Raw genomic sequence first — 288,358 nt, forward strand, 5'->3', positions numbered from 1 at the left:
GTCTCTCTCTCTCTCTCTCTCTCTCTCTCTCACTGTCTATAACTCTACCTGTCAAATAAAAAAATTATTAAAAAATTTAGAACTCAAGAAAAATAATTAAAAGGCATAAAAGCTGAGCAACCCAATGAGTTAATTGCACACTAAGTTGAATTCTTTTTCGCATAGCCTGAATGTTGATCATGACAGTGTGGCTTAAAATGTATTGTCTTTCATCCATTATCTTTCTACAATGTAACTACACTATCCCCTGAAACTTTTCTCCCCTTGTTCTATCCCAAGAGCCTCATTTCTTTTCAACTTCAGACTATTCCCTTATTTTTCACCTCAAAAGCTCCAAAGAACCAGATTGGCCATATGGGCTCTTCTTTGGAGGGAGGAGGAGTTGAAACTGGGCAGCAAGGATAGAGTCTGATTTTTGGGGGGCAAATCATTGCATCAACTTGGTTCGTCATACAGGTTTCTGGTCTTCAGACTTCAGTTCTAGTCTGTCCCCTGGAATTAGTTCATACTGGCAAGTCTTTAAAAGTCCTGCAGTGATCACCAAAATTCTCCAGTCCTCTTAGAACAATGATTTTTTTTTTTAATCTAAGAAAAGCAAAAGATATGAGAGTATAGGCACCCACCCATAGGCAAAACATTCCTTTCTGCCCACATCAGAATGCTCCTGAGTAAAAACCACGTGGAGACAAGCTACCAGTCTGAAGAGCAACTGCACAAACACACAAGGAAAATGCACGTTTATCAGCCACATTAGCACGCTTTTCTGTACCCTCACCTGACACACACACATGCCAGGTGGACCCAGGGGTGATGAACAGATACAGCAAGAAAACATTCTCTCTCACATAGAGACTAGAGGGGTCTAGTCTAGTCTAGTCAAGATACTCTTGCCATTAGCATCTTTCCACTGTCCATTTCCGTAGTTTGAGCATTTAGGCAAATCCCCCTCCAGGAAGTGTTGGACTATCTGTTCCTTAGACTACAAAACAGATGGACTGCAGTTTATAGTTCAATCAGGAATGCAAATTAAAGTCGTTGGCTTGTTCTTAATGGGATTAATGGGAGCCGAGGAATACATCCTGCCAGCCAGAGGAGCTTCCTGGTATTGGCAGGAGGCCCACCCTATGTTAAATACACATAGATGTGCCAAGTGGACAAGTCTGCACCTTCTGGGATTTCAGATCCACAGCACTGACTGAGAGAATGAAACACTTGGTGATGCTTTTGTTTACTAAGGTCAAAATGTTTTGTGCTTTTATATTTTCCTTTATTCTATTGAGGTGTAAGTGACCTATAGTAAAATTAATGCTTTTAAAATGCACAGTTTAGCTAGTTTTGACAAATAGTCACAAAATCTTCACCATAATCGAGATATAGAAGGAATTTCCACCACAGTCCTTAGTAATCAACTTCTCCCCTCATCTTCAATCTTTGGCAAACAGCAGTCTGCTTACTGCCTCTATGGTTCTATTTATGAAGAAGGTAATATGAATAGAAGCTCACAGTGTGTAGCCTTTTCAAGCTAGCTCCTTTCACTTAAGAATAAATGCATCTGAAATCCCCCATGTTATAGAGTATCTCAATACTTCATTTGTCTTTTAACGGATACATAAATTTGTTTACCCATTCCCCACCTAATAAACCCTATAGGTTATTTCTGGGTTTTGGTGATTATGAATAAAGTCACTATAGCCATTTGTATATAGAGTTTTCTGTGAATACAGGTTTTCATTTTACTTAAACATCTGAGTGAGTATGTCTAACTTTATAGAAACTGCTTGAAGAGTTTACAAACCATTGGTAACATTTTGCACATAACCAGCAATGTATAAGATTTCCAGTTGCTCCACGCTCTTACCAACATTTCATATTTTTTTCTGGTATTCCAATTTTTATGTTACATATTAGAATATGTTTAGTGGTTTTCATTGTTATTTTGATTTGCATTTCCCTAATAACTAATAGTGAAGGATCTTTCATGTGTTTATTTTCATCCATATATCTTTAGCAAAGTATCTGTACAGAAATGTTCATTTTTAATACAGTAGTTTTTTATCATTGAATTTAGAAGTATTATATGTTTTCTAGAGTCTTATCAAATAAAGGATTTCTATGACATCATTTTATGTTTCCAACAATTTATTTTTAAGAGAAATTCTTAACTTTGATAAAGTAAAATTGGTCAAGTATTCTCCTTTAAGGAAAATCTTTGCCTAACAGGAGAGAAATATTTTTTATAGATATTTTCTTTATACCACTTCATAGTTTTAGATTTTTTTAAAGATTTATTTATTTATTTGAAGGTCAGAGTTACACAGAGAGAGGAGAGGAAGAGAGAGAGAGATCGAGAGAGATCGAGAGAGAGAGAGAGAGAGAGAGAGGTCTTCCATCCACTGATTCACTCTCCAGTTGGCCGCAATGGTTGCAGCTGCACCGATCTGAAGCCAGGAGCCTCCTCTGGGTCTCCCACGCGGGTGCAGGAGCCCAAGGATGTGGGCTATCTTCTATTTCTTTCCCAGGCCATAGCAGGGAGCTGGATCAGAAGAGGAGCAGCTGGGTCTAGAACCGGCACCCATATGGGATGCCGGTGCTTCAAGCCAGGGCGTTAACCCGCTGCGCCACAGCGCCGGCACCGTTTTAGATCTTATATTGGATGTATTATCCCTTTTGAGTTAATTTTGGTAAGAAGTAGGAGATATGAATTGAGGTTCTTTTTTGCATATGGATATTTTCATTACAGCTGAGTTCTTTATCTTGTCTTGATTCACTTACTCCTGTTTTTATTTACTCATTAAAAAACTGGATGTTGCGGAGTATACGGCAATCCCAGAACCAATCCTAGTGAACAGGGGTGGAGTCTCAGTGCTGAACAAACTCCCTCACACACAATGTGCTGAGAAAGGCCGCTCCAGTTGTGCCAGATAGTTGTTCTTTATTTCTTTAAAGGTATTTATTTATTTGAAAGTCAGAGTTACAGAGAAAGAGAGAGGGGGAGAGACAGAGAAAAAGAGAGAGAGACCTTCCATCCCCAAATGGTTCACTCCCCAAATGGCCACAACAGCCAGGGCTGCACCCGGCCAAAGTTAGGAACCAGAAGCTGCATCCAGGTCTCCCACATGGGTGCAGGGGTCCAAGGACTTGGCCCATCTTCCACTGCTTTCCCAGGCACATTAGCCGGGAGCTGGCTTGGAAGTGGAGCAGCCGGGACTCAAATCGGTATCTATATGGGATGTTGGCATAGCAGACAGCAGCTTTACCGGCTACACCACAACATCAATCCCTGTTCTTTATTTTTATTGTTTTCTTCTCATTTTTCCTTCTTCTCCTACTTTTTCTTCTTTCTATTATTATTGTAATTATTACTATGTTTAAATGTTTAAATGTCATTTTGACCTACAAAACCAGAAAATTTAAAACCTGGTAGGTCTCTTTTTATTTATTTTATTTTTAGCAGTATATGTCAAAAATATGTTTTACACATGTTTTGTTTCCTTTTTCCTTCAATTATTTGTTTGTCTTAGAGTTCTAGTTGGAAAAGATAAACATGATTTCTACACATAAATATTAAGACTTGAAGGCATAAATTTTGGAAGAATTTATGAGAATAGGATCCATAATAAATTATTATGCAGATCAACTTACTGTGTCACTTCCATCCAAAACTACTAAAGTGAAAGTCACTGAGCAGCTATAGGTCCAAGTATTATAGAAAACCAATTTGAAATAAGCTTCCAAATGTTCGCTTTGTTAGCAGTTTGTAAAAATTAATGAAACTGCCTGAAAACACAAGATGTACTAATTAGATATGTTCTGCAAGAGTCAAAAAGTCAAAGTGTTCACATATTTTGATATTAAAATCCCATGTGGTTCTTTTTCTACAAGAGAAAAAAATTAATTTTGCCAAAATAGGCTGCATTGACAAATTCTTTGTTCTGTTTATAAATGCAAGTACTTGGGCTTCTAATACAACAGCTGGCCCTCACATCCCTGCATCTGGTTTAAGTATTTAGGACTAGTAGGAAAAAGTGATGTACCCTTATATTTTAATCTAAACCCCACGATAAACATAGACTATATCCCTAATCAATTATACTATATCCCTAAATATTATCTATAGTAATATACTATATAATAGACTATATATTATATAATATTATAATATACTATGTATTTTATAATTATATATTTATATATTTTATATATAATTATATAATGTATAGTATATAATATACAGTATATTATAATATACTATAGTATCTCCCGAAATATTACCAGTTACATAGTGCTTATTATCTTCCAAAGATATTAATTCTGTAGACATTCCTGACACTGAGAACACATTTTTCTTATTATTACTGCCACTCACTAGCCTTCTAGGGTCACCTGGAGGCAGCTTAACCCTATCCCATAGGAAAATGTTTGGAATTGGTAGCACTAAATGTATCCAGGTAGGTCTGTTTTCTAGTTAAACAAGATCTTGACCTTTGACTATTACCAATATGAAATGATTTTAAAGCATTTTCACGCTTAAAATCAAATTGTCAGTACTTTTTGATAACTGAGGTGTTCATATCTAGAAACAATGCGATGGTTGTGGCGTGACTGAGGAAGAGGCAAATCTATTATGTCCCTCTATTCTTTTGCAAAAGTAAGACACTGTGCTTAGAAAATGCAAAAAAATTTATAGATAGATTTTTTTTTTTTTGACAGGCAGAGTAGACAGTGAGAGAGAGAGACAGAGAGAAAGGTCTTCCTTTGCCGTTGGTTCCTAAAACTGTTGCAGTAAAATACGTCAGAACTTCTATCTGCTTGACATTCCTGTCTTGTCTTCCTTATACAAGCTTTTCTTTAAGAAACCTGTTTTGGGGCCGGGTGCTGTGGTGTAGCTGGTAAAGCTGCTGCCTGCAGCACCAGCATCCCACATGGATGCTGGTTTGAGACCTGGCTGCTAATGTGCCTAGGAAAGCGGCAGAGGACGGCCCAAGTGCTTGGGCCCCTGCACCTATGTGGAAGACGCAAAGCTCCTGGCTCCTGGCTTCAGATCTACCCAGCTCCAGCCATTTCAACCATTTGGGGAATAATTAGCCAGCCAATGAAAAATCTCTCTCTCTCTCTCTCTCTCTCTCTCTCTCTGTAACTCTTTAATGGCTGGGCATGCTTGGAGCTCCCACACTTTGTGTGACTAAGCCTATTCCATAGCAATGCTCCAAACCCTACTGACGGGCTTGGTCCTGGGATTGCCATGTACTCAAAGCAACCAAGTCTTCCCTTGGATTCCATTGGCATCATCAAGGAGTAAGTCCTCTTTTTGTTCTCTGGTTTTATAAACTTCAATAATTATGTAAATCTGGAACTGTATTAGGCTGAGATAGTTTCATGTGGCAATTCTCAGATATTTGATATTTGATCCAAAGTGACTCTAAATGTTTCTGTAAAAGTATTTTCAGATGAGATAAACACTTAATTTTTTTTACATCAAGAACAATCTACCTGAAAAACAAGACAGTCTTATTTGCAATGGCTTCGAAAAGATAAAATACCTACAAATAAACTCAACCAAAGAAGTGAAATCTCTATGCACTGAAAACTGTTATACTTTGATGAATGAAATTGAAGAAGGCATCAATAAATCGGAAATAACCTATATTAATAGATTTGAAAAATCAAGTTTGTTAGAATATCCACCCTACTCAAAGCAATTTGAAGATTCACTTCAGTCACCATCAAACTTCCAGTGACAATTTTGACAGCAACAGAAAAAAAATCATTTCTAAAATTTGTATAGTCACAAAAGATACCTAAAGCCAAATTGATGTTCTTAAGGGAAAAGTGGTTAACTAATTTTCAAGAAACCCAAGAAGAAAAAATAGGGAAAGGTATTGATTTATCATTTATTACTTAATATTTGTTTATGCATTTTAATAAGTGGTACTGGGAAAGTTGGATATCTATATTTAAATGAAGGAAACTGAACTTTTATCTAATACCACACACACATATCAACTTGAGATGGATTAAAGATCTAAGCATAGGACCTAAAATAACAAAGCTTCTAGAAGAAAACACAGAAGAAAAGCTCATGGACCTAGATCTTCACAGTAATATTTTTGGATACCACACCAATGTTGCAGGCAACAAAAGCAAAAATAAATAAGTGGGACTACATCAAACTAAAAAGCTTTAGCACAAAATAGAAGCAATCAAAGAAATTAAAAGATTTAGAGAAGATATTTGCAAACCATGTATCTGTTAAGGGGTTTTATTCAATGTATTTATGGAAATCAAATAGACCAATAGCAAAAAAAATACAAAAGTCCAATTACACTATGGGCAAACACCTGAATAGATATTTGTCAAAAGAAGACATACAAATGGCCAGAAGGAATATGAAGAAATTCTCAATATTATTAATTATCAGAGAGGCATAAATTAAAATCACAATGAGATATCACCTTACACTATTAGAATAGCTAACATATGAAAGATGAAAGATACTAAGTGTTGGAGATCAGGGATCCAAAGTAAATGAAATCCATTCCCCATGCAGAGACCTGCCCTCCTGTACTGCTTGCAGTTATTCACTGTAACCAACATATGAAAATGACCCATGTGTCCGTCAACAGATGAGTGAATAAAGAAATTGGGTAATACACACATACACACACACAAACACACAGACACACACCCTGGAATATTATCTAGCCATAAAAAAGGAGATACTGCCATTTGTTAGAACTTGGATGAAACTGGAGAAAGTAATTCTATGGGAAATAAGCCAGACACAGGAAAAAAATTACTGCATGATATCCCCAATCAGGTGAAATATTTTTAAAATATTATGTATCCAGCCGGCACTGTTAAGGCCATGGCTTACAGTGCTCACATATGGTATCACACATGGGTGCCAGTTGCTCAACTTCTGATTCAGATTCCTGCTAATGCACCTGGGAAAGCAGTGGAGATTGGCCCAAGTCACTGGGTCCCGGCACCCATGTGGGAGACCTGGAAGAAGCTCTTTGCTCCTGGCTTCAGTCTGGACCAGCTTGGTCATTGTGGCCATTTGGGAAATGAAACAGCAAATGGAAGATCCTCTCTCTCTCTCTCCTTCTCTCACTCTGTAACTCTTTCAAATAAATAAATAAATATTTTAAAAAATATTAAGTAGAATAAATAGAAGCAGAGAGTAGGATGGTAATTATCAGGAAGCAGCAAGGGTAGGGGTGGGTGGGAGGAGGGTATGGAAAGAAGTATGTCAAAGGGTACAAATTTGCAGTTAAATAGGATGACTATGTCCAGCAATGCAGTCTACAGTCTGGGAATTACATTTAACATTTTATTGTGCACTGAAGATTTGATAAAAGTTTCTAGGTGCTTTTTATACACACACACAAATAACTATGGATACTGGATAAGTTAATTTGTGCTAATCATATATATACACATATATATACACACACAAAAAAACCCATATGATTCTGTCAAAGGCTGTCAGCAGACCACCTTTGGGCCTGGACTGCAACTCTTACTTGGGTCTCCAGCCTATTGGGGTATGTTTATCTATACACAACTCTGTGGTTCTCTTTCTCTGGAGACCCCTGAATAATGCAGAGGTCATCATTTACCCTGCATGGAAAAGGAATAAACAAACACAGAAGCACAGGAATATGGATGTATGTGTACCTGAAAACAAGCAGTTTGTAAACATCAACTGTTATCCGTGTGTGTGTGTGTGTGTGTGTATAAATACTTGATGCTTACATCACCACCACTCTTGTCTAATGACATGTCATAAGCATTTTTGTAAGATTTATTTATTGAAAGGTTGAGAGAGAGAGAGAGATCTTCCATCTGCTAGTTTACTCCCCAGATGGCTGCAATGGCCAGGGCTGGGCCAGAAAAAAGCCAGGAGCCAGGAACTTCTGGATCTCCCACATGGGTCCAGGAGCCCAAAGACTTGGGCCATCCTCCGCTCTTTTCCCAGGTGCATTAGCAGGGAGCTGGATCAGAAGTGGAGCAGCCAGGATTCAAACCAGCGCCCATGTGGGATTCTGGCAGTGCAAGCGGAGGCTTAGCTTTCTATGCCATAGAGCTGGCCCAATAAGCATTTCCTATGCCTTCATATTACTGAATTATTTTTAAATCATCATTTTAAGGGCTACATATTAGTCACATTGAGAATGTGCCATTATTTTTTGAATTATATTATGCTGTTGGATGATTTTTTTGTATCTGATACCTTTGACCAGTTTGGTGAATACACGCGTTCAGGTATTTTTCCTAAGGACTACACCACTGGGTAGATAGATTATCAAATGTAAAACGACTGTGCTTGTAACTATTTGGCTCAAGTTACTCATTGTCAAACTGATTTTCTGAATAAATATAGCAATTTACACTTCTTTCATCAAAACACTGAACTGTTTGCTTCTCTGAATTCTTGCCAATACTAGTACTATAATTTTAACTATTTTTGTTTTTATCTTGGTTTTGTTGAAATGTAGCAGTTGAAATGTTATCTCAATTTACTACACATTTATTCAGTAAAGGAAGAATTACTGAGATGGGGTGGGGAAGATCTTCCGTCAGCTGGTTCCTTCCCCAAATGCCACAGTGGTCAGGGCTGGACCATTCCTAGACCAGAAGCCTGGAACTCCATCCCAATCTCCCACGTGGGTGCAAGGGCCCAAGCACTTGCACCATCTTCCACTGCCTTCCCAGGTGCATTGGCAGGGAGCTGGATTGGAAGCAGAGCAGCCAGGACCCGATGGGATGCTGGCATTACAGGTAGCAGTTTAACCCTACATGCCACAATGCCTGCCCTCGGTTACAATTTTCTTGAAATATATACACAGTTCTTCTGCATTGTTGCTAGACAGTTTATTACACTTTTGTAGTTTGTTCATCATCTTTACTCATTTGTCTTCTTATTATTTTACATAGTACTGCATTATTATTAATTTATATGAGCTATTACGGATGTTGAGTCTGTGATATGTGATCTCTTTTCCTTGCTATATTTCAGGCAAATGCTTTCCCAACTCTCACTCTTGCTTTTCTGGGGGCAGATACCTTTATTCTTTCTGTTCCCACTGCTTGAAATATCTTTACACCAGATGTCTGGGGGATTATCTGCTTGTCTTTTCAGGGTTTCACTCAAAGATAACCTTTAATTGAGACCTCCTCTCGTTGGATCATATATAATATATACTTTTTTTCCCCCAAAAATAATCTTTTTCCACTTTTGCTTGATTTTTCTCATCCCACTACTCGTTTTTACTGTCATTAAAAAGTGCTTATTGTCTGTCCTTTCTCCACACTTGAAAAATGTATCAGAGTACTTTCACTAAATACTAATTAGACCTGATTCTCCTTGTATTTTCTTTCTCCATTACTTCCATTTTAAAAAGGCTGCCAGAATGTTTTGCATTTATAGCCTTGAGGATGTTTGCCTTGCAAAAAGCAGCTATAGCCTAAACTCAAATAGTTTTTCAAATTCTTTTATAAAAAATTAAATCCAGTAAACAGATAATAATAGTGGGAAGGAAGAGAGTGGATGTTCCATTTCTTCTCTCTAGTAAGAGAAAAATGGTATGGCAGGCATCCAATGGAACTGGCCCACAGCACACTCTTCGGGAGGATCCCTTGGAATTGGGCAAATGCCAGAGGAAATGGGTAGGTTGGTATGTGCTCAAGGCAGAATGTTCTGTCCTCTGCATTTGACCTCTGAGAGGGACTTCATCTAAATGTAGCAGGCTTGACTGGGGATCCATAGGAAGCACTTTGATGGAATAATGGTGTAAGCCTCTTATTGATCATTTCCAAACATAAAAATACCTTGCATCTCTATGAAATAACTAATTGGGTTATTATAGCTGCATACTTACTCGTCAGGGCACAAGGAAATCAATGGCAGTAAATAGATGAAGTTCCTGCCCTCACATGGAGCATGTTCCAGTGGGGATGTCTATTTGGTGCTTAAGTTCTGACACAGATGTATAACTAAAACCTGTAGACGAAATAGGCATATTCATTGAATGATACAGACTTTCAAATCTTAAGATGAAATAAATACTTTGTATAGCCTTATAAAAAGTGAATACATTGAATTTTTCAGAAAAGTCTTCCCACAACAAAAACTCGAGGCTCAGACAGCTTGCTTGGTGAATACCAACTGACAAAGTGGGAGGGATACACATTCTACCTGAGTACACCCAGAAAACAAAATAGGAGCAAACAGTTCTTGAGGAATCTGAGGTCAGAATCATTCTGATACCACAATCACACAAAACCTGCCAACACAGAACCGTCCATACCTTTCATTAATATAAGTGCAAAATCTTCAATGAAATTTTTGCTGATCAAGAACAGTAAATTAATATCATGACCAAGTAAGATTTATCTCAAGAATAGAAGTTTAGTTGAAATTTGAAAGTCAAGCAATGAAATATTTGTACTACCTGACTCCAAAATTTTGCATAAACCAACATTAATACATTAATTAGTGTTAGATTAATAGAAGGATAGGTATATAAACCAATGTAACAGAAAAAGAATTCCACAAATAGACATGCATATACATGGTCAATTGATTTTTACCAAAGATGTCATGGTAAACCACCAGGAAAAGGGAAGAATTTAAATTTTATTTATTTACTTATTTTAATTTTATTTAAAAGACACACACACACAGAGAGAGAGAGAGAGACAGGGTGAGATCTTCCACCCTCTGGTTCATTCCCAAATGCCCACAATAGCCAGAGCTGGCCAGGCTGAAGCCAGGAGCTAGGAATTCATCTGAGTCTCTCATGTGGGTGGCAGGGATCCAAGAACTTGAGCCGTCATCGGTTGCCTTCCAGTTGTGCATTAGCAAGAAGCTGGACTGGAAACAGAGGAGCCAGCCCTCAAACCAGGCACTTTCAAGTGGCAATTTAACTAGTGAGCCAAATGCCTGCCCCAGGATAGAATTTTTTTTCAGGATAGAAATTTTAATACAATACCTATTAAGGATAATTTTAAAAGAATAAAGAATGAGGGTAGTATATTCTGACCATTATCAAACAATACACAAAAAACTTGAAATTTTTATTATAAAACCAATAGAAAAAAATCAAAAAGCAAAGTATCACAAAGGATTCAACGGAATAATTTTTCAGTATGTGTTACTAAAAACACACAGATATAAGATCCAACATCAAACTGCAAAAAATGTTTTAAGCCAATGTTAAACAACATGTTATAATCTTAACAAAAAGAACTTCAGAGAAATCCAAAACCAAAATAACCTAACATTCTTCAAAATGGATCAGAGGACATCACATAGGAAGGAACTTTAAAAAGATCATGGAAAATGACATCAAAAGAAGTTTATTTTGGTGCCAAAAGTTTTTTGAAATTCTTACATACATGGTGTCTTCTGAAAGCTCACCAAAAGAATGTATTTTGAAAAAAGCCACATGGATTTCAACTTTTTTGCCCTGAAATATACTTATCTTTTAATTCCATCTTCCATGATCTTTTTGAAGTATCTGTGCATTTAGTTATGCATTAGATTCTTTTAGAATATTATTAAAATGAGCAATGTTGGATTTCACTAGAAATTCAATAGATGAAAAAATATGACATTTTAAAATACTTGGACCATCAAAACTATGATGATGTCCTGCTGTATGTAGTCATGTGCATTTTTGGTGAAAGTATCAGAATAAATAATATTTCTAGGAAGAAACTGAAAATGTGCATTCAAAACCCCAGAGAAAATGCACTTGGTACAGTGGTCTAGATTCTGCTTGAGCTGTCAGAGTACCTGCTAATGTGTTGGAGAGCTGCAGGTGACGGCTCTGGAACTTGGTCCCAGCCGCCTACATGGGAAATCTGGTGGGCACTTGAGGAGTGAATTAGTGTACAATCTCTCTCTGTTTCTTTCCCCCCACCTGCGTCTGCCCTTCAAATAAGAAAAATATTAAAAGATATTTTTGAAGCCATGTATCTGGCATATTATAAACAGTGCTTCACATGCTTTGCTTCCCAATTCTGCTTCTCAGAATTTCATTTCTTGGAATTCATCCAAAGGAAATAATCAGAGCTATACACATTACCTTATGTAGAGATACATTAATTTAAACATTATATATTACACTGTGAGGAAATCATCTATTTTCCATTATAATTATAACTGCTTGTTTCTGTGTCCTTTGTAATTGCAGGTTTTAGTTATATACCTGTGTCAGTAGTTAATTTTCCATCTGAACATCTTTAATAGAACCTAATTCGTATGAAGAAAGAGATTCGGTTCACTTTGCTGCTATTTTATTCCCTAGAACTTGATGAATATCCAGTTTACAATAAGTCAAGTATTAACTTCATAAATACTTGGCAACTTAGTGATTAAATAAATGGTGTTTCATCCACAAAATATAACACTGAACAGCAGTTCATATAAGGGTTCAAAATACTTGTCTACACTAAACACGCATCTGTGCTGAGTAAAACATACAATACATAAGTGTATGAGCAATAGGAACCGATCGATAGTCATTGCTTAGATTTCAATATTTCCATATCCTAGAAAGGAAAGTTGAGGTTGGTATTCAGAAACCAGTTTGAAATTTAAACCTGGAAAGGGGGGAGATATTTGCCTGCTGGAATATTTCTTCACGACTGAGCAGATTAAGGTTTATGCCCCTTTTCCTTCCTTCAGGAGCCTGCTTGCCTTTCTTTGGCTGCAACAAGTCTCCGTGGGCCAATGAAAAGTTACGACTCCATCAGCACACTGTGGGGGAGAATTATCAGTGGATGACTGTATAAATTATTATTCGCAGTGGATGTCTTCGGATAACAAAGCAAGCAACATCAAAAATTACTCTAGAACCACAAACACAAAGTGCTTCAGGGAGACTAGAGCAAGCAAGGTGTGGCCACCGTATTTGTTAGTTATACCCATAAGAAGCATCCTGTTTCTGTTTGGTTATAAAACACAGAGAAAAATGGATGGCTCCGGGAAAGCTGCATCTCCGGGACTTCAATCACCTTTCCAGCAAAACCACAAAAGAAATCATTTCCATCGGCGCCCCGGCTCACTAGGCTAATCCTCTGCCTGCGGTGCCAGCACTCTGGGTTCTAGTCCTGGTTGGGGCGCCAGAATCTATCCCGGTTGCTCCTCTTCCAGTCCAGCTCTCTGCTGTGGCCCGGGAAGGGAGTGGAGGATGGCCCAAGTGCTTGGGCCCCTGCACCTGCATGGGAGACCAGGAGGAAGCACCTGGCTCCTGGCTTCAGATCAGTGCGGTGCACTGGCCATAGTGGCCATTTGGGGGGTGAACCAATGAAAGGAAGACTTTTCTCTCTGTCTCTCTCTCGCACTAACTCTGCCTGTCAAAAAAGAAATAATAATTTCCACAGTCAATGGTATCTTGAAATATTCTTTATTTGGAATTTTATCCGCAATACTGAACAATTCATGGTGAAATCACTGTGACTATTAAAGGATCCCAATCTCCATAATGGAGTAGATCATCGGTTAATTTTTCACTTGGTCTTTGACAGTGGGAGTGATGTGCATCATTACAGGTAGGAGCAGGTGTTCAATATTTAGCAGAATTACCGGTACTATGTTAGTTTCTGTTTTATCTAGTCCAGGTTTAATAATCCATCAACGTTAAAACAAAAATCTATTGTGTTAGTTAGAAATTCACTCCATGGCAAGATTCTGCATAGCCTTGTGGGTCATTGGAAAGGGAATTTGAAGCTTACTTTCATCCAAACACTGGACCCTTGAGCAGTAATGTCTGACAGAGTCCTTTGTGAAACTCGCCGAGATCAGCACTCCCTTCACCCAGAGTCTCTTCTTCACAGAGGATGCCTTGCTAGTGGGGCTCTGTGGATGCTGGAGCGGCTGGGGGACATCCCTGTTCAGGGTTATGATTGCTGACCAGTGACTGCCTGGAGTGCCTGCAATGCTTTTGTCCTGGGAGACCTTTACACTGTACCCCTACAATCTTTCTTGGTTTAACATCACCACCATTAATGAACAGGACTAAAATGACAAGTAGAACAAAAAGTCTCATTCAACTAAAGCCATGAATTAAAACCCAAGTGTTGGTAATGCTTATTGACCTTCATTCATTCATTCGTTTAGCAATTATTTATTGAGCCTCCAAGATACACATTTTTGCAAGTTCTGGGTGTGAAGTGAGCCTCATGAAACTGTTAAGGAATCTCCATGATGGTGTGTGTGGAGACACGGTGCAAACAACACACAGATGCATAGATATCTATTTAGCAGAGGAAAGTGGGACGAAAGGGGAAAAAATGAGATGAAGGGCTAGCCAAAGTCTCAGGGACAAACAGCGTTATTACATATCAGGTCATCAACAGAGGGTTTTCAGAGGAGGTGGTATTTAAATAAAGCAATGGTGGATTTAAGGCAAAAGGCATGTCTGTATCTGAACAGAAAAAGTACCTAGAACAGACCCAGTTGTTAGTAACTCTCTTAGAAGCTCAGGTTTCTTAGAGTCAGTTCTTTAGAAGAGCCAGATTTTCTTTGGATACCTTCCTCTGGGTTCTTTGCCTCGGGGGCACTGTAGCTTGCCTTTTAGAGCTGCAGTTCCCTGACTCACAAATGGCCTCACTGGACTCCATCAGTGTTGCCTGAATTCTCAGGACTCACCCGAATTCACATTCACATTCCTTTCCTGCCCACACCAACACATAGGAGTAACAGATACACTGCCTACTTAATATGTGAAAATAATTAAATGGCTCATAAACAAAGGTAAATAAAACAAAACCTTGTATTATGACTATGAGTGGAAAGCGTTCATCGGGTATGGAAGGCAGCAGAACAAACCAACAAAAAGAGCTCCAAAAATGTGCGGAAAAATGGAATGTAAATGTTTATTTTGGCACAAAAACAATTTTGAAATCCTTGCACACTGTTTTCATAATAAACATTTTCCACTTAATAGGAAAACAGTTTGCATCAAAAAATGTTCTTGGACCACAATAAGCTTCTACTTCAGTTCTTTTTTTATAAGTATTTTTGGAAGTATCCTCATAAGCAGGAAGAAAACTACCATTAAATTATAAATAAATCTGCTGCTAAAACCTTCAAATTTGAGACCTCATCTTCCTTTCAAATGGGGATTTTTCTGTGGTTGGGCATATAACCCCATCAGAATGAGTAATAAAAACACTTCTAAGAGGTCAGTGATTACCTACGTACCATTTTCAGTATACCACGGTCTGTACTGGGCTCTGGGATTTATTGTGAAAAGAGTAAACAGTTGTTCCCATGGGGTTTATGTTCTGGTGAGAAACCAGACTGCGCATCAGTGAAGAAAGCTTTGCAAGGACAAAAAATCAGAAAGAGATTTGCACACTGCAGAAAATGGCAGAAGTGCAATGCTGTGGCCAGGCACTGGGAATCTGCTTTATTCTGAGTGGTCAGAGAAAGACCGAGCTATGGGGAAGTAGATTCCAAACAGTGGCAGAACTGTGGGCACATTATGTGCCCTGAAATTCTTCTACTGAAAATGTATTCTGACTCAGTGCTACTTAAAACCATTTCTTCTAACCATGAGAGATGCAAAAATGCATATCCCAGACCTCTTCAAGATGTTTGATTCTTTACTAGCAAGTAAGAATGCGAGGAAATAAAGTGAGACTGGGAGAAACTCAGAGGTCACTGTCCTCACCAGTCTAAAGCCTAACCTGGGGCAGGCGGATCCAAGCCTTCCTAAGAAAAGCCGACGCAGCCTTTAACTGGGAACTTAGATCTGAGACGGTCTTCTGAATCCTTTCCAGATACGAGAAAATTGGGTTTACAGTAAGAAAAAGCCCCAATGATAGTAAAAACAACAAAGGCATTCAACTGTGCAGTAAGTAGTGCATTTATTTTTATTTTCCTATTCTAAACCAATCTTTTCTGGAATTCTTGGAGGCATGCCAGATACAGATGAAATATTCCCACTGTACAGATAGAGAAAATAGACTCACAAAAATGATGACCTTCCCACGGCTAGCAAGCCATCTGGATGATCTAATGCCACCTCAGTGATCAGCTCAGTGCACGGTGCCCAATTTGATTTCTGTGTGTGTTGGAAGAATATCCAGGCTGGGGATCGATTCATGTCAAATCTAAATTCAAAGTATCACAATAGTACTATCAAAATGTGGGAAAGGAGTGCCGGTACGGGAGGGAGGGAGGGAGGGAAGTACCCAGATTAATTATTACCTAAATATATTTAGTAGGTCTGAATGCTATAATACCTACAATACAAAATGAAAAATGCATTTCCCCTTATCTATACCTCCCTAAATTCCTAACACTCACATTAACTCAGCCCCTACCCCATCCTGAGAATCTGAGCTTAAAAAACAAAGACACTGGCATCCCACAGGAATCCATTTGCAAATCTTAAAAGTATGAACCAATTTGCAAAGTCAGTTTTATCAAACTGACCACTATTTACTAATTCATGAGAAAAGCCATTTGAAAATTATATTTCCAAGCATGACTATTTCTTCTGTATCCTAGTTAATTTGGGACTGGAAAGGGGGAAGGAGAATATTATCATAGCATAAAATAAGCCCCGATTCCCTGAGTGCTAAATGATGTAAAAATTGTGGTTAAATTAAACTCATTAGAGTTGTTATTAAAAGAAGTAATATTCTAATGAAAGCATATGTAGGAGCTTTAAAAAATTTGTGGAAAAATGGAGTTGAAACACAGTGTGCATTTTCCATGAGTGTTTTTAGGCCCCTCATCTCTCATCAAATCTAAATATTGTTAAAGAAAAGAATATTTTTAAAATGGTCAGGGGTGGCATCATGGTTTAAACAAATGAGCAAAAGTATATATACAATATGAAATTCCTTATACAAAGGATGTCAAAGTTTGTGCAGCTCTTGATAAGGTCATCAAATTCAAATATAATTTGAGAAAAAAATCTCTATTCATAGACCATTCATAATTACAGGAATTCATTTGTCATCTGAAAATATCTTTAAAAGCTATTTACCTGTTTCTTTGCCAATATAACACATCTTTTTAAAATTTGCATTAATATAAAGAGAACAGATTTCATAAGTACAATTCTAAGGAAGATAACCATGTTTCTCTCCCTCCCTCAATCTCCCTCCTTCCTTCCTTTTCTTTTTTATAAAATTTTTGCAAAAAAATAATTTCAATTCACTCTATAATCACAGGCTTAATGTATCACTAAGCATAATATTCAACAAGTACAAACTAGAAAGACCACACACTACATCTTATCGTCAAACCTAACCGACTTTGTTGTCCAGATAATCTTTTTGTATTTTATTTATTTTAATTTTTAGAGGTAGGAAAACTGTGGATCAGTTCTCTACCAAAACTGTGGCTCATCAAGCCATTCATATGTGTCAGGAGAGAGCAAATTGGTTACTGAAAGAAGTGGTTAGAAGAAACAGGAGGTATGAGGTAATAAATGTTTCCCTTACTTTGGGGAAGCATTGCCTGGGATTGGGAGAATAAAAGACATTAGCAAAGTAATCACTACCTTCTAGTGGGTGCTTTCCCTGATCTGGGACCTGCGAATGGCTCCGACAGGTGAACTCATTCGGTCACCACCACTAGCAGTGCAGGAATTGTTAGTATCATTGCACATTGCAGACAGCGACACTCAGAGAGGTCAAGATCATATTTGAAGTTGAGCAGCTAGTAGTGTGGGAGCCAGGCTTTACAGAGGAGGGCGTGGGCTGCTATGCCCCATATGGGACAGACTGTTTTTTCCTCTCAAACGGAAGTTTTGAGCCTGTGTAAGCTCAGCCTTGGACCAGTGTTCTCTGAACCTCTGAGAGATGATCAGTGCTGGCTTAAAGTGATGAAGCACAAAGGAATCATATTTAAGTCACCAGGAAACAAACTCCTGGTAAGAAGATGGTAACATCTGATGATGAAGAATGATGAGCTGAGTGAGTTTTCTTACCACCAAGCTGAGGCTCCGACCTCGACTATGTATTGTTTCCCCACAGGCTTCATCTCCTCAAAAGCCTGGAACCCCAACTTGTCTTTGCAGGGTTAGGCTGGGTCTTCAGGGCCTGATGAGAGCTCATGGTCAGGTCACATGGCAGACGGTCACTTAGAGTAATAAACTGAGCAGGCAGAGTGTACATCCCCTGCCAACATCTCAACACCACTGTCTCAGGTCATCACTGATTGCAAGGAAGTCTCGTTACGCTTAACTGCTTTAAGTTTAAGCAATATGTCTGCGGACCACCATAGAAGAAACTGGATTCTTTCCCATTCGGATTTGCTGTCGTTTCCCGTGTTTTCTCTGGACAGATGTTTAACTTTCTCTGCTTTCAGTGTCATGTGGAGACTGGAGCACATACTTTATCTTCTGATAGAAACAGAATGTGAATCACATGTCTAATGCTTCATCCCCATATAGTAGGAGATCAAAAGAGGCTCACTAATTGAAGAGAAAAATTAGTGAATTAATTAATATTCCCTTCCTATCTTTCAAAGCATTTGACATACAAGGGTAAGGTTTATGCTTATTAATTAGCATTACTAATAAAACTAAAACCATCATTACTCTTCAACACCAAAGGGACCTCACTGTAGAAATACTCTTTTAAAGTAGGGTGAGAGCAGTGAGCACTCAATTCGAAGACACACCATCACGCCTGAGCGTTCCAATCTCATTTGATGACTGCCACTCTCCAGGCCCCGCTCCTGGTTTCTGTAGTCAGCTCAGTGGAAATCTGTATTTCTGATTATCTACTTGACAGTTCTCATCTGGCTGTCACACAAACACTTCCCACGTACAATTCCAACTCAAATTCAATTCTACTTTTCTCCCGAATTCACTTCTCTGGATCCACAATCCCAGGCACCAAGGTCACAGCTGATCTGGCTTGTCAGATAAAAAGCCCAACTGTAATCTGTCAATAAATCTTGATAATTAGGCCTTGTCAGTATAGTTTTACTCACTCAACAAACACTGTGCATCTGCTGTGTTCTAGGCACAAGGTTAAGAACTGGGCACACAATGATGCACAAGAAAACAAGATCCCTGCCCTCTTGGAGCTCACATTCTGGTGCAGCAGTCAAACACACAAACACACAAAGAAAGTTGGTAAGAAAAGTAACTTTAGAAGGTGCTAATCGGCCGGCACCGCGGCTCACTAGGCTAATCCTCCGCCTTGCAGCGCCGGCACACCGGGTTCTAGTCCCGGTCGGGGTGCCATATTCTGTCCCGGTTGCCCCTCTTCCAGGTCAGCTCTCTGCTGTGGCCAGGGAGTGCAGTGGAGGATGGCCCAAGTCCTTGGGCCCTGCACCCCATGGGAGACCAGGAGAAGTACCTGGCTCCTGCCATCGGATCAGCGCGGTGCGCTGGCCGCGGCGGCCATTGGGGGGTGAACCAACGGCAAAAGGAAGACCTTTCTCTCTGTCTCTCTCTCACTGTCCACTCTGCCTGTCAAAAAAGAAAAAAAAAAAGAAGGTGCTAATCAACCAACAAGGGGTGGCCTATGTTACTTGGAAAAGGGGACACGATTTGTTTGCGTGAGAAATTTAAAGGTGTCCAGTGCTGCTGCAGCATAGCCTACCAAAGCGACAATGAAGATGAAGCTGGAGACGTCGGCAGGACATTCGTTATGGCAAATAATAGAGGAACTAGAATTAAAGACTTTGGGAAGCAAATCAAGAGGGTTAAGCTACAGAGTCACATGACCTAAACGATGCTTTCAAAATATCTCTCTTGCTTCTTTGTGGAAGTCATTAGGGGGCAGAGAACAGTGAGGAGGCTTTGTGAGTCCTGTGGATCAGGGATGCTGATTGCCCAGACCAAGCTGCTGACAGTACAGACAAGGCAAGCTTTTCTTCTTCTCCATCGCCATAGCTCTGAATTATCCCAGGTCCTCATTAGATCATGCTTTGACCTTCAGAAAATTCCCTCTTCTGACATGTTTCTGGGTTTGCATCTTCCTAATCTGCCTTTTATGCTCCCTGCCAGACAGAATTTTCCACTCTTTTGCTCAGAGATCCCAACTGCTCAACTTATATGGTCTTATAAAAGTTCTCACAGAAGGGTGAAAGATGTAATTCAACGCCAATGGCCAACGGCCAAATACTTCTGACCTGGTTCCATCTGAAATACAGAACACTCTCTTCGGGCACCATGCCTACGTACTTTTAATTTATTCTACAAGTGCTCTTTTTCCCCCATCGCCCCCAGGAACCCTGGCCTATAAGTTATGACTTAGCAAAACCTAGGATCTGTCCAGAATTGCTCCAATTGGCTGAACTCTATTCGCACTCAACATCTTACTATCTACTATAACATCTTTTATTTATTTTGTTCCCTTAGATCTGAAAATATCCTGTTGCCTTGTCTGGGGAGGTGGATGGGCACACACATGAATAGGGGATTGCAAAACCAAGAGGATAATATGTTGCTACGGGGTTGGGAAAATTAAAAGGTATCAGGGAAGGAGGCAATATTCATCCTGTATTCTTGAGTAACTGTCATGGGGACAATACAGAAAGTTTTTGATGGATGGATGAATGAATGAATGATGACAATAAACAATACCAATTGTTTGAAGACAAGAAGAACAGAGCACCATTCCTTCTTTTTGCTGCATTGTTATTTTAAAGCATTGAAATTTACATTGAGATAAGGAAGAACCACTTCAACTAACATTGCTTTTAAGGTCATACATTCCAAATGAAAAAGGACTCCACTAGTCGGGAAAGACATTTTATTTTCAAGCTTCTAAGAGGATTCTACAAACAATAGAGGTTTAAGGTAAAAAAAAAAAAGGAAGAAAGAAAAATGAAAAACAAGTATTTTTAAACTATTGAAAAGTAGACAGCCTTTAAAAAAAAAGTTAAACATAAAAATGTGAAAATGTAATTGTCAACTCTAATCCAAATACATTCCTAGAAAAAAGGATCATTCATGGTGACGGGTTACTTAACAACTGTATACTTGTTTAAGTGCTATTCATATTCTTTTTGAGTTATTTCTTCATTTCAAATTCAATTGGAGATCTGTGCAAATCTAGCAAAATATTCTTTGGATTACAAAACCTATATAAAAAATGAACACAACCTGCAATTATGGAAGCACTGAGAATGTGCAATCCTTCACTAAAATGAGAGTCTAAAGTGACATTGTCCACACAATTTGTTCCATTGAAGTGTTCAGCCCAATTTGATTTAAATGCAAAGTGAAATGGAAGTGAGTACTTCACATAAACATTTATCTTTGTATGCATTTTGACCAAGTCATAAAAATAGTATGTAGCAGGGAACCAAGAAATGCTTCACAGAAATCTTCACAACAAAGTAAGAAAAGGAAAGATAATCTAAAAATTGTCTGCAATCCAAGAGAAAGCATGTGCCCTGTGTTCAGAGGGAAAGAAGGAAAGCACTTACAGCAGGACCTTGTAGGGTCTTTCCCCAGTATTGCTACGTTTTGTCCTTTGGCCAGACACAAATCCCAATCCCCAGGAAGCTACAGGGGGCTGCAGACGACTGCAGGTAAACTCATGGGTCAAATGGCCTTGACCCTCAAAATCCCACATGGTCCCCGCCCTCATCCTGAGCTTATGGTCCGAAGCATATCCTAAAACAGAGGTTTCAAAATGAATTGCCCTTTCTGTTATCAAAACTTAAACGTCCACATTATTTTAAGAGAAGGTAAAAATTACCGGAGAAAAATGAGCCGTTTTAACTCCCAGAGGTTTAACAATAGCCTGGCAGAGTCTACGTAAGGGAAAACAGAATAACATTGGCATCTGGGGAACATTTATATTTGTGACTCTTCACTCGCTCTAACCCCAAATGCTCAGTGTGGAACATCAAAATCTACACCTTGGAGAGTAAGAGTTCTGATAATTTCATTCCCTCGTGGATCTGTCTCTCATAACCACCAGATGACTGATATATAAGATAAATGCATATTGTACAACACATATTGCAAAATTATAGACGGATCTAGATCTCTGGCATTCTTCTTTTGTAGATGTGTGCCAAGAGAAGCCAGGAGGCCAGCGCTGAGAATGTACCCAAAGAGGCTTTACATGATGTTAACAGAATCTGGTCTGGAAACACATTTGTCAAACATATTTGATTTAAATAAACAACAAAAGCAGCAGACAGACAAAAACAGATCATAAATAGGGTTATTAAAAATCACAATCAAATTAGCAATATAAATGGATCATGAGAAATCCTTGTTTGTCAATGTTAAGAATCAAACCCAGAATTAAAAAAGAATCTGTTTTTTATTTCAAAGGTTGCTTCTTATATTGAAGCTCATATTAAAGCAACAGTACAATGTTCATAAAATATAAGTGTGATGCCGTAACATTTTCTTACATGTCAGAATACTGATATTTGTATGTATACTAAAATAAGAACTTTAAAATTGTACAAATAGATACATTAAAAATGACATAGAAATAGGGCGCTTCTCACTGAAACAAGACAGTTATATCTGGCACGTATTAGTTTAAGATGAAAGTAGAAGCAAAAAGATTTACAAGAATCAGCAGTAACAAGATTGATACTCAAGAGACAATTGTACCTTGTATTGTACATACATTGTATGGGTTTAAGCTGGCTGAATATTATATATTTCAAGTTTAAAAATGCACTACATAGAGAGTGTCCATAGTTTAAGGCGAAATTACAGCTCAGAACTGTTGTCCTTTCTAATTTTGTGGAAGCTTCTTTGACAAATTAAAATAAAAAAAGAAGAAGAAAGACTTAGATGTCCGTAACACATAAACATTTCCCTTCATTGTGAGTTCTCCATTGGACTTCTCCTTCACATAGGTATTTTGTATGCCAAGTGGTTTTTCTCCAGTGAAGCTGATAAACAACTTCAGTATTAGCCTTTTTGTGAGAAAAGGTACTTCACAGTATTTACCACTTTGATGTCCTTGCAGTGAGATTAAAGGTATCCTCTCTGTAAAACTTTGCTTGTTTTAAATGAGCCTTTCCTTGATTTAAAAAAATACCTGTTTACACATCTTCTAGATTCTTGAGAATGCCAGACACAGTTCTTAAGGCCAAATTTGTATCGTTATTGTTAAGAATCGTCATCAAAAGTGTCTTTGGAACCATACAAGTCTGCTAGTTTCTTAAAACGAGGTCCCCAGTTCTGTAGATAGTCATAGTCCAAATCTGAATCTGTGGTGGCAGACTCTAAGGAGCTCAGGGACCCGGCCACTGAGCCCCGACCTTCATAGCCATAGATTTGGATGGAGTCATAGGGAGGGGCGGTGGGGTCGTTATCTGCCTCCTGTATTCTCGTGTTGATGAAGTCGTCCACATCCACACTGTTGGGTGCTGGCCGGAGGCCAGGTCGAGGCATGTACTGATACTCGGGCTTTATGTCTTTTCGAGGGATAAATCCGTTGATGCCATCGGGATTCTGAAGGGTGGCGATGTCAAAGGCTTCTGTGTCTTCCTCCCCACCCCCTTCATCATCATAGGTAATGATGTTCTCACGAACATCTTCTTCCTCAAAAACGATGAGCGGTTCTTTCTTTTGCCTTCTTAGAGTCACAAACAGTACTACGATGACTACAGGGAAAGAAAAAGGAGTGAGTACACATTAAGGAGGATCATGCTGGGTTCTGTTCCCGGAGGAAATGTGCGTGCAGTAAACCATGACACACTTCATACCTGGAACCACTATAAGCAGTAAGAAAGAGCTTGGCCTGGACTCTCCAAAGACAGATGTGTGGAACTGACCTCCACCTGGTTCCTCCTCTGCAAATGCTGCGCTGAGAATATAACATCTAACTGCTTGGCAGGAAGGAGTTTTGAACCTGTGAATGAATCCTGACACTAGCAGGAAGTCATCTTCCTAAGAACTAGGAATATTTTCAACATGTTCTTAAAAATGGCGAAAGCCAGTTCCAATGTGTAAAGGAAGACAGTTGCCTTTCCAACGGTCAAGGATGAGAACTTTCAGAAAATTCAGGACCCACCTTTCTGTACGAGGTGATGGCTTAGCTTCTGACCAGAGACCTGGGGAACAGCATTGAGCCTACTCGATCTTAACAAGAAATATCACCGTAAGGGTGGGTGACTCTACTCGGACCACTACATAGGAAAGGAGACATTCATGAAGACTTCTAGAACGTCTTCTCCTATTACTTTAAGGGAGGGAAACAGCATCAGCTGAAACCCCAGGTGCAGCTTCCCTGAGCAGGGAATTGCATTCAGGTTGGGCCATCTTGAGGAGTGAGCAGAGTCATTTAGAAGGAAAGCTCAGGCCCCATTTAATTCTTTATCAATACCCTCTGCACTCCACTGCCCCCAAGTGGCGTCCATGATGTTCCATTAGAAGACTCTGCTATAGCCTCAGCAAGTCTGAAGAAACAACATGGCTGTGGCTGACTTTGGCAAGTGGATTGAGAGGTCCTCTGGGTCCATGGTCGCTCTGAGATGCAAGGATGGGTGGGAGCAGAGGGGGAGAACGGGGCGAGTGTGCACTTGCCCTGGACTTCCTGATGTTCTAGAACTCTGTGCCTTGTTCTTGGCAGTACCTCCAAGTACCCACTCCTCATTGTCTCTGCTGAGCCAACTCCTCCTTACCTTCCTCATGGACTTGTTTCCTATCATGGACAAGGCTATTGGCAGCTGCTCCACATACGCACTTGGCCCTGCTCTTCCTATCATCGTAACATTTATCACATGGTTTACCCATCAGTCTCTTTTGCTATTCATTCCTCATGGCTCTTCATATTCTGTTCCTTCTGCATGGAATATCCATCTGTGCCAACCCCTTTCCTCCGTTGGAAAGCTTTTCCAGCATCAAACATATACGTCACAAAAGATGTCTCTGATCTCCCCGGCAATGTCAGGTGCTTTCTACTGTGTCTGCACCACCCTTCTGCACCACTTTTTGTTCATAACCCAATCACATCACTCAGCATGTGCTTCTGTGTATTTGTCCATGCAAATTTGCCTCAAAAAGACTACAAACTTATTCAGCACAGAGGTCTTATATAGATATCTTTATCTCCCAAGCCTAACATAGGGGCAGGTACCCAGATGATACTCAATAATTATTGTTGAGACGAACTCACTGGTCCCTTTATAGAGTTGTGCCCCATTCATTTACCCAATTAGGGAAGTAAGGATTGTAGGGAAAAAACAGGTTTGATGCCAGGCTTACTTGGTTTTGAAGACTGGTTTTGTCATTCACTACTCTTGAGACATTGGAACAAATGATATAATCTTCCTGACATGGTTGATGCCATTACTATCAGTACAGAGCAGAACACAGATGTGATGGAAGTGAGCAAGAGCGATCCTTAACTTGCATAGGCGGGAACTGACTCCCAGCGGTCCCCACTTGCTGAAGCAAGCACACAGATATTACATAAGATAATCGGAGGAAAGGTCAAGACCCAGCTACAGTCAGAGGGACTCTCACCCAGAGCCTTAAATCCTCCATGGGATGGTGACTCTTTGCTTCTGTCTAACTTGCGGGAGACAAAACTCTTGCTAATAAACTAGGTGTCTACCTAAATGTCTCATCCATAAAACCTTTTCTACTGCCCTTGCAGCAGAAGCACCACATGTACGGTGATGCGTAGCTATGTACTTATCCAAACCTTCTCTTGATGCTGCTAGAACTGCTTGTTAAATTAACTGCTCTCCTTATACTAGAAAATGCCCGAGAGCAGGCATGCCCTTTTCTTGTCTTGAACTGGATCCACAGGACACAGCCTGGTCCTCTAACCAGCCTGTACTTGAGAAATAGACATTTCAAGGACACAGATCTGCAGGTAGCCCTGAAGATCCCTTACCCAAGAGAATGACGATGCAGGCAAGGATGGCGATCAGTGCCCCGGTGCTCAGGCCAGCATTCAGGATATAAGCCTCGGCATTACAAGAGAGCAGCGCCCCATTCACGTCGCAGCCACAGACTTTGATGGTGAGGGTGTTGGTGCTACTCATGGGTGGGATCCCACCGTCACTGATGACTATGGGCAGGAGATACAAATCCTGCTTCTGCCGACTGAACCCTCCGCGCCGGGCGTAGACTCCTGCAGTGTTATCTGTTGGAAAAGAGGAACAGCTGTGCTCTGATATCAAGACCATACAAATCACACTTGCATTCAGCCTGGCACCTTTGAGGGCACTTTTCCCATCACAAAGACCAACAACCACGATCTTCCTCATTTGTTCTTTGATCTAAGTATCTATAGAAGCCACCATCACATGGCATGACAGGACTACAAGGCAATTTATTTGATTTTTGGAACAAAATTCAAAAATCAGCTCTTTTTTGTTTGGTCAACACCAAATGCCATCATTGCCAAGCTCATCATACCATATGGTGGTCCGGTACTGTTCCATCCACCAAATGCCACAAGAAAGCAGGAACTTCAGCTACACACACTGTGTTAGCAAAAGATATGACTGAACATTTAAGTGAGTATGAGAAAAAAAAAAAAAGAGAAAAAGCCTTTAACATGTTCACACTTTCCCTTCTTCAAGACAAATCTTTTGTAGTTTTTTCTGTGTGTGTGTGTGAGTTGGTGTGTCTGTTGTCATTGTTGAAAAAATGCCAAATTTACCTTTGCTCCTAACCAAACTATCAGCATGCTAACGAGTCCAAAAGGCATATTTTCTTTAAAGAGGAAATGCTTCATAACCTTTGGAGCAGATTTATTGTGTCTTTGAAATCCAAACACCATCAGCCATTCTATGAAACATGTCACCCCTTCTACTTAACACGATTCTCCATTTTCTCTGCTGCTCACAGAGCACAACCTACTCTATAAAGTGGACCACCAAGCACGTCCTCAACTACCCTTGATCTTGCCTTCCTGGCTCCCTTCTTGCCTTTTCCCCCATGGACCAGTTCAGCCCCATGAACACAACTCACTTCTGTAGCCCAAGCACTCTGTGCTCTTCCATGTGCCTTGCATTTTTACCTACTGCTCTCCTGATTTTTTTAAAATGTCGTTCATCATGACATTTGAAATTCTCAAGTCTCAAGATGGAATGCAAAAATCACCTCTTCAGGAAGGCGTTTTTAGACAACTCCCATCACCTATCTCCTTGGTGACCCATTGCACTGTACGTTCCAGTAGAAATAAGTCTCCCACTCTTCTGTCATTATTTGTTGATATAACCACGTTGACCTATATGAGACTGTGAACTTCTTGAGAACAGGGGATTTTATCTGATTCGTTTCAGTCTCTGCGGTGCCAGACACACAGCAGACATTCAATAAATATTTGTTGAACAAATGGTACAACTATGTTCTGGGGAAGGTTTAACCACAATTCCAGATGTTGGCTTTCATGTATTTCTCAATCTTTTGTAACCTCTGCCCCCAAAATACTTCCTCATCATGTTTTCTCTAACAGCCAAAAACGTTTTTCCAGGATGTATTTTCAGAGGAGAGGGAAAGCACATGGATATTTTAAAACAGTAGAATTTTTTAATATGTCCCATAAAATATGCATTTATCTACCCAGTGACCATCTGCTATGCCCTCTTTTTTGGTTAAGAATATCAATGTACAACAATATGAATATTATGACCAACATCATGACAAAATTGCTGGCAGGCGTTAAATAGGCTGACAGTACATGGATCAGCTTCTGTAGTGGGAAACAACGTTTTTGACCCAAAATGAAATTGATATACTTTAGGTTCAAGAAAATGTAACTTTCTCCCCTTATTCCCTGTGACATTCTACACACACACACACACACACCCACACACACAAATACATGTAATTGAAGAAATTTGTGGAAAATGGAATTAAAAGATAAATTTTACTGCAAATTTTTTTTGAAATTCATGCATAAATGGGGTTTCAAATAGTTCACAAAAAGTGCATATTATGAAAAAATGCATGGAATTCAACATTGATTTGCACCAAAATAAAGTTCTTGTTTTAAATGCATTTTCCATGATCTTTTTCAAATGCCGTCTACATGAGTCAGTCTCACTTAAGGATAAGAAGATGTCCTGAGCATTGTGGAAGGGAAGCTGTGCACAGTCATTGGCTTTGGTAAGACAGTGAGAGATTCACTGCCAACATCTCCACCAAAATAAGGCAGAACAGCTAGCCTCATATTTATATTTTCTGAAGTTTGCATGACTGGCATATATTGTTCCTGTCACTGGAGGAAATATATAGATATACCATAGAAAGTGGTTTAAAATATGAGCAAACTAGTCAAACAAAATTTAAGTGAGAATTTTATCACTTGATTGTTCTTTCCTATTCCAGGCTACACCATTATTCCATACTAAGCAATTATTAAGCAATTTACATAGACATAATAAATCATCTTGAAACACGTTATTTTTCTTCTTACAAATTGTTTTGTGTTCAAATAAGATTTTCACAAATTAAAAGTTATAAAATATGTATACTTTCATTTTAGTGATCTGAAATGTCTTAGTACTATCATGATTAAAAATGAAGGTTAAAAATTTAAAGTAGAAAAGCAAATTAATTAAATTGCTTGCTCAAATACAACTTTCTTACATGGATGGCATTCTCAGTAGATCATTTACTTAGCTTAACTATCAGGTCCTACTCTGTTCCCATGGTCTAATGGTTGGAGGGAATTTGGACAGAGTGTTTTTGCTTTTATAAACTTATGGGAGCCATAACTTAAAATCTATTCTTCAAAGCGTCATCTATGCAAGACTGTACCTCCAGATCCCTGCAGGTCAGCCTACAGATGAAGATAACTGAAAATCAAATACTAATGGAGAACCTGCCTCTGAACAGGGCGGGAGCATGTGAATCCAAGATGTTTCATATAACAGCCGAGTCCTCTTAGACACACTGCAACTACTCCATAAAGGCTCATCAAAGTCTCTGAGTGATAGATCAGTGAAGCTCAAAACCCTTTAAAAAAAATCTGCTCCGGTAAAATATGTTTGACATATGAATTTTAAAATCAGCTCAAGAGGTGGGGAAGAGAGACTCAGGGTCTCTTCCAGAGATATTAATTATATGCTTTAGAATGAGTCATTTTCCCATCGAGAGCCACACTTACTCATTATTATAATCTGCTTTATTTTTAACTGACACACAAAAACTGCATATATTTATGTTGCAGTTCAAGTATACATTATGCAATCTCCAATCAGGATAGCCATATATACACACTTCATTTCAAACATTTAATATTTCTTTATGGTGAAAACATTTAAAATCTTTCCTTATCCACCATGCTTTCTAGAGATGATACTGGAACTAAACAACACGGCAAAAGCCAGTGGCTGTTCTCTGTGCAGTGCTTCCGAAGGGATTCCTTCTACCAGATAACTGAGCACTCAGTCCTGAAAGCCTCAGGGATAGTGTACTGGTGAAAGTGCTAGGTTAGCAGACATGACTAACAAACTGCTAACACATGGATGGCCTCTGGCACTTGACTTAGTAAAATATTCCCCCTTCAGATTCAAGTTCTCCAGCAGCAGTGAGGAAGGCACGAGCTTTCTTTAAGGAGGGGCATTACTTTTCTGTTGATTGTATTTTGATTGAAGCATACTTATACATGTTTACGAGGAACAATGTGATGTCTTGATGTATGTATACAATGTTTGGTGATCAAGCTAGAATGATTAGCATATCCATCACTTCAGATATTTATCATTTCTTTGTAGTGAGAATATTAAACACAGGAAAGACCTTCCCGAGGATTCAGTATCAGGTATCCTGGCTTTGATGGTCTTTCTTGTGATCCACTCTGGTTAACCACCAAGGTTATTCACAACAGTCATGAACATTATGAAAAAGCAATCTAGACACACAAGTAAAAGTCGAAGCAAACTAACAAGAATGAAACCCTTTACTAGGAACCAATTTTGCATCTTAAGTTTTACTACAGATATTTTTTGACCTAAATTATTTTAAGTATCCATTCACTCCCCATCTCTCTTTAAGAAGGTTCCCTTACTTTGAGCATACGAGAGGACCACAAAAGGTTCATGGAAAAATGAAATTAAAATATCATTTTATTTTGGTGAAAATTTTTTTTCTGAATTCTACACATAGTTTTTTTTCCCCATAATACTCATTTTCTATGAACTTTTTGAAGCACTTTTCTATACATTATTCAAGTTAATGGATGGCCCAAGAAGCAAAGAAATTTAATGAGACGGATTTCTAGGGAATTGTCTGATTGGCTCTACAATTGATAAGATGAATTAAAAAAAACCCACATAAATATTGTAAAAATTTGCAACAGCAGATTCCTCAAATCATTCTTCCATATAAAGACTTGAAAGGAGCAAACCACTTGCTTCTTGGTTCAAACAGACCTTAATTTGAATATTGAGTGTTCTAAGTATTAATTATCTGACATTACACCTATTAAGTAAACTTCTTGAGTTTTGAGATCCTCATCTGGTAAACTTAATTTTTAGGGTTTTATTTGTCTCTGTTCCTAAAGGTACTTGGCACAGTGCCAGCCTGTTGGAGATGCTCAGTAAATATTAATTCTTTTCTGGAAGCTCTCTTCTTCGAGCAGTAGACTAATGAGGAAGAGAAACTTTTTGGCAAAGAGAGGAAAGTAAATTCTTGGAAATGTTGCTGCAGCTTTGATTGCAATTGCCAACACAGAAGGACTTGTCATCCAGAGGTAAGAAAATAGTTCACTCTCTTCAGTCCTGGGCAACACATTTACAATGATATGAAATGTTTTCCAAGCACCTCAGTTTTTCATCTTGACACTCAGTATTCTCATCCCTGGACAGACATGTAACCAGTTCTATTTTTCCCCACTAGGCAAAAATTTGCAAGCGAGGTCATTAATTCTAATGTATGTCGTGCCCAAATTGTAGTGTTTCTATTAATGAAAAAATAAATTCAGATTTCAAATTTCATTACTGCAATCTGGACTCCTAATCACATTCTGTTTTTACCTGCGCACATTATCATTATGCTAACAAAATGTAAATGTTCCTGGTAATGATTGTCTCCATGGAACCAGTTTGGGGATGCAAATATAAGGATCATGATGATGATGCTGGCCAGTGCAGGGATACATAGCATTTGACATTACAAGGTAATGCAGAAATTGCTCTTGATAATTAGACTGCATTGGGAGCCAATCTTGCATAAAACAATAACAATTGGGAGCAGAGCAAGATGGGCAAAATATAGTCATAGACCCTGCTTATTAAAAACTTAGAAATAACAAGGACTTCAGTGAAGGACTAGTGCATTCTTCTCTCACCATAATGTCACAAGACAACATTGACCTGTTACATTGAGGACATTAATCACTCCTGCAGTTTCCCTAAAGCTCTTAAGATGTTCTTCCTTGCATCCTCAGAAACTAAAGGGTTCCCATCGCTTTGAAGCTGATTGGAGTCACTTCAGCCTCTGAAGACAGGTTACAGGTTATGTCTGTTTGGAGTTCTCAGGAGACTACTGAAGATTTGGAGAATCTAGGCTAAGCCTTCCTCTCAGGAGATACTTCGTTCATTCCTGACCCAAATCTACCTACTCTACTATTTTTTGCTCAAACCTCAGAGACTAAGTACATCTATTTAATCTACAAAAGCTTCTACATCTGTTCTCTTCTCATTAAAGTGATTCTTAATTCAATACTCCATAATTTGGAATAGTATTTCCAAATTTTCCCTATAAATTTATATGATGCATTACATCAAGTATTGCAGCAGCGAACAGATAGTATAGCCACATGTTTGTTTCATGTGGGCATAAAATTCTAACCAAAACTCCAGACTGAAGGAGTCATTTGAAGGAAGTCAGTATGTGACATTTTAACTTAATAAAATTGGAAACAGAAAAGGGAAAGGAGCCAATCATAAAACAAGAAAAATACAGAATCATCTTTTGTATCCCAGGTGTGGCTTATTCAATGGGCCAAATTCACTGCAGTACTAATTTCATTGAGCCTCTGCTTCAACAACATCTGTCTCAGGACAGCTCCAAACTACTTCTGTCCTGGAAAACAAAGTCAAACTCTGGAGGAAACAGCCCCATATGCTGGAAACAACAGGTAGTTATCCAGTCATGAGCAGAATAACCTTTCTTAAAAACTTTTTTCCTCTGAGTCCATTCCACTTTCCCTGTTATGATGGCAAGAGTTCTCTCATGATAATGGACATGCACACACACACATGCACACACACACACATACACACACCCGGGGCTTCAAAAAGTTCATGGAAAATGCGCATTATCCTAATTCCATTTTGTATACACTTTTAAAATTATCCTCAACTATGTGTGCACTCGTGAATAAATCAATAATTTAAATATGTGTGTGCACTTCTCAGAAGTCTTAGTGAGGGCTGAAGCTTTAGTAATTTCAAAAAGATACATGATACACAATTAACAATGACATCATTTGAATGTATAATCATCTAGACGTCTTTTATACTCATTTCAGTGTGTGCACACTGAATTTTAATGCTTGATGCCAGTGTTTTGCATCCTCAATCTAAGGAACTTTGTACATTTAGAAGTGTTTCTTGTGTTGACAGAATGAATGGCTGAATGATATTCCTTCTGACACATCTCACATCAATCTGGCCTTTTGAAAAAGTCACATTTTACAAATGTGTTAGCTTATAATCAATATCCCTCTCCATCATCTCATATAAAACAACTGATTTATTTATTTGAAAGAGAGAAAGAAAGAGAGTCAGAGACAGCAAGAGAATAAATAAGTGGATCTCATATGCTGGTTCATTCCTGGAACAACTGCAAGAGCCCATTACCAGGACTGGGAACTCAAATCACGTCTCCTACATTGTGCCAAGGATTCAACTGCTTAAGCCACCACCATTGTTCCCCAGAATCTGTGTTGGCAGAAACCTAGAGTCAGGAGCTAGAGCAGAGAATTGAATTAAGAACTCTGATGTGGAACATGAATGTCTTAGCCAGTGTCTCAACTGCTGGGTCAAACATCTCCTCCTTACTCCTCACTCTTGAACCTAAACCGATCAATGTTGCCCGTATTTATTTTGTGGACATTGCTCCTGATAAGTATCCTCATCTTTTCATGTTATTCTTATTTTCTTATTACTTATATTGAGTTAGACTCAACTGAGCAACATTTATTGAGCTATTGAGCTGTGAATATGGGCAAACCTGTTCTTTAATACTTTTACATAATTATCTCAAGGAATTTTTCCAACTACATTCAGAAAATAGAATGGTCCTTATTTTATTGGAAAATAACTGAAGAATAAATAAGGAAGCCATTCTTACAATAACATAAAAATATAAACAAGAGTAGGAGTCAAACTCCTCTAGGTTTCATTATATTTTATTGTCACAGAGCTGATCTTGGAATACTGATATTATTGCATGTCAGTAAAGCTAGTTCTTTTTTATCAAACTTCCTCAACATCATTGGTTATATGAATGAACTCCATTATAACTTAGAGCTAGAGCCAAACAGACTCAGGTTCTACCTTAAAGAATAGCTCTTAGAAGATTAAGAATTTTAATGCAGAGAGACACATAAAAAAATCAAAGGCAATAATTTAACACTGCTTTTCCACAGTTGTTACATATTCACATAAGTATTCACACATGTGCATGCACACACACACACACACATACACACCCACCCTTCAAAAATAAAGCAATGTGCAGGAGGCAAAAAGTAATTCATTATTTTCCTGATATTTTGGAATGAAAGAAATGTTACAATGCTTCCATCCTATAATAGATAAGCTTTAATATTCTAATGGAAAAGATCGGTTGCCTCAAGATCCTGAAAGCTAAAGTGTTTCCCAACTGAATTAAGGAGATACACACTACCAAGGGAGGGGGTGATCACCTTCTCTCAATTAGGACCTTTCGTATCGTGGGATCTGCAAAGTAAAAATGCAATCATGAAGAGCATGGTAGGAAGAATGGTCCGTGTGCATGTGTGTGAAATTCAGGCATATACATATGAGGCATCTAAGTTGGTACTGTTTGCATTAATAGAATTTCCATTATGATATTTGATCATATTTCCTTCAATCAACTTTCCCTTCGGTGCACTCTGAAAATAATTTTCTCCTTGGTGGTAGGGAACAAGGGAGAAAAGAACACACTGACTATGGATTTCTTTTTAGTGTAAGACAAAGAAAAGTATCAAGGAATTCAGTAGGATACAGGCAATTGCAGTCATTAAGGTAGTTGTTAACTCAGACCAGAAGAAAACTTGAACGGTCTCCATCAGTCAAGATCCATTTCTTTTTTGTTGTTGTTGTGTACAAGAAGCGGGTCCCCCGAAGAATGGTGTTCTTTGTGTGACAAACTGCAGCAATGAATTTCAGGCAGAAAAGGAACATAATTATTTACACAAGTGAAAATGGCAGGGCATTGAAATACATCTGCCATTTTGATCTGCCAACAAAGCATCTTCCATATTGGAGCAATTAAGGGGAAAAATTTGTTCCACACAAATCTGTTTGGCTGTCTTTAAATTGTAAAAGTGAAAAATCAGAAGCATATTTGGAAGCTATTTGATGCTGCTCATAAAAAAAAGGAAATATTCTTAGTTTAGGGGGAAAAGATGGAAAGAAACAAGGACATTTGCCAAGTGGTTTAATCACAGAGAATCTGTCTTGGCTATTCTTACTTAGTCAACCTGACTTTCCACGAAAATATCATTTGCTTGTTTGTTTTTTGTCTTTTTAAATAGTACAAACTTAATTATGACTACATCAAAGCTCATATGATCAACAACTTGGTCCATCTTGGGTAAAATTATACCTGCAAAAATATATCTGAAGGTCATCTCTTCCTAGTTTTCAACCACAGGCATTCATATAACTTTGTGGAAGGCAACAAATGCATGGATGGAAGGGATGGATGATGGAACATTGACTTCCTCAGCACATTCTAGCATAGAAAGAGGTGGTGTTGTTTTCAGCCTGTAGATTATTTCTTATGATAATCATTTTCCCATATAATTCATTCCTGGGATTGCTGAAAACCATTATATGGTATGAAGTTTTTCCTACCTACCATTCATTCACACGTTCTGTAAACCTTTTTATGTCAGTATTGGGATACTACCTCACGCAGCTCATCTTCTACTGGGAAACAGATGGGGAATGCATATTTAGAATGTAGAGTGGAAAGAAAATTAAGAGAAGTTACTACAATGTTCTGAGAGCACAAGGAAACAACAAGGCTTCAGCTAAGGGACAATCTCATTTATTTTGAGAGTTTAAGCAGGAGGAATAGGTGGGGGAAAGATATCCCAAGTGGAACAAAAGTAGGCACAGGTGGGAAGATGATATATATTGAGACAATGGACATTATTGGGAGTTTCTGGGGCTTAGTGTTTAAAGTAACAAGAGAAAGGAAATGAGAGAGGCGAAGTGCACAGGGGCAGATCATGGAATATCTTGTTCACCAAGCTATGAAATTTCAGTTAAATCCATAGGAAATGGAGAGTCAGAGATTTGTGAAAAAGAGGGCTTCCTTAAGTATGTTTATTAGTGAAGACTGAGAGAAATGGGGGCAAAACTGGGCAAAAGTCCACTGTTGGGAGACCACTACCTAGTCACAGCTTCTCTGTTGATACTTTGTAATAATCAGTCCCAGCAGTGGCTGTGCTTCATAATGTAACTGATTTTGCTAGAGATGCTTTTGGAAACTCCCTGACATCAAGGAATAGGACTTATTCAGTGTTACAGCACAACATTTAGGACATTTCCTGGCACATAGTACATGACAACAGCCAACCTTTCCGTGATTATGGGAGATAGAGAGAAGATATTATGACAAGGGAACTGGAAAATACCTAGTTTTTGTAAAAGATATATTGATACTAAAAATAAGGAAGAAACATCAAAGGTAGGGAAGTCGAATGAAATAGGGATCGTGCTTGCTTCATGATGTATAAGGGGATACTCTTTTAATTTGCTGACTTGAGAATCTTGATATTTTTATAAGAGGCTTATTGCAAGTTCTTAACATTTCCCTACACTGTCCAAATAATAGAGAAGTGTTCTAATAGCCAGTTATTCCCAAGATAGGATAAACCTCCCACTTCAGTAGAGATGAGCATTGTAAAATGTGCATCTGTGGAGTTCTGGGATCCAACTGTAGTGGGAGCTTTTGGCATTTCAATGTCTTTTTTCTTAAAGTAGTAACTCAACTCATGAATTAAAAATGGTATAATAATTGACATTTTTTTAAAAAGTAGTAATAAGATCAATTACATGTCAAATATTCAGGAACAAAGATCAGAATTTTTCTCCTTTTAAAGATGAAGAGCAAAGTGAAGCATTTAATCACTAAGGCTTGTCCTTTTTTCTGTAGTTTAACAAATGATTATTTGGAATAAGAAGTTTGGAAATTAAAATTATAAGGTTCACTATTAGGATATTTCAATTTACTTCATCAAATCATGTATACACACTTACGTATGTGTGAAATGAATGACAACATGATAGGAGAGAAAGGAGAGGTGGGAGGAATTAGGATCACTTTGTCATCCTAAGACACTTGGACCACCCATAAAGCAACGTCATGTTATTTGAAAGTGAATTGGATTTGTTGTCAAAGGGTATGTAAGCCTTTAGGATAGCCAATAGAAAAAGTACAAAAAGGAAACATAAGTGATACACTAAGAAAGGAGAGGACATGGAATTGTGTAAAATATTCAATTGAAATCACAACAGCCAGAAAAATACAAATTATAAATTAAAACTACACAAGAGCATCCAAAATATAAAGTAGCTAGTCATAACTTTATAATAAATGCATAGAATTAAAATCAAAACAGCTGGAAAGCACTCCTGATAGAAATAAAGGAACTGATTCAAAGGAAAGTCAGGCCACCTTTCTGGAAAGAAAGAATATTTTAAAATTTTAGTTCTTAAATTAACACATAAATTTTAGGAAAACCCAATAAAATTCATAAACATATTTACCAGGAACCTGAAAAATAATTCTAATTCACATCTGGAGGAAAAAGAAATTAAAAGATAGAAAACAGTGATAAAATGAGACTAATGATAAAAAACCATGTCAGGTTTTAATATCTATATGCAACCATTAAGGAAAGATATGATACTAGCACTAGTATCAGAATAGACAAAATGAGAAAAATAGAAAACCTGAAAACAGTAATCATATGTCATGCAGAATAAAGACTGTATAAAAAAGCAGCTGGAAACAACTGATTCTTTCATAAATGATGCTTATGAAATGGTCAACAAATGGGAGATGTATAATTTATATAAATAAAAGACTGAAATGGGAAAAATACATAATAGGAAGAAAAACAGATAAGTATTGATAAATACTTCAGATGAGGGAAGTGTTGCTAAGGATAATATGAAATACAGAAAAACTGACACAAAAAGTGCAACATCTCCACTTAACAGCATAATGAGAACTGAAAGGACATACATGTAGTAGATATGAAGGTCAAAGATTAATAACTCAAATAGATGAACAGATTTTACAACTAAGTTACAAACTGAACATATATAACTTAAGAAATGGGCAAAGGCTGGGGTTGGCGTCATGGTACAGAGGGTTAAGCCATCAACTGGGACACAACAAGTCCCAGCTGCTCCACTTCCCATCCAGCTGCCTGCTAATACACCTGGGAAAGCAGAGGAAGATGGCCCAAGTCCTTGGTCCCCTGCCACCCATCTAGGAGACCCAGACAGAGGCTCCTGGCTTCAGCTTGGCCCAGCCTTACCCATTGTAGCCATCTGGGGAAATGAGCGAACAGATGGAAGATATCTCTCTATCTCTCTCAAATCTGCTTTTCAAATAAAACAAATATTTAAGATAAAAAAGAAATAAACAGGGAAAAGCCATGTAAAGTCAATCCATGAGTGTAAAAAGGAAAAAAAAGAAGTAACTAATACTTATTAGAAGCACCTCACTTTACTAAAAATGAAAAGAACTGGAATTTTAAAATGTTATTAATTTTCAATTTTCAACTTCTTAGTGATTAAAAAGTAATATTGCTTAGAATTTGATTGGATGTCAGAAAAGGGGACCTCATTATAAATTAACATAATACTTTATTGACAATATGTTTCTGATCTAGTAATTCCACTTTAGAAATTTATCCTAAAAGAATAATCAGGTAATTGGCAAAGGTGTATGAAAATAATGTATTTACACACAATACCAACTAATATTTTACATCTTTATGGTGGCAGCCAGGAAGATAATCAAAAAACATTGCCATAAATATATTAATGCATTAAATGTGTATGCCACGGGGCAGGCATTTAGCTCAGGGGTTAAGACTATAGAATCTCCTATCAGACTGCCTGACTTCAAGTTCCTGCTTTTCTTCTGTTTCAACTTTCTGCTAACACACACCGTATACGGAAGCTGGTGAGGGCTCAAACACTTGGGTTCTTATCGCCAGCATGGAAGACAAGGCTGGAGGTCTGGGCTCCTGGCTTTGGTCTGGCCCAGTTCTGGCTGTTGCAGGTATTTGAAGAGCTAAGGAGCAGATGGAAGACATCTCTCTCTCTCAGTCAGTGTTTCTCCTCTCTGTCTGTCTTTCCTTATTGCTGTGCCTTTGAAATAAATAAAAGTAAGTAAAATTGGAAACTGGAAACTGCATATAGATTATGAAGATGGAAAACAATGGACATGCATTGTACAACTGCATTTCTTTAGAGAAAGAAATTTATGCAAAGAAAAACTCTGGAAGGATACACCAAACAGCAGTGATTATTTCTGGGTAGTATATTATTAAGTTGTTTTATTATACTTTAATCTTATTTTTGCTTGTTTGTATTTTCTAATTTTCCTACAAGGAATATGCATTAATTATGCAATAGAATAATATTATAAAATTCTTTGCAAATATATTTTACTACAATCATTATGGCTGTGATTAAAATGGAAATTGAAGTAGTTTGCCCTTCTCTGTTTTCACTTACTCTGAAATCCTAGATTGATTAACAGAATTTCAGAATTTTTCTCTTCTGAGGATTATTATTATTTGACTATAGGGCAAACAAAAGCTTTTTAAAGATCATTAACTAGAAAAGACATGAGCTTTACATGCATTGTATAGTGTGTTTATGCACCAGACAGTATCCTAAAAATACTCCAACTTAGTTTTTTAAATTTACTGGCAGGGTAAGTAACCCTGGGCAATTCAGTGACCCTGCTGATGTCTCAGACTCTTGCCTCATTTGAAAATGGGATAAAAATAAACCACAGGCCCACCTACGGGTCTGTTTGAAAAATTAGGCAAAACAATAGCTCTCAAAAGGTTTATAAACCAGTGAAGAGCTAAGATAGGAAAATGGTTATGCCAGGTCTTTTTTATTCTTGCATGTTTCAATATATTATTTGTTTCTGAGCTTTTAAACATGCCATAAGTCTGGTATTTTCAAATTAAATCTATCTTAAAACCTGGGTGGACTTGTTAGCACTTCAAACAGCCAAACAGTACCATTCCTGATATTAATCGCCAAAGATGGACTTAAATGTTAACAGTCATCCAGTGTTCTACTTTCCTGTTGCCTGCTGAGTTTACTTTGCATTTGAAGTTGTACAATGAAGTAAGATAAAAATGCAATAAAAGGCTTAGATGAATTAAGATGGCTTTTCTTCTTATATTTTTAAAGATGCTGAATGCTTATGCTGAGTTTAGGCAAACACAATCCTGATTATTTACTCGGCATAATGGAAGTAAACACTCAAGGAGAAAGCAACTTGATGCTTTTGCTCAGCATGATATTAACCATTATCTCATGTTTTCTATGGAAAACAGTCTCAGTTGAGAAATTTGGTAACTCAGTGGGCTATTAATAGGATGTGGAATGTGATTACTCCTTTTGGATTACTTCAATATGTAATTACTTTTAGGAGCTAATAGAAAGAAACTCTATTAAATGATAATTATAGGACTGTATTTGTTTTAAGGTTCTGTAATAGCTCTAAACATGAGAGTTTTTATTAATGGTTTGCCATAGTTAATAAAGTATTTTTTTAAAAAAACTTGCAATTCCCTACTAAAGTAGTAGTTCAATAGCAGGAGTCTTCTCGTTAGGGAGAGAGTGGGAGAGGTAGATTGAACTATGACTTGACTAATCCATAGTAAAACAAGCCCCTTGAAAACAGACGCATCTTGGAATTATTGGGATAAGGGAAAATACTTATACCCTCCTCGAGAACAATGTCTTAGTATAATGTTTTCAGAGGTTACCAGCAAGTAAACAAGATTACAGATACAAAGAGAAAGAAGATGAGGCCAGTGATGGACAGGAAAATTGGCAAGGTGAGGGAGTCTAATAAAGCCAGGTGTTTACAGGAGGTGTCCTATAATGAATATGGATACTGCTGAGAGTATAATCAGGTTCATGTGCTAGGAACTTGGTTTTGGGGTGCTGTTACTGGAAGGTGGTGTGGACCTTTAAGAGGTAGGGCCTAGTGGGAGGCCCTTGTGTTAACCGGGACATTCTTCCAAGGGAATCACGGGACCCCATTCAGCTCTGTCCCGCTGCTCCTTCAAGATGCAGTCACCTGCTTGCTTCTGCACCCACTGCCACCATTGCTACCTGGACTGCGAAGTGTGACGCAGTCAAGGGGTGGCCCCTGGAGAGCCTGTGCTTTGTCATTTGGACTTGGAGCCTCCAAAACCATGAGCTAAATACACCTCTTCTTCTTCTTAACTATCCCATGTCAAGTCTTTCATTGTAGTTATGTGACATTAATGCACACCTCACATGTGAGTTGGAGGTTATGACACATAGATGAAAGTTTTAGAATATTTGAGAGAATAGATAACGACATCTTCTCCAGATGTTGTGCTTAGGAAACAAGAAAATCTGTGAAAGTTCTCAGCACATAGGAAACACTCGAAGTGTAGATATTTAAGGTCACTCGATCCACTCTGTCCTTTTACAGACAAGAAAACCACTGCCAAGAGAGGAGAGGCCAACACAATATTGTCCACAAGTGAAGGGTTAAATAAACAGTGTTCATATCCTAGCTCTGCCACTCAATTGTAGGGCTTTGGACAAGAAACTTAGCTTCTCTGTACTCTACTTCCTCATCAGTTAAGAGGTATACTCATAGCATCAACTTCATGGGATTATCAATGAGGAGTAAATGAATCAATGTTTATAAAACACTTAGAATTCACTTGGTACATAGTAAGTACTAAATAAGTATTTGTTAAATAAGCCAATAAAATTATAAAGAGTAACAAAAAGAAAATGGATAATACATAAGGTTCATACACAAGATGTATGTGAGAATACATGCATTTTGTGTACAATTGAAAAAAGCACCTCAATGTTGATAAAACTGAATATAGTACAAAATAGATTGTTACAAGCATTTCTTCAGCAAAAACAAATGACCTAATTCTATGCTGGGGCAGTACAGAAGTCTATCATGGATTAGAAATTAACTTGAGAAGCAGAAACTCCAAAGTGAGAAAGGGATCCTCATGAGCTCAAATACAAATGTACACATATCTTAGAAAGCATTATGCTACCTTGTTCAGTTTAGTTCAATACCCTCTTACTAAATGCTCCCTACCTGCCAAAGTTTTCTTTTTTAAAAATTCACTATTAAAAAGGAAATTTTTGTACTACTTATGTGTACCACCCCAGATGTGGGTGCTTCTGGTTGAGAAGTGCCTACACACCTTAGGGCTTTGCAGAGTTATCTCTTGAAGTGGTTTGGCTCAATGTGTACATTAAGCCAGCAGGTTCAAGAAAAATTTTAGCTGAAATACAAAATTAAAGAACACTGATTCATGTTTCCATTTAAAAATAACAGGGTTCATTTACAAAGCAAATCATGGGTTATTTGGTAGGGCTCCTTTAAAACTCATGGCTCTACATAGAACTGCCCTCATGCCTCAGCTCTTAAGAGCAAATTCATTGTATTAAGGAAGATTTGGAGGAGAAAAGCTTTGTAACACAGTGTCACTGTGTGTGGCTTGGCCCATAATAAAACACTCAGATCAGTGCAAAAACTACTAGAGTATGTCAAATTGTGTCCCCTTAAAACCCAGGCAGTGTGGGGAACACTTCTCTGTTTGTCATCAACACTGTAAATTACAATGGCTAAGCCTGTGGCATACAGCCTCTGAATGCCTGGGAGTGAAACGAAGGTCTAACTTCTGGTTTGGAGTATGTCACCCAATAGTGCTATGCCTCATTTTCCCCATCTGTAAAACGGGAATGATACTAATAATGCTTACTGAGAGTGTTACTAAGGTAACCAAGGGACAAAGTATGTGAAGGATCCTGTCATGGTGCTCGGAATATAGCATCAATGACAGTAGCAACAGTTATAGGGAATCTAATAAACAAAACTTAATAGATTTAGTTTAGGTTAGGTTCCCGTAATCCTATTCTGAGTCACTGGGAAAGTACATAACTAGTACATAACTAGCATGGGGCTAATGAAAACCCTTCTCGGCAGAAAGCCCTCCTTTTATTTCCATGCTAAACGATGGCATTTGTCTCCTGTTTTTACAGGACTGCATTGTCACGGGCTTATGTGGATAGTGTTGAATAAAGAATAATGAAAGAGCAAAAATAGAATCACAAGATTTCTTCCTTGTCCCTGAATCTCCCACCATCTTTGTCCAGGGACTGTATCCATATGAGCCTACGTAACAAAGAGATCTCCTTCAAAAATCTGCAAGTCCAGCACCTTCCTGACTCATGAAATGAGGAGCAGGCATAATATATACTTTTATAATTTTGAGAATGATTTAAAAATGCTTTGTGTCATATCTTCATGCAGCAATTCTGCAACTACCCTTGGGTATGAAGCTATGTACTTAGCCACAATGCAGTAGCACCATGCATGGAAGGGAAGGCCAGCTGCAAAATTACATTGCCTTACAAAGTTGAGATAATCTCTTTTAATACATCATTTCATATCAATATTCATAAGACCATGCTCTCCACCCCCAAGGATTTACCAATCTCTTAAAAAAAAGATAAATGGAGTTGTTTGCATATTGACCCTGTAATCTTCCCCACTTGGTTTTCCCACTGCTTCATGAATATCAAAATCAATAAAAAATATGTATCAAGTCAGCCCACAAGTCAAAATAGAAGTGGCGTTATCATTTCTTGTTTGTTCTTCAACAGGAAGGCATTATTAAGATTAGTGAAAATATTTGTGCTGTGCAATATAAAAGCCATTTGTTTTCCATTTCTACTTCTCTGAAGCATAGTAACCTTAGTACGAACCTCTGTTGTCTCTGACTGTGAAATTTGGATTGTGAATGATTTCAGGGGGTAGGCTGAAGATAAATCTTGGTCCATTGGCTGTGTCATCCTTGTCATCTGCACTAATTGTAACAATTGGCTGAAAGAGAAAGGTGGCCCATAAATAAATCATGCTGACATTGGCATATCATTTATTCAAAAATTTCTGGCTGGATAAAAGGCCTGATTTTAATTAGAGAATGTAGTTTCAGAGCAAATCTAGGGCTTTGAAACCTCCTTGGGCAGTGAGAGGTATATCCATGTGATGCTCTCAAAGCAAACTCTATTGCCAAATGGACTGCTCACAGCCAGAGGAGGGGAAAGCATCGTTACCTGGTTGGAAAGTGGCTTGGTCTGATCACTCTCACAGATGAAGCCTTCGTAAGGGGCAGCAAACTTGGGAGCATTATCATTCACATCAAGGACCCTAATGGCCACTGGGACTTTGGCTTCTTGGTGCCGGTTGTCTGGGAGGAGAGAATGCAGATAGTGAACAAATGCCGGGTAAGGATTCACATTGGCTCACGTTTACTCTTGGGAGTAAACTCCAGTCATGTATTTGGGCAGTGCAGGGGTAGGTGCTGTTGGTATAAAAGCCATCTAAGGATTGACGTGCACCAATTCAGTGGGAAGGGAATGTCCTGAAAAACAATCAATATTTGACCAGCACAAACTATACTACATTGTCAACTCCACTAAGCACTCTGTAGCCTTGCAATGGAACCTGGCTGTCCCAGAGAACAGTCGATCATAGTGGTTCTCAAAGTGGGATCCCCAGAGCAGCATCTGAGAACTTGGAAATGGGAATTCTCAAGTTCCCACACTAGATCTACCAAATCACAGGCTCTGGAAATGGGACTCAGACGTTTCTGCTATAAAAAGCCAACCATGAGATGTGTGAAAAGCTTCATGAAAGGACCAAGTTTGAGAACCATTGGTCTACAGATAAATAAGAATCTACAAGTCTTGGCTCTAAGCTTACTCCCCTGGGTTCAAGAAAACCTAGTGAAAGGATGGAGTGGGAAATCCTTCAATCCTTCAATAATGGTGCTGCCTTTCAACTATCTGTTGTCTTGCCCAGCCTGTACCCAATTCTGGTAAACATAATGAAGACATCTCTATTTACCTATATATCTTCCTAAATAGGTAAGCAAAAATAATATTAATGACCGAAAAATATTTTTAAGACTAAAAAGTATCTATTTCAGCTATTTCAGGATGTAGAGAGAGACTGAAGGATTAGTATTTGGTCAAATAGAATCAAAACCCTTAGGAGACAGTGCTTACGGATTTCTGCTGCAAAGACAGAGATGTTGAGCCAGGCGGTTTCCTCTCTATCCAGAGGTTTCGTAGTTTTAATAAAACCATCCTCTGGATTAATAGTGAAAAACCTGTCGAGGTCAGTATGACGATCGATTGAATACCTAAGCAGAATGCAAATGAGGCAATTAGACCAAGACATTGGCAGCAGCTTAATATTTGAATACTTTCTCCTTGCTATATTTAAAGCAACTTCTTCAATGAATCACTTGAGCTAGGTTTTCTTTTTAATCAAATTTACTTTTCAAACTTTGTACATGAATCTATTACAGAAATAATTTTTGCCACACTGGAATTCTTTATTCAGTACAATGAATGAAAGAACTGCTTAGCATATTTGATTGAGAAGTATAATAACATGTTGTATATTTTTCCATATTTACTACAATCACCCATCTTCTGAATATTTATGAAATTGCGTTTGGGAAGCATTTGCCTTGCTCCCAAACTACTCAGAAAGTCACAAATGTTTCAAACCTTTGCCAGATTTTTGCATATGAAATATTAAGTAAGTTCAAGTTTATCTAAATTTATCATCAAGAATCACTTATAGCTCTAAATATCAGCTTTCTCTATATTCAAAGAAAAATGCTAACTATTTTGAATGAATGTGTTTATTTGGTTTTAGGGATTCTCCAGTAGCATAGTTCTGAATTCTAGGGTGCAAAATGCAACGCAGGGTTGGCCACTAATTTGTATGGCTTTGTTCCCAAACTTTGATGTTCCCAGGCTGTAAGTAACAGCATAGCTCAAAGGTTTTAGCTACTCCTGCCCATTATAAGTTTATCTTTTGCCAACAGAAGATGAAAGAATTCCCAGAACATTCCTGGGGGCTGTGTTTATGGCAAGATGAGATGGGAGACGGGAAGAAGAGTGATCTTCATTGAGGTGCATGCCCACAGAGCCCAGAAAGGGACACATAGTGGAACCAGGTGTTCATGGGTCTGCCTCTTACCTTTTCTCTCCACAGAAGCTCAGTATGGTTATGCTAATTAGGGTAGTATTCTGAGCTCCACAATTGACTGGTTTCCTGCTCTTAGGGGTTTTGGCTGCATTTTCCTAAAACACAAGGTCTGAAGGTCATTTGGGGTCAAAAATCAAGGAATTTAGAGGCAGCAAAGGCTGTGGATATCAGTGGGCTCTTACTCCTATATTGACAAAAGATGAGAGTTGCACTTGGCCCGTTTAGTTTATGGGATGGCAATATTGGAGCCCAGATCTTTCAATCCAAGATCATGTTCTTTTAATGAAAAGGGGACCACCCATCAAGCCACATTCACAGCATACAAAACATAAATTAACCCAAAAACACAGGACATGGGATGATGGGTACCCTTCCCCATAGATGTCAGTAGGGGCTCAGTGACAGTTCTCAGTAGATTGGCATTATGTAGAATGAAGGGAAAAGAGAAAAAAGATATGGCTTTTTCCTGACATGAAAGAGCTTACTATCTAGCTGGAATGGAAACACATACAAAGAAAGAAAGATTATTAATACTCTGTGTGTTCTACAGATGGTGGGGACGTGAATTTGGGGTTTGGGAAGTCCTAGGGGGAAACTCATGCTCTATCACATATAATCTAAATGATAATGGAAAACCCGCTAAGATCCTGGAACTTGAGCATATTTATTTCTTAAACTGAAGTACTAATAGTATACGACTTTTATGTTCTCTGAGAAAATCAAATGAAATCCTAGTTGTTCATGGCACAATGTGGTGTCTCATACAGAGTGTGATTTCGATCTCCCTTGTCATTGGTGCTCCACTGTACACTAAGAACAGGTCACTAAAGCTCTCACATGTTACAATGTGGCTTGCACCCTATAGCCAGTGAGAAATTATGTCGGGCTTTTGAGCAGAGAAGCAAATAAATGGAATCAGGTTATCAGAATGATTAATAAGGTAGGGTAGATGAAATGGTTTAAATGAGAGTGGAAGTACTGCACATCAGGGTGACTACAGATAATGACAGTATACTTTATATTTTTTCTAAAAAAAATCAAGAATAAAAGAATTTGAATGTTTTCACCACAAAGAAATGTAAAATTTTTGAGGAGATAGATATGTGTACCTTTACTCAACATCACACAATACATACATGTATCAAAACCTTGCATGATATACCATAAATAGGTATAACTTTATTGTATCAGTTAATAACAAACAAAATTTTTTTAAATATAAGAATGAATGCAGGAAGAGGATACTTAAGGATCTGGTATAATTTTTTATTACACAAGGATAATTAGAGAGTTAGATATGGGTGACAGAGGAAGTGGAAAACTATATGATACAGAAGGTACGGGTAGGATTCTGGATATGTGGATACCTGTGGGAAGCAGGAAGGGTCTTAGATAGTTTCTACTCTGAGTGTCTAAGAGAGGGAGACACTTGGAGTTAGAAAAAGAAAATCAGTTTGGCAGAAAGGAGACATTTGAATTCAACTATGTATATGCTGCAATGCTAAGAGCAAAAGATTCAACTCTGCTACAGGCAGGGGTGTAATTAGTTGTTTGTTTTATAAGTATATCATCATAAATACGGTTCAAAAACATGCATGAATGTGTGAGCCAGTGAAGGCAAAAAGAAATGGATGAAAACACACAGCAGGGACTACAATAGATAAAGAATTAGAATCTGGGAGAAAAATCATCCTAGCAGCAGAGAATATGGAACACTGACTCAATTCAGTTACAGTGCAGGTGAAAACCCTGGAGCTGAGTGGACATAGAGAAAGAAAGGCCAAAGTCAAAAAGCTGAGACTTAGAAAGTCCCCATTGGGTAAGCTGTGAGCAAAGATTAGCGGAGGCCCTGGCATGGCATTGTCTGGGGCATGAAGAAATCAGCAACATGGAAGCAAAGGGGAGGGAATATTTCAGGAATGAAATGCTAAACAAAAATATGCTTAAGTCTATGAGGTCTCAGAGAAAAATATCTGCAAACTGTCCAAATAACTAAGAACTAGGGTGACATGGTAAGGCCTTACCTGTATAGTCAAGGACACAACTTTCCTTAGAGGGGAAGAGAAATAACCAGGAAATTAGGTAGTGAGGGTAAGAGGTCTATTGAATAAAAAACCTCAAGTGGTCTTTCACAGTTTTTCTGGAAATTCTAAGCACAGGGACAGAAGTGAGCAGAGATGGGGTTGGCTCAAGTAGGTATTATGCTTGCTTGGATAAATAAGGATACGGAAATCGCCTGCATACAGAGAACAGTCACTGTTGAGAACATGATCCAAGTAACCGATTGCAGCTGTGGATCCTTGAAGACAATGAGGTGTGGAGGAAATGACTAGCTGTGTCATGTGTTTTGACGTCATTGCTCTTCTAAAAAGTTGCTAAGGCACCCAATATTCTAGATCAAAGATAGCTCAATTAAATTCACACCGTGAACATTTTCAATTAGTTTAAAGCCGTCAAAGAGGTCCCCATTCATTTTGTAATGTATCTTCCTGCCCAGAGAGAACACACTAATCAAAACTTCTTGGAAGGCTTTCTATTAGTGGCCACTGGGTCAGAATGAACTCACACTAGACAGTGCTAAATTCAGTCTCCAATACTGACAGTCTTGAGGCTCCAAGGAAGTTGCTTCCTCTGAGTCTCAGTCTTTCCATCTGTTCCGTCCTACAATAGTCACAGACTCAAAGGCTATCTAAAGGGGCCGGCACTGTGGCGCAGCAGGTTAAAGCCCTGGTCTGAAGCACCGGCATCCCATATGGGTGCCAGTTCAAAACCCAGCTGCTCCACTTCCGATCCAGCTCTCTGTGATGGCCTGGGAAAGCAGTAGAAAATGGCCAAGTCCTTGGGCCCCTGCACCCATGCGGGAGACCTGGAAGAAGCTCCTGGCTCTAGATTAGCATAGCTCTGGCAGTTGCATGGCCAACTGGGGAGTGAACCATCGGATGGAAGACTCTCTCTCTCTCTCTGCCTCTCCTCTCTATGTGTAACTCTGACTCTCAAATGAATAAATAATTTTTTTTAAAAAAAGGCTATCTAAAAGAGTATCAGTGAGGATTCACTTAAGTAAAAATGAAATACCTTATCAAGGCTGAGAAAACGCTCAATATATAGTAACTCTTTCTCTCTCCCGAACAAGACAATGTTCAAAGATCCGAAAGCAACAGAACAATACTTAATAGCTAGGAAATCCCTTAGCACTGTCACCATTTTTAAATACAACTGGACAAACTCTATTATCAGTGATTATTTTATATTCAAATCCATTTGCTTTTCATAGATAACTCCTATCACAAACAGACTGGATACGTGTTCAATGAAGTGTTGTTGAACAACTATGTGAATGAGCTGTCATGATTTTTATCATGCATCAAACATTTTTATACTCAAAAATTGTGAATTTGAATTTTATTCAGATTAAGTGTTATTTTGCTTTTCTCCATTTGATAAATATTTATTAAGCATTCACTATGGGTGTGTATTCTGTAAAGGTTCAGGTAGCAAATATTTTAGGCTATACAGGAGGCAGGGTCTCTGTCACAATTACTCAACCCTGCCCTTGTAGCATGAAAGCAACACAGGCAGCCATAGATAACAGTTTAATAAATAATGTGACTATCTTCCAATAAATGTTTATGAAAATTAATTAAAGATAACTCATAGTTCCTGATTTCAGAACTGACTACAAAGCTATGGTTATCAAAGCTTTGTGGTATTAGTATATGGATAAGAATGCAGATCAATGGACTAAAACAGGGGTTCCAGAGATAAACACATACATATTATTTTGTATCTACACACAAAATAATGATATTGGGCACCATCTTCATGGCATATATATCCCAAAATGGAACAAAGACCTAAATGTAGAGCTAATACCATACGGCTTCTTAGAAAATACAGATGTTATGTACTTCTTCATGATCTTAGATTAGTGACATGCTCTTAGATATGACACCTAAAATTAGAAGCCAAAAGAAAAAAAAAATTGAATTAGATTCATTAAAAGTATTTTGCACCTCAAAAGATGCTATTATGAAAGATATAATTCATGGGGGGGGGGTGCTGTGACATAGCAGGTTAACGCCCTGGCCTGAAGCGCCGGCATCCCATATGGGTGCCAGTTCTAGTCTCGGTTGCTCCTCTTCTGATCCAGCTCTTTGCTATGGCCTGGGAAAGCAGTAGAAGACGACCCGAGTCCTTGGGCCACTGCACCCACATGGGGGACCCGGAAGAAGCGCCTGGCTCCTGGCTTCAGATAGGCGCAGCTCCGTCCATTTCGGCCATCTGGGGAGTGAACTAGTGGATGGAAGACCTCTCTTTCTGTCTCTACCTCTCTCTGTAACTCTGTCTTTCAAATAAATAAAAGAAATCTTATTTAAAAAAAGAAAGATACTACTCATGGAATAAGAGAAATATTTGCAAATCATACACCTAGTAAGACTTTAGCATCCAGAATATATTAAGCACTCCTATAATTCAACAATAAGACAGATAATCCAATTACGAAAGTGACAATGATTGGAACAGACATTTCTCCCAAAATGTACAAATGACCACTAAACACATGGGAAGATGCTCAATATCCTTAGTTGTCATTAAAGAAATATAAATCAAAACCATGAGGACATATTTCACACCCAGGATGGCTATAGTCAAAAGACAAACAATAGTAAGTATTCTTGAGAATGCAGGGAGATTGGAATCCTCTATGCTACTGATGCAAATGTGAAATGATGCAGCCAACGTGGAAAACCACTTGACCATTTCTCAGCAATTTAACCATAGTCTAGTATCCAGAATATATAAACACATAAAACACACAAATATTCTGGATATATGGCAACTTACAATCACTCCACAATAAGAAGACTGATGATCTAATTTAAAATGGACAAAGGATTCGGATGACTCAGTGATTCTAATTCTAGGTAAACAACCCTCTCCCCACAAAAAACGTAAATTCGCACAGAAAACTCATATAGGAATGTTCATACCAGCTTTATCTATAACAGCCAAAAGTAAAAACAACTCAAATGTTTACCTAACTGATACACAGACACACTGAATATGGTATATCTATACAATGGAATGATATCTAGCAATAAGAGGGAATATTGTTATATTCTGCAGCATGGATTAACTACCACCACATGCTAAGTGAAAAAAATGCAGCTACGTAAGACCACATATTGTGTTATCTCATTTATATGCAATGTCCAGATTGGCAAGCATATAGAAACAAAGTAGATGAGTGGTTACTCAGGGCTGGGCAAAGCAGGAATGCAAAGTGACTGTTAAGGAGTATAAGGTTTCTTCTGGGGGTAATACAGTGATCTGGAATTAAACAGTCGTAAACAATTCTTTAAAACATTCTACAATACGTAAACTTTCAATAGGAGAAAAAAGAACAAAGAGGAAAGGAGTGTGAGAGGGAGGGAGGGAAGGAAGAAAAGATGATGGTGTCTGAATTTTGCCTGAAATTATCTTTTGTTGGCTCCTTAGCAACTATCCAGCCCCCCGTGCATGTGCCATCTAGTGAGGACAAGACACCATCCAAGGTGTCACTGTGATGAAGTGTGCTGTATGGCAGGAGGTGGGAGCCAGTGGGGAGGGACATCTGATCTCTCCTGAGTCCTGGAAGAATTCTCAGAGGAGGTGATACCTAAATGCAGATGGAGACAATGAGTGCAATATAACAAAGTAGAAAGACAGAGAGTTCCAACTGGAAGGAAGAACAGGTCAAGGACAAGGTTCAGGAGAGAGCAGATGTGCTTTAGGGGGCGAGATTCAAGTAGTGCAGTTTGAAGGAGATCCTTAAACCAAGCAAAAGAATTTAAATTATTTGGAGAGGAAAGGCAATGGGGAACAGTTCAATAATTGATTTTTTTTTTTTTTTTACTTTTTAAATGGAGATATAATGTGATGCTTAGATATGCATTCTGTAAGGGCTGTCTGGTTACATGACTGAGAGAATGGTCAGTTGGAGACTGCATGCAGAAAAATCATGAGGAGGAAGATGCAGGGATTTAGGCAAAAAAGGATTTAAGAGAGTGGCCATGGAAACATGAATGCCTGCTAGAGTCTGATCCAGTACATGTTTCAAGCAATAATGAATTTCTATGCTGTAAATGTCTTTAATCTATGGTCCAGAAACTTCTCAGTCTCATTCTCATTAACCTCCCATCTTCAATATCAGCTTCATTGGTTAATGACCCAAGCTGGGGACTGAAAGGAGGAATCAGGGTTCTACTCACTTTTTCCAAGTTAATAGATAGATAGATAGATAGATAGATAATAAGGAGAGTCCTCTACATGTGTTTGGCACTTTGTTATCTCTTCAAAGCACTCAGCAGCAGTTGGACAGAGCTTGTTTCCCTACCCACCCACCCCACCCCCCCCGCCCCGCGACTACTAGCTGGGTCACCAAGAGTACAGGTCACTCGGTCTTGCACAGCCCCAAGTTTCTCTCACTTTAAGGAATAACAATTCACATAATAATAAAGTTGAGGGGAAGTTGGATTATAAGTCTAACTCATCTAGTAGAGGAACTGGAGCATAGGAAGGGGTTCAGTGAGCTCTAATTGCCATAATGATTTCACAGTCTCTACTTATAATTCATCACAGGTCCTTGAGACAGAAATGGCAAGCTAAGAGTTATATCACCAAGTAGATATTGAGAAATAAATGCCAGAGAGAAACTTTGTGTCCTGAACAGTAAATCCAAACCTTTGGTAGCTGAGGTGAAGTCAAGCTCATCTGTTATATAATGTGAACCTTGTTTACATTCCACTGAACCTAATAAACTTGAACTCTTAAAACTGAGGGATGTGCTGTGTGCAGGCCTTTGTCAAAATCTCTGCCTATAAAAGTCCCCATCCAGGCCCTTAAAATAAATCTGTCTGTACCTTATTGGACTGTTGGCAGCATCAGGGTCTTTGGCATGTACTCTTCCAACCACAGTGCCAGCTGCTGCATTTTCTTGGACTTCATGTATATAACTTGGGGCCAAAAACATGGGGGGCTCATCAGCATCTTCGACTGCAATCTTGACCGTCACAGTATCCTTGAAGGGCCCATTGCTGATGAACTTCGGGTCGATGTGCACATTGGCTGCCTCCACCTTCAGACTATATGCTCTTTTGGTTTCAAAGTCTACGGGCTGGCAAGAATGAAGAGAAGTTTGACAACCAATTCCTTGAAAGAATTATAAAAGAGAAAGACCTGATTGTTTTATAGGGCATAATGAATAGTTCCTCAAAGAACGAAAATCAGCGACTATTCAATATGCAATTACCAGAATCATTTCATCAGGAAATCAGACAAATCAATTTCTGGAACTTGGAATACGCCTAATGGATAATTCTAGGAGCATAACATAAGTATAACTACTGCATTGTCTAAAAAGAACCTTACGAAACACCAAGGGTGCCCAACCAGTCACCGAAAATTACCTAAAGAAGGTAATTAAAACACTAGAAAAAAAATTCTGTAGCCCATTCTGTAAAGTATTAAAAATTTTGCCAAAAACATACCAGAAAATTTGTCACAGAATCACTTGCCTCGTGTCTGTTCCCCGACTCTCCCACACACAGATGCATCTAGCACCCAGCTTAATCATACTAACCCCTCAATTTTTAAGGTTCTAACAGCATTGTGTGGACCAGTGTCTGCGACCCTGATCCACAGTGACATACTTGATGACTTAAGGTGGTTAGTGGCCAATTTGGATAGATGGAATTATTTAATGACCTTAATTTACTCCTTGACAAAATTACTCCTTTTCTAATTCTCTGAATCCTATGCCCTCCAAGGAAACCATCTCAGAATAGGGCTAATTTGTAGCATATATCTTATGCTTCCCAATCTTCCTTTTGGGAGACCATGACACAATGCTGTAGCTAGCACGTAACGACATCCTTTTGTCTTGACTGAATTCATCCTTAAGTTACCTTCTGTTTATGCTAAGTGATGGGACCATGAGGATCACACTTCATTTTAAGAAGAATGTGTACGTGTGTTTAAATAATATATACATCATTACTCATATATGTATCATTAAATACATATACTTGAATGGTCTAGGTAAAGAAAAATAAGTATAAGCAGTACAGATTTGACACAAGTATAAATAGTACAGTTTTTTACACAGAAAAATAATGAGAAGTAGCATTTGAATGACTGCAGTTATAGGAAAATGTATGGTAAACACTAACTCTGACTGAGAGGATATACAGTGAGTCAATCAGCAAAGGGTGAAAAGCAAGATTGCAGCAAACAACCCACCCCTAATTCCAAGGAAGTCACTTTCTAATTCGCACTCTGGATGCTGCTGAGTTACCAAATGTTTGGCGAGCATTTGTTTTTTTAAGGCGAGCATCTGCCTGCCGTGCTGTCTTCCTGTGTCTGGAAAACGCTTATTTTGAATGAGCATATAATTATGTGGCTAAGTCCTGACCTAATTCTTCAGAACCCCAAACGGAAGATGATCCCAGTTTCAGGAATCCTAAACACATTCAATGTCCTTGGCGCTTTGCCATCACCCTCCCACCTCCATCTCCTCGGGAGTCAGAGAACACCCGGTTTTCCTAGAGCTCTATCTGCCCCCAGCCTCTCCATCATCCTGGAATACAGCGGCCACTTTATCCTTGGCTGGGTTATTGAATGGTAGAGAGGAATGATATTTATAGACTAAAGACATGACTATTTTTGAGATCAGGTAATTTGTTATCAGCAAAGGTGGAATGTCCTCGTCTCAGGCAAGCTGCCTCCACAGAAGGCTTAGGACTTGGTTTAGGCATATGCCCAAGGACCCAACGCTGGGCTCCTGCTGCAAAGCTCAGCAATTGTTACGGCTAGTGCAATCATGCTGTAGTCTGATCAATACATTCCACACGTTTGCAAAGGCTGGGCAGGAATATCAAGTGTCTACTGAGTTTTCTGGAAGTCAGCCCAAGCCTCATTGCCCTGTGAAGCCCTCCTCAACAACCCCAGGCAGATTTGTGAGGGCTCTTAGCTGCCCTTCTGCAGTGTCTCACTTTTCTCTTCCTCTAGGTGGGAAGCCTCCAAAAGGAGCCTTTTGAGTCTTGTTCATCTTTGCCTGCTCACCGTCCAGGAATGACTATCATGTTTTCTCACACATCAATCACCCTGACTGACTAAGCAGGGGTGAGGCATTTGCCTAGAGTGTATCCCCTTCCTTCTTCCAAAAGGGATTTGAGTTAGTTTCCTTAGTGAACATTTATATCCATGATATGAGTGCTTGGAAATAATGCCAAATGAGGCCACATGCTATATAAGCCGTAAAAATCTTAATATTCCCTCGTTTACTAATCCTGCCTTGGAAAGTTCTCCCTGAGGGATTAATTCAACAGAAAATCAAAACAAATAATCTTCAAAAATGTATGATTTTTGTTGGATATAATAGAGGGTTATATCTAATCTGGGAAACTGCAGACACAAAACACCAAATCCAACTGTGAGATTTTATTAAGGAAATAATAGTCCATCAATAAGATGGGGTGTTATGTAGCCATTAAAAATGATTATGTACATTACATAGCAGCATGTAAAGCATTTATGATCTGACATTAAGTTGACAAATCAGATCACCTCACAATTGCTACCCTGTTCAATATTATCTTTCTACATCTATATACATGTAGACAAAGAATATAAAGAAAAAATCAACCATAAAATAGTTTGATTAGAATAGGGGATATTTAAAATATAATGCTACTCTCATACTGTGTTAAGAAGAGTTTATTTGATTGAAGATAAATAGCACAGAAACTATGCTGGGAGTTTTCTGTGCTAAATGGGATTCCCACGTGGTCAGGAGTGTTGCAACAGATCAGATTTTCCTCCCAAGTCCACCAAACCCCTAAAAGAATCATAGTTTTTTCTGGATTTTTCTTCAGCTAATCACATAGAGATTATCTAAATATCCCAGAGACAGGTTTTCTCTCTCTTATATACCATTAAACTCTAGCACAGTGCCAGAACTCAAGAAATGTTACCTTATAAACTATTCAACAAAGACTCTACATACTAATTATTTCTTGAATTCTTTTGCTTCACTCCCATCCTATCACTTTATGCCTTCTTCAGTTTTTTGAAATGTACCCTTTGAATTCCAACAATAGTTTACGGCTCATCCTAGGTCTATCTCAAGATCCTCAAGAAGAATGTACTGCAGTCTCTTAAATGTGTTGTTTCTGTTGACACCAGTCTCTCAAGAACAATTTTTCCTTTCCAATCTAACAAATTCCTCCTCATTTCTCAAGACTCAACGAGCACAGCCCACTCTAAGAAGTCCCTCATCACCGACAGTCAGAGGTCTCACTGTACTTTATTGCAGTTGGCTTTCATCTTGGGAGCAATTTTGCTCCCAGTCACCCCAGGGATATTCAGCAATGTCTAGAGTTATTTTTCAATTTTATTTTAAATTCAAATTTACTAATTTATTTTAGAGGCAGGGATGAGGGAGCAAGAGACATATTTCATCTGTTGGTTTACTCTCCAAATGCCTACAGCACTCAGGGCTGTGCCAGGAAAAAGCAGGGAGCCAGGAACTCAATGCAGGTTTCTCATGTGAGTGGCAAGAACTCATCCATTTAAGTCATCACCTGCTGCCTCCCAACGTGCACACGAACAGGAACCTGAAAACAGAAGTGGAGCTGGCACTTGAATTCAGGCACTCCTTTAAGAGATGCTGGCATTAACTCCTACACCAAACGCCTGCCCCTAGAGATAATTTTTGTGATTTTGCCTGGTGGAGTGGGGTACAGCATGTGTTTACTGACCTCTAGTGAGAAGTCCGGGAGGCTGCCCCACATTCTACAATGCACAGAATAGTCCTCCACAAGGAATTATTCAATCTACTGTGTCAACTCTGCCAAGGCCGAGAAAAACCCCTCTATCAGTTGTCTTTTTACTTAACTATCCTGATAAACTTTAGATTTCCAGCTCTAAGAAAGAAACTGCCTGACAAATAAGAATTCAACAGCTCTCATTAGGAAAGTTGAGGAGTAAATTAAAAAATGAACAAAAATATGGCATTAAAGAGCATCTTAAAATACAAAAATATGGGGGCCAATGTTGAGCCACCATCTGCAATGCTGGCATCACATATGGGAGCCAGCTGAAGTCCTAACTGCTCCACTTCTGATCCACCTTCCTGCTAATGTGTCTGAGAAAGAAGGAGAAGCTGTCCCAAGTACTTAGTACTCCCACTGCATTGCTGTGGGAGACCCAGATGTATCTCCTGGCTCTTGGCTTTGGTCTGGCTCAGCCCTGGCTGTAAGGAGCATTTGGGGAAGGAACCAGCAGATGGAAGATCTCTCTCTCTCCCTCTCTCTCTCTCTCTCTTTCTCTCCTTCTGTCTCTGTAACTCTGATTTTCAAATAAATAGACAAAACAGAGAAATCTTTAAAAAATACAAATATATATATATATATATATATGAAGTCTTCAAACCCTTTTATATTACTAAATTTTATTTAATGACACCATTTAAATTCACTTCTAATTTTTTTCCTGCTGGGTGTTTGAAACTTTATGCTACAAATTTAAGCAAATGTTATTTTACCAAGTACATAAAATCTTATGCTATTTTAAACCAAAATTTCAGTGCTTTAATAGAAGATCATTCCTTTATCTGGAATGCAAACACTGAATTGGGGGAAAATGCACAAATAAATCATACACAGAGAGCTCGATTGATGTGTGAGTTCCTGGGGGGTAATTCAAGGTTTCAGGATTTTTTTAGTCAAGGTGTTTATGCACTGAATACACTGAAAGCAGGTGACAATCTTAGCATAACCAACTATCCAATTACTAGAACAGCAGAGAATGGGAGGCAGGAAACACTGGTGTCAGTGTTCGTACTTCAATGTCAAACAGAAGGGATCTTAATATTAATTAATGAGGAAAGTTGACAGCTTGAGGCCACACACGATTCACACAGCCACTTTTCAAGAGAACAAACCAGGAGGAACGAATTCTCCAATCTCATGTGGCAGATAGACTCAGTGACACTATTCATTGTCCTGACATAGATTTGTTCCAGTATTGAGAGCATGCCCCTCTTTCCATGTCTATTTGCTTTACTCTTTTATGAGCATCACTTCCTGACCTCTCTTTTTCCTGTGCTGCCTAAATACTTTCTCCAAGGTCATACTTTTAAACGTTGTGGAAGGTGAGCTGTCTAAAGCATGTCACTGCTGGCTCCCTTGACTCAAAGATTCCTCCCAACGCCAGCCTTGCTTTCTCTCACCCTTGCCTCTTCTGCTACTGACCTCTGCCTCTTTGATTCCTCTAATTAGTTTCATCAGTATTATAGTCCAATCTTTCCCATCACATCAAGGATTTTAATATCCATACTACAAAACCAACTTGAAAGTGAATGCTTGGTTAAAACCAAGGTAATCCCAGCATCCAATTCAGATTCAATGCTCCATGTAGTTGATCATGGACAGGTGTTGATTCGTCTAGAGGTAGATCACAGAGGGAACCATTTTAGAACATACAGTAATCTTTTCTTCACTTGAAAATGAGTTGATTCGGTTCTTCTCTACAAACCCTTCCAGACCCAGTTACTTCCACAATGTCTCGAGATAAAAGTTTTTCCAGAATATCCCTTCAATTCCATGTCTTCAAACAGTGAGTTGTGTCATGGTAACTGAGTCAAAGTATTTAATATGAGTTCCAGTCTTTTCAAAATTCAGTAGAATGATCATTGTCCACTAGATAAGACCAAAGGTCTTCAAAGGATTTGTGAAGAACACAGAGGATGAGAAGCTATGCCTGGATTTCAAGAATTTTTGCACCAAAATAAACATATTTTAATTCCATTTTCCCACAAACCTTCTGCAGGACCCTCATTAAAAATAAATGAGAGAATGTGTATAAGATGTTTGTTAGGCTGCATCTGTCCAATAGTTAGTATTTGAGTAAATGCTGGATTTTTTAAAATAAAACTAGTTCAAATGACAAACTCCCTCACTGGAATCAATCAATCCTAGGGGCATGCTTTTAATGACAGTCTGGATGACAATGAGGGAAAATCCATTATTGTTGTTGTTTCCCCTGGTTCATTTTTGAAAGAAAAGCAAGCAAAACATGGGTTTCAGTTTCACCAAGGGTTTGGCAAACCAGTGAACCTCGGGTATTTGAAGTAAGAGAAGGTTTTGAACAGACTGTTTTACCAGACTCTGCTGGGCAGGGCTCAAGGGGGAGCTCCAGAAATGATCTGATCAGCGCTTCTCCTCCAAAATCTAGATGAATCTAACTGTCTCTCCTTCCGGGGAGAACTGGGCCATAATATATTGGAACTCACCAGCCATCTCAGACGGGCATTGCTAGCCCTTGTCAGCTCCTGCTGCAGTAACTAACGAACAGGGGTAGAGTTCAGTGACCTCACCAGAGCACAGGGCTCCACTGCAGCATGCAGTCAGCTCCCAGCTGAGCGCATGCTCACGTCTGACCCGTCAGGTCCCAGTTGCCTTCAGGGTCACTTGGGCAGAAACCACACCACTGACATACGTGGCCATTCTCCCAGACTCACCTTTTTCAGCTTCACCACACCCTCTTGTGTTTCATAGTCCGTTGTGATTTCAAACAATTCCATACCATCCCCATCAACGATATTATATGTGACTAAGCCATTTTCTCCAATGTCTGGGTCTTTAGCCTTCACTCTTCCTACTTCCTCTCCAGGGACAGCTGCTTCTGACACAGACATCTGGTATACACCTAGAAGAAGAAGAGATCTATTTTTATTTTCCTTTTTATTTGGCAGCTGTAAAGATTTTAGATTTCATGGGGTCCCATTAAATTTCTCAATGGATTTGAAACTGAACTTTCTATTGATTGAGAACATGAAAAAAGCGAAAGAATGGGAGGACGATCCCACATGGCCTCCTTGCCTAAATAGTGTGTTCCAGAAAAGATGATAAAACAATATTAAGGTCCTGGGTAAAATGACAGTGTCATTGGCCACATAGGAGGAAGGGAAAAAAATGCTGTTACAGTTTCCATCAGGATTGATGGAGAACCAGGCATGCCTTCATCTATTCCAACAAATGAGACTTCTTTCCATGTGCTCAGGATGGTCCAAGAGTTAATTCTAAGGCTCACTTACAGTTCTGTCAAGGATGCACACGCACACACACACACACACAAATTTATCTGTTTAAAAGCTACAGATAGCGCTATGTTTATTTAAAAATGGAACACAAATTTTATCTTTCAAGGTCTGTATTTTCCAGCTCTATATTTGCTGCATCAAGCACTACTTCTCTAGAAAGGTTTCCCACAGGGATTCCCTTCCATTTTTGTTATATGTATATTATATATAAAATATATTTTGTATTTTAATATATACAATATAATTTGTTATATATTACATATATAATAAATATATATATGTTCCCCTTTATGTATATAAATATATAATATTTACTGGGAATTAATTGGGTAGGTGTTGGCACAGAGGCTAAGATAGTGCTTGGGTAACCTACATCCTTTATCAAAGTGCCTGGGTTCAAGTACCAGCTGTATATCCAGTCCCTGCCTCCCATATGGAAGAGTTTGACTGAGTGCTGGCTCCTGGCTTTGCCCTGACCTGATTCTGGTTGTTGTCAACATTTGGGTAGTGAAACAGTGTGGATGAAATCTTCTCTCCCTCTCTCTCTCTTTCACACACACACACAAAATCATTTAGAAATTATTTAAAATAATATTTATTGGATATGTAATACATACTACCCAAGTCCCTAGAGATAGCAATTGACAAACAAATCACTTCTTCCCTTAATAAGGCACACTGAAGAGAAAAAGGCAAAAACAAATGTATACCCACTCTGATCACATTGACAGGAAGCAGAAAAAAAGTAAGGTAAGGGATGTAGGGAAACAAAAGACTAAGTGGGTGATTGTGTAAATGTGTGACTGTGTTTGATGGTGTATATGTGAATGTATGTTGAGCTGTGTAGTAGATGTGAAAGTGTGTGTGTGTATGTTGTGCATAAGCATGTGTGTGTGAATGTGTGAGATATCTGTGTGAGTATATGTGTGAGCATGACTGTGAGTGAATGTGTATGCTTGCACTGAGTATGTGTAGGTGCAAAGGAGAAAGAGAGACAGACCTTACTTTTGAATATGGTAATCAGAGAAGACATCCTTTAGGAGAAGGTGTGTGAATTCCTCCTGAAGGTTCTGAGCAAGACAACTATGAGAATATCTGGGGTTGAGTATCACAGGGCATGTGACTGATAGAACGCTGTGCCTACCCAGGGAAAGCAGTCACTCCCCATCTTTTGTGGGACCCTATGAGAATTGATAGTTGCCTCATAATCCTTTATTTCAATGCTTCCTTTGTGCAAACTGTTGTCTTTCACTTCCTTTTAGGAGCTATTGTGTGTTACAAGGGACATATTTAGTTGCCTGCTTTGTTCTCTCATTTACAAGAAGAGCCATCTCTCTGGTAATAAATCCATAAGTTCTAATGAAAAAGAAAGATTTCCATGGTTAACACCTTATACTAATGGTACCAGCATCATTTATAATCACACAATACCTTTATATATTCCTATACACACAAAAACATATTTGTGTTCAAATTCTGGCTTTGTGACATTCTTTGGTCAACATACTGCATTTTTCATGGAGGCTAATTCTATCTGTACGATGTACACTGCTTTAGAGATTTACAATAGTAGTGATTATCAGTTAAATGGTGGTAGTTGTAATAATGGTTATTAGTAACAACCTTTCAAAATCAGCTTTTCCTTTCCGTTGCCTTGGCAATACTATACGTTTTGCAGCGCAGTCACAATCTCCCAGATAACAATGGCTAATGCTGCCTAATAATTTATATCAGGGGCTGGCACTGTAGTGCAGCAGGTTAAGCTGCCATCTGCAGTGCTGGCATTATGAACCATATGGGCACTGGTTCAAGTCCAGACTGCTCAGCTTCCAATCCAGTTCCCTACTAATGTGCCTGGGAAAGCAGTGGAAGATAGCTTAAGTCCTTGGGCCCCTGCAACCATGTGGGAGACTTGGATGAAGCTCCTGGCTCCTGGGTTTGGCCTTGCAGTCATTTAGGGGAGTAAACCAGTGAATGGAAGATCTAAATCTCTCTGTCTCTCCCTCTCTGTCTCTATAACTCTGACTTTCAAATAAATAAATAAATCTTTAAAAAAATCTGTTGTCAGTGTAAGATCTTAGACCAGTTTGTTTGATTCTAACAATAATCGTATTAATTAGGAACTGTAGAAGACTGCATTTTCCAAAAATGACCAAAACAACATATTTGACAGTCCTTCCATTGAAGGGCGATGTCTACATGAATTCCTCTTAACTTTGGGCAGGACGTGATTACAGTGGAAACTAGACGCTGTGACTTCTGAAGTGAATTAGCAACAAACAATGGTTTCTTCCTGGTACCATTGGGGCTCTTGGCCTCAGAATCCAGCCCTGGAGAGGCCCAGAACCCACACCCACTTGCTGGGCATGTGAGGAAGCCATCTTAAGTCTGCCAGCCCTAGTGAGAAGTCCTCAGCTGATGCTGTGGGAAACCCAGACCAACTCTCTCCTTCAAGCCTTGTGCAAATGCTGGACTCATGGCAAAAATCAAAGATGATTAAGGTATTTAAACCACTAAATTCCAGAGTTTGCTACAGAGTAGTAAACAAGGGATTCAGGTATTATCCAGATTAGAAATGAGAATGCTGAGGGAGAGAAATGTTAACAAATGACTAGATTGCATCACCAGTTTCTGGCAAAATACCTAGCAAGGCAGATTTTATGCTTCCAGAATCAGGAGAATTTTTATATTTCCTTTTTCTCCCACAGCCTCTACTCCAGTGACGTTTTTTGGTGATGTTATTATCCTGTTTGGGGGCTTGTTTTTATATAAGAATGCTCTTTTGAGTAATATAATGGCTTAGTGTTTTCTAATTATATTTTTCATACCCAGATAGATTATTCACTTAGGACAGAGGCACTCAAATAATGTGGGAAAATGATTGTCTCACAGACTGGCCAGTGGAAGGAGGGTTCAGCTCACCCAGCTGCATCAATATAATCATATAAATTAAACTTCTTATACTGACATTTCAACTATCAACATAATATAATGAATAGTAGCATAATACGAAACATATCACTGAATAGAGAGAAAATCTTACTGTTTCACCTTGGTCAAGTTACACAAACCTTCCCCAGCCTCCCTTCTTGCTTTTGTGACATGCACAGAATACTTGCCTTGGCCACCTCACAGGGATTTTTATTGCCAGAATCAGAGGAGATAACATATGTACAAAATAATATGAGTGAAAATGCTTTGAAAAACTCTATGTAAGATATTACCCATCCATAAACAAATACAGGTATATGTTTTATAAAGATGAAATGAAACTTATCTATAGTTCTATGAATAAGTATTCTTTTTCATAAGTATTAATTCTTGAGTAATATATTGTCTCAATTGTAATTGAAAATACTAATTTACCTTCAACTAACCTCAAATGTATGACGCGAACACTGAAGCTCATTGTGATTTCTTTGTAAGTCTAATAGTACAAGTAAAAACTATAATAATTAAAATGGGGGGAAAATGGTTTTAAGAGCCCCCAGTCGTCTACATTTTTTGTTTCTGAAACCTGAATAAGCAGGAATGGCCAGAGAAGACAGGGAAGTGGCTGCAGCTCGGTTGAAAAGTGAAAGCCAAGCCCACGTACTTACTCTGCGGAAACTTGGGCGGGTTGTCGTTGACGTCAGTCAGGGTGATTGTCACTTTGGTTGTCCCTGAGAGTCCGCCCATGTGCCCGCCCATGTCCTTGGCCTGGATCACCACATGGTACTCCTCCTTGGCTTCCCTGTCCATGTTGGGAAGGGCTGTCCTGATGATACCTGGATAGTGAGCAGGAAGCATTAACCACTTTGATTTATAATAACATTATAATAACAAAAGAATAGGAGACATTCAGGAAGCAAAGTTGAATAAAACAATCCATGCCCTCAGGAGCCATTTCATTAATTTTCGTTGTTTTACAAATTTTAGGGTACATGAAGGTAGTAGCTTCATTCTTCTCAGAGATAATGATACTAAAGACTGAAATATTTGAGTCCCCATGGCAGAGGCATACATGAGCTAAACCTACACTTCTGGATGTCAAGCAGACTCTTTCTGAAGTCTACTCCTGCATGTAAGTCTTAGAAACATCTCTACGGTCTACATCAGTACTAAGATGGCACCTATTTCATGCAATGCATTAACATATTAATAATTTTCAAAAAAAAGGGGACCAAATGAGCTCCAAAAATACACACAATGCTTTATACATATTCTTACTGTAAACTGTCACCTATCACTGATGACAATGGTAAATTAATGATTCAGTTCTACATGATCCCTTTATACTGCCTCATGATTTCCACGAAAACGACGCTCACTTAAATCTCTTGGGAACATGTGGGAGCTTCTTTCTCCGTAGATACGTGACGCTTATAGCAAAAACATGAAGAAAGCACTGTGGATGCCTCATTTCTTATCACTTTCTTACTCCCTGAGGTTCCTATGTTTCTTTACGAAGCCTGGAAACTCATTTCTCTTGGTAGGATCAAAGTGGTGATTCCTAACCATGAGTCCCTGAGGAAAAGCAAGTTGTAAATTTTAACATTCAAGAGTCTAGATGATATTCCATGTTTAACCTTGGTTAACCTAGAAAGGCAAATTATAAATGCTTTTGATGAAATAGCAAGTAACTTTATAAATTAGATTCTGAAGCAGGGTGGCTACATGCATATGTGTTTGTGTGAAAGCTGTATTAAGAAAATGAGCAAAATTGGTATACCATGTGCACATATACACATACATATGCATGAGGGATCTTCAAGAAGTTCATGGAAATGTGTATTATGAAAATAGTTTTGTGCTAAATAATAACTCAAAAAATTTTGCACCAAAATAATAATACTTAATTCCATGCTTCGTGAACTTTCTGAGGTCCCCTTGTGTGTGTGTGTGTGTGTGTGTGTGTTTGTATTTGACAACTTTTAACTCTAACAATAAATGCAGATTATTTGTAGCTGTCTTTCAAAAATATAGGACATGGTGTGGAAAAAACTAAGGATCCTTAAGAAAATATTGGGTACTAGCGGTTTCAGATAATTTCAATGTTTACTGTAGTTGAGAGTTGAATTGTGTACAAATTTAGTGAAACATTTTGCTTTGGGTTGTTGTATTTATTCAATGTTTTGGTTTGCAGAGCCTTCTTTTTGAATGCTAATGTACACTGGAACTCTATAAGCACAGTATAAGGGATGGGGGAATGTGCTTCTCCCAAATGAACTTGAATGTTAACAGCCTCCCCTAACACCAATCCTTCACAGTGGTCTTTGACGCATGTTTTGAGGGCTGCTAGTTTTTATACCAGTGTTCAGCTTCTATTGTATTTTCACTAGAGTTCACAGTTTCAGATATTTTTGACATTAAAGCTGAATTTTAAGATTATATTTGCTATTGTGCATTGTAAAGTATGGGCAGAAACAACAATATTTGCAATATTGCCAACTCTAGACAAGGGGCATGCATAGGGCCTAATATTCACACTATCCCTGTAAGATGTCCTCTTATTCCATTTTTTTTTTTTTTTTTTAAGAAAATTGAGAACCCAATAGGCTTAGTGAGCAGGCTTGGACTCCATATTCCCACAGGGTCACAAATCACAAGGATGTTCCACAGTACCTGTTTGTGCCTCCACTGAGAAGTAGGGTTGTCCTTCAAGGATACTGTACACTAACTTGGCGCTATTTCCATAGGTAGGATCATCTGCATCCGAAGCTGTCACCTGGATTACCGATGTTCCTTGAAAATGGAATAAATTAATGAGCCATATCCCCTTAGCTTTTCAAGTTACATTCTTATTTACAAAGTTCCATTTTAAAATTAAACTCTGAAGACAGCCCTACAATTATTCAACATGTTCTCATTTTCTAGAGTTGAGATGCAAAACAATCTTCCTTCTTCCCTTCTTAAAAAAAAATACAGTTCCCATAGTTTAAAAATAAACATTAGATATTCACAGTACGTCGTGCTATTTGGTAGTTAAAATAATAATATGAACATTATTGTAAAAACATTCCAAGACCCATGCAATTGAAATGTTCAGTATATCAAATAATTAAATAAAAATCTTCCCAAAGAGTATAATAAATGGTAATTAATGATGAATTGCTTTTCATGAAAGGACAGAGTGCAATCTTCCATCTGTAGCAGAGCAGTAAATACATCATTTTATTGTTGCTTTGCATGCAATAAAATTGCTGCTAATACTACATTTTAATTAATTTATGGCTATAAATATTGTGCAGAATGTTGTTCCCCACTGGCATGAAAATTGTATCTTCCCACCTCTAAAGGTCTGGTAGCCACCAGCAGACATCTGGTGAGATCTAAGGCAAGCAATCATGGTTCAGAATAAAGGGAAACTATGGAATGGAAGGAAGATGGGATTCTATTTTCCCTTAAAACAAAACAAAAAAATATCTCCTGTTCCTTGCTGACTATAAGTTAGCAAGCCTCTGGGACATGACCTATTGGAATTCAGATCTGAGAGAGAAGCAAGAAAGAAAAAACTAGCAATCATTGACTTTCTCTGTGCCAGGCATTGTTTGGGGTACATTCCTTATATCCTGCCAGCACCCCTGTAGCAGGCATGTTTTGCATCCTTTGGACTTGTGAGAAATAAGATGTGAAGGCTGGTAAAGTTTTTAATGTATTTAAAGTTATTGCCAGAGACAAGACTATAACACAACACAGCACTTCACGAAACCCAAGTTCTTTCTGTGACGTTTCAGCAGAGGGGCAAGGGAGTCCATTTATGCAGACTCTGCCTATCCCCTAATTGATAAGGTTGTCAGTAATACTCCTGCGGTGTAAAAGTAAATATCGCTTTTTTCTAATGACTTTCATTCTTTATTTCATGCAAATAACCTTTTTCAAGTTCTTCCTGAGTGCCAGGCATTATCTGTGTGGGAAGCAACTCGGACTAGACTAAGTTACTGGAATTAAGACTTATTCTATGCATCTGCTCTCCCACAATATGGCGTTGGGAGAGGAGGAACCAGCTTCTACGCAGCTGCCTCCAGTTTGACCAATGAACTGCAGGAGCTGCTCCTGATTGGAGGAGAGCAGCATACTCGGCGTGTGGGTAGCAGAGTTGGGATTGGTGGAAGAGGACTATAAAGGAGGAGAGAGACAACATGCACCAGGAACATCTATCTGAAGGAACACCTGAGCAGCCCCCGAGAGAGCCGGCCGGCAGTGTGCCGCTCCCCGGTGGAAGTGGGGAAAGTGGCAGGGGGGCCCGCCGCTCCACGGAGGTGGAGGGACGGCAGCCAACCCGGGAAGAACCAGCAGCAAACCCGGGGAGGGCCGAGCAGACAAAAGAACAGCGCAGGGTCCTGTGTAGTTCCTCTGTGAAGAGGGGGAGCGACAATCTGAGGCAGTGGAAGTTTAGAGAGGAAACACCATCAGGGCATGGCTAGAGAAATTACTGATTTTTATATATAATTTACTTCTAGAACTCCACTAAGTTCTTTACGAAGATTTATATTGTATATTTTATTTGTTTGTTAATACGAGGCACATTTCTCAAAAGATCATGATTATAGGCATTCTATGAAGTCAAATGAAAGTAGCTTCCAGGAGAGGTGCTCATTGAAGAAAAACTCTACAATGTTATCCATTACCAATGTGATGTGTCTTCAGGCATATTGAAAATACATACTTATTTCTGAATTAATAAATGGTGACACAGTGGTTATGTGTGAATTCTGGATCCACTGGATAGCTCAGATGACTATGGACACATTATTTAATCTGTTTATGGTTTGAGTTTCCCAGATGTAAACTATGGCAACTGAACCTACCTTATTACAAAAATTAACCTTTGGAAAAATTAAAATTAAATAAAATAGTGCATAAAAATCATGAATTAGTATGCTCCTTATGTAGAACAAACATTAATACTTCTACTACTTATTAAGCCTAAGTATGTCCTAGTGACTGGATGACCAGAAATCGTTATTCCCCTTTTACAGAGGAAGGGACTAAAACTAAAGGAATGGATATAACTGGTTCACACAGCTAATAAGCATAAAGACCAGGTTACTCAGATTCAATCAAATTCTTCCCACTCCACTCTTATTCATGCTTTACAAACTCAGATTTTAAAACCTGAAGGTCATACTAAATATTTGAAATTGCTGCATATACAATGATTTTGTTTGTTATTTTTTATGACAATGTAAGTTGTACTGCCTGATTTGGAAAAACAGGTACAAGCCCACCCACTCACAGACATCCAGTGGGGAACTGGAACAGGTCTCTCCCACTTACGCACCCACATTGGACCTCTCGGGCACGTTGGCATGGTAGGTCTCATGCAGGAATTCTGGAGGGTTGTCATTAATGTCCTGGACTTTGACGATGAATTCTGATGGTGGCTCCAGTGGCCGGTTAGTGTCCCTGTCCACCGCCTGAGCCATCAGTGTGTACTGGGCTCTCTCCTCTCGGTCCAACGTCTTGGTTGCATGAATGTTCCCTGATTTGTCATCTATCACAAAAATGGTTCCAGCTCCTTCACCTGAGAGAATGTATTTAATGTTCCCATCACCAGAGTCAATATCAGAATGAAGCTGGGAAAAGAGAAATTGAAATTTGTTATTCCATGGGAAATGCAATAGGGAGATAGAGGCTCACACACTGATAGCTATAAATGCTGTGTGAACATGCATGCACACACGTATACATACCACAACAGGCATAGTTCCACTCTCATTTTACAAATGAAGAAATAGTCTAACAGAGTACCATTGTCTTGACCAAGTTTACACAGTTGGGGAACAGTAAGACTAGGTTTCAAAAAAAAATTTAATTCTAAGAATTATATTCTTCTCCCTTCTCTGCACACATACAAAATATATACACATATACATATTTGTTAACAGCTACTTTGAAACAATTGTAGGCACATTTATAAAAATATAAACAAATATGCACTGCGTAAAACTCCCATTCCATTTTCCCTATTCAGACGTTACCATTATTGCCAGTTTCTTGTGAATCCTCTAAGAGACATTATGTTCTATGAGCATGCAAGAATATTTATACAAAACATGCATGCCATTAGCTTATTCTTATACAACAAAGTTCCATAGTGCACACATCATTCTTCTGCTCACTGTTTTCCTTTCACAATAAATTCAGGTGACTCCCACATGAGTAAAGACAGGTCCACCTCATGTACAAATGTACAAATGTGACCACTGTTCGTTTCAGCAATCCTCTTCCCAAGGACACTTAGATTGCTTGTAAGCTTTTGTTATGATAACAATTGAATTGATAAGCGTTTCCCAGAAGACCTGCTATGTGTCACACATAGTACTAGGTTCTGAGCATGTGGTCTGCCTGAAAGAAGCATTCAAACTAACCCTAAAGGATCAGAATCCAAGTCCTTAGACCCCAGAAAGAACAGTAAATATCCTTGAGTTTTTCACCTCTTTGACAAAACCTAGAGATGAGATAATGCTGAACTAATCCAAAGGAAATCATCTTGGTGTCCTAACAGCCACTCCTGCCCCTTTCTGTGCTAACGTGCTCTGTGCTTTGGCAGTTGGACATTCCCCGAAGACCACATCTGATTTTCCTGTAGCAATGAACTCCCCACCCTCCTGTGTCGTCGCCCAGCCCCAGTTTCTGCAACTGTCATCTGCATCGCCATCATCATGCCATTTGTGGGAATAAACATTGATTTTCGCTGCCCTCTTAGGCTTCAAGAGTAGCCTTGAGTCTACCCACTCCATTAGAAAACCCACTGTAAGCTAAAATGTTTTATTCAAATGGCACTTAAAATAATAATTATTAGAATTATTGTCATTTAACATGATAAAAGTAACATGATTTTACTAATACATCTCAATAACATTATTAATGATACTGTAATTATTGTTATGAAATCAAGACCTAGGGAACTTATCCAATCACAAAGCATGGTTGCTCATATCGCTTTTGGAAATTTTCATATCATTTCGATTTCCAAAAATATATCTAATTGATTTTCAGAGCTTCAGTGAAATGTTCAATATTCTAGTTTGGGGGATACATGTAGGTACAAACTACGAAGACCGTTTGTTTATCATCCATAGTGTTTCTCTGGGAGAAAAAAAAAAGGCATACTTCCTTCAGTATTTGCTATTCATAGCAAGCTTTGTATAGGCAACAAATTATGGCTAAAACAGTTCTTATGAATAAGACAGTTTGTGAGTGAAATATAAAGTTGTTTGAGAGCCTAAAATGGACAAGCTGAATTGCTCTAATCTTCCTACAAGTCTCCTCAATGAAGGCATGGTGCCTGCTCCCAAATCCCTGAACAACTTGTGTTTGTCTGTTTTCCATGCTTCAGACTTAGCAAAAGTTACGGACTCAGTTTTGTGAATGAGTAACAAAAATAAACACAACCCTGACTTTCAGGGAATTCCCTAGACAATGAAAGTTGCTGGGGGTTTTCTTGTGTTACATATCAATTTGGCAAATTTCTTGGGAATTAAACAGATGTATTTCACAATCAGTCCAATAACTGAAAATTTTACAAAACATACTCCTCATTATTTTTTCTACCTTGTTTTCAGATTTGAAAGGTGAACGTAAATCCTCTTTTATTCTAACAAACATGATCTATATAACTGACAATGATATTTATTAGATTCCACACAAAAAGCAGCTTGGGAACCACTCAGGGCTATCAAGGGATCTCACTGCTGAGGCTTACACAGCCAATTCCTAACTCCAAAACTGATGACTTCCCCTCTGTGTAGCACAGCATGACACAAGCTGTGTTTCCTACAGGAAACTCAAAACTCTAAGGTTTGCCAAATTTCACTTTTTTTCAGGGCATCTTAAAGCACTCAACCTAGAAAGTCATCAAATCAGAGATTGTTAGGGAACGATCCAGCTACTCCATTTGCTCTATTTATGTGGTACTATCTCAGCACTATTTTGAAAGGGAAGATCCACAGGATAAAACCACCTTATTTCTTTTTCTCCCATCCAACCTGACATCAGACTCATTCTCCCTTGCCTGGCTTTTGAATACTGCATACATTGAGTGATGCCAGGGTTTTCCTTTATTCTCTCCCAATCCTCTTCCCCTTGCTTTTGCTTTTGCCAGGATCCCTTCTGGTAGACAGAACAATTACTTGCTCCACAGTGGTGCCAAAGTGGTTCTGCAAATCCTGCAGCTCCACCCTCACCGCTGCCCAACATTCCCACTGCTTCCCACTGAGAAAGTCCCTAAGGTAGAAGGTTCTGTGTTCTCAGAATGATCCATGCACAGCTCTCCCCATCACTGAAGCCACATAGTCCCTGCAACTGCCTATGTCTCTTCTCTGGGCACACAGCCCGTCTTCTCCACTTTGGGAATTCTAATACCAATTATTTTCCCCTGTTTCCATTTCCTAAGTCTATTTTGCATCTTCCCATTTTGTGTATAAATTAGTTAAACTCTTACTCCTTAGGCATCTTTTCAAGAATACATATTCCCAACCCTAAATAATATTATTGAGAGCTTAACATGAACCCCCTCCAAGGGTGCCAACCACAAACACATGGGGTGCTATTCTCATGTTGAAAAAATGTTGAAATTCATGGGGCTCAGACATGTACACCCCTCAAATCTACTTTTGCCCCTTTTCCTTTTCAGTGGATAACTTGATCATATTCCAGGCCACAAGTTACTGCCATGTTCCTCACAAAACCTTCCTCCATGTTTCTCAAATGTTACCCTGTACACCAATAATCACTTGATACTGAGTTTCTTCATTACCCTACTTCTCATTTTAGTTATTATAGACAGAGTGTTGTCATCTGTAGGTTCACTTGCCAAATGCCTGCAACAGCCTGTGCTGGGTCAGAGCAGGAGTCAAGAGACAGGAACTCAAATCTAAATCACTCAAATGGGTGGCAGGGATACAACTATTTTAGCCACAACATGATGCCTCCTGTTACATGTTAGCAAGAAGCTGAAATAGGGAACCATAGCCAGGACTCAAGCCAGACATTCCAATATGAGAAGTGGGCTTCCCCAGCCATGCCTTAACCACTGTGCCAAGTGCTTACTGCAATCCTGAACTTCTTAAGCTCAGGAGTTATCTTATCTTAGTTCACTACCTGCCTATCACTCCATTTGTACATGGTAAGATTTCCTTTCTTGGGGCCAGCGCTGCGGCATAGTGGGTTAAGCCACCTCCTGCAGTGCTGGTATCCCATATGGGCACTGGTTCGAGATCCAACTTTTCCACTTCTTCTTTTTTTTTTTTAATCTTTAGAAATTTTGGTGTTTCTTTTTCAACAGAGATTCATTTATTTATTTGAAAGGCAAAGTTACAGAGAGGCAGAGGAAGAGAGAGAGCGGGGTCTTCCATCAGCTGGTTCACTCCCCAAATGGCCAGGAGCTGGGTGGATCCGGAGCCAGTAGCCAGGAGCTTCTTCTGGGTCTCCCACATGGGTGCAGAGGCCCAAAGACTTGGGCCATCTTCTGCTGCTTTCCCAGGCCATAGCAGAAAGCTGGATCAGAGGTGGAGTAGCCAGACTTGAACAGGTGTCCAACTGGGATGCCGGCACTGCAGGCAGCTGCTTTACCAGCTATGCCATAGCACCAGCCCCAATTGCTCCACTTCTGATCCAGCTTTCTGCTCTGCCTGAGAAAGCAGTAGAAGACAGCCCAAGTGCTTAGGCCCCTGCATCCGCATGGGAGACCCAGAAGCAGCTCACGGCTCCTGGCTTCGGATTGGCCCACCTCTGGCCATTGCACCCATTTGAGGAGTGAACCAGTGGGTGGAAGACCTCTCTCTCTGCCTCTGCTCTGCCTCTGTTTGTCTGTAACTCTGCCTTTCAGATAAACAAATCAATCTTTAAAAATAGGTATCATTTCTTATGCTTATATACACTTATCTCATTGTGGGTAATGTAACTGTCCTCTGAAAGACAGCTGTTTGTACATCATGAATGAATGCAATCTTTCAAACATGTTTTTGACTCCCTTTCTACACTTGCACCTTCTTGGAGGGATACACAGTGAATGCAGAACCTGAGTAGTGTTAAGAATCCGAAGCCTCCCCAAATGGCCTTTGCCATCACTATGACAATGAGGACAACAACACATCTTTGTGATGTGCATTTGCCTATCTCTTCAAATCTGAGCTTAGTACCAGCACCTGCAATGCAGTTTGGAATCTATTGAGGGAAACAGAAAAATCAGAGATATGTGTGATGAAAAAAGGAAGCTAGGAAGTAAGAGTCATCCAAGGTGAGGTGAGGGTGTGGTCAAGGACACGACCCCACTGTCGAATGGCTAAATAAATTATGAGCATTTCCTTCAATAGGCTCTTACCTAAGCATAAAAGTGCAGATTTTGTGGCACAATGTTAAGTGGAAAACAGAAGCTATCTCAACATGGATAAGGCTGAATTTATAAGCAGACCAGAAGGATGTGTGTACAATGACTTTGATATTTTACTGACAGTAGACCATCAATACTTTCCTTCTTAGAATTTTTTTCCCATAGGCTACTATTCCAGTGGTAGAAAGGGATAAACAAAGACTAAAAGGAGGTAGCATTACCCTGCCCACAAGCACGGGGTCAGGTCCGGTGTACTCCTCTATCACGAAGAACTGGTTCCAGACCCAGCCTCTCTTGGAGCGCTGCAGCACCTGGCCCTCCTTGCCCTTCTCATGGTGCCCATGGAACGAGGGCCGCAGGTGGCTCCGCCATTCTGGGCTGAATGCCTGGCTGTGGCACAGCATGCCCAGGCACACCAGGGCAGCTTGTAAACAGTAATTCTCCTTCATTTTTGGTTATGTGGTAGGCACAGGAGAAAGCGGCTGTCACTCCTTCTGCAAGCCGTGTGGCGATCCTTCCAACTGTGGCCTCCAGATGTGTCACACAGACTTCTCTTGGAACAGAATGTCTCCACTTGCTGAGCACATCACGTCAGGGGTGCCCACTTCCCCAGTCAGGTTCTGCAAGCAGAGGGAGAGAGAGGTTAGACTGACTTCAGACTCCATCCTCACCTCATTTCAGCTCTATTCAGTAAAAGCTTAGCTATAGTATCTGTTTTACTACTTGCCAGTTTGGGACAAGGTAGCTTCTTTGAATTCAGTTTGCTCATTATCAAATGGGAATCAGACTCATACATACTACAAGGTCATCATGGGAATTAAATGATTAATGCATGTAAGTCTTTTAGCATAATTCCTAACACAAATGTTCTATATTTATCTGTTATTGTGATTGATCAGGAATGTGCTTTGATATGTTTTTAAAAATTTATTTATTGAAAAGCAGAGTTACAGATACACAGGGAGAGATATAGAGACAGATCTTCCATCTGCTGGATCACTCCTCAAATGGCAGCCAGAGCTTGGCCAGGCTGAAGCCAGGAGTTAGGAGCTTCTTCAGGGTCTCCCACGTGGGTGCAGGGACCCAAGCACTAGGACCATCTTCCATTGTTTTCCCAGGCCGTTAGCGGGGAACTGGATTGGAAGTGGAGCAGCCAGGACTCACACTGGCACCCATAGGGGATGCTAGCATCACAGATGGTGGTTTCACCAGCTACACCACAATGCCGACCTCTTGATAGGTTTTTGTAATGGGAAAATGGTGCATTATGGGAGCTCAAGAGAGGGGATGGAACGTAGTAAGTACTGAAGGAATCATTCTAGAGGACAGGATAGCTCGGTTCAATTCTGAAGTGAGAATTACCATAAGAAGAAGGAAAAGGAAGCTGGGGCTGCCATCGTGGTGCACTGGCTGCCACACCAGCATTACATAGGCATCCAATTTCATTGTGCCAGTTCAAGTCCCTACAGCTCCATTTCTGATCCACTTCCTGCTAATATGCATGGGAAGGCAGCAGATGACGAGCCAAGTATTTGAGCCTCTATCATCTGAACTCCATTTGGTCTGGCTTTGGCTTGGCTCAGACCTCAATGTTATGGCCATTTAGGGGAATGAACCAGAAGATGCAAGATATCTCTTTCTCTCTCTCTCTCTCTCTCTCTGTCTCTCTCTCTCTCCTTCTCCCTTCCTCTATGTTGTGCTACCTTTAAAATAAATAAATAAATCTTTAAAAAAAAAAAAGAAGAAGGGAGTGGGATCAGTGCTATGGCACAGAAGGGTTAGACATGGCCCACATCCCATACGGGTACCAGTTCAAGTCCCGGCTGCTCCACTTCCAATCCAGCTCCCTCCTAATGCAACTGGGAAAGCAGTTGCAGATGGTCCAACTTTCTGGACCCCTGCATCCCATGTGGGAGACCAGAAAAAGTCCTGGCTCCTGACTTAGGTCTGGTCCAGCCCCAGCCACTGTGGTCATTTAGGGGAGTGAACAAACCAATGGATGAAAAATACCTCTCTCTGTCTCTCCCTCTCTCTGTAACACTGCCTTTCAAATAAATAAATCCCTCTTTAAAAATTTAAAAAGAAGGAAGAGAAAGTGATGCCATGCAGAGGCAAAAACACAGAGGTCAAAAACACAGTATGTCTCAAAACCTTCAGCATGAAGTGGGGGGTAAAGGCAGGCAATGCATGTTTCTATAAGACAGCTTGGAACAGATCCTGAGAAACAATGGATAGTTACTAAAATATGTTGGAGAAATATAGATGAAGTTACTGCTGACACATTGGTGGGTCAGTGAAGGTTACAGTGATCATGTAGGGCTATAGTGTCAATTCAATGAGCAAGATTAGCTCTTGTCTGGTCAGCGGTTCACCCAAAAAGCTGAAGATCCTCCATGAGCTTGGTAGTCTCATAAAGGATACTTGATAAGTTCTCTCAAACCAGAAGAAGTAAAATAGCACAATATGCCCCAGCAGCTGGTTCAACAGTCTTCTTGGCGCAGACATTGCACATCTACTCATCAGTACAGAGGATGAGTTTCTAACATCTTCGCCTTTCCACACTCCTTATGGGTTTCTGAGCACGGTCATTCCTGCCCCCTCCAGCACTCTAGTTCTTTTCTCCAGTCTTCAAGTTCCTGGATTTAAGCTTTCTGGTGATGAAAGCTTAATTCTCCCCTAAGGAACCTCCTCGCTCCCTCTCAGGAGTCCCACACTTTCTTCCGGAAATTCACCCTTTCTCTCCAGAATGCAACTCAGATACCAGTCAGAGCCCTGGTGTTCGGAACCTGACTGCCTCACAGACACCCCCAGTCCCAGTGGGAAGGAATACCAGAAAATTCTGTGCATGGAGGAGGACATGTTGATAGTGAGGTGATACCTTATTTCAGCACCGGTGGTTCTAAATGAAACTAGTGAGCTTTGCACATTGTAGGAATAACCCCCATTAATGAATTCTTTGCTATGTGGTTTGAAAGAAGTGGTGCAGGGAAGAGAGGAGCAGGAAAGGATAGCATGACTCTTGTTAAAGTGGGCAGTAACTACATGTGGAGGTCAGATAGGCCACAATCAGACCACCACTTCTGTATCATACAATGTGGAGGACTTGGGGCATGTCCATCAGTCCCTCCAAGCATCGGTGGTATCACATGAACTTTGTGTCCACACAAGGCTGAACACATCATGGGAGTCTCCACCTGAGCTGGGGAAATGTTCTACAAGTGGCCTCCAGCACCATATTCTTGGTTAGAGTTCTAGTGAGATTCTGTGAGGTATTTCTTCAGACTCATATACTGCCTCCTTACTAGACTGGAAACCTCATAATGGTTAGGATTGTTTCTTAGTAGCAATTATTATGTCCAATAACTAAACATATGATTTGAACCACATACTTCAGCTTCATACTGGATGTTGCCTCTACAGAAATTTAAGAAAAAGCAAGAGAAAGGAAAGAACAGATGGTGTGGCAGGAATCCTGCCCATTTTGTACCGTGCCAAGTATTAAGTGTTCATTCACATGGCGATAAATTATTCTTGCATATAAACTGTGAAGTGTATTTGAAAGAAAGGGTTTAATTAGAGTTGATATCTCTGCACCTCTTACTTCTGGCTGCCATTTTGCTGTAAAGCACAATTATTTCTGACACAGGAAGTGCTGAAACTAGATGACAACTTTTTTTCTCTTTATAAAAAAATTCTTGCTTAGTACTAATGAATTTAAGAGTTTCTGCATGACCAATTAACAATAATCTTCACCCTTTGTTCAAAAGAAGAGATTCTCTCTTCTAATGGAAAGAATACAAAAATCAATTTGCCTTCACTTTATTTATTTATGTATTTATTTTCACTTTATTTGAAAGGCAGAGAGAAACACAGAGAGACAGAGAGAGATCTTCCATCTTGCTGACTCAATCCCCAAATGTCCTCAACATCCAGGGTTTGGCCAGGACATAGCCAGGAATCTGGAACATACTCTAGAACTCCCATGTGAGGGTCAAGGACCAAAGATTTTGAACAATCCCCTCCTGCCTTCCAGGAAAGTGCATTAGCAAGAAGCTGGATTGGAACTGGAGGAGCTGTTATATATATATACCAGGCACTCTGACAGGGGACATGGGTATCCCAAGTGGCATCTTAACTGTTGTGTCAAATGCTTGCTACCCAAAATGCTCTTAAAAGTAATTAATCAAACTCACTAATTTTAAGTAATTTAATATCTACATATAATATGTAAAGGTGTTTTAATGGTTAATATTAGCTATGTACAAGAAGAACTTGAGGACATATTTTTGTTTGTTTACTTTCAGAACGAACATCTATTTAACAAACGATTTTTTAAACCACTGTTCTAAAAACTTTACAAATATTAACTCATCTATTAATTTCTATATCAACCTTATGAATGGGCACCATGGACAGTCTTACTTTAAACGATGCAGAAATCAGTGGCCCAGATAGATTAAGCAATGTGTGCAAGGCTTGGTTTCTGGAGATAGCGGGGCTGACATGTGAACTGTTCTTACCTAATGAACAATACCAACTCTTGGTGTTTGTATTTGAAGTTCAGAAGGAAACAGACATTGTAACTAAAAAATAAATGGTCATTTAGAAGCCACATAATGGTAGAAAGTAAGCTAATATCGTAATTTGATATATACTAATAATATGACTATGATGAGTATATTAATAAGCATTAACATTTATCAAGTGTTAACTGCCTAACACTGATGTAAGGGCTTCTCATGAGTTACTGTCAAATCTTTACAATAATTCTAAAAAGTATTGTTATCCCCACTTCATAGTAAGTAGTTTGAGGCATACAAAGATTAAGTAACTTGCCCAAGATTACAGAACATGTTTGCACCCTCCATGTTTTGTTTCACAGACGGCATTCTTATCCCCTACAATTCTACCTGCACTGCCTCTCAGAGAGAAGCCGCAGATCAAATTAGAAATACATTCCTGTGCACACACAGTAGCCTTATTTACTTTATTTGAAAGAGACAGAGATGGGGACAGTGACAGACAGACAACCAGAGAGACACAGGCAGAGATAGACAGAGATCTTCCACCTGCTGGTTCACTCTGCCTGTGTCCACAATAGCTGAGGCTGGGCCAGGCTGAAGCCAGGAACCTGGATCTCCATTTTAGTGAACCACGTGAGTGGTGGGGACTCAAGTACTTGCATTACCACCTGCTGCCTCTTGGGGTGCACATAATAAGGACAGGAGCATGGAAAGCGGAGCCAGGACGCCATCTCTGGCCCACAGATATGGGATGCAGCATCTCAAGCAGTGTCCGTCAAACACTTGCCTCTAATTTAAGTTTAGAGAGCACTAACAGGGATGGGGGAGACTATGACAAAAAGTATCAACCAAGCTGAAAGAGGAACAGAAAGGAATTCATAACAACAATGAAAGAGAAGACAAATAAGAGGTGATTACATCTGCCTATCAACATCAGAGTACAACCGAATCCCTATGCAATGCAATACACAACAGTTCATCTTTGCTTTTTATTTTTAAAGCTCTGTTTCAAAGTTGTTTAATGTTTAAATTAAAGAAAGATATTCAAGGAGATTATTTTTATTTTCTCCTCTCTTTTTAAAAAATGCTTCCAGGCCCAGCACTGTGGCATAGCAGTTAAAGCCACCACCTACAGTGCCGGCATCCCATATGGGTGATGCTTCAAGCCCTGGCTGCTCCACTTCCAATCCAGCTCTCTGCTATGGCCTGGGAAAGCAGTAGAAGATGGCCCAAGTTGTTGGGTCCCTGCACCTACATTGGAGACCCAGAAGAAGCTCCTGGCTCCTGGCTTTGGGTCGGCCCAGCTCTGGCCATTGTGGCCATTTGGGTAGTGAACCAGTGGATGGAAGACTTCTCTTTTAATCTCTCTCTCTCTCTCTCTCTCTCTCTCTCTCTGCCTCTCTGTAACTCTGCCTTTCAAATAAAATAAATAAATATTTAAAAAAAAAAAAAGGAAATGCTTCCAGGATCTAGAGAACTGATTGATGTATTCAGTGAGACAGACTTTGCAGGAATCTCCTATGAAAATTAATAAGAGACCGCCCTCCTAAGAAGACCTTGACGTTGGTAATAATCAGGGAAATATATCAGTGGTCTAATTGGTTTTAATAAAGATCCCCCAGGGCAGTTCTTGAACAATCCTTCCATTAAAGCACTTTTCCAGCACTATGCCTGGATACCTAAGCACTGAGGTTTCACTAAAACATACAGGAAGACTTTATTTTATGATGGGAGCATATTGCTTGGAGGGGAAAATAAATGTTGTTGAAAGTCACAGGAGTAATAACATGACAGGAAAATGGATTTGCAAAACCACCAGCTCTAAGTGGAAGGCTCACCCTCTGTCTGGAGAGCAGAGAGTCCCTCATAAGCTACTGTGCCTTGAGCATGTAACTCTCTTGCTGTGCCTGCTTTTGTCTCCGTAAAAGAAAATGACATATACGGGTGTTTAAGTATATGTGGACTCCTGCTGGAAATTGTTATCAGGGAGAGAAAGAAAGATGAAAAGCATAGCAGAAAGCAGCTTTCTCCTCCCCACAGAGCTGCAAGGACCAGTCAGGCTGACCCGTTTTCACTTACTGGTAGCTAATTTACAGTTAAAGACAGGTTATCATTACATTAAGAGTATTGTCATAGCCCACACCAGAACTCAAAACCCCACTCTGTATCTGCAAGGTCCCCTTGCTGGTGAGCTCAGGGGCTCTGCTCTCTTTTTCAACAAACACAGCTTTGTAACCAATCGGATTCTATTATGCAAATTAATTCAAGCATATTTTATTCCCAGTTCAGATCTCATCACTCAGCACTGAGCTGGTCTCTCCTTTCAAATCAAATCACAGGAATTATGCTACGTCTTTGGAAATCACAGAGAATGGGGGAGAGGAAGTAGTACAAGAATTATTGAATCAAATTCCTTCTTCCTTGATTTCCACTCTTAGAGCTTGGCATAAACTGGGGGTAATCAATGCTTTTCAGGTACAAAAAAAAAACCGCAAGGACCATGGAAAGGGTTATTGCATATACGCTGTTTCATTCTTTGATATTGAATCCAAATGTTAGAGTATGCAGAAATTAAGGCCGCTTATCAATAACCAAGACATCCTCTGAACTTGGGTGGGAATTTAAAAACTGCTACCAGTTAAGTCTGTACTTGCTTCTGGAGAAACAGAGCACCATACAGCTCTGGAAGTGGAAAGATCATTCACTACCTGTGTGCCTGGTTAACCTGGGACTGAACCCTGTTTCCATCACTTATGGGCTGCATAAAACTAAGTAGTAAGAGCAAGTACTATGCTAGCTGAGGTGCTTGATTTTTCTGGTACTAGACTGCATGCTCAGTGCTTGATACACACCATTTCATTGCGTTTTCACCAAACCCCATATAACTATCACTCAGATTTTATCGAGGAGAAAACAGAGGCTAAGAGTGATTAAGCAACTCACCCAAGCATGCCCTGAACTGTTGGTGACACAGCAACTCAAGTTCACTTTTATATGACTGTTAAACCCAACCTTGGCTTTGAGCTGTTACTTAACTCTCGGACTCTGGCAGTCCATGTTTCTGGTGTTCAACATAAGAGGAGCGCGTGATTCATTGCCAATGAGCAACTCAGCATTGCATTTTATACCAGACATAATCTTTGTAGATGTGAATTCCACTTATTTTTAAGTATATATAGGCAGCCTTTATAATCCTAGGATCTCATGACCACAATCAATTATAAGAATCCAAAATAAGGCCCCAAGTTTCACATCTGTAGAGTCTTGTAGTGATTATTTCTCTCTTTGGGTAATTAAATCATCTTCAAATGATAAGATGATAAAGTACAATATGTGCAATGAAGAATTTATTATTTGTGCTGTATTCAATTTTTAAGAAATGCTTTTTCTCACTGCAATATTTTTAAATGTTAATCATTAAGGTGAATAAAATATATCAACTCATACAGGAAATAACACTGTCTGTAGTGTCATCATTGGCTATGAATAAATGCTCTAAATGAATGTGTGGGAAGAGATCGATCTTACTTTCAATTTTTCTTTTGCATGAGTTAAAATACCTGAGGGAGTATCAGGGCAAAGTAGCAATGATAAACAGATGGTTAACATAATGTAATGTCATTTGTAGTAACAAATGCCTATACGTAAACCTTCCTTTGTCTCGGGGCTGTAAATATGTATAAACCTTTTTTTTAATTTGCCCAGCCCTTCATTCAGCAGTAATTTTCATGGTGCTGGGCTTAGGTGGGACCTTGGGGACATCAGGATATCAATACACCTTCCATCTGTACACTATCTTCAAACAAGGGTCAGACCGTGGTCTAAGCAGGTACATGGTGGTAAGATGTGACCAGTGCAATCATCAATACATTCAAGAGCACGGAGGAATCAATGACAATCCTTCTGCAGACAAACCCTTAACTTATCAGTGCTGTCTCCCCATACTGGCCTACTGCAGCTTTTTCCAGATTAAGAACCATATATTCAGCCTCTCCAGAGCCCGGAGCCTCCATGCCCACTCTGAGATGACTATGCCCTTCCCAGTGACAACCAAGCCATGTGCCAATTGTTGATTGCTTCAAACTGTGCAACCTGGCTCAAATGATAGTCTAGGCAAACCAGAGCCTCTTGAGAACCCGAGTGAAAGATAACAGGAACCCTCTGCAGTTAGGGAAGCAGCTGAAGCAGGAGCGTTGCGAGGCACCTGAGCAAGGCCGTAACCACTGTCTGTTCGTCTCCCTCTCTCTCTGTTGCTCAGTCTAATAAATAATAATAAAATAACTTTTTAAAGATTTATTATATTTACTTGAAATACAGAATTACAGAGAGATAGAAAGAGAGAGAGAGAGAGAGAGAGAGAGAGAGAGAGAGAGAGATTTTCCATCTGCTGGTTCATTCTCCAAATAGCCGCAACAGCCAGGGTGGGCCAGGAGCCAGGGGCTTCTTATGGGTCTCCCATGTGGGTTCAGGGACCCAAGCACCTAAGCTACCTTCCACTGCTTCCACAGGCATATTAGCAGGGAACTGGAGCAGAAATGGAGCAGCCGGGACTCAAACCGGCGCCCATATGGGTTGCTGGCATCACAGGCGGAGGCTTAACCTACTATGCCATAAGGCTGACCCCAATAAAATAACTTTTTAAAAATGAAACCAAAGAGAGCCAAATATGGTTTCTATCCCCAAGCCACATAAATTGCCGAATGCACGCCCCATGCTCTACAGATCATGGCTGTCAAGGTCTGTCTACTGCAGTTTCCATGGGGCTGAGTACTACTAAGCTCACCTGCAGTGTCCATCCTCTGGATGACAATAAGCCTCCTGCACACGGGCTAACATGAGTGCTTTCTGTTACCATCAGAACAGCCAGCCTAGGATAATCAAGAGGGAAATGGAAGCTGGTTCTCTGGTCATGAGAAACCAGAGCAGATCATTTGTTCAGATATAGAAAATGTCATATTTGAATTTCCAAGGAAGTCTGGGACATTAGAAAGAGCTCCAGACCACGGTCACCACACATGTGTTCTGGAAGAGGCTCTGCCACTGAATTGCTGTGCAACCTCAGAAAATGCAGTTCTCTCTCTGCAACTCAGTTTCTCCTTTTTTAAAATGAAGGCTGTGGGAGGAGCCTCTCAAGAGTCTTCTAGGGCCGGCACCATGGCTCACTTGGTTGATCCTCCGCCTGTGGTGCCGGAATCCCATATGGGTGCCGGGTTCTAGTACCAGTTGCTCCTCTTCCACTCCAGTTCTCTGCTGTGGCCCGGGAAGGCAGTGGAGGATGGCCCAAGTGCTTGGGCCCCTGCACCCACATGGGACACCAGGAAAGGGCACCTAGCTCCTGGCTTCGGATTGGCGCAGCTCTGGCAGTAGCGGCCATTTGGGGGTGAACTAATGGAAGGAAGACCTTTCTCTCTGTCTCTCTCTCACTGCCTAACTCTATCTGTCAAATTAAAAAAAAACAAAAAAAAAACAAAAAAAAAAAAAACAAAAAAAACAAAAAGGAGTCTTCCAGGGCTGCAGAAGCCTGAGAGTCTGTGCCGTGCCGAGAGAGAGTGGCCTTCCCAGATGGAGGTTTTCATCTCATTTTGAAGGTTTAGGGCCCCGATGGCAGGACCACTCCGTGTACTACAGCATGTACTACACCATGTACTACTACACGTACTATGCCCCACTTACGTAGGATTTAACAGGAAAGGACACTTAGGGTTGGACAGTGCAAACCTGCAGACAAGCCCAGCGTCAGGAATCACACTTCACCAGATGACCCACGTGAATCCACTCAGGATTTCCCATAAGCAGATGGAAGAGGCCCGAGCTGTCAGGCATGAGCAGGAGAAACGGAGGTGAGAGCGGCAGCCCTCACAGAACAGCTAAGAGCAAGGGCAGAGGAGACGGAAGGCGCTGGAGGGCCAGCGCTCAGGAGTTAGTCCTCACTGGACGCGTGAGCCAGGCTCAGGGCGCTCAGGGCGCTAGGACCGCGTGAGCCAGGCTCAGGGCGCTCAGGGCGCTAGGACCGCGTGAGCCAGGCTCAGGGCGCTCAGGGCGCTAGGACCGCGTGAGTCAGGCTCAGGGTGCTAGGACTGGTCTCAAAGCAGGGGTGCTGAGAGGAAAAGAGGTAAAGCATACAGAAACCCTTGTCTGGTCCCTGTCACGAGGTACCTACACATACAGCGTAACCTCTGTGCAGACGCGGCTCTCTTCCTTGGTGCTCTCTACTGTAACAGAGCGCGTGGCTGGCATGTGGCAGGTGACTGGGAAGAAAAGGAAGAGATGTTCCCTCAATGAAATTTCACAATATGGGGCAGATTCAAAAAGTTCATGGAAAATGTGCATCAGGAACCAAAATAAAAGCATCTTTTCATTACATTGAAAGCTATCTTAATCATTTACATATTGATTACATATTAATATTCAGTGAATCTTTTGGAGTTCCTTGCTATAAACTGTAAGCACCAGACACCATGCAACAAGGTATAACCCTCATAAAGGGCTCCAGAAACCCACTTTCTGTTAGAGTAAACCAAAAAACCAGTATTATAGATTGCTAAGCACTGTCATAGAAATGTCTGAGGGGGGACCAGAGCTGTGACGCAGCGGATTAATGCTCTGGCCTGAAGCGCCAGCATCCCATATGGGTGCCGGTTCTAGACCCAGCTGCTCCACTTCCGATCTGGCTCTCTGCTGTGGCCTGGGAGAGCAGTGGAGGATGGCCCAAGTCTTTAGGCCCCTGTGCCCATGTGGAAGCTCCAGCTCCTAGGCCGGCGCTGCGGCTCAATAGGCTAATCCAATTGCTGCGGCGCCGGCACACCAGGTTCTAGTCCCAGTTGGGGTGCCGGATTCTGTCCCGGTTGCTCCTCTTCCAGGCCAGCTCTCTGCTGTGGCCTGGGAAGGCAGTGGAGGATGGCCCAAGTCCCTGGGCCCTGTACCCACATGGGAGACCAGGAGAAGCACCTGGCTCTTAGCTCCTGGATCAGCGCAGTGTGCTGGCTGCAGCGGCCATTGGGGGAGGGGGGTGAACCAACAGAAAAGGAAGACCTTTCTCTCTGTCTCTCTCTCTCACTGTCCACTCTGCCTGTCAAAAAGATTTAAAAAGAAATTTTAAAAAGCTCCAGCTCCTGGCTTCAGATCGGCGCAGCTCCGGCCATTGCGGCCAACAGGGGAGTGAAAAAAAAAAAAAAAAAGAAAAGAAATGTCTGAGGGGATGAGGTGAAGTAGATCACTGTTGTCCAATAGAAATATGAGTCATATGTAACTGGGAGTCTTCCAGAAGCCACATTAAAAAGTTAAAAATGGGAAAATTAATTTTAAAGATAGATTATAATTCAGTATACCCTGAATGATAGTACATTACTACGGTATCAATATGTAAATGATGAAGATAGCTGATTGAAAAATTCAGCTGAGTCTTAAAATCCAGTCTGCCTTTTATACTGAAGGCACATCTCGGTTTGGACTGGACACACTTCAAGAGCTCAATGAGGACACGTGTCTCCCAGCTACCACCGGGGGCACTGTGGAAGTAGAGGAGTCTGGTGTACCTGGAAGGAGACTTCCCGGAGGCATTGCAAACAGCTCAGGTGAGAGGTCCCATGAAAAATCACACTCTGAGCTTGGAAAACAAGCCTCGAATGGATGAGAGGGCCATTCTAGAAACCGCGCAGGCAGAGAAGGCCTGAGAACTGGTCACAGACAGATAGAGGAGGCTGGGTTGTTTTTCCAGCCTCCCTAGGAGAAGGGGCTGATTTGGGAGTAAAGGACATTTGGACTTGAACTTTTTAAATTTCCTGAAGCCAGAGGACAGATGCCCGAGTTTCAAGTTTAGAGCAGAGTTAGGCTCTAGAATTCCACCTGGAATGGACACTCTTAGTGCTGTAATTTTTGTCAGCTGTTTAGAGATTTTGCTGCATCATTGAATTCTGTAATCTCAGAATTGGATGACACTGTACAGACCTTCACCTAAGCCTTTTATTAGACAAGTGGGAAAGTAAGGTACAACTATGCTACTGAATATTCAAAATTAAAGACAAAAGGAACAAAACCTAAACCCCTCACTCTTCAGAAGAAAAACAAAAGGGAAGAAAAAAACATCAGCAAGTGAAAGATAATTCAGATAGCATTTGCCCAGCCCTCTCACTCCAAAATCTGGTTTAAAAGCAATTTTGCACTTCCAACCATTTCTATGGAAACGACCAGCTCCAGTTCTGGAAGAGAAAGGACATGGGTAAGGTAGGACCTGGGAGAATTCTTTCAAGATTATCAGAGAACTAGGCTAAAGACAATGGCCTGCGATTTCCCCCTGAAATCTGATGTCTTCCAGAGAACCACTCTCCAAGTCTGTTTTTAACATACAAACAAGGAGAGGAGGAATTGTCCTAAGGCAGCCTTACCAAGAACAAGAGCTCCCTGTGGTCTTTAGAAACAAATACTAAAAGGAGAGGCAGTGTCTCAAACCTCTCCTGCCCAGAAATGCATCCTGTGACCCCAATTCACTAGGTCCACCTACCTGAGCTCTACTTAAATCAGTGTGGACAGTGAGAAACACAGGACATCAAGATGTTTCCAACTGTCAGAAGCCTGATTTCTGCCAGAATGTGGACGGGTTGTTCCGGAGGTCTCAAATCCTACTGTGCCTCCCCAAATCTCCCCCATCACATGGATTACACTAAACCCTGCAGCATTTTCAAATGGATTTTTAAAAGACCGACTTATACTACAGAAGGTATCCCCTGCCTTTATTTTTAGGAAGCAGACACCCATGATAGCCTCATAAGGAGCTCATTGTTGTTTTGAATAATCCAATCTTTGAAACCCAATTCTTTTTTTTAAGGTGTATTAATGTCATTCATCAAAAGTAATGGATTTTTTTTAAAAGTTAAGGATAAAGGAGAAGAGGATGCAGCAAAGCAGTCAAGGATCTTGGAGACGTGTGCAGAACATTTTCTGAGGCATATGCTGGACACTCTAAGACAGGCAGGACTTTCAAAGGCAACGTTAAGTGGCTTTTGTGGGTCTCAGATAATATGGTGCACTTAATTAGATTTTCCATAATCCCAGGTTAATCCTATTGTGAATTACAGACATGAATTTTGACTTGCCTGGCAGTGACAGTTATTACTACAAATGCATTTCTGGAGAAAAAAAATACCTTATTTTTAATTCATTACCAAAACCATTACTGCAGCCACCCTCGGTCTTCCCGTTTCCCTGCTCACAGGTAGAAGTGGCCATTTCCATTAGCCTAGATTACACAGTCCTTGTATAAAACATAATACAGGGCGCTTTCAGTAATTCTCTGCCTCTGATTATGTCTTCCTCTTCTCAGGACACAGCAAGTTCTCTAAGATTTGGGATGAATGCTAACATCTCACTGAATTCCTTGGTACTGGTACAATGAAGTAAAGAGCTAATGTGGTTTTCGCCCTCCTGCAACTTAAAATCCATACCACTGTCTCTTGACCCTGACTGTGCCTCATCATTAACTGTAGAGCTTTAAAAATGCCATTGCGCAGACCTTATTCTGAGTCAATTAAAATCAATGAGACTCAAGAATTAGTGTTTTTTAAGCTCCTAGGTGATTTCAGTGTCCATCTACGTTATCCAATAAGATAGCAACTAGATATATGTGGCTTTTAAAATTTAAATTAAATTAAAAATTTGCTTTCTCAGTGTACTCTTACTGATCCCATTTCAACTGATCCATGGCCTTTCAACCCTTGCAAAAAGTCATGTTAGTCAGTGTTGGTCTTAGGCATGAAAATTGTTATCTAAAACATAAAAGATGTTCAACGAATAAAGGTGCACAGTGAACACCACGCTAGGCATTCAAAGATCTGCCAGTATCTCACCGTGAAACAGTCAGTAGCCTAGGCCTCAACTTTCTCAACTGTAAAGTGAAGAGTTAGGCAAGATGGGTGGATCTGAAAAACATCATCAGCAGTAGACCCTGAAAATCCAAGGGATGTGGGACCATCGTGGGTGGGATGGATGAACTCACTAGACCCAAACTCCCTAGCAAACAAGATATAATAAAATGTTTCTTTGAAATACAGCTTTCCTGCATTTAGAGAGAGAGAGAAACACTTCTGATATCTTGATGCCTAACCAGCTCCCAGTCTCAGTCCAGTGGCCGGTTAGTAAATTCCTGCTTTAATGCTCATAACCTCCTAGCACAGGGAGGAAGCCTCTGCTCAGCAAACAAACTGTGGGACCACTGACCACTGACAACTCACTTCACCTCTCTTCACGTCTGCTTCCTCTTAAAATAAAAAATAAAAAGAGAGGACGAATGAAGTCTGACCTCCCTGGCTCCCAAGTTAATTTGAGGGTTGAGTGAGATAATGGATTGGGAAGCTCTTTGTAAAAGCACAATGCAGGCTACGCAGGTGAAGAGAAGGATGATGGAATGTAGTGAGTAGTGGCAACTTATATTTCTTTGGGCAATTTAAAGAGTTTAGGCTTGAGTAGTATGGGTTGCGGATAAATGTAAATTATCTTTTATTATTACAGAAAGTATTTGTGATTTCTTCCTTTGCTGTGAAAAACATTTCAAAGCTGCCAGATTGTGCAAACAGCTCCCTTTGATGTACATGGACATCCTTTTTGTTTGCCCAAAAATCCAAAGGAAGGCTAGAGCATCAAATTGTGAGGATTCTGACCACAGCTGTAGCTCCTTGGCTAGGGGAAAGTGTGTGTGGTAGGGGGTGCCGGAGGGTAACTGATTCCAATGAGAAAATGCGTTATATAGCAGAGCCATAGACTGAGTGAGGTATAGGTGGAGTCCCTCTGGAGAAACTCATGGCCTTTCAACTATTGATGACATAGGATGAGAATGGAGATATCAGGAAGGTAGGTGAGTGGGAAGAGGCAGCAGCCAAAGCTCTCATGCAGATGATGTGGAACTTTGGCTAGATGGGGTTCTACAGGTCATCTTTTCACATCATTCATTCTCCACTGAATCTCTGCTTAAAACAGCCAGTCCATTGGTGAGTGTGTCTATCAATGAGTTATTATCCACTGATCAGCTTCTTTTTAATGACTGTCAACTAAGTGACAGACACTGGGTCACATTTTTGCATTCATTCTGATCAACTATTTCTAGCATTTCCCTGACATTGATATTATTGCCTCCACTGCCAAGATAAGTTAACAAGGGCTTGAGCACTTTCGTTTGTATTCAGTTTATTTCATTTATTTAGCTAACTTTCAAAATGGGATTTGAAGCTATATAGGGCCCACTTGGGAGCTCTTGCCTTGCTAACCTTGGACACTGCATTAAGGCCTACTTCTCTGTAGTTCTAAATTTTGTTTTCTAGAGCGGCACAACTCAGTTATTAATTTTTATTTTTTTAAACAGTATGTATTTATTTGGAAAGCGGGTGGGGTAGGGAGAGAGAGAGGGAAAGGAAGGACAGAACATGTGTGAGAGAGAGATTTTCCATCTGAACAACCAGGGCTGAGCCATGACAAAGCCAGCAGCCAGGAACTTCACTCATCAGTTCTCTGTGATGGGTGGCAGGAACCCAAGTACTTGGTCCATCATGTGCTGCCTCCAAGGCACATTAGCAGGAAGCTGGATCAAAAACAGAAGAAGGTCGCAATCCCAGGCACTCTGATGTGGGATGTGGGCATCCCAAGCAGCAGCTTAACCCCCTGTGCCACAACATCTTCTCCATTATCCTATATAGAAACCACTTACGAAATATTTATGAAGTCTAGGATTTTTACAATAATAAATACTAAGAATTTTTGCAAAACATGTTCTTTGTCCTTAAGATACTTATACATTGCCGAAATGTTTAGAGAGTAGACATTTCCAACAGGGTCTTGCATTCGCCTCCTCAAACATCAGCAGTTCCTTCAGAACTTGCTTAGAAGATCTGCTCTCATCTTTCCCCAGATTTTCCACAGTCTGCCCAACTCTTCCAAATAGTCCCTGGATGATTAAATCATGATTTTCAAACTTCTCTCCTATAACACTTTTCACATTAGAACAAATTTTTGCTCTACATTGCTTCCCTGCCTAGCTATCCAAAGGATGTGCTAATAAGTAATAAAATACAAGCCACACAGGGAATTATAGGATAGCAACCAGGTGATAAAGATCCTCAAACAAATGGAGCCAGCCCAACAGGACACAACTCTGTGAGATCTCATGAGTTAATCATTGTCAAAGGGGTTGGATAAGTTGCTCAGGGAATAAGTTAATGTGGTTATGGAGGCATAATACCACCCTAAGATAAGAATATGCATCCAGAGATAGGTTTTGCTGGTTCCAAAATGACTTCCTGGAAGGCTTAATTTGCAAACTATGGAACCAAGTGCTCTCCTGCTTTATTCCATACAGGTAAGCCTCTTTGGACCCCTGATGGCCCCATTCAACCAAGGAGTTGATGAAGAATAGATAATAAAGTAGTGCTATGTGCAAGCCATGGACTCTGCCAACAATGATTTATTGCTTTCCTGGTAAGACATTCACAGCAGAAATCCCCACCCTTACCATTTCAGGGATGGCTGCCCCTTGAGACCATAGAAATAGGAATTGTTTTCTTAGGAGAGACGATATTCCCATTTCTGAATCCAACCATGACACTGTCTTGGATTGTCAGTCTAGATGTTCATCCTCCAGGATTTAAACTTCAGCATTCTGATCTAGTCCACACAGCCCTCACAAGGCAGGGAAGACTCCCCACTTGAAATACAGTTAATTTCACAATGGTACACACACAGAAGATGGCTAACATTTCCAGAGCAAGGCAGTTCATTAAAATTCAAGATAAATATAAACATTAAGAGAGGTCAAGGACATTCAAAATAGCAAAACTACTTCACAAAGAAAGATTGGGGCCACATCTAGAAGAATCTGTATAGAACTTTAGAACACAGACATGGAAGGGAGGCATTCGGGGGCCATGTTTTCTATATTTCAAGTGTGTTCCTTGTTCCTGGGAAACCCATTGACTTGCCCTCGTTGCAAGGTGTCTGGCGCGTAACGAATCTTCCCAGGCAGACGAATCTATTAATTCACAAGCTGGGATTCTGCTCACGTGCGAGGTTCACTAGTCCCAAGAGAGCAACAGAGCTGGGGCCGGCGATTCTGGCCTCCAGAGTAGCGGTCAACCAGATGCTTCTCCATCCATACATGCTGTCCCTGTGGAGCCCCAAGATACCCACAGCAGGCCCCTGTAGACGACATCCCCAGTCAGCAGGAAGTAGCCAGACTCATCGTCGCCCCCTTTCCTATCATCAAAAGGTCGGGATGGTAGCTTTGGGATCCGCAAGGAGAAAAGGCCTATACTTCCGGGAATGGAGAGTCCCTACCCAATACTTTCAGGGAAGAAAAGTCCTTGTCAAGGTCCCCACGGGTGCCTAAAGGTCAACCAATGAGGATCAGACCTGCCTCAACCTTTAACCCCCATGCCCCATATCTATAAAAGAAGCCCTCCCAACCTCTGATGCGCGACTTCCCCGGTCCCCGCTCTGTTGCTCTGTTGGGACCTGTGAACCTCACCCAGGAGTGGAACCCCAATAAAAGTCTGTGGATTAATTGATTCATCTGCCTGGGAAGATTTGTTACGCACCGGACACCTTGCACTCATCATGACTGCTGCTCTGCTTAGAGGTCAAGTTTAACTGATTAGAGCTTTGAGGTTCTACCTAAGCCACACTAGATTTTTCTTCATGGAGTTTACTCCTGCCCTTGGCATTTTTGCCACTGTTGGGAGCCCTACTCCTGCCAGAGCATAGGAAACAGTAAACAATGCTGGCTATGATATCTGTGTATGACCAATGGTGGCTATGAACCCTTCCAGGTGGCCATTCTTTGGATTGAAACAGATCAAAGACTCTGGGATCTTCATAGTGTCCAGCTACTCCTCTGGCACACACACACACACACACACACACACGTAATTAGGTCTCACTTCTTTCCCTTCCTCTACCGTGCAGTGGAGATAGCCCAGTAAGCCCCAGAACTGAGTCTCTTTACAGGAAGCTGCTGAATCCTGCTTTACATTGCATGGAATGAACTGAGCCCTCTGCAGCTACATAATATAAATCCCTTTCTTATGTCAATATTTCACTAGCCTGCATGACTCCCTTCAACAGATGCCCACCTCACAGTGCTTGAGTAACCATTAAATTCTTGCCTACTGAATATGCAACAATAGGGATGAGCCTTGAGGACATTATTCCAAGTGAAATAAGCCAAGCCCACAAAGGCAAATGCTGCATAATTCCATTTATATGAAGTATCTAAAATATTCAAACTCCAAAGGGGACTGAGGACAGGGAAATGGAAAAGTTACGAATTCACTAATCAACAGGTATAAAGTTTCATTTAAATAAGAAAAGAAAGCTACACATCTGCTGTGTACTATCGTCCCTATAGTAGGCAATACTGGATTATACACTTAAAAAAAATATACTAAGAAGATAGGTCTCTTAATACAAACAACAGAGGCCTGCATTGTGGCATAGCAGGTAAAGTAGCCGCCTGTGGGGCTGGCATCCCATATGGGTACAGGTTTGGTCCCAGCTGCTCCACTTCCAAACCAGCTCCTTGCTAATATGCCTGGGAAGACAACAGAAAATTGCCCAAGTGCTTGGGCCCCTGCCACACATGTGGCAGACCTGGAAAATGTCCTGGCTCCTGGTTTCAGCTTGTCCCAGTGATGGCCATTGTATCTATCTGGGGAGTGAACGGTGAATGGAAGATCTGTGTGTGTGTCTTTCTCTAACTCTCAATTTCAAATAAATAAATAAATCTTCAAATATTATATATATGTATATGTATGTATGTATGCACGTATTCTTGGGTTGGTGCAGTAGTAAAACCTGCAATGCTGGCATCCCATATGGGTACCAGTTCGAGTCTCAGCTGCTCCACTTGCAAACCAGGTCCCTGCTAATATGCCTGGGAAGAAGGCAGAAGGTGAAATGAAATGAAATGAAATTTTATCCCTGCATCCACATAAGAGATCTGGAAGAGGCTCCTGGCTCCTGGTTTCAGCCTGGCTCAGCCCTGGCCATTGCAGCCATTTGGGGAGTGAACAAACTCAGAGATATCTCTCTGTGTGCTCTCTTTCTCTGCCTCTGCCTCTCTGTAACTCTGCCTTTCCTTCTTTGTTTAAGATTTATTTATTTTATTTGAAAGGCAGAGTTACAGAGAGGCAGACAGAGAGAGAGAGAGAGAGGTCTTCCATCCGTTGGCTTACTCCCCAAATGGCCACAACAGCAGGACCTGAGCTGATCCAAAGCCAGGAACCTGGAGCTTCCTCTGGTTCTCCCACACCGGTGCAGGGGACCAAAGACTTGGGTCATCTTCTACTGTTTTCCCATGCCAGAGCAGAGCTGAATCTGAAGTGGAGCATCCAGACTTGAACCAGCGCCCATATGGGATGCCAGCACTGCAGGCGGCAACTTCACCGCTATACCGCAGCTCCGGACCCTGTAACTCTGCCTGTCAAATAAATAAATAAATAAATAAATCTTTTTTTTAAATAAGTGTTCTTACTACTGTAAAATAAATTTTTCCAATGTAAAAGGATATATAAAAAAGATCTTCCTGCTGAGGGGTAAAGGTTTAAGTGTCATACAGGATCCTAATTGGAAAGCAATGCTACCTTAAAGTGAGTGGAACATTGACTGTTTGACATAAAGCAGGCAGTGTATTGGAGGGACTGGAAGTGTCACTTTGAACAAACTCAGTGTGAAGCATCAGTGGTACCCAAACCAAAAGCCAGAGGAAATGTCCCCAGGGCCATAAGCAAAACAACCAGACATTTTGTTGAACAGATTTAAAAGAAGCAAAGTCTCCTCCAAACAATTACAAATCAAAAACTTGGCGCTGAGATTGAACTTGGAGCAGACAGATGAGAAAAGATAAATTTCTTTTTTTCTGCAGAGAATAATAAAGGTCTTGATGGAAATGTGATTTTCTTTCTCCTAAGAAGCCATCCTGGAACAAGAAAAGCATGATGAGGAAGAAAAATGTGGCTTCCAGTAGAACAGTACAATTCTTTCACTTGTAAGTGCAAAAGAATTTTAAATCAGTTCCTTAGTGAGCAGAGAGAATTGAAAGTTTATGTGAGAGACAATTGTACATCATGTATACTGGTTAAATGGATAGCTTTAGAGTAAATTGCTTATCCTTATTCTATTGTCTGCTCTGGGTTATCCTCAGTAGACTTCCTTTTGTTAGCTTTTCAATGTCCTACACAACAAAAACCTTCATTTTTTTTTTTTTTTTTTTTTTAAGAGAGCCTTCACCTCAGTGGGAACTCACCTGACACAGTCAAGCTTGTGGTATATCTAGCTGAAAAAACTATGTCACAAATATCCTTGATAAAACTGTCTTACATTGACTCATTTCTTGGGGCTGGTGTTGTGGCAAAGTCAGCTAAGTTGTCACCTTCAATGCCAGCACCTCATATCTGGGTGCTGCTTTGAGTTCTGGCTTCTCTGTTTCTGATCTGGCTTCCTGTTAGTGCACACGGGGAGGCAACAAAGGACAGCCCAAGTCCTTGGACCCCTGCCACCCTTGAGGGAAACAGATGGAGCTCTGGTTTCCTGGCTTTGCCTGGGCCTCCCCTGGCCATTGCAGCCATCTGCAGAGTGAACCAGCAGAGACTTGCTCACTCTCTCTCTCTCTTTCCCTCCCTCCCTCCCTCCTTCCTTCCCTCCATCCCTCCATCCCTCCTCCCTCCCTTCAAATAAATGTTTTTAAAATATGACTCCTTTCTCTAGAGTTGGGTACCATGTTAAACCAATTCTTGCTTTGTTCAAATGAGCTAGGCTTCCAGGACCTCATTATAACCTTGGAAAACCATTTTGCTGTAGAATAGAATAACTCCACTCCTAGTCATAAGATTTTGACGATACTGACTTGAGACAAGAAAGCTTGGATAATGGGTCACCCTCTACCATATCTATGGTAACAAGCTTCCCAAACCTTAATAGGCAAGCAGTATGGGGCCTGCATTGGGGTGTAGCGAGTTAAGCTGCTGCCTAAGATGCCAGCATCCCATACAGCCACCATTTCAAGACCAGCTGCTCCACTTTCAATCCAGCTCCCTGCTAATGCACTTGGGAAAGCAGTAGAAGATGACCCAAGTCCTTGGGATCCTGCACCCATGTGGGAGACCCAGATGAAGCTCCTAGTCCAGTCCTGGCCATTGCAGCAATTTGGGGAGTGAACCAGTGGAAGGAAGATTTCTGTGTGTGTGTGTGTGTGTGTGTATGTGTATGTGTTTCCCCAGCTATATCTGTAACTCTGACTTTCAAATAAATAAATAAATAAATATTTTTTAAAAAATAGGCAAGAAATTAATTTGTGTGGAGTCTAGGGGAGCCAAGTTTAACAAACCAAAACACAGTATATCTAATTTATATAAACAGCAATGATTTTTAGTATAGGTATGCCCTCATACAATTTTTGAGATGCATGTTGATACATCAAGAAGTGGGTGGAAATTAAAAAATAAATAAATTAAATTTAAGAGATTTAAAAGATAAGCTTATTTTGGTCCATGCATAATTTTTTCGTAATAGGCATTTTTCATGAACTTTTTGAAGACCTCTTATACTACACTAACACAGCTGCTTAGTGTATGAAAATCATATTTAACTGGAAATGCTATATTTAGTCTGGCAACATTACTGGAAATTCATCTGTCAAAATAATGAACTGGACTAGGTAAGTCAATCTTCAAGCTCCAAGTTATTTTTATGTTACTTTTTCCAAGGAAATTGCTAAATTTTATTTTTAGCTTTTTGTATTTTTCCCAAGTTATTTTTATTCTAAATTCCAGAATCATTTTCTTACCAGCTTTCTCTGTGAACTCAGAATTCTCTTTCTTAATTTTCACAGCAATAACGTAATTGGGTAGTAGAGACCACTTTTGGGGATATACTGACAGTTTGAGAACTTTTAACATCAATGGAAGTGAGGTCAGAGGAACCAAAAGAAAGATATTTGATTTTCTTGGAAAAGGTAGAAAAGCCTTTCAAAATTGACAGGTGACCTACAATGTAAAAGGCTTAAGGATAAAAAATATTATCCAAGGTGCTAATTGATGGAAAAATTAGGGGAAAAATGTTTTCTTTCATCCTCCACATTGGCACTGATTTTCAGAAAACAGCTGATACTCAGCTTTTGGGTGTTAGGAGCATGTACCACATGGGATCAATGGGAAACTTTCCAAGTCTTTTCAGAATGCAGAACTCACAGATGCATCTTCATGCACACCCAAAAGTAGAAGAAATGCATTCACTGACCATGCTCTGAGCTGGGGGTGGGAACCTGGTCTTGTGCTAAGTATAGGCAATAACAAGAAGATGCTGTCGTGGTATGAGAAGACAGACTAAAGGCTGAGTCCACAGAATGGGAAGAGTCCAGAAAAGAGGTAAACATAAATATGATACTACAGGGGCTCCAAAGGGGGCCTCATGGGGAAGAGAGAGCTCAGAGGGAGTTACATCAACCAAGATGTGAGGAGTTAGATGATGAGGGAAAATTTATTGGGGAAGCTAGCAATTCTGAATTTAGTCTTGAAGCATAGAATATGACAAATGATCATGGTGAGGAGCAAAACAATTCAGGTGGAGAGAATCACATGAGAAAACACCTAGGACAAAAAAATTAAATATCGTGTTCAGGGAAGCATATGAAATTGAGATTATGAAAGCACAGGGGTTATTCAGGAAAGAGGAAAGAGACTGGGCAGAAAATGTAGACAGATAGTAGACTACACACACATGCATAATACAAAATAATAAGTAAAACTAATGTGAAAAATAATAAGTAAAAATAGTTTTTACTCTTTGGATAATGCAGGCAAAGAAGGTGTTTGGATTGATATCTATACTGAAGCATGCAAAGATGAAAAGATAGTGAGTAGAAACTCAGTTAGATATACAAAAATAATCAAATGTCCATTATTTTGATGTTCTAAATTTAAAACAAATGTATAGCTAGTTCAGTGATTCAGCTTCCTTCTGGATGTGTTAAATTCTTAGAAATTAGAAGCAGGATGCCTATGACTCAGAAATAGGATGGATGTGTGACTGCTGTGGGAAGAATACTTCTGCCCCACCTTCAAGAGCTGGTGGAAGGGATTGGAAATAATGGAATAGGGAAGGAATATTGTATTGCATTATTGCATTCCTACAAAGGTAGAACTTGAGTTAGAAGCATGGATACTATTTAACCTTTATAGTCTTATGAAGTAGGCAAATGAGACAGAGAATCAAAGAAATTAAGTTCCCCAAGTTCTGACATCAGATAAAATAGCTTAACCTAGATCTGACCCCAGCTATAAGGAATACACCCAAACACACGTACGACACATTCCCTAAATCCCCAGGAAAAACAATCAAAGAAAAGAGGCTCATGATATAACAGAGATGATGCCTATGCAAAGAAGGAAATTAATTTCATTCTGATTTCCCCTGATCTGTACTGTATGTACCAAATCACAGCCCTCTTTGCAAAATTAAGGGCATTAGTTATCTTCACATTCAGTCGCAGAGGCATTATACTTGCATGCAGACATTCCTAGCTAAGATGAGGAATATCAAGTTTTTACAAAATCATTCATCAAGGGGTGAGACCTAACCCTGATTAGCGTTTCAATAAGAAGGCTGGGACTAAATAGAGAATAAGCACATGATCACAGCAGCAATTAGGCATCTTCTAGACAGCTAAGCTTTTCTTCAGACCAATCGCATTTGAGCAAATGAGAATTTTGTTCCTCTCCCTTTCTCTTTTTTTCTTCCTGCTGTGAAATGAACTGCCTTAAATAACTGATGAGGTGACAGCAAGCCTGTTAAAGGAAACGTTTGCCCATTAAGTGAGGCTTAATTAAACAGAGCACAGGCTAATCGTTCTCCCATCTAATACGTGATACACTCTGGTTAAAATCACCCTGCATGCGGAGGATGGTCTGGGAGAACTGGGAGGGCATCCCACCAGTAAACTGGCAAAAAATCATGGGTAGACTGAGAAATTGCAAGACTGCTTGGCAAAGCAATGGATGAACTGGAGCTGTGCACATGCAAATAAAGTTAATAAAATATTAATAAATATTCATATCTGTCTCCTGGTTATTCTCTTTGTCTTACTCAGAATGATGTAGCTCCATTCACTGTGCCCGAAATATGAGCCATTTGGGGCAAATGATGAACGGTTTAGCACCAGTACCCTGAGGCAATTTGAAATTTCTAAGAGTGTATCATCAGCTGCATGAAGAAGGGATTCTAAGAATTTTGTTTATCATCTTATCTCCAGTGGGTTACAAGATATAAGATGCGAAAGTAGCATTCAATGAGTATTTGTTGGATGAATATGTGGAAAATGAATATGTGGCCAAAGGGATAATCTTAAAAATAGTGTGGATGTTATCATGGATTCAAATGCATCTCTCAAAAAAACATGTTTATGCCCTAACTTCCAGTATCTATGAATGTGGCTGTATCTGCAAACAAGGTCCTTGCAGATGGCCAAGTTGAAACACAGTCAATAAGGTGTGCACTAATTCAGCATGATCGATATCTTTACAAACACCAGAAATTTAGACATAAGGAGGACCACCTACAAACCAAGGAAAGCTTGAGGCTACAAGAAACTAAGGAGGAAAGCACGGGATAGAGTCTTCCTCACGGCCTTCATAAGGAACCAACTGCAGACACTCCAACTTCAGACTGGCCTCCCAAACCACAAGATGACACGTTTCTGTTGTGTAAGCTCCCAGTTTGTAAGACTTTGTTACTATGGTAACCTCAGCAAACTAATACAGAGAAGGCAAAGTGCGGACTGAGCCAGACTGAGAACCAGACTTTGTGATGATGTTGGCCATCATTTCGTCATCCTGCACATGATTTGAACCCGGCAAGCTACTGGGAACTTCTAGGTTCAAAGTCCTTGGGTTCAAAACCAATCTGTGATCTTCCTTATCATGTGGCCTCATTTGAAAATCCAGGTAATACTGTAGTGCATTTCCCCTCGGGTTCTTGTGAAGACTGAAAGATAATTCTTGTGAAGGGCTGAACACTGTATGGCAGGCGGAGAGTGCTCACTGAATACTACCTGTTACTACCAGTACTAAAGCCTTGGCCCCTACACGTATTGGTGTTGAAGCCAGTTTTACTTTTCTCCCATTTGTTATTGAAGCAGGGTGGACGTGGCTATATGTGGACTACTGAGAGTTGGACGAGAATGTAGTTTTTGAAGTCATGTAGGTCCTTTACTATCTGAGGAATATGGCTAGGAATTCAGACTATACACACTGGTTTTAATAGGTAGTCTTCTGCTCCAACCCCATTTACCCCAAATCTCCAAGAGAATTATCAAGAGGAGGCACTGGGGGGGAGCAGCGCTGTAGCATGGCAGGTAAAGCTGCTGCCTACTACGCCTGCATCCCATATGGGCCCTGATTCACATCCCAGCTGCTTCACTTCTGTCCCAGCTTCCTGCTAATGGCCTGGGAAAAGCAGCAGAAGATGGCCCAAGTATTTGGGTCCCTGAAACCCACATGAGAGACCTGGATGAAGCTCCTGGCTCCTGTCTTTGGCCTGACTCCGGGCCCTGGTTGTTACGGCCACCTGGGAGTGTAGCAGCTGATGGAAGATCTCCCTCTGTAACACTGACTTTCAAATAAATAAATCTTTAAAAAAAAGAAAAAGGAGGCATTGAAATCTGCAAAGACCTAGCTATGTTGGAATTGACTTTAGAAGTCGGAAGGTCAGCAGGGTCAGTGAAGTGCAGGGAGGTGAGGCTGCAGAGCTGGGGTGGCAATGACCTTCACAAGGCCGCTGGGGACTCAGATGATGAAGATGATTAGAGTTTCAATGACAAGCCTCAGGCTGAAGACAGAGTACCTGTCAATCACAGCAGCCATTAGTCTACAATTAGGAGGATTCTTCAAGCGCCCAGGGCTGTGTGATCATTATCTTATTTACTCTTCACAGCAACTTAAAGAGGTAGATATTACTACCTTTATTTTACCATTGAGGGAAGTGAGGTTCAAGCAGTCTTGGGTAATTCTGAGGAGCACACCGGCACACCAGTAGTTGCTATTGGTAGTTGCTATTCGGATCCAGGGAAACACAGGCTCCCTCAGCTAACCATCGTGCTCTGTTGCCTGTAATATCCACAGCATTGCCTCTGCCATCAAGTCACTCTTAATGGGCAGTTACTAACAATGAAATCAGATGAACACTGCACTATCGTCCCCATCTGCTGACAGTATACAACTACATACTTAAAAGGCATAAATGCTCTTTTTTTTTTAAAGATTTATTTATTCTTTGAAGGTCAGAATTACACAGAGAGAGGAGAGGCAGAGGGAGAAGAAGAGGAAGAGAGAAAGAGAGACAGAGACAGAGAGAGAGGTCTTCCATCCGCTGGTTCACTCCCCAGTTGGCTGCACTGGTCAGAGCTACGCTGATTTGAAGCCAAGAGCCAGGAGCCTCCTCCACGTTTCCCATGCGGGTGCAGGGTCCCAGGGTCCTCCAGGGTCTTGGGCCATCTTCTACTGATTTCCCAGGTCATAGCAGAGAGCTGGATCAGAAGCTAGAGCAGCCGGGACTAGAACCAGCACCCATATGGGATGCTGGCACTGCAGGCAGCGGATTTTGCCACAGCGCCAGCCCCCATAAATGCTCTTTGAATATCAGCAGGATGTGTCCTTAATTTTCTGCATTGTTTATGGAATACCTGCAGCAGAGCAATTGCAATACTAACTCATACTCTATAGCACTTTGTAATTTGCAAAAGGCTTTCATGAATATTAGCTCATTTCATACATCAGCAGACAAAAGTTAAGAGTTATTATTATTATCCTCATTTCTTTGATGGACAATGAAGGGATAAGTCACACATAGTCTTTAGTATTCAGAGATACTAGGGAATATAAAGGCTGCTATTGATAGTAAAGCTGAAGCGGAAAATGCGGCCCCAAGAAAGGAAAACACACTTTGCAGATGGGAGAGGGCAGCTTCTTCATCAGCCCCAAGTCAGCTTCTATTTGCTCCATGTTTGGATCCAGGAGGACAGAGCTGATGAATAGTAGCCGATGGTGATAGCACTGGCTGACGGTTACCGGGTACTTCTTTCACGTTGCAAACTGTAGTGAGCACTCCACTGATTGCTTCTGCTCATTTGCACATGGCCCAGAAGGCTTGTACTTAGGTGACTCCCATCTTACAGATGAAGAAGTTGAATCTACCATGGGATAAATAACTCACCGAAGGTCCCACAGCCATGAGACTCTGACCTCCTCGTCTTAAAGGCTTCATTTTTAACAATTCGATTTCAAGGTGGGCTGCCCGAATTCTGCAGTCTCTTTAATAACTACATGCTGCAGTCTTCCCCTCCTCCACGCCCACAGTCTCTTGACTGTGGCTTGATTCAAAGGCGTGGCTTCCTTCTTCTCGGGATCCCACAGGCATTGGATCCAACACTGCACCTGCTTTTAGGAAGGTGCCTGCAATGCTCCTTTTCCATACGGACTGAGGTTTTCAATTAAAGAGATTGATTTTGTGCAAACACCAGAGCCCATGCATACAAATGTGCTGATGGAGACAGCTTTGAAGTCAGAAAGAAGATGCAGACCAACCTTGTCAGGGTCACAACTCACTGCTCATCACAACTCAAGTTGGGGGGGGGGTTCCCTTTAGTTCTGCATTCATCGTGTCCATGGGCAACTTTGGGAGCTTTATATATTCTCCCGAGATAGACCTCTTGCCATTTTTAAAATGATTCCAAAAAGCAGACCCACAGGAAAGCTACAGAGATACTATCAGCCAAGGCGATGTCACAGGTAATTAGTACCCAACTCCAGTGGGAGATTAACTTTGAAGGCAAGAAGGATCACTTGAATGCTTAAGTCCCAAACTGCTTGCAAGCATCCATCACCTGACTTTCTGCCTGAAATAACCTGGAACAGAAGGAACTTGAGTCCCGGAGACAAAGAGCAGGTGAAAGATGACAAGGCAGACAGGGACGTTTGATGGCACAATTTTGGGTGCAAAAAGAAAATGCTGAAAGCAAACAGACTGTGACCTTGGGTTTTTGTTCATTAGGGAGACAGAGTAGAGACATTCTAGGGGAGTGAGCCAGTCACGTCACAGTGGTCCACTCTATACGCCATCACACGAGCAAGAAAGCATGAGAGCTCAGGCTGAGGCAGGGCCTGCTGTTAGATGTGAAAAACTACATTTTGGATGTAAAATAGTAGTTCAGTTTCCTCCACTTGGTCCACTTACCAGCTGTACTGCATCAGGCATATTACTCAATCCCTTCTGTTTTCTCATGTGAGAAACAGAGATAAAATGCCCCCTGCACGGGGGAAAGCAGGAGTTAAACAATAAGAGAACAGAATCCACTACGTGTTTGACGCATGAGTAACTTTCTTCCCCTTTGCACTGTTTCCTCCTTTTTCTACTCCTGATCCATGATCGTCTCTTCTAACTGGAAGCATTGAGCTTTTTTTCCTTAAGCTTGAAAACCTCAGATCAAATCTTCAACTGTCTGTTGGCCCTCTCAGAGCAGAAAATACCCAATGCCAGCCTCCCACATATGTCATTGCACAGCCTCGCCTCTGGACAGACACTCTTGAGGTGAGGAACTCTTACTAGCGACTCACATGTGGGGCTGCAAAGGGTGGCTGTTGTTCCTGTTGTTGTAATCTTGTAATGGGAAGCCAGCGAAAACACATTAATAAGGGAGGCTGGTGCTGTGGCGTAGCAGGTAAGCCACTGCCTGCAGTGTCAGCGTCCCATTTGGGTGCTGGTTCAAGTTCCAGCTGCTCCACTTCCCATCCAGCTGTCTGCTGTGGCCTGGGAAAGCAGAAGATGGCCCAAGTCCTTGGGCCCCTGCACCCGTGTGGGAGACCGGGAAGAAGCTTCTGGCTCCTGGCTTCAGCCTTGACTGACCTTGGCCTTTGTGGCTATCTGGGGAGTGATCCAGCTGATGGAAGATCTTTCCCTCTTATGTGTTCCTCTCTGTATTTAACTCTGATTTTCAAATAAAGAAATCAGGAGTCAGGAAGGAAGGAAGGAAGGAAGGAAGGAAGGAAGGAAGGAAGGAAGGAAGACGTTTGCTCCCAAAGAAGTACATAAACCAATTCCCAGAGCCTTTGAATACATTACCTTGTTGGCTACAAAGCTTTGCAATGTGGTTAAATTAAGAATTGTGAGATGGGGACATTATCCTGAATCATCAAAGTGAACTCAGCATCACCGCAGGGGTCTTTACAAGAGGGAGGCAGGAGCATCAGTGACTGAGATGGGCAGAGAGAAGCAGCTGCTGGAAGAATGTGCTTTGAAAACAGAAAAAGAGGCCAGGAGCCAAGGAATGCAGGAGGTTGCTAGGATCTGAAAAGAATAAGAAAATGGATTCTCCCTGAGGGTGACAGAAGGAACACAGCCCTACCAATAAGTTGATTGGAGCCCTGCAGACCTGTTTTGAATCTCTGATATCTGAAATGCTAAGAAAAAAGTTCTGTGTTTTACACTACTTTATCACAATGGCAATAAGCAACAAACACACCCATTTAACAGTGAGAAAACAGTGAGTTTCATCACTCAGCCACAGTCCCATAGTCAGCTCATAAACACACTGAAAGGAAGACCACGAACCTGTCCACATCTCTGCTCCCGCGTGCTGTGCCACACTGCTTTGGAGATACAGCAGGACAAAACAACACCACAGGGTAACAAATCCAAGTCCTTCCTCAGTCTGTGAACTAGTCAGCACCGTCACTGTTTCCTCCTGTCTCTTTATACAAAAACAAAGTGTGGGCATGAGCAAGTTACTCTCCTGTCCAAAGACAGAAGCAGACGGGAAATTCCAACCCAGGTCAGCTGGTTCTTTCTACCGCATGCTGCCAGCCCCATATACTCTGCTGCTTCTGTATTCTGCAAGGCATTTTGATAACCACCACCCTTCTGGAGAGAGGAGCATGTGTCTGTGGTAACCAGGGGACAGGGCCATCGGAGCCCGCAGAGAGGCTGTGCCTTGACCACCTAACAAGCTGATTCTCGGGCCATGCAACACATGTTGCAAAAACCCAGCTGTGACCTTGGACTTCATCAGTCACTGAAAGCTCTGTCAACACAGCCTCCAATTTGGAAACACCTGGGTATGTGGAGTGGTGTAGACCTGCACCTTGCAATCACTGTCACCCTGACTCCTGTGTGACAGGCAGTCATCTAGACACATGAGAGGGACCACATCTCTTAGTCACCACAGAATCCGCAGGGTGCAGGCATTGATTATTGGATAATTACAATCATCTCCCTGCTGTTGACCACATTTGACAAACGATCACAGAAATGTGGACGGAGCGATCGTTAGCCCAGTAAGTGGCAGGTACAAGATCAGAACCCAGGCGTTGCCACTCTTGAGTCAGGTTGCACATCCAAACTCTTCAATGAGGGAGAAACAAACACTATGAAATGGGCAGGGATATATTTCAAGATGTATTAATTTTTTAAAAGGAAATGAATTGCTCTTTTAACTCCATGAAAGCTAGCAAAACTGCTAAGAAATGGGGAAAGAGGGCATCTGCCATTTAAGATTTCTGTTTCCTAAGCTCCGGTTCGTTCTGACCTGGAGAAGATCTAATTTTATTTACACTTACTGAATGCAGCCCAGCAGTGTAGACTGCCGGGGCTGGGCTCTGGCGGGGGATTGCAAACAGAGCTTTTGTTTTGATCGCACTGCTTCAGTTAATGCACGGTGACTCCTCCACAGGCAGTTTCACTGTCTGCTGGGGAAGAAAATGTCCCCGTGAAAATAAATTAAATGCAGCGGTTTTTACAAATACCGAGTTGGATTCCCATTCTGTCCAACAGGATGGGAATTTGACCCATTATTTCCACTCGTAAGCTGAGAATGACATCAAAAGCACTGTCGCAGACCACAAGGGAGATAATGATTTAAAGGACTTGAATCTAGACATGGCCTTTACAATGGAAATGTGTGTCTATACCTTCTACAAAGGAAAAGACCAACAGCACTTCCTTCCTTCTTTAATGGACAGGACATCTAATTCTAAGCCTTGATTCTAAACGCCCGTGGATCTCACAGCTCTATGGTTTCACTTAGCAATTCCTCCCGCACTGGGGAAACAGGATGCATGAAAAACTCTGGGGAGAGACAGGGTCCAAAGTGGAGGTGGAAGCACAGAGGAATACCTTACATATCAGGAAAAGAGAAGGCAGCATTCCCTGTGCAGCCTGGAAAAGCAGAGTTGGGCTTGCTTTTCTCCTGAGACGCACTCCACCTCTGCAGGTGCACGCACACACATTTGCAATGCCCAATCTCTCAGGGATGCTATAAGAACAAGTCAGAGAAGAAAGATGAGGGCACCATCCAAGCTCTAAAGCCCTCAGCCGAGACACATCGTTTCCACTGTTGCTACCATTCATGTGTTCACAACATAAATGTCCACCTTTTCTGGGCTCCAACATGGTGGGATGGGACGCATCTGGACACTGGAGCCAGGCAAAATATCAGCTCCATTATTCCCTGGCTATGTCACTTCCTGAACAAGGCACATACTGATCTGACCCTGAGTTTCTTCTTCTATAGAATGGGTATATGCCTCCCTCCTTACCACAGGAAAGATGTCCTCGATAAGCACTGGTCTGTTCCAACTAAGTCCAATTTAAACTAAGTCCAATTCTCTGCACATAGAATGAACTTTACTATCACTTGGCTATGTAGAATTCACAATGAAAATAATGGCAATTTCATTCAGATATAATTCAAATAGAAAGTCTCTTCTCTTAAGTTATACAGAATTTCTTAATATGCTTGCAAAGTTCTGCATTGATCAGTCACATAACTGCCATTAGCAACTGCGTTTTATGACATATTTTACTAATCAACATACTGCTGTTCTTCAAGTTGTGATAAATCTTCTCTAAGTCCACACTGAATTACTCCTCAACGCACAGTCAGCAACAAAGCACTTGCCTACCCCTCTGGAGCTCCAGGATTGACAGCTGAAACCTTACCAAATAGATGGAATGTTCTTGGAGGGTAATAATCATGTTTCCTGTTTTTCTTCCCCCAGCAACTCAGAAGACACACAGTAGGAATTCAGGAAAGGCATAGGTACTAGCTGATTGGACAATCACCACATCTTCCAAGACCAGCACGTTTGTCACCTGTCTGCTTCTCTAAATGCCAATGCCTCCACAAGCTGTCATGTTCCATGATTATTCTCCCCAAAGCATGTGCTGTTAATTTTTCATCTTAATGAACTGTCCAGTTAAGTTTAGCAATGGGAATAGTGATAGAAGCACAATAAAAATGGCTCATGCCTTGCTATTGTCAGAAACCTTCTCTCTACAACACCAGCACATAATTGAAATAAAATATCTCAATGGCTGCAAACACCATTTGTCAAGAATAAACTGGAGTAAGTGCCATTTCAAAAATTCATACCAACAGGCTTTATAAACTTAGATTATTGGAATGTTCTTCCAACTGATACCTACTCAAGCATTTAAGTGCATGGCTATTATTCTCTGTGTTTGCTTGAGTGGAATCACTTTGGGTACCAAGCTCCATGTCAGCCCCAATTTTCCAGAGTATTACAGATGCATGGGCTCCCCTGCTGGGAGATGGGTCAGGCAAGTCTGAGCAGGCCCGAAAGGCCCATGTTAATGCACCGTTGAACACACAGAGAAACCATTATGCAGCTGTTGACTTCCCAAGAGCGGAGTGCTCCAGGAAATGATGCCACTCAAATCTGAGTGATGGTCCAGGAGGCACCATCACTCAGGAATAGATGCAGAAGCTCCTGCTCATCCCAGCCATGTGAGGCCGCCCAGGCTCCAGTCCCCCTGAGCCAAGATGTTTTCTAAGGCAAGCACCCCAACCATCATATTCTTGTCAACCCATCAGGGAAACATTTAACGCTTATGTCTTGGTTTAGTTATTCATTTGAAAAATATTGTTGTTGCTCCTACTAGTGTGAACAGCACTGCTTTTGACACTCAAGACATAGGAGACAGCAATACAGGGCAAGTCTCTTAACCTCCAGAGGCTCAGAATCTCATGGAAGAAACACAGACAATTTAAAAGTCAACTGTGAGAGGTTCAGCCTTTTGGTGCGGTGGGTTAAGCTGCCACTTACCATGTGGGCATCCCATACTGGAGTGCTGGTTCAAGTCCTGGCTGCTCTGCTTCTGCCCAGCTTCCTGTTAATGTGCTTGAGAGGCAAGGGAAGACGGCCCAAGTACTTGGGCCCTTGCCACCCATGTGGGACACCAGGATAGAGTCCCTGTTTCCTGGCTTCAGCCTGACTCAGTCCTGACTGTTGTGGCCATCTGGGGAGTGAACCAGCACATGGAAGATCTCTCTCTCTCTCTCTCTCTCTCTCTCTCTCTCTCTGTGTGTCTCCCTCTCTGTTTCTATAATTCTGCCTTTCAAATAAATAAATAAAATTTTAAAAGTTAACTATGAAATAAAAATAGACTATTTGGAAGTCATGAGAACTTCCACGAACCATTAGACAGAAAAGGATGAAATGCAGACTGACTTCAGGGTGGGAGGCAGGTGTGGCTCTGAGGTTGGGAAAGACCTCTGAAAGGGGGACCCTGAAGAGAGGATGAGAAGGAGACTCCGAGGACAGAGAATGCCAAGTTCCAGAGGCTGGGAGCACCTGGGTCTACTCAGGAGGCAGCCAGCCCGCAGCACAGCGGAGTGGATGGGAGAGGGAAGAGCTAGGGAGTGACAGCAGCAAGGGAGCGCTGATGGCAGAGTTAGACTCTGGGGTGTCATTCGAGAGGTTTAAATAAGGACTGTGGGCAATGCAAGGAAACCCCGCCCCTCACCCCTCCATCCTACTGAAAATTAAATCCAGACCTCTGTCCCTTCCATCTTATCTTTTCCTGTCAACTTCTGATGCTGACAGGAATTCCCACTGGCTTCCTATGGACCTGAGGCCAACCTCTCAAAACCCATTCTGTGCAGCCATCCCAGCCCCTGCTCTCCTGTTCCAGCTCGAGCCCCTTCCGACCCAGACTTCACACTGGGCCTAGGAGGAAGGAAACGAGGAGTCCCTGGACAGGTGAGGGGACAGCCACTCAATGACGCAGCTGCCAATCCCCAGAAGCCGGCTTTCCTGTGGAAAGCAATCATCAGAACTCGGATAACGGGGAGTTCTCTTGTCCCTCTGTCCATTTCAGTGCTGGGGTAACTAGAACGCTCTTGGAGACACAGAACCTGCACAGAGAAATGGGAGTATCATCTGCCTTCAGAGGAGAAGTAATGGAAAGTGCGTGTAACCAAACGTCCTTTTCTGTCTGGCTCGTGGCAGTACCCTGGTACCTAGCACAGTGCTAAGCATCCAGTGAATAGGCATTCAATGAACACAATGAAGATATAAGTGGATCTGGTCTATTCATGCACAGACAGAAGAAGGCTTGTTGCAGAGGACTCAATAGAGTTCGTCGCAGGTTGGATGCTCCGGGAGACTTACTGCGAGCCCAAGTTTCATGTGGGGATGCTCGTTAGAGGGTGCAGTACTCTCGGGAACAACATCTGGGGAAGGATAGCAGGGTCAGATACAAAGAGAAGGCGAGGTGTGACGCAGCCCAACAATGACCACCCTGCAAGGCCGTCTGGGGCAAAGCTGATAATTAAAACTGATTCCTGGTAGAGCCGAGAGAGCCACACCACCACGGACCAGTTCTCCCATGTGGGATGCCCTGGGAAAGGACATGACACGAGCTGAATTGGAAGCTGCAAGTGAAGCAAACCTTGACGGGGCTGAGTGGGGCGTCGTCTGCCAACGGCACCCCCAGTGCCTGGAATCGCCAGTGCTTCCGTGAGGTGGAAACCGGGTGGTGCAGCACAGTGCTCAGCTTGGGATCCACTGTTTCCAACAGGTCTTGATACTTCCAAAAATGTATCATGAAGCAATATCTTTCTTAATTTGAGTAGAGTGCTCTGTGCTTTGAAAGAAAATTGACACTGGTCTCTCAGGAGGAAAAAAAAATAGACTCGAATCCTGACTCTGCCAAGTACTATGCACATAGAGGACAATGGTTATTTCTCAAACCCCATAACCTGTCTAAGCCTCAGTTTATTCTCAGTGGAATAGGTTGAGTAACACTCACTTCAAGGAAACATAATCGACAAGGCACAGGGGAGCTCCGTGCAAACTTTAAAGGGTGTTGCAGATAGTAGGGGGTGAGGATGCTGTCCTTTTTGGAAAAGTAGCCTTGGCCTAACGGAGTCTGTGTCAAGCTCTAAGCAGCACAAGGCTCCCGCAGTTGAAGATCATGTCTCATTCCTGTGAAAACCGGTTCACAAAGCACACATAGGTGCCCTACACACTGCACTAGAAGATGTGGTACTGAGCATGATGCTGTCTTCCAAAACCTAACTTGCAGAGTTGAAAATGAATACATGGCAATGCATTGACAGAGGGACATCAGTGCCAACTTCTCCATGAGGCTCAGCAGCTAACACTGCCTGGGGCCCACAGCACCTCCAGAGGGTTCACAGGGATGTATTAATCTCATTTAAACTCAGAAGGAAAAATGAGCTTTTAGAACAGATTACATTCATATTCACACCAAAATAGTTGTAAAGTATCATTTTTTTCCATTTTTTTTGTTTTTTGTATGGAAAAAGAGGTTCATGAGGGTAAAACTCCCCAGTGCCTGTGGAAGTGATAGTAGGACCCCAAGGAACCAAAGCCTTCCATCAACAGGGCAGAGAAGTGATAAATTATTTCATGGGGTCTGAAAACCCCACCCAGGGGAGAGACTTCTACTCTGCTACCAAGACAAATGGGGACACAGAAGAAAAACCCGTGAGAGATAAGTAAGATGTGAAGTTCTGCAGTGTGTCCAGGCATCATCAACGTTTGATACGGATTCGGATGGAGAGTTGAATAGGAAGATGGCTGGGGGGGGGGGGGGTGCTTCTGCAAACGAGAGTGGGAGCTGGGTTATGTCAGCTTTACGAGCCAGGAAAAGGACTTTCCTATTTATCCTGTGAGGGACTGCAAGCTCCCGAAGCTGGGGTTTGAAGCTAAAGCAACTTGATACAATCTGGATTGAGAAAAATCATGCTGTGGCTCAGTGGAGAAGGACTGGGGAACAGAGCACTGAGATGGACATGCTCATGACCCTGACCTCCAGCCCCCTGGCAAGTACAGTGCGAGGACAGGCTGCTGGTTCTGGTGTGTGTGTGTGTGTGTGTGTGTGTGGCGGGGGCGGGGAGGTGGTGGTGGTGCAGGAGTGCAGCAGATGTGTAGGGTCCAGCTTAAAATCCTGAAAGAGAGAAACTACATGAGCAAAAAATGGTGTGACTTCCTTTGGCTGAAGAATAATGTAAATTTTCTTGGAGTAATGAATAAATTTCTCTGGGTCCATTTTTAAGTGGAAATTCTGAAGGAGTTGAGAGTAAAGAGATCCAAAATAGTGTCTGTTATGGACACATGGGGAAATCATTTAGAAATTTCCATCGAAAGAATTCATTTAGAGAGATATCATATAATTGGAACTTCTAAAAATTCCTTTTCTTAAAAAAACGGTGGTGGGGCCAGCACTGTGGCACAGCGGGTTAACACCCTGGTTGAAGCGCCGGCATCCCATATGGGCGCCAGTTCAAGTCCCGGCTGTTCCACTTCCCATCCAGCTCTCTGCTATGGCCTGAGATAGCAGTAGAAGATGGCCCAAGTCCTTGGGCCCCTGAACCAGCATGGGCGACCTGGAGGAGGCTCTCAGCTCCTGGCTTCGGATCGGCACAGTTCCAGCCGTTGAGGACAATTGGGGAGTGAACCATCAGAGGAAAGACCTCTCTCTCTCTCTCTCTCTCTCTCTGCCTCTCCTCTCTCTGTGTAACTCTGACTTTCAAGTAAAATAAATAAATCTTAAAAAAAAATGGTGGTTGGCATTTGGTCTAGTGATTAAAACACTGAATAGGATGCCCAAGTCCCATGTCAGGGTGCCTGGGTTTGATGCCTACCTCTGGCTCCCTGCCCATGCAAAACTCTGAAAGGCAGTGGTGATGGTTCAAGAACTTGGGTTCCTGCCACCCACATGGGAGACCTGGCTTGACTTCCCAACTCCTGGCTTTGGCATGGGCCAGCCTCAGCTGTGGAGTGAACTGGGGAATGGGAGCTCACTCTCTCTCTCTCTCTCTCTCTCTCTCTGTGCCTTTCAAATAAATATTTTTTAACGTATAAAAGCTGTTGCTATGGTAGCCCAACAGCATTTGGAATAGCACTTAGATTCTAAAATTCAGAGCCCTTGAAAAGATAAACTCGATGTCCCCTCCTCAATTTTTCTAAGGCTTCCAAATGGAGCCATCAGCCAGGTGTCGGCTGTGACCTTTGAGATCTTCAGCAGATGCAGCACGTGGGTGGTGGATTTTAGAAGGCTTGTTAAGTTTTCTTCCCTGCTCTCTCTCATTGTCTTGAGCTCTGAGTGCCCCATGGGCACAGGGTAATGTGGGTTACCAGCCTCCAGAGGAAACAGTGATTCTGTGGCTCAGGGATCACAGGGGACCTAAGAAAACAAACCTGCAATAGCTTGGTTTTCTCCTGAAACACTCCAGGGACAACTGAACCTTCCAGGTGGACCCAACTCAAGGAAACTGATAAACTCAGAGAGACGTCAGGGAATACCCAGACACACAAATGTGTTTCTTGAGAATAGGAAACTGCAATGGCCTATTCTTGGGTGCACGTGTAGATTTAGAACAGCAGCCAGTAAACATGTGTTTAAAGTATATGAATGGACTAATTAATGAATAGCCAGGAAACGATTTCTTAGAGAGTCTACCCCACCATTCTCATGTTAATTGTTTTCTTCAATTAAGATTGTGATTGTCTAGTTGTCAACCCATAGATCCTGAGAACTCGGTCTGCAAAAAGCATGCCCATATCTTGGCATGGAGCACAGAAGAGTGCCATGAATTCCTTCAGGAATTATTTGATGAGTCAATGAATGAATAATTGAAAACAATCCTCTTAGGCCCAGGGCACATGGTTGCAATACCATAACATACTGTCTGATTGAGTTAAACCCTGCCTGTCACAGTATTCAAAGTCCCTCGCACCTCCAGTCCGAACTATCTCTCACCATGCAATGCACAGAGGATGTGCACAGATAACTTGAGCAGCGCTCAGAAGCTTTGATCTTTAAGGGGAGGCAATCCTACACCAGGCTTTGAGATGGCGTGTTGTCTTTTAACAAGCAGAACAGAGAGATAATGCTCTCTAAGTGGCCAGTTGTAGGAAATGAAGTGATTACATTTCAACTGTACTGTTTGTAACCGTCCTGGAACACTGGACACAGAAGCCAGGTGCAGAGAGGACGCTCACATGTCTGTGACATTTGCTCTTGCTAAGTGCTTGAGGAAACAGCAAAACTGATTCCCCAAAATCAAATGGCCTAAAGAGATGGCCTTCCATCTCTACTCTGGAGGTAGATTTGCTGCTCCTGGCAATGCATTGCAAGTAATATGGAGGGGAACATATTCTCAGCTTCAAATGTCTCTGGATTATCTTGCTGTATGTGTTGGGAAGAGGAAGCTTGCCCATGTCTATAGGTAACTGACGTCCAGTGTACCTTGGCTTTGGATTACATTCATAAAAAGTATTGCATGGAACATGGAAAAACGATTTAAAGAATCAGTGACTACAAATGAAGGATTCCTAAGAATTAACTGTACAGTTTTTGCAACTTTTATGTAGGGTTGGAGTATCTTAAAATTTTCTTAAAAATGTTTTTGACCCAATGAGTGTAAGCAAACCAAACATGGAGAAAAACTTAGAAACAGTTTATTTTTGAAAGCAAAGAGCACAGAACGGTATTTATAGTTGGTTTCCATCCATGTGCATATCCAAATGTGGAGGAAGTAACTCCGTGGATGTGTTTGTAACTCACCCACTGAAAGGTTGCACAGAAATCCAAAAATAGTGATTGATTCCAGGAAAAGAAATTGAGGGATTACAAACTGAAGGAGATTCAATTCTCTATAGAGTTCCTTTTCACATTTTGGATTTTAAACCATCTTTATATAATTAGCCACCTTGTCTATTTAAATAGAAATGAAAATCATCAAATTTTTCATGGGGTACTCCACTAGCCATGACAACTCCTGTAGTGGTTGTTTTGTTTGCTTCCTGATCTGTTCCTGGGAGTCTATGCCCACAGTCTCACTTGACTCTGTCTAGCACAGGCAGCCCCCCTGCACCCCTACAGATCTGCAAAATTGTCTGGAAGTACCTCCACACCAGGGTTATTTGTCTGCCAGCCTAAGTACATCACAATAAGGGGAGATTTTAGAAGGCATAACCTTAGTTTCATTGTTGTACTGACTCATCTGCATTTGGTTTCTCATTATATTCCTGGTCCAAGGCATAAAATAGGAATGGTTCTCAAGAAATGGTTGATGCAGTAGACTGGATAAAGAAATTATGGGATATGTACTCTATAGAATACTATACAGCAGTAAAAAACAATGAAATCCGGTCATTTGCAACAAAATGGAGGAATCTGGAAAACATTATGCTGAGTGAAATAAGCTAGTCCCAAAGGAACAAATATCATATGTTCTCCCTGATCGGTGACAACTAACCGAGCACCAAAAAGGAAACTGTTAAAGTGAAATGAACACTATGAGAAACGGTGACTTGATCAGCCCTTGCCCTGACTGTTGATGAACAATTTAATACGTTATCCCTCTTAGTATTTTTTTGTTTGTTTGTTCTATTTAATACTATTGGTTGAATTCTGTAATTAATACACAGTTATTCTTAAGTGTTAAAACTTAACTGAAAAGTGATCACTGTTAAATATAAGAGTGGGAATAAGAGAAGGAGGGGATGTACAGTTTGGGACATGCTCAAGCTGACTTGCCCCAAACGGTAGTTAGAAACATACCAGGGGATTACAATTCAATCCCATCAAGGTGGCATGTACCAATGCCATCTCACTAGTCCAAGTGATCAATTTCAGTTCACAATTGATCATAATGATAGGACTAAGAGTCAAAGGGATCACATAAACAAGACTAGTCTCTGCAAATACTAGCTGATAGAATAAAAAAGGGAGAGAACGATCCAACGTGGGAAGCAAGATACACAGCAGACTCATAGAATGGTGGATGTCCTAAACAGCACTCAGGCCTCAGAATCAGCCCTTAAAGCATGTGGATCTGGATGAAAAGCCCATGAGAGTATTTCAGGCATGGAAAGCCAAGACACTCTGGCAAAAATAAATAAATAAATAAATAAATAACTTAAATGAAAGATCTCCGCGAGTGAGATCCCAGTGGAAAGAACAGGTCATCAAAGAAGGAGGTACCTTTCTTTGAAGGGAGGAGAGAACTTCCACTTTGACTACGACCTTGTCTAAATATGATCAGAGTCTCGGTGAACTCAAAAGGCTTCCATAGCTTTGGCAACTCATGACAAGAGCCTAGGGTGATTGCTGATGCCATAAACAAGAGTGTCAATTTGTTAAATCAACAATAGGAGTCACTGTGCACTTACTCCTCATGTAGGATCTCTGTTCTTAATGTGCTGTACATTGTGATTTAATGCTATAACTAGTACTCAAACAGTATTTTTCACTTTGTGTTTCTATGTGGGTGCAAACTGTTGAAATCTTTACTTAATATATGCTAAACTGATCTTCTGTATACAACGAGAATTGAAAATGAATCTTGATGTGAATGGAAGGGAAGAGGGAGCAGGAAAGGGGAGGGTTGCAGGTGGGAGGGAAGTTATGGGGGGGAAGCCATTGTAATCCATAAGCTGTACTTTGGAAATTTATATTCATTAAATTAAAGTTAAAAAAAAGTCAAAATCAGAACACTGTCAATGTATTGCACAAGTTTTGATTAGTTCAAGAAATAAAATGTTTCCTTCAATATGTGCTTTTATATGAAAAAAAAAAAGAAATGGTTGATGAATGAAAACATCTAGAGCTCTGATTTCCTCTACCTATATTTGCTTCTCATTAAGCATCTATTTGGCTTCCTACTGCTGAGTTAGCCACAACCAGGTAGATCTCCTTGAAAGTCCAAGTAGAGATTTAGAAGCCAGCCACATCAAGATAATTTTAATAATTATTAGCCTCCAACTTGGATAAAACTAGAAGTCAGAGAAAGTAGAAGACACACACTGATCAATAGGAGGCACTACAGTGCTGTGCTTCAGCATGGGGACCCTGTGTCTACCCACCATTGGCAATGTCTATTTTCTATGAATCTCAGTGCCCTCATCTATAAATGAACCATGGAAACTGCGTTAGACTTAGAATGTCAGTAATATCAAAGACAATGATGAATGCAGAGCACACAGCATAGTGCCTACACGAGGACATGCTCAGTAAACGTCAGCTGTCACCGTTAGTGTTGGGAGGAGCCTCTGTCCTTTGCTTATCGTTAGCTACATAAAGCAACCTCAAGTTTGGTTCAGGTTTTTCCTTTAATGTTGATTTCAGTCAGGGGTATTGTGTTCATGTGCCTAGCACACAGAGTTTCAGGTAATCATTAGTTGATCGTGGTAGTGACAGTCACATTGCAAATGCTTATTTTTGCTGTTTTATTTATTTGGATCATAGAGAGACGGGTGGAGATCTCCCATGCACTGGTTCATTCTCCAAATGTGTACAACAGCCTGGGCTGGGCCAGGATGAAATCAGGAGCTGGGAATTCAATACAGGTCTCCCATGTGAGTGGCAAGGACCCAAGCTGCCTACCTGAGTGCAGTCTAGCAGGAACTTACCATTGTAAGTGAATCCAGGACCTAAACTCACACACTCTGGTAGGAGATGCAGTACATGCCAAATTCCCACCCAGAGTGACAGTCATATTTTATACACCGAAGAGCTGCAATGTGCGATCAACAAGTGAACTTGAGTGTCTGTTTATGATTCCAGTGACACTGACTACAGATATCTGGCCTCCTTCTCCATAGTAGCCTACATCCCAAAATAGGAAATGTGCATTCACAGACAGACCCAGCAGGCACAGAGGGTTAGAAAGCTGGCTGCCAACATTTTGAGCTGTCAGGGACAATGCAGAGCTGGATGGAAATGCCAGCACAGGTGAGCTGCCTTCCCAGCAGCTTCCTAGATTGACTTCTATGCAAATGAAAGATAACTGGGTGACCTGTGACCAGCAGCCCCCGCTGATTGCTACTCAGCAGGGTGCCAGTGTGTGTACACTTCTCTTGATCAAAGGACATGTCCCCTTCACTTCTGCAAGACATTTACTTCCAGGCCCTAGTGCCCTATTAAAAGCCCAACAAGGCTGCAAGACTGAGAAGCCCCATCCTCTGTTTTCACAAGTAATTCCTTCCCTGCTCTGAGAAGTGTGCTGAGGCAGGCCAGATGTGCCAGGAAGGGACACTCAAGCTCGATTCCCCTGGAAGTTAGAAAGAGCGCTAATGCTGGGAGCCCAAGGCACTTCTTCACCATGGCATCACTTGTTCAAAGCGCTCTCTCTCTCCCTCTCTCTCTCTTCCCCACCCACCCATTTATCACTACCTCTATACCCATCTCCCCCACTCCCAACTCAGACTTTGACTGCTATATACAGAGATACGTGGCTGTAAGTTCTTAAGGAAGGGAGAGCGCTCTTCCACTTCCATCTGTAATTGCAGCACGTCCTAGGTAGTTACCCAAGAAACACTGATCCTGAATGGATTTGGCGTCAAAAACACGAAGTTGTTGGTTACTTTTGTCTTTCCAAAACCTGAAATTATGATAACCAGCAAGTCCTTTCCTTCCCCAAGACACGAAATTCCTCTCCATAAAACAAAGAGCTTATCCAGAAAGATCTAAGGGTTGTTCTACTGGCAACACTTTTAAGGGTACCACAAAGCACTTGTATATTCTCCCTCCCTATTTTGGGATAAAACCTATGCAAAACTCTTCAAAACAGGCTGTTCTTCATTTCTAGGTGAAAGAAAAAGGAACCTAGCAGATTTCCTAGAAGTGAAATTAAATTCAAGTACTTTCTGTTTAACTTTTGACTCGGTTTCATTGGTACCTTATTCTAATTGTCCCTATTATCTAGAAAAATAGGAAATGCCACTTGCACATCCTATTGAAGAATTCAAAGAGCTGATGAAGTGAAGAGGCCATTTGGCTTGGCAGAAATGAGGTGATCATCATTCACAGCCATATCCACGGAGAGATGTGTTTCATTTGCTGAACCAGGCTTCATTCAGCACAAATGAGGGAAAATCTGTGAATGTAAGAGGAGTCAGTCCCATGATTTTCAAAACATACTGGTGCATTTGCAGAGGAGTGGTGTTTTGCTTCCTGTGTGAGTGTTTTCATTTGTTTATCCCCATGATAAATAACAACAGGAGCACAGGAGAAAGAGCTGGGGGCTCTGCAAGCTGAAATTTTCTCCCCAAAAAGATACACATTCAAATACGAGTGTAAGTTACAAACAATTTATGGATTTCAGTTGCAGGGGTGCCTTGCCTATCTGTTTAACATGAGTTTAGCTGCAGAAAAAGCCTCTGGCTTGATGTAGAGGAAATGTCTTTTGTAAAAGACATGATGTAAAAGATTTATTCACAGAAAGGCAGAAGAGGAGAGTGGTGAAAAATAAAACAAAAAACAAAAAACAAAAAAAAACAAGCTCTGGCTAAAGTAAGACTTCCCATGGTCACACATTCAGGGATAAATATTAAAGCATATGACCTTGGGCAAGTTACTTACTTTCTCCAAGAGTTTTCTCATTTTTAAAATGTTGGACATTTATCATTATTTACCAAAGACCTTTTACATGAGTCAAGGAAAGTTGTATCTTTAAAGACTCTATGAGCTTGATCCATGGTAAGAAGGCAATATCTGTTATCTGTCATTATTATCACTGTGGTTACCCACTATACTTCTTCCTCGTCTTCTATTAAAAGTACACTGATAATCTACTGCTTGCAAGTTCTGCCCTCAAGAATCTTGAAGTCCATCTGGGAAGAAAGACAACTCAGTAGATAATGATGACACAGTGTGGAATCGAAGTAAACAGTACTACCACTTACTGCCAAAGTATTGTGTAGGAGGCATCCACAGCTTAGCTGCTTAGTCTTAGGAGATGAAAGAAAAAAGAAAAGAAAGAAAAAAGAGAAAGAGAGAAAGAAAGAGGAAGAAAGAAGAGAGGAGAAAGAAAGAAAGAAAGAAAGAGAGAGAGAGAGAGAGAGAGAGAGAGAGAAGGAAGGAAGGAAGGAAGGAAGGAAGGAAGGAAGGAAGGAAGGAAGGAAGGAAGGAAGGAAGGAAAAAAGAAAGAAAAAAACCCCATATAGTGAGACCCAAGCTAATACATAAAGTAAGACTGCTTGTGAGAAGAAAGAAAGATTATGCGGATTTGTGGAAATGAGGTTGTGTTCTGTGGGTAAATCTCACAGTGGATACCCGTAATGAAGGTTGGGCAGGAAGACAGAGAAGCTAAGAAATGAGTTTGGATATCAAAACAGGGCCACCATCATCAAAGGGTTCTAGAGGCTTGTAAAGGAGTTCAAATCTCTGTCAATGAAAAGGATTAAGTGGAAATGTTATATAATACACAGACTTAGGGACATGGTACAGTAGGGGTAAAGAAGGTGATAAACAAGGAGAAAAAAAAGGCCCAATAGGTGGTAATTTCAGTAATATTGAAGCACAGGGTTTGGCTTGAATTTGGGTGGTGACAGCAGGAATAGAGAGATGTAAGATAATTCTAAAAGTCAGCAGAGAGTAGGACTGACAGGAATCAACTGCTGTTGGAAGTGAGGGATTGAGAGACACACAGGATCTTTCCCATGCTTCTCATCTGGGTGGTTTTAACAATGTCAAATGTGTGACACAGAACAAAGTGCACGTTTAGGAGGGAAAATAATGCTGTGAATTTTGCTTATTCTGGACATCCACATAGGGATGAGCTGTAGACACCTGGACAAGCAGATGTGGAACCCCAAATGTAGAAAGCCATGCTGGTAGAAAAAATTCTTCTATTTCCATCCAGATATCTAGATGTCCTATGAAAACAGCTCCAGTTACCACTGAGCAGGTGGAGAAGATGAAAGGATATGTAGACTCCTAGAGGCTAGGAAGTATTGGAGATCCTAGGTTCAACCAACCACCCTTGTAGCCCAGAAAAGAGCTCATTAACCTAAGGGTACACAGACAGTGCACAGCAGAATTGGGTCTGAGAGTTGAAATCAAGCCTCCTGGCTCATGGCCTCTGGCTCTGACCTATGAGGTCTTAAAGGTTCAGCCTCCAGAAATTTCTTTTCCTTTTGGAATGTAAGGTGGTTTGTTCCTATTTTAAGAATTCTTGTCAAAAGAAAGGAAAGCACAAAGAAGCAACATGGCAATTATCTCAGCCAGTCTGTCTACCAAGCCCTTGAAAATAATTGCAATCCTTTTAGTTGTTGCTTTGTCCTCTGCATTTTCTATAGTCACAGAGATTACCGTCCCTGCGCTACCACATAACAGGTGTTAAATAAAGAGAACTCAATAGCAAAAACACTGAAAAATCTCATTCTTCAGAGCCCAGGACGAAAGGCCTTCCCTGCCTTCCAAGTTCTGCTTTGCATTTCTGAAGGCTCAGTCAAGCCAAGGTTGAGGGATGGACTAGGAAGGCGCGGTTCCCACCCTGACACTCACAGTGGCATGCAAACTGGTCCGCCTTACCTTCTTCACCCATTGGATACTTGCTGCCAATTTCTATAACACACTCCACCCATCTGATTGGTCACTCAACAAATAACAGGAATGAATGTCACGGAGCCACTGAGCCAAAAACACAGTGATTTCTACAAAGAAACAAAAAAGTAAAAGCATGATTAGTATCCGAGACGTTACATCCAAAGTGGGTACACACAATTGCATAATACAGAGTTTAATCTTAGAGGATAACAGTCCTGTTGGGTAAAGACAGCTACAAACAAATTGGCACAACTGATAGACAACAGGGGAAGTACTTGTCATGGATTGGGAGGTCCCTGGATGGTGTGATTAACCACAAGTGCTTGGTACTTTGATTAAAAAAAAAAAAAGATAAAAGCAGTTGCACACTCAAAGCACACAACGTGCTGTGTACTTCACATGCATTTTCTCCAGCACTGACAACAAACCCAAGGAGTAGATATGAAGTCTCAGAGCCAATTTCTGATAAGATGTTGAGTCCAGGGCAATGAATTCCCTGCTAAAATGAAAGAAGCACTGTTCTGGAGCTGCAAGGGCGAGGGATAACACTGGTGGTGGTGGTGACAGGAGCTCTCATCTCCACTTCAGGAGACCAGAGCACTGGGCTGACAGAGCTGCAACTCTTTTCAAGACTGAATTCTACGCACTCTGGTACACTGCACTCTGCTGTTCTGTGCGGTGATTTTGTTCTGCCTGGATTTTGGTTTGATTCATTTTCGTATCTACCAGTGTCTAACACATTCCCTAGCCCAGAGCAGCTGTTCAATGTATACTTGCAGAATGAATGAATAAACAGGAATAGGGAATGCCTAAATAGCTGTCGTCTTTAGAAAGTGAGGCGCTGAACCAAGGAAGGCGCTGGCTGGCAGAACATGCCCACATGACAGCACGAAGGAGTTCCTGAACGTTCTTCATCTGGAGAGCTTCTGCTTTCTAGGACCATTCCAGCGTGTACCATGGGCTTAAGCAGCTCTTTTCTTTGACTTTTTAAAAATTCCGCTTTGTTTCTTTCCAAATTCACTTTCCCTTGTTTGTCTTGCTTCCATCTAAAAGCCCGCCACAATCAACACCTTTTTTAAAACAGTAAACAAACAAAAATCTTGCTTAGTGAAGAACAGGACATGGATTTTAAATCTACTGAAGAATGTTCCTAACATTTGGTTTTGGTGACTATATTAAAAAGAAGAGGGGCCAGCGCTGTGGCGGAGTGGGTAAAGTTGCTGCCTGCAGTGCCGGCATCCCATATGGGTGCCGGTTCAAGTCCCAGCTGCTCCACTTCTGACCCAGCTCTCTGCTATGGCCTGGGAAAGTAGTGGAGGATGGCCCAAGTGCTTGGGCCCCTGTACCCACATGGGAGACCCGGAAGAAGCTCCTGGGTCCTGGCTTCGGATCAGCACAGCTCCGGCCGTTGCAGCCATCTGGGGAGTGAACCAGTGGATGGAGGACCTCTCTCTCTCTTTCTCTGCTTCTGCCTCTCTATAATTCTGCCTTTCAAATAAATAAGTAAATTAGGAGGAGGAGGAAGAAGAGGAGGAGGAGGAACTGTCTTCATATATGCAATTCCTGAGATGCCCAGGACAGAGCAGCACAAGGAAAGCTTCTAGATGCACTTGTCATCATGGAGAAAACCACACAGAGAGTTCATATAACACATAAACCAATGAGGAAGGACCCAACCTTGCCGTAAGTTACAAGTTGCAGATGGTCTCCAAGAATGGTCCTACCAACGAACCATGCCTTCTGATATTCATGTCCTTATGCAGTTCCTTTCCCTGTGAATTTGAGCCAATCAGCAAAGAAACAAAGCAAATGCAACAGTCTATGAGATATGGGGAAGGGGCCTGAATCCTGGCAGTTCTACCAGGCAGAGCATTGGTCCAAAAAGGATACTTTTTGAGTTAAGGTCTAATGGCACTTGCCTTGCTAGGCTTGGACTTGGTTGGGTCCCATTGCCCCTTTCTTCCTCCCAGTTTCTCCACCTAGGAATGGGAATGTCTATCATTTGCATGTCTATCGCTGTATTTTGTAAGTACACAACTTATCTATCTTCACAGAGTCACAAAAATAAGAGTCTTGGATCAGCATGAATCCTACTTTGAGTCATACAAATACTGATTTAGATAATTTTTAGACAAAAGTTCGAAATTTAGAGTTGATGCTGAAACAAGTTGACAATATGGGAGTTGCTGGGATTGGATGAATGGGTTTTGAACGAAGTAAAAATATGAATTTTGTGAGGCTAAGGATGGAATTTTATGAATTGAATGTTTTTGTAACACAGAATTCATATCCATAAACCCTAATGTGGTATCATTTGGAAGTAGGCGCTTTAAGAGGTAATTAGGTCTAGATGAGGTTATGATGGTGTAGCTTCCATTACAGAATTGGTATCCTTGTAAGAATCAAAAAAGAGGGACCAGTGCTGTGGCACAGCGGGTTAAAGCCCTGGCCTGAAGCACCGGCATCCATATGGGTTCCGGTCCTAGTCCCGGCTGCTCCTCTTCTGATCCAGCTCTCTGCGACGGCCTGGGAAAGCAGTAGAAGATGGCCCAAGTGCTTGGGCCCCTGTACCCACATGGGAGACCCAGAAGGAGCTCCTGGCTCCTGGCTTCAGATCAGTGCAGCTCCGGCCATTGCGGCCATCTGGGGAGTGACGTAGCAGATGGAAGACCTCTCTCTCTCTCTCTCTCTCTACCCTCTCTGTAACTCTTTCAAATAAAAAAAAAAAAAACTTTAAAAGAAAAGAATCAAAAAAGAAAGCTCTTTCTCTGAATCTGTCTCTCAGCAATCTGAGGATGCAATGAGAAGAGAGCTGTCTGAAAGCCAGCAGGAAAGCCCTCAACAGGAACCAAATGTATTGGCTCCTTGATCTTGGACTTTTTAGCCTCAAACACTGTAATAAATAAATATCTATCATTTTAGTCACCTGGTCTATGGTATTTTAATTTATTTATTTTAACGATTTATATATTTATTTGAAAGGCAGAACTACAGAAAGACTGAGGCAGAGAGAGAGAGAGAGGTCTCCCATCCAATGGTTCACTCCCCAAATGGTTTCAACAGGTGGAGCTGGGCCAATCCATAGATAGGAGACAGGAGCTTCTTCCGGGTCTCCCACTTGGGTGCAGGGGCCCAAGAACCTGAGCCATCTTCTACTGCTTTCCCAGGCCATAGGAGAGAGGTGGATCAGAAGTAGAGCAGCTGGGTCTCGAACCGGCACTCATATGGGATGCTGGCACTGCAGATGGAAGCTTTACTCGCTATGCCACAGTGCCGGCCACTCTATAGCATTTTATTACAGTTGGCTGAGCTGACCAATATAGAAATATGGTAGACTGTGTCTTGTGCTCTTTGAATGCTTGCTCTGGGAGAATAGAGCTGCTGTTTCAGAAGGCTGAACACACCTTCATGTCCTGGACAAACTTCAGCCAGCCACATGGAGAAATAGAGACGCCCTTCATCTCCATATTTACCCAGAAAGGTGAATGAAGATGCCATCTTGGACAGTCAACTCATTCAGACATTCATGTGACACAATCATCTGACTTTATGACATGAGAGACTCCAAATAAGAACCAGCTAATTTAAGTCACTCAACTCGAAAAAATTGTAAGATGAAAGAGTAGATCATTGTAAGTCACTAACTCTGGAAGTGAAGCTATGATTTAGACATGGTCTAAATGCGTTCCCTAAGACTGCATGGGTTGGGCGCTTGGTCCCATGTGTCAGCAGGGGGAGTGGGGGAGAGGTGAGGCCTAGACGGGAAGTCATCGGGTCAGGGAGGGCCCTGTCCCTGGAGGGAACTGATGCAGTTCTCTTGGAACCATGGGAAGATCTTCAAAAACAGCTGCACCAAAGAGCAATACTGATCCTTCCCTGGCCTCTGACTTCCTGCCTCACCATGTGATCTCTCCCTGTTCCATGCACTCCCCCAGAATGCTAGCCACCATAATGCAATGTAGGAAGGGGTCCATGCAAGAGCTAGCAACATACTGTTTGGATATTCAGCTTCCAAAACTGTGAACTAAATGAACATCTTTACTTATATATTGCCCAGGCTCCGATATTTGGTTACAGCAATGGAAGACTCATTAATAAAGATGGCATGTGACTAAGCAATAAATAACTGAAAAGTTATAAGCAGAGACACTTTCAGAGGGTTCACCAACACATTCTCTTTAAATACATATTAACACTGAGTATTAAGAACCCACCATTCAAAGGGCTAAGACTCTTGCTGAAGGTGTGCATAGGCAATGGTATTCAAGGTCGGAACAGAATCCAGCAGTCAGACTTCATAGCCTGTGTTCTGCTTTCTTTCTCGTCTCCAGCCTGTTAAAGCAGCTGGGTTTTTTGGTCAATGTGTTTTTAAAAGTTTGTTTCTTAAATCTATTTAGAAAAGAAAAGAAGAAGAAGAACCTAATTGAACTCTCTCTACTTGGCCTTTTCTTCCCTACCACATGTTTCCTATAAAATGCCTTTTACCAAAAGCCTGCACATCCAATTAAAAGGTTCAGAAGGAAAACAAAAATCAATGGTGAATTGTCTATGAATCCTGAGCACTACAAACATTTTAGAAAAACATGGGCATGAGTTCTCTGAAAATTGATGGCTTACAGCTATACCATGTTTCTCAGAAAAGAAAAAAAAAGCAACCATAGGAAATCAAAGCTGTTTTTTATACTTTAAACAAAGTTGATGCATTGGAGGGGGCTGTGTAGGTATCCAGTAGATGTTCTATTGCTGCAGAAGCTTTCTTGATTAGAATATTCATTTTTCCTCATCCTCCTGATAACTAAGAACTCCCCCATACCCGGAATCAAGGGTTCCTTTTGAGCCACAGAACTCTGATCCAATCTTGCTACATCTATCGCCTGCCTACTCTCAGGACTTCTCCCATTCATGTATTTGCTAAGATCTGTGTTTCATCACACATGCCTTCCAGCTCAGAATCACTGCCCTCCAGCAGCCCCCTATCTCCCTGTGCATGGCTTTCCACTGAATAAGTGGACAAGCCACTTATTCATAAGTGCACAGACGCTCCATGCTATATATTATTTCAGGAAGATTGGGAAACCAGGAAAAGGGACACTATGAAGCCCAGGGGTAAAGTGGGTGAAGAAAATGTTTGATCATGGCAAAGTCCAAGAAAACAGTCAAGGAAGGCGGTTATTAAGAGTACATGTGAATTAGATTTAAATATATGTGAATGTGATTGAAACAGTCCCCACTCTACCAATCCCATCAATGCCCCTGCCAGGTCCTCAGACCTGTACACACTGAGTACACACTGTGTGCACTGTCCTGGTATAGGTGCAACACAGGGGTCACGAGCTAAAAGGGAAAAAGCCGCCATTGAGGGAAGCAGCATAGCCCAAGGATATAGCGACAGCTCTATTTTACAGATGGAGAAACTGAGACTGAACAGTAAGTGACCAAGTGTATATAGCAAGGAAGTAGCCTGGCTGGGCTAAATCACTCTTTTTACCAGAAATAAGAATCCACAATTTTTCCTGCTTCCAAGGGCAAATCAAGCCAACTGTCCGGCACACAAGCATAGATAATTTCCACGTTTAGCTACAGCAACAAAATGGGGAATTTCAGGTGTTTTGAAACAGAGTCAACTAAAACAAACAACTATTACATGTTTATATATCACCATTGTATAAACAGATGAAATACTAGGTTTTTGAAACTCTCATTGGAAGAAGAAGGAGAATTGTCGCCATGAACTTCACAGTTATCTAGAAATCCAAGCTGCATGGCTGATGCTGCTCTGTGCTTTTCTCACTCTGCAGGCAGGAAAAGGGGTGACACAGAGGCCACACGTGAGCAGTGGGTCCTGGGAGCCCTGCAGACAGGGACTTCTGTCTCTTTTGGATATCATGTGTTTTTGACATTGTTGAAGGAATGATTAGACTCAACTAATAATCATCATTGAGTGTTTTTCTTCGTGTTACTGCCAAAAGTTCCAGAACCATATGGTGAAACATATTTTGTAAGATAGGATTGTAGATGATGAATTTCTTTTGAGTTTTTAGAATTTCTCTTTTTTTAAAAAATTATTGAAAGGCACTATATATACAAAGAAATGCACATAAGTATTCAGATAAATGAGCTTTTTGTTTTCTGAGCACATTCATAACCAACACCCATAACCAACACCCTCTCCAGTTCTTTCTTTTAATGTGCAAAAGAGTATATTGCCATTTACATGGTAAGATTCAAAAAAATTTTTTTAATGGAAGAAGCAGTACTGAATGTGAGAAACCAAGACCTAATTTCTAGGCTTTGACTCTTCCCAGCTGGTATGATTTGGGTCAAAAAAGAATTTTCTGAGCCTCAGAAAATGGGGGTAATAGCAGTTGTGGGGATTTACTGTGAAGAGTTGTGAAGATAAATGCATTCCATGCCTTTAAAATAAATAATATTCAATAGCAGTGATTATGAAAAGATACACATTGTGCTCTTACAATTGGGCAAGTTTTACCTCTCATTGTGTATTTATTATTCATGAAGCCCTATGGTATATGTGTAAGCGTGTTTTGTTTTGTTTTGTTTTTTGACAGGCAGAGTGGACAGTGAGAGAGAGACAGAAAGAAAGGTCTTCCTTTTCCGTTGGTTCACCCCCCAGTGGCTGCTGCAGCCGGCGCACTGCGCTGATCCGAAGCCAGGAGCCAGGTGCCTTTCCTGGTCTCCCATGCGGGTGCAGGGCCCAAGGACCTGGGCCATCCTCCACTGCCCTCCCAGGCCACAGCAGAGAGCTGGACTGGAAGAGGAGCAACCGGAACAGAATCCGGCGCTCGAACCAGGACTAGAACCCAGTGTGCTGGCGCCGCAGGCGGAGGATTAGCCTAGTGAGTCGCGGCGCTGGCCGTGTAAGCGTTTTTATAAACCCAATATTGATATATTTTATATATTAATATTCAATCACTGTAAGTCATATTAATCTACAGGCATTTTGCATACATCCTATATTTCAGATGAGAAAACCGAGTCTCAAAAAAGTTCAGGGATCCTTCAAAGTTTACTGGTTCAGCCTGAACCTCAGTTCCCACTGGGTGGTTAAGGGCTGCCAGCTGCCCACGGCTCTGCCTGCCCTGCAAAAATCCCCAGGCTGGCTCCTCGCTGCCCTACAGGGGATGACTCCAAGTGTCTCACTGTAATTACAAGAAAACAACCATAAAGAGTTTCTGGGCTCCAAATGGATTTGACACAGTGGCCCTTTAAATCAAACTCTTAACACGATTATCTTTATTTCTCTTTAGTCGTTTTTCTAAGTAAGTCATGCCTTTGGAGGCACCTTAATACAAAGTGACAACCTTCGCCGTTTTCCAAAGCGCCGATGGACGGGCGTAGAGAGAGTCCATTGTCACCATGGTAATTACTGCACAATACCTGACGGCCAATGGACAGTCAGGAGGCTCAGGCAGCAGCTGAATCCGGCATTGTCCAGGCCCGATAAAAAGATTAGCGGGCCTGAAAAGCCGGGGAGCGGGATCTCACAGCTCTCTCGCAGGGTCCTGAAAGACCCATTGTGCTGCCACCATAAATTCTGGGTTCCCCGGGCACTTGACAACTGAAGCCAGGGACAATAGAATTCTTGTGTCCAACAAAACACTCCTTGTCCAATTCCAGTCTTATCAGCCGCATTTACAAATGTCTTTCGTTGTACCCAAATAATTCCCTATTAGAAGGGCTATTGGGAGCAGAACTAAATAAATATTCACAGCCTTTGTAATATCTTTGGGAAATGAATAAACAAACAGTCATCTAGCATATGAGCAAACCTGCTACTCTCTACATTTTTTCCTATTTCTTGCTCAAATTACATAGCTTCACTTTCCTCCTTTGCAATACTGGAAGCTCCAGGTTTATTTGCCATCTACTATGTCTATAATGTCCCTGACTTTATTGTCATGGTGCTTCTAATGTGCCTTTTTAAACAATTAATCTTCCCAACACTACTGGGAGGGTCTTGGCTTTATTCCATTCCTAGCTTCCCAAAGTGGAGGGTATGAGGTCTCAGAGAAGTCAAAGACCATATCCATGATAAACAAGCTACTTAGTAGGAACCGGAATTCCAAACTAGATTTCCCTGGCTCCAAAAGCTCTGCCCTTCCCACTTGGCCATAATAATTTCTCCACCGCATGAATGGGGCTGGAGTAGCGGTAAGCAGTTCCACTGTGAAAGCTGCACATCCGAAATGAGCTGGTCCCATTGTCATGCAACCTGGGATCACCTGGGATAGATCAAAAAGGAACAGCCTTCCTCCAAGACAGGGCATGCCACTTTTTATTCTAAAATGCTAGTGATCTTACTTTTTAGCTTTTGGGAGATTATTTTTTGGGAGGCAGGTGGCAAGCAAATACAAATAAATATAGGCAAGATGCAAGAAAGCTGTAGGGACAACTGTAAGGCCACCACAAAACACACCAAACAGAGTTAGAGGAAAGGTTTATTGTGGGGTGGGGGAAGCCCGAGGGGCCGGCAAGGGGGGTAGGGGTGAGAGAGTAAGAGAGATAGAGACCAGGAGCATAGGTCCTGCTATACTTTCGCCGGGGGGGGGGGGGGGGGCAGGAAAGTAGGAGCATTGAATCCCATTAGAGTGGGGGATGGAGCTGGCACCTGTGGATGGGCCATCTGGTCACCTGGTTTTAGCAATGGCAGCGGGGGCTAGAGCGTAAGATGGTGTCTTGGATCTAAAGTGCACCACAGACAAGACCGTGCCATCTTGCTAACAACATCCATCCAGTCTACTGGTAAGGGTTAAATGTGCTCCAAAACAACAAGTACTACTTCTTCTGCAGTTTATTTTGTTTGTCGCCTTTGTGATGAATAATACATCTCAAACAATTTTAATGTAATTCACATGGCAAAGCAGACACACCTTCTTTTTATTAAGATTTATTTATATATTTATTTGAAAGGCAGAGTTAACACAGAGATAAGGAGAGATAGGGGGAGAAAGAGACAGAACGAAAGACAGATCTTCCATGCACTGGTTCACCCCCTAAATGGTTGCAGGGGCTAGGGATGAACCAGGCTGAAGCCAGGAGCCTAGAACTCCATCCAGGTCTTCCACGGGGGTAGCAAGGGCACAAGCACTTGAGCCATCTCCCACTGCTTTCCCAGGCAGATTAGCGGAACTGAAGCAGCTGGGACTTGAGCCAGCACTCATACAGGATTCTGGTGTTGCAGGTAGTGGCTTCACCCACTACACCACAACACCAGTCCCAGACAGTCCCTTTTTGAGGGAAGTCACCAACTAGAAGGATGGCAATTGTCACATAAAGTCTCTGACACTATTAAGATTCTACATGGTTTCCTATTGGGTCAGGATATGTCCATGCTCACTAACACAGGTCATGTATCCCTCACCAGTCTATCCCCAGCCTCACCTACTGCCCTAGGGAGTCTGCTCTTCTCTGTGCCTGTGTCCACAATGCTCCCTCAGCTGAACCCTCCCATTGACTGCTAGTGTAATTTTGGTAGCACTCCCTGGTGTGAATTAGTTGCTGGACTCCTGTGGTACACTGTGTTTCTCTTAGTCTCCCTCCAGGGATAGCACCCGTCATTATTATCACTGTCTGTCTCTTCCAACTTTGCATGCCAGGAACTGTGAGCCATGTGAGAACTCATCTTTGGTCTGGCCTAGGTTAATCCACTCTAAGGCTGGCTATTTGGGAAAACAGAGGAACGGTTGTAGTTAGAAATCAATCACAAAACTAAATATATAAATATATATACATATACATTAAATTTTAAAATATTGAAAACAGCCATTGACTATCTACTTGAGTGTCAAATGACAGGTGGAATTTCTAATTTATTTTCAAGGGCTGTAATGATGTTCTCAGTTGGCCCACATTATTCAGCCTTGATAAATGTAGGTTTGGGTTGTTTTCTAAAACACTTAAAATAAGCAAAAAATAAGTCAAGTGGGCTATCATTTTTTTTTTCGACAGGCAGAGTGGACAGTGAGAGAGAGAGACAGAGAGAAAGGTCTTCCTTTTGCCATTGGTTCACCCTCCAATGACCTCCGCGCTGATCCGAAGGCAGGAGCCAGGTACTTATCCCGGTCTCCAATGGGGTGCAGGGCCCAAGCACCTGGGCCATCCTCCACTGCACTCCCGGGCCACAGCAGAGAGCTGGCCTGGAAGAGGGGCATCCGGGACAGAATCCAGCACCCCGACCGGGACTAGAACCCGGTGTGCCGGTGCCGCAAGGTGGAGGATTAGCCTAGTGAGCCGCAGCGCCGGCCAAGTGGGCTATCATTTTGCAAATAATTAGTTATTAACAAGGAAAGACTGGAAAACCAATGGGCATTTGCCGACTGTAACTAAATATATGTTTTCATGAAAGCTGAGTTTGAAAAAGTGTAATCAACAATTTCCAAGTTCTTCACATGCCAAGCAAAGCATCTGACCATCTTGGGGATTCAAAGCAGTCATGGATATATGATGCTGACTTCCAGCATTTCTACATACTTAGAAGCTGGGTGTTATATACACAAGTTAATCCAAACAGGCAACGATGATTGCTAACATTTACTGAGAGTTTGCAATGTGTCAGATCCTGGGCCAAGTACTATATCACTCTAAGTTTCTATTTCATGAAGTCAATTGTGTAATGATCTTATAGTCAGTCTACGATTTCCTTTATTGCACATCTAGGATACATATAACTAGAAAAGCTGAGTTAAGTTGCCTCCCATCACAAGCTGCTAAAAATGAACTCAGGATCTAGACACAGGCAGGTTGAATCCATAGCAATTCACCCAACAGCTGTCCTCAACAGCATTCTTCAGATACAAATTAGGTCACTAATTTGAGGACATAGTCCAATGATTTTAAAAATAGTGACTAAGGACAATGTCACTTTACTACATATTCAGAGAGAGCAGCCACCAAAGGAGGAGTGAAATGCAAAAAGTAACAAAGCCTGGGATGGTAACTTTGACATTTTGTCAAATCTAGGCAACTTCCAGACAAGTGAGGAGTCAATTTACTTGCAAATTTCTGGAAGATATAAATTTGCATATTCACAAAGTTAGAGAAGTATTGCGCGCGCACACACACACACAGTGTAGATTTTACTGTGTGCCAGAAATAGTTGCAGCCTGCTACTAACTTCTTATACTAAGGAAAGTAAACTGTACTGTCCATAGCAATCTGATTGATTTACTATGTAATAGGATAGAACTTTCTCTGGAACTATTGTGCTCAGAAAGAAACAAAGCAGGTTTTCTTAATTTCTCTAAAAATTAAGTAAGGCTGTCCTTTTGCCATTTAAAATTAAGAGAAAATGCCATTTCATTATTTACCATTTCTTAGATGGTTATTCTGAAGACATAAGCTGTGAAAACTCAAACTGTCTACAAGTCCCCCAAGGGCCAGAAGCTTATATGTCTTCTTGCACACTGGATATCAGGTAAACAAGGGCACACACTAAATGCTCCAGAATGGTGTTTGAACAAGTCAGTTCGCAACTAGATGTGAGTCCCTGGCACTATAGCTTCACCAACACACAAAGGATCCTCAGGAGCTGCAGGGGGTGGTAACATCATTTTCTTCAGGCACAAATTTGAATTCTGCCACAGAGGGGCTGCCATGAGCCTGAAAGAGACTCCAGTGGGCTCCCTGCATCCTCACTAACCCTCCTTACGTCCACCAGCTTCAGTCACGAGCACACGCGAAGCAGCCCAGTGAAACGTTTCCCTTCAGCTTGCTCTACTTTATGGGTACATTCCTCCCTGATAGGATTTGTACATCCTTGAAGATTCTGAGACATGCCGTTGCTGATAGCAAGGAAACTTTACCTACGCTGGTGCCCCTCCATTTAAATCTAAAGCACTGGAGTCTGCACACTCTATCTCAAATGTCCATTTACCCTTTCTCTTCTTTGTAAAGACTTATTTATTTATTTGAAAGTCAGAATTACAGAAAGAGAGAGAGAGAGAGAGAATCTTCCATTTGCTGAGTCATTGCCCAGGTGGGTTGGGCCATGCCAAAGCCAGGAGCATCATCTGGGTCTCCCACGTGGGTGCAGGGCCCCCAGCACTTGGGCATCTTCCTCTGCTTTCTCAGGCCATCAGCAGGGAGCTGGATGAAAGTGGAGTAGCTGGGACTCGACCTGGTGCCCATATGGGCTGCCAGATCTGCAGAGGGTGGCTTAACCTGCTGCTGTGCCACAACGCTGTCCCCTTCTTTTCACATTTTTAAAAATACCTCCAGTGGATACAAATAACATGTACTTTTAAGAACTGAGAATGAAGATAACAAACATTGCCAGCGGTTGGGCAGAGCCGGGTAGTTAGTGTGGGAGTGACAAACAGTCCTGCTTGTGCCCAAAGAGGCCTATGGGCTCTCCCACTACAATATTCACTAACTCTCTAGCCAAGCCCATTGGGTTAGATTTTGAAAGACATTTTCTTTATGCTTGCTTGACTTTCATAACTGCAACTGTTCTACATCTTTATATCATATCTGTAAATGAGTCCACACACACACACACACACACACACAAATTGATTGTCCATCTCTGGAATTATTTAAACTATCTTTTTTATCCAGTAAGTTTTAAATGAATTTTGGCATTAAGTATCCAGATCTGGTGGAAAGTAAGGTTCTTTCCTACTCTGAGATTACGGAATTTTATGATGGGAATAATCAGTTCTCCCAGATGCAGCCAGTTCCTCTCCAGCTGTGTTCTGGTTACACTCTGGGAAACACTGAGCTAGAGCTCCTACCTCTCTGGCACTCAACACGTGTCCGTGACTTCAAGAACTCAAGCCTGATATCACGCCGAGGGGCAGCTTGAAAGTGACAATGCATGAGAAGATTTTGAGGCTGGGGTGGTGGGTTATGCTTTAGCTCTTGGTGTGATGTGCAGGCACACCCAGATTTCAGAGTCTCTGACAACATGGTTGCCTCAGAGAAAGCCCAGGGGACTTGCCCAGGCAAACCACACAGGCATGTCATCCAGCAGGCAGAGAGGAAGAGCAGAAGGATCAAGCTGGAGAGTCAGATGGATCTCGGCAGGAGAGGCAGCCCCTGCTGGGGTGAGGAACTTGAACTCCAGCAGGCTGGTTCCTATGTGGGGCTCTAAGACTTATCAGGAGTGTGGCTTACAGTTCAGTTTCCTTCCCTGTAAAATGGGCATCAGAACATCTCACAGGGCTGCACGGAACACAAATGAGATAATATGTACAAATTATGCCCCTGTTTCTGATTGTTATTTACTGTTCATTAAATATTAGCTGATATCAACATTAAAACATTATCACTGTTCAGTTAAAAGATTCAAGATAAAGAAATTAGTGTAATGCAAGATACAACAGGGGTCTAACGAGTTGATAATTATTATTGGCATTAAATGACAATGAATCAGCACATAGGGAAGTACCTTCTCAACTTCCTTCCATGCCTGATATCAGCAAAGAGAAAGTCTCTATTTGTTCAGAAGATTTTCTGAACAAAGAGAAAGCTGTCTCAGGCTCAAAGAGCATTCAGCTACATTGTACCCCTTAAATATCTCTATGTTATGGTTACCTCATATTTATGACAACAGGCATTGGTTTGCCATCAATGAGAACAATAGGCTTTCTTCAAATATATCTTTAAGAAAAACAGGGTCAATAAAAATATTAAGGAAATAACCATGTAGATGATTCCTAGATATAACAAGACAAAGCTTGAATTACTAAAGGATTAAAAACACTGATCCAATGCCTTGCAATTATTCTATGGACAGAGTTTGAGGCCCGAGTGGGAAGCAGATGAGGAGCGGAACGGACAGTAGCCTACAGCAGCTTCAGCAGCCACAGACCCTGCCACCCCCACCTCAGTCTCTGCACCGAACTTTTGTTAATATCATGCATCGGATCAGGTGTGTGAGGGGACAGCACGGAATGACTGCATGCCTCTTCTAAGGACAGAAAAATAATTATAGGGAGAGACCAATGCCTATCCTGACCAGGTGATGGAGGGAGCAGCAGAGTCTATTAACCCTCCAGGAAACTAGGTCTTCTAGAAGAAACTAGGTTGAAACCTCAGTGAGCCCACACTCCACCTTGTGTCACTCCCTAAACTCCATGCCATGTGTTTTACATGTATCTTCTTTAACAACAAAGGAACTTTAAAGACATTTACAAAATCCATTGTAGTGCAACAAATGACAGCACTGTTTTATGTGATCAGAATGTAAAGACTGGATATGAATTAACCTGGGGCTGGCATTGTGGTGTAAGAGACAGCAGGCAACTGAGACACCAGCATCCCATATGGTCGCCGATTTGAGACCCGACTGCTCTATGCTTCATAAACTATCCTTTGTCCTTTAAAGTGTTGGTTAAATAGTACTTATTGAAAATCAACCTTCTAATTTTACACATGCAAACACACACACACACACCCCTCCCTGTCGCATCATCTCTGTCAACCATTCATCCGTTCAACAAGTGTTTTTGGAGCTTCTGCAAAGTGTGAGGCACTGGTCAAGTCACTAGCATACCAAACAGACAGCATTGCCATATTACGGAACTTCCCTACAGCAAGTAAGCAAAGTAATAATGATAATAACAACAATAATAATAAACAGCAAAGAAGTAGACAGTAGTAAATGACACATAGTAGGCTTTAAACAGTTCATAAAACAAAGCGGATCACAGCTGCTTCTTAGAATCCCTTTAAACCAATGCACACACGCCCAGCACGCAGTAAGGACGGATGGAATGAGAGGCACCACCTACTAATTTACAATCATCCTGTTATTTTATGCATCATTCGCATTGACCATCACCAGTTGCCCTCAACCCTCTATGCGATTATGAAGAGCAGATCTCATGGTCTGCACCACACACTACAGTATCTACTATGGCACAATCATACGCATTTTCTCCAAACTATAAACACGGGGACCCAGGCTGGAGGTTTGGGACCATCACAAATCCCAGCATGTTAAAGCCAAATGAAAACTCGGCAGTCTCCCTGATGCAGTGGTCTCGCTAACTGTGCTTGGCAGAGATCGGGTGTTCCTAGAATACCCGAAAGGCTGTGCTGGAGAGTAGAGAGTGTCAGGAGGAGGGCTCTCTGGGATGCCCATTGCTTTCTTCTTCCTCCTATTTAATCCACAGAAGCCCTACTTGATCCATTTTCTGTGTTAAGATTGATAAGATTTTATCTGCATGAAACTTGAGGAGTAAGGGGGAGGGGAGGACAGTGACTCCAGGGGTTAAACGACTCCTTTAAATTTTTAGAAAATCTCATTCTGGAAGGATATACATAGGTTTAGATAGAGGTAGATGTACACAGAGCACTGGACAGATGACTAGACGTTGTTAGAATACAGAGAGGAAGTGAATAGATTAATGTTGGAAGTGGATAGGTGTAGAAAGGGGATATTAAAACATAAGTGGGCTATGCTTTCAAGGGAGGCAGAAGGTTTTTTTTACCCCAGCATTCCCTCTCGAGAATGCCGCCTTCTCTTCAGCTCCGGTCACTCACTCATTCATTCACTTATATCCTAATTACATATCAAGCGTTTCTATGCACTAATCTCTTTGGCAATGATGAACACATGGAATCGGGGGTCTTATTAAAATAAGATAGGAGAAGAGAGGGAGAGAAGGAAGGGGATGGGGAAGGACATGATAACTGGAAGCTAAAGTCGTTTCATGAGTGGGGGTCCTGAAACTGCCTGCCTTCCCTCTCCTCTCCAGCACGCAGTGGGGGTGCGCTATCCAAAGCAAACACATAGTGGCAGAGGGAGCCTGTGAGTGAGAAAGAGCAGGACTCCCAGAATAAAACATGACTAAAGAGAGAGAGAGGCGGGATGACGGCATGATTGATCTACGACACTGTCTATTTTTAGTGGCCTAAGGAAGACTCTCTTCAGTGACCTTGCCAAATTATGATGCAGACAGAGTTACTGAAAGCTCTCTCAACCTTCTCTGAGAAGTCAGCTCATTACCAGATTGCTTCCGCAGACACATCGCCTAAAACCCTGTAACCTCATTACCGGAGCGATCCTAACAGGGCTGACCTGAAAGTGAGCAAATGAATTTACTACAACAGTTCCTGCCTTTCAAGCTGTTTTTCTTGAAGAAACTTGAAAGACCAGGTTATATTTCCTGAGCAGTGAATTTTAATCTTTTATTGCTTTGTTATTTTGTCTTCTGGTTAGATGCCACCCTATTTTCAAAAATGAGGACAACGCTCTTAGCAATTAAAAAAGATGCTTGCTTTCAAAGTCATATTAATTATTTAAATTATGAAAAAGAGAAAAAGAACAAAAAGAAGAATTCTGATAGTGACTAATTCTAGGTTTCCAAAGATAGAGCACTAAAGCTTTAACAGGCTGGGTCACAATGGAATCATTGACTTGAAGTCAAGGACCTTGTAGGTATTGTGATTCTTTTCATAATCCCATTCTATTTCGTGAAAATTGCCAATGAGAATTATATCCTTATGTTCACATAAAGTCAGAACTGCCTCATTGTAGTGGGTGAATGTTTAAGTCACACACAGCACACACTGTGCACAGAATAACAGGCCTTCTCCAAAATGCAATTCTGTGAATTGCAAAGCAACATGAAAAAATACTTTGGCCTATTTCAGTACAGATCATTATGAAATAAAATCTCCACTACAATGGTACTAATGTAAAAATATGATCAAGTTGAATACTGGAAGGAAAGAGGAAAAATAAGAACAGATTATGCGTCCGCATGAATGAATGACAGGTGAGGGTTTTCGTCCCCCCCTTTTTTCTTCCCATTTCTTATAAATGGGAAATAGTATCTGCTCTAGTAACAAATGTACTATCTTGCACACTGGACACCCAAGCCAGCCACATCCAAAGAGCACTAAAGCATTGATACCTGAGCACAATCTACTACCTTCTTGTGCAGTCAGGAGAAAAACTACTGTGCTTAGAGATGCCAAAAGAAGGAGACCGTTTATTCCAAAATAGAAACAGGAGAACAGTTTATGATGTTAAATGACTGAATCATCGAAGTGTCAAATTAAATATTGATACCAACAATTTGAGTTTAAAATACTCTCTGGTGTTGGGAAAATCCAAGAAGGAAGGTCAGTATTGTCAGGTGGCTAATAAGAGCGTAAGGAGGCGATCCTCGGAGTCCCCCTTCATCTCATCCAGTTCATTCATCCAAGACCTGGCACTCACTACGGACAGTACGGGTGGGACTGTGCTGGAAATGAGGGACAGGGTGAGGAACAACATCAGACCCTTTCCCCGATGAACTCACATTGCACCCAGTGTTGCCTGAATCCATCTCACGCCTGAAGAGCACTCCCCAGGAGAACTGGAGATTTGCTGCCGAGCTCAGGACAAACTAGCCAATACCGAGGTAGTGTGCCATGAACAACCCCACCAGCCGTAGATGAAGGCTGCCGAGTTCAAGCAAGGCCCTGCACCATGTGGCCACGAGAAAAATCTGTTTGCCACTTGGAGCCTGAGTGCCCTCATCTGAATAATCCAGTGAGTCAGCACAGTAGCTTAGGAAATTAGGAGCTCTGTGGTTCTATGGAGCAACAGACTCATCTGTATGTACCTAGGATTCTCACAGAGCTTACAATAAACCAGACACCATGGAACATGGAGAGGACAGAGGATATGCCCACTAGAAAAAACACGAATCTAGTGGGAAAGAGAAGTAAGAAATCCAAGATCCTGGTGATTACACGCTCCATAGGGAAAGTTTTAGAGTCTGACAATCCTGGGTTCAAATCCTGCCTCTGCCTTGTAATCCAACAAATGACTCAATTCAACTCCATTGGCTTCGGTTTCCTCTTTGGCAAAATGTCATCTTGAATGCTTAAGTTGCAGGGTTGGTGTGAAGACTAAAGAGGGAACATACAAAAGGCACTTGGCACCATCCCTAACACACAGTGAGTGCTCAATAAACTTTACCCAAATTAAAGTGAATTAATAAGAATACTACTGGGCGTCAGAAACTGCCACTAAGACTAAACTTTGTTCACTTTTCTATTCCCAGCACCTGCCATAGGTCAGGCACCTAGGAGGTACTCAGTAAACAAATAAATGTTAACTCTGATTAACTCATACTGATTAGAACTCTGATTGGCAAATATGCACATACAATTACTTTAAAGTAGCAAAAGGAATTGGTTATTCCAATATAAATACAGTTTCTTTGGGGAAAGTATTTTTCAAAATGCAGGGAAAATGATGAGACAGACTCCAGGATTTGCTGGAAAAACCAACTTCCCACATGGCTTGTGCGTTTGCAGAGGCAAAAGCCAAATGAGTGAGTCACAGCTCAGCAATGCTAAGCAGGGGCCAACTGGAGACATGTGCCATCCTCCTAACTGTCCCGCCTGCACTCTTCATTCATCCAACGAACAGTCTGAAAGGTCCTTTGAGTAACTCCCCAGTGCTCTTTGGCGGGAAGGACGCAAACAGAGCTGACAGTAAAAGCAGAAAATGTGAGAAGCTGTGCTCAATGGAAAGTGCTCCCAGGGTACAATGTGAGGAGGTCAAAACAGAGAAACCAGCAAGGCCATGAACTACTCCATACAAAGCCACAGGACTGTTTCCCTAAACGTAACATGGAAAGTGCCAGCTTCATTTAGGTAGCTGCATGACAGACACACACACACACACACACACACACATAAATACGTGGATACACTCACACATGCCCACACTCCAAGGAGGTAGAAACAACTCTAAAATAACAGTCTACTCGGAATCCCAGTGAACACAACGTTATGATGAGCAAGGGGTTACGTAGCGGCTCTCTCTGTAACTAGGTCAGGCACCAATTGGTAGTCAACTCCACAGACCCAGGAAGATTTAATGAGGAGGAGGCCAGACAAAGACAGAAGATGGAAATAGTGCCCCAAGCGTGTGTCTTCAGACACCAAAATCTGGAAACAGGACCCTGTCCCTGCCATTTCACTCAGAGATAGATCAGAACAAACTTTCAGAAACTCCTAACATGAGGCCGCACAATCCAGGCCAAGCTGTTGAGCCACAGCTCTGGCAGCAGAGACCAAGCTGGAGCATAAACAAACCTGGAATCAAAAGAGGATCACGACCCGGGCAGAAAGTACAGAAATAGCAAACATGTAAGAAGTCAGCAGCCGTTATGATCCGGGTAGGACGTAAATCAAACGGCAATGCCAACCTAATTCTTGTGTCCACAAAAAAGTCCCCTTTGCCGGCTCTCTGTGCCTCCATCCCCAGCCCTCATGTGTGCTGGATAGTGGACCTGGCACCTGCCCTCAGGCTGGCAGATGGAGAGGCCAGGCTTGTTACACCCAGTGCCTACTCACTCCACCAGCACGAAGGTCACGGAGCAGCAGCTGGCCTCCTACAGTCTTCCCGGGGAGGCAGGATCCAGCCTCGGCAGTGCCATCTCTAACAGGCACCCTCTCCCTTCCATCTCAGGACACCTCGTACAGGGACACCAAGGTTCCACAGGGCCATGAGAGATCTCGGCCCAGCTTCGTTCTGCACAGCCAGAGACACAGCCTCCCAGGAAAGCCAGAGAGGCGGCTCCAATCCCTGGCACTGCTGACAGCCCTGTGAATGAGCCACTGTGGTGAGACACACACCCACTGCTAATAAGTCCCACACAGACACAGGCCAGAGAGGCAAGGACAGTGGCTGCTGCAGAACAGGCAGGGCAGAAGCAAACATGGGGGCTGGGCAAGATCCGCAACAGGCCCACCTGGGCCCAGAGGACATCCAGCCCACAGGGCCTGGCGAGCGGGCCCCAGTCCAGCAAAGAGGGCTCAGCAATACCTGTCTTCTCTCCTGCTCTTTTGCTCAATTAAAACGAAAATGGCAGCCAAAATTTAAGGGCATTTTAAACAGCAACTTCTAACATTTATAGTCTCATTTCATTGTTCTAAAGAACATTTTAACATAGAGACATGAAGAGCCAGATTTTCAGAATAGAGAGACTATTGGCAATAAAATAATCATACATGGATGAAACAGGGTACATATTTGAGTTAGAACTTTGAATGCAAGGTGAATTCATTTATACTATTGTACTATGGGTTTTGAAGTAGTAAACAGAGTTGACTCGGGGAAAATTGTGTGGAGGTGAAGTTACTGAATCTCTGCAGATCTCCAGGTTCTCATCTCTAAAACAGTGCCTCCCACAGAGGGGCTCTCATAAGAATCAAATAGGTTAATTCATGTGAAGCTGTCAACACAAAGCCAGCCCTTAACAAAGCTTGGCTACTTTGCTCATTAGCATGACTGACCTTGGCCAGCTGAGCTGACCCTGGAGCATCCCAGGTTCCAGTTACCATGCTGCATCCCTTGAGTACAGCCACAGTTATTGAAACCCAAATAATATATGGGTGTGCAGACCAAACGGGAGGCAAAGCAGAGCAATTTCACTTGCTGAAACTTCAGAATATTCACAGTAAACAAGAAAACAAAGGATCCACGTCTTCAATCAATTTCTCTTGCCTTTGCCCCCAGTACCCAGAAGGGAGAAGACTGTCGATGAGCAAGTATATTTGTAAAATATTCTTAATTATTGCGTCAAATACTGCTTACAGCGATGACTGCATTTTCTGGAATGCTCTTAAATTTTTTTTTCTTTTTTTTAATTTTTTTTAAAATTTTTTTAACTTTTATTTAATGAATATAAATTTCCAAAATACAGCTTATGGATGGAATGCTCTTAAATTTTGGACCTGTGCCCATGACTCGCTTATGGGATCCTATCCCTGGCCTTGAGTGGGAGGCGAGTCCTTCTCCTTCCTCAGAGCTTATCTCTGCCACTGAGAGGTGCAAGCCACCTGGTACCTTTTATTGAAATGCAGGTTCGGCTCCAGCAGATCTGAGCCAGGGTGCCCAGGTGATAGGCTGCTGGTGGTTCAGGAAGCGCTCAGAGGGCACAGCCTTGGAGGAGGCTGATGTCTGGGATGCAGGGAAGCGGAGCAAACACCTGAGTTTCACTCTGGTGTGTCTCTTTGATGTAGGGTTGTTTTCAAACAACTTGCAAACTCTTTCATTATTCATGGGAAACACTGTTGTTAAATCTGCAGCTAAGTCCTTAGACCCAGAGGCGGGGAACATTTGCTGTTCTGTTTTGTTCTAAATCAAACAAATAGAAAAAAGCAAATACCCATTGACTCCTGGTGACTGCCCTTTGGGGAGCTCACTTAACTTTCTATTCCCCCTGTTCCTGGCCTGGCTGGAAAAGCAGGGGTAGGACTGCCACAGAGGGTGGGGCCGTGCTTTGGTTGGCTTTGCAAAATTATCCAGGCCCCAAGTGGAACGGTTGTTGATGAGAAAAACCAAAGTGCCGGATCAATATACTGGTATTAACTGTCTCTCACTGCCCTTTCATAAAACTCCAGGAAGGAGCAAGAGCTCAGAGTTTCGGACTTGGGAACTTGGGATTCAGATGAAACTTCCATCAATTCCAGGCTGTGTGACCTCAGGCAACTGCGTTAGCCTCTCTGAACCTTGGTTACCCTACCTGGAATGTTATCCCAACAGTGCCCGTCTTGCAGGATTGTTGCCAAGACAATTCATTTACACATGTGAAAAATACATGAAAAATTACTTTTCCCAAGGCTCAAAAAATCATCTAGGAAGTTGAATATTTCTGAGACGTTCCACAGGTGCACCCTTGTATATGAATTCCTGTGTTTCCAAGTCTAAGCCTTTCCCAGAATGTGTGTGTCCAGGCAGATACATATGTTCGTGTGTGTGTGTGTGTGTGTGTGTGTACACAGACAGAAAGAAGGATGGTAGGAGAAAAAAAAATAAATGAAAATGGTTTAACAGGAAAAACAGTGGATTAGTATAGTAATAAAGAACACTAATAAAGATCCATATTCAAAAGTCTTTTTCTTTATAAGTCCTTAGTAATTATTGTACAGAATAATTCAAAAGTGATTAGAACAATCTTAAATCATCTCCTATACTTAGGTGAAAGAAAGAATATTTTTTATTAAAATGTGTGTACTTGAAAATATTCTTTTGAATCAAATGTTGAGTCCCTCAACACGTGCGTGCATACACACACACGTTTTTTCTTTGCCTCCTTCCACTCCTAGACCCTCCAGCACTGTGTCCTACACACAGGGATGCTCACACGTATCTGCAGGCTGGTTCCACAGAAGGAGAAGCGTGTGTGTGGCTGATAATCTGCTCATCACACCACCATTTGGAGGTAAGTGTTGCCAGCCGGGTCCACCAGCCAGACTAGAATAAAGAGACAGGGGGAAAAAAAAAAAAAACCAGGATTGAAGGAAATGGGAACCAGCCTTGCCTTTAATTTTCACTATGGGGAGAGGCAGAATATCAGACAAGCTTTCTTGTCTGTGAAAGAGATACAGCAACTCAGGCAGAGGATTAGGGAATCCACGTGGCACGGTGGCTTCTCTGATGATTCTGAACTAAAGGCCGTCCCCACTCTGCATGGGGGGGAGCGTGGGGCTCTCTCCATCAAATCCTACTTATGGGACCATCTGTGTCCCTGCCCGTGTAAATAAGGCCCTCTGCTCTCACTCGAGCATTGTTGCAAATTGTCCTCTTCTTGATGCTATTGCTCAAGGCTGTGGGCCACTGCAAAGGACCCTTCTTTCATTAGGGATTTTCCTGTCTAAACAGGATTTATGATGATCCTTTGGCAAGGATCTTTGAATCACTGGCTTTCACAGAACAGCCAAGAGAGTATTTCAGGGGAATCCACCTCGAACAAGCACTGCAGCCCTGAAGATTTATCTCCTCTGATGAAATGGGCACAGTTAACGCTGCCAGGATGCTGCTCCTGGACAAGGTGCTACTGCATAGCCGGTGCAGATGGCACAGTTTTGGATTCAACAACTGTCTACCAAATACCTATGGGACCTGGGAAGCTGATTCACCTCTCTGAACAATGCATCTCCTCTCTAAAGTGTCGCTCCCCCTCTTCGTGGAGGAGCAACACTGAACCCTGCGCTGTTCTTTCGTCTGCTCGGCCCTCCCCGGGATTGCTGCTGGTTCTTCCCGGGTTGGCTACTATCCCTTCCACCTCCGTGGAAGGGCAGTTCCCCCTGGCCACATTCCCCACTTCCGCAGGGGAGCGGCACACCGCCGGCCGGGTCTCTCGGGGGCTGCACGGGTGTTCCTTCAGCTAGATGTTCCCCATAGATGTTCCTGGTGCATGCCGTCTCTCTCCTCCTTTATAGTCCTCCTCCGCCAATCCCAACTCGGCCGCCCACACGCCGAGTACGCTGCTCTCCAATCAGGAGCAAGTCCTACAATTTATTAGTTGAACTGGAGGCAGCTGTGCGGAAGCTGTTTACTTCTCTCCCAGCGCCATATTGTGGGAGAGCAGATGCATAGAATAAGTCTTAATTCGAGTAACTTAGTCTAGTCCGGATTGCTCCCCACAGATCCCCCTTTCTTTTTATTTTTTGGCGTTGATACGCGCCTGTCTTCGGTGTCCCGCGGCACACACTCTGCTCTACTTGCTAGAGTTGCCACAGGCTCTTACAAGTCCTATCCATCAGGCAAACCGAATCCGGGTCCTCTCTTCGCCATGTTGTGAGGAGGTTTTTAGGCGCTGATGCGTGCCTGTGTTCGGTGCCCCGCAGCGCATGCTCTGCTCTGCCTGCAGGGGACTTACAAGACCTATCAGGCAAACCGAATCCAAGCCTTCTCATTGCCTTATTGTGGGGGAGACTTATTAGTGTTGGCTCGTGCCTGTCTTCGGTGACCTGCGGTGCATAAGCTGCTAGCTGCCCGCAGGTGCTCATCGCCTCACTTGATTAGGCAGACCGAATCCAAGCTCTCACATTGCAGTGTTGTAGGGAGGCCTTTATTTCTCTATTTCTCTATCTCCGGGCATTCCTATTTCTCCCATTTTACTTCTATCTTCCAGCATTCCTATTTCTCTTCTACCTCCAAACTTCCGTTTCTCTTATCCCTGCGGCTTTCCGGCGCCTCACCCCGCCGGCGGTTCCCGGCTCTGCGCCGCTTCAGCCCGCGCCTCATCTGCGCGGCTCGGCTTTGCTCGGCTTGGCTTCGCGCGCTCCGCGGTCTCCACGCTTAACCCTTTCGCGTCTGAACCACAGCCTCGCCAGCCCCGTTCCCTATCTACTCACGCCCCGTGCTCTCTCTGCACGCGGCGGCTTCCGCGAGTAACACAGCGTAGCTTACGTGTCCGTCACTAGCATTCAATCTAAGTTCCCCGGGCTAGCCTGGCGAATTCAACCCAGCGTACGTCTCCGCCCCACGGTTTGGCTTCCCGTCCTTTGCTCCCCGGGCTAATCAGACGGATCCCAATCTGGCTTACGTCTCAGCTTCTGGTTTCAACTTTTCGCCCCCTATTCCCGGGCTAACTTGAGAACCCCAAAGTGGCTTTCGTATCCGCCTCGGCCTGCCCCCCGCGGCTTCAATTTCCCTAACATTTTTCTCTACCCGGTATGTTTCCCCAAGCTTTCCTCCAACGATATTCCTCCCTCATTTCTCCTGGCCTCTCCCCACAGTCCGCGTCCGAGTCTGTTTGTTCTAGCTTTCACTTTCGCTTTCGACCTTAAAGATTTCTCCCAGCTTCCCCCCGTAGTCCGTATCTGAGTCTATGCCTAGGCTTTCAATAGCTTCTTCCGGCACCCTTTTCGTCCGGCTTTTCCCTAGGCTGTTTGCTAGTCTCTCTCTCTGGTAATTTCCCAGTTCTTCCCGTTTCTTTCCCTCCTAAATTTTTTATCCGTCCTAGGTTTCCTATCCGAGTCACGGCACCATTATGTCGCTCCCCCTCTTCGTGGAGGAGCAACACTGAACCCTGCGCTGTTCTTTCGTCTGCTCGGCCCTCCCCGGGATTGCTGCTGGTTCTTCCCGGGTTGGCTACTATCCCTTCCACCTCCGTGGAAGGGCAGTTCCCCCTGGCCACATTCCCCACTTCCGCAGGGGAGCGGCACACCGCCGGCCGGGTCTCTCGGGGGCTGCACGGGTGTTCCTTCAGCTAGATGTTCCCCATAGATGTTCCTGGTGCATGCCGTCTCTCTCCTCCTTTATAGTCCTCCTCCGCCAATCCCAACTCGGCCGCCCACACGCCGAGTACGCTGCTCTCCAATCAGGAGCAAGTCCTACAATTTATTAGTTGAACTGGAGGCAGCTGTGCGGAAGCTGTTTACTTCTCTCCCAGCGCCATATTGTGGGAGAGCAGATGCATAGAATAAGTCTTAATTCCAGTAACAGTATAGTCCGAATTGCTCCCCACACTAAAGTAGACTTGATCATGTGTTCTCCTTGGGGATGTCATAGAAGTTGGTGAATGCTAGCACCTAAAACCTGACTCATGGGTGTGACTTGCTACAAGGTACCTATTTATTTTTTAAAGGTCTCACAGTGAAGAAAAAAAAAAAAAAGAGCAGCGTTGATGGATCATTTCATGCTCTGCCCTTGAATGGCTCTGTGCTGCTAGGCTCAGGCAAAAATGAGATTAGTGCACCTGTGCCTCCCAGAGTTTGCCAAAGACCTGCCATCTCCGCTGAGGGGGCAGTAATTACATTTTTAGCAAGAGGAGCACAGATCCTACCTTACCACCCAGCACTTGTTAAACTCAAATTTTATTTGCACCAATTCGAGACAATTTCCCTTGATTTATCTCTCATCGGTCTCTCTTCCAATTCCTGCACCTCAGCTCGAAAGGCATGTCTCTACTTTTCCTTTTCTCTTTTGCAGGGTGATGTCAACTAGCCAAAAAGAAGACACTCCCTTTCTTGGGTTTACATGGCTGCTGCACCACCTGCAACAGCCATCAGTAACCTCCATTAATGACCCACAGCCTGAAAACACTGAGGTTGGGCAGAGAAAAAGAGACAGGAAACCTTTCCTCTCACCCAGCCCATCATGGGAGCTTGTGACATTTCGAATACCTACCAACACTGGGACAGGGAGCTCTGGTCAAGCTCATTTTTTCTGCACAGCAACAAAAACTTGGGGAGTCTAAATGACTCCTCAGATGTCACCTAAAGAGTCGGGGGGGGTAAAACCCAGTTTGCCCAATTTGTGCATATCCCACACGCTTTCCAGTGCATCATGTTATTTCTTAGGGAGGGAAAAAATAATAATCTCTTTGATTTTCACCCATTAACAAAGACTGCAAACAAAGGTCACAAAATAGTAATGATACCCACATGTCTAACTCAGGCTCAATCAATCCACCCTATGAACGTCTGAAAATCACTTGATCTCTTTAACATGTCAGTTTCTCATCTGAGGAAAAGGATGGGTGTCAGCACTTTGAGTGATGATCACACAGGCCTACAGTGAGATAAGGAAGCAGAGAGCCCGGCAACAGGAAGAAGCTTGCTACATGTGTGTGGCTTCCTTTCCAGATTCAGAAAAACATATTTTACTGTAAGACACATGTGGCAGGAAAGCGGGATGTAAAGAGGATAATGACTAACAATGGAAATGAGTGCCTTGCTTTGTCTAATTATAAAAGTGGCACTAGAATGTGAAAACACAATGGCAACTGAGAAAAAGAAAAGGAAAAATAAGATTAACAAATGCTACATCTCACCCACACAAATCTTAACATGTTCTTTATAGTCAAGACAATGACAAAATGAATTATGAGGTACCTTAAAAGGAACTGCACATGATTTACAATCAACATAATATGCTTAAAGGGAGAAATCCTTTTAAATTAAATATTAAGTCATTACACAGTTATAGAACTAAGTAACATCAAGTTTCACAAATATGTGATTGGGATCTGTAAAATGGAATGAACATCATAGGGTTTTCTATTCTGTTCATCCTCAAGACTTTATGGTTTCCTACCTCTTCCTATCAAAGAAAAAGCAGACTCTTCTCAAATATTTTCCCTTCATTTTTGGCTTATCTGAGCCAGAAATGCATCTTGCACACTCTCTGTGTGCTTAACACCTGCAGTGACTTGGTTCACAGACATGGAAACACAGAGATGTTCAGTGTAAGTGTCTCCGAAGCAGAAAGTGGCAATTAGGATGATTCTTTGGTTCTCGGACCATAATCACTCCATCCAGCAACCTCTATGCCGTGCCACCCCGTGAGATGCATTATCACTGACAGCAAATGATGGCGTCCTCTGCTCATTCTGCTGGAAATTTATTTTCTATACTCCGACAATACAGAAAAGCAAAGAAATCTCCCTGACATACTGATGGTGAAATTTAAAGAGAATGAAATCTGTGATAGTGTTTGTCTATAAGACCATACAGTTTCTGGCCCTTGCTCTGCTGTTTCCATGTGCAGAAAGAAACAATTCATAGACCCCTACTCATGAATAAATGTGTACATATTTATTGAGCTCCAAACCTCCTGCCTCCCACTGGAGATGTGATACATTAGTGTTCCCAGTGGTCCGAGGCCCATATAATATACCATTGATCACAGAATATCGTCAGTAGTAGTACTGCCATACACATCACCTTGTATTATACCATTCCCCCAACAAGGCACAGAGAGGTCCCAAAGGAAATCAATACCTCCCCTATTAAAAATAATTGTCCCTTGTTTCACTGGGAGGAAACTGTTTTCCCCCTAGAACGTCCCAGACTTTCTAGGATGGCATATTATCCATCTCAAAACATAGAGAATTCTAATCCACTTGTCATTTTGGTCACCACGTCATCAGGTATTCATCAGGCACTGCTTTCTGCCAAGCTTACACTAAAAATCCTGATGCAGGTGAGAGAGCAACACAGGTGCTTGTGTTGGGCTCCTAGAGTCTGTGACAGAGGCTGAGTCTAGATAGAGTCCCCATTCCCCAGGTAAGAAAACTAAGGAAACAACACAGAACGAATGCCATCCAGGGTCTTGGAGCAGAGGCTGAACTAGAACTTAGGGCTGCTGACTGCCTATCATTAAGCAATGTGCAATCCACATATTTTGGTCTTCAAAATCACTAACAATTTAGAAATGAACACCACGGTGGATGTGAACTGTGGTATTCACCTGGCCCAACCTGCTGTGTTGATTCCTAGACCAAGAATGTTCCGAGTTATGGGAAGTTACAGAAGTCAACCTCAAGAATTCTGACAAAGCCTTCTGTGGGCAGTTGCCTTAGGCAATTAACTCAGGAAGCAACTTACTAGTGATGAGCAACTAGTAACTCAGGAAGCAACTAGTAATGAAGCGCTACATACAAAGAGATACAAGGGCACATGCAGAGGATCTCTTCACTGTCAGCAAAGTTTGCAATCCAAGCTGTGACTACTGATAGACAGCAACAGGTGAGGAGGCACCTGGTGCAGGGTAGTTGGTCAGCAAGAGCCTCTCTAAGAGACAAGAAAAAATTTGCTATGGGAGAAGAAAGTGTATTTTTCTTAAGTTATCGTTTTCCTATGTAATTTATTTAAGTAAGTTATCTTTTTCCTGTGTAGTTTACTTTGGATGTTTTCACAGAGAAAACATTGATTTTTTTTTCTCAAAATGTTTGCAAAAAAGTATTTATACATATGTTTATGTGTATTTGCTTTGATTCTTGTGATGAATTTTGTCTCATATTGTGTGTAGGTACCTGCGTGTGCACACATGCATACATGTGTGCCTATGCAGCCATGTGGGTGCGTTCTAATCAGAACCCAGCTGTGAGTCTCCCAGACTATGACTGGGTTTTGATGCTTAGACTGCAGCATGACCTAAACATGAAAAGTCATTTGCCGCACGATGCCTGTCTATCTCGCTTGATCCAACTGATCCTTTGCCCTGCAGAGAGCACGCCCCGAACACATCAGATCGATTTCATTCTCTGACTATGCTGGCTGTGTTTCTGTTTCTGTCATTTGTACAGCTCATGCCCCTGAAGGTCCTCAAACAACTTGCCCTCATCCACCAGGAAAACTGTGTCTTGGTTCCTAAACTACATCTCCTTTTCTTTAGGCATCTCTGCCTGTTTCATCAAGTGAATTAATTGGTCAATCTTCTGGAAACCTCTCTTTCCTTTGTACAACTGTCATCTCACTTTGCGTTAGGACTATCAATAACATTTTCAGGTTGTATTCATTGATTTTTTTCTAATTACCAGAGAATGTAGGCTTAGTGTCAAAACATTAGAAAATAGTGTATAAATGAGGAAACAAACATTTCCCGCCACCATATTTTTCTTTCAAACACAATTGAGATTTTTATTCTGCTTTCATACCTGGCTTAATATGTACCCTGAGTATTTTTATGCATCACCACTAAAGAATCGTTGGGAGCCCTGCTTCTAATGGTTCTATAATTGCTTGTCAGGATGTACAACAAACTACCTAACCGTTCGACCCCCTACTTTTGGGCTATTTGGTAGTTTTTAAATTTTCCTATTACAAGTAACAATGCAGCAAACTTTACTGTGTATTAATCTCTGTCTACATTCTTGCTTATTCTTTTCAAATGGATGCTTAGAAGTGAAATTGCTGGGTCAAAGTGGTGATGTTGTAAACTTCTATGTACATATTGTAGATTATCTGCCAGAAAAAGATGTTTTAATTAACATATGCGCCAGCATTATAATGAAATGCCTATTGCAAACCCCTGCCTCATCATAATAGCAATAACAGATTTTTTTTAACACAGCATAAATGCATTGCTTGGACTTCTCTTTCTTTGATTAGTAGCAAAATTGAAATCTTTATGTGAATACTTGTACACATATATGAAATACACTGAACATTTCAACAGCTGTCACAAATATTTAAGTTAATCCATCAGAATGGGTATTGAAAACAGGTACAAACATCGAATGATAGCTCTTGGATGAGCCATTTAGGGCAAGGGCAATCAAACAATGATACGCGCAGGGTATGTAGCGGGCATGTACTGCTGCAGCCATGCTGCACGGCCTATCCAAACAATGGCTTACTCTGATTGCCTATCAAAGTATAAGGTTATTTGTAAAACACTATGTCTGGCAGATCAGCACTGTGGCGCAGTGGATTAAACCACTGCCTGCAACAGGCATCCCACGTGAGTGCAGATCTGTGGACACTCTGCTTCCAGTCCAACTCTCTGCTAATGTTCCTGGGAAAGCAAATGAAAATGATTTAAGTGCTTGAGCCTCTGCCACCTATGTGGGAGACCCAGACAGAGTTCTTGATTCTTGACTTTGGTTTGGTCTCGCCCCAACCATTACACCCTTACAACCAAATCATAACTAAGGAAAAGCTTCTCTTGATACAATACCCCAACAAACCATCGATAAGAGACGACAGGGCTGGAAGATGTACATTATAAAAAAAAAAAAGGTGCAAGCATGAGTTATCTAGGGTGGCTAACATCACGACAAGGGAAATTAGCAGCATTATGAGCCTGCAGAGAAGTAGTATTAGAAATAAACATAAATAAATAAAAAATTGAATCTGAAGTAGGTGATGGCTCTGATCCAAGATCCAATTGTCAAAGTTAAGAAGACAGAGGGAAACTCTACAGCAATGGTTTTCAATTGGAAGTGATTTTGCTCCTGAGGAGACTTCTGATAATGCCTGGACACACTTTTGTCAAGACTGGGGAAGGGATGTTACCTGGCATCTCAAGGGTACAAACCAGGGCTGCTGTAAAACTTCCTATAATGCTCATAGCAGATCCTTACAGTCAAGAATTGTCCTGCTCCAAACTGTCTGTCAATAGCACTGAAATTGAGAAACCCTCTGTTACAGGATAGATGACTCCATTTCTTCAATAGATTGGGATGATAAGTGAATCTATAGATTTAAAAAAAAAAAAAAAAAAAACCTCGAAAGGTACTCTGAGATTAACAAAAGAGGAAAAGTCAAAACTAAATGGTACAATTTAGGGATGCAGGCATTGGCAGCAAAGAAGTCATCGTCATGGACGTGAAGGGAGCAGCGTGACAGCCTCTGGGAGACTCCTGAGTGTTTGTAAGGTTCCACCTTGGCTTAAGAGTGTTCACCTCGCAGTAAAAATTAATTCAGCTACACAACTGTGTCGTTTCCCATGATAGAGCCAACAATAATATAATTTAAAATAATATTAAGCAGAAATATAAGGTATTTTCTTCCCACTTCAGATAAGATTTGAGTATGTATAGTTATTGAATAATGAAAGTATGGGTGACTCATCTGAATGCACAATTTCTTTTTCCATGTTTCCCACAGGTGCTGAAAAATTATTTCTAGGCCTTCCCAACCCTGTTGCCTACTGCTAGAGATTACTCTCCAAAGCCCAAGAGGCCAAAGGACCATGGCAGAGAAATTAAGGGCAGGAGCATTGAAATCAGAATACCTGACTTGCTGCCTTATCCCAACTTAGTCCACTTCTCTAAACTTGAGTTTCCTCTTCATCCTCTGTAAGATAAGTAATTATACCTTCCTTGTGCAGTTGTTGGGAGCATGAGCCAAAGAATGCATATAATTGGACCCTGAAAATAGTTCCTTTTATGCAGTTTATTTAGTTACTTATCATTGATCCCATGCCTATTCATCAAGTGCTTAGCAAGTGTTAAAAACAGTCCCAGAGGCCGGGGATAGAGACGTCCCATCTCCAGCCTTTCTTCCTTCCTCCAGGAGCCTTCAAGCCTATTACTGTGGAGTTTCTCAGTTCTGTTTTATTATTGGGATTCACCACTCAGGCGTCGCGGCTACTTCCGATTTAAACAGAGAGAACCAAAGCTCAGAAAACAACAATGCATATCCATGGCTACATGTCTTACAACATTCTCAGCACTTGCTGATTACCAGGTCCTCAGAAAAGCACTTTCCATTCATTGTCTTACTTAATGCTAAAAATCGCCATGAGCAAGGAGGGTGCTTATCATTATGCATCTTTTTTTTTTTTTCAGGGATGAAAATAAGGTTCTCAGATATCTTTACCATTCCTAAAAGCCATACAGCTGGTAAATGTCAAAAACAAGATTTAACTCAATTAGCTTTAACTTGAGACCTTGTCATCTAATTTAAACCCCAACGCGACTTGTCGTGCTATTTTGATGTTGCTTTTAAGAGACTGAAACCATTACCTTCCTGGTGGGGCGATTACCTGTTTTAAAGGCATTATTTGCCTGTGACATTGATTCTAAAAATCTCTTCTGAAGCTTTAAGTCTATGAGATTCTCTAAAAGGAGCTGTGGTCTAAAGGAAATTGCTGGCTCACACTTTCACACAAATCGGTAAAGCTGACAACTTAAATAAGTGGAGGCATGCAGCTGGCGCAGAGGGCCACAAGGTTGTATTTTACAGCAGTGGTTCTCAAACTTTATAAGGCATCTGTGCCTGCAAGGCTTTTTAAAACCACTCCATATGTTGCATATTCAGAAAGTTTGAGGTAGGCCCAGGAGATGGATCCCAAAGCATGATGGTACTGCTGTTGGTCCAGGAGACACATTTTGGAAGCCATGTTTAAGTGATTCTCTACTGGTTCTGAGATATTTGGTGATTACGAAGTGCCTACCTGCAAAGAGAGCTGTGGTGTGGTGAGGAATGGGATAGTAAAAGTGAAAACTTTCTTAAAGTGGAAAAGACCTGGATCAGCACTATGGTGTAGCAGATAAAGCTGCCGCCTGCAGTGCTGACATCCCATATGGGCGCAGGTTCGAGTCCCGGCTGCTCCACTTCCAATCCAGATCTCTGCTATGGCCTGGGAAAGCAGTGAAGATGGCTCAAGTCCTTGGGCCCCTGCACCCATGTGGGAGAACTGGAAGAAGCTCCTGGCCCTGGCTTCGGATTGGCGCAACTCCAGTCGTTGTGGCCATGTGGGGAGTGAACCATCGGATGGAAGACCTCTACCTCTCTCTCTCTCTCTTTCCCCCTCTGTGTCTCTGTAACCCTGCCTTTCAAATAAATAAATCTAAAAAAATAAAGAAATAGATAAAACCAAGTGAAAAAGGCCTAATCCGGCACCTCCCAAGCATTAGGGAGCCTCAGAATCAACTGGAAGCTTATCGGAGTAAGAAGGCCTGCCTTAGAATTCTGGAAGCTGCTCTTCAGACAAGCTCCCCAAAATGTTGAAGCAGATGGTCTGCAGGCCACTTAGAAAAACCTTTGTAAAACAAAGAAAAGAGAGGCTGGCATTGTGACACAGCATTGTGGGGTAGCAGGTAAGGCCACCAGCTGTGACACCAGCATCCCATATGGGTGCCAACTAGAGTCCCAGCTGCTCCACTTCTGATCCAGCTCCCTGCTAATGCACCTGGGAAAGCAGCAGATGATGGCCCAGGTCCTTGGGCCCCTGCACTCACATGGGAGTCCCAGAAGCAGCTTTGGGATACTGACTTCAGCCTGGCCCAGCCCTGGCCATTGTGGTCATCTGGGGAGTGAACCAGCAGATGGAAAAATCAATCTCTCTCTCTTACTCTCTCTTCCTTTCTCTGTGTGTAACTCTTCCACTCAAATAAATAAATAAATCATTAAAAAAAAAAGACAAGATCCAAAACATGGAAGGCATTAAGTCTCACAGCCACAAAGCCAAAATTTGATCTAGAAATTAGGTGTCCCACATAGTTGTATACCCTTACATATTCCACAACAGAAAAAATAGATAGATAGGTAGATAGATAGATGGATAGAAAATGCATTAAAATTTGAAAGCTAGGGGGACAAGCGTTGTGGCTCAGCAGGTTAAGCCACTGCTTGGGAATCAGGAATCCCATTTCTGAGTGCATAGGTTGAGTCCCTCTCACTGTTCTGATCCAGCTTCCTGCTAAAGCATCTTGGGAAACTGCAAATGATGACCCAATATTTGGGTCTCTGCCACCCATGTGGGAAACCCAGATGAAGTTCCTGGGTTCTGGCTTCAGCCTGGCCCAGTCCTGGCTGTTGCACTTTGGGGAGTGAACCAAATGAAAAAATTATCTTTCTCCCCCTCTGTCACTCTGCCTTTCGAGTAGATGAAAATAAATAAATAAACATTAAAATTTTTTTCAGGGAAACATCTAAGTCAAATATTTGACGTTAGGGACTTCAGAGTGAATTTTAAATGAGAAAAAAATGATACCATTTGAGATGAAAGAAAAGCTTAGACAAGCACACTCTCGAATCTTTCAATTTCAAGCAAGCTGCAGAGTTAGGTGTGAATTGGAAATGTCCCAGAAGATAGATACTAGGTAATCAGAGCTATTACATTTTGCACCTGACTCAGGTATTGCTCCTTGTAACAATAACAGCAGCAGAGACTGAGCAATTTCAATGTCTTAATCACTTTCCCTTTCTTTCTGAATCCAGGGAATTTAGTCTAATTCTTCAAGTCCTCCCTCAGGAATTGTGAAGTGTTGGCTACCATAAAGAATACACAAGTGGTTTCACATAAGACGTGTTTGCTGAATTTCGGAGGACTATGTAATTGAGTTAACAAGTTGTAGGAAATATGTCCACATCTTGGACTAGAACCGAGGATCTGACCATGAAAAGTATCAAGCTGCAGGAACTGGACCGTTATGCAAATCGCTCACCACATGCTACCATAGTGAGCAAATTCCCTGCTCTTAACAGTTTGATTAGAGTCCATGGAAATAATGGAAATTAAAAAACCCACTGTTGGCTAAATGTAAAGAGGGCGATTTATGTAAATCAACTGCACTAAGTGAACTCTTTGCAACACAACTTGTTCTGCAGGATATCCTCAGAACCGATCCACAACCGCTAAGGTTGAGAAAGTGAATGCTAATGAATTTCTGTCAATGCTATTTAACTGGGTCCTTCTGGCCAGGTATGCACTCTTATTAGTCTGTAGTTTAATATACTAAACACGGAGCAACATGCAGCTGTTCCCTGACACAAAGCAGACCGCTGTTTTACAGGACTCCTCACTTTGAACTTGCTGTTGCCATTTCTTTATTTGTAACAGTAGTTAATCATCACTGAAGAATATTTTGAAAATGTAGGAGTTTCAAATAAATAAAATTGACTAAACAAATGATTGATGCCATGGCCTGAAGCCCAATATTCTTCCAGAATCTATATGTTGGAACCTAACATCCTGTGCAACAGTATTAAGTAAAGACTCTGCCAAGTGATTAAGTCAGAAGGACTCATTCATACTTGATGAATAAGATCACACCTGCAGGGAAGGGGCTGGAGGGCCTTGCCCTCCCCCTTCTGCCATGGGAGGGCCCAGAGAAGGCACCATCCATTAGGAACCTATTCTAAGGTATTTTTAATAGGAAATAGAACAACGGGGTAATGAATAGGTAATGCTGTCACTGAAAGATAATTGTTTACCGTGGCAATTTATTTCCTTCTCAGGACATTCTTTCAAAGTAAATACTGTGGTTCACATATGATAGACACTAAGTATCTTCATAAATATAACCAAAGGATGCTCAACTTTAAGTTGCCTGTATGTAAAGATGTCCTCCAAGGGACAGTTATTTACCATGATTTCACTTTTCCTGCAATAAAACATGTGATGCACAACTTTTAGCAGCAGTATGAAAGTACAATTTATATACCATGGAAATTACCTGGGTGAACCTTTTAAAAAAAATAACTGGAATTAATCACTGTGTATGCTTTGTAAAGCCAGATATCCGAAAGAAACCATACGAAGGTTCTGTATGCAAATTCAAGAAAAACCAGAGACCAAATGCCTTCTGGTATTAATTTATAGTCCCTCCTTCTGAGTATCAAAGTATGCATCTTATACTCCCAGGTCAGAAAGAGTAGTAGTAGCATTTAAGGCTCTGTCATATTTAATGAAAAAGTCAAGCTCTCAACACATAGTTCAAAAACTGGAAATGACAATTAGGAATTCGATTTCCACTTTTGATAAACTTTGACTACTTTTGTCCTGTTCATTCTGCTAAGATGGGGTAACATATGCTCCAATAGACTGCCCTTATTGAACTTGTTGCTAAAAATTAAGAATGAAAGCTTTCAAAGTGGGCAATTGTGCACATCTCAAGCAGTAGCCTTGCCCAATCCAAGAGACCTAACCAGAGTCTAACTCTGGGCTGCAAGTCACAAGCTGCAATGCCCTAGGCAGGGATGCAACCTCAGGGATGAGGTACTGTATTCCTCACTGTTAAGATAATAATAATAATTGAATTAGAAGATGATCAAAAGAAGATTTTAGGCATTTAGCCAGACAACTGATATATCTCCAGGTCATTTTTTGAGACATGTTATTTCATTGTTAAGAAAAAGACATGCTGCATTTTATTGAATAGACATTTATAATCAAACTCTACAAAAGCCAGAATCTGCTTTCAATAAAGAGAGTTTGGGCATTACCAAATAATGTAATGCCATTCAGTGTTTTAGAAACACAAAGTGTTTTTTAAAATGCTCTTTTACCCTCCAATTCCAATAGCCCTTGAGAAAACTTGTTCTTAAAACTATTAAAGAATGGTAAAATCACTAATTACACATGGATTACTCTCATGACTTCTCCTTTTCTCTGAGGCATGCTGTGCTTTAAAAAAAAGAACTTGTTACTGTTGGTTATCAGCACTTCATGTAACATTTGATTCAAGTAACACACAGCATTCCAGTTCTATGTATTCATTATGTCACTAAATTGCAAAGGAAAGAAGCCAATTCTAATGAATTGTAACCATAGTTTCTTTTGCGTATTACATATTAAAGTGGGTAGCACTTTAAATTATGGTACACAAAACAGCATATAATTAATTCTGAATAAAAGATAATGTATTCTTACTAAATACGAGTTATTTTAAAATCTCTTAATGAAGAACTAAGCATATGCTGTACTGCTGCACTGTGAAAATGTTTAGCATATGCCGCTAGAGCCAACATTTTGCAATTATTATTATATTTATTTTCAATAATAATATATTATTTTAAGTGAACACACAAAAAACCTTAATCACTAACATTCCGAATGTGGAAAATATATGCAAATTACAGGAAACTTTTTGGCTCCCCATAAGTTTTCACTAAATAACTTTTTGATGACATGGTGTGATTGCAATTTACAATAGAATGAGAAAAATGGAAAAGACTGTTACTTTTAAATCACAGAACATATGCACAATGAATTTTAAAATTCAGATTGGAGATAAACATTTCTATTCTGAAAGCTAACATGTTCTAAGTTTTCACTGAATAGCAAAGCTGAAATCTAGACCTTAACTTCCGCTTGATTTAGCATTGGACTTCCAACTTTCTTTCTGAGATTGTATTCCTGCATTTAAAAGAATGCGTCCTGAAGGTTCTACACTCTCACAATTAATGTGTTCTATCTTCCAGCTGTGTATGAGCTGGGGCCCTCATTCTGCCTCTAATCACCATTACCATGGATATCTTTATTACCATGACCAACAACAAAATAACAAATTTTGCTCCAAACCCTTTTAACTATTCTCTTTCTAGTCTTACATTGATGACATTTAATGTCCCAATCCATACCAAGCCACATGACCACAGGCAAACCACTCTTCCATCTTGTTACCCTTAGAGGTCATAGTTGCAAAATGACTATGCTGGGTCCTTTTATTCCCGACAGTTCTGCCACCCTTTTTCCCAGCCCTTCCTGGGGTGCCAACAGAAACACACGATTAGAATATGCTTTCCATTCTTGCTTCATTTACATTTGGAAAGAAAAATGTGGACAGCAAAAATGAACTGCACTATTGCAAAAGCCTCAAATTAAAACCAAAATATAACATTTATTTTTAAATCTCAGGTTTAACTTCTGATCCAGAGGTCTGATGACTAATTCAACAGAAACAGGTTAAAACTAGAAGAAACCACTATTTAACTCTTTTCCAAATACTACAGGTTTGGGGATATTTTAAGTTTATTTCAATTCAAATATTAATATGGAGTAATGAAAAATTGAAAAACAATACAAATTAAAAATTGAATTAAAAATTAATCATCCCTGCATGTTAGCTGCTGTCATTTCATGATTGCTTTCCAAGCTCTGTTGTGTGTAAGGATCTAGAAAGTAAAACTCAGACTAAAGAGATTATTCAGGAACCTATCTCTCACCTCATAATGTTTTACTCTTGGCATATGTCACATAGCTAGGATCTCTCTGTTAATATTTCCAGTGAAGGAATTACAGCCCATCATAAGAACATACCATAATTTATTTAAGCAATGTCTTCTTGCTTTATATTTGTTTTCTGTATTCTTTCCTGCTATGATATTTTTGAACATCTCTTTTTTAATATTTCCAGCTTTTTTTTCTCCAAAAACTGTGATGACTGTAGCAAAACCTCAGCAGAAATATCATAATTACTTCAAAAATAACTTTAATGATTTATTTCCCTTCTAAACATCCTTTACTTTTTTACACATTCTTTTTTAATTTCTTTTTTATTTGTTTAAGAGCCATAGGGTTAGAAACATGGAGGGGGAGAGAGAGAGGGAGAGAGTCAAAGAGAGAGGGAGAGCAACCCATGCCCTGGCTCACTCCATAAATGCCAGCAATGGTCTTAGCTAGACCAAGGTCAGACCCAGAAGCTGAAAAGGCTTCCTTGAAAGTAGCAGGAACCCATTGCTTGTGCACCACCATTGCCTCCTTAGTCTACATGGGCAGGAAGCTGGAGCTGGGACTTGAACCCAGGCATTCCAGTGTGTGCTAAGTGCTCACTCTGCTATGTACCCTTTTCATACTTCAGCACAACAAAGTCCCCAGGTTCCTGTACCCCTTCCAACTGCCTTTGTTACAATAGAAGGTAAATATTTATTTCTACATATTTTTTCCACTCTGGACTATGTCTTTCTTATGGAATATTTCATACAAACTAAATCTCATAGCCCCAGTTCCTTACTTACTGTCAAAAACACATATGTTCACTGAATTGACTAATGCATCTTAAAAATGATGTATCAAGTTCTGCCATCCTTGTCCATAGAATGTAAATGCATTTTTTGCCCAAGTAGCCAAGATTCTTCTTTATTATTTGCCTTTGTTTATTCCTTGACACATTCCACAAAAAATTCAAGGCAAGAGATCTCTCCCTAATCAATTATGCTTTCTACTGCTGTTGCTGACATGGAATTGTAAGGGACAAAGCTATTTTATCAGATGGCATTTTAACTGTGTAGCATGAAAGGAAAAAGACAAAGCCCCAGTCCTATCACCTCCTCAGGGAAGTCTTTCTGGGTCACTTTATCAAGAATACTAGACTTCATCTCTGTTATCATTACACACGTTTGTTAATTTCCTTTATGCAAGACCTCACAACCTGAGATTGTCCTATCAAGGATGGAGATGGCAGATTCTCTGCTTTTCACTCACTGTCTCCAACCCACAGCAATGTGATTGGTAACACTGGCACCCCTCAGAACCAGAAAAGTTCTTACAGGTTAAAAAGTTTAGCTTCCTTATTTAAAAATATATGTTAAACAGATGCCCCAGGAAGGAATATTACTTACCTAACACTTCACTAAAAATGATATAATCTGGGTGAGCATACAGAATTCTGGACTCCCAGACTGGTGTTTCTTTCACAGCTGCCCAGTGAGGGCTACTTCTGATTTCACAGAAGAGAGAAGGAAGTCCTCACTCATGTTAAGCCCAGGGAGACCGAAGTCCTTTGGACAAAACCGATAGAAGCATCTCTTCTTGGCTGTCATTGGCACTATGCATACCTATAATATAATACTGTCTGTATAATACTGTCTTTATACAACAGCCATTCTCACATCAACCTTCATAACAATGGGGCAGCCATTGCTAAGGACATGAAGATACTGAAAAATGTGGCCACAGACATGTGGCCAAGTCCAGACCATACGCCAAGTGTCCATTCACCATGACCAAGGATGTGCCTCCTATAAAGCATCTCAAATGACAAGTTCCTCATCCCATTCATGCACAGATTCCATGGATCACGGCTCTACACTGGAACACTGAAGTTCCTCTTCCTCATGAGATACTTCCACAAAGGAAAAATAACTAAATAACAAGAATACTTAAGTCAGCCCTACAGTGATGTGATGTACTTTGTAACAAATTGATGGGACTTCCACTAATCACAAAATCACAGTTTTCTCAGGAGTTCAGGGGATGGTATCGAAGGCCTAAAACCCATCTCAGATTCTACACCTCTTCACTCTGCATTTCTGATACCTAAAGACTCTTAGTAGCATAATGACCTAGTCCTTGGCATCCAAACCCAAAGGCTACAAAGGGCAATGCCTTCTGAGTTACAAGACAGACATGTTACAAGTGATGGAAGTACTCAGAACTCAAGATCCACAGTGCTCTGACCCCAGTAAACCGAATGGTAGTGGGGTTCTGAAAGCAGCAGCAGCTGGGCCCACCTAGCTGTCCTCCTCTATCTGCAGTCAGTGTGAGGAAGAGGCCATGAGGAAGTGTGTCAGAGCAGAGACTGCAGCTACAACACAGTCATCTAACTTCCTTGGCAGAGTCACTGTGTCAGATCATGGCTACTGAAATAGGCTGCTATGTTTGGGTCCCTATTTGAGTTAAGCAACCCTGGAGATGTGCATATATACATACACACACATACACACACACACACACACACACACACACACATATATATATATATAAACACACACCTGTATAAATACATGTGACACATGTATGATGCACGTGCATGTCTGTGTGTCTGTTTACTCTTGGGTTATTGTGAAAGGAATTAAAGTCTCTTGGGGAGAAATTCTAGCAGTATGAATTTCCAAAAAATCAAGCATTTATCTAGACATGGATATATTTTTGTTTTGTGGTGGTTTTGAATGTCTGGTGTATCTGGTTGCTATGGGGACTAGGAAACCACGAGCTACATCGCCAGTGACAGTGTACCTTCCAGTGAAGTCCTCGCAACCTTACTTTTCCTTTCCTAATTTCTTTAAAACATCCCTTTGTTGTAATCTGAGTGCACCACTGGTATTTATGAAGGTCATTTCTAGTTCTCTTAAGAACTTCAAGTATGTATATTTTCCTGGGCTCTGTTTCCTGAGTAGAACCCTAGCTGTACACATCAATCTGTACAAATGGAAACTTTAGAAAATTTCTGACTCAACAAAACGGAAGAAGCTATCCCATCTCATCACAGCAGCAAGAAACGCATTTAACTTTCCTGAATGACAGTTGTCTTCTTACCTGTATCCAAAGGTCAAATTTCAATTGCTCCAATAACTAGAATGCTAGCTCCCAGCTTGCAATTTTTTTGACAAGTGCTTGTCAAAAGTAATACACAGTAGTCTATTATCATGCTTCAATAAAGGCATTATTGCAGAGGACCATGTGTTTGATATCTTTGTAAAGCCTCTTCTCGTTATTGCCTTTTTCTTCTTGTTTAACAAGAAAAAGTCAACTGGGGGAGGGAAATGTATTTTTAAGTTTTCAAAATATTATTTTTTGCTGGAGAAGTAATAATAAGTGACCTAATGTATTTGTTGTAAAAAATAAGGACTTGGACTTCAAAGGGAATTGGGTTCCCAACAAAGTGATGCTGGAGAAATTAGGCTGTTTCCTTTAATGTGAAATGTAGATCTGGTCTACCTATGAGTTACTGTGAACGATGGCCGCTATATGGCCATGGAGCAGTCAGTCTTGCAGATTGATCCTCATTCTCTGGGGTAGGAATTCTCAGCTTCAGCTCTATTGTGACTTCATGCTGGACCATGATTTTCTAAGAGCATTTTCCTGTAGATGGCAGGAGCTCCGTAGGATTGCTTGTCTCTACCCACTAGATGCCAGTGGCATTATTTCCCAAATTGTGATAAAAACCAATGGCTTCAGACCTTGTCAACTATCTCCTAGGGCAAGATCAGCACCATTCTAGGGGTAGAATTATTGTTAGTAGTAGAAATAGCATTTGCCTTTTGTTTTTCCAAAAAGCCTTAGATACAAGCTCCGTGAATACAGCCATGACATCAATCCTATAATAAAGAACAGAATAGCTCCATCTCCTCACCCCACAGGGAAAGCTTCTGACCCTCTCTACAGTCACTACTGAGGACTTTTGGTTAAGGAAATTAAGATATACATTTTAAAACAGAAGAAACTCAGAATATAAGTCTGTGAACTAGTTTCCTGCATGAGTTAGCCTAGGCAACAAAGCTCTGCTGGAATGATAATCTAACCAGAAACCATCATAAGGGAGCATGTGAGACATGCACACCCAGCCTAGCGTTGCCTGGATTTTTGTTTCTCCTTCCAAAAGACTGAGATGGCTCAACACAATGGAGAAAACAGATTGCCAAAAGAGATCAACTGGGGAAGAGAAGGCCATGGGACTGGTAGACCAACAGCTAGAAGACCCAACCAGGCCAATGTGATATCAGCCAAGAACACGAATAATCGGGTATTCAAGAAAAAACTGTCTTCAGCTGTTCTCACATTTACTCCCTCTTTTCCATAGGCTTCCTTTTCAGATGCTGCTATGAAATGATTCTATGGTCCAATTACACGACAGGTTCAAACAGCAAGAAAATGTGGAAGCACCTGGCCAGAATGACACTCCTCTCTGGATCTGTGATACTTCAAATTCCCCTGCTTTGTCTGTGAACTTTGGAGAACCGGAGCTTTGCCTTGTCATGTTTAACATCCCTTGTAACAGGATCTGTCAGGGCCTGGATATAGTAGCTGCTTCTCTAAGGCACGTGGTTGAGATAATGAATTGGGTAATGGAGAGTGCAGCTCACTAAGAAGCAAAACTAGTCCAATCCTGTTCTTGGCCCTGCTACTATTATGCTTGTGACATTGGGATAATATTGTATATTTTTCTCAATATCACGTCACAGATCTATAAAAAGTAAAAAAGAATAAAATGACCCTAAAGGTCATTTTCAAATCTTTAATATATCAAAGATATAAATCACTAACATATATATATAAATTACTAATATATAAATTACTAATTTATATATAGTTATATATAACTAATATATATTAATAATAAAATATATAATATATATAACTAATGTATATTAGTAATTTAGCATATATGCTAATTCAGATATATAGTATTTACATATAATATATATTTAGATATAGCATATATACGAAATTACTAATATATAAATTATTAATATATTAGTAATTTAGGCAAAGCATATGAAATTAAAGGGATGCTATATAACCAACAATTTATTTTCTACTTATTCTGTCATTCATTCATTTATGCTTTCAATCATTTTTTCATTCACCTTTCCAGCAGAATTGGACACCATGAAATAGGAAGCGAGATGATAATCCAGGCCTCATGGAACCCCCAGCTACTGGAGAATCGCACAGAGGCAGCTGTATCACACTGAGTTCTATATTGGAGGTGCCATGAGTTCCTTCTTCCAAGGAAAGTAAAAGTAGAGACACAGACTAATGAAAAGATAGAGAAAATCTAGGGCAGCCAAATACGAATTCACTCTTCCATTAATCTATCTTGCCATCTAGCAATAATTCTCAGCACAAAATGGTAAAATTTTCCTTTTCTGTCACAACCCCTTTGTCAATCACAAAACTGAACGCATGACCCACATTGGGTCCTTCAGAATATTCACAGGACATGGCAAACAGCACCGAAGTTGGACTGGGCATTCAAGCAAGGCAATCTCAGTTATGCTTTGGAATTTTCTGATGTACTTGCATAAAGATAGCTCTTGCTTGTTTTTGCAATGTGAAAGCATCAAAGATGGGCTCTGAGATATTCAGTGTTTTTGTCAACTAGAAAATCTCCTAGGAGCCGTAGACTATGAAGCCAACTCTTGACAAGAAGCAGATATAAGTAGATCAAGATATGTATATATACTGAAGAATAAGACCCCCAAATTTTTTTCTTAAAGTCTTCTGATCTGTGATTATGTAACTTATTACCACTACAACCTACCTTGTGCTAAACACAGAAGAAAGATAAAGTAATAAGACCTGCCAAGTCATTACCCTCATGAGGCTCATGTTCACGAGCAGAGTACAGGAAATGTTACAGCTGAAGTTCAGAGGATCCCATACAAAGAAAGAGGCGAAGAGAGAATCAGGAGAAATAGGATGGATCCTAGAAGAGAAGCACTAAGGGATAAAACTTTGGCAGAGGCAACTGGAAAAAATGGACTTACTCAGAGAGAAAGATCAGAAATAAAATCAACAGTAACAGGCAATGGACTGCAAAGGAGGTCTCAAAGATGGCTACTCCCAAGGTTTATGTTGGTTCACTTGCCTCTGCCTGGATAACTGGGTGAATAAGTTGACATTACTCAAGTAGGTAACACAGGACAGTTACCAGATTTAAGAGTCTACAAAGTGAGAGCTGAAGTGCAGCTTGAGCAGTGGCGATGTTCAGATAGTAGACGATGGATGCACCTGGCGAATCATCCCAGGCAATGAGCATAATACGAGGACAAAACGGGAGGAAACAGTAAGGAAAAGGGTCCTAATAACTGATGATATTTAAGGAGAAAAGCTGAGCTTATCGGCAACCAAGAAAAATGAGAAAACGTTTCTCTTCCTGAGAAAAAGAAGTATCTTAAGAAAAACTGCAAGACAGTGGATGTAAGACAGCTGGAACGAGAGGGCAGCCAGGGGCACGCTCCACCAGAATAGCATTTATGAGTGGTATCCAAGATGGATAGACAATTGCTTTGCTTAATGCCCTCTGAGAAAACAATTTTATGCCCTTCCACTTATGGCTAACACCTCTTAAGAGAGCAGTTCAGATTTAATCTTAATTTCTCATCTTGAGAAGTACCTTTAGCTGATATTTTATATATAGTCAGGGCTGAAAATCTGATAAGTTCTTCCTCAAAGCAATCCCTCACATTTCTGTGAACTACATTCCTCCAGGCATCACCTCAAAACAGTTATCTGATACTCAGAGGAGCTATGTTCTAATAATGTTTTACATCATAACCAGTTATGTACTCAAACTTGTTCTCCACATCCATTGGCTTCTCAGAACCCCACGGGGATCCTGCTCTCCTACACATCGCTGCTAGGACACATCTTCCCTGATACAAAGGCACTGAGCAACCATAAGGGCTGAGCACAAGCAAGCAGGTAACTGTGAACATTAGAGGCTCGGGCATTGCTCTGGGAGAAGCCCTGACTGCACCTGTGATGCTGCTCACGGTCCTTTTCCTCCTCAGGAGCTTCCTTCAACATTCACAGGCCCAAGTCCCAGGAAAATTGTGGGGATTCCACGTCAGCATTTTTAACACTTTGTCCTTCCTTCCTCTATTTATTCTTTCTTGTCACTTTTATTCTTCCTTCTTTCCCTCCTTTCTCAGCCCCCTACTCATCACTTCGTAAGCCCTTGATAATGGTAAACATTACCACTGCTGTGTTCCCGGTTCCTGTGAGCAGGACTCCCCAGCAGGGATAACACAGAGCGTGATTATCATTCGCAATCCTCAGGGTCACTTCCAAATTCATCCCCTTGCCATGTTTTACTAGGCACACTTACACTATGAAAAGTATTTTGATCATTTCTCTATTGTGATTGTCTTCTCCTTCAAGCAAATATAAGATCTATCCATTTTATAGCTTTTACACATGATACTCCTCTGTGTTCAGTATAAGACTATAGACACAATAAGTGTTTAATATAGTACCACAGCCCATGTGGTCTGCATCCCTAGCCTTGCCGATTAACAGTGTATGATGGACGATTAACTGTAAGATGGACGGATGGATGGACAGATTGATGGACGGATAGATGGATGGATGGATGGATGGATGGCTGGACATGGATGGATGGATGGATGGACGGATGGATGCATGGATGAATAGATGGATGGGCAGATGAACAGACAGTTGGATGGACGGATGGATACATGGCATACCTATAGTCTAATGGATTGGTTTGTTTCAGGGACACCTTTACTAATGCTGCAATGCACTGTTACTTATGCACTGTTTGGAATTCTATGCAGCTCTATACTCAAAGTACCGTCCAACTTGCTCTAGTGAGTCAACAGAGGAACAGACTGTGTGGGAACGTTTCTAATTGGGGTCTTTTTTGCAACCTGTCCATACATCCTCCTGCCTGCAGATTCACTTACTTCCCTTTTGGGAAACCCCTAAGGGATAATTCTGCTTTCTTTTGTTCATGTTGTTGGGTAAGGACCCTTATAATGACTCTGGGTTTAGCCATATTGCCAATATTAGCCTATTACCAATGGGATAAAGACAAGCATGATGCAAACAGAGCAGTAAAAGCATCTGTACATTGAGATTTATCCTTTGGAACACATGATCTTGGGATATTTCCTCTTTGAAGCCAACCACCATGGTATAAGTCAAACACAGCTCCATTTAGATGTCAAATTCCTGTTCAGTTCCACTTGAGCTCTCAGCTGCCAGGAAGTACTAGTTTTCCTCCAGCCCTTATCATGATTCCCTATGTCTAATATCACATTTTTTAAAAAGTGCTGTCTCCACTAAGCTATGCCTTAATTGCAAATCCCAAACAAATAAATAGTTGCTGATGTTGTATGTGAACTAATAAGTAGTGATAGATAGCAAGATACCTTAATGAACAATTTTCAGTTTCCATGTTTTTAGAAAAGATTCTTCTTATTTGAGAGGGAAGGAGGGAGACGGAGAGAGAGACAGAGTTGCTACCAGCTGGGCCACCCCCCAAATGTCCACAGTAGCCAGGGGTGGGCCAGGCTGAAGCTGAGAACTCAATTTTGGTCTCCCACATAGGAATCAGAAACTCAACATCTTGACCTATCCCTACTGCTTCCTAATGTCTGAACCAACAGAAAGCTGGAATAAGGAGCCAAACCCAGGCATCAAACCCTGGCCACTCGGATGTAGGATACTGGCATCTTAATCACTAAGGTAACACTGGCCCTTAGTTCCAGGTTTTTGTTTAAATCTACATTTCCATATAATAGGGAAGTATATTTTCATAAACATAGTGGGCGGGACTATCCATTTTATAGCTTTTACACATGATACTCCTCTGTGTTCAGTATAAGACTATGTACACAGTAAGTGTTTAATATTTGCTAACTGAACTATGATATAAATATTAATTTTCCCATAGAGATGTAAAACACTGGAGATAAAATACTGTATTTGACAATATTTTAGGAATCTCACTTTATAATTATTTTTTTGTTCATGAATTTACTCATTCAATCATTCCTTTGCAGGCTTTAGCATATACAAGACTCATGAATCATGAAATTTCCATGAAACTCTCAAAAGAATACAGAAGGTAAAGAGACAGATGCAGCAATGTTTTTTTCCTTCTCTTTCTCTTTTCTCCCTTGCTGTTTAAAAATGACAAACAATGAAAGAGCATGCATTCATGCCAGAGGAGCTCCATACTTTAAGGTCAGGTCCTAAAGCTCGTGTCAGTGAGAGCTCACCCACTCTTATGAAAGCCAGGATAGTACCTAGCTACAGATAAGAAACACTCCCATCTTGGCTACCGATTTTGCACGGCTCCTGCTGTCGGACATAACTTTGGGGTGGAGATGCAGAGATATAGCAATGGGACAAAGAAGACTGCAAGACAGTGGGTCAGCAGCAGTGGTTCAAAGGCACTGAGACTGAGATGCAGATGTGAGCTCCTTTCTCTGTGCCCTCTCCTGTTCTCCCTCTGTCCAAGGCCTGGACATGTGCATTCACATGGTGCCTACCCAAATGGCCCAAGCACCAGCACACATCACCCTGGGATTCTTGTTCCATTGAAACTCTCATCTCACATAAATCTGATTTCATGGATGAGCGTGACATTGAAAGCAGCATGGTTTATCATCTATCACATCTTTTTGTTTAGCTTTGGACCTTACAACCCGCTAGGGACTTATTTATGATATAAATATGCATTTAATGGATCGTGTATGAAATGTGACTCAACAAAGCAGTACATGAAACAATGTAAGAGAAAGGTCTATAAATTCACCAATGCCAGGTGTTAACACAGTTGTTATGTTAATGCTATTATTGTTATTTCCTCATCATTGTCCTCATTATCATGATCACCATCATTACATGGTAATGGGATTGTAGAAAGATGTCTAGATGAGGAGACAAAATATGCAAACTCTAAATTCAAGTTCACATCTTAGTATTTGTATAATAATAGGCATCTCACATAATCTGTCTTACATTTCCTTGTCTAAAAAATAACAGTGATAGTACAGGGTTGTTTTGACTGAAATTAAACAATAAGACAATATGCCCAAAATAAAATATCCTTCACAAATAGTAGTCTTTTAAAAATATTTATTATTTATTTATTAACTTATTTATTTGAAAGGCAGAGTGACAGAGAGAGAGAGAGAGAAAGAGAGAGATTCTATCTACTGGTTCACTCCCAAAATGATTGCAACAACCAGGTCTGGGCCAGGTTGAACTCAGGACCAGGAACTCCGTATCAGGAACTCCATCCCACAAGGATGGCCAAGGTTAAAATAATTGGACCATTTTTTGCTGCCTTCCCAAGTGCACTAGCAGGAAGCTAGATTAAAAGTAGAGCAGCTGGGACTCAAACTGGCACTGTGATATGGGATGTTGGTGTTGCAAGCAGCACTTAACTCACAATTCCAAAATTCTGTCCCCTCAATAGCAGTGTTTTTAAATTGTTGTGTAAATTTCTCCTTATGAAGCTGAGATAACTACAAGTTGTACATGACTACTGAGCACTTACATGTGTCTATTTCCATCTGAGATGTGTAGTAAAAACACATTCTGTATTTTGAAGATGTGGTATGAAAAAATAACTTGAAATACCACATTAATAATTTTATATTGCAAATAAATAATTTATAGTTATGTTGTATTATGTTGAAACATTTTATATATATTGGGTTAAACAAATATATTATTAAAATTAATATTACTTATTTGTTATTTTTTACTTTGTAATGTGTCTGTTAGAAATATTAAAAATATATTTGTGACTTACATTTGTGGCTTTGTATCATAGTTCCTCTGTACAGCACTGGGTTGAATACTTATCCTGAAATTTCAATTATAAATATGAAAGCTCAAAAACAAAGGATTTTGGGGAGGAAAATTGGGTTTTTATTATCCTCAGAACTCTGCAAATATGAGTCATGCTGGGAAAGAAAGCATTATTTGTGTCAATTTCTTTCAAAAGTAAACCATTTTTCATAAGCAATGGAATGCTTCTCCCCCTTAAATCCAGGTGGCCAGGGCAGCAGTCTGGCATAGTCGTTAAGATGCAGCTCGAGCATCCCATACTGCAATGCCTGAGTTCAAGTCTCATCTCCATCCCAGATTCCAGTTTGCTACGAATGCATACTCTAGGAGGTGGCCAGTGATGGCTCAAGTAAATGTGTCCCTGGCACCCATGAAGGAGATCCATACTGAGTTCCCAGTTCCTAGCTTTGAACCTGGTCCCTGGCTGTTTGTGGTATTTGGAGAGTGAACAAGCAAAGGGAGATTTATTCATTCTCTCTCTCCCTCTCTCTCTCTCTCTCCCTTTCAAATAAACAAATAAATTTATAAATAAAAAAATCTATAAATACAGGTGAGGGTTTGGTACAGAAGAGAGGCAGCAGCCTAGTAAATGTTAGTGCAGAGAACACGAAGAAATACACAGATCTGGATACCAATCCCACCTTGTCACTCACTAGCCATCTAAACCACAGTATGATGCATGAACTCAGTGAAAACCCACTTCTTCCCTATGGCACAGAAGTACTAATACATGTTGAACCCACAGGCTTGTAGCTAGCATTCTTTCAATGCTCACTACATACTTAGTACTTAGTAGGTGTCTTTATAGTTCCAAAATTACTTGGGAGGAAACTGAAGCATGTAATACACACATGAACACACCTGCTTTGAACCCTGTAAGAACTGTTCAATGCTTTAGGAAAATCTACTCAGAAGTTAGCCTACACAATATGAAGCTGAAAGAATTCTGACTTATACTAAGTGTCTGAGATCTTCCCAGTACTGCCTTAGACTACCTGGGAATGCTAAGCCCACCTTGGCAGTGTGGGTATCAAGTCACACTACCTTTATGTAAGGTAAAGCACAAATTCTTTAAGACTGCACTATTTATAGAAAGGTTGCTTTTTGGTTTTTTGTTTGTTTCTAAGGGGCTCTGCAGGGCACTGGGAATTCAGGCAGAGGCTGAATGAAATGTGGAAGGAGACTGGGGAATGTTCCCAGGTGAGAAGAGCCTGCTGCCAGCAGTGGTCCCTAGGAGATTCCCAGTGGGTGTGGTTGAGTCCAGCACACTAGGTGACCTTGATCCATGTCCACACAACACAAGAGGACCTCACAGGATGGCAGTCACATCTCTCTAACTATCCGATGTGGCATCTCTATAATAGACATGATTATTTCTGATAAACTAATTTCTTGTTCAATTTGATATGAAAATTAAAGCTGGATTAGCACAATTGGTCATATCTAAAAGCATGTGAATGGCACCTTCATTGTCCCCTTACAATAAACCCAACTGAGCCTTGAAAGGAGATGCGAGAAAGCAGGTCACGTTACTGTCTTCCAAAACCACTCTGCTTCATGTCCAACTGAGCCCTTTGTGGGAAATCATTCTCTATGGGCCAAGCTGAAACGATCACTCTCACTTTCTCAGGAAAAAATATCTTCAGGAAAAAAATGGTAATCAAATCATTCACCATGCAAATGTAAAAACAGAGGAAGTGACACTAAAGATAATATCAATATTTTCAACATTAAAGAAAGACAGACAATCCTGGAAGAGTGATGCTATTTTCATGAATTTACTCAATTTACCTTCTTTCCCCAAGCTCATCTTTTTTGCTTTGTTTTAACATCTGTCACTTTAAATGAGCTGAGGGACAGGTTTGGGGGACTCTGTGCCAGCACTGAGAACTGAGTTTCCAAGAGCCTACCCTCAACATGGTTTGCACTGCTTAACTAAAACTGTGACCTCGAGGAGCTGCGGTAGGAGGGGAACAATGGTGTATTCTCCGGGCCAGAAGGGTGACCAGAGCTTCTTGGGCTTTGTGAGCAGAGCTTAGCTGCCCTTCCCCAGCCCTCCTGTGTGGAAGCAATTTTCACTTCTTTCTTCTTCTGTGAGAACAGGACACTTGATTCCAACGAGGGAAGTGAGTTCCTACTTGTCCACAGTGGGTTCCTTAAAAATGAAGGGGTTTAGGCCGGCGCCGCGGCTCACTAGGCTAATCCTCCGCCTTGCGGCGCAGGCACACCGGGTTCTAGTCCCGGTCGGGGCACCAGATTCTGTCCCGGTTGCCCCTCTTCCAGGCCAGCTCTCTGCTGTGGCCAGGGAGTGCAGTGGAGGATGGCTCAAGTGCTTGGGCCCTGCACCCCATGGGAGACCAGGAGAAGTACCTGGCTCCTGCCATCGGATCAGTGCGGTGCGCCGGCCACGGTGGCCATTGGAGGGTGAACCAACGGCAAAAGGAAGACCTTTCTCTCTGTCTCTCTCACTGTCCACTCTGCCTGTCAAAAATAAAATAAAATACAAATAAAAAAATTAAAAAATGAAGGGGTTAATAAGCAAACAGACCCATACAGAAAGTCTCCAAAAAATATTACAGCAGATAAAGAAATAGAAAACACAGACAGGCTGGCGGCTTTTGTCTACTTAAACATTGCCAGGTTGGTGTTTACAGGTACATTTGTTTTGGTATCAGCATAGAGTGCTAACGCGATGCCATTTATGTCTGCCTAAAGCCCAGTTCACATTACTCCTTTATTTCCTAGAAACACTGGTCCTTTGTAACATGCATCACAGAAGCGGGAAAGCGACTCTCTTCTCCCACCTTTGACAAGCATCTTACATGCTCCTGATGCTGCATCACAGAAAGTAGACACCCCCATTGAGGGACTAAACCCGAAGGTGTGAGTCTTCTCTCAGTACACCCTAGAAACACACTGTGAACCTTGGGTGCAACATAAATGTGCTGCTGTGGCATTCTGGGTGGCATCTTTCCTTCCTCTGCCAGGGCTGGACAGAAGCCACAGTTTCAGGAAAGAACATGGATCTTGGACACACAGCCTTTCTGCCCAGCACATTCTTTTAAATATTTGAGTCGTATGAGCATGTCACAGAAAGAGTAACATTTTCTGTGTCATCTTCACATTATCCTGGGCAGGGAGAAAGCCCTGAATCTGTCAATCTTGGATGCATTAGAAAAAAAAAATCACAGGAAAAATTTTCTGGATGTTTCAGGTCTTGAATTCAAATTCCTTTCCATTTTCTGCTGTGTGATCTCATGCTCCTGTTTATAGGAATGGATGGATAAAGTGGAATTACGTATAGAAATCTCAGTTCCAAGCACTCAAAACACTTGGTAAATATCCGTGGATAATTAGCATTAAGTATTCGGAACACACCACCTGGAAGCATCTGTAATCAGTCTGCCTTATAACAGAGCAGTGGAGAATATCTATCCGCTCAAATCCCTGCGCATCCACTTACTCACTGCATACCACCGGGGAAAGTTGCCTAACTATACTTTCCACATTTTATAAATGGAGATAATTATAGCTCTTACTTCATTGATGTAGGACTGCAGACAGACTGGGATAATTCATGGAAAGTGCTGAGCGCAGAGTGTGCAGAGTAAACGCTCAGTACACATCAGCTATTAGCATAACGCCACCACCCCAGCTCTGTGTTCATCATCTCTGTAAGACCTTCCTTGCTGGTTTTCTTGTTTAGAGTTTCATCCCCTGGCTATATAGATTACAATCAATGCTGGTCCAGAAGTCATGAAATCAAGTATTTTTTTTAAAGATCAATTTATGTATTTGAGAGAGAGAGAGAGAGAGACAGAGAGAGAGAGACAGAGAGAGAGATCTTCCATCTGCTGCCTCACTTGCCGGATGACAGCAACAGCTAGGGCAGAGCCAGGAGCTTCATCTGGTTCTCCTCCCTGAGTGGCAGGAGCTCAGGTACTTGGAATATCTTCTGTTGTTTCATCCAGGCCATTAGCTGGGAGCTGGACTGGAAGTGAAACATCCAGGACACTAACCAGCACCCACAGGGCATGCTGGGGTCACAGCTTTACCTGCTATCTCAGTAAGTCGAGTTTTAAAGTCATCATGCTCCTACTCCAAATCCTTCAAGGCTCCCTTGGTCCTAAGGAATAAGGTCCAAGCCAAGTTTCAAGTGAGGTGCTCCACAAAGGGTTCTAAAACTGTACCTCCTGCAGGCACACCACAGCCCCTAGTGCTGCCCTCTGAACAAATGCACTCCATGCACTCACGTCCCAGTGTTCTTGTTTGCTGTCTCCTTCCACAGAAGGCTAAGAGGCAATGGTCAGAAAGTGCCAGGGCAATTGATTTGTGGAAGATCTGGGAGTCAGACCATTTTAGATCTGGAAAGAACCCAAAAGGCCCCTTTACAGATGGGGAAACTGAGGTCAACTGGCTTTTCCCAGGCATTTATCAGTGACACCAGGGCTGCACTAGCTGATCTGTCTACACAAGGTGGGAAACACAGGGTGGCCTATTATGGAAAATTTGTCAGCAACTAGCCGCAAACTTGCTGAAAGGGGATCCTTCTCCATTTTGAGAAATGGAACGGAAGCTATGGATCCAATAAGGAAAGAACACAAGACATGCTTCTCCGTAAGTGGAAACTGGCTTCCACTCGGGCTTGCGATACAGGTGTGAGTCAGGTGACGGGGAGATAACTACCTGAAATGCTTCTCCACCATCCAAACTTCCCCTCCCTTCAAGGTGTGGCCTCTCAGGTACATCGGTCTCCTGGTCAATGCTCCCAGAAGCACTGCCAAGATTTACTGAGGTTGAGGAGTCTCTGCAATGTTTTACAGTAGGAATGATGATGAATAAAACACAAAAATCACCAATGCATTTCTGGGAAGGCAAGTGTGCCAAGCTCTAACTGCTAAATTGCAATTTTCACTCCAAGATAATAACACTAATAGTGACACTTCATTTATACAATGCTTTTTAAGTTTGCAAAAATAATAGTGAAATGAAAACTGTCTCTTATACAACAGCTGTGTCTGTATTTGATGCATGTAGGAGAATGACATAGTTCAAGACAGCTCCCTTTACTGTGGTGATACTTCACAACAAAGTGTTGTTACAATTGTTTGCATAAACAAACCATACTATTCAAATTGGCTGTAGAGTTTTCATATAGTTTTGTTGCTACTGCTAAATAAATATTTTAGAAACCTCTTAGATGTGGCTTTAGTACATACTCAGTGGAAAGCTGGTAATTACCAACTGTCCAACCATTCTCACCTGTGTATCTTTAGTCATCCTTCGTTGGCGGTCTGAGTTTGTGTCCATGGTGACCAGGTAGGGAGTATCACACAGAAATCAAAATGCATAGTTCCCGGAGTCCTGTGTAGTTGTGACATCTAGGTGAAGTCTGAGCAAGGAGCTCTTTCTAGCACAAAATTAATGTCCTTATTTAGTTCAGCTAACCCAGCCTGATAGACAGGCTGCCAGCTCTCAGAGGCTCTGAGTCACCATGCTTCCCTGCAGACTGGCATTCCCTGCAATGGGGATGCTGACTCCCTTTGAAAGTGGGTCAGGAGAGCTGTCCTGGGATGGGAGGGGTCCTGCTCCAGGGGAAGTTTTCATTTGTGCATTCCTGTTGCCCAGATTCATCCAACTGTATGCACAGTCACCTAGTCCAACACAGGCCACACAGAAGCCAAGATCTAGCTTTTAGTCATTTTTCCACTATTATGAGAGGTTTCTTGCGTGCACCCGTCAATGTTTGCAGAGTTCCTACGTATCTGAGCTTTTTAAATGTTTGCATTTGCTTCATGGCTAGCACCCATGGCCATTTCCCATCATAACCTATTCTGGCCACTACAAGAGACCATCTGCCATCCACACATCTCCCTGCTATGCTATTCGCTACTAACAGATCAAGGACACAAACCTCAGAGCCACTTTAGCTCCTTACCTGAAAGTCCTCCAAGGGACTTCCTGGCCCCTGCATTCTTTCCCCATCCTCTGAATTCTTTAACCAGTCCACAGAGAGGAAGGCCCAACATTTGAAAAGCCCACAAAAAGCCTGTACAAACCAGTTGAGCTTCCCCCACCCCCAGCCCACCTCAGCCTGTTCGAAACTATGAAGTCCCAGCTTACAGGGGAGGTGGGCTTTCTGCCACGTTTGCCCTATGCATGTATTGACAGTTAGCCCCTCTCAGGTTTATTTTCCCTTTTTAATGAACCTGCTCTGGCTGTGAATTTGTTCCCTCTCTGTCCTGCTCTTATTTCCTTGTACCTATAGTTCCCTTGGAAGCGCCACCCCATCCACAGAGCTATAGCATTAGACTCTGTCCAGATTCCGACACCTTGCTCAATTATTGCTCAACCCAACTGGACTACTCCATGTTTCATAAAGGCCCCTTCTGCTCTGCCCTTGCACTATCCAACTATCAACATTCTATCCAGCCTGCAGGACAAACGCAACAGCCAGATGCTTCACTCACTATTAGTGGATATGGTTCCTCACAAGAGTCTTACAAGGATCTGTGCAGAAAGAAAGCCTTTGTGGGTTTCTCAGTTGAAAGCAACAGAAGTGGACCCTGGACAACATAATTTTGACAACAAAACCAGAGAAGCAGGCTCAGAAAATCACCAAAAACATCAAGATCCGGGGCAGGCAGAACCAAGACCAGATCCTGTTAAGGAACCTGATGACAGCACCACCACTGGCACTCGGGGCATGTGTGGCTACAGATCACTGCACTAACTTTGTCACCTTAGGGAGCTGGGTGCTGCTGCAGCTGCTGCTAGGATAGTGAAATGAGTTCTCAGTGGACAACGATTATGCAAATATGCCGTGTGTGCATGTGCGTGTGTGTGTGTGTGTGTGTGTGTAAGATTCTGAGTGCATCCTGAAAACACTAGCTGACTGGTGTGGAATGGATGTGCTAAGTTCCAGAGGAGCAAGGGAAGGGACCCCTAGAGCTTCTGGCTCTTCTTTCCATCTAGAATCGTATTGAGATTTATTCCCCAAACGCAGGACAGTGGTACTGATGCTTAGCAGCCAAACAAAATGAGCAAGCAGACAAAACGACAATGACATGAGTAACATGTAAGATGTTGTCTTCCAGGGTGCCAAATCTCTGAATAGAGTTATTTTGCATGCTTTAACAAGACACTGTCTCTGCTTCCATCTGGGTATTTCTGTTGCTTTGTTCTTGTTTTACCAAGCAAGATTGGTGGCAGAGGAAATCAGATCATAGCATGACCCTACGAGAAATGGGAGATATTCTGGATAACAGACTTAGGGTCTAAATTCTGATTTTTTTCATACACTGTGTCCATGGACTGAGCTTAACAATATGAAATATAATAGTGATAATAGAAGCAACCCCATTCCATGCATGCTTCCAAGCATTTCATATGTTAATATCACTTAATATCAGAGCTTCCGTATGAGGTACATATAATATTAACCCCGGTGTGATAGGAAAATTGAGAAATGGATGAAGAAGCTTTCACAGCTGGTAAGTAGCAGGGACAAGCTTTGAAGCAGGGCAGCCTGACTTCAGAGACTGTGCTAATGCCATGGAAGGTGCCTTATCATGTCCTATGTGCTCAGAGACAGGTGGGAAATGTGACTTAACAGCAGCACATAAGGAAAAGCAAATAAACAAATAAACTGTGGAGCATAAGTCCTCTGGGTGATGTGGCTGGCAATAAAAGCTAATGTAATGTAGCCTTAGGCTGCAATAAAAAGAAGTGTGTAGAAGGGAGTCGGTAATCTAGACTCTAGCTGCCTAGATTTCAGTCTTCAGTTCTTTCCTCCAAGAAAGGCTGGGGAGAAAAAAAAAAAAAAAAAAAAAAAGGAATGGGATGTTCAATCTGGAGATGTCAGAAGTGGGAAGAAGGCTTCCTGCAAGAGAACTACTGGAAATGGCAATGTGGAGGGACCACTGCTGCTGTTTTGCATGACACCAAAGCCTTTATCAAAGAAGATAACCTTGAGTTTGACTCAACAATAGTGAAGGTTCCCACTAACTCAGTGATTTGCATAAGGAAGTAAAGAATTCCACAACGTGATGTCGCGGCCATCCCCAGGATATGGGAACAGCGACTGTATCACCTGGTGGCTGGTTTGTGTAGTCTCCAGTGTTTCCTTGTACCATACAGCACTGGGACTCTGTTATTCCTTCCCTAAACCGTTCTTGATCACTGAACTGCATGTAACTACTTCTGCCTGTGCCTGGTTTGTTTATACTTTATTTTCAGGATGTAATGTGTTATCCTGGTGCTTTTAAAGGAAGACTTAGTATTTGCTGCATTATTGATACTGTCAGCTCCCAGAGGGAAGGCCCTTGTGATTTGATCAGTTCTGTGTGCACAACTCAGAGCCTTTCAATACTTTAATTACAACAAAACGGGCTTGAAATAAATTCCAAATCAAACCCACCAGAGGGACCTGTGCAGGCTTTGGGGTGGAGGTAAAGAAATTTTTCTCACTCTGGTCTCTGTGGAAACTCAGAGTGGAGGTATTAATGGTAGGTGACTAAAAAGCAGGACAGAGCTGAAGTCTAGGGTTAAATGCAAAATATCATCAAAGGGCATATCAAATGACACTGGACTGACCATGAACTTTCAAATGGATAAAGACTCATATAACATCTTGCAAGGATAAAGACTCACATAATCTTACAACAATCTGTGCGGAAACAAAACCTTTTTGGGTTTCTCAGTTGAAAGCAACAGAAGTAGACCCTGGGCAACACAATCTTGGCAAGAAAATCAAAGAATCAGGCTCAGAAAATCACCACCTTCAAGAAGCTGAACAGGCAGAACCACAGACTATATCCTGCTAAGGAACCAGGTGTTGATGGCACCACTTATGTATTACAGCTTAACTACCCAAGGACATGGTAGGTAGGTAGATAGGTAGATAGATAGATAGAGTTGAACTCTATGTGTGCGTGTGTGTGTGTGTGTGTGTGTACATATATTTAATAGGTACATCTATTAAAAGCAATTAATTAGGGGCAGGCATTTGACCTAGCAGTTAAGATGCCTACATCTCATACCAAAGTTCCTGGATTCAAGGCCTGATTCCAGTTTCCTGCTAATGTGAAGTCTAGAAGCAGTAGTGATGGCTCAAGCAGTCAGGTTCCCGTCACCCACGTGGAGACCTGGATTGGGATCCTGACCTCTAGCTTTGGACCATGTGCATTTTGGGCATTTGAGAAGTGAGCCAGTGGATGAGAACTAACTCTTTCTCTCTCTCTCTCTCTCCTTCCCTCCCTCAATATTCCCTTTCAAATTTAAAAGAAAAAATCATCCATTTAAAGAGCAGTTTTGGATGTACATAGTAAAAATGATTAAATTAAGAGGCAAGAGAACTTAGTTCTGTTCCATCTGTCCCTAAATTATGTGTGATCTTGGGAAAGTCCCGGTCCCTGGACCCTCCCTCACCTGTAAATGAAGCTGCACAGGAATAGCCAGTGTTCAGTTGATGACTTTAGACCTGACTCCTGACTGTTCTACTTCGTAAAAGGAGTCCATAGTCACCATTACAGGAAGTAGGGATTCCACTCGCTTGAAGCGGTTAGACTGCAACACAGATTCTTGGTAGCACAGCACATAGTGAAAGGGTTGATGACAAAATAGGGTGGAGCAGGAGTGACGGATGAGGACAGTGAGAGGTCTGGAAACTGAAGCTCCGAAGACCTGTTGAAGCACTGCATGGTGGGAAAAGCCTGGCAGGGTGGCTAATCTTTGATTTCCACACTAGGGTCTGAATCCCTGCTGTGCCAGTAACAAGCCGTGAAACACTGGGAATCTCTGTTTTACTGGGTAAGTTGATGACCAACATCTTCCCAGCTCATAAGCTGTGTAGGTTTCATATCATACAGAACGTCCTTAGCATAGCATCTGAAACTAGCTCAATAAACACTTGATTTTAATTCTGATCTACTACCAGCTGCAGATATTTGCAGGGCTGTCAGGAGAAGGAAAAAGTCATGGGAGGAAGAAAGTTCGAGGACTGGGAGCAAATGACACAAGAGGTCTATTTTAGCTCCTCCTTCATTAAAATGAGGCGTTTTAATGAACAGAGTTAATGAATCACCTGTTCACCTCCCAGGTTCCCGGAGAGGTAGTTAGCAGGCTGTCATCAGGACATTTAGAATGCTGTAGGATTACTGGCAAAAGGAAAACCTGCTGAGAAGGGAGTCAGATCCAAAGATCTCAGAAACTCCTTTTGGGAGATTTGGGATCTTGTAGAAACACAGGACGAAGCAGTCAGTTCAGTTCTTCTGTCCTGCTGCTCTAGTGCGGCCAGAGAGGGAGGTGCCTGTGAGAGGGGCACCGACCAGAGTGGGAAATGCCTAAGCATCTGGTGCCGGAGCAGGCGTGGAGCCCACCCTCCATTCTTTTCTGCCTGGTAAGCTGAGAGGACTGTTTTGCCTTCTGGAAAATGGAGGTGATAGCGCCTCCCTCCCTGGGGTGAAATGAGGTACTGGGTAGGCCATTTTGTGCTTATGAGGGTCTTCAAAAACTCCATGAAAATGTGTATTAGGAAAAAACCATGCATGAATTTCAAAATTGCTAGCACCAACATAAGCTTACATTTCAATTCCATTTTTCCTCAGACCTTTTACAGTATTTCTATAGTAGGATTCTAGGAAGTTGGCTCTCACCCATTCTGTATTAGTCAGCTGTTTGTTACTACAGTGAAACACGGGAGACAAGCTGCTTAGGGAGGAAACAGAGGTCCACTGAGCTCACAGATTCAGAGGTTCAAGTCCAAGTTTGAGTGGCCCCATAGGTGTGGCCTCTGAGAGGGCAGTGGAGGGCAAGGGCAGAACATGCATGGAAGACCACAGGGTGAGCTGGACAGCCATGGAAGCTGCTGAGTCCAAACAGGCTTTAATAACCAACCCTCTTCCAAGAACTAACTTCCAAGGGCATGCTCCCAATAACCAAAGAAGCTCCTGCTAGGCCCCACCTCCCAGACACCTTAAGTGGATTAAGTTTTAATTTTCCTACTCCCAACTCATGACTTTGAGATTTAAACATATACATGAGTTTGGGGGCCTGGTCATATTCAAAATACAAGACAAACAGAGCAGACAGTCCTTTTCATTGCTAGGCACACATAGCAGGGAGCACTGGCCTGGAGAAGGAACAGATGACACAAGGGGGCCACGGACGGGAAAGACAGGACCGACTGGAAGGTCCAGGAGCACTGGACAGCAAAGACCGGCTGCAGTACTGGGTGGGGAAACAGTGTGATACCATTAAGGGCACACGAGGGTGTGGGCTCCTAACACAACACCAAATAGCTGTGCTTTTGCCTGGGTCTGGGCAAGACCTCAAGGCAGGGCAAGGGCACTTCAGAAAGGTCTTCTCATGAGTTAAAACTGTCACTGCTCAAACCCCTGAAAATCCCAAACCACACTGACCTGCAAACCAACAGGAGCAGCCTTGAAAGGAGACAATTTATCAAGAGACTAATTATCTTTAAGCATGTTGGGAATAGCAATGAGCCCCTTTTAGGGGATGAGTGTCTTCCTACTGCAAGCTTAGCAAACATAACCTCAGGGTAACTTACCACGGCAACCCCTAGGACAAATGAACAGAGGGGGAAAAATGCAAAGGTACAAAGGAGGCAGGTGCTTTTCAAAAGCAGTAATTACCTCCAAATCCAACATCTCCACTGCTTGTTGAATATTTTCAATGGGAAAGGGATGGGTCATTTAAACTTACGCAGTCATTCAAGAAAGGCAAGCACTAATAACTGTTCATCCCTAATTGGGAGCAGTGACTGTTCAATGCAGGAATTTTGGCCAAATCTTTGCTAAAAGGAACCACTATCTTTCCCTGTAGCCCAGGAAGCAGAATCTCGGTATTGCCTGAGTGCCCATCCTGCACCAGACATTGCACTAAGTTCTCAATTTATCTTCATCACTCTCCTAGGACACAGATATTGTTATCAGTCCCATCTCCCCACACACCCTTTATTTTTCTTACAGAAGAGGCCTTTGACTCTCTTACTCTCGGTCACAGACATTGGAAACAACAGAGCTGGAAGGTAGCAAATTAAACAGCTGGGCAGGACCAGGACTTGGATAAGGTAAGCACAGTACAAAATAGAAAAAGATAACAACAAAAAAAAAAAACAACCTCAAGAATCAAGATAAATAATATTTAATGTGTTTAAGATTAAAATTAATGGAAAAATCTGATTGGCAAAAAAAAAAATCAAAATTTTCAATGAAGTCAAAATCAAAATGTGCTTTGGTTTCACTCGCCTGATCCTCTTCCCAGCCCTGCTGTCTCAGGATGACGCGTGCAGAGCTGAACAACTGGCCCAAGCCTCGCGAATGATGCAAAGCAGCCTGAACAGCCCAGGGTGTACCCATGAGTAAAACACTCCCCCGGACCCGCAGCTGGGATGGGCCCCCAGTAACCTGGTCAGCCCTGCCCAGCCCTGTTACGGAAGAACACGTAGCAGGGACCCCGCTCTAAATCCACAAGAATGCACTCACGGACGGACAGGGCCTTGATCAGGTTGGAAAGATTTCTATGCCTCATAACCAGGACCAGAGAGGAGCCTCCCACTACCACTTGGCAGCTGGTTTGGTGACTGTCACAGTGGGGACAAAGCCAGGCCTGAAGCCATTTTCTTCAAGAGAATTGCATGTGCAGAGATAACCCTGATTTGTGACAATCAATCCAGGGCAGAGGGCTGTGGCAGCAGGATTTCTGGGAACTAAAGGGGTGGCAGAGGAGAAAGGGGAGGCTTTTTTCGCCTTCCAGCACCAGGCAATGTTGACAATGAGGCTGTACTCATTCACAGATACTGTCTGAGGCGTACTCACGGCCAGCACACATGGAGTGAGAGTGTGGCCACTGTTTCCTTAGGCCGGGAAAGCTGTGTATAGCCAAACTTCTAGCTTCAGCCCCTAAATGAGAGAGGGAGAGCAGCAGAGAGAGACAGACAGACAGGGACAGAGCAGTAATTGTCCCGCCATGAGAAAAGCACCCTCAGCCTCTTTCTTCCTGCCGGCCTGCTCTTCACCCACATGCTCCTGTCTCACTCACTGTGCTGTTGCAGCCAAGTTCTCCACCCGAGCAGGGACCTGGGACTGCACAGCCTCTATGCTTTATCTCAATGAGAATCCCCAAACTCTGCAACTGTCTGAAGACTAATTAAACCAAATAACAGTGGATTTTGCCTCTGGTTCAAACAACATGCATTATTCACAAACACACAGAATTGTGTTAAAGTGTCCAGTGTGAGAGAGCACTGGTTCACACACGCTTTGTCCTGCTTCCCTCTGTGTTACTTAATGCACCCTCCATAAGCCATTTGCACTGAGTCCTTCTTCATCACCTTCTGCGCGTTCCAACAGAGCTCAGGCTGCAGGGAACTCCACTGCCGAATGGCCAGGGGGGCGACTGTGCTCCGTCGGAAACATACAAATACGTATCCCCTTAAGACAGTACTTATTTTTATTGGAGCTTTCCTCTTAATTACAATATGGCGTAATTCTTCTTGTGAACTCTCAAATTGATATACAACAGTAACATATTACATGTGTGTAATATGTTACATAGGTAACAAATGTTAACAGTTACATATCAACAGGAACAAATATAAATTTGTGCAGCCTGAGCTACGCACTTTAATCATATGCCATCATTTCTGTATCATGGAGGAGGAAAAAAATCAAATGATTAAACTCCAGCGCCTGAGTACCTATCTTGAATTAAACTTTACACTCTGCCTCAGTTAGGCTTCCTACAGCGATATCAAGAATGGTTGCAAGGTAAAGCATTCACTCTTCTATGGTAACTCCATGCCCCAAAGTGCTTATCAAAGCTCAAACCGCTATTTTTTTTTCCCCTACAAGTTGTAAATGTCTTGCAGATGTCTTCAAAACCTCTTGAAAGAACTGGCAGTCATATCACTGCAATGTCATTAATATTTTTGTTTATTCACTCTGTTCACTTTGGAGTCAGAGTGAGGCTCTTTCTGCCAGAAAAAAGAAAATCCAGAAAATCGTCCCAGATCACGTTTATCCTGCAGTCCAGCCCCCACGGGGGGCTAATCTGAAGTTACAAGATTTCCTAACTTTCTAGTAAATTCCGAGGTAGGCAGAAGAGGCGGAAGGTAACGGCATCTCCCCACTAGAAGGATGCTAATCCTGACAAACTGCTCAAGTAGTAGCCTGAACCACAGCTAGATTGAATTCGTTTTCTCCTGAGAGGACCAGACAAGGCTGATGGTAACAAAACCGCTTTTCACGGCGCCCTCAAAAGCAGATGGGCCCCATGCACAAAGTTGGAGAAGGGCGCCATTGCCCTCTAGTGGCCACAAGTGCGATCTTCCGCGAAGGAGTCCATTTCCAGAGACGCACAAAGCTTTCAATGTCAGGGTAAAATTATAGCAGAGAGATGTCTAATTCCCCTCCTGGCGTGTCTGCTTGAGTCCTTCCTGCTCGGAGAGGAGGCCGCGGACGGCTATCGCTGTAATCCTGAAGGAACAGCTTCCTGATGTTCCCGCTGGGGCGTCAGAGTAGGCCCAACTTCCTAGAGCGTTAGCATCTTTCTTCTTTTTTAAGAGACTGGTTGATGTTTCTTCTTTAATCAAGGAAATCACACATTTATATGGACCAAAAATATATACCGTGTGTGTGACGAATCCTTTGAATCAGAAAAGCTGACAACTCCCAATTCTTGGAAAATACAGAATGAAGGTTCTTGATAGACTAAGTAAATTTTGTGAAACCACAACCAGTTTTATGAGGGGGGGGGAGGGTCGTCTCAAACACATTTTAATCCCTTGAATCATTGGCTAGTGAATTTATCTAGCGCTCACATTTGCTAAAACGGAAAAAAAGTCGAGAATTTGTAGTCACCCTGCAAATTCGACGATTGAAGAAGAAATGTTTGCTGCCTACTTTTAAACTCCATAGGCCACTGTTTTACTACCATTAATTAATACGAGGTATGCCTATGAGCAAAGTGAAAAGGATCAATATTTGAAAATAAACCCAAATGAAATCATTATTATTGCTGACCATCTACCTACGGTAGTGTATTGAGAATGGAGGAAGACGAGATCTTGTTTAGACGGTTTTGAAAACATAGATTTAAATATAACAGATCAAAGTTTACACCAACTGTCAACTTCATAAGTCACAGGCCTCCACAGGCAAGGCTCCAAGACCCACTACGCTCCTGGGAGTGTAGCTGTGGCGTGATAAATCAGGCCTTGAGGTCACAGCCATGGCGTTTCCCATATGAGGTCCCCAAACCAGAGTCTTTACAAAGCAGCCATGTAATTCTATTCAAAGTGGAAGAAAAACCATGAGTTATGAAGACAAGTGCAATAAAAGAGCATGAAATTGATCCGTATTCCCCCAAATCACGACATGGTTCTCCCCCTCTGCCCTCCCCCCAAAATAAACACACACACCCACAGCCATCACCCCGGGAAGGAAATATGTGTTCTGGGTCCAAAAAAAAAAAAAAAGAGCTGTAACTTTTAAAAAATTCTCAAATTAACAAAAGATTGCATCTTAATTGAAAGTAGAATTTAGGCTTCTAGCAATTTTACCGTCTGGTGTTCTGATAAGGATGCTGAACATAACGGGGACTCTGCAGTGTTATCAAGATGGTCCAGCACTTCAATTAGAACTGGTTTAAAAGCCTATTTTTCTAATACGCAATAAACCCAGTTTGAATACATCTATATGTCTGGGCCTCACCAGACTTTCCCATTTCAATCCTTCCCATGCATTTTTCTTCCTCCTAGAGGTGGGGAAGCCAGCTGCTTCTTCTTCTTCTTTTCTTTAATGTTCTAAAGTGATGTCTATGCAGACTACAATATCAACTGAAATAATCACAGTCATAATTATAATAAAGGAAAAGCCGTTCCGTGTATTCACATGATGGTCTCGAAAGCAAGGTGGGAAGCTAATGACCACTGCAGCAAAGTTTCCTGGCCTCCCAGAGGCCGTGCCCTGGTCTCTACTGAGAGCTACTCACATTCCTTTGTACAGGAAGGAGTTCGGGTCTGAACTGAAGCTCCCTTCCAGGGCCCAGTGGCCAACTCTGAAACTTGGACGCGGAGCCTGTGTTTTAGGGACTGGAGTGGCTGGGGTTTCGGAGCCCCTCTGGTAGTGGCCACAAGTCCGTCCCTTTGTTGTGTAACTTTTATTCCTTTGTGCTACGCGAAGAAGACCAGGCTTCCCGCAGCTGGGGTTGGGCCCCTTCGGTGTCCCGGCGTCTGCGCCTCCGCACTCCTAGGAAAAACCGTTCCAGGATTCCTGAAGATCGGCCGTCTTCAGACTCCAGCGCTCAGCGGCCAGCCTCGTGGCTGTGCTGATGGGATGCTGGGGAATCCTCGCTCCTGAGAACACTTCTGCAAGCCCACCCCCCGCCAACCCGGGCACCCCGCGAAACCTTGCGCGCCTGGGGCAAGCCCCAGCGATCAGCAAAGGGATCCATCCTGTCGCCGGCTTAAGCATCGTGCTTTTCCCGGGATTAGACCGAAAACTCACTCAGTGCGTCCTCTGAAGAGGCTAGGGATGACTGGGAGAGGAGAGCAGGGACAGACTGCAGAGCCATCGGACGAGATTTCTTTAGGGAAAAGAGGAGGGGCAGACTCTGGGTCCAATCCACCCCCTCAGGCGGCAGGGCTGCTGCCACGACCCCCTCATTCCCACCCCGCGGCGACGGCATTATTAAATAATTAAAAGATGCGAAGCTTTCGTAGTGGCGCGGTGGCCCGTGAAATTCCTGCTGCATTATCAGCAAAAGCAACAGGGTTTCTTCTCGCATCCAGAAAACCTTTCACCCGGGAGAGGCAGGCGTCCCGAGCCCCGGCTGGAAAGCAGGGCCTTGGCGACAACGGGCTGAGCTGCGCCGCGCGGGCCTCCAGGACCCCACTTTTCTCTGGGGATTCCTGGCTCCCAGGGTGAGGCCGTGCTCCCCCCCACCCCCGATCCCGCCCGCTTCTCGGCTCCCCGCACCTCCCGCGGACTCCTAGTCCCTGGCAAGGCTCCGGGAGCGGGGCCGTGCGCGCCGGGGCTGGAGAGGCTCGGCGCGCTCCGAGCGCAGGCGCGGGCTCCGGGGACGGTTTGGCTCGCAAAGTTGACGGTGGCCCCGGCGGGCTCCGCCGAGCGCAGGCCGGAGCCGAGCCGAGAGTGAGCGGCTCGCGGACCTTACCCCACGCTGCCGGGAGCGCAGCTCCGCTAGGAAAGTGCGCGAACTCGCCGCTTCACGCTCGGGCCCTTGCTATGGACTGGGCTTTCTCGGCAGTCTCGACCCGAGGCACCGAGCCCCGGGGACGCTCGGCGGGCATCAGCAGGCAGGACCCGGTGGGAACCCCGCACAGCACGGTCCTGTAGCGGCTCTCGGGGAAGCGGCACCGCGCGGACGGGCGGGTACCGCGCGGGAGACGACTTTCCCCAGAGAGAAGACGAGAGGGCAGGCGACGTGTCCAGGACTCGACTGCGCAGCCTGGAGCCCCAGCCGCGTGCAAACCCCCCGTGCCGCGGCCTCGGCGCAGACCCAGAGGAGGCCCGAGCGGCGCTGGCGGCGGAGCGCACATCTGGCGCCTCTGCGCTCTGTTCTGCCCGCGCCCACCGCTGGCTCCCTGCTCCCTCCCCGTGTTCCCAACAAATCTTCTCTCGGCCCCCAGCCCTTTGGGCTGCGCACTGGGGGGAATCCCTTTAGAGTCAGACACCAGAGCCCCCACCCCACCTCCCCCGCGCCAAGACATTCTCCTCCAGAGAAGAGCCTGCTCCCCACTCCGGGAAGCCCCATCCAGGCAAGAAGGGACCCGCGGCGCGTCTCACCTGGGGCCCTCGCGGGTGGACGAGACCTCCGGGCCGTCGGTCCCTGGCGCAGGGCGCGCGCACCGGTGTCAGCCCCGGCCCCAGTCCCGGTCCCATTCACAAGTCGGCGGCGGCTGCTGCGAGCGGCCCCCGCGGCATCTGCTCCTCGGCCCGCGACGCTCCCCTCAGCTGGCGGCGGCCGCGGAATGAGCCGCCGAGCGCGCTAGTGGCAGGAATGAGAAACCGGGGGGAGGTGGCGGGCGGGCGGTGGGGGGAGGAGGGAGGCCGCCGCTGGGAGGGGAGGGGAGGGCGGGGGGCGGAGAGGAGCCGCGGCTGCGAGACGCGCCGAGCCGGGCCTGGCCGCGGCTGCGGGGGCCGACCCCGTGCGCGCCCCTCCCCCAGGGGCCACGGAGATGCCACCCTGGGGACCCGCAGCCGCCCCTCCCGCGCCGGGTCGCGGCGCTCCGGCTCCCTTGGGGCTCAGACAGAGTCTGGAGCCGCTGAAGTTGGGCTCTGGGGACGCACAGCCAATCGGGGAGGGCGGTGGGGGAAAGCCGGTGAGGGGCTGGGAGCCCCGGTGTTCCTCGTCTCTCCCAAATCCGCTGCAGCTGGGGAGGCTGGGCCCTCCTCTCCCGGCCCGGCCAGGTCCGCGGGCGGAGGGACGTGGGAGAGGCCCCGGGGAAAAGGGCAGCGCGTTCTCTGCTCTCACACCCGATCACCCCACGTCCCGAAACGCTTCCGCGGGGACCGCTTCCGCACCGTCTCCACCCAGCCCCCCAGCCCTTGAAATGGTGCTGGTGGCGCGGGTGCCGGAGGAGCCGGGGACGGCGGCTTCGGACTTGGGAGAGCTCGGTCCCCGCGCTCCTGCAGCTCGCCCCGCCTCTCCCTCAAGCCGGCGCCTCAAAGCGGGCGCGGAAGCAGCTTCGCCTCGGGCCGCCCCGCCAGCCCCCTCCCCAGGGGTGCGTTGGCCGCGGTCCCAGCCACAGGGGCCGGGATCTCTGCAAGTCCGGTCACTTGTTGCCTCCCCCAGCCCCCGCAGACCCGCCGCGGCGCTGTGGAGTGCGCGGTTCCGCTGGAGCGAGGGCCCGCGGGGCGCGGAGCCCGCATCCGTCCGCGGTCCCCCAGCTTCCCCGCTCTCGGAGGAACCCGCTACTGAGAAGGGAGCCCCCCCCACCCCAGCCCGCTTCCGGCCCGCGGAGTCTCTCTGGGCGAAAGGGGTGCCGCGGTCGGGGCTTCCGAGTGGCGCCAGGGACTGGGCGGGGCGCTCGTGGCGCGGGGAGCGGCGCTGGGACCCGCAGACCCCGCGGGGAACACCCGTGCCTGCGAGGGTGCTCGCGGTCGGGATAAGTTTCCGGCTTGGGAGGTGACGGCAAGAGAAGACGCCGAGAGACGGTGAAAAGGCGAAGGAGCCGCAGGCGAGGACGGGGGAAAGGCGGAGAGAGGGACCCGCAAGAGGGCAGGATGCGGAGGGCGTGGAGGGAACGCGGCCCTTAGAGCGCAGCAGGCGGCAAGGGCGTGCGGAGAGGAGCGGGCCCGGGAGTTCGCGGAGGAAGAGGCCTAAGATGGAAGGGAAAGCCTGGGGGCCTGTGCGCTTGAGGAAGGGGCCGGCGAGGGGGCGCGGAGAAGGGCGGCCGGCCCCCGCCCCGCGGCTCCCCGAGCGCGCAGCTCCCCGGGTGTCCACGCCGCAGGGCGAGCCTGCCTCCTGCCCGCACCCCTGCCCCACCGCCCACGCCTCTCCCAGAGACTCGGGATCCCTCTGGCTCCGAGTGTGTCTGCCCTCACCCCGCGCCCACAGGACGCGCCTGTCGCCCTCCGTGCGGACCGGGCCTCGAACTTGCCCATTTCTTCTCTGGGGGAGGAGGGCGCTAAGGTTCCAGCAGCCCTTACTCCCGCACTACGCCGCCGCTGACCACGTCCGAGGTGACAGCCCTCCGGGTCCCCAGCCCCCGCACGTCTGCCACACACGCGCTCGCGCTCGGCGCACAGGAGAGCTAGGGGCGGCCGAGCCTGCCGCTTCTGCCTCCTCCTGTGGATCCCTAGCCCTGAGCCCCTTCCACAACTCCGTGTGCTTTTCTGTGGACCTCTTTGGCCCTGTCTCTGAGTCTGCTCTGAGCCCTAAAACTTTGGCCCTCCTGCCTGCCCCATCGCGGAAGGGAGCAGCGATGGTAATGGGGTGCCTGGGTGTAGCCATCTGTACGCAGCAGTGAGGTTTCATCCCAGAGGATGGAAGAGGGGCCACTCCCTCTCAGAGATCTTCCGGGTTTGCTGTTTGGCTCGCTACACACTTGTCTGGATTTTCTTGTCCTTCCCAGGTGAGCATGAAGCCGAGGTCAGTTTAAGGACAAGGGCAAAGATCCCCCGGAAGTGAAGTGGTTAGAAAATCCCTCTATTCGTGAGGAAAGACTCCTTAGCTCCATTCTGGAGGCAAAGCCACGGAGGAACCTGGTCATGTGCGACCTGACATTAGGTGGATTTACCCTCTGTCTTCTGTCCCGATTGCAGGCGGTTAAGACAACTCCTGTCATGAGCAGAACTAGCAGATTTTAAAAAGTAGTTAGAAATCGCTTGGTGGGTTTACACCAAATCAGATGGCATCGTGTGCTACCAGCGGTCAATATTCCTTCGTACAAAGCGGCAAGTCCATGCCTAGCATTACATTAGGGAGAATAGAACATGTGTGCCCACACTAAGACATGTATCTGAACGTTTTTACTCTCAATGGCTAAAGCCTGGAAACCATTCAGGTGCCCATCAACTGGTGAATGGACGAACAACTCGGTGTGTTCACACGATGGAGTAATATTCAACAGGAAAGGAATTCCAAGGCTTGTTACATCAGGAATGATCTTTCAAAGCGTATGCCAAAAGCCAAAATCTGTGTGATTTTATGCTCTGTAATTGCATTTATGAGAAACGTCCAGAAAAGGCAAGTTTGTAGAGAGAGAAGGCAGGTACCTGGTTGCATGGGGATGAGGGTATGAACAAGAATCTGCAAAGAGGGTGAGAGGGAACTTTGTTGTGTGATGAAATTTTCTAAAACTGATAGTGTTGATGTTGCACAGATCTATGAATTCCCCAACAATCACTGAATTCTAGCAAAAAAGGCAATGTTTCCCGCTTGCATACCAGAGTATCTGTGAGCTGCAGCTAAGCCTCAAGGGGAAACTTTCTGTAAGGCAGTTTTAGAGAAAGAAAAAAGTAAAAACAGAATTCTAGTTCTCATAGAAAGATAACTCTACTTGTATTCAGCAAGTTCTATTTTGGCGACTTCTTTGGAGAGACTTCTAAGTGTTAAAGCAAGTTAATTTCCCCCTTTCACTCTTCTAAGTGATTAATTCCTAGGAACTAGAGTTAGGCATTCCAGTTCGTGACATTTTAAACACACCTACACAGACACAGTACAAAGTGCACATTTCAGAGGGTTTTTTTTATGACTATGTTAGGATCTGTCTTAGAAATCCATATCAAGAACTTGGGTGTGGTATTGTGCGGTTACAGTTTAGATCTTAAAAGCAAAAAGAAAGAATAGGGAAAAAAATAACCCACTGACAGCTTAAATTGAAAATTCATCTTAGACAGGCAGTCAAAAGTTTGGGTGTTTATCTTAAGTTTCCTCACCTTGCCTTCGCCTCCTTCTTCAAGGGAGGAAGCCAAGGTTCCTGGCTGCTGTGGAGCCAGGATTCAACAGCGCTTATACTTCCTGCCTATCCCAATCCAGACAGAGCCAAGGCTCAGACAGCCCTTTCTTGTCTTTGTCCTTGCCAGCACAGGCTGATTAATTTCCTGTCGGTTCCTTCATCAAAGTAGGAGGCTCTCATCTCTTTGATGCGCCCCTCTTCAGGCTCAGAAGATAACCAGGCCCTGCTGAGGGATTCCAGTTTCCACTCCGAAGCTCCATGCTCCCCAGGCTTCTCAAAGCTTCCTGCTCTGGAGATATGCTTCCAAAGGTAAAGAGTGAGGCCAGATCCAAGCAGGGTTTCCTCACATTGCAGTGGTCTCCAACTGTGCCTTCCGCAGGCAGAGGGAGAGAATTGAAAAACAAGTCATGAGAACACCACTTCTGAGTCAGACACTTCACAGGGAGAATCCCACCATTGGGTCTGCAGAGGAAAGTGGGCAGACCACACACAGATCGGATTCAGTCTGATTCCTGGCTCTGTCACGTACTAGAAAAGACTTCATCTCCATGAGATGTGGTTTCTGTATCTGGGACATGGGGTCTGTTATCTGTGCCTAGACTGCTGCAGAGATTCCATGTGCCACAAACCTACAGCAATAAGTACTATGCTTGGATTGTAGTCTCAGTAGGTACAAGGTAGTGACTACAATTATTAATTATGAGATCTGATGATTGTCACACCTTAAATGACCTGAGCTAGAAAGGAGACATGTTACAATTATGAATTGGAATAATTATGGGGATTAATCTTATATTAAGTAGGGGTCATAATAACACATCTGGCCAAGAATTGTATGGCAGTTGAAAATTTACCAACATTGTTGGCCAGCGCCCCAGGTTCTAGTCCCGGTCGGGTCGCTGGATTCTGTCCCGGTTGCTCCTCTTCCAGTTCAGCTCTGTGCTGTGGCCCGGGAAGGCAGTGGAGGATGGCCCAAGTGCTTGGGCCCTGCACCCGCATAGGAGACCAGGAGGAAGCACCTGGCTCCTGGCTTTGGATCGGCTCAGCGTACCGGCCATAGCGGCCATTTTGGGGATGAACCAGCAGAAAAGGAAGACCTTCCTCTCTGTCTCTCTCTCTCACTGTCTAACTCTGCCTTTAAAAAAAAAAAGGAAAAGGAAAAAAAATTTACCGACACTGTAAGACTTGTTTTGGGTTATACAAAATTAGATGTGCCAGCCTTAGGACAGAGGTCTTGTCACAAATTGATTGGATCACTTTGGATTAAGTCCGTTTATCTGAGGCTCAATTGTCTTAGCTATACATGAGAGCTTACCCAAAGTGAGCTCTGGGGAGGATCCTTCCAGGGCTAAAATTCTAGAGTCAGTGTATTACCCTTCAAAGCATCTTCAAAGATACAATCCCCCTCTCTGCCCCTAGGCTGACTAGAGCAACCACTATCTGATTGTACCCTTCTCAACTCAATGCTATCAGTATTTCCTTGTCTTTCCCCTGTTGTCCGCTGCCTGTTCCCCAGGAACAGTGATGATATTCTGGTTTTGCAAGAGTATTTCACAATGCTCATGGCAGATGGAATTCAAAGATAAGTTTACTTTGGTGAAAAATTTTGAAATCCATGCATAGTTTTTTCATAATATGTATTTTCCATGAACTTTATGAAGGCACCTCATACACATGGGTTTCAGAAGCCTTTCCATCAACATAAATTTCTATTGTGATTATATTTTCCATGGACTTTTTGAAGTATCTTTCTATCTACATCCTCAGCATGTAGCTCAGTGTCTGACATAAAGAAGTCCAATAAATATTTTTGAATGAATTAACAAATACTTTTGAATGAATTAAAATCAGTACCTTGATCAAATATCACAACAGTACTATGTTATGAGTGATCACACCGCTCATTGGCTTCAAACAACACTTATTAACTCTAATAGATCTATAAGTTGGCTGGGATTGTCTGGTCCAGACTGGGTTGAGTTGGGGCCACTCATCTGGGCTTCCTGTCTTTCTCGTCCTCCATCCTTGAACAAGTTCTTACGACAATGAAAACCTTCACAGCCCCTTTAGGCTTAGGTTCAGAATTGGAAACTGTGTACTCTACTTATTCCATTGGCCAAAGAATGTCACATGGCCAGGCAGAAAGTTAAGCAATGGAGAAATACAGTATTTTTCATTGGAAAAAAATCTTCAAAAAGAGTTGCATGGCAAACAATATGGGCCCAGGGAAGGATGATGTGACAGGATCACTAATGTAGCAGTCCCCCACAGACAAAAAGGGGTTTCCATCATCCTCCACTCTGGGCCATGTTGGATTTTTGAGTTCCGTAGGTCACAGTACAATACTCAGGAAGATTAGAGACAACACAGAATCAGAATACACTTAGAGTCTCACACAAAATCATTGTCATTGTGCATTTCCTTTACATTGAGGCTCAAGTGGGAAGGAAAAATGCAAGCAGTAATAATAATGTAACAATAGATATCAACAGTTTTTGTTCAGCCTGTTTGATAGTCCAGAAGCATTTACATATAAAGGTAAGAATCCTCAAAATTTCCTTCAAGTATGCATTATTGTCCCTAAGGAAATGATATTCACTGCCCAGTCTAATAAAACTGGTGAGTAGTGGAGCTGGGATTCCACCTGTGGGTATTTTCTCACAAACTGTCCCACTGGCATGCCTTTCAGTGGAAAAGCCCATGCCAATGCTCCAGATGCAACTGTGGGGTACATGGCAGAGGGCATCTATCAGATTCCTAGGAACAGTGCCTGGCACAATGAGCAAACACATTTCATGGAAGGGTAGAAGGTGAGAAGGTAAATGGGAAGGGAGGAAGACAGGGAAGGAAAGGCTATAGAAGCAGGAAGGTAGGGAAGAAAAAAGGAAGGTACAAGGAAGAAAATAAAAGCAATGCTGATCTATTGAAAACCCTTGGCATATTGTGCAGAAACCTGTGCACCCTGAGGGTCATGCATTACCTGCCCCTAATGGTGCTGAGAACATTACCTCCTGCCCATCCCCTTTCCACAGCCTGGAAGGAAAAACGAGCTGGCCCTTGCCTATTTTGCTTCCAATCTCTCCTTAGATCATTCTCTACTTTTTTTTGCTGTTGTTCAAACACAGGTGTGCTCCAGATTCAAGATCTTTGCATATGCTGTTCCCTCTGCCTAGAACACCCTTTCTCTCTTCTTTCTCATGGTTTGTTCCTTTGCTCTGTTTGTCCATCTGCAGAAGCACTCACTCAACACTACAGTCCCCTTCAATCACTTTTTATCTCCTTTGAAGGTTTTACTCTTGTTCATAATGCATATATCTATTAAAATTCTATTAACTCTTTTTATTTGCTTACTTTTATTGATCATCTTATACCACTAGGACACAAGCTTCAGGAGGGAAAAATACCTAATCCCTCTTGTTCACTGATGTATCTTGAGCATCCAACACAGTGCCAGGCATATGGTAGGCACTCAGCAAATATTTGCAGAATGAATACATGAATAGTAAATTCATGAATAATGTTCACTGAATGAATGGACCCTGAACCAACAGCAGATGGGTCTTAACATGGTGCCAGTGCCCTTTATTTGCAAAGTGAATTTGATAGTACCAATTACTCACATTGTACAAAAATCATTCTTTGATTTACTAAAGAATTTATTGGGAAACTACTTAAAACAGTGCTTTTAAAAATAAAATCCAGTTTAAAAAATGATGTCATATCAACAACTTTTCTAACATTTGAATTCCCTAAAATGAAATATACAGGTATTCACAATGACAATTCTGCTTCCAAGTTCTGACTCCAGTTTGTTTGCTGTCTGGACTGGCTGATTAAAACACCTCACAGAAGGCTACTTCAATGTTCGTATGTGCATATATTTACTTTTTTTTTGAAATTTGTGAATAGACACATTTAAATGTGTTTGCTTTCCAGGGGAACCACTGAAAATGTATTCAAGATGTACTGGCTTGCTTTGCAAGTGGTCTACACTTCGGACAACAGGATTTAAGAAAGCTCTGTGCTCCAATTTTCATAACCATTAACTATCAATATTGGGAAAGGGAAGGCAGGAATCATTCTTGACCAATGAGAAACCATTTAAAAGATTTTTCCTTCTTCAAACTCCTCTACAAGGTAAGATAGTTGACCTTGCCCAGAACTGGCTGTGAGAATTTAAGTGCTTTATCTAATTGTTTGTTTCCCTCTCACTGCTCACTAGCCTCTTTGGTAACTAAGGGCTAATTGAGGTGTTTCCCTGAAACTCAAGGTAGTTCAAAACCCATTGTATTTTTATACACAAGTGGTTCAAGAGCTTTCTTCTTGTAAACAATATTCCAGAGAAGACATTCTATTCTGGTTGACAGTCACCCTAGTTCTGGGTCTTAATCCGTGATTGATTCTCCATTGTACAGAATATTGTTCTGGGCTACACGTAGAATTAAAGAATAACATTTTTAAATAGCTCTTCATTGAATGCCTGTTAAGTGCTTTCATTCAAATCCTTACGACCACTCTACAGAGTGTTACAATTGCCCATTTTATAGGTGAGAATGGCAAAGCTCAGAGAATTGAACATCTTACTCAAAGTCAAACAGCTCACTAATAAATGAATAATTAAATGTCATTTCATTGCTCCTAGTTTATAATGGAATATAACTGGAACCCAGTTTCTAAGGGGAATGGTAAAGACAGGTGAGTGAAGTATTCTCCAAAGATATTCTTTCAAAGTTGAGAATTAAAGTATAAAGAAGTACTGGTTGGGATAAGTGTGGGAACAGAACCTTTCATTGTCAAGGAATAGACTGTGTTAGGGCTCTGGGGCACAATGGGATTTGGAGTGTTTGAGAATCTAAGGAAGAATCCATAGGGCTGATGTTTAATGAGCTTTGGGAAAATATAAAGAGACAGACAATCTAGAAATTTATAGAATAAGAAAAAAATCCTGAACTGTATCCCAAATGCAATGGGCAATTACTGAATTTTTAATTGCTGTCATTTTATTGTTGTTTTAAATGAGAATGATCCAGTTATATTGTTGATAAAGAGGATTGTGGGTGGATGAGCACTGGACTGATACAAAGGGAGTGTTGCACTTACCCAGGAGACAGGGGCTGCAGCTCGGGCTTGGGAGTGGCAGACAAGAAGGGTACAGGTCCTATGTGTGCTTGGGAAGTGGAATCAGCATTGTTGGCAAGGTTGGTTGCAATAGGTGAGAAAGAGAAAGATGTCAAGGACTGTTCTCATAAGACCGCTCCAGGCAGTTGAGTAGCAATTGTAAGTAAATGGGTACTTCTTTATTGACTTGGAGAAGCCGGAGCAGGACCAGGTATTTGAGTGTGTGAGACAAGGTTCCCAAACCTGAAGCTTGGGGAATACCTGTGGGTACCAGGGTGCTCTTCTTTCTTGTGCCACAGGTATCTTCCCAGGTCAGGAAGCCCGTGTCCTCTGATGTACAATTAGTTAAAAATATAAAGTACTCACATCCAAGGTGTTTGGGCTCTGGATTTCAAACTTCTCTTTCTCTGAGCCATTTCAACCTTTTTTTTTTTTTTTTTTTTTTTTTTTTTTTTTTTTTTTTTTTTTTTTTTTTGTCTAAAATGAGGAGTCTTCCACGTGCCAGTTTCCCTCTGAAAGCCCATGATCACTAACTATGGCCACTCCAGGGGCAATTTTTCAAAACTTTATCTGAAGGATATTGATCCTGTGTCAGTTAGAGTTTTGTCCTGAGACACAGATGAAGTAGGAAGTGGGGCAGTGATAGTGACATACACAGGCAGTCCGGTCACCCAAGAGTTCATTGCAGAGGTCAGCAAGGTCCCCTCATGTTGCCACTCAGAACCATCCATCAGTGATTTGTTGCCACTCACAGCACCCAAGGGTTTTCACTTGTTCCCCTTTCCTACCTAAAATATCCATACTGGGATTTACTCCCTTCTTTCCTTTTCTCTTTCTGGAGACAAAGTAGAATTCCATGGCACAAGACAGGCTTGGAAGTTGAGCTGCCCAAGTTTGAATCCTAGTTATGCCTCTTATTTGTTATGAGCCTATGATTTCCCTTGTAGGTCACCAGTTTCACATCTTGTAACATAGTCATAACATTTGTACTTAGTTCTGAAAATTACAGTGAGTTATGAAGACAATACCTAGACTTCAGTAAATATTGAATGTTGTTTTCCCTCTCCCTCCCTCCAATCTCCTTTTTACTTCTACTGTTCATTACCCACCATCTTTTATAAGGAAGCTAAGGAATCATATATTTCAGGAAAGTATCCCCTCACCTTTTCCCTTCCCACAGATAATCCTGTCTATAATTTTAAAATATTTGTTTATTTATTTATTTGGCAGAGTGACAGGAAGAAAGGGAGAAAGAAGGAGAGAGGGATGGGAGAGAGAAGAAGGGAAGGAAAGAGAGACAGAAATGAGAAAGAGAGAGAAAATATAATTGACAAAATATCTTGGCATCTGCTAGATCTCTCAAATGCTCACATCAGTCAGGGCTGGGACAGGTCAAAGCCAGCAGCCCAGAACTGCACCCAGGTCTCCCATATGGGTGGCAGGACCCAAGCACTTACACCACCATCTGCTGCCTCCCTGGTGCATTGCAAGAAGTTGGGTCAGAAGGAAAGTAGTTAGGACTCTAACCAGTCACTCTGATACGGGATGTGGGAGTCCCACATGGCGTTAACCCAGCCCCCATAATGTTTACTGATTTATTTGAAAGAGAGACAGAGAAAGACAGAAAGAGAGGGAGAGAAGGAGAGGGATAGGGAGAAGGTGAGAGAGAGAGAGAGAGAGAGAGAGAATATTTTGTATCTACTGGTTTACTTTCCAAATGACTATAACAACTAGGTCTGGGTCAAGCTGAAGGTGGTATCCAGGAACTCCCTTCTGGTCTCCCACATAAATGGCAGAAGTCCAAGTACTTGGACATCATTTGCTGCCTGCACGGGTACATTAGCAGGAAGCTGGATAAAAAGCAGAGGAATAGGGTCTAGGACCAGCACTCGAATATGGGATGCTGGGATAACAAATGGGTGCTTAAGGCCGGCGCCGCGGCTCACTAGGCTAATCCTCCGCCTAGCGGCGCCGGCACACCAGGTTCTAGTCCCGGTCGGGGCGCCGGGTTCTAGTCCCGGTCGGGGCGCCGGATTCTGTCCCGGTTGCCCCTCTTCCAGGCCAGCCCTCTGCTGTGGCCAGGGAGTGCAGTGGAGGATGGCCCAGGTGCTTGGGCCCTGCACCCCATGGGAGACCAGGAAAAGCACCTGGCTCCTGGCTCCTGCCATCGGATCAGCGCGGTGCGCCGGCTGCAGCTCGCTGGCCGCGGCGGCCATTGGAGGGTGAACCAACGGCAAAAGGAAGACCTTTCCCTCTGTCTCTCTCTCTCACTGTCCACTCTGCCTGTCAAAAAATAAAAAAAAAATAAAAAAAAAAAAAAAACAAATGGGTGCTTAACCCGTTGTGCTGTAGTGCTGGCCTCTTGCCCCTATAACTTGGCCTTACTCTGGTATATTATCTCCATTGCTCTAGGTCTCTAGATCTCATCTTACTGCTCTGCAAGAGACATATAGAGCTAAAATTATTAATATTTCTTTGCTGTACCTAAGGTAAATGGGCCTGTTGTAGGCATTGATTTCCATAATTGCCAAAGAGGTTGCTGGAAGAAGGAGTTCTGGAAGAATGAAGGTAGAAAAAGAAAAGGGGGAATCATATATGTCATGTAAGCTTCTCAAAAAACTTATATAGAATATAAAGAAAAAAATACAGTAAAACCAGAATCCAGTAATTTTCCCAGATTGCATTATTAGTTCTCTACTATGTGACATGCAGTCATCGTTTAGTCATTAGTACAAGCAATCGTTGATTGACTAAGAAGTATTTACCAAAAGAAGCAAAATTTACCACGTGTATTTACAGTCTAAAATGCTCTGCTCACTTAGCTTTGCTTGCATCAACAGAAGGGGAAAAATGCAGCCAGACAGTCTAATTTCTTTAAGTCAGATGAGTCACAGAAGCAAACATTGAAAGATGTGCTACAAAATAACCAATCATCAGATAAAACTCTTTGATGGGGCAGATGTATAAAATGAAGTGAGACTATTTTTTAAGCTAAACGTTTGCATATTTACAGAAGACTGTGGTAGAAAAAGTAGAGACATTTAGCCACATCATCACTTAAAGGTAAGTATGATTTTAAGATATAAAGGCAAGTGAAAACAGCAGTCCTCAGTCTTCTCTATCCATTGATTCCCGAACTCATTCCTCATCCTCATGCCCAATACCTAGTAATTGTTTTTTTCCATGGAAAGCATCTTTGATTTTATCTTTGATTAACCATGAGGCTTTAAAATATGCATTTCTTTTGTTTTTTCAGTGTCTGTCTTCAATATTGTGTCGTAAATAAAAAACATCAGCCCATGCGCTTGCCAGTGAATATAAGGTGGTGTCCTCTTGCATTTCATTGGTAGGTGTCATTACACCCATTTTGCTGATGCAGAAAATCAATGCTATGTGAGAAGCCATATGTTCCGGGTCACACAGTTTAGCCTTTATGGAGCTTACAGCTCTGTGGGTATCTTTCCTCAACCCAGTATGTTTTGATATTTCTCAAATGCTAACTGACAAGCATCCAGTCTGATTAGATGATAACTTCCTGTAAATCAGACATTTAGCATCTTACAATGTATTTATTTCCTGAAACTAATTTCATGGAAATCCATCAAACTCCACCTGTCTTCAAATGTCTATGTGCTGTGACATCACCATCTTTGCACACACATTGTTCCCTTTGATTAAAATAAGCTTTCCCCTTTAAGATCCAGAAATTTTTTCCAAAAATTTCATGTTCATGTATCTGATTCTTTAGGAATATTTTTCCAGTATTTCTTGTCTCTCTCTTCCCATCACCAATATGGACCAGTATCCTTCCTTTGGGCTCTGTGCACCCTGTGCCTAATTCTGATACAATATTTGACCCATGATTCTCAACATTTTCTTCTCCCACGGTTCTTATTTATTTCAGGGACATATTTTATACATCTGTATATCCCTAGTATCTATTATGGATTTCAGCAAATAGACTATATCAATGAACATGAAGACAAATAAGAAATCACTAGAATTCCATTATTGCTTATGAAGTCCATCACCATTCTAAGCGGTGATATGTAGAATCAAGTAATTCTCATAACATACATGCAAGATGGACACTAACGATAAGGATCTTTTCTTACCAGAGAAACAGAGAGAAAAGAACATGTAGACAAATACATATACAGAAATCATAGAAATGGGGATTTTGCTAATCATTTATTTGATGATTTTCAACTGGAAGAAATTTACGATGTATCTAACTGCATTAACACATACGTGATGTGAATCCTAGGTGGCTCTCTGTATTCTGTCATAGTCTGTGTTAGAGTCCTCAGCCTTGATGTCGCATCTACATTCAGGACACTGAAGAAGTTCTCAGAATGTGAGTCACATGGAAAATGATTGGAGGATGTAGACTTTGGAAAGAGGATGCTCTGGGGACACATGATCACTGTTCAAATAGCTAAAGGGCTGTCATGAAGGAGAGTGATTAGATTCATTTTGCTTGGCCCCAGGGGGTACAAAACTGGGATTAATGGCTGGAAACTTGAGGAGAGAGAACGCTGCTCAGACTGAGGCAGGTTTTCTATCAAGAAAGGTCTCTGTTGCTGGGTTGCCTGCCTTGGGGAATAGGGAACCTTGGTTCACCTACAGCAGGGGAACTCAGACTGTGTCTGCTTGATAGGCATTGTTGTCTTTCACAGAGGGGATCCTGCCTTTGGTAGGAGAGGAATTTACAGGGCCACCATGATCTCTACTAAGTATAAACTTCAAAGAAAATGGTAACAAACTAGGATACTATATGCCATGAACAAACGTGTCTTTCTATTAATCTTAATTGAAACATTAACAGCAATAATGTTAAAATTAATTTTAATGACACCCCTTCCCATAGTGTTAGTAGTAGTGGTTTTCAGGACAGGGCCTGGGTACCAGGTCCATAATCTCTCCACAAGACATTCTGCACACCCTGTGTCATTGAAATGGCCCAGCAGTCCTGAATGGCTGATGTTATCAATCCCACTTTGCAGTTGTACGGGACTGAGGCTTTGAGGGAGGTGAAGCCATCTGCTTATGGGTAGCCAGACAGTAACATTCAAACTCATGTAGATCTGACCCCAAACCAGTTCTTTTTCTGTTTTACAGAGGGGCAGCAGGGGAAGGGATGAGGAGAAGACAGAAGCATATAATATCTAGTCCTAGGGTTAAGCCAGATTTATTTTGGGAAAAGATGATATTCTTCTTGAAACTTTATAAAGTTTCTTGATTCTTTCTGAGATGAATCCATTTCATCCTGAGGCCACAGCATGCTTCTTAGGAAGAGACACTTCACAGTTGCTTGAGATGGCTGGCGCCGTGGCTCACTAGGCTAATCCTCTGCCTGTGGTGCGGGCAGCCTGGGTTCTAGTCCCAGTTGGGGCGCCGGTTCTGTCCAGGTTGCTCCTCTTCCAGTCCAGCTCTCTGCTGTGGCCCGGAAAGGCAGTGGAGGATGGCCCACGTGCTTAGGCCCTACACCCGCATGGGAGACCAGGGGGAGACACCTGGCTCCTGGCTTCGGATTGGCGCACAGCCAGCCGTGGCGGCCACTTGGGGGGGTGAACCAGCGGAAGGAAGACCTTTCTGTCTCTCTCTCTCTCACCGTCTAACTCTGCCTATCAAAAAAAAAAAAGTTTCCTAAGAACAGACCAACTGATGCATATGGTGCACAAATATCTTCTCACAAAGAGAAATTGAGAGGATCTCAGGTAGTGTACGATGTAGAACTTTAAAATGAACTGGAGGATCAACAAACGGTGGGCAGATTTGGAAACGCCATCAGCATATCAGAAATAACAAAACTAAACATATGTATGAAAGCAAATGATTGTAAGCTCTGATATAGTCTCTTCCCCAAGAGATTTAAGAATCCGAGATGGGTGCACTAATGTACAGAAAATAAATCACATGACAGAATTCGCCAACCAGTTTTCAGAACCCACCCCCACTGTGAAGCCTTTACTCATTTTTCTAATTCCCAAATTTCTTTATCAATCTCCTTTAGAACTTCTGAATCCTGCTCTTTTATTACTGGATTTTTTTCTTTTCAATGCCTTCTTTCCTTTCCCAAAAATCGCAGGGTGGGCTGCAGTTTGGAGAGAAATGCCAGCTGGAGGTCTTCAGGACCTTCACTTTGAGACGCATGGTGAATTCCAATGTGTCGTCTTTATGGTTTTGGAACTCCAAGAATGGTGATTGATTTGACCATTGATCCTATTTTCCTAACACTTGAGTTGTCTTAGTGTAAAGTGGAGGTGATTTGGAGAAAACAGAAGCTTATTGTCCCAACCACTTGCAAAGCAATGAAGACAGTCACTCACTGGAATTCCACCTAAGGGGATTCCTGCATGTACTTTGAAGAGAGAAATAATATGCAGAGTGAATGAAGAACATCAATAAAACCACCAATAGAGAAAGATGCTCCCTGAATGGTTTGAGGATGAAAATTTGGGACTGAGCAACCAGGTACAGCTAAACTGTGCGGGGCTGTTACATCACACAACTCGAGGAGGCCTCCGTGGCATCAAAGCAGAGGTGTGAACTTTGAGCAGTGGAATATCTGATGGAGAAAATCTGATTCATAAAGATATGATGCAAGGTCCCTTTTCTATTTATTTTTATTCCTATCATACCTTCAGTAACTTTTACCAAACTTGATCTTGCTTTTGTGAGACTGGATTGTTTCGAGGGCTATTAAAATGGTACTGGGTTAGTAATGTGAGTTTGTACAGGTGAAACAGTGTCTCTTGAAGCTAAAACTAAACATGGAGAGGACATTTGGGTTGCATGTAGTTATGAGATGATGATGTCTAACTTTTGGGACTGTTAGAAGAATTAAAACAAATTATAAATATGTGAAAGTAGTAGATTCTCAACACATGTTTATTAACTTGTAATGGGAAAGCAAATGTTATCAACTACTCATGAGAAACATGATGAAGTTGGTAACAATGAGAACTCAGAATGGGTGTTGTGTGGGGGGGGGGGGGTGACTATTGGGATTTCATGTGGAGACCTGTAACAATGAGAGCATCTCACGAATGAAGAGGGGACTTGGTGATGATACAGATGGCTTCAACTTGATAGTCTGTGCACCACCTCTGCAACAGGACCTGCCTAGTCGTAGGGAAAGAGGTCCCTATTTCTGTCTCTCTTTTCCCCCACACCTTCTTGGGACATATTATAAATCTGTGTCTTCTTGCCTGCTCCTTTCTTTGGATACCCACAGCCCTCTTCAAATATGTTAATACATGAAATTTTGCTCCAGCCAAATCTTTTGATTGCCAAGAAGTCATTTATCTCTCTTATATGATTTTTTATACTGGTCCCTTATTTTATTCTATTTTTTTTTAATCCCAGAGTTTATTGTTGCTGCTCTGAGTACTGGAGACAAGAGAACAGCAACTTACTATGTGGGTGTGGGAGTTGGAGTCCCTGGCTTGCTAAATGCCGGTGTTGCTCCTGTGCTGTGGCTTGCTTGCTTGCCTGCTGTAACGCCATGACAGGCTTCATCCTGAACCAGGATGGAGGCAGGCCGGCTTCTTGGAAACAAAGAACACAAAACATTTCCTGGAATTTATGGCCCATTGTTTCCCACCATTTCCTTTGTGTAACGTTCCTGCCATTTCTTTTTGTGTGACGTATAGCCCTGTTACATTTAAACAAACCAATAAAGATGCTAGGTTTAGATACTTGCCATATAGAGAATAAGGAAGTAACACACGTATGAGATGATGTGCATGCTTGTTTATATGAGGCTATAAAAACTTCTCCTGTATGTAGGAGGGGGCCTTTTGCGTGTGCACTGCCGGAAGGCTGTGTGTGGGTAGGGGGTCCCAGCCGGCTGGTAATAAATAACCTTCTGCTTTTGCATCGTGACTGTGCTTTGTGTTTTGTTTGGGAAATCGGACACTACAACTAAAACTCTCATAAGTATAAGTTTCTTGGGAGAGGGGCTGGCGCTGTGGTTTGGTGGGTTAAGCCACCACCTGCAGTGCTGGCATCCCAAATGGGCACCAGTTCGAGGCCCAGCTGCTCCACTTCTGATCCAGCTCCCTGCTATGGCCTGGGAAGGTAGTGGAAGATGGCCCAGGTCCTGGAGCCCCTGTACCTATGTGGGAGACCGGGAAGAAGCTCCTGGCTTCGGATTGACTCAGCTTCAACCATTGCAGTCAATTGGGGAGTGAACCAGCAAATGGAAGACCTCTCTCTCCCTCCCTCCCTTCCTCCCTCCCTTCCTCTCTCTCTCTGCTGCTCCTTCTCTGTATAACTCTGACTTTCAAATAAATAAATAAAACTTTTTTTTAAAAAAATGTTTCTTAGGTGAGAAATCTTGCTTTTGTCTTTGCATCCCCAGAAATTCTAGGACAGAACAAGGCACAGACTAGAAGTTCGGCAAACAAGCAAGTTTTTCCCGAGGTCCTTTTGATGTAAGAGACTCTATCACATTTCACACACTTCTAGCAACAAAAGATCTGCTTTATTCTTGGAGTCTATTATTGTTAAGTACATTTTCTTGGGTTCCAGTAAATTAAAATTTGCAGCAACTTAACCTGTCTCTCTCTAAACACATTTGTAATATTTGCCATTCTTTCCTTTGTTGTTCTCTGTGTGACATGTATCATTATACCGTGTTGCATTTCTTACAGAGAAAACTTACTGAAAGTGTATTTTGAAAAACACAACATCCTTTATTGTTATGGTCTATAGCAATTAAAGCTTGAAATTAGAATTAAGGATTGTGCATTTTGATGCAGGCAACCATATAGAAATATTAACATTTTTGTAAGATTTTTCTTTGCAGGCACAAAGTTGTTATTAGAAAATATAATACTCATTTTTTGCTTGATTAATTACAGCAAAGGCATAACAAAATATGTATTGTCCATTAGTGCATGCACTATTTGTAAAATTATGAGTCATGGATAAGCTGAGGCATGAATCCAAAACATTCTGTCAGAAATTCACAGAGTAAATATGAAACTTGTTTTTTGAAACCAAGAGAACTTACTTAAAACATGAACAAATGCCTTGAGAAAAATCCACAATTAAAATAGTCTGAGTTCTCCCAGCTTAACAAGTATGCACTGGATTTATATATGTATAACCTAAGAAGACACCCTGATAATTGTATGTAATACACAATGCTTAGCATATAACAAACAATAATAGTTACTCTTTTCTGAGGATACCTGCTTTAATCATCATGACAGCCTTGCAAACTGGGTAGTTTATTACTATTGATTATTTTTGTTATTGAGGTAAAACAATCAGTGAGATACAAATGTCTTAGCTGTATAACTTCATATTTTTGATAAGCATGTGCATTTGTATACTCAGCACCTCAGTTAAGGTAGATAACATTTCCATCACTTCAAAGTAGGTGCTATTTTCGGAAATGAACCAGCAGATGGGAGCTCACTCTTTATCTCTCTCGCCTTGTTTGTCACTCTGCTTCCCAAATCATATACACATACCTGTATAAAATACGTTCATTGTTCATTTGCATATATGAAAAACAAGGCCCAGAAGAATTAAATAATTTGCTGAAATGCATAGCAACTCTAAATAGCAAACTGATGGCCCAACCCACATTACTTGTCATACTATATTAGGACACCTAAGGCTGTGGACTTCCTTTTGTTAAAAAGATTCTTTTAGAACATCTATCTAGCTCTTTACATTTCACAAGGGTTTTCTACATTTTTGATTAACATATGATAATTGTACATATTTATGGGATATAGTACAACAGTTGAAGACATTTATATAGCATGTACTAATCAAACCACAGTATTTAGCATTTCCATCTCCTTATCATTTTTACACTTAAAAAGAAAAGAGTTTGGAGAGGAAGCAGATTGGAAGTCTGAGTGGAACTAGCTGACACCTAACAGTGTTTTTCAAAACTGCTAATCATTTGAATATTTTAGTTTTGTGAGATTATTCAAAGAGATCTGTGTCCCATCCTTAGGAATTCAATTCAGTAGACTGGAGTATGGATCTACAATCTGATTTTTTTATTGTTTTGCTCTCCGGTGAGCGTTACGGTCACCATGAATTTTCAGGATAGGTTATATAATTCCATGTCACAAATTAACCAAACCATGAAATATAAAGGACTTAACACATTCAAGTTTATTCTTACAAATCTGCCAAATGGGTTACCTTGAAGGGAAGATTTTCTATTTATAATCACCATCCAAGATGCTCTATCTGACACTGATGCTGAAATGTCCTTGGAGCAGGTGAAGAGAAGAGTTGAAGCATGGGCACTGACTCTTAGATCTTTGTCAAATCCATTGCTCAGCATGCATCCCATGGCCCTGCCTGAGAAACGTGGAGGAGGGACATCGATACTTGGAGAACAGTGAGTATTTTTGCCACAGTTTTGTTTTCAGAATTGTTGATCTCTAAGCCTCTTTCCTCCTCTGGAAGTGTGTGGATCCTACTCATCCTAGATAGCTTTAATCTGCTTCTGTAGGAAGTACTTCCACTGTGACGCTTCTGTCTTGCCACAGAGTGTTTTTCCTTGTTTTCTCTTTGACTAGTGTGATGTAATGCTGGCATGAAAAGTGTGAAACGATCATGTTGCCGCTGACCATCCTACTGCCACTTTTCTCAGTTGTTCTTCCATTCCTTTGATTTAGCATAATGTAAGTTGGTCTGAGCCAGAATGCTATGATTCCCACCTGAACTTGCTGCCAGCTGGATCCCAACATAGTGCCTGCTGGTATGTTAGAAGGCAGGCGCTTTAAGGTTCTAGACTCCAATGGTTACGAACTGACTCTACAATCATATTGCCCAGCTTCAGCTCTAAGTGCCATTGCTTACGAGGTGATGAGTTTAGTAAGTGACTTCACCTCTCTGAACTGACTTTCCTCTTGAATAAAATGGGGGCAATTATAATATATACCTCCTGGAGCTGTTATAAGTATTAAAAGTGATAATCCACATAAGTGCTTAGCCTGGGGTCTGGCATATAAAGACCCACCAACAAACTTTGCCTACTTTTTATAATGGGATATCATTAAGATGGCTGACCTGTCAATATCTAATAAAAAGAAATTCCTCTACTGCCTCATCCAGAGAAATACATTTTACCATCATATGCTGAGGGGGACGCTTTTTTCATGCCTCCAAGTTTATCAATTTTAATTCACTTCCCCACCTTCTAGTAGAGCCAACTTTGACCTTTCAACTTTGATGATTTTAGGAAAGCTAAAATGAAATTAACAAAATGGTATTTTTCTATCAATGACAGTGTAGCCACTGTGGTAGGGTGATGAACAATAACACATCTCTCCTGCTCTGTCTTACATGAAGCTGTGTGTTATCTAGCAATTGGAGGATGTTAAATCATGCAACATAAACTTTCTTCTCCCAGAGTGGCAAGTGAGCTATTTTCAACTTTCTGTTGTGACACTGTTTTCTGGGTTGTGTCAGCACTCTTATTATCAATTTACCTCTTTGCAAGCTGTGTTCCTCTTCTCCCAGAGTGTTCATTGAGATCTCCTTCTTGCCATTGTCTAGGTATTTCCCTAAACGAGCTGTATGGAATGCTAATCTGATGTACTTATAGGAGGTGGATTGCCCCTGACAAAAGAGCCCCTTGTCAGATATGAAAATACTGCAGGTTCCATTTAACTCTGACATTCACAATACAGATTTGTGTATCGGTATACTGAACGAATCCAGCATATACTCCTAGACTTTCTATAGCAGTGTCTGGTTAGCTCTGTCCCACTGATCACCTATAAAACTTACTTAGATATAAATAGTTTATTTTCAGAAAAAGGGATATTCCAAACAAAGAATGGCGAATTTAAGCAGGAAATTTTCCTGCTTTTAGATTTAGAAAGACAATAGCAAAGGAGCTATTTCTAGATCTGATCTGGTTTTAAAAAGCCAATGGGACCATAAGCACCCAACTCTAATCTGTTTGACATGGCTGGGACTGGGGCGGGGAGAGTGAGGTACTAGTTGCAGGTGTCATGCCTCTTAAAGAGATAACAAAACAACCCTCAAATAGTATTTAAATGAAATATTTTTTAAAAATAGATACAATAAAATATTTTAAAGTAAAAAATGCAAAATTATATGATGAACAAAGTGGCAGATTTTAAAGATTCATTCATTTGAAAAGCAGAGTGACAGAGAGAGAAGGAAAGACAAAGAGAGAGAAAGAGATCTTCTGTCCATCTGTTCACTCCTTCAAAAGGCCAGTCCAAAGACAGGAGCCAAGAAACCCATCTTGGTCTCCCATGTGGGGACAGGGACCAAAGTACTTGGGCCATCTTCAGCTCCTTCCCAGGTACATTGACAGGAAGCTAGATGGGAAGAGGAGTAGCTGGGACTGGAACTGGCACTCCAATACAGGATGCTGGTGTCACAAGTGGTGGCTTACCCTGCTGCAACACAGCAATGACTCGGAAGTGCCAAATTTCAAATAAGGCAGGATCAATTTCTCTATTTTCTTCTTTTGAACCCACCTGTAATTTGGCTCTTTTTAAAATTCTTTTAAAAATTGCTTATTAATGCAAAGAGAACATATTTCATGTATTTCATAGGTACAATTATTAGAAGATAACCATACTTCCCTTCCTCCTTCTTTCCTTCCCTCAAATACTGCTATTGTTTATTTCTTTATTTAAAATTTTCATTTTTCATCATTAATTTTTGCTGAATTAGTTTCTGATATCTTAAGCAGTGTATTGAAATATCATTTCTCTTGGTTTCAGAAGCTCCTGAAGCCCTTTAAATGCCATTGTCATCTACATACCCATACCATCACTCCAGTTTCAGTTCTGCTGCTTGATTCCTGCCCAATTACAGCTGAGGACTGAAGATGAAACTCTTTCAGTTTTGGACAGAGTTTCCATACAAACTCAAGAAAAATGGCACTCCTATATTAATAGTTCCACAGCACATCATAGCTCACCATGCATGAAAACAGCCCCAGTGTGCATCTATGGATGGACAGAAAAATAAAATGAAGGTATACACATATGAGAGAATTGTATCTAACCAAAAAATAATTAAATTCTGAAATATGCTGCAAAATGGATGACCCTTGAGACATCATGCTAAATGAAGCCAATCACAGAATGAAAAATATTGCACAATTTCACTTATCTGAGGCATCAAGCATGGTCAAACCCATAGAAACAGAAGATAACATGGTAGTCACCAGGGCACTGGGGGAGAGGCAAACAGGTGGCTGTTATTTAAGGAGTACACAGTTTCATTCTTGCAAGATGAAAAATGTCTGGAGATTGGTTTCAAAGTGTTATGAACACACTAATAGACTCTAATGTTTACGCTTCAAAATGGTTAATGTTGTGTATATCTTATCACAATTTTTAAGTTACAACATTTAAAAAGAAATGAGAAGAAATGGAAAAGGCCAAGGATATCATCAAAGGCATATAACCCAAAGTAGAGTCAGAGAATGGAGGAGAATCAGAGAGCCAGGAAAGGGGAGTGAGGAAACAGCTGGGGTCAGCAGCCTCCATGAATTCCTGCCTCAAGACCTCTACTTGTTGTTGGAATCGGCAGCATTGAAAATGGGGTTGAGGTATAGTCTTTCAACTTCTGATGCCTTTTCTGGCTCTTCTTCTTCTCCTTCGGCTACTTTCTAGGGAAAAAAAAAGTCTTTAAATTTAAGATATATTTTGATTAGAGATCCCATCTGTTAATGCACACCTTCACAGTGCTGATGGACTGGCCAAGACGTGCAGCACATTTTGGATGCTTTTATAGAAAAGCAGAGACTTATTTTTCTAATAACTCTTTCATCTGCAGCATCTAGTTTTTCCATTAGGAAAACTAAAATAGCTTGTGGAATTGCTTTTTTCCTTCTACAATAACAGACACTGCAGTGAACTAGTCACTTTGGGACATATGTAGAATATGATGTAGACACAATGAGAAAATTTTCTCTCTACTCCACGCCCTTTTGTCAGAAGGACATTTTGTGACTTCTCCTTTATGTTTCTGGGTCACAGAACATCTTCCCTTGTGTGAGTGGAAGAGATAATTCATAACAACATATGTGGAGATAATGGACTGTGATCTCTTTGAGGGCAGATAGTATCTATAAATAATTTTAATAACTCACAAAGAGCCTTGGCCATAATTAGGTTCTAAGTAAGCATTTTTCTTTATGTATGTTTTCTTTCACTGGGAAAGACTAGATAATTCTTTTTTGTTAGAGGTGGTGGGGGGTAGACAGTGAATATCAGTCAGGGTTGGCTAGATTAAGCTTTGATAATAAAGATCCCCCAAACTCTATTGACTTAGAAAATGGGACTGCATTGCTTTCTCATATAATATGTCCATTGCAGGTCAGCGATAGCTCTGCCCTCTGTCACCCTTACTTTGGGATACATGCTAGAAAAATAACCTTCCTCTGGTTGTCATAATCAAGAGAACAAAAGAGCATGAGGAGCTAAACTTCTGTTGCTCAAAAGCAACACATTTGTGTGGTGACATTTCATTGGCCAAAGCGATTCACATGGTGCCTCAAGTTCAATGGGGGTCGTTATGTATAATCTTTCTGAAGAGATGGTTCTTGTAACATCAGCAATAGCAATAACAAATGGAACTGGCTACTGAATAGGTAACTGAAGAAGTGGAAAGAGAGCTACTATCACTACAAGTTTCCAGGAACTGTATACATGTGTGCTGTTCTCATTGTCTCCACCACACCATTATGAGACATGTGTTGTTCTGTTTTCCTTATAGGCGAAGAATCTCAGTTTAGGCTGAATCAGTGATGTACCTGAAGTCACTGTATTACTATGTGTTAGAGTTGGTGTTGTACTCCGTGTTCCACTGACTCCAAACCCATGCTCTTCCCAAGAAACCAAGTAATTCCCATGCTCACATGTAGTCACAGTAAGTTCTGAAACATCTGTTAAACCATTTCTTCAGTGATGCAATTCAATGAGGACATACATGTTAGTTGGCTAGGCAGGTAGAAAGCATAGTCATATAAAGATGGGAGAGGAGTAGGTGTTGGGCACTGCGCTTTAGATCCCGAGATATTGCTTCTCACACTTGAGTGCCTGTGTTCAAGATTCGGCTATGCTCCCAGTTCCAGCTTCTCACTAAGGTGCACTTGAGTGACAACAGGTGATGGCTCAAGTAGTTGGATTCTTTCCACCTAGGTGGGAGATCTGGATTGAGTTCCTGGCTTCTGGCTTTGGAATGGCCCAACCATATTTGTTGTGAGCATTTGGTCAGTGAACCATCAGATGGGAAATCTCTGTTTCTCTTTCCCTTTCTTCCCATCTCTTGCACTTCAAATTAAAAGAAAGTCTCAATAGGCCGGCGCCACGGCTCAATAGGCTAATCCTCTGCCTACGGCACCGGCACACTGGGTTCTAGTCCCGGTGGGGCACCGAATTCTGTCCAGGTTGCCCCTCTTCCAGTCCAGCTGTCTGCTGTGGCCAGGGAGTGCAGTAGAGGATGGCCCAAGTGCTTGGGTCCTGCACCCACATGGGAGACCAGGAGAAGCACCTGGCTCCTGCCTTCGGATCAGTGAGATGTGCCGGCTGCAGCGCGGCGGCCATTGGAGGGTAAACCAACGGAAAAGGAAGATCTTTCTCTCTGTCTCTGTCTCTCACTGTCCACTTTGCCTGTCAAAAAAAAAAAAAAAAGTCTCAAAAGATGGGTAGAAATGCTTATGTTTTTGGTATCAGGTTAATACTGGAAAAGCAAGGTTACTTACTCCAGGTCATGCATTTCCATATAAAAAAAGCTCACGAGTCTCAATGGCCATCAAATTTTAGGTGATCACACTCTTTGAAGAAAAAATCACTATATCTGAAGCATTAGAAATGAAACTAAAACATTCATTTCTAGAAGTGGCTGTAGAAAAGTGGAAATTAATAATAAATTCATCAGTTGTACAAGCCGAGTATATGAAGGCAAGGCATTCATATCAAAGTAATGGCTGGTCAAGGAAACCAAGTTGGCGTACAGGTAGATTTAACCATTTGGGAAAGCTACACCAACATCTTTAAAATCTCAGAGAATTCACACCCTCCCATGTGCCACCATTCTGTTTCTACCCTGAGGACATTGTTAGAAATATATATATATATATATATATATATATATATATATATATACATGTATTTGTACAAATGCTTATCACACTGTTAGTGAGAAGAGTGAATTAAAAGTGAAAAAAAGTCTATTTGATAATGGGCAAATAAGTGGGTAAAGTCTGACTTACTGTTTGAAGGTGAACCATCCCATTGTTCAAAGACTCATTTAGGCAATGTTCAAAATAATGTGTGAAGGTGGTTTGTAGCTTTCATATTAAGTGAAACAATTAGGGTATAAAGTAGAATCTACTTTAAGATCTCCACTCTATAAGGCAAATGTACAGAAAAAGCAGAAATATGCACATACATGCAGAAAATTAGGAAGAGAATATGCATGAATATTAAATATACTCCAACGTGGTTTAGTATGTATGTATATAGTCTGTGTGCCCATAAACAGTTATTACATTCATTTATTTACCCAGAAGGTATTTATAGAGAGATTACAACTATGTAGACATAGTTCCAGGCACAGCAGTGAATAAAATCAACCAAACATTGGGTTAAGCCACTTCCTGCAGTGCCAGCATCCTATGTGGGCACCAGTTGAAGGGCCAGTTGCTCTGCTTCTTATCCAGCTCCCTGCTGATGCACCTGGGAAAAGCAGTGGAGGATGGTCTAAATCCCTGCACCTACGTGGGTGACCTGAAGGAAGCTCCTGGCTTCTGGTGTCGGCCTGGCCCAGCCCTAGCCATTGTGGCCATTTGGGGAGTGAACCAGCAGATGGAAATTACTCTCTGTCTCTCCCTTCTCTCTGTAACTCTGACTTTCAAATAAACAAATCTTCTTAAAAGAGGCCGGTACTGCGGCGAAGTAGGTAAAGCCACCACCTTCAGTGCCGGCATCCCATGTGGGTGCTGGTTTGAGTCCTGGCTGCTCCACTTCCGATGCAGTCTCTGCTATGGCCTGGGAAAGCAGTGGAAGATGGCCTAAGTGCTTGAGCCCCATGAGTTTCCCATGAAGGAAGACCCAGAGGAGGCTCCTGGATCCTGGCTTCGGATTGGCACAGCTCCCGCCATTGCAGCCAGTCGGGGAGTGAACCAGTGCCTCTCCTTTTCTCTCTGTGTAACTCTGACTTTGAAATAAATAAATGAATCTTTAAAAAAAATTTTTCTTAAAAAATTCAACCAGACTAGTGTCATGTGCTACTTATGTAATAATGGGAGGAGGGAATGTGAAAAAGAAACATGTTAGGGGATTAAAATTTCTTTGGTGGCCGGTGCCGCGGCTCACTAGGCTAATCCTCCGCCTAGCGGCGCCGGCACACCGGGTTCTAGTCCTGGTCGGGGCGCCGGATTCTGTCCCGGTTGCCCCTCTTCCAGGCCAGCCCTCTGCTGTGGCCCGGGAGTGCAGTGGAGGATGGCCCAGGTGCTTGGGCCCTGCACCCCATGGGAGACCAGGAAAAGCACCTGGCTCCTGGCTCCTGCCATCGGATCAGCACGGTGCGCTGGTGCAGCGCTCCGGCTGCGGCGGCCATTGGAGGGTGAACCAACGGCAAAAGGAAGACCTTTCTCTCTGTCTCTCTCTCTCACTGTCCACTCTGCCTGTCAAAAAAAAAAAAAAAAAAAACAAACTTCTTTGGTGAAAACTAAAAAGAAAAGAATGCTATTGATGAAGGGTTATTCTGTGTCTGTTAGTCATGGGAGATTTCTCTGAAAAGATGGTTTTGAGTGGAGGCCTGAAGAAAGTAGGGTAGCTTTTCAGGCAGGTGGATGGGAGCAAGCTTTCAGCAGAGAAGAGAAGATGCTAAGGCCCTGTGGTGCTTGGAGGCCTCAGGGCACGAAGGAAACAGGTATGACTTGAATTCTGAGGACACAGGAGGTAGTAAAAGGAGAGATCAGAGACGTGGTGGTTGGTGGTAAGGGCCAATCATGTGAGTCTGACTTTTTACTAAAAGAGATAAGAAGTCACAGAAGGATGCTGAGCTAAGGTGTAGCATGGTCACTCACACAAGAACCATACTGGCTGCTGTGAGAGAAAGTGCTTGGGAGCTGGATGGGCAAAGCAGAAACAGGGAGAATACTGGTCGCTTAGGACTAGGAGATGGCAGTGGCACAAATGAGGGACACACTGAGTTTAAATGTTCCTGAGAGGAACCTGACAGGGTTTGCTTACGAATTGGAGATGGCATATGAGGAGTCAGTGACAACACCCATGGTTGTGCCCTATAGAGCTGGTAAGATAAAGTCGCCACTTACTGAGGGAAGATCAAGAATGTAGAAGGAGCTGATTCAGGGGTAGGAGGGGCCGGAATCTGTTTGGAATGGATCGGTTTTGAGATTTTTCTTTTGTCAAATACGCAAATAAACATGCCAGTTCAACATTCAGAGTTTGAGTGGGTTAATTTAGGGATGAAAGAGTACTTCAACACAGAAAGAGGTCCAGGAGTCAATCCTAGGCAGTTCACTATGTAGAGCTGGGGAGGAAGAAAGTAAACCAGAAAAGCAAACTGGGAGGTGGTGACCAGTGAGGTAGAAAGAGAACTGGGTGCGTATTGTCCCAGCAGCCAAGATGTGATCTGAATGGTGAAGAGCACTTATGTCAAACTGTTACTGATGTGCTGTGTGCTAAGAGGTCAGGTAAAAGACCACTGCACCTGACAGAAAAAAATAGACAGGGGTTTCAGTAGAGGGCCAGCCTCATAGGAATTGGTACAAGGGATAGTGGGAAGGGGAGAAATTAAGGCAGTAAATGTGTATCTAGCAATTCTGTCGTCAAGGAAAATAGATATTGGGTCATCATTTAAGGGAGGTATAAGGTAAATGAAGTAGTTCTGATAAGACAAGAGATATCACAGTGTACTTTCGTGGTGGTGGGAATGATAAAGGAAACAGGGAAAGTTGATATGCAGAAAAGAGAGAAGGTAAATGAGCTGTTCTTGGCTAGATAGAGAGGGCCCAGGGTGCAATAAGAGAAGTTGACTTTGAAGCAAAGAAAGTTCATGCATTGTAATTTTTGCACAGATACAGGAAATTTGCCATATATGATGATGGATGCAGATGGAACGTCTCTTCTGACATAGCTTCTATTTTCTCCGAGAATAGAAATCTTGTTCTCTTTCCAAGTTGCACAGTAATAAATCATAGAATCTTCTGGATCTTAGATCCCAAGGTATGTTCTTTCCATGGCACTACAATGGTCTTGCCTAACCTTCTTCAGGGCAAAAATATACAATTCTTCATTTAGTATTAATATTAAAAAGAGGTCATTTTCCATTTACCAACACATATTGTAAACATTTTTTATTTTTTAAAACTTTGTTTACATTTTTATTTGAAAGGCCAAGTGACAGTGATATTTTTATTTTAAAGGCCAAGTGACAATGACAGAGAGAGAGAGAGATCTTCCATCTGCTGGTTCATTCCCTAAATGTTTACAAGAGCCGGGGTCAGGACAGATGGAATCCAGGGTTCTGGAATTCATTCCTGGCCTCTCACATGGGTGGCAGGAACTCACAGACTTGGGCCACCATCTGCTGCCACCCAGGATGCATTATCAGGAAGTTGGATTAGAAGCAGATGTGAGGGCTGGCGCCGCGGCTCACTAGGCTAATCCTCTACCTGCAGCGCCGGCACACCGGGTTCTAGTCCTGGTTGGGGTGCCGGATTCTGTCCCGGTTGCCCCTCTTCCAGGCCAGCTCTCTGCTGTGGCCTGGGAAGGCAGTGGAGGATGGCCCAAGTGCTTGGGCCCTGCACCCCATGGGAGACCAGGAGAGGCACCTGGCTCCTGACTTTGGATCAGCATGGTGCACCGGCCACGGCGGCCATTGGAGGGTGAACCAACAGCAAAAGGAAGACCTTTCTCTCTGTCTCTCTCTCACTGTCCACTCTGCCTGTCAAAAAAAAAAAAAAAAAAAAAAGAAGCAGATGTGAGACTTGATGCCAGGCCTTCCAATATGGGATGTGGGCATCTCAAGCTTAATCCACTGAGCCACATCACTCATCCTAGAAATATTTTTATTGGCCAATGAAATCCATTTAACTTTTACACATATAATAGTAATCCCTTAATGAATTTCCTAAACATTCCAAATCTAAAAATTAATGATAATAACTGTTAATAATAGCAACCCAGTACATGCACCCATGCCTTTGCATTCACTGCTGTTGTATGGAATAGTTTCACCTAACTTTGCAGCTTCTCTGACCACCATTTATGAAATAACTATCCTGATTTCTAACCTCTAGGACTTCCTATTCCATGCCCCAGTTTATTTTTCCCCTATCATTTTACAGCAATAAGCACACTATGTATTTATTTGTTAGTCTTTTTTTTTCCCATCAGAAAATAAGCTCCAAGAGGAAAGTCTGTATATTTCTGTTTTGTGCCTTGTTACAACATACTTATCAAGAGTAGAATCTTGGATGTATTAGGCAACTGATCCTTATAGAATAATTTAATAAACTGGAATCCCTGCATTCAAGAAGCTCCTGGTCTATTGGGGAAGACGTGAGAACAAATCCACCAGCCAACCACCAACCGATCAACTAATCAACAACCATGAACTCACCCAGCAGCTATTCACACATCCACTAAATGGGTTCTATTGCACTAACATGAGACACAAGAACACTCTAGAGATGGATGCCTGAGACTATCTTAACAGCTCCACCAGCTCACCCTGATAAATCTAGGACGGCTTGTTAAGCTGTCTAACATTCAGTCCTGCATCAGTGACATGGGCTCAATAGATTGTTTTGGGAATTAGATAATCTCTGTAGAACCCTTTACACATTGCCAGACACACACATCAACATTGCTCCATACATATATGTACAACTTCATTATACATGGGACTAATCATTGGTGCAAGTGTTAAGATACCCTTGAGATGCGAGCATCCTATGTCTGACTCCCTGGGGTCAAGTCCTGGCTCTGCTTCCATTCCAGTTTCCTGCTAATGTGCATCCTGAGGAGTAACAAGCGATGACTTCATTGCTTGGAGCCCTGCCATCCACATCCACTTGGGGAACCTAAATTGAGTTGCAGGCTCCTGACTGGCCTGGCTCAGCCCTAGCCCCATATTCTGAGAATTTAGAGAGTAAAACGGCAGTTGGAAAATATTCTCTCTTTCTCCCTTCTCTCTCTCTCTCTCTCTCTCTCTCTCTCTCTCTCTCTCTCTCTCTTTCCCATTTAAAGTTTTATTATACAATAATCCCCAGCCTCTAACATTTCAATTTCACTTTACCACAGCGTGAAAGCAATAAACACACTGTAGAAATAATACTTTAAATTTTGACTTTTGACCTTTTCCTAGGCACTGTATTCTTTGATGATACTGACAGCAGCAGAGAGCCACATTTTCCAGTCAACCATGTGATCAAGAGGGTGAATGACCAACACTGTGGAGTACTGGGCTGCTGAACTATGCTCTTAGGTAGGTGAGGCATATTTGACTTACGATATTTTCAACTTAATGATATTTTCAATTTATAGTGCATTTATAATGGTATAACCCTGCCGCAACTCAAGGAGCATCTGTATATAAAAAGTGCAAGATACTGTAGGGGCCCGGATGAGCTCTGGCAGGAGAATTTAGGAAATCAAAACAGAGACGAGCCTGAAACTCTAGGTGCTCTGTAGACATTTATTGAACACTGAAGAAAGAGTGGCTATATGGAAAGACTTCATTCCCTTAAAACTTTTATGTCTGGGAGATGTGTCATTGTTCTCCTTGGTCTCTGCTCATCAATCCATGTTAAAACTGGAGTGATCAGTGCAGGGGCAGAACCACTGCTCCAGCCATCGGGATGTGACTTGATGAAGTACATTTGCATCTGTTTTCTGCTATAATTTTCTTCTTGTTTCACATGTTAGTGGTTAAAATCAGGGAAGTTTAGAGTTACAACATAGCTTAAATACATTATACAATTAAATATAACTACATTAGCTTTGCCATCACATATTCCGTGGGTGATTTCTAAAATATCAAAACTTCTGTATGCAGTCAATGATTATTTTTGCTTCCAAAGAAGGGAATGTGATGCTTTCTTCAGCTTAATTATACATGCATAATACATAGAATATTGGGTAGACCTTGATTTCCACAGAGTAGGCGCACAATGGAATGAGTTCAAAATTATAAACTGCAACAGTAATCTGTTTTTTCAAACAATATGCAAATTGTGTCAAACAAAGAAACAAACTCAAGTTATGTCAGTTAATAACAATTGTCTAGGAAATGTTGAGTTATTATTATTCTCTATTAGTTCTACTTGCATTCATGTTAAATGAATGAAAGCTGAATTAAAAGGTGACATTTGGGCTATTTCCTCAAAAAATGTGATTTCTCAGTCTTTAAATACATTTCCTTTGCTTATGTTTTCATCTAAGCAACTTTGCTACTCTAATGTTCTTTAAAATTAAATTTGTTCTTTGGTTCGTTCCAATGCTTAGTGAGTTAATAACTTTATAAATCATAATTAACTACAACTTTTTGTTCTGTTGCCCTTCTGAGTTACTTTCTTCTATACTTTTTTTTTCTTTTCTCTTTGTTTGCCATGTGTATGCTTCACCTGAAGGATGGATATACCTCCTTTCTAGGTATCACTTTTTTTTTTTTTTTTTTTTTGACAGACAGAGTGGATAGTGAGAGAGAGAGAGACAAGAGAGAAAGGTCTTCCTTTTGCCGTTGGTTCACCCTCCAATGGCCGCCACGGCTGGCGTGCTGCGGCCGGTGCACCGCACTGATCTGAAGCCAGGAGCCAAGTGCTTCTGGTCTCCCATGGGGTGCAGGGCCCAAGCACTTGGGCCATCCTCCACTGCACACCCGGGCCACAGCAGAGAGCTGGCCTGGAAGAGGGGCAACCGGGACAGAATCCGGCACCCCAACCGGGACTAGAACCCAGTGTGCCGGCGCCGCTAGGTGGAGGATTAGCCTAGTGAGCCGCGGCGCCGGCCCTCTAGGTATCACTTTAACTGGAAATGTGCAACTATGTCGTGAGTGATATACATGTGAAGGTGTGGATGCAAATGCATTCACATACATATATGAACAGAAAGGTGTAGATGAAGGCAAAATTGGCTTCCAGAGAGCATTGTTGTTAACAGAGTCTCCTCTACTTTGTTGGGTGTAATTCCTGAAACATGTTGACTCCAGTATTCCATCAGAGACATCAATAAAAAGAAGTCAAATAAAGTGTAATGAATTTTCAAACACTTCAGTAAAGCTTTAAGGTGTTCAAAGAGAGATTCCAAAGGCCTTAGACCTTAGGATTCTACTTAGGGATCGGGGGTGAGCTTCATTAGGATGCTTCATTAGGATTTAGGGACAAAGGGATTCTTGCAAATGCCTCTTTCTGCATTGTATCACATCACACAGATCTTCACTGAGGGCTTACCTATAAAAAAAACTGTGGTTTTAGCAAGAAGGAGTACAGAGACAAGTGGTTATTTTTTTTTAGATATTTATTTATTTATTTGAAAGTCAGAGTTACACAGAGCAGAGGCAGAGAGAGAGAGAGGTCTTCCATCCGCTGGTTCACTCCCCAGTTGGCCACAACAGCTGGAGCTGCACCGATCCAAAGCCAGGAACCAGGAGCTTCTTCTGGGTCTCCCACATAGGTGCAGCGGCCCAAGGACTTGGGCCATCTTCTACTGCTTTCCCAGGCCATAGCAGAGAGCTAGATTGGAAGTGGAGTTGCCGGGTCTTGAACCGGTGCCCATACGGGATGCCGGCACTGCAGGCAGCGGCTTAACCGGCTATGCCACACTGCCGACCCCGAGACAAGCGGTTATAATTAAGAAGGTGTAGACCTAACTATGCAAACTATTCCTCAACTTCTGGAAAATCCCCCTTTCACAAGCATTTCTGTTTGCCTGTATACCAACATACAACTCCCCACGTTGTTTTTATGCCTAAGACATGCTTAAATTTCTTCCCTAAACTTCTGCCTTCACCTATACTGTTTATAACAGGTTTCATTGTTGTTTTCAATCTCATAGAAATAATGTAAGCTACAGCCTGGTGCCCCCAGTTTTTTACAGTTAGTTTACGTTTTACACGTTGGTTGCTCTCAGGCCTTCATGTCCTTCACATGTTTTCCATCTCTAAGTTGTGAGGACAGGTATCCTTTATTTCCTCAAAACTTCTCTCTCCTCTCAATCTTCACCTCTCCTGGCTCATTGTGTTGTATTGCAAGAGACATCTCCATCACATCAGGACATCTTCTATTGTGACTTTCTAATTGATGCTGCTACATCCACAGCCTCCAGTGTTCTCCTTCCCCTCAGAGCCACAGGGCACTTCTCTAACCTGCGGATGGCCAGGGAAGATCAGCACCTGGAGCAGCTACTTTAGACCTACATTCACAAAGATCTTTAAAAAAAAAAAAAAAAGTAAGACTTAGGGCTGGCTCCATGGCTCACTGGGTTAATCCTCCGCCTGCGGCGTCAGCATCCCATATGGGTGCCGGGTTCTAGTCCCGGCTGCTACTCTTCCAGTCCAGCTCTCTGCTCTGGCCCAGGAGTGCAGTGGAGGATGGCCCAAGTGCTTGGGCCCTGCACCCCCATGGGAGACCAGGAAGAAGCACCTTGCTCCTGGCTTCTGATCGGCATAGTTCTAGCCGTGGCAGCCGTTTGGGGAGTGAACCAACGGAAAAGGAAGACCTTTCTTTCTGTCTCTCTCACTATTTGTAACTCTACCTGACAAATAAATAAATAAAATCTTAAAAAAAAGTAAGATTCTCTTGACCCTCAGGAAACTCCATCTGGTTTCACCTGCCCCCGTGGTCTCTGGTCTGATACTGGTTTCCATCCTAATAGCTCTACAAATAGATACTCATCTCCAAAACCGTTATGATGGAGAATTTACTCAAGTACTTACTCTGCCTAACTTTCCCACTCTACATTTTCGTTAAGATGTTGAGCCTTTCTTGTCTGCATATCAAAAAATGAGTCTGTAATTTAAGCCCTGAAGATACCAATCGTGAAAATCGTCCAAAATTACTTTTTTTTTATTTTTCAAAGTGGAAGCAATTCAACAGTCTAGACTCAGAAAATTCAGATAAATATTGTTGTAGATAAGCATGAAATAATACAAACCCAACACTTCCCTGGAAAATTCTTTCTTCTGAGGTAGTTAGTTGTACTAACACTGATATGGAGAATGCCTGGGTTCCGGTGCTGGCTCTCTCACAAGCCTAAATAAGTAATCTTAAATGACTGTCTGGCCTTCATTGTGATGTAATTTTTCATACTTTTTGAAGGAAGAAGCATTTTTAAAATTATTCATCTACTAACTCCTACATCATATCATGGGCTGCTATGTTAATTGCAAAGTCATGGTGCAGGATGGGGAAGAACGCACAGCACTCTTATAAACCACATCACATTTCAAGGTTTATGTGGGATCTCAAGAAAATGAAGTATGAATTTCTTAAAAACATGGTAAATGTTAAATACATTGTAGTTATTATCATACACAAGTACTTAATCTATTTGTATTAATGTATTAGAGCACATCATAAATTAAATGTCTTCATAAAATCAAAATCGAATACATTAAATATCCATTTTGACTACATTGATTTTTAAATAGCAAAACTTTTTCTTCCCTCTCCTGAGACAGGATGGAGAAGATTGCTTCTTTTTGAAATCTGTATTAGGTATAGATCATAATATGTTAAACTTAGAAAAGGCCCACAATTACCAACAGTTTACAGCAAACAAACATTATTTTCTCCCAGTCTGTGCCGCCATCACTTACTGAATATGGGCTATGGCAAGCTATTTTTATGCCAGATTCTAGCTAAGAGATAAGATCTTATTTGCATAGTGCTGCTTTTGTGCCATGGGTACATATCTTGGGACCACACGATGACAACACTTCTGCTGACATGTGTACATGTCACTTCTGTTGACATTTGGTGATGGAGCAAGTCACAGGACTCAGGGAGAGGACAGTAAGGCAGAACGCGTAACCTTTCCTGGGCGGATAGAAGAGAGACTTGAGAGCTGCACATCAAAAGAAGCACACATCATGAAGTATGGAAGGAGAGTATTACAACACGTGCAGTTTTCTTCTAGTTGAAAATATTTTGGCATTAAGTACCAATACTGGGGTCTCTACTCTGTCATTAACTCACTGCATGATTTAGAACTATTTATTTAATGTCTTCATCATAAAGTAATTAGAGGCCAGCCTCCTTGCTTACTTTCTGAAACTGGTAAGAGGAAGATGTTAGGGAATAAAATTATCAAAGTGTTTTGCAAATCATACAAAACCTAAATAAGCAAAAGTCCAGGAGGATCCAAGAATCCAAAGCCAACATGTTCATTCACTCCACAGACTGGTGATTGTTCTGGACAAGGATACCTGCTATGTCATAATCATGCAATATCAGCAATATGAAAAAAAAAAGTAAATTAAGGTTTGTCCCACCATTTGTATCTACAAGGAGTTATAATTTATAGGTGACTACATTCAAAGAGATGTCCAAATACAAATAGAGATACCCTTTTAGATGAAAAGAAAGTCTACTCTTTCTTGATTCATATTCAGATCTGGGTGTGACCTAGACACATGTTAAAGACAAGTTTGGCTGGCGCCGTGGCTCACTAGGCTAATCCTTCACCTTGCGGCGCCGGCACACTGCGTTCTAGTCCCGGTCAGGGTGCCGGATTCTGTCCCAGTCGCCCCTCTTCCAGGCCAGCTCTCTGCTGTGGCCAGGGAATGCAGTGGAGGATGGCCCAAGTCCTTGGGCCCTGCACCCCATGGGAGACCAGGAGAAGCACCTGGCTCCTGCCATGGATCAGCGCGGTGCGCTGGCCGCAGCACGTTGGCCGCAGAGGCCATTGGAGGGTGAACCAACGGCAAAGGAAGACCTTTCTCTCTGTCTCTCTCTCTCACTGTCCACTCTGCCTGACAAAAAAAAAAAAAAAGACAAGTTTGGCCACTCAGGGTTTTTTACTATGTACATGGTACAAGTAATTTTTTTTTAGCAATGATACTAACATGTCCTGAGTTCCTATCTGTCCCCAAACTGGACTTCTATAAATGCTACTTAAGGGGCATTATCACTTAAATAGAATCATCTTCCCTGGTCTCCTCGAGGGTTGGGTGCAAAAGCCAATGTCAGAAACAAACAAACAAACAAACAAACTCAATGTCCAGGAGTCACGGCCCCTGCATGTGAGCTCTGCATTTGTTTGCAAGGAAACGAGCAAACACTCAGTGATGCCAAAGTACCAAACACTAAGCTTCTTGTCTCATAGTTCTGGATTTGAGAAGTCTGATGGAGGTATTGGCAGGTTGAATTCTCTGTAGAGGCAGTAGGAAAGACTGTGTTCCTAGACTCTCCTAGCTGCTGATAGTTCCTTGGCTCATGGCAGCAGAACTCCGGTCTTCAGATGATGGACTCCTCATGTATGTTTTTCTGTTAAAATTGTCCCTTTTCATACGATCCCCAGTCACATGAGATGAGGGCCCAGCATAATGACTTCATTTTCACTTCAGATTTCATCTTCAATGACCCTATTTCCAAATAAGGTCACAACCTGCGGTACCAGATGTTAAGACTTCAATATATGAATTTCTGGAGATAAAATCCAACCCCTCACAAGGCCTACCTCAATTTGCTGGGTGATTTTAGTTAAGTCATTTTTCACTCTCTGTGCTACAACGTTTTTCTCTCATGTGACCTCTCTTTGCCAGAAGATGTCTGTAGGCTCTGTGAGCTTCAGAACTCTAAGACTCTTAGCTACTGGACCCCAATTAATTTCCCAGAGGCTAAAATCAAATGAAGGGACCAAAAATATTTGATCTGCTGAGTCAAGACTACTCAAGAATCTTTGTTCTCCTTAGAAGCCTTTGTCTAGGGAGAGAATCGTAAAGTGACTAAGTTAAAAGCGTCTTTCATGGTCAACTAGAGGAACCTTCCTTCCCAGGAAAGTGGTTTTCTTGTCTTTGGTTAAGTGTTTCCAGCAGCAAGAAACTCATTACCACTTAGGCTCTCTGCTTTGTATTAGGATGGGTGGACCAGCCAGACATTCTCTCTGAAGCTGGGCCAATTGCACTCAGCCATAGGTGGAAATGTAACCTCCTGTGAGTAGACTACGTCATTTACTCAGAGCCAGTTTCCGCTTCCTTCTCTACTGACGGTCCTTATTTAGATGCTTTCAGATTAAATATTTGAAGCTGCAATATCCAGAGAAAAAGACAGCTCAGATGTCATTGACTCTTTTATTATTCATGCAACATTTCAGATTCTTCAGTTCCCACTCTTATCCACACAACAGCAAACGTAATGGCCCACCCTATGCAATAGCTGAACTTCCCATTAACTCAAGAAGAAACTCTATCTGGTAAACACGAACTATGACACTTTCACAGCAGTTACAGAAATTTGAAGAAAAAATACAGATTAATTATGACATGCTTAGAAACCATTAATCTGTGTGGGTGCCAATGAAGTAATTATTCAAACCCACACATTCACAAAAAATATGAAAGATTATCATGAGGAATCTGCATACACACACTTGAGAAGTTTATTTCTAAAATCTGCTATGATTTATACACCCACGTTGTGATAATTTGAGTTATGTATTAAACACATGCTTCAAAAATACCTGTCATTATAATATGCTTTACACAACAATGTGTTATATTTCTTGCTGGGAATTCATTATTCATGTATATTTACAGGACATCCAAATGTATCAAGAAATGTAGCTGCATTTATTGATAACAAATGAAATTAATGAAGCATCTGTGAATGAGACTTTAATTGGCTGCTACCTGAGACTTAATAAAACCTTAAAAATTGATTAAAAATTCATCAAGATGCTAAAAAGGAGATTTCTTTTAAAAGGATAAGAGGGAAAGAAAATCAACATGCTTCTACTTTTCTTCCAGTTCAGGGTACCGCTTACTAAAGACTTTAATATGGATATGACATTGCAATGACCTACAAAATAAAAGCAGTCAGGATCTAGCCTAGGCAACCTACCAAGAAAATTGTGGCATGGGGTGTGTGTCTGTGTGCGTGTGTGTTTGTGCGCATGCGTGCTATGAAATTGACTATGATAGCTTCAAGGCAGCACTAGAGGTGAGACAAAAGAGAGATTACTGGAGAACAAAAACACAGAGCACAAAGAATGTTAATTGTGGTATTATTTAAAACACCATATTATAAAATCTCAAGGAATCCTAATGAATCAGAGGATTTATTTGAGTCTAACAATGGCTAAGTACTTCTTAAAATGAAATCAAGAGAGATTAGGAAAAAAAGAGAGAAAATTAAACAGTCCATCTTGAGCTTAGAAGTCAGGAAATAAAGATGCATTGCATGCCAGGTCAGTGGAGAACTTGAAAACTTGTTCTGATTTCGCCAACATATTAAACTCCATACAAAGCTGAGTTTTTGTTTCACAGTCGAGTCATTAGGCTCCACCCTTGGCAATATTTTCTCAGCCCCTAGCTCTGCACTCTGTTATTTATTTTCCTTTCTGCCACAAAGAAATGGAGACTTAATAAAAGCATATTTTATTTCCAATCTGCTATTTCATGGTTCTTGCACTGATAATCATTACTTCTCTTTATTGCAAAACAATTTCTTTTTTAAAAGGCATGCATCTTGAATGACCATATTTATGTGCTGGCTGTTCCCTAAACAGCAGCAAACTTCCCTTTAGCAACTCCGGCTTTTCTCTGTGGGTTGGGGACAAGGGTGGAGTGAATGATTGATGGTCTTATTGGTGAGCAAGGCTCCTGGTTTGACTCCCTAAGGCCAGAGCTTAACAGCCTAAGCAGAAAAGAGGGTTGATAAATTACTCAAATATTTTTTCCCAAGTTACCCTTGAAGCCCCACAACCCTAAATAGATATAAGGACAGATATGATTTGATGGAGCCCAAATCTAGTTCGTACTCCCACTCCCCTCTGAAGCAGAATAAAGTCCCCCTTTGCCACCTCCTCTGGAATGTGCTTGTAGTAACTCTCAGGAAATACGTGATCATGTCTAGGATCCACTGGGGAAGCTGTAATGTTTCCTGTTCGTATTTTAGTTTCCTCACCCGTATGGCTGCCCGTGAGTAATTATTCAAACCTACACATTCACAAGAAAATACATGAATTCCCGTCTTCATTTGCTCACTGCCAAGTAAATGACAATCATGTTACCCTGCCTCCATGAATGAATGGATGTATAAATAAATCAAGATCAGAGAGAGATTTTGGCAATTTGTCCCCTCGCCACAAAGATAGCAAGTGACTGAGTCGAAATTCCAACCCTTGTTGGAGGTCTCTCCGGGGATTTGAACTAAGGGATGTTGTGCCATAAGGTTGGAAGTGATGAAAAGGAGAAGACATCTGTGCCAGTTGAGGGCATTGTACATTTGCTTTATGCAGTCCCTAGAGCAATCCTTAATTTACACTGTCAATAAGCATAGTAGACAAATTCATTTTAACTTGTTTTTCTTATGTTTGTCAATGTGTACTCCTGCCTGGCCATCCATTGATATTTTAGGGTCAGATAAAAAGGGACAGATGAAAATACCAATAGAACCATATCTCAAGGATAGTCCTTGGGAAAAAGACAGAAGACACATCAGATCACCCTGGAGTGTTAAATTTTACTTTTGTATAATTTATAATCCTGTGTAATTGAGTATACACACATGAATTTGGAAGCTCACTTAAAAGAAGCCATGAGTTTCTATATTTCTACTCATTTGTAGCCAGGCCTACTTTTGATATCCTTACCTTGGTAATCAAAAAAGAATCTCACTCCCTATTTACAAGATAAAACACATTCCAAAACAAGGACAACCACCACAAAAATCACCCTGAACTGTATTTCTCCTTATGTTCCATTAGTAAAGATAACATGTAAACAGTTACACCTTGCTTAGAGATATAATGAAGGTCCTGAGAGGCTGGATTCCCTACTTTGACTTATCTTTATCAAACACTTTATCATATCTAGTTAAGAATACATCTCTAATGAATGAAAAACACCTATAATTCAGACCCCTTGATCCCGTTTCATTGGAACTGTATCCAGCGTATTAAACTTACTTCTTCACTTGAGACCCATAATTCCATGACTGACATTGATCTTTACCCCACAGCCAGTAGCCTTAGTTAGAATGCTGAAGGGCACCTTACCTTCAGTGCATCCTGCTGATACTTTAGACTCCAGCATCTCCTTCATCCACCATTTTAGCCAACTTCAGGTTGCTATGTTGGAACCAGAAAGGTATCATTGAAATGGGACTGTGCACATTTTTCTTGCTTGCCTACAAACCTCAAGTGGATCAACCAAGTCCTTAGACTCACCTTTACCACTCACCCTTTTGTTCCCTCCTCTCGAAGTCCTAGTCCCTGGAAGCTGTCTTTCAGTACATGCTTCCTCCTATCTCCCAGGCCTTTGTTCATGCTATTTCAGCAATCTGGCTTGTCTTCCCTGCCTTGCCAAAGAAGGCCTTCCCCTTCTCTCCAGCGTCAGCTCACATCATCTCCTTCATGAGGTGATCTCAGTTTATGTTTTTAGCATGAAATAAAATTGCACATTTGTGACCCCTCTCTAATCTCTGTCATGGCACCACTATCACCACATTGAATTTATTCACTTAAGAGTTGGTTCCTTCATTACACTGAAGTCATCTTGGAATCATGGTTTGTCCTGGTTTCTTGGTGCCTATCACAGGGTCTGGTAAGCATCAAATAAATATTTGCTGAATAAATAAGCAAAAACGCAATTCATTTTCCCAATTTCCTGTCATCTATCTCAGAACAACCCTTTCAGACACTCTAGAAAATTATTACCATTGTCTCAGATTTTGCAATAACTCAGACATCCTGTCTATAACACTTATTAATCATAATAACTTTGAAATAATTTCTCTGTGCAAATATTCAGGGTCTCATCCATAACTAAGTGAAATACAGCCTAAAATAATCAATCATTATTTTCTAAACCAAAGACCCTGTAATTAAGGAGTCCATCAATGTGCCAACAACTTGTGGGTTTAGAAATTAATTTTTGTTTGTTAAAGGACCCTAAAGATAATGTAACATGGATCCATTGTGAAATGAATTAATAAATTGCTTGTCTTATTTCACTTGTTCTTTTATATTTAAATCCTGTGGGGAAGTAGCACAGTCATGCAGTTCTATTCCTGTAAAATTAAAACAAGCTGTACATTTTCTTGCAAAGTCAGAAGAATCATTCTGTTTGATTCTAAGACATGGGGAAGGAGGAAGTGAACACATAAATATTTACATCAGTTTATAGGTGGGTGATTTCACTTAGTTCTCTATTGAGTTTGATCTTTCAACTAGCAGGTATTGAATGTCCTCCATATGTCATGCACACATTGCTACTTTTCTTTTGGAGATGATAAAATCTGAGGTCAGATGACAAAATCAGTGAATGAGTCTGAATTACTCCTGGGCTCCCTAATTAATAACTTTCAGCGCAGGAATCAGAACCCAAGTCTGTCTCCAGAGCCCATGGACACATTTGGTTCACACACATTTGATTCCAAGGCCCTTACTTGACACATTGCTTGAAAACTTTTCTTTGGAGTAGTTGAAGGAAAGTCTGCCTTTCCTATTAAATACCCACTTGGCATATAAGTAACACATCTCTAGCTTAAACAGGACTTGGTGATCATCTTATCCCATCCTTTCATTTGAAAGATTAATGAATAAGTATTCACTGAGTATATCTATAGGTTATTTATTTATTTAACCAATATTCATGGAACACCTACTCTATGAAACACTGTGCTAAACACTTGTGTTAAAACATTAAACAGGACAGATTTGTTCTTAAGCCCTCATGGAATTCTAAATTTTCCTTAGAGTAATTGGATGAGAAGAAGTTAAACAGAACGCCCTTTGAGCTGTCATAAATGCAGGGCTTATGCAGTGAAATCACACTGGTAAGTTATGGGTATCATGGTTATTCCAAGGGCAGATTTATTTGTGACTCAGATTAGCATCAGGGAACTAAGTCTTTCTCATAAAGACCAGAAAGATAAAATACAACAGTGATTGGGTGGAATGAAGAGTATTCCAGCTGGCACCGTGGCTCACCAGCTAATCCTCTGCCTTGCGGCGCCAGCACACCGGGTTCTAGTCCTGGTCGGGGCACCAGATTCTATCCCGGTTGCCCCTCTTCCAGGTCAGCTCTCTGCTGTGGCCAGGGAATGCAGTGGAGGATGGCCCAAGTACCTGGGCCCTGCACCCCAAGGGAGACCAGGATAAGTATCTGGCTCCTGCCATCGGATCAGCGCGGTGCGCCGGCCACAGCGGCCCCTGGAGGGTGAACCAACGGCAAAGGAAGACCTTTCTCTCTGTCTCTCTCTCACTGTCCACTCTGCCTGTCAAAAAAAAAAAAAAAAAAAAAAAAAGAGTATTCCACTTAGAGAGATGGAACAGACAACATTACAGAGTTCTTGTCTTGGCCCTGACCCACGCTTCCTGAAAAGCGAGGTGCTTCCTGAAAAGTGTCCCGTATTACTCTGTATGTAGCCCTGTGGAGGCATGCACTCTTCCATGGCTGGTAGGTGAAGTGTGTGCCACTTCTCCTAGACACAAGCATCTTGAGGTTGGGAACCTGGTCTTCCTACCCATCGGGGAACATCAGGAACCCAGTAAGTTCCCAACACTCAGGTTAGCAATGAATGAATGGAAACATTTGGCACACATTTTGGGGGCAAGCAGGTTTTCTTTGCAATGCTAAATTACATAGTGAATATTAATGAGGGTATCACCAAAAAGGAGGAATTGTATACATAGACTAAGAGGGGCTCTGATATTAGAGAGTCATCAGCTGCATGCAGATCAATGTGGAAACAAAGAGTGGCAGAACTGGGAGTGAGGGGCACAAGAAAAGATAAGTTCAGGTAGTAACTCCAGGTAGAAATTTCCCCATGACAGTGGTTTTTAATGGATTTGAATAGTTCTCTTATTCATGGAGAGTTAGCATTTATATCAGAAATACAAGTTACATCTCTTAAAGGGCTATCCTACATTTAAGAACATGATATTGTAAACTATGCAGTTCTTAAAAGATTCATCTGTTTAATCAACAAATATTTTAAAATTGTTTACTGCTTGTTAAATGCTGGTAGACAGAAGTAGTTATGACTAAGCATTTAATTCATTTTTCATTAAATATGTTAAATGTATCTCAATATTGCTAACTCTCCAGGTATTGTTCTGGATGGATGTGTATATTGTGATGACCCTAGGTCACAACAGGAGCCCAGACTGGACAAAATTGATAGGGTTACCTTGATACCTTGATTTCAGAATGTTACTTTTTTTTTTTTTTTTTGACAGACAGAGTGGACAGTGAGAAAGAGAGACAGAGAGAAAGGTCTTCCTTTTTGCCATTGGTTCACCCTCCAATGGCTGCTGTGGCCGGCGCGCTGCGGCCAGCGCATTGCACTGATCCGAAGCCAGGAGGCAGGTGCTTCTCCTGGTCTCCCATGCGGGTGCAGGGCCCAAGCACTTGGGCCATCCTCCACTGCCCTCCCGGGCCACAGCAGAGAGCTGGCCTAGGAGAGGGGCAACTGGGACAGAATCCGGCACCCCGACCGGGACTAGAACCCGGTGTGCCGGCGCCGCAAGGCGGAGGATTAGCCTAGTGAGCCGCGGCGCCGGCCATCAGAATGTTACTTTGGACAAAGAAGCATCTTGTCTAGATGTGCCAGATGTTACCATTTCTCATTTAATCTTCTCATCATTTCTCCCTATGACAACCAGATTTATCTTCCAATGATCATTTGCATTTTAAAATTGAGATTGTATCCCTGATTGTAAAATTGAGATATGCTCATGATAGAAAGTTTTGAAAGCAGAAAAATCTTCAGAGCCTGGAGAAAATCATTGTTTATGTATTATTGCATGTCCAGGTGTTTTCACACATTAAAAACAAATGTAATGCACTCATTAACACAGACCTTGAGATCCTTTCATTAAATTTTTTTAAAATTTTTTCTTGGTTTGATAACTTATTTTTAATGAATTTTTTAATTGGTAAATGAAATCTTAAGTGGTTACCATTTAGAACATTATTTTGAAGTCTATATACATGGTAAAATAGCTAAAAGTAGCTAATTAACACAATTAATAATCAATTTCATATGTGAACATCAATTTTTAAATGGCTTTACATAATGACACTGCATGTACTAAAGCCCCTCCTATTTGTTGGAAACTTTCCTAAACCACTAAATTTCATAATTTTAATCCCTACAACAAATCCATGGAAAAAGTTCTGCACTTTATGGTGAAATTGCCTTCATTTTGAAGATGGGAGAACTATGGCAATGGGAGTGTAAATTAGGTTTTCCCATGGTCAGAAAACTTGTGAGGGGAAGATAAACTAAGAATCCAGAAGGCTCCACTCAGAACTTGCGTCCTAACCACCAGGAGTAGCCAACTCCTGTGGGCAACAGTCTGTGTTGCTGATGAACTATAATACTTACTTATTTTCTGCAAAAATAAAACATTCAAATTTTAAAAAATCATGTAATTCTACAACATGGGTAAAAAACATCAGCAAACTACTAGATCTTCTACTCAGAAACAACTGCTTTTCTTTTCTTTTCTTTTCTTTTCTTTTCTTTTCTTTTCTTTAGATTTATTTGTTTATTTGAAAGTCAGAGTTACACAGAGAGGAGAGGTAGGGGGAGAGAGAGAGGTCTTCCATCTGATGGTTCACTTCCCAAATGACCACAATGGCCAGAGCTGAGCTGATCCGAATCCAGGAGCCAGGAGCCAGGAGCTTCTTCTGGGTCTCCCACAAGGGTGCAGGAGCCCAAGGACTTGGGCCATCTTCTACTGCTTTCCCAGGCCACAGCAGAGAGCTGGATTGGAAGTGGAGCAGCCGAGACTACAACTGGCACCCATATGGGATGCTGACACTGCAGGAGGCCTCACCTGCTATGCCACAGCGCAGGTTTCGTCCTATATTTTTTGCCTGTTTAATAATACATCCTCCAAATCTCTGACAAAATCACAAGTCTCCGTTCAACATGGGATAGGCTATCAGCTTCATTTTCTTTCCTTGAAGACATCCTTTCTGAAGCCCATTGGCCCCCTGCTCTGCTCTTTAAAGGCTCTCAGACTGTCATTTGAGAGATCTCCATCACACTGGGGGTTCTCACTGCCTTTATCCTGTTAGGGCTCTGTCATTTCCTGTGCCTCTCCTGTTCTTCCTTCATGACTGTCTCAGGTTGGTGGTGCACATCTTCCAGAGGTTTACTGGGTCAGGGTGCACAGCAGGTAATATTTTTAAGACTGCATGTTTCAGAATCTCTTCTTATAACTTTCAACTTGGGTTGCTGGTTTGACTGGATACCGATGACTAGGTTGAAAATAATTTTAACCTTAGAGTGTTGAAGGTGTTTCTTCTTGTCTTTAAAAGCTTTAGCTGGTGCTGGGTTATTATTTATGTATACTTTTTCCCTAAGTTTTTGAGATCATTTGCTTATCTTTATGCTCTGAAATTTCATGAGGATATTTTTTGATATTAAATATAGTAGGTACTCAATGTATCTTTTTTGATTTGAAAACAGTCAGTTGCTAATGGGAAATTTTCTTAATCAATTTTTAACAATTTTTTTCTATTTATTTTTACTATTACCTTTTTTGAAGCATCTATGTTTAAATAATAAGTCCTGAGCAATACCCTCTTATTGTATTCCATCCCCTACATTTCTCTGAAGGATCATCAACTCTTTGAACACTTGTAATTTTGCTACTGATACGGTATTTTTAATGTAGCCTATTTTTTCATTTATGAATTTTTTGAAGTATCTGGCTCTTATTTCATCAGTTCAATATCTCCTCTTATTTCCCCAAGGAAATAATCTAAAGCAATTATTCCCTCACAACTTTTTCCTATTTGCTTCAAGTGCACATTTTTTTTTCTATATGTACTTTTGCATCTGACCTGTCTCATTCCTTTTAGTGATGTTCCTGTTGATGTTGATGACCATTGGTAGTCAGTCACATCTGAAAATTAAAACTGGAGAGTTGATTAAAAGTTCTGTGTATGGGGTGGGGCTTAATTTATAGGATTCCCTGTAAGGGTGGTAAGGTAGGAAATATATCTCTTCTCTTAAGGGGATGTCCATTCTATGTAGTTGCATTGCATTGTGTTCTCTCCCCTTCCTGTCCTTTCCCTCCCCTCCCTTTACCTTCCCTTCCCTCCCCTCCCCTCCCCACCCCTCCCCTCCCCTCCCCTCCCCTTCCCATCTCATTCCCATCAATTTATATATTTACTATTCCCCTTTCTCTTGAGCTACTCAGTTTTCCCAGTAAAACTAATTCAAATTTCTTAAGATTATACAACTTTTCATCAGCATTACAGCAGCCAAGCAAGAAAGGTGACCTGAGTAGAAACTCACCTTTCAATCTGTGGAGATGCAGGACATGTCCCTCTTTCTGGGGCGATGCTTCATTAATACCTTCACCTGTGCCGTGTGGCCTGAGGCTGGAGTTTCTTGCTCACTTTCTCTGGAAGCATTTTTTCTGGAAGCATTAACTCAAAATCTTCTATTGTCTTTGGGGAGCAGTGGCTTTCTGGTACCACTGAGCGAATGAATGTGATTTGAAGATCTGAGCAACCTTACAAGGTCATTTGGGAAACCCTCCCGCATGCCGTCCCGCACCTCATTCTGCCATCTGAGATAATCGGAGTGTACGGCTTCTGAGTTATTCTCAAGTTCTCAGACAGAGTAGCCTCTCCTGCCTCCTTAAGCCATTTCTATTCTACAAAGTCTGTTTTCACTCTTTCATCTGCTTTCTGTCATCCCGAATATGTGTTTCTTTCCCCTTTCCTCTTTGATTTCTTCCTTTGTTATTCTTGCTTTTTTTAGACTTTTGCATCTTGCAATCTTTTTCTGTCATTTTAGTGATCTTTGGAAGAGACGGAAGATGAACTCATGAGTTCAGTCTTCCACCTTTAGCTGAAAGTCTAGAGCAACAATTCCAGGGAGGTATGATGATCCCATTTTACCAATTAAGTTATGGAGAGTTTGTAGCATACTTAAGGTCAAAAATTGAATGAGCTTATGAATTAGGTGACCTTCCCAAAGGATTACCTGACTTTAGCTGCAAGCCTGGGTTCCCATTGCTGCAGTATAATCTCTTCCTCTCTACGATCTAAACAACCCAACTACAGTCCATATTTGTGAGTCTTCCCTAAACATTTATGTCTAAAAAAAGATATATGTGATTTCCAAAGCTTCATGCTCACCTCTCAAATGTGTCCTTAATTTATTAAGTTGAAATCAATAAATAAAATATTGCATGTGAATGATGTAACGACTTCAGGCTAGAACTCCCTGTGATACTGCTACAAATCTTGGAGTGTTTCTTACATAAAACGCTCCTGCCTTGAACACACACAAAAGCCATCATTAATCTCCTCACTGATAAGATATGTTAACATCTCAGATTGATGCATAAATATTTGGTTGAAGCCTCATGCAAGCAGGGACCACCCAGCTTACCTTCAGTGGTTTCTCTTCCCATGGAAATATTCTGCAGTTTCCTTTCTACCTGTCTGTGTCTTTCTAATCCAGAAACAGAATTGTTTTCAGTTCACAGCTTCTCAAGTTCAGGATCCTGAGTCAGAACTCTATTGAGATTCGGGTTCTTCTATCTACTTTTGGGCACATTGTTGGGATTGTATGGTGTTCTACTCCATGTCCAAGGATACTTCAGAAAGTTTGTGGAAAAATGAAATTAAAAGATATGTTTATTTTACTACAAAACATTTTAAATTCATGGATGATTTTTTTCACAATATACATTTTCCATGGTTTTGAAAACCCTGTTATATAAGTGGGACCAATGTAAATTTCACAGCATTGTTTCCTGGACCGGAGTAGGTACTTAAAGTAATTTAATGAAAAAATTGAGTAAATGCTAAAATCTGATTCAGTAGGTATCAAACTGTTTCCTTTTGTTTACATTTATATCTTCTGTGATCAATTTTTACTATTCACCTTTTTTTTTCTTCCCAAATATTTTACTCTAGAACTTTAAAAACATACAACAAGGTTAAAAGAATTTTGTAATAAGCACTCGCATACCACCTACCTACTTTCTACCATGAATATTTTATTATACTCAATTTTAGAATCATCTATCTGTCCATTCATCCCTCTACCATTTATCCATCCATTTTTAATACATTCCAAAGCATATTGCAGATATCTACACATCCCCCTTACTACTTCAGTATGGCTATCATGAACCAGAATTTAATATTTATTTACACTATTCTTCATTCATTCAAAATGTGTGTACAGTGAAATGGAAAAATCCAAAGTATGCACTCATTGGGTTTTTTACCAAAAAATTTGTTTTCTGATCTTTTATTTTCTCTGGTAGTCTACGCATTTATGTAACTCAATAGATGTTGACCAAACACATCCCTTGTGATGAACATTAACAATGTCACACATTAATGTGATGTATGTTAGAGAAGGAAGTGACCTATACACATGGTAGAAGTATGGAATTAAGCATTCAGAAGAGAAGTGTTTTAAAAAAGGCTTTATCACTGAAGAAATTCCATGATGAACAAAAGCATGAAGAATGAAAAAAATATTCTATGTTTGGGGCAAGCATGTTGTCTTGTACACTTGACCCTAGTGAAAATATGCGTGTGCAGAGGAGGAGGGATAAGGGAGGGTTTTACTATTATTATTATTTCTCTAAATGATGTGTATTAAGCCAATTGGCACTAAATAAAGTATTTAATACTGTAGAACTGAGCTTAGGAAAAAGCCTGAATTTCCTCAGTGTTTCATTCTAGAATCCAAAATGACAAGCTGACAACTCAGACTTCAGTCTGCTTTATTTCATTGATAAACTGCTGAAATGCAACACTAATATATGTTTGACATCCGACTGCTTGAAATGTTTGAAAATTGACTACAAATTTGTTCCCAAATGTCTTAATATAAATATGTTTGAAAAAAATTGGGGTGATTATTTTAAAAAGTGAAATATCACTATGTGGAATGCCTTATTACTTAAATTGAACTATAAATGCATTTGCTGAAAACTGGAAAAATGAAGACATGTCAAAATTCAAGACAAAGCCTTAAAATGGCATGGAAAAGAAAAAACACTCTTTTTAAATGTGTGGATTTATTATTATGGACATGACATGGTGCAAACCTTGTCATCACTCATTCATTGACCCCATCAGGGCTGTGTATGTGTGTCCCTAACTAGGACACAGCTCTCCTAACTATCCGGTTAACTCTGACTTCTCTGACACTATTCCTTGCTCAGGATCTCATTTCAGGTAGCATCCTCTGCTTGGTCCTTCATCATAACTTCATCCATCCTGAGGAGTTTGGACTTGATTGTTCATTCATTCATGAAAAGTTATTGGGCATTTACTATCTGCCTTTCTTTTCAGCATATATTGCATCTTCTGTAGTAAGAACTACAATGTTACATTGCTATAAAATACATAAAAATAGAAAACAAACTTCCTGAGGGAGAAATTGATATTTGGTCATCCATTTGTTTTTTTTTTTTAAATTTTTTTTTTATTTGACAGAGTTAGACAGTGAGGGAGAGAGACAGAGAAAAAGGTCTTCCTTCTGTTGGTTCACCCCTCAAAGGGCCGCCACGGCTGGCACTGGGCCGATCTGAAGCCAGGAGCCAGGTCTTCCTGGTCTCCCATGCAGGTACAGGCATCCAAGCACTTGGGCCATCCTCCACTGCCCTCCTGGTCCACAGCAGAGAGCTGGACTGGAAGAGGAGCAGCTGGGACTAGAACCTGGTGCCCACATGGGATGCCGGTGCCACAGGCGGAGGATTAGCCAAGTGAGTCATGGCACTGGCCCCTTAATTTTTAATTTATAACACAGTCCCTGCATGTTATGAATATGTAATAAATTAGTTTTTCTTGCATTGATATCTATTATTCAGGCAGTGAATATTAAATTAGCTCAGAGAGTCAGGTGGATAATTGAAGATAGGGTAATCTAGGTAATTAATTTAGATTTTGAAGGGTAGGTGGGATTTAGATGAAACTAGAGCAGGGGCTAGAAGATCACAATGGAGAGAACTACATATGCATAAAACAAACCAACAATTATAATTGGACCCAGTATATTTGAAATAAGTAAAATCGATCTCTTTTAGCACTGATACATTTTAATTTCTTTTTTCCTCTTTCCAACCAGAATTCCACTTTTAATCTCATTCTTGCTCCTTGAAAAGAAAAGATCAGGATAACTAGTCAAAAGGATTTTTTAAAATCATATACATCCATCTACCTACTCATAATTCCATCAATTTCTCCCATTTATTCATCCAATTGCTTACTCATCTAGTCAACATTATATGATTCAACCTATTCTTATCCAAAAGAACAATGTATGTCCAACACATGTCATAAAGTCATAAAAATGATGTTTTCTGCCCCAAAGGTGAATGGAGGGTTGGAGAATAAAGTTAACTAGGGAACAAAGGATTGGGAGTAGGAGGTACAGATGCCAGGAGGTAAATGAGTCTACTTGTTAGTGGCAATTAATATATTGAGAAGTTTGAGAATATCTGTAACTACTACCCAATCATTTTTCACAAAGTGAGAAAAGCGCTATAATCCAAACCACCCCTTAAGATGGCTCTGCCAGACCCCCCTTTTCCCCCAGGAATTGCTGATGCTTGGGCATCAGGAATTCCCTGAAAGCAGGACTCATTATTACAATGGACCACCCGGAACCCCTGTAGGAATAAAGACCCCATTATTCATCTACCGTGTTGAAAGTACTGCTGGAAGGTATCCTGCATCAATCAGTCCTCTTTGGGGAGTGCCTTGGATGAAGAGAACTGCCTTGCCTACTCAGGACAGCATTCCATGCCTTGTCACAGGACTATAAAGACCTCTCTCTTCATTCCAAGTAGAGATAACTCCAAATGGCCATTCTGGATTTAGATCTCATGAAGGCATTTGAAGCCTTCATTGAGACTTCTTTGTACCTCTTCTTTCCCATCTAACGCGTTCTTCCTTATGTATATTTCCATAGGTGTTGTTCAAAGGGTGCTTGCAACATTAATCTTCATCTTAGGGAATAAAACTTTCAATTGAAATGAAAAATACAGGAGAGCTATCTAAGAAAAAGACTACTAAAATGAAGGTGATCATACCACACTACTCCATCCAATGTGGTTAATTGGTTAACAAGGAAACTAAAATCCACAGGAAATCTATTGATGAGGAGGATAATATATTGAACTAATGGTTTTATAATTTTTAATACACCTTCCTGTTTCATACTTTGTAACTAGCCAACAGTTAGTCCCAGGATGTCAGGTTCAAGGATGAGCATGAGGATTAGGGCTTGAGCAGCATCATTGTCATCGTTCCCTCATGAGTAGTAGTTTATCAAGGGAAATTCTTCATGTTTTCTATTTCAGCATGGGGACTATAAGAAGTTAGCTAGATTTTCCCAACATTTTAAAATCACATTCTACAGCACACAAAGATTTCATAACTGTTCATCCATGTTCACTTGCATCCTTCCACCTGTCCTTTCACAACTCTTGTTAGATTTATTTGTGGGAACTTGAATTCAATCAATCTTTCCTTGCTACCACACCCATCTCTATTTGATTTCTTCCATGTATGTTTCTGACAGCTCTTCAGGTTATCTATTACAATTTTTAAAAAGATATTTAGCAAGATAGATTGATCTTGTATTAGATCTTAAGGCTTCCAATTCTTAAATTTTAATTAAAATAAAAAGTACAAGCTAAAGACCTAGATACAAATAAGCAGTTAGAAAGGGGAAGGTTTGGAGTGGGCCTTATGGCACAGCTTGTTAAGCTGCTGTTTGGGACCTCTGAATCCTGCATCAGAGTCCTTGGTTCAATCCTGGCTACTCCATACTGTAGATTCATTCTCCTATTAGTGAACCCAGGAGGCTGTGGGTAATGACCCAAGTATCTGAGCTCCTGCCACCCATGTGGCATTGAGGTTGCAGGTTTGTGGCTTTAGCCTGGCCTAGTTCTGCCTGTTGCAGGCATTTGGGGAGTGAACCAGCAGGCAGAAAATCAGTCTCTCTCTCTCTCTCTCTGTTTTTTTCTCTTTCAGTGCGTGTCTGTGTGTTTTCTACCTTTCTGTCTGTCATTCTATCTTAAAAAATAATAAATAAATAAAGCCTTAGAAGACCAAGAGGAAGATTATATTATAAAACAGGAAACCTCAAGTTTACACATGCTTTGGAGATGGGAGGTATATTGTAAATCAGTTTTAATACTAGAAGACAATAAATGTTTCTGAAGATCACTAAAATCTGTTGATAGTGAAAAATAATAACTTGAGAAAGAAAATCTCAAAGATGAAGAGTCAGCTCAGGAGACAATCATGTTTAGGAAAGAAGCCTGGGAAAATGCAGAGAAAAAAGGCATAGTGAATACTAAATGTGTTTGAAAGACTGAACCTCAAGGAAGTAGAATTGTTAAGTGAAAAGAGTTTGGAATTTGATGTCTCAAGGACATGTGTTTACTATATAGATTCACATATTTGTTTTAGTATGAACACTTGACTCTCATTTTCCTTAATAAAATGGATATATAAGAGTTAATTCACAGGGAAGGCAGTGGTGCTCCATAGAGGCTGGTGTTAGTATGATGTTTTAGACAGGGGCCCAGACTACCACTAGGTTTCTCATTTGGATGGATGGATTGGTGCAGATGGATTTTCCTGAAGTGAAGAAACCGTAAGGAAGACTGGGATTGGGGAAGTTGCAATTCAACTTTAGATGAGTAGATTTGGAGTTAACTTGCATAATACCTAATTGGAGATGTCTGATTGTTGATTGGATACCTTAGTATGAATTAGAGGTCAAAAATATGGATGATGAGATACACTTGGAAGTGCCCCAGAGAAGTAAATTAATACAGACACCAGTAGGGAGTAGGAAGAATACGCATATTTGGGAAATAGGAAGAGACATTGCTAGGAAGAGGCATATTGAGCCTTTAAGGAAATACTGAAACAGATAGCATGAATCACCTTGAAACACAGGGATCAGAGAATAAATGCATAAGCAGAACAATGTGTAAGCGTGTGTGAACAAATAGGGGTGCAAAGGCTCTGTACGCCATAGCAAAAATACCAAAACAGGCCTCTCATAGAACACCAGTCCCATGAATTAATTCCCCAAAAGAAAGGTTTATATGGAAAGGTATTTTGGGGGTTGAATTAAGCTCTGGCAGATTCTAGAGTAAATCATTTTATTACGGGCTCTTGGGACTTCAGTAGTTTAACTCAATGTTCTAGAAATTGCTCACCAGGGGCCAGCGCTGTGGTGTAGTGGGTAAGGCCACCACCTGTGGTGCTGGCATCCCATAGGAGCGCAGGTTTGAGTCCCGGCTGCTCCACTTCCAATCCAGCTCTCTGCAATGGCCTGGGAAAACAGTGGAAGATGGCTCAAGTCCTTGGGCCCCTGCGCCTATATTGGAGACCTGGAGGAAGCTCCTGGCTCCTGGCTTTGGATCGGTGCAGCTCTGGCTGTTGCAGCCATTTGGGGAGTGAACCAGTACATGAAGGACCTCTCTCTCTCTCTGCCTCTCCCTCTCTCTGTATAACTCTGTCTTTCAAATAAATAAATAAATCTTAAAAAAAGAAAAAAATTGCTAACCATTTTCCTATTCAAATACCTTTCATCAAATTAGGGGTCTTCAGGACAGAATTTCATGACTATCCCTTGATCAGAACCCTCTAAAAGTCTGAGGTGCCAAACAATCAACAGAGATCTCAAAAGAAAAATTTCAAGTTAGAGAACTAATGAGTGAGAGAAGCATGGAAGGCAAGTGTAGGCTCTCATTTATGGAAGAAAAGAACGGGGATCATTGTAAGGGCACTATGCTCAAGAGAATTTTTATCATCTCACCTTTGATTTTGAAATAATTATAGTCTGCAGAAAGGGAGGTCTCATGTATAGTTTGCCCAATCTTTCCTAAAGGTTACATCTTGTGTAATTGTGACACAGTAGCAAAATCAGAAGGTTGATGTTTGGATAATTCAAAGGGCTTATTCAAATTTCACTAGTTATATACGAACTCGTGTGTGTGTGTATGTGTGTGGTTGTGCACAATCTTATCACATATATTGATTTTTACCACATATATTTTCATAACCAATGCCACCATATTCAAATATACATAAAGAACAGTCAGCACAACCCTTTGTGATATTGCTTTATAGCTACATATTAATCTCTTACTCCAATCCAAACACCTGACAATTATTAATATCTGCCTTATAATTCATTTCAAGAATGTTATATAAATGGAATAATACAATATTCAATGTTTTCAGAGACAGAGTAAAATCTTCCATCGGCTGGTTCACTCCCTAGCTGGCCACAACATCCAGGGCAGGCTGAAGCCAGGAGTTAGGAACTTTATTCAGGTATCCCACAAGGGTGGCAGTGTCCCAAACACTTGGACCACCAATTCCACTGTTTTTGCCTTTCCAGGCACATTAGCAAGGACCCCGATTCTAGACATAGCATCCAGGACTCAAACAGGCACTCCGATACAAGATGTCAGCAATGCAAGTTGCTCATTACCTTGCCATACCATAATGTTCATCCTTTTCTGGTATTTTTTTTAAGCTTGATGCCACCATTTTTTTCTCTTATGCCTGTTTTTCTGGGTTTCTTATAACAAGTAAAATGAATCTTTTCATGGTCCCTAAACCTCTCCACAGGTCAAGAAACCTTCCTATGAGCTGACATTGCGACAGTCTCAGCTGAGTTTTTGTGTGAGGCACGCTGGTGCTGAAGACCAGTTCCAATGCTGCCTACCCTTGTTACCTTTGTAGTTCCAATTCTCTGATACTCCACTTGCTCATCTGTAAAATGGAAATGGGAACTCCAATCCCATGGTGTTTTTGATGGGATTTATGGGATGATGTGATGGAAATATTCTGAAATGGAATAATGCTGAGGGTCCTAGGTTCTGGAAACCATGGATTGTGTTTAAAATGGCTAAAATGGTAGATTTTATGTTCTGTGGATATCACCTCTAGCAAAAGGGTTTAAAAACAGTGTTTAACACTGCACCACCTGGAATGTATTCAGTGGGTCTCATCAACTCCTCATTGGTTCCTGCCAGGAAGCTTGGACTTCATGACAATCACTTGGAAGCAAGTTGGAGTTCACAGAGAGGAAAATAAACAGGGGTAGAACCGAGGGACTTTCCACGTCTGCTGACCATGCTGACAGCATGCTCCCCGCAGCCACCAAGATCAAGAGGCATCTTGGTGTGTATTTTCCATGCCCTCTACTCCCTCCAGGTCCCTAGGGCTCTTCCTTCAGACAGCACTTCCAACAGAGCAAGGGTGGACAATGGGTTTCAGACTTTGGTGGCTAAACAGCTCCAGGAGCAGCTGGAAGATTTCATGTGGATGATGATTGTTCACACTTAGAATCACAAAAATAATATATGACATGAAAGCGTGGGAGAGGAAGGGTCAGTGAAAATAAACATCTTCTCTAGAAGACACCCTACAGCTGTGTGCTGCTGCAGCCCAGAACAGGAAGGTTTTGGAGTCTCCAAAACACAGAGCTGTGGTCAGGATGGAGAAAAGAGGACTCATCTACTTGTCCTCATCTCTTCATGGTGACCACAAGCCAGAAATTAGAGGAAACTGTCCTTAGCATTCATAGAAACTCAAAATTTTAGATTTGAGAGAATGGCTCTAAAGATAGAAGGTCAAACAAGAGGAAGTCGGTAGTTAACCCAGGGAAGCTTAAATCACACAAGGCGTTAGGGGTTCAGGTCAGGAAAATGCACGTTGGAATCATGGCTCCGTCACTCATTGATGACCTTGATAGACCACATGAGCTCTCAGATTCCCCACATTCTATTCTCTGGCATGGGGGTCATAATATTTACCTTGATGACTTCATGAGAAGAGGGGAGATTCTGAACATAAAGAGCTTAGCAGTGTCTGCTCATATGAATCCTTCAATGAGTGGTAATACTAACAGCAGCAACAGCAGCAATGCCAATCAGGTGGCATAGTTCAGTCCCCTGATGCTCAGTCATCTTTTGTCACTTTGCATCACAGAAATGGTCACAGCAAGACAGACTCATTTCCAGCTGATGTTTATAGGCATTGTTAACCAAAGCAGAGGGAGGGACACCTGTTATCTGGCAGCAAACCAGATTAAAAATACTTGTCATTTAAAGTTTGCAAATAAGCCCCTGTGGAATAATAACAACGATAATAATAATTATGTTGTTGTCAGTAGAAAGGTAGTACTTCAAGATACTTGTCCTGCTGCCAGGGCTTTCATTTTCAAAGAGAGATTATTGGAATAGATTTGCCAATAGTCATTATAATGTCCTTAAGCATAAGCCGGTCTCTGCCCCAATGATTACATCAACAGCTCCCCAGAATGTATTTCTGTGCCTCACCTTGAAAAGACAGATTATATCCAAAGATTAAAAGCAGAGGATGCCATCTGCTACTCACCCTAACAAAGGGGCAATTAAGCAGGCTCAGTATTACCCTGGAAATAATAGTCCTCGCGCCCACCAACACCACAAAAGGAGTGATATACTAAGCTATGGTATTAAGGGAACCTTAGGAAGGCCCCTAAATCTCCAAGGAGGTAAAAGTCAAACAAGACTGAGGTGAGCTAGATATAGGGAATATTAGACTGAGACGTGCAAAGGAGTGGTGACTGCAAGCTAGTGACCCAACATGATAGCAGGGACATGGTTGTGAAAATCCAGTCCTGTAGCATTTGAATCCTTTCGAAAGTGCTTTATGCCTGACATTAGGGCTCATTGAGTAGCACTAGGAACTTGGTATTGCATGCAGATCATAAATGGAATTGTCCGCTTTTATGTCTTCGCTCTCCAATTAGGGCTTCATGCATCAATTAATTAGGCAATTAGTATAAATCATCAGTGAATCTAAACTCTGTGTGCCCTGATAGGGTTGTGGAGGCAGGCCATATAGGGCCTGCTATTTCCATTCAACAGGAGTTAACAGTTCGTTATATATTCTTCAAGACTTACAATATGGCCTTAAAGTTAAAAATATCTAAGGCATCACAATTCCTTGGAATTAAATTTTAGCCTTTACAGGGCAGCTTGGTCAAATAATCCCTATTCTCCTATTTGCTAATCTGTCCTATGTCCTAATCTTCCTTAAGTCTTCATCTGTAGTATGTGATAGTAGTGCTATTCCTCAGTAATTTTGCTAAGATTCAATAAATGGGGGCCTGTGCTGTGGTGTAGTGAGTAAAGCTGCCGCCTCCAGTGCTGGCATCTCATATGGGTACAGGTTCAAGTCCCAGCTGCTCCACTTCTGATCCAGCTCTCTGCTATGGCCTGGGGAAGCAGTGGAAGATGGCCCGAGTCCATGGGCTCCTGCACCCACGTGGGAGACCTGGAGAAGCTCCTGGCTCCTGTTTAGGATCAACCCAGCTCTGGCAGCCAATGTGGCCATTTGGGGAGTGACCCAGTGGATGAAAGATTCTCTCTCTCTCTCTCTCTGCTTCTGCCTCTCTGTAAATCTACCTTTCAATTAAATAAATAAATCTTTTTTAAAAAAACATTCAATGAATAGATTAATCACAACAAAGAACAAGAAGACACTCAACAAATTATTTAGACAAAGTGTCTTCCTGTGTAAGTATATGGTGAATGGCATTATTTTCAACCACTTCATGATATACTTTATGAATGCAACATGGTTATTTAGCCAATCCCATATTTATGCACCTTATCATTACTTCCATTTCTGTTCTTTCAAATGATGCTAAAATAATCACTCTTATTTTTATATCATGAAACCTTCAAGACATTTCTGATGAATACATTCTTCAACATGTAGTATATTCAATATTGACCAAGATATCCTCTAAATGAGTGGTAGTGGGTGAATGGGAGTTGTCCAAGTAGAAAAGATATGTTTCTAGGAGGGAGGACTGTTTTGAGGAGGAGAATTTTCTAGGTGGTAGAAGTAATGTGTGTGAAAGTATAGAGATGCAGAGTCATGGATCCACCCTTTGTCAGCGTTAGAATGAGAAAAATGAGTCATGTGGTGTTGTTGGGCAAGAAGAGCAGAAAAGCAGCTGAACTGCAACCACTTGTAGGTGCTAAATGACTGATAAGCTCCTAAGGACTTGTGCCTTTTCAAACGACATGGCTTCATTACAACAAAACAGCTGCGCACTAGAGAGGATTTCTCAAAGCATGGAACACAGACCCCTGACAGTACTAAGATGGGAATATGAACACAAGCATTATATCTTCAAATTATACAATGTAATAGTGTACATTTTTCAGAAATCAGTCCAGTCACTGAATTTATTGGTGCTTAGTCTCTAATACCTGTCTAAAACTTTCTAATCTCTCTTTAAACAGAAACAACAACAAAATCCTCAAAAGATTAGTCCTCACACTTAGTCTTCAGGAAGTAACTTCTTGTTTCATTTTCATGCTATTTGTGTTTATATCATCTGCTTGTTGCAATTGCTAATATGTTCCTGATAAGAGAGGCACAAATTTCCTTTACAAACATACTTAAAAGGCAAATCAGTTTTCATACTGGAATTTTGGGAAATATCCAGATGGAATAAGAGACTAAATGGAAAAGTGTGAGAAATAGACCTTGCTTAATTTCTCCAGGGTCAGAGAACTTTGATAATTATAGTTTTAGTTTTACCACCCCAATCACTGGGAATGGCCAGTTCTATGCCTTGGTCTTGTTCAAGTGATTGCAGATGTTAAAATTAGCTTAAAGCACATCGGACTCTTGAATTGGCTCATGGAGCTCACCACCTGAAAACATTTGCCCTCAAAACCCCCCCTCACCAAATTTCCCTTGACAATAACCACAGTCCCAGGTGAAGCCAGCCTGAGCTCTGGGCTGTTTATTTAAAAAACCATTCCTGGACTAGAAATCAAATAACTGAAGATGTTTGGATCATTGGCATCTTAAATCCAATATGGAGACTTGTTTACCAAATTCAAAGGGTCACACCCAGCTTCTCTAGAAAGGTTGATAAATTCATGTTTATCAGGATTCTGTGCAAAATAAACCCCAGAATAGTTTTATTGAAACTCCAGTACTCTGTGAGCACCAATATGTGGCAGATGCTGGAAATTTGGAGATCAAATCCAACATTTCAGAAACGCATCTTTTTTGTACTCCAAAAGAGAGAAAATGAGCCCAGAGTTGGCCTAATTTCACTGGTTAGATTTTTTTCCCCTGAATCTCATAAATTAAACTACATATTTAGGAATCTTTTGCTCACATGGTATTTATAGTTTTCTATAATTCCTTGAGATTTTTGAAGAGTTATAGCTTTGTATTAGGCTTTCCAATTTTTTTTTTTCACTTTGTCTAGAGGCCCAAAAAGCTGAAAACTATCCTGAGAAACTGGTGGGGATTAGATGTTTTTAGGTCACAAGTTAAAAGATTCCTAATACTCACAGACATTCTATGTCTAGGAATGTTTGTTAATTCGAGCCCCTCTCTCTCCATGTGTATCTTTAATCTCCCAACCAGCTGTCTCCCATAAAAAGATATTTCTGTTTTTAGTTACAAATCTGTTTAGAGATAAAACTCACTCATAAATACACAACCACATGCAAAGATTTTTTTCTGCTGACAGCATAGAAATAACTCCAGATGAAAAATATTAAAGTTTGTTTAGAAATAGCAAATGCGTTCTACCTCCCTCAATGGAGGCCCATGTTTTATGAGTGTTTAAGATCTTCCTATGTCCCTGAATAAGTCTCTCAGCACAATTCTGTTACCTCTATAGTTTAGTTCTTCAAATAGACAAAATTCTCTGCCACATTCTTAAATGAGGAATTAACTTCTTGCAAAGGCAAGTATTGGCCCGCTAATGAAAAGAAAGATAACTAGGAAATAGACTCTTGTGCACTGATAATATTGTGCCTACAATTGTGTGAATGGCCTATTCAGCTCCTTACTCTTTGTTGCTTGTGGATTCCTTACTCTGGGAAGTATTAAGTGAGAGACTGCATTGTCTTCTCTTTTGATCTCCAATTTCTGTCAGCAGCATAGTATTTAATCAATGTTCAAATATATTATTTGCTGTTAATTCAGTTGGTATCATATCATTATATAATAAATTATGCAAAAATGAAAACATATTTATTCTTGGCTTCTTTCCCAAATTCTTCAGTGCTTAGGATGCTCTCATTAATTCATCACCACTCAGTTTAGTTAAAAAGAGCTGTGCCAGCTCTTCCTTCCCTGATTTGGTTGTTGTTGTCAGAGCTAACCATTGCCTGCTTTGTGTCAAAAGTCACTCAGTAACAAATGATACAGTTTATTGTGCCAATACATTGAAGAAAGTTGAAAGAAAACAGATTTCACCCAAACCTCATCAGCCATGTAAAGAAGTTGCACCTGGTTCCATTTCAGAGCTGAGAAAATGAAGGCTCAATGGATTTAAGTTACTAGAATTCACAAGACAAGCTCTAGACTATGTGACTCCAAATCATTAGCTACTCCACTGCGTGAAACTGTATCTTTGAAAGGCAAAATGAAAGGAATTAGTGCATGTGAGCTCTGTTTTTAAAAATTATTTATTTATATTCATTTTATTTGAGAGGCAGAGAGATAGGGATAGAAAGAGACAGAAACAGATCTTCCATCTTCTGTTTCAGTCCTCAAATGCCCACAACAGTCAGAGCCGGGCCAGGCTGAGGACAGGAGCCAAGAACTCATTCCAGGTCTGTGACTTGTGTGACAGGAGCTCAAATATTTGAACCATTCCTGCTGCTTCTTAGAGTGTTCACTAGGAGGGAGCTGGAATTGGAAGTGGAGTTGGGATTTGAGCTCAGGCACTCTGATATAGGAAGAAGGCATCTTACCAGCTGCACTGACCTCCCGTGCCCCAGTGAGCTTCCTGAAGTGTCACTTGGCAATTGACATTTGAACCACTTTCTCTCAATCTATCCTCACCAAAGTCTGAAGAGATCAGTATCAAAAGTCCTATTTTAGTTTTACTTTTAAAAATGTATTAATATAAAGAGAACAGAGTTCACGTGTTTCATAGATGTGATTCTAAAAAGATACTTCCCTTCCTCCCTCCTTCCATTCCCCCCTCCTTCTGTCACCTTTTTTTATTTCATTTAATTTCTGCAATAACATAATTTCAATTTACTTTATAATCACAGGCTTAATGCACCGCCAACCATAATGTTCAACAAGGAAAAACTAGAAAGACTGCTATTCCACAGGAGTATAGACAAGGGCTAAAAATAATAATCAAATCATAAGATGTTAGTTTTATTCTTTTACATTTTTGTATTCTATATTAACTGCCATATATCAGAGAAAATATACAATATTTGTCTTTCTGGACTGGATTTTTTCACTAAGTGTCTCCAGTTGCATCTATTTTGTTGTCATATACAAAAGTTCATTCTTTTTAATGGCTGAGTAATATTTCATAGTGTATATATACCACGTTTTCTTTATCCAGTCATCTGTTGATGGACATCTGGGTTGATTCCACATCTTAGCTATTGTGAATTGAGCTGCAATAAACATTGGAGGTACAAATAAATCTTTCATATGCTGATTCCATTTCCTTTGGGTAAATTCCCAGGAGTGGGATGGCTGGGTCATATGGTAGATCTATTTTCACAGCTGAGGAATCTCATACTGCCTTCTATTTTAGATCTCAGAAAAATGAAGGCTGAGATAACAGATGTAAACTGCCTTAGGACATAGGAATAGCTCACGGATGCATACTGCAGACAAATCAATATTTTGGGAAGCAGTGTCTTTGGTTAAGTTTTCTATTGAGCATCTTGGGCCTCCTAGCAAGCCAAATATATCTAGTACATGCCATGGAATTCTTTCATCAAGCACAATTTGCATCCAGCTTTCAAAGATGCAAAATACTCTGACCCACTAGCCCTGGTTTTAAAATATTTGTCTGTGGAGCTTCATACTACAGATTCATGTCACCACCTTCCTTCTAAAAAAAAAAAAACCTATTAACTTCCTTCTAAAAAAAAAAAAAAAAAAAAAAAAAACAAAGAAAACCCTACTCTTCTCCCACGTTTTTCATATGCAATTGATTTTCCCATATAATATCCTTCTCAATGTAGTAACTATTTCCTCCTCTAATTTCTCTTTTAATGCATGTGCGTGCGTGCACAGCATGGTTAGGAAGTGGTTAAGATGTTCATATAACTAACACACACAGAGTTTTCGAAATGTTCATAGAAAGTGATTATTACTAAAATGCTATGCATGCATTTTGAAAATTTTGCACTAAAACAAGAGTATCTTAATTCCATTTTCCATGAACTTTTTGAAGTATGCTTTTGGAAATACATGATTTTTATATTTAGATTTCCTTAACAAGCCCCTAACTGGTGTTTTGCTTACCATTGTCTGCATTATCTTCCTTCCATCCTGTGCAAAGCATGCCAGGGTGAATGTGATATTTCAAGAGCATGATCTGCTTATGCCAGACCTCACTGTCAACCAGACAAGGGCTGATTTCTGGGTCTCAACAGAGTAGGAACCCAGGAGCCTCTAGAGCCCTTCAGTGTTGCTCAAATCAACCTTGCCTGGCCTTATTCCTCATTCCTGCCTCTCTTACTCCCAGAGATCAGCTTGGTGGCCTCTGTCACCTTGCACTTGCTGTCCCTATCCACAAATGCCCTTTGTGGAGCAGGATCAGAGTAAACTTAGGTATCTTGATGCACAGTGCCTGCTCTTTCCTTATGGTACCTGAAGCAATATTTTAAAAATGGGAGAGTCTTTTAAAAAATGTTCTATGTGCTCATCAGAGTTGGGGGCAGCCCAAGACCAATTGCCATTTCCAGAGTTAGATGCTGCAAGTGAAAAATGAGCTGACAAACTTAAAACTCTTTGCAGAAACCACCAGGGAGAGGATCTGGCAGCTCGGCAAGCCGGGTTAATACCTGAATTACAAGGTGCTCATGAGCACCCTCAGTTGCAGGACTCGGCTGTGAACAAAAGCCTTCGAGGTGGGCCCCCGGTGCCTGCCCTGCCGCCACCTGACGGAGAGCAATAGGCAGGTGGATTCTTTTAGACTCTGCCATCTACCAAGCCCTGGGGAATTGCTTTTTTCTATTTTAGTTTTTAAAAATGCCTCTACTGGGTCTTTCCCAAGGTATGTGAGGGAACAAGAACAAAGGCTTCTAGCCAGGTTTAGCCTGGCCTCAAATCTACTTTGCTTCACAAATGAAAGTTCCTGTTACATCACTTTGTGGCAGTATGTCTGCCTTTGGGCTCCTTAAAATAATAGCTGATTAAAATTGTGAGTGCTGAGAGACAACAGAAATAGCATTCATTCTATTTTATGTCTGGCTACTTTACATTTACTTTATTTAACCCTATTTAAAAAATATTTTAACATTTCCAGTAGAGGAAATGGGTGAAAGGAGGGTTTACATAATTTGTTCAAATGTATGTAGTTGGCCAGTTTGTATAATTTATTCAAAGGCAGACAGAAGTTACTGTGGCCAGGGCTCAACCCAAGTCTTCCCTATATTCCAGCCTCAACTGGGACTTCCTATAACAAAATTGAGAGTCTGGAATATTTAAGTTTGGAGATCACAGAAGCTGGATTATGTGGATTAAAGCAATGCTGGAGGTGACCCCGTCAGCTTGCAGGTTTCTGTTTTGCAGGTTCAGTTTTCTCATCTAGGCTGACTCTGTAAAACATGGTTTCACTCCCCGACGGAACCTGCCATGCCGCCTGGTGACTTCAGCAGTGATGTCCAATACATCCCAAAGGTTTGGCTGAGAGAGACAATATTCTTGGGATATGGTCTGGGAACGTCAAGTCTCTTTACTCTTCTGAGGGTCTAAGTCTTTTTTTTTTTTTTTTTTTTTTTTACAGATAGTGTGAGAGACAGAGAGAAAGGAGAAAGGTCTTCCTTCCGTTGGTTCACCCTCCAAATGGCTGCCAAGGCCAGAGCTACGCCGATCCGAAGCCAGGAGCCAGGTGCTTCTTCCTGGTTTCCCATGTGGGTGCAAGGCCCAAGCACTTGGGCCATCCTCCACTGCTTTCCCGGGCCACAGCAGAGAGCTGGACTGGAAGAGGAGCAACCGGGACTAGAACCCAGAGCTCCTGAGGTTCTAAATCAATTCTGGAATAAGCCAGACCATCAGCCATCAGTCTCGTACTTGCAGAGTATCGCATTCTGTCCACCCAGCATCACCATGTTGTGCTCTGGAACTCTTCTCTGGGCCTGTCCCGGGAAACAGCAGAAGGGCAAAAGCCACACCAAGAAGCCAACGGCTGGGTTTGCAGTTGGGACGACATCTGCACATGCTTTGTTACTTTTGGCTGCCCAGGATGTTTGAGTCACATGCAGCCGTCACTCCAGTTCAAGAATCAGAGATGATTATCATAAGCCTGAAAAATGAACTTTCTTGTCACTCACAACTAACGTGAAGACCATGAAGTATATACTTTATCCTTTCTTCCACCCTTCTTCTCTCCCTCCACTTCTTGCAAAATTGTACTTGAAACTGAAAACTAAATGTGAGATATAATCTTAATAAGTATATTCAACCTTATTAAAAATAAATGGCTGGGGCTGGCGCTGTGGTGTAGTACGTTGGCCTTCAGCCAGTGGCTTCAGCATCCCATATGAGCCCGGTTCAAGTACTGGCTGCTCCTCTTCCGATCCAGCTCTCTGCTATGGCCAGGGAAAATAGTGGGGGATAGCCCAAGTGCTTGGGCCCCTACACCTGTGTGGGAGACCAAGAAGAAGCTCCTGGATCCTGGCTGCAGATCAACCAAGCTCAGGCATTGTGGCCATTTGGGGGAATGAACTAACAGATGGAAGACTTCTCTGTGCCTCTCTCTCTGTGTCTGTAACTGTACATCTCAAATAAAGAAATATTAAAAAAATAAAAAGTAAATGGTTTCCTTCTGCCCCAAGTAGGGTGCTAGGACCTCAAGAAAAAAATGAACAATAACACCAGCTACACTCTCATGGGGCTTGTAATCTAGGGGAGGAGAAAGATGTCAGCCCCCATAACACACTTGGGAATGTGTCCTTGCCTGTTGAGATAAGACTAGTAAAGGGAAAGAGAGTGATTTTGTGAATGCATAAAACAAAATCCCTGATTTAAATTAAGGGCTCTCCTGTGGAAATGTCACACAAGTTAACTAAATAGACAGGGTGTTGGATATGGTGGTGGGGCCAGAGTTTATGTGTGATGCATTTAATTATGAGAGGAACCTGCATGTTCCTTGCAAATGGCTTGTGGCAGAAGAGAAAATGGCTCATTTGAGAAATGGGATGAATATCACTACAGTAGGAACTTTGAAGCTAAGGGGAGTGTGTTATTAAATGGACTTTAAGAAAGTAGAAGCTAGAATGTGGCCATCAGGAAAAATATTCTGTCTTCTAAAAATATTTTTAATTTAGTGTATTGGAGAGAAAGAGAGAGCTCTTTCATCTGCTGGTTCATACCCAAATATAGGCTGCAGCTAAGAACCAGGAGCCAAGAACTCTGTCCAGGTGTTCTACATGGGTGGCAGGGATCCACTTGAACCATCGACTTCTGCCTCCAGCGTGTCCATGAGCAGAAAGCTGGAGTCCAGAGTGAGACTGGGGCTTGAACCCAGGCAGATGCAGGGATGCCAAGTGATGTCTTTTTTTTTTTTTTTTTTTTTTTTTGACAGGCAGAGTTAGACAGTGAGAGAGAGCCAGAGAGAAAGGTCTTCCTTTTTCCATTGGTTCACCCCCCAAGTGGCCGCTATGGTTGGCGCGTTGCAGCCAGCACACTGCACGGATCCAAAGCCAGGAGCCAGGTGCTTCCTCCTGGTCTCCCATGCGGGTGCAGGGCCCGAGGACCTGGGCCACCCTCCACTGCCCTCCCGGGCCACAGTAGAGAGCTGGACTGGAAGAGGAGCAACTGGGACAGAATCCGGCACCCTAACTGGGACTAGAACCTGGGGTGCCAGCACTGCAGGCGGAGGATTAGCCTAGTAAGCCGAGGCGCCGGCCGCCAAGTGATGTCTTAACTGCAAAGCCAAATGCCCACTCTAAACCATCTTCTTGCATTTGAGGGGTCTGTGTTATAATAGGAGGCCCAAAGAGAAGGTTTCAAAGTTTAGTCCGCACATGCTCAAGCTGACTTGCCCCAAATGGTAGAGTTAGAAATATACCAGGGGATTCCAATTCAATCCCATCAAGGTGGCATGTACCAATGCCATCTCACTAGTCCAAGTGATCAATTTCAGTTCACAATTGATCATAATGAAAGGACTAAGAGTTAAAGGGATCACATAAACAAGTCTAGTGCCTGCTAATACTAACTGATAGAATAAATAAAGGGGAGAGTGATCCAACATGGGAAGCGAGATACACAGTAGACTCATAGAATGGCAGATGTCCTAAACAGCACTCTGGCCTCAGAATCAGCCCTAAAGGCATTCGGATCTGGCTGAAAAGCCCATGAGAGTATTTCAGGCATGGAAAGCCAAGACACTCTGGCAAAAAAAAAAAAAAAAAAAAAAAAAAAAACTAAATGAAAGATATCTGTGAGTGAGATCCCAGTGGAAAGAACAGGTCTTCAAAGAAGGAGGTACCTTTCTCTGAAGGGAGGAGAGAACTTCCACTTTGACTATGACCTTGTCTAAATAAGAGAAGAGTTGGAGAACTCAAAAGGCTTCCATAGCCTTGGAAACTCATGACTGGAGCATAGGGAAATTACTGATGCCATAAACAGGAGTGTCAATTTGCAAAGTCAACAACAGGAGTCACTGTGCACTTACTCCTCATGTAGGATCTCTGTCCTTAATGTGCTGTACATTGAGATTTAATGCTATAACGAGTACTCAAACAGTATTTTTGACTTTGTGTTTCTATGTAGGTGCAAACTGTTGAAATCTTTACTTAATGTATACTAAACTGATCTTCTGTATATACAGAAAATTGAAAATGAATCTTGATATGAATAGAAGGGGAGAGAGAGCGGGAAAGGGGAGGGTTGCAGGTGGGAGGGAAGTCATCGGGGCGGGCGGGGGAGCCAATGTAGTCCATAAGCTGTACTTTGGAAATCTATATTCATTAAATAAAAGTTAAAAAAAAGTTTAGTCCCCAAACCAGCAGCAGCAGCAGCATCACCTGGCAAAGTGCAAGAAAGACAAATTGCCGGCCCTGCCTAGAACATCCGGAGTCAAAAATTCTGATAGAGGACCTCAAGACCATGGATTCTAACAGGCTCTTCAGAAGTCCCTGATGCATGGTGAATTTGGAGGACCATGGTGGGGCAGACATGTGAGGAGAGAACTGGCTGCACCCTGTTGTGAGGAACAGAGTTGTCACAATGAAATTGCCATCATGAGGAGATCACTAAGGCTGATAGAGGTGGGTAGGTTGGAGAGGACTTGGGAGCCTTGGGGGGCCTACAGAGAGGAGAGTAGAAACTGATGTGGACTCGTATTTGTCATGGTTTTATGGGTGGATCCTTGTTTTTCCCTTTGCCTTATTGTCTTCAGCTGATTCCAACATGTATTTCTTTTGATTGAGTTGCATTGAGATTTTTCTTAAGTCAGTATTAGAACAAGGTAGGAGATCTATAAGGCATATATACATTTTTAGTTAACAAACGGGGATTATGCATTTGAGAATGATCTCTTGGTTCTGAGAATACCAGTCCAGGAAGGGCAACACTTCAAGGGCAGCCTAGTAAGGGGGCAATCTCTTTTGGAAATAAGATTTGCAAAACGTCTTTCTCTTCCCCAATCCAAACTGCATGACAGTGAAACATACTGTGGACTGGCCAAGCTAAATTATTAAATAAAAGTAAATGGTGTGAAACTACAATTTAGAAAATGGATTATTTCCCAGTTTGTTTCTGCTCTGGTTCGTTTTAATGCAGTGGGCTTTTTCTTTGTTTCTAGCTAGAATTCATGAAACAAATCCAGGTCCAGCACATTTTAGGTAGGAGAACAGCCAATGGTGAACGAGCAAGCAAAAGTAAGAGGGATATGTGGAATTTGATTGAAAGCAGCACAGGTGTGGAAGAGGCAGTGCTTTCAAGCTGATTGCGCTGAGAACACCTGTTCTACACACTGATACCTGAGTCGTATCTCCAGATTTGTAATTTAGCTGACTTATGGGATGTTCCAGGGATCGTTCTTTTCAACCCCTCCATGAAGGTTGAACAACTGTACTGATAGATCAGAAAAGGATAGGATATAAACATCTCTGAATATACTGTATAGTTTGAAAGTAACTTGTTTACAGAATTATCAACTCAAGCCATGGACTTGCAAATTTAAATTCCAGAGGCAAAGTCCTGAACTAGAAATCAAATCAAAGATCTGGTTTCAACACTGAGCTTTAAAATGGTTCACATCAGAATGTCATGAAAGTCTGTTTTGGAGGATAGCTGGAAATAACTCCGTATAAAAATTGGGAGGTCTGGCGTTTGGCACAGCAGTTAAGTCACTGCGTGGGATGGCCGCATCCCAGATGGAAATGTATAGGTTGAGTCTTGGCTCTTCCATTTCCAATCCAGCTTCCTTCTTATGCACTCCCTGGAAGGCACAGATGATGGTTCAAGTATTTGTGTCCCTGTCACCCATGTGACAGGCTCCTGGCTCCTGTTCCTCATCCTGTCTGTTGCAGGCATTTGGGGAGTGAGCCGATAGGATATTTCCCTCTCTCTCTCTTTCTCTCTCTCAAATAAAATATAAATAAATTTAAGAAAGAATTGATTGGGGTTCTGTATGAGGCTCACCTGTGTCCAAATCATTTAAGAATATTTATTGATTAATTAAATATATTGGACTCACCAGACCTACAGAATCAGAAGTTTTGGAAATGGAAACTCTTGTGTACTCCATACATGATTCTCATACACTTTGAGTCTTAGCACAGTTGATGTGATCAGCTGCTCATTCATTGAACAATATTAAGTACCTGTTATCTGTTGGAACGGTGCTTGGTTCCAGCTATGTAGTAGTGGGTAAGACCACCTTGGTTTCTGCCCACATGGATTTTTCATCCAAGTCTTCTCAATTTTCTACTTCCTTTCCTAACTTAAAAATCTGCATGTTGGTAAATTTGATCTGCCTGATTTACTTTAGCTTTGGAATTCTTTGTGCACGGGGTAGGTTCTTAGGTTTAACAGGGTTCCTGGCATGTTAACAACGCGGCCATGCATCTCACTGAACCCCAGGTAATGGGGTCGATCAAACCTTTACCCATTCACCTATTTATTCACTGATGATTGACCCCGGGATTCATTCATCAGTTTTGGAAAAAGCTTTATAATAAGAGAATATAATGTTCTTGATTGATTTCTAATCAAATAAGTGGAAAAAGTGGGATTTCCTGATGGTGAATTTAGATGGATCTGCACAGCATCTATGACTCTGGAACCTCACGCTACTTGACAACTTGATGGTCACATTCCAGACACAGAGATGCAAAGCCCAATGTGCCTGTTTATTTTGGCGAGAATACTGTCGTGGGCCCCTGATGAGAACATGCTGCTGGGAGTATCCGCTGTTGGGAAAACACAAGCATCGCCTGCAGTCTTCAGTGTGATTGACTTGCTCTTGCTTAATGACAATTCCACCCTTCCTAATGACCCATACCCTGCCGGCTCTGCTAGGAATGTCAATTTCCTTGCAAACAAGGCTCAGGTTTTATTGCCTCTTATAGCTCCTAACTCCTTCTGTTAATGATATTGGCCCTAATAAGGATTAAACCTTCTGACTCCTGGCAATGAGGACGGTAAGAACCTTAATGGTGCTGCAGCCATTTCAAGCATGTCTCTGTGGCTAATGTTGCCATTTTTGTGACTGAGACACTTTTGCAAAAAGGATGGTGTGCAATGTGGATGACCTTACCCTGGTGAGCTTCCCATTGAGAAAGAGGCAGTGAGAGCGCACACACACTAAATGTTTCAGATTCCATGAGAAGTTTTATGTTCATCATTTTATTCATAACAACCAAGGGTTAAAAGCAGGGCCCTTGTTCTTCAGATGGCATTTGAATATTGAAAGTCACTCAAGAGACAGAAATGGTGACGCAGACAACCAATCCGGCTCATGAGAATCTGGGCACAATGCTCTTCTCAGTCTGCCCATTCAAATCACCACCTAGCAGCCAGGGCATTGCCTGGAATTTGCAGGAAATGCCTAAGCCTCATCCCAGATGCACCGAATGAGAACATACATGTTACCTAACAAGGACCGCAGGTCAGCGTCAAGGGACGTGACAATGTGAGAAGCCTGGCGTTTAGCTTATACTACCATATCCTACTGTCTGCCTGCTCACTGACACTCATTCTTGAAAAAAATAAATAAATAAAAATAAATAAATAAATCTTCCTTAAGAAACGCTCTCTTAGGGACTGGCATTGAGGTGCAGTGAGTTAAACCGCCACTGGGGACACCACCTTCCCGTATCAACTCCTGGCTGCTCCATTTCCGATGCAGCTCACTGCTCTTGTGCCTGGGAAAGCAACAGAAGTTGGCCCAAGTGCTCAGGCTCCTGCCACCCTTATAGGAGACCAGGATGGAATTCCTGTTTCTGGCTTCAGCCCAGCCTAGAACTGACAATTTCAGCTATTTGGGAAATAAACCAGTGGAAGGAAGATCGATTGATTTACTTTCTTTCTCTCTCTCTCTCTCTCTCCCTCCCTCCCTTCCTTCCTTTCTCTCACTTTCAAATAAATAAATGTCTTTTGAAAGGAGTACCTATTCCTAAGGTGACCCCTGTTGATGTTCATGCTGACCACCTGGCTGAGGAAGCATTTGTCAGGTTTCTCCTAATGTAAGGCTATTCCCTCCTTTCCATTCGGAAGTGTTTGTGATCCAAAGCACAGCTCACACCAAGGGAGTAGCAAGCTATGCTCCGCCTCTTTGAGGGTGGTGTGCCTGCAAAAATTATTTGAAATTCTTTTGCATGGGAGATTCCTCACAGTGACTGATTGATTTAATGGCTGATTTGTATCCATATGGACTCACTGATGTTTGCCTTACACTCTGAGTTTGAATCCAGTACTACTTAATTTTGTTGCCCCAGTTGTCCTAGCTTTGGCCATTAGGAGCTCTTCTAGTTGGCTCCAGTGTCCCTGGACATATTCTCATCATTACTATTATTTTTGCCCTTAATTTCTGGTCTTACAAAATGCTTGAACTTCTGCCTATTTTCTGCCTCAGTCTTAGACTACCCCATTTTTCCAGGAAGCCCTGTTTTCTTTCATTAGGAGAACTGCATTAGAAACCACGTTCTGGACACTAACTGTGGTCATTACCATTGCTGTTCAGTTGCTCTTCGGTTTTCTCAGCTGGCAGAGCAAGGATACGCATGTGTACCTATTACTACTGTGGATTTGGGGCCAGCGCTCTGGCGTAGTGGGCTAAGCCTCCATCTGTGGTGCTGGCATCCCATATGGGCGCCAGTTTAGTCCTGGCTGCTCCATTTGCCAGCGAGCTCTCTGCTAATGGCTGGAGAAAACAGTGGAAGATGGCCCAAGTGCTTGGGTCGCTGCACCCATGTGGGGGACCCAGAAGAAGCTCCTGGCTCCTGACTTCAGATTGGCCCAGCTCCGGCCGTGGTGACCATTTGCTGAGTGAACAAGTAGATGGAAGACCTTTCTTTTTCTTTCCCTCTCACTGTCTATCACTCTATTTCTCAAATAAAAAATCTTTAAAAAAATACTGTAAAAGGCACATATCCATAAATACTTAGTTATAACCAGCTGGTCAATTTTCATGAATTCTAATTGAAATCTCCAACTAACATCCATTACCACATAAGCCATTCCAGCCTGCTCCTCTGCCTCTCTGTCATCTCCCAGACAACAGGGAGAAACTTGGCTAGGGCCATATACCACTGTTACCTTAGCTGTTCAATTCCAACACACATGTGTGGTGCTATAAGAATTAATAACTTATCTATCTCCTACAGGACTCAGCATTACCAACTGGGTTCAGCACTTAGTCAAAGCTCCTTCATTATTATCTTACAGATTTCACTCATTTGCAGACTTACTTGGGTCGCTGGTCTCCCTCTCCTCCCCCTTTAGAGAAATTATTCCATATATTTCCAAAATGCTTAGGTTCTTTGCTTACATTATTTATTTCATCCTGGGATTCCCTCAAACTCCTAAATGAAGTGGTTTTTTTTTTTTAAGTTTAATCTGTTAAGTTTCACTCTGCTGCAAGGTTCTACTGGTTTTGACAAATGCATGGTGTCACATAGCATGTCTATAACATCATGCAGCAGAATTTCATTGCCCTAAAGTATGCCCTGTTCTTCATTTATTTAATCCTAACCCCTTCACCCAACCCCCTGGCAACCCCTCATCTTTTTGCTGTCTCTGTAGTTTTGCCTTTCACAGAATGTTATGTGATTATATTCATACAATACATAGCCTTTGAAGACTACTTTTTTTCTTTACTTAGCAACCTGTATTTTAAGAGTCATCTATTTTTCTTGTGGTTTGATACTTTATTTCCTTTCAATGCTGTGACTATTACAGTTTATGGATATACCACAGTTTATTCACCTGTTGAAGGGCCTATTAGTTGCTTTTAGTTTTGTGGGAAATGCAATGAAAGCTGTAAATCATGCGTAGGATTTGTGTGCGTGTGTGTGTGTGTGTGTGTCTGGGACTGTGTCTTCAAATTACACTGGGAACTAGGAGGGGTCTCGAAAAGTTCATGGAAGGCATGGGCATTTGGTCTCGTAGTTATGTTGCCGTGTCTTACGTGAGAGTGCCAGGGTTTGACACCCAGCTCTGGCTCCTGATTCCAACCTCCTGCCAGTGCAGACCCTGAGAGGCAGCAGTGGCAGCTTCAGTGATTGGATTCCTGCATCCACATAGAGACCAGGACTGAACTGGGTTTGGGCCCATCTTTTTCAGGCATGTGAGGAGTGAAGCAGCAGATGAGAACTCTTCTCTTTATCTCTGTCTCTCAGTCTCTGTCTCTTTCTCTCTACCTCTCAAATAGATTAAAAAATAGTTCTTAGAAAATGTGCGTTATGAAAAAACTAAGTATGAATATAAAAATTTTTCACTATAATGAACAACTTTTAGTTCCTTTTTTGCACAGACTTTTTGAAGTGCTCTCATACACTCTGAGCTTCTAAAGGAATTTGCAGACTGTCTTCCAAAGAGACTGTGCAACTTTACATGCCCGTCACAGTGGGTAGAGTTCCAGTTGCTCAACACTCTCACCAGGATCTGCACTGTTATTTATTTATTTATTCTTATGATTTTTAATTCTGTAGTGACAAATGATGTTGGACATCTTTTCATACACTTACTTGCCAGCTCAGTATCTTTGGCGGGGTGTCTGTTCAGGACTGTGTCATTCTGTAAAAAAAAATCATTTCTTTATTGTTGAGTTTCAGGAGTCCCTTTAAATATTTTGGGAATAGCCTTAAGTATTTATAATGTGAATATTTTCCAAGTGTGGCATGTTATGTAATTCTTTTTATAATGTGTCTCACAGAGCAAATGTTTTTGATTTTAATGAAGCCCAATTTATATACTCTTTCATAGACTGTACTTTTTATGTTACATCTGAAAACTTGTAACAAAACCTAGTGTCAGATTTCCTCCTAAATTTTCTTCTGGGTCTTTTATAGTTTTATGTTCTACATTTAGGTCTATGATCTGTTTTGAGTAAAAGGTATAAGATATGTGTGCCGAGATTAATTATTTTTTTGCACGTGGATTTTTTTAGGTATGTGCCTATTTTCTATTTCATTTTCAGAACCAAATTCAGGTTTAATTCATTTTGTGTATTGTTTTTCTAGTCTATGTTTCATTTGTTTCTACTCTAATATTCATTATTTTCTTCTAGCTTTGGATTTGATTTGCTCTCCTATCGATATTTACTTGCATTGGTTATATTATTGGCCTTGAATCTTTCTTCTTTTCTAATTTTTTTTTTATTTGAAAGGCAAAGAGACAGCGATGAGTTGGAGGGGAGAAAGAGGGGGAGAGAGGAAGAAGGAGAGGGAAGAGGGCTCTCATTTGCTGGTTCACTCCCTGAATTCCCACAATAGGTGGGGCTGGGCCAGGGTGAAGCCAGGAGCCAGGAACTCAGTCAAGGTCTTCCATGTGGGTGGGTGAAGACCGAACAGCTTGAGCCATCACCTGCTGCCCCCTCAGGGTCTAAGTGGCAGGAAGCTGTATTCAGAAGAGGGGCCAGGACTTGAACCAGGCATTCTGATATGGGATGTGACATTCTAACCACTATCTTAACTGATAGGCTGGAATGCCTGCCAATTTCTTCTCTTTTAATGTAGATATTTTTGATGAGAAATTATATTCTGAATACTGCTTTCACATAATCTTGTAAGTTTTGGTATATTGTGTGGTTTTTTTTTGTCTTAATGTTTTCTAATTTCACTTTGAATTTTTTCTTGGACCCATATGTTGTTTAAAAATACATTAGTTGTACACATGGATTTTCTCATTTTCTTTGTTATTGATTTCTGATTTCATTCCTTTTTTATTTTTTTAAAGATTCATTTATTTACTTGAAAGACAGAGTTTCACAGAGAAAGAAGGGGAGGCAGAGAGAGAGAGAGAGAGAGAGATCTTTCATACACTGGCTCACTCCCCAGATGGCTGCAATGGCTGGAGCTGCACCCATCTGAAGCCAGGAGCCAGGAGCCAGGAGCTTCTTTTGGGTATCCCACACAGGTGCAGGGGCCCAAGGATTTGGGCCATCTTCCATTGTTTTCCTGGGCCATAGCAGAGAGCTGGATCAGAAGTGGAGCAGCCAGGACTCGAACCAGCGCCCATATGGGATGCCAGCACCGCAGGCAGTGGCTTTACTCTCTACACCACAGTGCTGGCCCCTTCATTCCTTTTTAATCAGAGAAGATTTTAGTGGATTTTAGTATTTTTGATTTTATCAAACATTGTCCTGGGGAAAGTTTCTTTCATGTGCATAGGAAAATTATTGTATTGTTGGGTAGTGTCTCATATCTAGCTGGTTTATAGTATAATAATTGTTCAAGCTGGTTGGGCTATCTAGTTATTTTATCCATTATGGAAACTGAAACACGGACCTCTCCAGCAATTACTGTAGAGTGGTGTATTTCTCCCTTCAGTTCTCAATCCTCTTCCTCTATTTGGGTGATCTGTTGTTTGATTTGTATATGAATAGAATCATTAAATCTTTGGATAGATTGACTCATTTATCAACATAGAATGTCCTTCTTTGTCTCTTGTAACAATTTTTTACTTAATATAGCAAGTCCATCTCTTTTCTGTTACACTTATCATGAAATATCTCTTCTGTCCTTTCACTTTCAATTTATTTGTGATTTTAGGGCTAAATTGGGTCTCTTATACACAGACTATGATTGGATTTTGAGTTTATTTTTAAATCCAATCTGATAACCTCTACTTCTAAATTGGAGAGTTTAACCCATTCACATTTTACCTAAATTTTACGAGGAATGACTTGTTTCTACCAATTCACTATTTTCCTTTGTGCTTCATATCTGTTCTGCTCCTCAGTTTCTCCACTTCTTCCCTCTTTTCCGCAGTTGATTTTTCTACCTGGCCCAGCACTTGCTAGACATTGCTTCTGCTTCATTCGTGTCTGTACCTCTACCCACCAGCATTATGAAGGCGTTAATGGCTTTTAGCTGAATGTCACATGAACAGTCTGCCAAGCAGAATCTGAAGAGACCTGTACCTGTTGTTATCCCTCTTAGGGTTCAGGAGAAACCACCTTTTAAAAAAGAGTGTTGTTTTAATACTCATGGCATCCTAAAGGCGCTGGCCTCCTCTCCTGTAGGATACTGCTGGGTATATCCATCATGATTTAGGGTCTTACTGCAGCCTTGTGAAACTCCAGGACACTCAAAGATAATTGAGTACTTGAAACTGACTGACAATGATCAAAATCACAAGAGATAAGAGTATAATTTAGAGGCCAACATATTCACTTGCAATTATGTATTTATAGGTTATGTGCACCTTGCAAATAATCAGAATATACACATCTGTAATTCCAAGTAATCTCTAACAGACTTTTCAATTATTCCAGTATGAATGGCAATTAGAGCGAAGAGCAATAGAAATATTGAGAAATACATTCTCTAGATAGTGGAGATGCCTCTTGAACAATCCCTGGTGCCCAGGATATGAGTCTGCTATTGTTATATTTAGTTTCTCTCTCCCTGGACAACATTGAATCAAACTGACAACATTCTTGTTGTCCCTTCAGTCTTCTCAGAGGCAGAACCTCCCTACACTTCTCATTTTTTTTTAATATGCTCTCTCATCAGATTTAATAGTTCCATTGGCCAGGCTACAGAATTCTTTTATGTCCTGCTGAGGCTTGAATGAATATATAAGCACATCTATTCCTGACATTGAATTTGGATAAATCAAATTCCAATTAGCTAAATCTGACCCATAAAGAAAATTGCTTCAGATTATTGATGTCATGTGTTTAATGAGTTGTCCTCTCAATGGTGTTCTCTCAATGGAGACTCCAAGCTCCACTTTAAGGACCCTCTTCTTTGAGCAACAATGGCCTAGTTACCTTGAGTCTCTTTCTGAATGCACATTTCCTTAAATGTCTATTCACTAACCCAATTATATTGCAATTCATGGATAGTTCTAGATGATATGACCATTTTATTATGCTCGTTAACCACCATAATGATTTCAAGATCATGTCCTGAGTGCCTACTCATGCCTTTCAGAAGTCAATTGCACACAGTCACAGTAGATTGTGTCCTTTAAAGGAATCAAGAAAATTCAACAGTCAAAAATGACTTGCACACTAGACCTGAGAGAGACCCGCTTTCCTTGATAAATGATGCTGCCAGTGTTTCTTTGGGACCTTTGACAATAACAGTATATTGCAATTGTGTGACACTTAGGATCAGTGACTGAATTGTTTACACCTTCCTTAACTTATATTTTATCCTCCAGGGAGAACTGGGAAGCTATACTTGGCTAGTGAGACATCATGTTATCATAAGAAAAAGGACTTTAGAATCAATAAAATCTATTGCTACAAACATTGCATTGTCTTGTACTGATGGAAAGATCATGCTCAAGTAAATGAGCCCCTCTGAATCTTGGTTTCCTCACCTTGAAAACCGAGCATGGCAGTGTCTCTGTCCCAGGATTGTTGGAGGGAACAAATGAGATGATGTTGAGTGCTCCTGGCCCCATGCATGGCCCCTAGTGGATTCCCCAAATGCATTTACCTCTGCCTGCTTTGTCCCACCGCCCGCATTGCATCTTTCCGTTGGCACTCATTGAATTCTCCCTTCCTTGCACTTAGCTGCCTACCCATCTGTCTGTCTTTCTCAGGAGATTTCTTGCTCCCCAAGACCAGAAAAGCGCTTTTAACCTCTGCCTCTCCTCCTCAACAGGTCTCCGCATAATACCTGGAATGTAGCAGATGCTAATAAAGGTAACAAAGTGGGACCAAGGCCAGATCCACCAGCTGTTTTCGTGGGCTTACAGATTCAGTCAGGTGTTAGTCCCCTCCTGTCATTATCAATTTGTCAGTGTTTCAGTCTGGTGGGGTTTTTGATTTACAAACTTCTCTAGAATATGAGGATCTTTGCATGATCTCATTTCATCCTCACTCCAAACCTGGCTGGCAAGTACTATTACCACTCCTCAATTGACAGGAAAGAAAAAAATAAAACCTCACAGAGACTAAATACCTCTCTCAGACCAGTCATTCGCATGTGGTACAGGTTAGATCAAGCCTGGTTCATGTGAACCCCATGCCCAGATGTCTGTAGAGGGGAAAGTTGCCTGGCACTGTATCCCTTTGTTAGCTCACCCCATTGACTGGGTGGTAAGGGTTTAACAGGGCAAAAGTCTTGTGTCTGTCTTACTCTTACTCGAATCTCCAGCACCCTACATGCAGCCAGACAAAAAGTAGCTGCCAATCCTCACGATGTGCGAGATGAATGAAGCATTGGTCTCTACGTGGAGGCAAATGAGTAGCTCTCTTTATATCTATTAGACAAATAACTGGGCAGGTAGTAAGTTAAGCATGGCCATGTAGTAGTAAGTAGGTGACTCAGTATTTTAAATGAAGTCTGTTTGATTGAACACTTAACTTCTCTGTTATCTTAAAGAAAGACAGGTAAATATATGCGAACAAAGAAAAAATTTAAAACTGAAAGAAAGAAAAGTAAAAAAGAAAGTGGCATTATCCTTCTCCCATTAGCTCTGAATGTGGTTACAAATTCTTTTTCAGTCAAAAGAAATATTGGGTCGTGAAACACTCCTCAGCCTTGCCCCCTCACCTCTCTTTGTTTGTGTGTTGCTCCTTTCAAAATCATTAAGCCTGTGACTGTTCTTGGGGTAATTCTGAGCATACGACAATTGCATCTGAGTCAAAGGCTGTATCCCAACAGCTTAAATATAACAATGGTAGGTGCTTTTCAAAGAGTACATTTTCCCTCGCAGCTGCCAGCTCTGCTTTCTATACAAACTAAAAATAATGATCTTTCCATTATGGGAGCACTAGTATTGTTGCTTTCCCTCTTAGCTTATATTAGTGCTTAAATTATACACCCCTGGTCTCCAGGGGGGGTTAAACTTGGCTGGGAAACTTTTCCTGAGGCCAAATAGCAGCTTGGAGCAGGCGGCTTCTAGGGCAGCCTCCCGTGGAGCCTGGGGCAGAATTACAGCTCCGACATTGGATCCAGATATCATCGTTTGTCAGCTACAAAACGCAGCCAATAGAGTCCTTGCAGTCAACCTGCTCCCTTCACGAGGTAGAAGACTCACTGCTCCTTCTGTGCCTGCAATACTGCCTAAATCAAAGCACAAAGCAGCCTCCCCCTCATTTGCCAAGGCTGCAAAGGGCAATTTTATTGTAATGACTGACTATAGGACTTTACCTTTAGGGGTTCAACCCCCAATTGGCCACAACAGCCGGACCTGCGCCAATCTGAAGCCAGGAGCCAGGAGCTTCTTCCAGGTCTCCCATGTGGGTACAGGGGCCCAAGGACTTGGGCCATCTTCTACTGCTTTCCCAGGCCACAGCAGAGAGCTGGATTGGAAGTAGAGCAGCTGGGACTGGAACTGGCACCCATATGGGATGCCAGCACTTCAGGTGGCGGCTTTACCCGCTACGCCACAGTGCCGGCCCCACTGGTGTTGTTTTAAAAGCAAGGGAGCAGCCTTGCCCTGGTGCAGTCTGAGTCCTGCTAGCGTGTGGTCCACAGTGGTGCTATGTAAGGGCTGCATAAGGCAATGAGCTCCAAATGTTCTGGAGCGTAGCTGTGGGGAGAGGAGGAGAAAGAGTTGATAACTTAGAGAGTTGTCTCCAGATGATCTTGTCACCTACCCTTCAGGTCCTGTAACATGAGTTAATGCAGAGTAATAGTGAATATTTTTCATGCACAAATCACAGGAAAAAATAATGGATGTGTGTGTTTTTGTTCCCTCCCTGAATTGCCCTTAAACATTTGCATTTGCTGCTGCTCACTTCCTGGCAAGTTCTGTTTTACGAGGTTTTTTACCCACTAAGGAAGGTGCTGCCAGTTGTCAGTGGTGGGCTTTAGTAGACTGCACGTATGAACCTTGACTTTTGGAGGTCCACTAAGGTCCACTTGGCCTAACTCCCCGTCTGTGATATCTCTGGAGAAAGCCTTTAATTCAAGACTTCATGGAGAAGACAGGATTAGCTGAGAATGCCTGAGCCACGCTCTAGAATGAAAACCAGGCACGACTTTAATACACTTAATGAAAACATAATTACGTACAACACTCTACAGATGGCATCCTGAGCGATCCTCATTCCAACCTCTAATCCCTCTTCAGTATGGAATTGCTTGCAGCAGAATTCTGAAGACCGATCCCCTCGGTTTACCCACCTTCTGCGGATTCCTTTCCTCCTGTTCCAGGTCGATCCAGCTCCTGGTAGCTGGAGCTGCAATGGCTGGCTTCTTCAGGCACCACTCGCCCAAAGGCCCTTGTTTGGGAGCTTGTAGAAAACACCTCCTTGGAGTGGTGCTGTTTAGGGCCCCTGCCTGCCACTCCCCAGTCATGCTCCATGAAGCAAGGTTATATTTCTCTCTCCTCCTCCTCCTCCTCCTCCTCCTCCTCCTCCTCCTCCTCCTCCTCCTCCTCCTCTTCTCCACCTCCTCCTCTTCCTCTTCTCCTCTTCCTCCTCTTCCTCTTCTCCTCCTCCTCTTCCTCTTCTCCTCCTCCTCCTCCTCCTCCTTCTTCATTTCATTTATTCAATTGGGAGGCATAGTGACCGACATAGAAAGATCTTCCACCCAGTAGTCCACTCCCCAGAGGTTCACAGCACATAGGGCTTGTTCAGGTCAAAGTCAGGAGCCCAGAACTCCATATAAGTGGCAGGGGACCAGGCAGTTGGACAAGGCAGTTGGACCATCATCTACTTCCTCCCAGGGTGCTGCATGGGAAGCAGAGGAAGGACTTGATCTCAGGCACTGATATTGGATATGCGTGTTCCAAGTGGCAGCTTAATCCACTGCACCACAATGCCTGCGGCAGAAGGTGGTCTTTTGAGGAGAGAAAGGCTTTTTATTACTGCATCTCGTGTGTAAGGAAATAAGAGAAAGAGGTCTTCAATCTGCTGCCCTGAAAGGGGGTGGGGAAACTCCATGGATTAGGTGGGAGAAGGCTGCTATAGGTAACTGCCTTGTGAGGCACATCTTAGCTGGAGAGATTTGGAATAAGGCCAGCCTGGTACGCCCGGCTTTTAATTCCAGATTTCCATGTTGGAGGGGCCTCTAGCTTCTCAATGGTCTCTGGTGTAATTAGATACAGTGTTGCTGTGGCTTCTTAGATTCTGCTAGTGAGGTTTTCCTTCTTGTTCACAGGCCTAGGTTGTGTGACGTAGACGTCTCTGCTCCAGGGTCCCTCTGCACATGCACAGCCGTATCCTAAAAAGCAGGGACCGAAAAAATATGACCGGACCCAGTGTTAGAGCATAAAAACAGGAAAACTGTCAGGAAAAGCTTGGGGAAGCATCCCAAGAGGCCCTTCTGGTCCAGGCGGCAAGGGCGAGCCCAGTCCACGGGCAGCCTGCAGCCAGAGCCGCTAAGAGTCTTCCTCCCTCCAGTTGGCTCTGCAGAGCACTCCTACCACCCAGCTGTCTTAGGGGAAGCCGCTCTCTCTTCTGGGAGTTTTGAACTTATCATTCGCATGTGAGAACTCTAGATTCTCTGGCTTTTCCTGTGATAGCTCCAAGATTTTGACATAAAGAATTAATTTTCAGATTGAGTCCAAGCTGGAAAATCTCCCATTGGATGTGTGTTGTGGGCACATGAGTTTTATCGTGACATTGAAATAACTATTCCTACAGCAATCTCTCAAGTATCTTTATTTAAATACTCCACAACACATTGTTCTATGGGCTTCTACGAAATATCAAAAAAGTACAATTTTTTCCAGGTACGCATTTTATTTGTGTGTTTAAAGTTTCCACATGTGCCATAGCTGCAATGCAGAAAAGTAAGCCCTTAACATTTAAAACAGCTCCAAGACATTTGGTCTCTTCTGTGTCCAAAGGTACAGGTAGATATTAATTACCTGAGATACAGGTAAATATTAATGTAAAGATTCAAGAACTCTTAATTAGGCCCACTTTAATAACCCCCTTTTTAGTAAGTGCATGTGCTTATATTAAAGATACATTTCAGGCAAAGGGTACAGTTGGGTTTTCTGCTGGAGCTATTCTTAATCAGTGTGAGGACATAACTATAATAATATGCCTCAATGTGCTACAAATCTAGTATGGACTGTAGACGTTCTATCTCTTGAAGAGCTTTAAAAATCGTAGATTTATAGATACATATTTCATTTTACAAGACTGAGATTTTCAAAATTTAATTCTACTCCTAGGTCACCAGCTTACTTATTGCAGCACTGTATCTTTATCTCTATCTATCTATCTATCTATCTGTCTATATTCGTTGCTCTAGCCTACCTTTGGTCTCCTGTCTAGCTGGGAGGGTGAAACTGGAACGTCCCTAAAGGGCCCCTTTGTCTTCACAGTCATGTCATGGTGCTAAATACAAGCTGCCGCTTCCACAGTTAGCACAGTCCCTATGCCTGTTACTACTAAAGTTATCACTGATGTTGCCATTATTAGTAGTACTTCCTGCTGTCACTGCTGCTACTACGGCAGGAGTACCTCAAAAAGTTTGTGGAAAATGGAATTAAAAGATAAGCTTACTTGTGTGCAAAAAGTTCTGAAATTCAATGATAGCTTTTTCTTTTTTCTTTTTTTTTTTTATTTGACAGGTAGAGTTAGACAGTGAGAGAGAGAGAGAGAGAGAGAGAGAGAGAGAGAGAGAGAAAGGTCTTCCCTCCGCTGGTTCACTCCCCAAATGGCCGCTACGGCCGGAGCTGTGCCAATCTGAAGCCAGGTACTTCTCCTGGTCTCCCGTGGGGTGCAGGGCCCAAGCACTTGGGCCATCCTCCACTGCCCTCCTGGGTCACAGCAGAGAGCTGGACTGGAAGAGGGGCAGCTGGGACTGGAACCTGGTGCCCATATGGGATGCCGACACCACAGGTGGAGGATTAACCAAGTAGCCATGGTGTCGGCCCCCACAGCTTTTTCTTAGTATGCATTGCCCATAAACACTTGAAGTTCCCTTGTACTATTTATGATTGCTGCTGTTTCTGCTACTACAGACACTATTAGAGTGACTTCAGATTTTCATGGAGCTTTCATTTACTTTTATATTTGCCAAACAGAATTACAGGGGAAAGGGAGAGAGAGAGAGAGATCTTCCATCTGCTGGTTCACTCCCCAGCTGGTTGCAACTTTTAGGGCTAGGCCTAGCCAAAGGTAGGATCCAAGGGCATCATCTGGGTCTCCCACATGGGTAGCAGGGGTCCAAACCCTTGGGCCATCTTCCACTGCTTTTTCCATGCCATTAGCAGCACACTGGATCAAAATTGAAACAGCTGGAACACGAATCAACGTTCATTTGGGATGCTGGCGTCAAAGCTGGTGGCTTTACCTGCCACGCCACAACGGCCCCAAGATTTCATTTACATAGAGTTTTCCTATCTATTTTCTGGTTTCTAACAGCAACTCAGATGCAGCATGAGTCCTGGGGGAAGAGATGAGCTGATTCATAGAATAAAGACCCTGCATTTTCTTATCAGCACCACATTTATTCCTCAATTAATCACCCCAAGAAAATCCCCTTTAACTGAGTCAACCCCTACCTGCTGAAAGCCTTTACTAATCTTGATTTACAATAAAGTTAATTTGATTCTGTTGGATTTCTATGTGTCCAACAGTGGCAGAATTAACTCAACATTCTTGCTTGCTGCTACTCCACCAAAGTATCATATTGTATTTCACTTTTATTGTCATTTTACCAAATTCAAACATTTTTAGCTGGAAATTGTGATATTTGAATATTTCCTCTGTGGGACAGAAATAATTGATGTCATTTGTCCTGGAGTGTTAATGACAATTTTCTCATGAGTGTTTCATTCATCAAACAGGTGACAAGGCCTAGCAACCTGGTTAATGCATTGCTCTAGTTCCCCATAGTAGCCTATGCTCCAGTGTCATTAGGTGGTGGGGTGATTCTCATTTAAGTTGAGATTTTGACTTATCTTAGGAAAAGGTCTGTTGTATATCAGGTATGCTACTTAGGGTTATATAATGATTTATTGGTCTTGTGGATATTTAAGAAAATTCCCATGGCATTTCTGGAAATCAGTTAACAACATTAACAACAATATTGAACACATTTTTTAATTGTTTAATTGGCTCATGGACCCTCAGGCATGTCTATCAGCTTCATGGATGCCAACTGACAGGAAGGAAGCAGTCCAGGGAGCACCCTAACCATCCCGTAAAGGGGTGCATTTTTCTAAAGTCCAGTCCAAAAGTTTTTGGGCTACTGCAAGATCTGCATAACATCTCTCTGATTTGGGTTCTTTTCCAACACTGAGCAACCTCAATTTTGTGCCAAGAAGTTGAGGCGTTCCTGCAGTGTAGGGAAGACATAGTCATTCATGCTGTGGCGACCTCGGGCCTCCGTGATCTTACCTGCTTAGGCTGATGCAATTCCCAGAACTTTGTGAAGGACAACACCAGCCTGATCTGCTAGCACTGCACTGCTTTTGGAAGAACTCAGTGCTCCTGATCACTTCCCCGCAAGCACAATGCTGAGTCCCCTTTGTTGCGCAGGCTTGCCCTAGGGCGGCATCAGTGGACCAAAAAACTGTTTCATTTGTTGGTTGGGGGAAAGGTAAAGGCAACCTATTCTACAACAAAGAAAATCCCGTGATCATTGTTCCTTTTCACTAATTAGGAAATGGAAACAAAGAAACAATTACACCAGATCCTGAATATCAACGGGAAAAACCAAGTACTTTTCCAGACAAGCTTTTGTATAATGTTGCTTCACAAAGGTGAGGGACCAGGGCTACTTTCACCAGTTTCACCAAATGTCTCCCTGGATAAACCTGTTTACGTTGTAGGAGATAAGTGAGAATTATCCACAGCAGTGGATGTGACATAGAAAATGCTGGAAGATGATTGATCACTTGAACAATTACCACATTGAGGTCGGGCTGAAGAATGTGACCTCTACAGATAGAAACATCCCTCCTTGTCTTGAGGAAAGACAACATGATCCTGAATCGCATTTGGCCCATCTGTTAGGTTAGGTTAGGTTAGGTTAGATTAGGTTAGGGCAAGAGACCTTCCATGATGGCACGTGGTAGTTTGTAGAACGGGGTAGGGAGTGAAAGACAGGAGAGTGAAGCCGTCCTGAGGTTGTAAGCGTGCACTGATTCTGAAAGACCGTGGAGAGTTTCACAGAGCTTTTAAGAAATGAAGCATTGGAACTTTATATGAACACCTGGAGCTGTCTCTGTTGGATATGTCACAGGGGAAAATCCAAGACTCACTGTTTCTTTGAATGTTAGCTAAACACTATCATCACATAAGCTTGACATCACTCTATGGTCAACACTAGGACTCCACCTGCGAAGATGGGGGGTTGAGACGACATAGGATTATGTCTAGATGTCCCCAAGATCACACAGTATGCTAATAACGTATTTGGCTTTGGAGAGAGGAAATTGAGATTCCAAGTTCCGTGCTTCTGGTCCAGAGTCCTTCTGTTTGCTTCCGTACGAAAGGGTCATGCTCTCTTTTTTCTTAAATAAATATTCAATTTATTCATTTTAAAGGCAGAGTTATAGAGACAGAGATAGAAACGGACAAAGAGAGAGAGAAGGAGAGAGAGAGAGATCTTCCATCTGCTGGTTCACTCCCCAAATAGCTGCAATGACCAGAGTAGGGCCAGACCAAAGCCAGAAGCCAGGAGCTTCTTCCAGGTCTTCCATACGGGTACAGGGGCCAAAGGACTTGGGCCATCTTCTGCTGCTTTCCAGGGTGCATTTGCAGGGCGCTGGATCAGAGGTGGAGCAGCCAGGACTTGAATTGTTGCCCATGTGGGATGCCAATGCTGCAGGAAGCGGCTTTACCTACTACACCACAACGCCAACTTCAGTGCTCTCTGTTAACAAACTGTGCATCCTTCTCTGCCCAGAGGGCACTGCTTTCCGGGTTCCTTTTGTCTTTTTCTTATCTCATATGATGATTGCAAGACTCATTCTCCTCACTTATTCCTCTTTTCTAAAAAAATAAAATAGGAATATTGAGATTCTTGAGTTTGTAACATCTTTTTTCTTAAAAATATGTTTGTTTGTTTGTTTATTTATTTATTTATTTATCTATCTGAAAGTCAGAGTCACAAAGAGAGAGAAGAGGCAGAGAGAGAGAGAGAGAGAGAGAGAGAGGTCTTTCATCTGCTGACTCACTCCCCAACTGGCTGCAACAGCTTGAGCTGCGACAATCTGAAGCCAGGAGCCAGGAGCTTCTTCTGGGTCTCTCACATGGGTGCAGGGGCCCAAGGACTCAGGCCATCCTTCACTGCTTTCCCAGGCCATCGCAGAGAGCTGGATTGGAAGTGCAGTAGCCAGGACTCGAACCAGCACCTTTATGGGATGCTAGCACTGCAGGCGGTGGCTTTACCCCCTACACCACAGTGCCAGCCCCAACATCTTTAGACTCAAATATGGAGTTAGCAGCATACAGACTAGGGCAAGAGTAGTCACACAAGCAATTATTAGGTATTAGAGGAATTGGGGAATGGATTTCCCAGAAAGACACTGAATGCGTGTGTGTGTGCACATACATATAACTGACATGAGAGTCAAATCATCAAAGTGAATCCCTCCAAAGCGCAATTCTCGAATCTTCTGCAGCTGAACTATTCAGTCTGTAAGACAACTATTACAGTGTCAAGTATATGTGACATATAAAAAACCAAATGCATAGAAGCAGAGAACAGATGATGGTTGCAAGGGGACAGAAGATGCTGGCGAAAGGGTTCAAAGTCTCAAACAAGAGGAATAAGCTTTGGAGATCTATTGTACAGCAACGTTGCCTACAATTAATAATAATAGAGTACACTTGAACATTGTTAAGAGTAGAATTCCAATGTTCTCATCACAAAAATAATAAGAATGTGAGGGGATCAATATGTTAATTATCTGAGTTTTATTGTTCTACCATAGGAGTCATTTTTGAGCCATTCTTCCACCCTTCTCTTTCAATCTATCATCAAACCCCTATGAGCTCAGCCTCCCAGAAATAGATCCCATTTGTGTCTGTGTTTCCTACCACTTTATTTCAACCCATTGTTATCTCACAGGGTGCAATAATGTGCACCATCTATTGCTGCAATATTGCCATTCTCAAGAGTCAAGTCCATTCTTGCCTCCTTGTAGTCAAGTCAATGCACGGCCAGTGCCTCCACCTGCTCTATAAAGCAGCCACGGTCATGCTCCCGTTCCCTCTCCTTGCTTTGTTTTCTTAGCCCTCACCCTCACCTGGCACTACGCTCCTCATTGGGTTCATTCTCCATGCCCTCCACTAGAAGGAAGTTCCCTGGAAAGTGAGCTTTATTTTTCCATGTCAAGATTGCATCCCTAGAGATTAGAATACCACTGACACATAGCAGGGAGTCAATAAATATTTAACAAACAAATAAATGGATGGGTATGAGTATTTTTGTATGCAGGCCACCCTGAGAATTTAAATATTTTACCACTTCCCATGCATATTTTATGAAGTACTTGATATTTAAATCTGTGCATTTTAGAAATTATATCATTAATTATGATAATTAAAAATAAAATCTGGTGATGGTAGTCTTTTGCTGGTTGAAATGAAAGCATTGCTCCTTTTCCGTTGGACAAATAGACTCCAGCAGATAGATTTTGTGGGGCCATTTGACCTTCTTCTCAGTCATGACTTTTAGGAAAATTCTGAGTCCATGTTGAGATTTAAATCTTTTTTACATTTGAAAGGATAGAAGCTGTTGGTCATTTACTAGCTTGCAACTAATATTCTAAATTATAAATATAATATTTTAACATATTCTCCTTTCTGATTGCACGAGGAAGAAAAAACAAGGGAATAATTAGGAGAAAAATCTTTAAGGTCATCTGCTAAACATAGGTAATGTGTTTATATCTCTCTAGCCTCCGTTTCCCCAGTGTGTTGAGGCTTTCCTGGCCAGAGCTTTCAGAAAATATGTATTTGACTTAGTGATTAAGACAGAAGTTGAGTTCGAGTCCCTGCTACTCTGGTTACTCTGTTTCCAATCCAGCCTATTGTTAATACATATCCTGGGAGCCAGCAGGTGATGGCTCAAGTCCCTGGGCCACTGCCATCTCTAGGAGACTTGGACTGAGTTCTCTATACCCAGCTTTGGCCTGGCCTAGCCCTGGCTTCTGGGGGCTCTGGGAGAATGAACTAATGGATGGGAGTTCCCCCTCCTCTTTCTAGTCTCTCTCTGCCTCTCAAAAGCAAAGCAATAAATAACAATTTTTAAACGGATATTTATATCCATATACATTGTTTTCACATCAGTGTTTTTTGTAGGAGAGTCTGTATCTTGTTTTTATCAGCATCCAAGGAAGGTCAATTTCCATCCACAGCTCTTCAAACAGATAGACATAAAAAAGGAGGAGTCACACAACAGAAAACATTCCACTGACCAGATGGGGTCTGGGTTTCTCCTAGTCCATGTTTCAATGCTTCTCAGGAAGCATCAAGCAGCTGCAGGCCAATGAACTTGTCAGGGTTCTATGCAATCCATTGGCTTCATCAGAAGTTGGGATTTTTGAACAAGCAATGACTCAGGTTTCAATCTTGCTGACCCGTGGCAAATACTGATCACAATTCCTAGTGCTATACACAGGATCCATGTTCTAAGAGTCTTCCCACCATCTTACAAGGTTTCTCGGGTGAACTACACACTCCAACTCAGTGTTTCTCCATATGTAACCTGCACACTACCTGAGGCAGAATCACCTGAGATGTTTATTAAAATGCATCTCTGTAGGTCCTCTTAGGAGCACCTGAGCCAGATTTCTTGTCCAGGTTCTTCTCTATTTACCAAGTTTCCCAAGACATCCTCAAAGCCCTTGTTTGTTGCTGTTTTGCAAGCTATGACGTCATCTATGCTCATGGACATTGTTCAAGGTCCCCTTGAAGTTCTTGAGTTGGGTGTGGGAAAGCAATAAAGCAAAGGACTACCCATCTGTGTATGTGAGGATTGCAGGTGATCTAATTAGATAAGGAATAAATTCATTAAATGTTTCAGATACAGTTCATTAATGGAAAGATAGTGATCAATATCGTGTGTGTGAGCATCGAAGCTGGGACTTAGTTTTTTTTTTAAATTTTCCAGCATGAAGCAGAATGCTTGGTACAGCAGGCAAAGAACAAGGCTGTGTCCTGTAGAAACTAAGCCAACCTCTGGCTTCATTCTTTCTTACAAATACAATGTTCAATGCTGTCAACAGAGAAAAAATAAAACAAGAAGCAATAAAGCAGGTCTTGACTATACAAGAAACATAAAATTACATATAATTTAATGATGATGATGATGATACTGATATCAATGACAGAAATATAACACTTGCTGGATCCTCATAGTCAATTTCAAATTCATTATTAATTTATTTATTCAATGGATATTGAGTACCTAATATGTGCCAGATATTTTTGGCTTTTGGGATAACCTGGTGGATAAAGTAGTGGTAGTGCACTCTTGTGGATCTCATATTGTGTGTGGGGGTCAAAAAATAAAATACATATAATAAATAAGTACGTTATATAATATGTTAGAATGTGATAAATTCCATATTAAAAATGTTGAAGAATGTAAGAGACTCAAATTACAGAAGGGAGTGGGCTACAATAATAAATAGGGAAGTAAATATCTTGTTTTCTTTTTAGAAGTTAAAAATATTTTTTTTTATTTATTAGAGAGAGAGAGAGAGAGAGAGAGAGAGGAGACTGCACTCCCTGGGGCTGGTTCTCTCCCCAAACATTTGCAAGAGTCAGACCTGGGATAGGGCCAAAATCAGGAATAAGGAACTCATCCAGGTCTCCCACATCAGGCGCTGTGACCCTGCTCCGTTAGCTATCACCTGTTACCTCCCCGAGTCTTCATTAGCAAGAAGATGGAATTGGGAACTGGAACAGGGACTCAAGCCCAGCCATTCCAATATCAGATGTTGGTGTCTAGGCAGCTTCTTAACCATTACATCAAATGCTGTCTCTCTTATTTTCTATTCAACAAATGATGAAGACACTATCATTATTATGATTTTTTTTTTCAGAGTAATGGGCGGAGTTTTACCTCTATCTGTAAACTGTGTCAAGTTCCTACTCCCTGTAAGAGTTGGAACTGAATTCAAACCTAGGAAACCTAACTCCAGAGCCCAGACTTTTGGAAATCTTGCCTTACTTATTCTGTCCCAGTGACAAATGACGTGAGTGCCATTTGCATTTAGAAAAATATGATAACCACAGCCTTGGACCAGCTGCAGTGGTCTTCCAGGAGCTCTAGGATAGGAATAAGCAATTCTGATTTCGAAATCCCTTAATTACCAGTGGGCTGTAGGAGCCCACAGCCACCCGCAGAGTCTGCTGTCCAAACAGGACTCATGATTTCAATAAAGAATCAATACAGAAAGAATCATTGCATATTTTCCTCACTTGCTGAAATGGGGAGGGGCTCACTGGGGATATCATACCAGGGAGGAAGGGAAGGAGAGCTCAAAGAGGGTCACATAGTTATTTTTAGCTTTAATTAATAATTTTTGCTGAGCCATGAAGTAGGGGGAGGCTTTTGAAAACTTACAGTGCCATTACTTTCTAATTGCTGGAAATGAGCAGACATCTGAGTGCAATATCCCTGTATTTTTTTAATTGTGAAATTATGAACATTGTTTCACACACTCTGACACCTTGGTTATTACCTGAGAGAAAGAAAATGGTGTTATGGCCATGGAAATTTGTGTGAAAGGAGGCCCCAGAGATTACCTTGCCCAAATTCCTCATTTTAGAGATGATGAAATTTAGAGGCCCTGAAATGGAAAGAACCGTATCTAAGATCCCCTCAGACAGCATCTGAGGCATCAAAAAATAAAAAAAATAAAAAAAAAGGAGATCATAGATTATTAGTATTGGGAACTTTAAAGGCCTTTGCTCTCATTCTGCACATAAGGAAAATGGACTCCAGTGTAAGTAACTTGGCTTTCTCTTCAGAATCTTACTGACTTCAATCCTCCGGACAACTCCCTAATTTTCTTTAATGCAAATGTACATGTCGTTCACTTAGCATACATTACTGTTCTCTACCTTCTTCAAACTTAGATTTTGTTACTACGCACAGAATATTCTCCATCGTTTGTCCCTTACCTACATTTACAAATGCATCTCCTCGTGTTCTATTATACTCTTGTATTCTCTGCTGTGCGCTGTGCCTACCCGTATTTTGGTCTCAGCCTTTTCTTGTTGCCTGTTTTATTTCAGGTAGCGTGTTTTGCTCTTTTGTTCCCTCAATTTTTGGGGGTAGGTGCCCTTGTCTGCTCATGCTTCTAGTTTTAAATTATTATGCACCTCAAAATGTGTTGTTGATATCCGTCCTTTCCATCACTGGGAACCCATTTAGATCATGAACTGTGATTTTATTCATCTTTACATCTTTGATAGCACCATGCTTTGCACCTGGACAGCCTGCAATGAATTCTTGTAAAGGAATGAATGAGTGAATGAATATGTAGGTTGAAAAAGTTTGTGGGTTTCTAATAGGATTTTTAAAGCCACATTTTAAGGAGAAAACAATCTAAAATAAAACAGAATTTTGGTCTCTTACTCAAAACTTTCAAGTAAAAATGTCCTTGTAGAATTTCATAATAGAGATAAAATATGATTTATTAGAAAACATTTTGCAAAGACATTTCATTGCTCTTATCTTTCTAAGCCTCAGTTTCTCCCTGTATAGCTTAGCTTCTCCCTGTATATCTTAGTTTAGTAGCTCCACACCATCCCATACAGTTGAAACAAATGTTATCAAAATTGTGCATATTATATTCTGAATTTTTCATTCTTTTAGATATTAATTGAATTTACACTAAATTTAACCACATGCACCAGGGAGGGTTGAGCATATGAGTAAAATTAAAGGAGTTTATAGTCTAGGAAGAGAGATAAGAAGCACAAAGAATTCATGTATATAGAAAAACACTATACCTAATGTCCAAATTGATATGCAAAGTACCCGGGAAGTTCAGAACAGGTAAAAGTTATCTCTGTTTGGAGCGACAGTCAAAACTCTGTGAACAGGGTTCATTTGAGTGGAAGCTTACAGAATTTTAACTGAAAAGAATTTCATAAATCATGTTAATAGTAGAAATAGTAAAAAGACATCCTGGATTTTTTCTTGAAGCAAGGTAATACTCTGCACTCTCCTTGGAGCCAGTCTTATGATTTTACTGTTAAAATATTTGTACTTCATGATCTTAGGTGTACGAAGGTAAGTATTATTTAACCTGGGTTATTACAATCCCAATGGATTATTTTAGAGTCATTATCTCCAGATGCCACCAAGGTAAATATGCCTAGGGTGGCAAAACCCAAAGAGAAATTAGAATTGGCAAAAACATTCACAATAGGCTTTTCATTCATTCAATAAGTATTTACTGAGGATCTACTATGGGTTAGGTTTATATGAGGGTACATTAAAAAAAAAACTTTGAAAATTGGAATTAAAAAGTAAGTTTATTTTAGTGCATAACATTTGACATCCATGATTAACTTTTCATAACACAAGTCTTCCATGAAGTTTTTGAAAATCTCGTGAACTGAAGATAGCTGAAAACACCTTATTTTTGTTCTTAAAGTTTAGTGATGAGTTGGCCATAGAAACAATAAGACCTTGACATAATTATTTCCTGAAAGCATGCATGACTGTGACCATTGTGGGAGGCTTCCTGAGAAGGCATTATTTGAGTTGATCCTTGAAAGATACGTAGAAATTTGCCAGATATCCTGGACTAGGAATAGTAAGAGAGTACATGTACTGGGGTCGTGCTGTGGTGTGGAGAGTTAAAGCCCTTTCCTGAAGCACCGGCATCCCATATGGGTGCTGGTTCTAGTCCCGGCTGCTCCTCTTCCAATCCAGCTCTCTGCTGTGGCCTGGGAAAGCAGTAGAAGATGGTCCAAGTCCTTGGGCCCCTGCAGCTGTGTGGGAGACCTGGAAGAAGTTCCTGGCTTCTGGCTTCAGATAGGTGCAGCTTTGGCCGTTGGGGCCATCTAGGGAGTGAGCCAGCGGATGGAAGACCTCTTTCTCTCTGTTTCTACCTCTCTGTAACTCTCTTTCAAATAAATAAAATAAATCTTAAAAGAGAGAGAGAGAGAGTACATGTATTAATACCACACAAACTATAATGTTTTCAATTATTTTTAAAAGATTTATTTCTTTATTTGAATAACAGAGAGAGAAATATATAGAGAGAAATAACAGCCATGGCTGTGCCAGGCTGAAGTCAGGAACCAGGAGCCAGGAACTCCACCAGGATCTCCCATGTGGGTGGTAGGTACTCAGGCACTTGACCAAGCATCCATGCTTCCCAGGTTGATTTTCAGGAGCCACACTGGAAGTGAGATAGCTAGGACTCAAACCTGCACTCTGACATGGGATGTGGACATCCTAAGTGGTGGCTTAATCTGTTCTGACACATGCTGACCCCATACTGAGTATTTTTTTGAAGACTCAAATGATCTCCTTTGTTTATTGACAATATCACTTTTTATTTTGCTTTCAGCAGTTTCATTAGTATGCATACTAGATACGGTTTTGTCTTACAAAACTCTTTTTCCATTTTCCTTTTCTTACATTTGAGTTATTATCATATATTATATTTTTATGTATTTTTCAAGCACATAATAATTTGTTTTATTTTTGCTTTTAAATCAAGTGTTTTAAAGAAGTTTTTCAAAATATGAGGAAACATTTTTTATTATTTACTCATATATTTTACTGTTTCTTGGGCTCTTTTATTCCTTGGGTAGATGCCAATTTCCATGCTTCTGTTTCAAGGAATTCCTTTAACATTTTGTATGGTGCAGATCCTCACTGTTGATGAACTACTTTCAGATTTCATCTATCAGGTCTCTGTTTTGCCTGTACTTTTGGAGGATACATTCATCAGGTGTAGCAAGCTTGGATGACTGTTCCCTCTTCACCACCTGCAAATAACAAGGTTAACCATGTTAGCCAGCTCCGTGGCTCAATAGCTAATCCTCCGCCTGCAGTGCCAGCACCCTGGGATCTAGTCCTGGTCGGGGCGCCGGATTCTGTCCCGGTTGCCCCTCTTCCAGGCCAGCTCTCTGCTGTGGCCAGAGAGTGCAGTGGAGGATGGCCCAAGTGCTTGGGCCCTGCACCCGCATGGGAGACCAGGAGAAGCACCTGGCTCCTGGCTTCAGATCAGCGTGATGTGCCAGCCGCGGCGGCCATTGGAGGGTGAATCAACGGCAAAAGGAAGACCTTTCTCTCTGTCTTTCTCTCACTGTCCACTCTGCCTGTCGAAAAAAAACAAAAAACAAAACAAAACAAAAAAACAAAAAACAAGGTTAACCATGTTGCACACCATCTTCCAGCTTGCACTGTTTCGGAGGTCATTCTTGTCTTTGTTCCTCTGGATATACAGCGTTCTTCTTCCCTCTACGGATGTTTTAAGATGTTATCTCTTATCCTTAAGCAATTTGATTATAATGTGCCTTGGCATGCTGTTCATGATTCTTTCTTTTGTGGTTTGCTGAGCTTAAGTGTATTTCAATAATGATCAAATTTTAAAAGTGTTTTAGCTATTATTTCTCTGAATACAATCTTTCTTACTTTTCAGTGACACCAATTATGTGTGCATTACACTACTTAACTACTTAACTTTTCTTGCACCCGTCCTGTTGTTGTAGTTTCCATAATTTTTCTCTTTCCCTTTCATTTTGGATAATATCTATTGCTGTCTCCAATTTCACTAATCTATTCTTTAGTATTGCATCTGCTGTTAATCCCATTTGATGTATTTTGAATCTCAAACACTATATATTACCAGTAGGTATTTGATTTGGGTTTTAATTTTTATACCTTCTGCTTCTTCCTTTAATATGTTCATACTTCCTCTAAATTCTTAAACATATTTATTATACCCACTTAACTTTTAAAAAAAAAAACTGTGCCATCTGTGTAATTTCCAGGATTATTTCTATTCATTAATTTTGCTCTTGGTTATAGGTGGCCTTTTTCTGATTCTTTTCATGTCTAGTAATTGTGATTGGCAGAATGACATTTTTTGATGAGTTTTACTTCTAGAATGGGTATTTTTCTATTAAAAGGGCGTAAGCTTTGTTCTGAGATGCAGATAATCGAATTGAAATCAATTTCATCTTTCCAGGGTTCTCAGACTTGCTTGGAAGATGCAGAGTAGGCTATATATTGTGGCTAATTTTACCCTACTATCGAGGCAATGCCTTTACTGTGTACTCTATGTGATGTGCCAGGTAGTCTCAAAGCTTGTGCTGCTTTCTTTTAGCCTGATAACTTTTACAAAGTAGCTTTGATCAATCTCTGGCCAGAAATGTCATCAGTGAAAAATGCCACGAGAGTGATATTAAACATATCTTGCACAAGTATATCCGAAGAAAAGATGAAGCACTGACAGGATGAGTGAGTTTAGCCTGCAAAACTGATTATTTTACTTCCCAACTCTCCAGCCTTTAATTGAAATGGGTAGATTTGATGGAGTACCCTTGGCCTTGGCAATGAGTATCTGGCAGAGCTTAAAAACTGACCCCCTGACTTCTAAGAGCACCCAGCCGGGGTTCCATAGGTCAATTCTCCCTCCCCGCTCTTTTGCATTCAAGAGGTCAGGATCAATAAGAAGTTGTCCAGGTCACCTCTCTGATGCGTCCCTCTTCAGTACAGAGAAACTGAGCTTATATTACTCCAAAACAGGTAATAAAATTAGATTTTAGTGCCCAAAAAATGTTCATTCACCCATCAAAAATTACCCCTACTGGAGGAAACAAAGTGTACTTGCTGAAAAGACAAACATCCTAGAATTTTTCCTCAAGATCAATGATTGTTCTCTGGCTAAACTGGAAACTGGACGGTGGGGTTAGTGATCCTGACACAGTTTGTCCAAATCTGTTGTCATTTTTCACGTTGACGATCTTTGAAACCACCAAGTGAATGTTGCAGTATTGCTTGAGCAGCTGTGTGGCATTGATTGAAAAATTCAGAGACTGAAAAGGCAATTGGTCTCACGGTAAGATATGGGATATGCCAGGAGACCAAACAGCTAATTGAACAAGGTCTCACCTGCTTGAAAACCTAGTGTAATGATTTATCATGCAGAAGATTTATCATAGGGAACCATTCCTGGGAAGTTCCTTTGTGCGCTTATTTAGGAATGTCAAGTTGGCTTGGCTTGTTCTTTGAAGCAGGTGTATGTCACTGGTAGTGTTAACCCAGTTAATACACTTGGGTACTAAACAAAGGAACTAAATTACAGCTTTATTGAAGGTCTTATTAAAAGTGTATCAAGGAGCAGTAAGATTTAGAATACTTGTGTGCACATACATACATACACCAAGAGGAATGATTGATTACATTCTGATAAACATCACAAAATCTTCGTTATCTATCAGTGTTTACCAAACCTTAGAAAAACTGGAAAATCAAATAAAGAGGTAAAATACCACTGTTGGAAAGCTGATTTCTTCTGCCTCCCCTTTAGTTAGACTTTGATTTGCTATTTGAAGTTTTTATTTATTTATTTATTTATCTATCTGTCTATCCAAAAGGCAGGGTTACAGAGAAGCAGAGGCAGAGAGAGAGAGAGAAAGTCTTCCATTCGCTGGTTCACTCCCCAGATGGCCCCAATGGCCGGACCTGCGCCGATCTGAAGCCAGGAGCCAGGAGCTTCTTCCAGGTCTCCCACGTGGGTGCAGGGGCCCAAGGACTTGGGCCATCTTCTACTGCTTTCCCAGGCCATAGCAGAGAGTTAGATCAGAAGTGGAGCAGCTGGGACTTGAACCAGTGCCCATATGGGATGCCAGCACTGCCGGCAGCGACTTCTACCCGCTACACCACAGCACTGGCCCCTAGATGTTCTTTCAGACTGCTAATATATGAATACTACCAGTTGCCTTCTTCAATAACCTATGTGCAGTTTTCTCACCAGTTCTATTGATAGTGGGGGAAAATGGGAATGTAGGTGTAGCATCTATGAAATGTGGGTGCAACATCTGATTATACACTTATTTTTATATTAATATACTCAGAAGCATTAAAAAAGCATTTCATATTTCACTGAAAGTTCAGGAGTGATTACATAGGCTGAAGAACTATGATTGTTATTTTCTTCATACTTTTCATATTTCAATATCTGTGCATTGAATTTAAAATAAAAAAAAAACCATCAGTTCTTTGAAGGAAAAGAATGCTAGGAGACCCTCTGACCTCTGCTCCCCTAAACCTCAGGAGTTCATTGCTATTATCCCAGCAACCACTGAGAGAGAATCCAGATTCCCTAGAGGGTGACATGACTTTCTAGGGTGACATAGTGACTTAGTAATCGGTCAGCTCTGGACTCTACCCATGAGCATGGACAGCTGCTGTGAATAGTTTGGGGTCTTCATTGTTGTCGTTCAACCAGCTGTTTAATGTTTTGTGACCTGTAGCTCAAGAGCAATTGTAAATATCTCCTTCTCTCTCCATAAGAGGCTTTTATCGGAAGCATTAAGAACCCTACCAGTATAGCTCACTTCCTGACATTTTCCAAAGTCACAAGGAATACGACATGACATTTTACAGGGCTGTGATTTTGCAAGCATTTCTGTAAAACATCATGAACGTTGCTCATTAAACCCGCCTAATTTGACTGGGGCAACTGGTGATTTGGAAGATTTCTTCCTGCATCACAACGAGGTTTCCCAGCTTCTGATTCATGCATTTATCCTTTGCAGATCCTTTGCTAAATCTTGGAGGCCACTCTGATTTAAAATCTAATTATTTTCAACTTCTCATTACATTTGAGGAAAGATACTTACTTGTACCAAGACACACTTTTTATTAAAGTGAAATAAAGGGAGAGATGGATTTCTTCAACTCTAGAAAGCTCTTTAAAAATTTAAAGATTTGCCCAAACTCTAGACTTAACTAATAATGAGACCGTATTAACTACTGATGGAGCATTGATGAAATTGTATGAGTTTATAGTAAGATATTTATCAAAGTGTTCCAGTTTAGTGTTAAAAGACATAATACAAACAAAAATGCTTTCAAATGCATTGGAGAACTGCTTATATAAACTAAATTATACACATTTATTTGCTGAAGGATTTTTCAGAATTGTTAATCTATCTGAAAAAATGAGATTTGGTCTTCTGGGAAGGGTTCTATGCCTTATGGTAGCCATTGCTACTATTTTCTATGTAAGTTTTCTTTTCTTTCTCCTACTTCTGGAGGTATATTCTTTCTCCCAGTCATAAGAGTGAGGACATGACCATGCTTGGCCAATCACACAATGCACATATTTTCTTCAACAGCAATTGTTCCGAGGGTTGGGCATTTGAGTTGCCCCTGGGATTTCATAGAAATGAAGAAAGAAAAAAGGAATGCTCTCTTTTTTCTTCACTCCTATCTTTTCCAACCACTTTCTTGCTATATTTTTCTATGTAGCATTTACCATCATCCTGCACATTGTTTTTAAGCTTATTGTCTTATTCTCCTCTTCCCAACCACCAAGTAAACTCCAGAAGGGCAAGCATGTATATTCATCAGTTTATTGGGATATTCTGTTCATTGTTCATTGGCATAATGTGCGACATAGAGGATCGCCAACTAGTATTTGTTGTTGAATCTTGACTATGTCAAGAAACACAGGGTATACTGTGTTTCTCAACTTATTTTAAAATAGAACTTTTTATCCATTAGACACTTGGAGTTATTATTTTTCTGTAGAACAAACTTTGTGAAACACTGTGATTACAAGGGTCCTAATAATTTATCGACTTAAAATATATATTTTAAAAATGAGTAATCTCAGACCCACAGATGTAAAGTACTTGACCCAAAAGTCCACACCACAGCTGAAGATTTTTGTATCTGATGCTTCCATACTTCTATATCAATACCACATGGAGAGTGCCCACTACATCCCAGGCTGTCTGGGATGGGTTTGTCTACACTGGCATATTGTCTCACCAAAGCATGAATATGATCAGAGAGATCAGAATGGAATCTCCATTTCATCAACAAAGCTGATAATGCGACTTCTCTGAGGCTGCATGCTCTTATGTTCCAACAGGGGTTGGACTGTCCCCCATTTTGCATTTCTAATGAAGAGGAAATGTTGTCTACAAACTGTATTCTACCTCCTTACTATGGAAAAGCTCCAAATTTTCCCAAATGAATAAAGAATAAATGTGTGATAAAACAGAAACATGCCCGGAACTCCATTCAAATCATGTGTTACAGGTTGTACCTTTAGCATCCAATCAACCAATATTTATGGAATGTCTGCTAGGTGCCTGATGTTATATCAGGCACAAGCAATGCAAAACAGACATGGTGTCTCCTTTGTGTAATTTAAACTCTATTAAAGGAGAAAAAACAATCAAACATACTAAATAAATAATATGATATGAGATTAGAGGGCTGTGGTAAATGTTAAGCAGAGAAGAATACAATGGAAGATTTCTAAGCAACTCAATTTTAGATGGGCCTCTCTAAGGAAGGACCTTTACTCTGCTTGACAAAGAGAAGTAGATCCAGGTGTGTCATGCTTTCAAAAGTGAAGAGGAACCATCCATGCTAGCCTAGCCCTTTGGCCTTTTAGAAACCAGCACTGACGGGGCCGGCGTTGTGACGCAGTGGGTTAACACCCTGGCCTGAAACGCCCGCATCCCATATGGGTGCCGGTTCAAGACCTGGCAACTCCACTTCCTTCCCAGTTCTCTGCTAAGGCCTGGGAAAGCAATAGAGGATGGCCCAAGTCTTTGGGCCCCTGAACCTGCATGGGAGACCCAGAAGAAGCTCCTGGCTTTGGATTGGCACAGCTCCGGCTGTTGCAGCCAATTGGGGAGTGAACCATCAGATGGAGGACCTCTCTCTCTTTCTGTGTGTGTGTAACTCTGAATTTGGATTAAATAAATAAATCTTTAAAAAAGAAACCAACTCTGAGATTGATTCTAGAGTTGAATTATTTGCTTTCTCCAATGAGTAAGTTGGCAGCATCAAAGAGCCCTTCAAAAGGAACTGGCCTTCCCACCCAACAGATTTTATGCTGAACTGGACCTCAGATTAGATGGAAAGTGCTGTCTTGGAGGCAGATGCCAAGTGCTTTATGCACGTAACAGCACGATTCTTCACTATCCATTATTTATCAGCTTGGGGAGATTGGAGGAAGCAGAGCAAGACCCCTCGGTTTAATGTGAGGTCTATATCTTTCAGCTTTTTGAGCTCTAATATGCCAAGAGAAGTTGTTGAATTGTTTTCAACAAGCACACATATCATTGGATAGCCAGCTCACAGTCTGAAATGCCCAGGATTTCACAATGAAACCACAAGGAAATTAGATCAGGTTCTTAGGTTAGTAGGTTTTGTCAGGGAATTTGATTGTAGAGCCATGGGGACAGGGTGAATGGCAGGGTTTGGGACATTTTTCTTCTGAGTTATTCTCATGCCACTTTTATATAAACAAGTTCTCCACCTTTGCTGTACATTAGTGCCACTTGGGGAGTTTAATAAAAAGAAAAGCAACATCAACCAAATGTCTGAATCTTACCTCTAAGGAATTTGATTTTTTTAAATCTACTATCAGTCCTGAGAAATGCCTCTATAGATGTAGGCATGATTATGAAAAACAACTTAGGTGTGGGCAATGGGTCAACTATTTCAGGATTGTGTCAACCCTGCCTTGCCAGCCTCCACAAAAGACAAATTCAGGCAATTAATAGGCATATCTTAATTAATCTGGTTTCATGCTACCACTTTGATCATGTTAGACATTTACTAACATTGACATTATAGGAATTGTAAGATTTCTTGTAATTCACTTCACCAGTAGATTTTCTTACTTTCCGTTCTGAGGGATGCCAGGAGGCAGGACATCTAAATCAGTGTACTAGGGAGGTAGCATAAAGACTGTGTGTCAAACCTGGGTACTCTCCAGAAGAGCACCATGGAGACAGGAGTGCAGGAGAAATGGAAGAGTCAAAGGGATCTAGGAGCTCTTGCCATTTGAAGAAGGCAAGAATCATCGATGCAGCAGTTCTTAACATTTTCGACCAGAAATGTTGAGGTGGAAGGAATCTCAGAGACACAATAAAAGTAACTTTCTTGGTCCATCTGCGTACCTTGTACAATTAGTGTTGGAAAATTTTGTCACAAAATGACCACATTTAAAATATTTAATCATACATCTTGCTATCTGCTAGGCACAGTGAAGTTTTTTCTGCAGTCAGATATAACCACTGTTCTAATTCCAACCCAAGGCAATGAACGTCAAGCGTGTTTTCCCATAGGTATTTGCATGAGTGCATGACTTCTGCCAAGCTTTTCAAAAAGTGAAAGAGGGTAGACTCCTAGATACATTCAAACACCTCTGGGGAACAAGGCCCTGAGAAAGAAAGAGAGAAGGGAGCCAACAGGTATTAATCACCTATAATGGGCCAGGCACTTTGCTGCAAGATAGGAATCATCATCTTCATTTCATGGGTCAGGAAACTTGGACTCTGAGAGATCCAGTTATTGGCTCATGGTCCCAAGACAGTGAATGGAGCTAAGATTCGAATTGAGTCCTTCCTCTTTCGATGCTGCTTCCTCACTCCACACTAACCCCTGCGGGAAGTTCTCAATTTAGACTTTCGTCAGTGAGAGACTCTACTTCTTGGCCCCAAAGGAAGCTACTTTTATTGAGTCTCAGAGACTTCCTCAATCTATCTCGCAGAATGATAGGTTGAGCTAATAGGCCCAATTAGGAAGCTCATCTGGCTTTGACCCTGGATACATTGCAGTTTGCTGATCAGGGGAGGGATTCTGGCTTCAGATGGTCTGAGATTTATTCTGCCTCCACCTCTCACCAGTTGTGCTACCTCAGGCAGCTCATTAACTTCTCTGAGCCTCAGTTTCCATTATGTGTAAAGTAGGATAATTATAGGTCTTACAGGACAGGCAGGGTTTTTTTTTTTATTTTTTTGCGAAGATTCAAAGAGTTAGTCATGTCAAACACAGCACAGTCCATGGTAAGTACCTGGTTAATATTAAAGGTCACCATTATTAAAATCTCCGTCCGCCAAAGCCTGTGTCACTACTTTGCTTTCTATTGGCAGGCAGAGAAACCAATCACTCTCTCCTCTTCTCTTCATTCTCAGACACAGCAATGAGCCCAAGCAGTGTGCCACCTCCATTGCTTTTCAGCTCCTGCCTTCTTTCCAACTGTGCATTGATCTCATTTCCTTGCATCCCCAGCTTCCATTCACGTGGAGGTAATGCAATTGCTTAATTCAGAATGAGAGCAAAGAAAACTGACTCCTCCTCTTTGAAGAACAGCTGAAAAACCCTCAATTTTATGCGGTGTTAATCAGGCTTGAAAGAAGTGACAGAAAACCAATAGCCAGGTTTAGAAATCTGCTAGAAAAACACTCCAGGAAGGCTCATTGGTTTCTTGTGCATAAGTGAGAACCAAGAGGTTTCTGGAGAGCTTCAGAGCTGCTGCTTTGGTCCCTGTTCAAGCAGGAGCTGGGTGAGTGGGTACAGGATTCCCGGCTCAGACCTCATTGCTTCTGCCCGGCTATTACTTAATGGACTGGAACTCATCCCAAGCCCTTCGGAGTGATTTTCCTGGAACCCATGCCTACATGCATACACACACCCGGTGCTTGAACACACTAGTCCAACTTGTGTCTCAGTATTGTGAAGCCTCAAAGAAAGCCACACGTGTTAAATTCTGATGAACACAATGAAGGACTAATTCAAGGTCAAAATAGCCACTCTTTCAATTACAGGTATACTGTGTAACATCAATATCTGTGCTGCTTATTCCGCTTGTAAAACCTGTCCCTATGATTATCTCATTAGCAGAAATAATGATACTAAGGGAGCTGTCCTCACTCAGATAATGTCACCTAGTTATCTCTAGTGATGGTTTGATTTGATTTGATTTATAAAATAGGAATACCAAATCTTACTTCATAGAACTATTGTTTAAGTATAGACTGGAGTGTTTTCTAATATATGATAGCTATTAGATTATATGTCTAG

General features: G+C 41.7%; 1 protein-coding gene and 1 non-coding gene across 5 annotated transcripts; one reads left to right on the forward strand and one right to left on the reverse strand.

Annotated features, from left to right (window-relative positions):
* Positions 1-22,256: 22,256 nt before the first annotated feature.
* On the reverse strand, positions 22,257-186,026 carry CDH11 (cadherin 11). 4 transcript variants are annotated; one of them, XM_051846856.3, is made up of 13 exons: positions 185,779-186,026; positions 119,158-119,279; positions 73,186-73,584; positions 67,910-68,204; positions 65,251-65,370; positions 63,246-63,413; positions 59,065-59,252; positions 52,406-52,659; positions 44,507-44,643; positions 43,553-43,686; positions 43,202-43,319; positions 25,822-26,073; positions 22,257-23,581 (listed from the first exon to the last, which is right to left on the reverse strand). In XM_051846856.3, the coding sequence occupies exons 3-13, from the start codon at positions 73,411-73,413 to the stop codon at positions 23,085-23,087; spliced, it is 2,391 nt and encodes a 796-aa protein (XP_051702816.1). In that variant the 5' UTR covers positions 73,414-73,584; positions 119,158-119,279; positions 185,779-186,026; the 3' UTR covers positions 22,257-23,084. The 4 variants fall into 4 exon arrangements, with proteins under 4 accessions (XP_051702816.1, XP_069919408.1, XP_089175472.1 ...); XM_070063307.2 differs by lacking the exon at positions 185,779-186,026 and adding an exon at positions 185,147-185,351; XM_089319346.1 differs by lacking the exon at positions 185,779-186,026 and adding an exon at positions 138,499-138,520.
* Positions 186,027-202,878: 16,852 nt separating this feature from the next.
* Positions 202,879-207,937, forward strand: LOC127491317 (uncharacterized). Its single transcript, XR_016224831.1, has 3 exons — positions 202,879-202,954; positions 204,773-204,894; positions 207,266-207,937. It is a non-coding gene; the product is annotated as an uncharacterized LOC127491317 (transcript).
* The last annotated feature ends 80,421 nt before the right edge of the window (positions 207,938-288,358 follow it).

Source organism: Oryctolagus cuniculus, chromosome 18 (assembly GCF_051225735.1).
Source record: "Oryctolagus cuniculus isolate XC-2025 breed Fujian yellow rabbit chromosome 18, ASM5122573v1, whole genome shotgun sequence".
Taxonomy (NCBI): Eukaryota; Metazoa; Chordata; class Mammalia; order Lagomorpha; family Leporidae; genus Oryctolagus; species Oryctolagus cuniculus.

What these genes read in the sequence shown, in the direction of transcription:
- CDH11 (XM_051846856.3), bottom strand. Translation starts at nt 73,413, where the DNA reads ATGAAGGAGAATTACTGTTTACAAGCTGCCCTGGTGTGCCTGGGCATG. An exon ending in CTCAGTGGAGGCACAAACAG is followed by an intron (nt 63,414 to 65,250) that starts GTACTGTGGAAC and finishes CTCACTATCCAG; the next exon opens with GTATCATCAGGACAGCCCTT. An exon ending in GTGTGGTGAAGCTGAAAAAG is followed by an intron (nt 52,660 to 59,064) that starts GTGAGTCTGGGA and finishes CATTCTTGCCAG; the next exon opens with CCCGTAGACTTTGAAACCAA.